Here is a 288,358-nt window from a genome sequence, read left to right as displayed (position 1 = left end):
AGCGAGATGGATGTGAGTGGTGGGGACCGCAGACATCATGTTTTTAAATTTATTTTTTTTGTGTTTTACTATATTAAAGCTTTGTTTTTTTTTTTTGTTAAAGTTAGAAATTAATTATATTTCATTGAAGTCAATTTTTACTAACATTAGGACGTTAGAAGGTAATCCAAATTCCAAATATTCCATCTTGTGCTCCCCTACTTATTACATAGGTACTAACCTAAACGTAAACATATTGCCGTGCCGAGTATACAAGTAGGTAGAAGTTTGGGATCATTAATATACATTAATAGCACAACTTTGGAATATTATCCAAATCAACATGTAAGACGCGCCCAAAGTTAATAATTTGTAAATAGTTTCTTATTAGTTTATGGCGGGTGCGTCATATTTTCATATTAAGAGGATACACCACGGCCGCGCCAAATCGACATTTCATACAAACGTAGTCCTCATTTTCCTCTCTGAATAATAACATTATTAAAAACATTTGACACAGTTTTTTGTATTCGTCAACTTACCATCGAAATTACCATCATTTTGATGTATAATTCAAGCGTCAGACAGATGAGTACAATTATCGATATAAAATCACCTCTTTAAACACGGCAACCACATAATAGTGACCGGAAAAAGATACGCAACCTAGATGATTTATTTTTTTTATTTTATTTTTTTATTTATTTATTTAAGAAACAAACAGTCTTTTATAGTTATATATAACACTGGAACTTTTCTTAAAACTAGACTTACAGTTTCCTTAATGAAAATATTTTAACATCATGCTTATTAAGTAGTTTCTACATAGTAAAACAGAGCTATTTGTGCGTGCAAAAACAAAACACAAAAAAAAAAAAAAAGAAAAAAATTATGAGAATAAAAATATAAGAGTATTATAACAACCTTATGGTATTGTTACTAATTGTTTACAAACTGAATTCTCAGGATTTGTTAACTATTAATAAAGAAATTATAAAAAGCAGTAACATCTAATACTGAGATTATTTCGTTATAGCGCCAATCTAAACATTTGGGTTATTAGTTATTACACTGCATAGATAGTGTTTTAAATCTATTAAGTTTCTCACAGAAAATATCAAGGCTCAGAAATTTTTCGTTGTACAACCTGCACGCCCTTCTAACAAAACTATTTTTTGCGTAAGCAGTCCGACTACGGGGGATGTAAAAGAGGGGTTTTTTCCTGCAAGCACGTTCACAACGTCGAGGGACTCTGAAGGAAAGTGAATGTAATAAAAACGGAGCATCTATAATATTATTAATAATTTTATAAAGGGTTAAGATATCGGTACGTTCTCGGCGATAACTAAGGGATGTTATATTATGTACTCTCATTGCGGTGGCGTAATCCGAGTATTTATTTCTAATTCTGTATTCTATTGTCTTAGCAAACTTTTTTTGAACTCTTTCTATCCTATCACTATGTATTTTATACAGTGGGCTCCACACAGCACTTGCAAATTCCAAACGACTACGAACATAACTGTTAAATAATACCTTATAAGTTAAAAGTTTCTTAAATGGTTTACCTACGCGTAGTATAAATCCTAACTTCTTAAATGCTTTACCTAACAAGTCATCAATGTGAGGTATAAAAGTGAGTTTAGAGTCCATTATGACACCGATTTATGTTGTACAAGTTGTATACTTTCCATTGAAACTTATTTCGATCGTCAGACAAATCGGTGAAATATGCCGGAAAAAATGTTTATTCAAACATTTATTAAAAATAGCCTTGACCATATTTCTTTAGGCAACCCTATTTATTTATGTCCTGGAACATATTTTCTTTCATATTTTCATAGTTTCAGCCGTCAGACAGATTGGTGAAGGTCGACCATATATGTGGGATCTTAGACCATAATTATATTAAGCCCCCTCCAGACTATGTGCGTGAATCGCGGCGCGACGTCGCGGAGCGAACATATCGCGAAGTTGACGTATGACTCCACACTCGCACACTTCACGGCGATTTCGCAGTTTGGTCACAGAATAATTAATTAGGGCGAGCGAAGCGAGCCCTATCACTATTCGACGAACTATGCATTCTTGTGGTACACTTTACGGAAAAACTACTGCACTGTTAGGTTTGAAATTTAACATAGTCATTTAAATTCATGTCTAGATGTGTTATCAAACATAAAAATATCATTTTATAAACATAAAAAATAAATAAAAGGGTCAATAATGTGTATTACTACTAACGCCATCTGTTGACCTAATGTTGGTTATTTATTTTCCTAACAGATGGCGTTAGTAGTAACAAGGTTAAAGGTTGTTCCGTTAAAAATGCGCTGGGTTTTTGGCTCAGTATAATTGGGTAATTGACTACTAGTCAAATGAGTTTCTTTTTTCGAACTGTCAAAACGATTTGCTACTAAGGAATTTACATGAAACACTAGCATGAGAGGTCACAATCAAATTACCTACTCTTTATAGTTTTATACGGGATTTAAAATAGAAATGTGACTAAAAATAACTGCTATCTACGTTTATTAATCTTCTGGTGCTTTATTTCATGCATGGTGTAAAATAATTTATTTTAAATACAGTCAAATACCCTATTAGTAATAATAATTAATTATGAGTGAATACGTGACTATTTTTAGGGTTCCGTACCTCAAAAGGAAAAAACGGAACCCTTATAGGATCACTCGTGCGTCTGTCTGTCTGTCTGTCCGTCTGTCACAGGCTATTTTCTCGGAAACTACTGGACCAATTAAGTTGAAATTTAGTACACATATGTAAATTAGTGACCTAAAGATGGACATGTTTTTATTATCATTTTAAAATACATAGGTTCGAAGTTATTTAAGAAAACAGCCAAAAAATGACCATTCACCCCCTTTTATCTCCGAAACTACTGGGTCTAAAATTTTGAAAAAAAATACACAAAATAGTTCTTTACCTATAGATGACAGGAAAACCTATTAGAAATGTGCAGTCAAGCGTGAGTCGGACTTATGTACGGAACCCTAGAAACGCGAGTCAGACTCGCACTTGGCCGGTTTTTTTTTATTAAATCTATAATCGTTTTTACTACTATGTCGGTTAAAATCACACGTGACTGCTTTCGATATTGCGGCAATAATGCACAATGCAGTTGGCAGTAATATCGCAGTCGGCAGCAGTATTGCAGCGTGATATTATTACTTCCTTACTGTTTCAAATGCCAAAATCGATTTCGCTGCCAGGGTTTTGACATTTGAGGCAATAATGTAGTCGGCAGTAATATTGCAGTCAGCAGCAGTACTGTAGCGCGCAAATGTCGAAATCGATATCGCTGCCAGGATTTTTGATATTTGCGGTAGTAATGCAGTCGGCAGTAATACTGCAGTTGGCAGCAGTATTGCAGGGCGATATTACTGTTTCAAATGCCAAAATCGATGTCGCTGACAGGGTTTTTGGCATTTGCGGTAGTAATGCAGTCGGCACACTCGGCAGTAGTATTGCAGCGCGCAAATGTCGAAATCGATATCACTGCCAGGAGTTTTTAATTAATATTATTTACATTTGCAATTTTGCAGTAATATAGTCGGCAGTAATATCGCAGTCGGCAGCAGTATTGCAGTGCGATATTACTGCCTTACTGTTTTAAATGTCAAAATGGATGTCGCTTTCCACTCTGGACGACCGGCTAAAGCAAGACAGAGGCAGAGGGCCCTTTTTATACATATCGGGTGGCAGAACTTCTCACTTCCCAGGAGCAGTGGGAATGTTTCTTCCCAACAGCTTTCCACAAACTGCCCTGCGTTGACTGATTGTACTGGTCTATCAGCAGGCGATGGGGTCGTCAGTGTCGTCACATCGCTACGCCCATATTCATGTCTACCCATCAAGAACCTATAGGTGCTCCGGACATTTGTAAGGCGTGCGCGGAGTTTAAGCCAACACGTGGGGCCCTTTTGACATTTTAATGAGATGTAGTACTCGTAGTAGTAGTAGTAAAACACTTTATTGTACAAAAAGAAACATAAAACATGAAAAAACACACAAAGTTTTATAGTACAAAGGCGAATGTATCTCTTTCAGGGATCTCTTCCAGTTAACCTTTGAGCAATTGAAGAGAAAGAGAGGAGAGAACGGTAGACATAAAATCTGTACTAAACGGCATTAAAATATGAGATATTTTGGGTACATCGAGATATAGATATGGTTCCCTTATAATAGATTACGTAATGTTAAATACTCATGTATTTATTGAAATGTAGGAAACAAGAATATATTTGTACGAGGAATTTAATGTAAGTAGGTACCTATTGATATAATATAATACAAACAGTCTGAAAATGATTCTTCTTCTCGTGTCGATGGTTTCGTATTTCATATTAAGCGGGACCAGAAGGTAGCGACGGACAGAAGCCCTTATATCACATCATATCCTTTTTAGAGTTCCGTACCTCAAAAGGAAAAAAACGGAACCCTTATAGGATCACTTTGTTGTCCGTCCGTCCGTCTGTCTACTAAGACCTTTTATCTCGGGAACGCGTGGATGTATCGAGTTGAAATTAAAGCATAAGGTCCTAAAAGCTGTGAAAAATTCAAACTTCTAAGTTATCGGAAAAAAATATACTTGTCCGGTTTTTTTAAGATGTATCTCTTATTAAACTACCTTAGTAATTATAACTATATAGGTAGAAAAACTCCGCGAGCCCTTATAAAGCTCTGCTTTTTGCTAGTAGTACTACCGTACAGAAAGGAAACTTCCTACAAAAACGAAGTTTGACAGCGGTTCAGGGTCGAATCATGCTGTCCCTTTCTAATAGATGGCACTATCCCTTTCGGCTATTTAGGGTTGTCAAAAATCAAGTGATTATCTTATCTGTGGTCGTGCACGCAAAAGGAAGTCAAGTGGTGCCAACCCTAATAATTGCTCGGAGCAATGCTGAGCCGAGCGGAGCCGAGTTTGACCGAAGTCATGAGTTTCGCACCCCTGGTTTGGTTTGCGGCAAGATGGCGGAAAAGCATCAGCTGATCGAGTTTAACTGTTAGTTATCTATGGCATCATACGTGATTTAGCTGTTTATCCATTTTGTTTTCTTGTGAAACCGTAAAATATAGCTGCTTCATATAATATAATCACAATATAATTAATATTTATCTTTCCACAGAAGAGCCAAAATAGTGTGTAATGTGGAGTCTTGCAAGTTCGCGCTTCGCGTCTCCTTTGACGCGGGCCGAAATACCGACAAAAAACGGAGAACAAGGCGCGAAGGCGTGAACAATCTGCGAAATCGACGCCACACTCGCGTTCGTGACTTCGCCCGCGAATTACGCGCTTAGTCTGGAAGGGGCTTTAGAAGAAATCTAAAAACATACGGGACAATTTGCGCCTAATCTGATTTGATTGTCAATTTAAGCAGGTGGTGTGGACGCAAATATGAAATTGAAGGACATTGACTCGGTCAAATTATGTCTTTCTCGCTTTCACTTACCTATAGCTGCGTCCTTAAGAGTCCGCAGCAGGCTCGGTTCTCAATACAAACGTAATTACGCTCTCATTTTAAAACGACTAACTAGATTGCTCTGAAAGTTTAAAGTTTGTAATTAAGTTTTTTTTTTTAATACAAGGCTTGTTTTTGCCCAATTTAGTTAATTTTATAAGCTTTTAATAGATATATAACTATTGTCATTGTATGTGCAAAGTTTCATTACAATCCAACACGTAGTTTTAAAATGAGAACGAAACTCTGTTTGTATGGGAAGGTGAAATTCGTCCGAGCTTACTGCGGACTCTTAACAGACGTACGGTGGAACACCTTCCACTCGATCGAACAGTAGGGCTACCGCCAATACCGAAAATCGTCAATTGCGGGCATTTTTCTCTGTCACTCTAATTACGCCTTCATTGGAGTAAAAGAGTAAGATCCCCGCAATTTGCGAATTTCGGTTTTCGCGGTAGCCCCTCAGGTCTCGGACCGGATCAAGATCGAGTTCCGGTACGCCCGTCTGTTACAAATTTTAAACTTTCGTGCTTACCAGGCCTTACAGATTTAAAAGAATGTAACATGGCAACACTGGCAAACAGCTTGTCTTTAAAAAAAATATAAATGAAAATAAAAATGTCGCTTGCAAGCGGTTCAACCATCTCTCGCTCTCGTTGTTGATCTCAAAATATAATTATGTTGTTTTTAGAAATTGCCTAAAATAGCTAACTAACGTAATGTTACCTGTGCGATAAGACTAAATTAAGTTTATTGTCATTTAGTGCCTTAATGTGTCGGTGCATTGAACATTAAAATAAACATATGAACCATTCAAGTGCTATTCATTTGTTTTCATTATGACGAAACGCCGAAGAATTCTTTATGCCGACAAAATTATACAAAATGTTGTTAACATATTCTGTTTGTTAATGTTTTTACAACTAAAAGGTAATATACAAATCAGACGTTAGTTTCATAAAGTATGATCGTGATAAACATACGTAAACAAAAATAACAATGTCGATAGTCAGTATTATCATGAACTGCCAAAATAAGCTCTTTATTATCGTGTCAAATGTGTTTCGCTTTCATTCATAAAATGAGAATAGTAGAACCAACATCAACCATGTTTATATTTTGTTGTATGCTAAGTTCTATCATTGTACTCTTCCAGGTTTTTATACAGTGGCGAGTAACCCAGTGCTCTTATATTCGACGGGAACAGATATCAGAGTAGCGAACATATCTAAACCCGGCAAAGTCAACACTATTATCAGGGGCTTAGTCCAGGGCTCCGCGGTTGACTTTTTGTATAAAAGAAACCTTATATGCTGGTCAGACCAAACTGATGAATTGATACAGTGTATGAATTACAATGGGACACATTCGGGTGAAAAGGTAATTATAACCTTAGTTTTAACAAGTCTTTGATTATGAATTGCTAAGGAATACATCCTCTCCTAAAGTGTGTATTACTCCTGTATTTTGCCATACCCTATAATAAATAAAATCCAAATGAAAGATATTTGCTGAAGAAGTTTAAAGTTTTGATGCAATCTGATCTATAAAAAAACATTTGGACAAATTTAAAGAAGTTAAAATTTTAGAGTTCATCCTAACAGCAATCATAATACACACAAGTTTGGGACACATTTTGCCAGGATATTTTATATATTTAATCAGAATTCATAGGAAAAGTTGGTCAAATCACATAAAATCGCCTAGCAGCCATAGTCGGTGAATTCACTCACTAGTCATTTTTTAATTAAAATTACACAAACAATATCACCTCAGTGAGCGCCACTTGCACCATTCCACTAACCTGGGGTAAACTGGTTAAACCTGGAGTTACCATGGTTACCAGTACAATTTGACACTGGGTTAACGGTTTAACCACTTAACCCCGGGTTAGTGGGATGGTGCAAGTGGCACTGAGAGAGTTCTTCAACATCACTTCAAATTTCGAATATCTAGAATGTAGGGTAACTTGTCTTAACTTCAGCCAACTTATATACCTACTAGCCAACTTCGCTCTTCTGGCAATATGTCTCTGTCCATCCCTCCTCACCGAACCGGGTTCATGTCGAATTCGTTCACTGTGCAGGTGGCGCGTCTTTGGAACGGACTTCCTTTCAACATAAAAAATGCGCCTAATAAGTTTGCTTTCAAAAAATCCGTATGTGCTTTCTTTGCTAGCAGAATGAAAAAATCTTAGTGTATTATATATTAGTTTCATAATATGTTTCGTCGTTATTTATATATATATATAGGTATATAGTATATATATGTACATATATATCATAGTATATTTGTATACGTAATTAATATGTTATTCGTAATTTATTGATTGTTTTTGCTGTTGTAATTGTAGCACCGCTCACAATCTCTCTGCTTAGCCTTAAGGTTGACTGGTAGAGAATGCCTTATGGCATTAAGTCCGCCTTTTGTACTATAAGGTTTTCTTTTGTGCAATAAAGATTAAATAAATAAAAAAAAAAAAAAAAAAAAAAAATAGCTTTAACACATTCAGTGCCGAAAACCCGACTATCGGGTATTTTATGATTTCGTTCCCAGGCCGGACGACCCGATAGTCGGGATCATGGTACTACTGCTTTATATGACGAAATTGTTGTGGCCTGGCGCGGATGTCTTGTTTGGCCGGGTGGCAATGAATGTGCTAATGATGAATGGAGTCCCAGTCAAAAAAGAGGTTGATTCTATGATTAGTTCTGCTAGTATTTACTGTTCAAATTCAGTTTCATAAACTATATTTTTTAAAGCAAACTTAAACTTACCTACATGTTTAACATGCCAACTCTATCAACATAAACATAAATTATACCGTTGCAGATGGGAATAGTCTCAGAAGGCCTCATCACACCCACTGGAATTGCTATAGACTGGTACACAGATAAAATTTATTGGACAGACGGAGACACAAACCGTTTAGAGGTGATAAGCATTGATCAGAAGTACAGGAAAGTTTTATTTTGGTCTGAAGTGGACCTGGCTAGAGCCATAGCTGTTGTTCCTAAGGAAGGGTTTGTATTTTTTTACTATATCAGTATTTTCCCTTTTGGCAAACTTAAGGATCTCAGCAGCTCCATCCTCCATCTTATCAAAGTAATGAAATTGAAATTACATATACAGTATGTAATAATATAAAAGTAACTAAAATGTGATTTTCCAACATAGATAGTAGAAAGAAACAGTAGGTACCTAAATTTTCCAGTGCCCTAAAACCAATACCACCCACCATTCAAAGTTATAGCTAGAAGTAAAATTTAGTTGTATTTTTAATGGGATTGAATTTCATTTCTTCAATAATTTCATGACAAAAGAAATGTTACTTTGTTTGAAATTCCATTGAAATACAGTGTACAACATTGTACTAATGTAGAGTCACCACACGGGATTGTTATGCCATTTAGGGTTCTAGCTAAATTGGAAATTCTATAGCGTAAGTGAACAACCACTTTAGCTAGGACCCTAAATGGCGCAACAATCGCGGAGCGTGGATGATGGTACGGGATGAATATAGACGCAAATTATAATTATATTATAAGGAAGCAAGAATATTCAAATAGCGATTTAATAATATTTTTCTTATTTTATCTTCAGGTTACTTTTTTGGACAGATTGGGGGGAAGTACCCAAAATTGAGAGAGCCGGCATGAATGGTGACCCAGCCACACGCAAAGTCATAGTCAAAGAAAATATTTTTTGGCCTAATGGCATTACCATAGATTATAACAATAATTTGATTTACTGGGTAGACGCAAAACTAATGTTTGTAGATGTAATGGACTTTAATGGGGAAAAGAGAAAGAGAATTATAAAAGGGGGACTCGAGTACCCTTATGCTTTGACGTTTTTTAATGACAAACTCTATTGGACAGACTGGAAAACATGGTAAGAAGTGAATTTGTAAATTATACACTAATTACATGACAAGAAATTTTACCAGGGCATCTCAATTTAATTCATATTCCAGTTTCCGCCTTTGCTTTTAAACCCCTGACTGAATTATATTAAGAGGAAAATTGAGGACCCCTAAAATGTTCCACCATACAAACATAGTACCCATTTTCCTTTCTGGATATTAACATCATATAATAATGGGTGAATATGTGTCGTGAATGTTTGAAATACTGTGAGATGACGGATGAATGATAGTATATTTATTATTATTGTTTACTGTATCGTTTGACATAAAATTGTATATACATTTTAAACCATTTGACTTTTTTTTTTAATTGTATTATTTGATTTATTTGCATGAGTAAATGTTAATTACTGTACTATCAATTTTTACTATTTGCCTGTTTAAATTTGCCAGCGCTTTGGTGCAAACTGTAATGCTGTGTAAATTGTATATAGTCATAAAATAAAATAATATATACATACGCGTAAATTCTTATATTTATTTTCAGGAAAATCTACACATGGGACATGTCCACAAATGGTCCCATGAAAGAACTGATCAAGTCGGAACCAGTGCCAGTAGATATCAGGGTGTACGACGGCAGTAGACAACTGCCGCCGCCAGAGGACCACCCGTGTAAAGTTAATAATGGCGGATGCTCACACTTGTGTCTCTTGGCTCCTACACCTCCTGGTAAGTTTCTTTATCCTCGTTGTGGTTTTGCGTTTGCTTAAGGGTTGATTTTCTAAAATTTACTTTATTATACATAATATTGAACAATTGGATGAGGTAATATCAAGTTCGGGCGTCTTCGTTATTTACGCTACTGTATGTGCAAGTTTTAAATTATATTAGGTATGGTATGGTTATACATATACAGCATCAGTGGACATTTCTTGCTTTAACTTGCACTTGTACGTTCCAGGCTATACCTGCTCCTGCCCAACGGGTGTGAAGCTCCGCGAAGGAAGCAACACCACCTGTTTCAGCTCTCCGCAAAGCTTACTCCTCGTGGCGCAGCGCTCCGCCATCTCCAAGATATCTCTAGACTCCCCTGACTTTACCCCTACCACGCTTCCCCTGAAAGACCTCAAGAGGGCCATGTCTATTGATTTTGATCCTAAAACTGAGTACATCTACTGGTCGGATAGCATGGTAAGTATTTATCCTATAAACCTTAAAGCTTGACTTGTAAGAAGTAAACAGTTTACAGAAAAGGAAACCTATTTACAGAAAAGAATACAATTTTAATTATTTAAAAAAAATACATGGAGTACAGAGTACGCAAGGTTATACCAATTTGATAATAATTATACATATCAAACGCCGTACTTACCGTATGAATAATTTGGATGTATCTATCTATGACGATCTAATTAAAGGATAAGTAACAGCTAATTATAAGTAAGGAAAACACTCCATTCGACAGTTGGAGTGTCACATAATTACACCTTTTATAATCGACAATCGTATTCATGTCGGTTCTGTTGTCGTTGTTTACATAGGTACATATTGTCTTCTCATGATGTACAATGCGTTTCTATACTACGATAAATTTTTCAACCATTTTCAAATTGCAGCTTTTAAGTTTTATGGCGCCACACACAGACGCACTTGGTAATTAAACCCTCGATACTCATATCGGTGTTAAAAAATGGTTGAGAAAGATAATAGGAATAGAGCTTATTTTCGATAAAATTCATCGTATTATACGTGGATACGGCTCCACCATAGCTGTCCAAACTAGTCGCATATATATTTTCTATACACATGAGTAGATTGAGTAGATACGGTCACTATAGTGATTTCATCAACTATTGTTTGTTAGCAGCGCTATTGTGTATACTATTGTGTTATACAGCGCGTATTATGGTTATAAATTGCGTGCTTGCAAATTCAAAGGATGTATGTTACTAATGGTTTTTAGGCCAAGACCATATCAAGGGCCCGTTTAGATGGCAGTGACCAGTCAGTGGTGATCCACAGCAACGGAGTGCCAGACAGCATTGCCATCGAGCCACTGGCACGGAACATTTACTGGACCGATCCCGTCACAGACACCATCAGTGTTGCCAGACTTGACGGAAGTGTGAGAAAGGTAACATCTTTGAATTGATTACATTCCGACCACGATAATTTTACTCTAGGCACTCTTAGTACCTAGTGACAATGTATGGCGGCGCCACATTAAAGCTGCTGGCGACTTATTGTGACCGGACTATAATGATTATTTTCTCCGTTTCGCCTGGCAGGTTATTATTTACGAGGACTTGTACGAGCCGCGAGCCATAGCGGTCCACCCGACGGCCGGATGGATGTTCTGGTCGGACTGGTACGAGAAGCGGCCCAAGATCGAGCGCGCGAGCCTCGATGGCAGCGGCCGCGTGCTGTTGGTGTCCGAGAAACTCATGTGGCCCAACGGAATCGCCTTGGATACCGTCAACAACAAGCTTTACTGGGGCGACGCGAGAACGCATAAGATTGAGGTAACAATCAAACTGAGGTAAATTAATCTGAGGTAGAAATACAAATAAAAAATAATACGGGTTCGTCCATTAATTACACCAAAATTTAGATTTTTGGACCCCCTCCCCCCTCGCCTCCCTTGTCACACTTTTTCATAGGAAAAAGATAATTATTGAATACGTACTGCCACACGTGAGAGGGTTTTCTACCAATCACTCGTCCTTATTACAAACCTATGATTCGTTTCACTTGTCCCATTGTCTTTATGTAATGAAATCTTGCAAGCCAAATTAGATTTACTTCTCATTATTCGTTTAAGTTTACTCACATACAGTAAGTTGGATGACAATGCAATATTATTGTATGATTTGATGCTGTAGAGCGGAGGTGGCAATAGGAACTGTTTAGGTTTGTTAGAATTGTCTCGATAAGGGCCAGTTGCATCAACCACATTTGACACACTGATCAACGTCAGCCGGCGCGCCCCGGCGTTTTACTATGAAACTTTCCATACATGAAATTTAGCGAACTCTTTAACGATACGAACAGTTTGGTGCAACCGACCCTAAGTTTGTAAGAAAGGGTGGTATTCAACCTATCCAATTTCTTTGACCGATGTGTATTGCGTCTCACATTTTGCTTTAACGAGAGAGTGAGACGCACTGACATTGGACAAAGAAATTGGACATGTGGAATACCACCCAAAGATAAAAAACCGGTCAAGTGCGAGTCGGACTCGCGTTGCAAGGGTTCCGTACATAAGTCCGACTCACGCTTGACTGCACATTTCTAATAGCTTTTCCTGTCATCTATAGGTAAAGTACTATTATGTGTATTTTTTTCAAAATTTTTGGCCTAGTAGTTTCAGAGATAAAGGGGGGGGGGGGGGGGATGGTCGGACAGACAGACAGACGCACGAGTGATCCTATAAAGGGTTCCGTTTTTTCCTTTTGAGGTACGGAACCCTAAAAAGTACAGTCGGCGATAAAATCTTGTATGTATTAAGAAAGGCCATTTTTGAGTAAATACTTATTTGCAGGTGTGTAACATGGACGGCACGAACAGAAACGAGTTGCATAACAGTGATATCCTGCACATATTCGGTCTGACTTTGCTCGACCAACACCTTTACTGGTCCGATATGCAGCGGCGGACTTTGGACAGGATCGATAAAGACACAGGTTAGTCAGTTAAAATGCTAGGACCGATGTAAACACACATAAGGTTTATCCTGGTACATTTAAATTTCTCCAACGAAGTCAATGCATCATATCGCAATAGATCATGATCGTTATAATTCTTTAACTAAAGAACCAACTTAAATTCAGTAACAGAAGTAGCTCAGCAGGCGAGGTGTTGAAAATTGTATCGGTACAATTTTATTCTTAAAAAAAAGAATTCACAAAAATCATTCTAAACCCAGCACGCTTAGGGCAACTTGCACCATCCCACTAAACCTGGAGTTACCATGGTTACCAGTACAATTTGACACTGGGTTAACGGTTTAACCGGTTAACCCCAGGTCAGTAGGATGGTGCAAGTGTCCCTTAATCTTCTGGCGCTGACCAGTTTCAAACCCAGTTTTGAGTAACTTATTGAATTGCATTTATGTTGTAAGGTCTAAAAAGGCAAGCGGTAGTGGACCAGATGGCGAACATGATGGGCGTGAAGGCGTTCCGGCTGGGCCCGGCGGCGCCGGCGGGGCACAGCGCGTGCGCGGCCGGGAACGGCGGCTGCAGCCACCTGTGCTTCGCGCGCCCCACGCCGCCGCCCGCGGGCTACGTGTGCCGCTGCCCACTCGGTAACCATACCACAGAATAAATAATAGTACTAGGTACAGAAGACTCACTCTCTAACAAAACGAGTCTGTTACGATCAAGACAGATATGGCCGCTAGGTGGCGACAGCGCCACGCGCGACTTATGGCTAGCCTCCAAAATTGGTGTGAAACGGATGTACTTTTAGCTACCTGCTGCAAAGGGACGAAATCGGGGAGTGAGCCACGCCTGACCATACGTCTTTGTCCGGCGCTTTCTGCGACCACACAAATTTCGCCTTCGCTTAATAGAAAGCTTGTTTACGGTGTCATTTTCAAGGCTCGGAACCGGTTTTTTTTTTTGAAATTCCAAAATAGCCCAATATTGTTATTTATTTTATGTTCTTTACGTGGGACTGAATCATGTATTTAGGTAACATCTTCGTATTATTAGATTGATTATTTCATTAAAAATGAAATAATAAACCAAAGAACGAAAAAGAACGTAATAATACCGGTATTTTTTGTATGAAGTATACCGATTCCGAGCCTTGGCAGGCCTATGGAACTCGCCGCGCGAGCTCGGATTAATACCTACGAATCCGCTCGCGTTCACGGTAGACAAGCAAGCCAGTTGGTTGCCACATAGTGTAGTAAATAAAGGTAGTGGACCCCGCAGTAATTCCTCAGCCAGAAAAAACTTACAGTATGATAAAGTATCAATAAATAAAAAGTATTGTGTAATTTTCCAAAGAATAATAATAATAGAATTAAAGTAAATACCTAAAGTCTTAAATCGTTAATATCTTTTTACGGAAAAATGCTCCGTTCAAACTTTCTTCACCAGACATATTCATGTAACGTATTGCAACAATATATGAAATATCAAAAAAATATCCCAGCAGAAATACCAGTATTAATAAAATAAATTTTTTTGGCGTGTCTTGGACCGGAAAAATGCTCAGTCTAATTTTTTCACTGGAATGCCATTTTATTGCCGTTTTATACTTACAAAATGAAAATCTAAAAATTTACCATTCTCAGTTTTTAATAGTTCTATAATACATACATTTCGATACGCATTTTTTTTTTTTTTTTTACCGACTGCGCCAAATTATATTCTAAGATCATATAAGAAGAAAAAAATGACAGAGCAATTTTCCGATGAAAATGAGCGTCAAAAAAAGGAAGTATCATAAAAAAATATTCTCATGTTTGACAAAACTTTTAGATTTTTTTCTAGTATCACATACTGATACAAATAACTTATTTTGTAAAATAGTTTTGGACTGAGGAATTACTCGGTTCAATATATAATCAGATTTGTGTTTTTACCCAACTTAGGAGTGTTTTTTTTTTGGATATTTATAATGTTAGTCTCGGCTCATACTATACAATAACCAAGCTAAATTTCATCGACTGAGAAATTAATGCATGGGTCTCCATACAACAACTTGCTTCATTTACTACACTAACACGCGCTAAAGGCGCGCATTTATGCGTTAGAGGGAGCAAATGATATTGCTATCTCATTCGACCGCATGGCTGCGTCCCTCGTTGGCGTTGGCGTTGGCCCAACGTGAAGAGGAGCCTTAACGTACGCACGCGCGCTCGATTATGCCTGTGAGATCATTCATACGAAGGAAATGTCATCGCAACGAAAAAAAAAATTACACATGCTTGTAGTGTTTATGGCTGCAAAAATACCAAATCAAATAATAAATTATCGTTGTTTGCTCTTCCGACAAATGAGGAAAAGTATGTAAACCTACCGTTATTTTTACTATAGTTAAAAGCTACGAAATTTCTTTAAAGATGTTATGTTTCTAATGACACATTTATAGTTATATACTTACCTATCTAAGTATGTATTTGAAACGAGAAGGTAGCTAACTTTTAAGTTCTTTTGGTACTGTCATGTTTATTTTAAGGAAAGTAGGTAAGTACCTACATAGGTACTTACTGCTATTTCAATGTAGGTATCTAACGGCAAATCATTCCACAGCCGAACAGCTCGTAATGTAATGTAGGTACTTATTTTTAAAACCATTTCTAAGCGTCGACAACCCTAGCGTTGTGCCGGTGCGCGCGGTGCGGGGAGCAGCGCGTCGAAGGTCATTCCATTGTATTATTACGTAGGTATCAAAACGGTAGGTATTTGCGTTTTCTTTGAGAGATAAGTATCTGTTCGTAAGAACTATTATATAATCTGTGGCCTTGGTCATTTCTAACACGATCATTTTAACGTACGAATACATTGGTGAAATAGCATACACACGCACATTGGCTCCAGCTCCACAGATTTCTATGTAAAGCAATACTAGAAGGCCGAAGTCGCGCGCGGTGCTTAGCGGTGCTCTGAAGTTGTATGCACAAATTACCATAATTCCGTATCACTGGAGACATGTTAGCACCTAAGTTCTCTTAATTGCTACGCCGTAAAGCTTCAAAAGTAACTCACCTTTATTTTCAGTGGTCACTATCTTATGATATAATCATTCTTGCAGGTTTAGAACTAAAAAGTGATAAGAAAACGTGCGCAGAGCCGGAAGCTTTCCTGATTTATAGTCGCAAAAACTTTATAGGACTCCTGAGCATTGAATATGACAACATCGACAACCATGCCATATTGCCTGTAAGGGATATGAAAGAAGTCAGGTTAGTACTATTTAGGGGTTGTGCACAAATCACGCGAGGTGTTTTCGGCTACTTTTTGACACAAACCCCCTTGGTGATATTTGGTGAGGTTTTTGGCTACCCCCCTTCCCCCACACAACATCACGTGTATTTTTTGAATTTTTTTCATTCGACCTAATTTTAAGATAAAAAGTATTGTATATAGAAAATCTTGTTTATTTTTCTATTTTCGTTAAATAGACTCGCTATTTTGAAGTGCAGAGTGAAGATTTATGTTTAACGAAACCGAGAAAAAGTATCTACTCATGTGGTAGGTTTTTTTTTCTTAGTTTCGTTCACTGTAAAAAAATACACATGAGGTTTCCTTATACACACTCCCCCCCCCCCCCCCCCCCCCCCCCTCCAACGTGATCTGTCGTGATTTTTTCGTGACCCCCCTCCCCCTATCGAACCTCGCGTGGTTTGTGCACAAGCCCTTATATATGTATTTAAATTTTAATATTATTTGTACATATTTAACCTTTTGAACGCCAAGAACACCTAAAGGTGTCGTTACTAGTCGTGCCCACCGCGCCAAGGACCAGTACGTCTACCATCAGTTTTTACATTGACATATACGCTCACGTCTACGTAATTTACTTTCTATGCATCTCGCTCGTACTCGCATATTAGTGCAAGCGAGATGTACAGAAAGTAAATTACGTAGACGTGAGCGTTATGTCAATGTCAAAACTGATGGTAGAGGCTCAGGTGATATGGCGGACGCTGTCAAAGTAACCTTCACACTTACGAGTAGGGCATTAGCTCGCTTCGGCGTTTGAGTGATGTTTGTGTTTATGACGTAAAGCGTTCAAAGGGTTAAGGTTGTCTCTCTCTATTTAATAAGTATTAAATTTATACGAATGCTGTTTAGAAAAGGAATTGTGACTCGCTACAATTAATAAATTTATTGTATTTTCAGTGCTTTGGCAGTTCATATTTCCGGCTCGAAGATCTATTGGTCGGACAGCAAAGCTAAAACCATCAACCGTTGCTCTATTAACGGCGCACACATGGAAAAGATTGTGGAATGGATGGGTTTGGTTGAAGGTATGATACTTTGGCATTTATTTGTATTACAAAGGGTCTCTATATTTCCCAAAAAGTTCCAAGTCATAATGTGTTGTTTGCCCGCATTTTCGTTAGTCATAATTTATTTGGTTCAGAAACGCGTCACTTTTCAGGATTGCCATAAATCAAACCTAACCTAACCAAACCTAACTATAGGATAATCTTTCGAAAATCCTGAAAAGTAAACGGTTTCAGTTTTATGACTAATAATATGACAATATGACAAACAATACATTATGACTTCAAACTTTATGGGAAACAAAGGGACCCCGTTTTACAAATCCTACACCCCTGAATGTTTCTCAGACTTTGGATCTGGTAAGAATATCCATGCGAAATAGACGGGAACTGCTCAAAATCTTGAATGTAAATTTGTCAAAACGCCAAAACGGCCAGAAGCACACGGTTACAGTTTAATATTAACCTTCCTGCATTGTTTTCGTTTTAGGTTTGACGATAGATTGGTCAGGACAGAACATCTACTGGACCGATAGCACCACACAACGCATCGAAGTGGCGCGTTTAGATGGCTCCAGCCGTCGGACGCTTATCTGGCAGGGTCTTAAAAAACCAAAGAGTATCACATTGGATCCTAAAAAAGGGTAAATATATGTTCCCGTTTTTTTTTTCTATACCTTAACCTAACCGACCAATCTTTATTGATATGTACCGTAAGCTGCAGAAAAAAACTAACCGCTCTGCATAGAAATTTGGTTTGCAGGAGGAGTCTACTGTCTCTGCAGCTAACTGTACTTAATCTTTTTATTACAGATACATGTACTGGTCCGAACTTGGATCAAAAACAATCAAGCGCGCTGCCATGGACGGATCGTCGGCCACCGTCCTCATCGACCAAGTGGGGAAAGTGCACGCTCTGGCCATAGACTACGACAAGCGCACTTTGTACTGGGCTGCCCTGGAACCCCCGACCATAGAGTACGCGTTTCTGAACGGAACCGGCCGGAGGGTCCTGGCTGACGACATAACTATGCCGTACGCGTTGACCCTGTTTGGTGATAGGGTGTTTTGGGGCGATTGGAACACAGGTTAGTTTGAAATTATTACAGAACAATTATCGGAACTTGTCAAATATAGCGAATGTGAAAAAGAAGATTGCATTCAAATACAGTAAGTACTATCGTAATATACATATATTCATTTAAATTTCATTGATTTACGATCGATATTGAAGTATATTACAGAGCAACCAACCACAGTGAACATACACTCAAAAGCAATTTCATTTGAAATGACATTGTGTATGAATATAATAATACCTTATACAAAATGCATGCGCTTTCATAATATGCCTGACCATGAAAATTGCATAAGTGATCTAACTTTACCACCTACTACGTTTTACAGTACAAATCTGCCCTCCTAAGCCGAATAGTGCTATCTCAAAAACAAATGTTTTTGAAAATAGAATTCACAGTAATAGAAACTAAAGTATAAGTTTTAGCAAGTATTTATAAATATTTCAATTAATTTTCTTTTGAGATAGCGCTCTATGGCTTAGCAAGGCAGTATTGCTGTCTCTTTCAGGAGTAATCCAAGCAGCCAAGAAAACCGACGGCTCAAACCGCAAATCCATCCACACGACCCCTCCCCTCGACTACATCTCGGACCTGACGGTGTACCACCGGCGGCCGCAGCCCGGCAACCAGTGTGGCGTCGACAACGGCGGCTGCTCCCATCTCTGTCTGCCGCTGCCGGCGGAAACGAGAGAGGACTATCGGTGCGCCTGCCCCACGCATTACAAGCTGAATAAAGATAATCAGACATGTTCGGGTAAGTTATGTAGCCTGTTATGCCAGAAGCTTTAGTTTTGTTTTGTAAATACAAATAAAATGCATTTGAATTTTAGAACCAGAAGAATTTCTGTTGTTCGCTCAAAAGAACGCGGTTGGGCGCATAATGATAGTGAACGGAGAATGTAACGACGCCTTCATCCCCGTGACTGGACTGAAGAATATCAAGGCTATCGAGTATGATCCTGACAACAAGTGAGTACGGCAAATGCATTGTTTTTGCACACACGTACGAGTATAACTATGTACAATCGCCCACACTGTTAACTGTACATCGGTGGACCCTATGCCTTTTGTAATAAGGTCCACCGATGTACAGTTAGGAGTGTTGCTGTTTGTACCAACAATAAATGTATTGTAAATCGAAACGGAATGCACAAGTAGGTAGTGCTCATTGTGATATCATATCACGTAATTAGGTATTGCAATCCGGTCCGGCGGATCCGGTAATCCAGCCGGATCCGGCACTTTTTAGGAGCTACCGGATCCGGTTGAAATCACCGGATCCGGGAAAATAAAAAAAAAGACCGCACGCAGCACCCACTGCGCGTTTTAGATGAGATAAAAGCGACGGATAGAAGAAAGAACTTAAACAGAATAAAGAACGAATGAAAAAATCCAAATTTAGTAAAATAAGAAGATATTTAATATGACGATGATTGAGAACAGAAGAGGATTTCCTCTTCTTTCATGTCGGTGGCACGAATCGGCACGATACGACGATTACTTAAATAATTAGAAGTAAAAATTAAAGGATGGAGATGCCATGGAAGGCATTTGTAACGACCAGATGGCCTAGTGAGTAGTGACCCTGCCTATGAAGCCGATGGTCCTGGGTTTGAATACCGGTAAGGGCATTTATTTGTGTGATGAACACAGATATTTGTTCCTGAGTTATGGGTGTTTTCTACGTATATAAGCATGTATTAATCAATATACTATACGTATATATATCGTCGCCTAGTAGTACTACCTAGAGCTAGCTAGTACCCATATTACAAGCTTTGCTTGGTTTGGGGCTACGAGTAGGTCGATCTGTATAAAATTGTCCCCAAATATTTATTCATGAAATATTTATTTATTTGTGATTTAGGCTATAAAACTATTTTCATGGATAAAAAATGAAGGCAAGATAATATTGGAGCGCATTTCATACAATTTTGGTTAAAAGTAAAATATCTTGTTACTAGAATGGATGTCAGCGTTACAAATAATTCCATCAAAGAACAGTTACGAAAACTCGTCCTATCAAGGAGTTCCATTTCCCATCCCATAATTATCCCATTAACAGGCTTTGGAATCTAATCAAATTTATATTTTTATTGTAAACGTATAAATTTGAGCAGAATGTGAATGATTAAATATAATAAAATAATAAATGACTCAGATTTCAAATTTTATTTTTAAATTGAGATTGACTATGTGACACTTTTTAATACTTAGTTTTATTTTATTGTTAAAAAGTTATTTCTTATTAACTTCAAATTATTGTTTTATGTATACATTTGTAAAAATACCCTTTGTTTCTCATATAACGCATAAAACTTGAAAAATATGTCATTTAATTAACTTTAATATCCTTATACCTAACCGGATCCGGTCCGGCCGGATCCGGCCGGATTTTGGCCTCAATCCGGTTTGCAATCCCTACACGTAATAGATTATCTAACTTTCATAGTAATAAATCGGTTTGATTTTTCATAAAGACTAGCTTTTTTTGCTGGTACTGTATATTGTGTGATAAGTGAAAATTGAGACTGAGGTTATACATACCTCTAGTCTCTAGTATGTCTAACTATAGTTCGTTCGCGTTAAGAAGGCAGTAAAAACATTATTGAATGTAAAGTAAATACTGTCTGTATTTACGTTCCCATAGTTGTCTTGACAACTATGGGAACGTAATATTTTCAGCCAGCATAGACTTGAAAGAGTATTTAAACTAACTTTTATTTCCTCTAAATTGTTAATGAAAAAGCCCAAGCTCATTGAGTAAATCCGAATAATCTTTATATGTGCAGTGGACCACCGGTCATACTGTTCAGGCGAGAATCTAAAAAGTCAGTTCACAGTCTCACACTTTCACAGAATGCTATATTGGATGGATGAAGACTCCCACTCGATCCGCCGCGTCCCAATGTCGTATTCCACTACCTCGGCCATCACGGACTCGACGACCGTCGTCAGCGATCTGTCGAGACCCTTCCACATGGTGCTCGACGTGCTGGGCAGGGCGCTGTACTGGACCTGCCTCGATACAGATTCCATAAACGCCACCTCCATAGAGAACAACTCTTCGGCTGGCGTCATACTGAAGGGGAAGAATATGATGCCGAGACATCTGGCGTTTCATCAGACAAAAAGGTATATGTGCGATCTCTTCTTCCTCAGCCCCCGAATCCACGATTTGAGCGAGAAGTGCAGCTATGGGGGGTATTCCACCTATACAATTTCTTTGTCCAATGTGTATTGCGTCTCACATTTTGATTTAATGAGAGAGTGAGACGGACTGACATTGGACAAAGAAATTGGACACCCTATAATGCAGCTAGCGATGTGTGGTGTCTAAGGGTGGTATACCATCTGTCCAACATTTGATCAAATTTGTATTTGCGTCTCACATTTTACTTAGAGAGTGAGACGCAAATCGCAATGCACATCTGATCAAATATTGGACAGGTGGAATAGTTACCACCCTAAAGCACTCTTCTGGTCGTGTTCTGGGCCACATACATTATGTCATCTAATTAAACGCACTAATCACTAATACTACAAGTTCAGAGCCATAGTGAACCGCACTGTTAATAAAACAAGGTTGACTTTTATGTAATTAGTGTTCCATATAAAACTTTGTTCACGGGACACACTTATGGGATCACTTCGGCCTTGCGAATTAGTTAAATGCGTTAGAGACCGTTCGACGTAGATACCTAAAATTTGGAACAGTTGTAGTAATTAGGACCACTAATATTGTAAATAAGTCAAAACCGCTTATTTTAGGGGGAAATTTGAAGGGTTGAGAGGGGTAAGCTGATTTTTTTTTTAATTAGTTAGTATTGTTTGTCGACAAGTGCTTGATTGTCACTTGATGAAGTGATGTAAGTTTTAAGCGGCAGTGTGCATAGACATACCGCTCAGGTCTCAAGGCATATAAACAATTACATTTACATACAGCGACAGAATTAGACTTACACATTACCTGTATATCAGAGCTCTAGGCCTGTATTATTCTAGTTCGTTGTTTACATGTAGCCCAACTGGAGACAAAATTAAATGAATAAGGGTGGTATTCCACCTGTCCAATTTCTTTGTCCAATGTGCATTGCTCACTCTCTCATTAATCAAAATGTGAAGCGCAAATACACATTGGACCAAGATATTGTACAGATGGAATATCATCCTATGTTATCGAATCACCAATGCGTCTACGTCACTTGCGCTGCGCAGCGGACACGAGCGAACTGTACTGACAGTGTATTTTGGTACCCAGGATTCTAATATGGAACGACCTGGGCCTGGGCGCCATAATGGTGGCGCGCGCGGACGGCACGGGCCGCGCGGAGCTGGCGCGCGCCGCCAACGCCACGGCGCTGGCCGTCGACCAGGCCGCCGCCGTCGTCTACTGGGCCGTCAACAAGCAGATCCACGCCGTGGACCTCGACTCCAACAACAAGTCAGCACATAGCTTATTGGTTACAATATTTGACGACCCGTCTGGCCTAGTGGGTAGTGACCCTGACTGTAAAGCAGACGGTCCTGATGGGTTCGAATCCCGGTAAGGGCATTTATTTGTGTGATGAACACAAGTATTTGTTCCTGAGTCATGGGTGTTTTCTATGTATTTACAGTACAAGCTTTGCTTAGTTTGGGGCTAGGTTGATCTGTGTGAGATGTCCCCATATATTTATTATTATATTATTAATATAACAGGCCGCATAGCCAACGTGCCAATCGTTGACGCTCCGTAACATATCGTAGTCATCTCTCTCTATCACTCTTCTACACTAGTGCGACAAGTATTTCCACACAGGCAAATATACACTTATACACACACCTTCCTTCTTATTATTCTTTTTCTTGTTATAGCTAACATTCTGTGAAATGTTCTACCACCTAATTAGTTTTAGTTTTAGTCTTTTACCAGGACTCACTGAAAATCAGCGTCACGTTGTGTGTCCTAGGATACACAACATAACAAGAAGCTGAGTGAGGACCTTTGGGTACAAATATTTATATTCTAAATGAATTTTAGATTTGTATTACTTTTTGTGCTAATAAACATTTCTTATTAAAACCAAAATATTATTTTGCTAATCCGCGAAAAGATAACGTGCTAGTCAATCAGTGCTAACCCGTTATACTTACTTGCGTATTTTTACATGCAATTAATATTCCCACCCTCCCACCGCAAAAATAAATACGCAAATAAATATAACAAACCACCACCAAAAGAATAAACCTCGACACGTGTTTCGCCTCTCTACGAGGCATCCTCAGGAGTTGTTGACGGTCTGACGCCCGGCAACGGAATGACCTGTCTAGAATGGTCGGCCATATTTATACCTTGACCACTCCCCCTACCGTGCAAGTGTGAGTGAGATGGAAAAATTAGTAATAACGGCGATGACGCAACATTCAATTGTTCGTTAAGAATCATGCCCCTATTGTTGTACCTAATTATTTCCAGTTGTTCCAGAACACCCAAACGCAATCCCTTTTCGCAAACATGTAAAATATCAAAAGAATGATTCTCAGATAAAGTGTGACCTGTATCTAATAAGTGCTTTGCAAAATTGGACTTCTCTGGATGGTTATGTCTATATGACGCAACATGCTCTTTATACCTAGTAGTGAAACTACGGCCCGTTTGCCCCACATACACTTTATTGCAATCGTCACAGGTAAGCTTATAAACTCCAGACTTTTTCCCATTCTCGATCTTATCTTTGCCATTGCAAAGCTTTGAGTGCAAAGTATTATTTGTCTTAAAGGCCACACGAATGTCGTTAGACTTCAAAATTTTGTAAATTGCATCAGACAACTTGCCAACATAAGTTATGCTCGCTTTATATTTTTTAATCGGTTCAGAGGATCGTGCCGCATACAACATAGTGTTGACCATACTATTCCGCTTTTTCCTGATGATACCATCCACAACAGACTTATCGTAACCATTCGAAACTGCTAAGTGATAAATATTATTTAATTCAATCTGATAGTGTTCATCAGAAAGAGGCACAGTCAACATTCTATGCACATAACAATGAAAAGCAGCCAACTTATGCTGCCACGGATGCGTGGAAGAAGCCGGGATAACTGTATCGGTATGTGTAGGCTTACGGTAAATTTTGAACTGATGCCTGTTGTTTACTTTAGTGATTGTTAAATCTAGAAAATTCAATGAGTTGTCTTGCTCTAGTTCCTTTTTAAACTTAATTTTTGGATGCTTACCATTAATTTCAGCAATAAATGCATCCAGCAGGCCCATACTACCCGTCCAACAAATAATCAAATCATCCACGTATCTAAAATAGTATAATATATTATTGTTGCCCACAATATGCTGGTTCTCAAAATGGTCCATAAAAATATCAGCCATTAAAGGACTTAGTGGTGAACCCATAGCCAAACCATCACTTTGCAAATAATACTGTCCCCCAAATCTGAAATAATTTTGTTTCATACAAATCGCTGTTAGATCTATCAATTCATCTACTTCCCCTGGATGTAAACGTTGCCTTTCAAAAAGACCCTTAATAATCTCCAAAGTCTCTCCATATGGCACATTTGTAAACAAACTGTCTACATCCAATGAAAGAAGAACAGCATTATCTGGTATGTTAATGTCCTGGATCTTTTCTATTAACTGCAAGCTATTTTTCAAGCAATATTTCGGCTGGAACTGGGACTTGTCTCTTATAATGGAATTCAACCTTTTTGCCAGATTATAAGTTGGCGCACCCAAATATGAGACCACTGGACGAACTGGAATATTATCCTTATGAATTTTGGGAAGTCCATAAAGAATAGGAGCTCGTGGATTCATAGGCACAACCATACTCTTCTGATGTTCGGTTTCAAAAACAAACGAAGAATTCTTAACTGCTTGTCTAAGATCTTTCTGGAACCCTGGAGTTGGGACATCACCACGGCCCCGCACTATTGGTGATGTAGATACAAAGACCATGGTGGCTAATGTTATCAAGAGTACTAGTCCAGCACAGAGTGCGTGTGTTGATTCTGATGTTTTGCTGCTAAGATCTATACAACAGAAAGTGCAAGACAGTGATTTGGTGGTTTCAAAGGCAGATAAAGGCAATTGCATTGTGATTATGGAGAAGGGACAGTATAATCAGAAAGTACTAGACCTTATTCAAGGTGACGGATTTTCGAGATTGCAAAGAGACCCAACTCCAGGGTTCCAGAAAGATCTTAGACAAGCAGTTAAGAATTCTTCGTTTGTTTTTGAAACCGAACATCAGAAGAGTATGGTTGTGCCTATGAATCCACGAGCTCCTATTCTTTATGGACTTCCCAAAATTCATAAGGATAATATTCCAGTTCGTCCAGTGGTCTCATATTTGGGTGCGCCAACTTATAATCTGGCAAAAAGGTTGAATTCCATTATAAGAGACAAGTCCCAGTTCCAGCCGAAATATTGCTTGAAAAATAGCTTGCAGTTAATAGAAAAGATCCAGGACATTAACATACCAGATAATGCTGTTCTTCTTTCATTGGATGTAGACAGTTTGTTTACAAATGTGCCATATGGAGAGACTTTGGAGATTATTAAGGGTCTTTTTGAAAGGCAACGTTTACATCCAGGGGAAGTAGATGAATTGATAGATCTAACAGCGATTTGTATGAAACAAAATTATTTCAGATTTGGGGGACAGTATTATTTGCAAAGTGATGGTTTGGCTATGGGTTCACCACTAAGTCCTTTAATGGCTGATATTTTTATGGACCATTTTGAGAACCAGCATATTGTGGGCAACAATAATATATTATACTATTTTAGATACGTGGATGATTTGATTATTTGTTGGACGGGTAGTATGGGCCTGCTGGATGCATTTATTGCTGAAATTAATGGTAAGCATCCAAAAATTAAGTTTAAAAACCGGCCAAGTGCGAGTCGGACTCGCGTTCCAAGGGTTCCGTATATTACACAATTTTTAACAATCAGTGCCGGATTAAGATATTTTGATGCCCTAAGCATTTCTAGGTGCCCCCTCTCCCTAGGGTCATCAAGATTACATTGATTTTTTGGTAAATTGAGAGAAGTTCATTGCCGCATTACAGCTGAGAATGGAAATCAGTCACATCATTTTATCACGAAAATTGACAGTGCCGCAGCAGTAATGTTGCAACAGAGTACCTAATGCTGTTGCAGTCGCCACCCGAATGTCACCTTTATCATAGCGTAGAAAGAAATAGAAACGCGAGCGAAGCGAGCGCGGAAATTTTTCGATATAAAAACGCAATATGATAGACAGTTGTACATTTTTACTTTTAGTATGGAAATCAGTCACATCATTTTATCACGGAAGTTGACAGTACTGCAGCAGTAACGTTGCAACAGAGTAATGTTGCTGCAGTCGCCACCCGAATGTCACCTTTATCATACCTTATAAAGTAATTGAAAACGCGAGCGAAGCGAGCGCGAAAATTTTTCGATATAAAAACGCAATTTTAGTTTTAGTCCCAACCAGGCGCGAATCCAGGATTTCATACAGAGAAGGGATGGGACAGTTTTCTATCAGCCTAGCTTCGCATAGGGCTCGATATTTAAGGGTCTCAGCGAGGTTGTTTTCATGCATAAAATATGCAAGAAAGCAGAGAGCTTGGAATTGAATTGGCGAAGTGTGAGAAAGGCAGTAGGCCTAGCTGCGAAAGAGGAAAGCTTGGATTTGGATCCACGCCCAAGTGTAATTAAGGCAGAAGATCAACTTTGCCGTAAGGCAGAAGGCCTCGCATAAGACCTAACGCCGAACCGCAAAAGAGTGGGTTGAAATCGAATCTATGCATGTAATCACGACTCTTCTACTGCTACCGATTGTTTCCCAAAGAATTACGCGCCATTATTTTTGCAAATTAGCTTTTGGACAGCTAAAAAAATCGTGTGGTAAAAACGATGTGTCTGTCCCTAATTTTAAAATTTGTTCACCTTTTTCAACCTGGCATTTTGGTGCCCTCCCTGAACGTGGTGCCGTAAGCACGTGCTTGTTTTGCTTATTGGTTACAAAGTCTTTATTAATTCAACCATTAAAGTCGACGAGTACAAAAAACTTTGAGCTAGCTCTCAATTTAACATATTTTTTTAAACATTATTTTTAATTTGACCTTACAATTACTCGTAAGTAGGTAAGACCGTTAAATGTAATTTATATTTATGATAAAACTATGCGTGTGTATGCGTTCACATATTTATACTTGGAACGTGTTAAGTGTCGTTATGTAAATTTTTAGTGTAAGTATAGTATAAGTCTGTTTAGTCCCGATCACACTGCTATCCTAAAACTATTGTCGTACATCCTAGTGGGAATTGTCTTAGGATGTAGGCTAGATCTAAATTTAGTAATTTTGCCTGTAAATATTAATGGCCTGTATCTGTTTTTTTCCCCAATAAAGAAAATAAAATAAAATAAATATTTAAAATGATTATCTTATCAGAAAATTATCACCAATTACTCTAAGAAAACTACTACTCTAAGTAATCCGGCACTGTTAACAATGTATTTTTTATGTGAAACGTGAGTGAAATCTCTTTAAAAAATCCGTAGGGGTCGGATCAAAAACTGTAATTAAGTCCGACTCACGCTTGACTGTACATTTCTAATAGGTTTTCCTGTCATCTATAGGTATAGACCTATTTTATGTATTTTTTTCAAAATTTTAGACCTAGTAGTTTCGGAGATAAGGGGGGGGGAATGGTCATTTTTTGCCTATTTTCTTGAATAACTTCTAAACTGTGTACTCGAAAATTATAAAAAAAATATATTTGAGATCCTTACAATAAGCTCTTTCATTTGATATGTAACATGATATAGTTTGAAAAATTATTTTTTTTAATTTTTTATTTACCCCCCAAAAGTGGCCCCCATGTTTAAAATTCATTTGTTTACGTTACATGTCCGTATTTGGGTCACAAACTTACATATGTGTACCAAATTTCAACTTGATTGGTCCAGTAGTTCCGGAGAAAATCGGCTGTGACAGACGGACAGACAGACAGACAGACAGACAGACAGACAGACAGACAGACAGACGCACGAGTGATCCTATAAGGGTTCCGTTTTTTCCTTTTGAGGTACGGAACCCTAAAAAGGAACTAGAGCAAGACAACTCATTGAATTTTCTAGATTTAACAATCACTAAAGTAAACAACAGGCATCAGTTCAAAATTTACCGTAAGCCTACACATACCGATACAGTTATCCCGGCTTCTTCCACGCATCCGTGGCAGCATAAGTTGGCTGCTTTTCATTGTTATGTGCATAGAATGTTGACTGTGCCTCTTTCTGATGAACACTATCAGATTGAAGTAAATAATATTTATCACTTAGCAGTTTCGAATGGTTACGATAAGTCTGTTGTGGATGGTATCATCAGGAAAAAGCGGAATAGTATGGTCAACACTATGTTGTATGCGGCACGATCCTCTGAACCGATTAAAAAATATAAAGCGAGCATAACTTATGTTGGCAAGTTGTCTGATGCAATTTACAAAATTTTGAAGTCTAACGACATTCGTGTGGCCTTTAAGACAAATAATACTTTGCACTCAAAGCTTTGCAATGGCAAAGATAAGATCGAGAATGGGAAAAAGTCTGGAGTTTATAAGCTTACCTGTGACGATTGCAATAAAGTGTATGTGGGGCAAACGGGCCGTAGTTTCACTACTAGGTATAAAGAGCATGTTGCGTCATATAGACATAACCATCCAGAGAAGTCCAATTTTGCAAAGCACTTATTAGATACAGGTCACACTTTATCTGAGAATCATTCTTTTGATATTTTACATGTTTGCGAAAAGGGATTGCGTTTGGGTGTTCTGGAACAACTGGAAATAATTAGGTACAACAATAGGGGCATGATTCTTAACGAACAATTGAATGTTGCGTCATCGCCGTTATTACGAATTTTTCCATCTCACTCACACTTGCACGGTAGGGGGAGTGGTCAAGGTATAAATATGGCCGACCATTCTAGACAGGTCATTCCGTTGCCGGGCGTCAGACCGTCAACAACTCCTGAGGATGCCTCGTAGAGAGGCGAAACACGTGTCGAGGTTTATTCTTTTGGTGGTGGTTTGTTATATTTATTTGCGTATTTATTTTTGCGGTGGGAGGGTGGGAATATTAATTGCATGTAAAAATACGCAAGTAAGTATAACGGGTTAGCACTGATTGACTAGCACGTTATCTTTTCGCGGATTAGCAAAATAATATTTTGGTTTTAATTAGTATGGATTTCCGCAAAGTAACGCCTGATTCTATTCAACATTTCTTATTCTTATCTATTAATAGGTTAATCGTTTGAAATGAATTTAAGTAGCTATATATAGTAGATTGTTAACCAAGGGTTGAAAGGCACCCATTTCTGTCGAGGTAGTTTGGCGCTCGAATGCAGTGAGAGCGCCAATAGTCCGAGACGGAAATGGTGCCTTTCACCCGAGTTAAACACTCTACTTTCATATCGAATGCGAGGAAACCAAACAAGACAAGGTAATTTCACAAAATCAGTAATTAAACTACCTAATAGACCTACGGCCATGATTTTTTTCCTTAGGACTTACTTGCAATCGGAGACTTTGCATGTGTGAAGATTAATAACTCCTAGCGAAAAACATATAGATTGCAATATTTACGAAAACACACATATTTTAACAAACTGGAGTAATTTTAAAATGATTTGTTCATTATAATATGAAAATCAGCGGGATTACCTCTTACTTTTTACTATTTCGTTCTAAAAGCCGTAACAGACTACCGGACCGCACCGCGACCTTGGTGCACCGCACCACGCAATAACAGAATAAAAGTATGTTAAAGTATTTAAATACTAAATAACAATTTAAAGAATAATATAAGCAATTTTTATCTTGTATTTTATTTTATTTTCATTAATATGGTGCTAAATAACTTTAAAAACCCATTTAATATCGTACAAACGTTGAACTGTGGCTGTATAAGATTCTGCCTTTGCTCATTTACGCAAGTGTAAGATTTAAAAAATATTTTTGGTGTATTCCTTTTGGTTCCTGCCTTATGAAATCGAGTAAATACAATTCAACGAAAGAAATCAAGAATAATTTTATTTGCACAATTTACTTACATCATTTTTTATAAAAAAAACAATGCGGGATTAGTAAAATTGAACAATGACCAATTGTTCCAGGCGAGGAAATATAGACACTATTTTTTCCATTTTGTTCTCACCCAGTTGTTCGTGGGACGGGGACGCAGAGGAGTACACCACTTTTCTGCACTAGAGCATAAACGTATCACTTTCTGCGCACGTGTTAGAACAACAACGACCCACTTTCAGAGCATGTGATATGAAAAATAAAATGACACCTGTAAAATCTCAAAAATACAATGAAAATGAATGATCCTTGTCGGCAGACGTATAATATGGCAAGGCGGGTGGGCGGGCTCGCTGTCCGTGTACGCGGGCGCGCTCTACCTGTCGGGCGGCGAGCGCGCGCTCATGCGCGTGCCGCTGCACCGCCGCGACCTGCCCGCCTCGCCCGTGCCGCACCTGTCGCGCCTGCCCTGCACGCTCGCTGTCACCAAGGTAGGTATTTAATATAGCAAGGCTGGGCGCGCCTTCGTCGACCAACTGATGACATACTACTTATAATCTTGCTCGCTATCGTTAAGTGATGGTCAGATTGTTTACATTTTTATTTCGTTTTTTTTTGCCATACCTTATACATAAGTATGGTTATAAGGTAATAAAAGATGTTTTATCCGTTAGCCGGCTCGCTCGCACCCGTGCTACGGCGGGCGCTCGTGCGGCGGCGCGGTGGGCGCGTGCGGCGCGGACGGGCGCTGCGGCTGCGGCCTCGCCTGCCGCGCCTGCGCGCCCGGACACTTCGCCTGCAGCGCCGAGCCCGACCCGCAGGCGCCCGTCTGCGTGCCCAACGAGTGGAGGTTACTATACATACTACTGAAATAACGTGCAATACAATCCGTCTACGCTTCGCCAGCTTCTATGACAAAGTTGATTATAGGACACTAGAGAAAACGGTCCGAAAGAGTGCATCGAATCAGATGGAGATACTGCTATTGACTTATTGCTTTTTGTAACTTTGGCATTAACAAGGAATTATTGATTTTAATAGAGAGACCTATTTTAATGCTCCTAATTTTTATAATAATCTAAAAATCAAATATGAATCTAATGGTGTAAATATTTTCAATAATTTTGAGAGGAATATGGAGACGCGGTCACGTACCGTCATCCACTTTCGTCGTTAAAATCTAGTATTGTTCGTGTAGATGTGACGGGCAGGCGGACTGCCCCGGCGGCCAGGACGAGGCGGGCTGCGGCTGCGCGGCGGGGCTGCGCTGCGCGGACGGCTCGTGCGCCGAGTCGCTCGGCGACTGCGCCACTGGCGCCTACTGCGCGCCGCCCGACCCGCCGCTGCCGGACGCCTTCAGGTACAGCTACTAGGGTGGCCAGTATAGTTCATGTAAATGTGACGGGCAGGCGGACTGCCCCGGCGGCTCGGACGAGGCGGGCTGCGGCTGCGCGGCGGGGCTGCGCTGCGCGGACGACTCGTGCGCCGAGTCGCTCGGCGACTGCGCCACTGGCGCCTACTGCGTGCCGCCCGACCCGCCGCTGCCGGACGCCTTCAGGTACAGCTACTAGGATGGCCAGTATAGTTCGTGTAAATGTGACGGGCAGGCGGACTGCCCCGGCGGCTCGGACGAGGCGGGCTGCGGCTGCGCGGCGGGGCTGCGCTGCGCGGACGACTCGTGCGCCGAGTCGCTCGGCGACTGCGCCACTGGAGCCTACTGCGCGCCGCCCGACCCGCCGCTGCCGGACGCCTTCAGGTACAGCTACTAGGGTGGCCAGTATAGTTCGTGTAAATGTGACGGGCAGGCGGGCTGCCCCGGCGGCTCGGACGAGGCGGGCTGCGGCTGCGCGGCGGGGCTGCGCTGCGCGGACGACTCGTGCGCCGAGTCGCTCGGCGACTGCGCCACTGGCGCCTACTGCGCGCCGCCCGACCCGCCGCTGCCGGACGCCTTCAGGTACAGCTACTAGGGTGGCCAGTATAGTTCGTGTAAATGTGACGGGCAGGCGGACTGCCCCCGCGGATCGGACGAGGCGGGCTGCGGCGGGGCTGCGCTGCGCGGACGGCTCGTGCGCCGAGTCGCTCGGCGACTGCGCCACCGGCGCCTACTGCGCGCCGCCCGACCCGCCGCTGCCGGACGCCTTCAGGAACGGCTACTAGGGTGGCCAGTATAATTCGTGTAGATGTGACGGGCAGGCGGACTGCCCCGGCGGATCGGACGAGGCAGGCTGTGGCTGCGCCATAATACAATAAAAAAATACACATTCCCTCTAAAATCAGTTCGCTCTTTGCGGCCGCGGCTAGCGATCGTGTCTACGCGCCGATTCATTTAACCGCGCACATTAACAATACGATACGATATTTGGTCGCGAGTGTAACTGTTATCTACTGAAAATAATAATCTTTTTACTATGAAGTGTAAGACTTGTAGCTTGTCAGTGACTGAAGGAGTGGAATGTGGTAACTGCCGCGGACAATTTCACTTTTCTTGCATAGGTGTGCTGGAAATAGGGATTGCAATCCGGTCCGGCGGATCCGGTAATCCGGCCGGATCCGGCACTTTTTAGGAGCTACCGGATCCGGTTAAAATCACCGGATCCGGACCGGATCCGGGAAATAAGAAAAAAAGACCGCACACAGCACCCACTGAGCGTTTTAGGTGAGATAAAGGCGACGGATGGAAGAAAGAAGTTAAACAGAATAAAGAATGAATGAAAAAGTCAAAATTTTGTAAAATAAGAAGATATTTAATATGACGATGATTGAGAACAGAGGAGGATTTCCTCTTCTTTCATGTTGGTGGCACAAATCGGCACGATACGACGATTACTTATATACGTAGACGTAAAAATTAAAGAATGGAGATGTTATGGAAGGCATTTGTAACGACCGGTCTGGCCTAGTGGGTAGTGACCATTCAGTGACACTGTCTATGAAGCCGATGGTCCTGGGTTTGAATCCCGGTAAGGTCATTTATTTGGGTGATGAACACAGATATTTGTTCCTGAGTCATGGGTGTTTTCAATGTAAATAAGCATGTATTTATCAATATACTATATGTATATATATCGTCGCCTAGTAGTACTACCTAGCTAGCTAGTACCCATAGTGCAAGCTTTGCTTGGTTTGGGGCTACGAGTAGGTCGATCTGTATAAGATTGTCCCCAAATATTTATTCATGAATTATTTACTTATTTGTGATTTAGACTATAAAACTATTTTCACGGAAAAAAATGAAAGCAAGATAATATTGGAGCGCATTTCATATACTTTTGGTTAAAAATAAATATCTTGATATTAGAATGGATATCAGCGTTACAAATAATTCCATCTAAGAACAGTTGCGAAAACTTGTCCTTTCAAGGAGTTCTCCAATTCCCATCCCATAATTATCCCATTAACAGGCTTTGGACTCTAATCAAATTTATAATTTTATTGTAAACGTAAATTTGAGCAGAAATTAATAAATGACTTAGATTTCAAGTTTTGGCGAAGACAATGTGACACTTTTTAATACTTACTTTTATTTTATTGTTAAAAAGTTTGTTCTTAGAGTCTGTGCGGAAAGAGAAGAGTCGTGGCAGAAACGGGAACTAACATTTTAAATTTTATATGGCAATCAAACCTTGTGACACCTGTCTTGTAAAAAGCAAACAAACTTCTGTCATTGTATATTTTTATTAATAAAAACCGCAAGTTTTATGTATAAAATATTTTCAAAACACGATGAAACCGTACATAACCACAAGGAAAATTATATTTAACATTGTTCGGTTTTATCAGCGGGAAGAAAACGGCTAAAAGCCGACTATCGACTTACAAAAAGTCGCGGGACGTGTTTCCGCTATTCACGGGTATTGATGTTGTATTTAATATTAAATAATTACCTATTTAATAAGCCCCCTAAGTAACTTGTCTCCGGTACATAATAGGTAAGTATATTCATTCAAAAAATATTAATTTTCATAAATATGCAGGTCATTCATGATCTTTAAAATAACTGACAAATAGGCTTGATACTTGCCATTTTATGCATATTTATATGTATTTTTTTCTTCTTCGATTACAAAGAATAAAACTTTTGCTAATAAAATATTTCTTTATTTGTAAGTTCGTTTACTAGGTTCTGAATAAAACTTTTTCTAATAAAATATTTCTTTATTTGTAAGTTTGTTTACTAGGTTCTGTTAGTTACGAAATTATATTTCATATTTAGCAGTGACTTTTCGGCGAAGTAAAATATCGTGAGATGAGAGAACCGGACATATCCCAATAAGGCCTACCTCGTATGCACTATTTTTATTCATATTCATATTTATTATTAATAATGTACACATACATTACAAGTCAAGTTTACAATGGGTGAAATATATCCCAGATAGTAAAATTCCAGTTCTATTGCCCAATTTCTACCCGATCTACCCGGTGTTGTATTAAAATAACTGTTGGACTGCACAGATTAGGCAGTACATCTTGTTTGGTACTAAAATTACAGTTGTATTGGGCAGATTCTTAACTAGTTTTAGCAGTTTTTGTCAATCGCACTGTCACTTTTTAGTATCTGAGACATAAAAACAAGAGTGTGTTTTAAAAAGAAAACTAGTGCCTGCGCTAAATCAGAGGATTGAGTTGACGAGCCTATACCACCACCAGGCTCCGTTTAGTAAGCCGTGGTAAAAAACCGGAACAAAAGGGATTCAAGTATCATGACCTTTAGTGTCGTACTATAATCACGTGACCAGTGTTGTCAGCATAGCAAAAACCATAAAATAGCACTGGCGCGCCCTCAAATCCCACGACTCTTCTCTTTCCGCACAGACTCTATTAACTTTAAATTGTTGTTTTATGAATACATTTTTTAAAATACCCTTTGTTTCTCATATAACGTATAAAACTTGAAAAATATGTCATTTAATTAACTTTAATATCCTTATACCTAACCGGATACGGTCCGACCGGATCCGGCCGGAATGTGGCCAAAATCCGGCCGGATCCGGCCGGATTGAAAATCAATCCGGTTTGCAATCCCTAGCTGGAAACCAGCTATCGCAAAATGAACACCGAAAGACGAGAAAAAGTACGGTGTAATAATTGCCGTACGAACTCGGATACCTCACAGGGATCATCTGCCGTGCTAGAAGAATTAAGAGCCTTTAGAGCAGAATTTAACTCCACAAATTCAAAAATTGAACATATTTCCACGACGGTCGATTCTCTTAAGGCAAAATGGAGCGAAATGGAGACTCGTTTCTCCGATTTGGAAGGTAGGACCGTTATTTTGGAGGACAAGGCAGCCGTCGTTTCAAAACTTCAATCTGAACTTGGAATCGGAAAACAAACCATACATAACCTCCAAAACGAATTGCGCGTCAGGGACCATCAAGCTCGAATGAATAATGTCGAAATATCGGGCATACCTTTTAATAAGAGCGAAAATCTCGTCATGATAATAGATTCAATATATATAAAAAGCTAGGTGGAGGTTCATAACATCGATTCCGTGCACAGAGTTCGCCGTTTTAATAACAACAACTCCACACGAAATATGTCTGTGTCTAATTCGGAGGGTATGGCGGCCGCCACGAGGAGCCAAGGAGCGAGCACGAAGGAGCCGCGCCCACCAGCGATCATAGTGAAGTTCACCAGGCGGCTGTGCAAAGATCAGCTGCTGGCAGCCGTGCGTGCGCGCCGCGGCCTCACCACCGCGGACATCGGCCTGGATGGACCGGCTTTCACCGTTTTCATCAGTGATCACCTTACCCCCGAAAATAAGTTGCTCTTAAAGCGCGCCAGACAAATGAAGGCAGAACTAAACTATACGTTCCTATGGACCCGCGATTGTAAGATCCTCATGCGCAAGAACGATACGTCCAAAATCATAGGGATAAATAATGAAGCGGATTTATCGAAATTGAAGTGACATGTTTTTTATTATCTGTGCGTTTATTACGACTCCTAAATTGCCTGTATTATTTTATATTTTCCCTAACGACTGCCCATATAAATAGCTTAACCTCTGTTTGTAAACAACTAGCCAATTTAATTGAAATGAAAACTTACAATAGCTACCTGCTTATAACCATAACTTGTCGGCGTGCATGCGCGTCTGAATGTTATCAATGCTATTTTGCTACCCGTGCATTATATGAAAACACTAGCTTATTGTGCATCACAAACATAATGCTTACGAATAAAGCCTGTTTATATTTGATTATTTCATTACTTCACTTTCCGATTAACCACAAATGCAACTATAACGCAACACTGCCTCAAAATATTAAACATATGCATGTGTTATTACAAATAAATACGTTTGTTATTGACAATGAATAGTAAGTGCTTTAAAGGCTATTATCAAAATGTCAGGGGTCTCCGAACGAAATCACATAATTTTCTCTCACAAGTGGCGCTTGCCGATTTCGATTTTATTTGCATAACAGAAAGTTGGTTAACCTCAAACTTTTACGACAGGGAATATTTTGATGACCGTTATATAGTATATAGGTGCACCCGGTTGGAGGAGGACAGCGGCGCTGCGCGCGGTGGGGGAGTCGCCGTAGCAGTGAGGCGCGAGCTAAGGCCGCTGCAGCGGGCATGGCCCTGCCCCTCCCCCGCGCACTCCGAGTGCCTCTGGATATCTTTACCCATTCACAATGATAATATCAATAACATGTACTCACAGCAAAAATACTTAAATATAGGATGCACGTATATCCCGCCCGGCACGAACCATAAAGACACTGTCGTCTCATTTTTTGATTTAACTTCTCAACTTATATACGATCACCCAAACGATTTATTTCTTATCACCGGGGATTTTAATATACCTCAGGCTGAATGGATGGAACTGAGCTCTTGCGAATTATCACTAAATCCTTCTAGTAATATTTTAGTAACGTCAATGTGTGACTTTATGTCGCTTAATAACTTGAATCAATTTAACAACATCGCTAACGTTAACAACCGCATTCTTGACTTAATATTTAGTAATACCTTTTGTAACGTTAGTAAATGTGATTTTCCGTTAATTTTAGAGGATGTACACCACAAAGCATTATATCTAAACTTAAAACTAAACTATACAGCCCCACTTAAATCTGCGCAGTCACTTGTTTATAAATTCCATATAGCTAATTTTGAAAATATTAATAGTGAAATATCAAATACAGATTGGGACCTATTTTTTGGAGGATTAAACGTCGAAGACTGTGTAAATAAATTTTATACCTTACTACATAACTTATTAGACAAATACGTGCCTCGTTTTCCTTCTAAAAATTCGAGCTCAGCTCCACTATGGCATAGCAGATCTTTGAAAAAAATCTTAAAGGAAAAAAGAAAGTATCATAAACTAAGGAAACGTTTTGGAAATCCATTAGATTATGAAACTTTTAAGAAATTAAGAAAAAGAGCTGAAATGATTGAGAAAGTCTGCTACAAGAATTACATAACGTTCTCCGAAGATCAAATTAGATTTCGCTCAAAGTATTTTTGGAAATTTATTAAGTCTACTACATCAAATAAAGGTATACCGCAAACAATGTATTGCAGTGGTGCCTCGGTCTCTGACGGTCCAAGCATTTGTAACATGTTTAATGATCATTTTCAATCAGTATTCGAAATCCCTAATATACCACCTTTGGACGTTGACTGCTTAGAACCTTCATTAAATCCAGTCTTTAACATTAGTTCTATTAATTTATCAAACGACTTAGTTTTAAAATATTTAAAATCAGTCGATGTAAACAAGGGAGCTGGACCCGATAAAATACACCCATTATTAATAAGGAAATGTGCTAATACATTAGTAGTTCCCCTTACAAGAATTTTCATGCAATCAATTAATGAGGGGTGCTTTCCACAAATATGGAAAAGGGCGTGGATTACACCTATCCCCAAAGGTAACATAAGTCAACATATAGAAAAATATAGACCTATTTCCAAATTGTGCCAGTTTGGCAAAATATTGGAAAAAATTGTTACTGACCAGCTCTCCCATGCCGTACGCCGTCATATCAACCCAGACCAGCACGGTTTCTATAAGGGTCGTAGCGTGGAAAGCAATCTCTTATCATTTACCGAGGTAATTCGTCATGTCATGGATAATAAATATCAAGTTGATGCTGTATATACAGACTTTGCAAAAGCATTCGATAAAATGTCTCATAATACGCTTTTGTTAAAAATATGGAACTTGGGTATACACGGTGATCTTTTTCGGTGGATTAAGTCTTACGTAGAAAATAGGACACAAGCTGTAGTATTAGGAGGCTTTACATCAGCGTTCAAACAAGCCACGTCAGGCGTCCCCCAGGGATCCCATCTGGGACCTCTGTTATTTGTATTATACATTAACGATATAACGGAGTGTTTATCTAACTCAAAAGCTCTTCTCTATGCCGATGACACCAAAATATTCCGAGTTATTAAGACCCCTGCCGACTGTTCTATGCTGCAAGAGGATTTACTCAGATTTGAGGATTACTGCGCTGGAAGTAGTTTGTTTTTAAATAATAGCAAATGCTCCGTTATCACATTTGCACGTAAAAAAAATCCTATATTATACAATTATAAATTATGTGGCAGTACTCTAACGCGTCAGAACAGTATACGTGTTTTGGGTGTATTAATTGACACTAAACTAACCTTCATTCCTCATATCGACAACATTTTAAATAAGGCTTATAAGCAATTAGGGTTTATTCTCCGTATTGCTAAACCTTTTCGTAGACCGTTAACCTACAAGATACTTTATAATAGCTTCGTCAGAAGCCGCCTGGAATTCGCTTCGGTTGTATAGAATCCCTACTATGACGTACATAAAAAGAGAATAGAAAGGGTACAAAAGATATTTATTAAAGCTCTTGAATTCCGAATAAGGGGTAACTATGAAAATTACGCCTCCTCAATCTCAAGACACAGGCTTCAACCTCTGTCATTAAGGCGCTCTTGTAATGATCTAGTATTTTTATTTAAAAATTAATAATCTTGTAGATGCTCCTGAACTTCTCCATAATATTGGTTTTCGAGTGCCTCGTAGAACAGAACGTGGTTGTCGGAGCAAAATGCTGTTCAGTGTTGGAATATGTCGAACTAAATACGCACAACAATCATACATTAAACGCGCATGCAGGTTGTATAATGAAAAGTGTATGAATGCGGATATATTTGGCAGTTCGTTAGGGTTATTTAAGAAGAATATTTATTCTTTATTAAATACCTTAGTGTGAAAGTTAGGTTAGGTTATTTATGTACATTATGTGTTCTTTGTTGTTTTTTACAGTTGTTTATAGTTGTTATACTTAGACAGTTGTTATACTTAGATAGCATTTCATAGTATTAAGTTTATTACAAAATATGTTTTACATATAGGGAACTATAGGTCTACACTATATGAAATTCTAGCTGTTAGCTTACTTACCTACATGTTTTATAAGACTGTTTGTTTCTAAATAAAAAAGATCGTGTCAGATATTTTTGCGGCCTTCGTTGTGTAACATATTATTGCAGGTGATTACCATCGAGCCGATCTCTGAAGATGGAGACCGAAGGTAGCCATAGGACCTTAGTGATAATGATAAAATAACGCAACCTCATCTTGTTTGGGTTTGTAGGAATTTTGTCGATGAGTATCAGTCGACCGCTCGTATCAAAAACCGGGCAAGTGCGAGTCGGACTCGCACACGAAGGGTTCCGTACCATTATCTATAAAAACGGTCACCCATCCAAGTACTGACCCCGCCCGACGTTGCTTAACTTCGGTCAAAAATCACGTTTGTTGTATGGGAGCCCCACTTAAATCTTTATTTTATTCTGTTTTTAGTATTTGTTGTTATAGCGGCAACAGAAATACATCATCTGTGAAAATTTCAGCTGTCCAGCTATCACAGATCACGAGATACAGCCTGGTGACAGACGGACGGTTCCCGTAATAGGGTTCCCGTTTTACCCTTTGGGTACGGAACCCTAAAAAAATTTGGCAAAAAAAGTCATACCATATGATAAGAAGTAATCGTCGATTGCAGATGCGACTCGCGGCTGTGCCTGGGCGCGCGCCTGCTGTGCGACGGGCGCGCGCACTGCGCGGACGGCGCCGACGAGGCGCCTGCGCACTGCGACCCCAGCCCACCGGTACCCCATCTCATACTACCTACTTATAATACGCATCTGTATCTTTAGGTATTTAAAAAAGAGTAAACAAAATCTACCCTCAAATGGCTTCTTAAGCCAGTTGAGGGTAGATGAAAACATTACATGATCAAATAATGTAGGTTAAAGTCAGGTCGTTCAGTGACAGCTCCAGGTGGTTTTGTATTTGGTTGGTTAATCAATAAATGTTATAACTACCCGAAAATGTGCAAATTATTTATTTACTTAAATAAAGTGCCTAAAGATATAGAGTTTAGTCACATTGTAGGAGTTGGTAGGAGTACACTCGCCATCGGATATATGAGATATATCGGAGCGGCCGAGGTGCTCATAAATATCTGAACACGCACTCTAGCGCCTTAAGAACGGAGGCGTGTTCAGATATTTGTGAGCGCCTTGGCCGCTCCGATTTATTTGATGGCGAGTGTACAACAAGAGCGAATCGGTAAACGAGTGTTGACAAGGCTTACCTGTGTATCGTTATAAAAGCGATTTATTTATCACGAAATAAGCTACATGCATGAATTAGTATTTTAAAATTTTTGTTCTATTAACACGAAAGTACTCCAAAAATGTGAACTCCGGATATTTTTTTAACATTATTGTAAAGATATTCGATTCTGTAATTGAAGCACAAACTTAAAATCGACGTTCACAAAACTGTTTCGCCTATAATTATTAGGCGTGATATTGTGTAAAAATTTAATATAAATTCGTGTTCCAACAGAATACATGAGAGAACAGAAGAAGTAAAATTAAAATAGCATAATTTCGTAAGGTGTATGAATAGGCATTTTGGCATAAGCTATTCGTCTCTCTCTCAAAAATATGAGTACATATATTCGGTTCGACAAATACTTATTTATTTTGTCATGTGATACATATATTGCAGCCGGGCGCGCGGTCGTCGAACGCGTTGTTGGTGTGCGGCGGCGTGGCGGGCGCGGCGGGCGGGCTGGCGGCGGCGTGGGCGGCGCTGCGGCGCTGGCGACGCCGCCGCGCACAGCCGCCGCCGCGCGTGCTCGTGCCGCTCAAGCACGCCGACGTGCGCGCCAGACCCATCGGAGCCAGCGCCACCATGTAAGTGTCTGGCCTGTCCTGTCAACTTGAACTTTGTTCGTTAATAGTTATTTACGATACAAGTGCGAAAAATAGGAAATTCACACGACCGAAGAGAGCGTTAAATCGATACTGGTTGCAATTACCTTTTCGCACATGTATTGTACAATGTTTTACAGTACACATGGCCCTTTAAATTTTCGACATAAGCACGTATCATGCTATTTATCGTACTAGAGCGGTAAAGTAGCACCATATGTACTGTAAACGTAATAAATATCGACAGCTCGTCGGACAGTCTCTGCCGCTACCCGCGGCCGACGGCCAACCCGCCGCCGTCGCCGGCCACGGCGTCGGGGCTGAGCGCGCCGACGCGGCGGCGGGCGTACCGCCACTACCGCGCCATGAACCGCCCGCCGCCGCCCACGCCCGCCTCCACCGACGCCGCCGAGTCCGAGCCCGAGCACCGCGCGCCGCCGCCCTCGCCCGACCCCACCCAGTACTGATCTCATCACGACACCTGCACCTGGCCGAGCGAGCGAGGCCCACTGATGCGAGCGAGCGAGGATCACCAGTTTAGAGCCCGTAGCGTGTTCGTCGAGCGACCCCCGTATTCGACTTAGCTAGCGACTCTGCTAAATTTTGTGTCCTTCTAGCGAAACACATACATATTTCAAAATTACAAAAACGAATGATTTAAAGTACATATTCCCCCAATGCGAATAAGGGGAAAATGTACCTACTTATAATTTTTTAACTTATAATTTTATCATTGTAAGATTTCCTGACGCGTTTTTTGTTTTTGTCATGCGTCCGCAACGTAGCATACGGCAAACCGCCGCTTCCGCTTCGCCGATCGCATCCGTAAAGCCGAACGGCCGCCAAGTTAGATATCGATAATTTTACCCCTACCTACTGAGAGCTCATATAAAAATTGGGCCGGAGAAAATAGTAAGGTAAGTAAGCTTTTACCTTAAAAAATTAAATTCAATGGTTGTATGTAATCGACTTGCAGACAGTCAAGAATATATTCTTACGAAACTAGCTCGTAAGCCATGGATTAGTAATTGAAATTGAAAGAAGTGTTTTTTTTTTTTTTTTTTTCCTTCATTTTTCATTTGTGCCAACTTGGTTTCTCCACCCGAAATTTTAAAAAATATCGTTCTTTTGTAAATATAATTTTACATATCATTAAAATAATAACATTGATAGCATGTGTTTAAACGTCAGCAAAGCTCCCAATATATCATGTTATGTCTATGTGCCAATACTAGATATTTTCATCGAAATAACGAGTGAAATTAACGCACACTCCTTGTAAAAAGTAGTATATTCACTAGTTATAGCATGTATAGGTAGTTTATAGGAAATTAAAATAAGAAAGGGATGGGGGAATATTTCGGGCTTTTGCTTTACAGCTCGAAATAAAATGTATAGTACTAATATTGTTTGGTTAGTACATATAATATTTCACTTGCAAAATAACGCTTTGCTAAATGTCGTCCAATATGTCCAATGGGGCTGTCACCACTGATCTCCCGATGCTTGTACTTGCCGGGCTAGCACAGGAGTGGCGCGATAGTATCTCGCCCGCGATATAGACTACCCGTTATACAGTTTTATCCGAATTTATACAGTTAAAAAAGGCGGGTAGTTTATCTCGCGAGCGAGATACTGTCGCGCCTTTCCTATGCTAAGTCTACAGAATAGCCGCCCGCATGGTAACCCCCATATGGCGTCACCCGCGTCACGAATAATAGATATGAAAAGCAAAATACAGCTCAAATAGTTCAATGCACCAAGTCGCTGGCCCAATATTACAGGGTTTTATGTTTCACTTTTATCTGATTTGAATATTGTCATTTAACTATCTTGAAAATGTAACATAGAACCCTGTAATATTGGGCCAGCGAAGTGTATACATGTAATTTGCATGGCATTAATTGCAAAAGATCCAGGCATACCTACTTACGGAAAACCTAACGGCTTGTATTTGTTACGTCGGCTTTGTCTAACTTATAAGTACGATATACTTTAATGGGAGTAATGTAAAATGGCGGTATATGCCCAAATATTCCCCGTTTACAAATATGGTGAACTTCTGTTTGGTGCTAATTCACTGTGTGTGCCTCAATAGTTTTATTTTAAGGCAACATTATTTCGCATTGTAAGATAAAAGATCAGATAAAATAAGACTAACAAATTAGAAATATGTGTACATATATACAATTTATATTGTAATATAAACAGCGATAATTGTAATAAGCAAGCATTACAAAATTATGATTTATGATTGTGCGATAAGGGCGATATAGACAACATTGTTAACAATCCGAGAATCAATAAGTAGTATCCAGACGGGACTGATCAAATCAGTCGATTTGATCAGAAATGAAATTGGCGTCATTCTCCAATTTTAGATTTATAGTGATATTAGAGCCCTCTAAATTGAAAAAATGCCCCAGAACGAAAATACTGGCCTCACAAATTAGTATTCTTGCGTCCGCACCTCATTTTATCGGTAATATCGGTCATTATCGGCGGTTGAACTCGGCGAGCCAAATTGGTATTTGCGTCCGCACCTCCTGATTCGACCGGGCAATTGAATCATATTGGCGAAAAATTGACTAACCTGGATGCGCCTATAGAAGCTTTCAAGGAGCGCAACTTCTGCAAGGCCCTCTTTAAACGCGCAATACATAACTGACTGATACGTGCGAGCAGCAAGTTTTAAGCCAAATAATTGTGAAATACGGTAAAAATTGTGTAATGGATCCGCCATTTTCTTCAATGATTGTATCGTAAAAGCAGACAGGTAGGTTTCACGTTAATCCATGATTATAATATAAATATAGTTAAAATATTTTTTTATGAAGAAACACCTCAAAATGAGGAATTATCTGATTCATACTGATGAATTGATGACAAAACATTTAAGGCCCGATTCACGTTTACTATATTTCGCCCTCGTGTGTTTACTACTTGTTTACCCTTCTGCATTGGTGCATGGTTCATTTATTTTTGTTTATTACATATAATTATAGAACTGAAGCTAAAAATAATATGTCGTCCTAATTGTAATAATACGCCTACTGAAAGCGACTGATAACTTTGAGATTTTAAATAAAACTTTTGTACCTGTTGTAAATGTATTTTTCTTCATTCCTTCTAAAAAGCGGTAGCCACCTAAACAAGAAATAAATAAAAAAACAGATTTTAAATTTAGAGGTCGAGTTTTTTTGTCACGGCCATTTTACTAGAAAATTATATAAAAATTTTACCTTCCAATAAAATTGTTATTATGTTTCCTTCTACGTCAGAGGTCTTCATTGAGAGAGTAACGCCTCCGGTGTCCGATAGATACCGCTAGCGTCTATGTAGTCGCTCCGCCCCACGCCGTGACGTAGTTCTGCTTCCCCTCCCTGCGAACCGTCGTTGCTCGCTTTCCGCGACTCGCCGCCATGACATTGTTGAGGAGAAGTACCGTCGGCATAAAAGTAGCCTAGTAGCCTGCCAGGAAGGCATTACTCAGACCTCTGACGTAGAAGGAAACATAATAACAATTTTATTGGAAGGTAAAATTTTTATATTATGTGTTCCGTATTCTACGTCAGAGGTCTTCATTGAGACCTGTTTATTATCTCCTGGTGGCGAGTCAGCGGGCGCGCAAGCGTTAGGGCTACACCTACTGTCATAGAATTCAGAGAAAGAATAAATATATACGCCTTATTGCAACCCATGAAATCACAGTGACTCGTTATAATGATACATTACAGGAAAATGAGAATTTAAATTGTAATCCCAGGTTCCAATCTGACGTTAAACTGGTTTGAGAGATTTCTCATTCGAAATCGCAGCCGATCCGCAGAATCTCGGCGATAGAATCGTCTAAAGAAAAAGTCATGTTTCCAATTAACTTAAGCTAATTGGATAGTTTTCCAGCCAATTTAGTGATTAAGTACATCGTGGATCGAAAGCAATCGTAGGCGAGGCCGGCTTGGATGAGACTGTGGCTGAAAGCGCAGTGTCCCCTAACATTTTGTGTAATTCTCACAAATTGACGTACCCAGACTACCTACTTACTGGGTCTATACTTTATTCCGGAGCTTCTAAGAGTCCAGTCGGTAAGACACGTTATCTGGTTTAGAGCCGAATTTCGGACACAAAATAATAGCGCGAAAGTTATTTATGCAATTGCCCGGGCTACAAAGTAGTAGAGTAAGGTCATTGACCCTGCGGCCTGATGCTAACAGTAAAAGTGCGGCAGCTCTTCTATATAGGTACGTTGTAGGGCTATTCAAGTTAGGGCAAATAATTTTTATTAGATTTCTCGCGTCCCAAGTTGGTGGTTTGGGAGGCGCTGGTCTCGCTATTAATAGCCTTGGAAGAAGGCATAGTGTCCGATAGGCTTATGAACAAGTGTCGTTCTGAAAGCTAACATGGAATAGAAATAGATGTCTGAGATAGCTCGTTACTTCACTGGATATTAGAGGTACCTGGCAATCAATTTTAATTTTGATGCACCATGAAGACCATTTCTACACTGTGGGCGTACAGGCGGCCTAGACAATGGGACGATCTAAGGAGTGCTCCCGGTACTGGTTTTCTATATAAACACAGTACCGGAACCGAGAATACCCGGTTCTCGCCATACAAACTCAGTACCGGGAGTATCCCCCGGACGATCACTTGAGTTTCTTTCTGTCTCTTTATCACTCTTCCATATTAGTGAGACACTGACAGTTGCGTCTCGTTTGCTACGTAGCGTTAGCCCTTGGCATGTTGCATGCATGCGCCAGTCACGCCAGTAGGTACATCAAGCGGACGTTACTCCTGATCCCGCCAGCCCGGTGTTGGATCTGACAGGAGCTACGCCTCGATTCTTAAGGTCGTTGACTCGTTAGGAAGGGCGGTCTGACGTTGTGTTCACTAGGACCGCCAGTAAATTGCAAGCTTACCACAGCTGCGTGAAGGCTCTCCAAATCACGCCGTCACAGTAAACAGACTAGGCTGGGAGGTGGAGACATCCATGCCAAGTCGTATCACCGGCAGCTGCCAAACGCGTCGCGGTAGCAGTTCAAAGAGTCTGTTAAGAAATACCGTGGCACAGTGCGAGGGCTCTCGAAAGCGGAGGCTGGCTAACAGGGCGCCTATCAGGCGAAGATAGTCTCGGCGGCTTCTGGGCGCAGCTGCCCCTCTGGCGCGCAGTGACTTCTTGATAAACCGTCGCCCTCGGGAGTTGTACCGACCTGGTAAGTAGCAAGAAACCAGCGCGACTTGTAGACGATCTGCTGGCATCAGCAGTTTTTGCGACAGCCGTAGTAACGGAAGGGATGTAGTGTCGCCGTCGTTTTATATATACTGTAGTGGTCCGGTTGTATGTTTGTAGTACACTACTGTCGTCAGCGCTGCAGATGCGGCCCGTTAACGATTACTCTCCACTGAAAGCCCTTACATATACTTCGTACATTGTCTACCATTATTGGAGATTGTAACGGACTGCAGGCATAAGATGAGGAGGGAAGTGGCACGAGGTTTTCGGCAGCTGTCAGAAGTGTTGCTGGGGACTGCGAAGGTGTCACCTTCCTCCATGAACTAAAGTTTGCGAATTTTAGACTATTAAGCAGGAGGCATTGAGTCTCATTTCTGCTAGAAACTCGGCAGCAAGGCAGGCCTGTATGTCACGAACAAGAAAACTTTCAATCGGGGTGCTGTGCGGCGTGTCCCACGTGATGTCTAGGAGCGTGATGGTCTAATTCGCTTTATCCGAAGAAACACCTATATTGAGCTAGTATAGGGGTATGGTACTGCATGCTTTTAAGGAAATCGAACTGATGAAATCAAGTCTGAAATCGATTTTGGCGCTTTGCGTAACAAAACTGTTTCGATAAAGTCGAAGACAGACAGATGCAAACTGCTGGAGTCCTCCTGGAAACTCAAGCTTGTTCAGGCGCAGCGGGTTTATTTGTCCCATTTTGTTTATTAGGGACTTGGCGAACGAGTTCGTCTTTGTAAGACGGAACTTAAGCTGGAGAGCGCGGGCAGCAGAGAGATAATTATGTGAGGACTGCAGACCTTTTCGATGCCTTCAACCTCGGTTGTGAGCGGTCGCACAGGATCGTGTCGCAAAGCTGCTCTCCGGTTGGATCGCTCGCTGGCCTAGAGACGTCGTAGGACCCCCGAAGCGGCACGGCTCCTCGTCGATCAGCACCTTTATGAAGCCCAGGGACGCGACGTATTTTCCTCTGGGTATCGACATATCTTACCGCTTTCAACTCCGGGCAGTCGAGTCACGCTAGGACGAGGCTCCTAACGACCTTGTCTGCCGTCGCCATCCTTAACCGAAACCAAGAGTTTAGCGGTCTGTTCGTGCTGTGGCACCATAACTATAGGCGCCTGCGTACCTCAATGGGACCATGTGGACAGGACAAAACTGATACCGTGGCGCCAGCGTCAGCTTGGTAGGCAGCATCGGCGACGGGTAAGTTCGCGGTGGTATTCTTGCGAACAGAACATGGGCTCCATTGCAAGGGACGACATCGTCGTAGTTGCAGCATCGGCGTGATTGTCGGCGCCATCATGGCAACCGCCGCCGCTCGGGAGGCGCCGGTGCGTAAGGTGAGAGGCGCCTCGTGGTGGCCGGCTCGAGAGGCGCCATTTCGTGAGACGAGAGGCGCCATCGTGGCGGCCGGCTCGGGAGGCACCGGTGCGCGAGGCGGACGGCGCTATCATGGCGGCCGCCACTGGCTCAGGAGACGCTGGTGCGTGAGGCGAGGACCCATCATGGCGGCCCGCTCGAGAGGCGCTGTCGCGTGAGGCGGGTGGCACCACCGTGGCGGCCGCCGCCGCCGGCTAGGGAGGCGCCGGTGCGTGAGGCGAGAGGCGCCATCGTGGCGGCCAGCTCGGGAAGCACCAGTGCGTGAGGCGGCCGCCGCCAGGCTCGGGAGGCGCTGTTGTGTGAGGCGAGAGGCGCCATAGTGGCGGCCAGCTCGAGAGGCGCCGGTGCGTTAGGCGGGCGGCTCCATCGTGGCGGGCGGCGCCAACGTGGTGGTCGTCACCGCCGGCTCGGGAGGCGCCGGTGCGTGAGGCGAGAGGCGCCATCGTAGCGGCCAGCTCGGGAGGCACCGGTACGTGAGGCGGCCGCCGCTAGGCTCAGGTGGCGCCATAGTAGCAGCTAGCTCGAAAGCCGTGAGGAGGGCGGCGCCATCGTGGCGACCGCCGCCGCCGGCTCGGGAGGCGCTGGTACGTGAGGCGAGAGGCGCCATCGTGGCGGCCAGCTCGGGAGGCGCCGGTGCACATGACGGACGTTACCTGCACGGGAGGCGCCGATGCGTGTGGCGGGCATCGCCATCGTAGCGTCCTCCGCTGGCTCGGGGGGGTTAAGTGTGCGCGTGGCGGCTGGCTCGTAGTTGTACGCATCATCACGGTGACACTGTTGCCCTCGGCGGCGTCATCGTAGTGGCCTCCACCGGCGCGTAGGTCACCAGCGACGCTATGACGGACGGCAACCGACGGGCGAACGGCACCGCCGCTGTACTGTAATGTTTCCACTGCTTCCACGTAACTTACCTTCCTTCCACTTCGAGCAGTCGGGACGCAGGAGCGGTCCGCCTTCACCTTTGCGCCAGGACGGGATCGAGAGGTGTAATCCACCCGCGCCGGACCGCAGCAACAGGAGCGGGCGTGTTCTCTCGGAGTCTCGGACTGGAAGCGCCCGCACCGCAACACCTCGGGCCCCGGCCCGCAGCGTCGCGGCGTCTCGGAGTCGACAGCAGAAGAAAGTCGGCGGCGCCGGCGCGGGGCGTGACATGGGCGGGGGGCGGCTTCTACAAAATAAGAAATAAACTTAAACCTAAATATAACTATAAACTACTATAATACACATTTCATACTTATTATCTAAAAAAAATATACACAAAAACCTTGAAAACTAATATATACAAAATAAATCTACGAACAAACAGAATTGACGACTGCGTTTGCTATAAGGTAAAACTAGATGCGAATACAAAGGACTACGTCACCCGGCTCGCGATAAGCGATGTGCACCGGCCAGCTAATGAGACACATACGCGTCCGAGACATTGCTACCACGGCTTTGACAGCGAGAGGTCAAATCGACTAAATTCAAAGATACAATTTTACAGTCATGATGTGACAAAATTTTAATATGGTGTAAAACTTATTCTAATATTAAATGTGTTAAGTTCCAGTATTTCCCCAAATAGGGTGAGTGTTTTGAATATTTTGTAGTTTTAAGAGAAAGGTAACTTTCATAGTAGTAAATTAAGGAATCATTTTCTTCTTGCCATCACATTTTCATTTAGTTCTTTCTGGGTACATTTGGCTATCACTATCTGCTTATTAACTGTAATTTTCCTATAAAAATAACGCTGGAAATAACAAGCTTCTCGAACCTTCTGGAAATATGAGTCTACCCACTTTATAAAAATCTTGTAGATTATAATCAAAGTTAGGCTTAAGTTAGGCTAGGGAGGGGGCTTCCCTGTCGCGTCGCTTCTGAACGCCAAATAAAACTAGAATATCATTAAACTGGCTCACCGGATGGTTCGAGACAATCCAAACCTCCTTATCAGTCCTATTGAAGCGCGGCACCCAACAGCAGCGCGCGAAGGCTGTCCGCCTCCGCGCCGCCCCGGGCGCCGTCCCCGCCGCCGCAGGCACGATGACCGCACGTTCCCTCTCCGAACGCGGAGCGACTTACGTTACCACTTGTTGATAAAAAACTACTGACGCACTTCCTACTTCGATCTCGAAAATGCGCGACCTGCCTGAGAACCGTGCCTGTCAAAGTAGGCAGTTACAATGCGCAACTAACAACACGAGGTACTCCCAGGCTTCTTAACGGTAACGATTTTAGCAGCATGGTGTGTAAAAGTTCATTTAGCCAGAAAAATAAAAATAAAAAGTGGGTAGAATCGAAAAACACTTTCGATCGCGAGATCGCCAAAAGACTAATAATAGCGATCTCTGCTATATCTTACTATTTAATGGAACAAGCTTTGGTTCGGAAATTTTAAAGCACCATGCTGCAAAAATGTACGCAAAAAAATTTGCGGACCATCGGACAAGACGGTCGATGAAACAATGTCATGGCGGCGAGTCGCGGAAAGCGAGCAACGACGGTTCGCAGGGAGGGGAAGCGGAACTACGTCACTACGTGGGGCGGAGCGACTACATAGACGCTAGCGGCATCTATCGGACACCGGAGGCGTTACTCTCTCAATGAAGACGTAGAATACGGAACACATAATAAGTATATGTGACGTTCCACGGGAAAAGGTACCTTATGAGGGTTTCTAGTTTCGGAGATATGAAATGTTTTGTAAAGAGGTGAAAAAATGCTCAATTTTTTTTTATTGTGTGATCTGAAACCTTAATGCGTAACGTTTGTTTACCTGTTTTTATTTTTGTTATAAGTTAGTTATAAGCCTAGTAATGTCGTCTCAGAGTTTAGTAGAAAAGGTACCTTATGGAAAAAAGATTGAAAAATCCCAAAAAAACTAGTCAATACGGGAAAAGAAGTTTGGTAGAGAACTGTATTAGCATTCTGCAAAACGAATTTGATAATTTCAGTTCTGGTTGGGGCGCCTCGCAAATATTATAACCGTACATAGAACGACATCACAAATCCAAGTAGACTGCTATTATACCAAAGTTACTCTCGTCAAGTCTTTCTTAACTAGAATAATCTTCATTTGGTTTGGTCGCATGCAGTAAATCAGCCATTGGTTTGCTGAAAAATGCCAATACCCGACGCATTACCTTATGGAATATCTGAGGTCATTGAACCTCAATGCCGCTTATCTTCAATAGCAACCGAAATATATTATTGATAAGAAATAGACGATTTATACCATCTTAACCCCAAAATATTATTAGTTTATCCTAACTGTTCCATCATCATCATACCTCATCATGTGACTTGACCACAAGGTACCTTTTCATTACATACAAATTATTGGTCTTTTTTAAGATTATTATGACGAAGAACTAATTAAATTTGGGGCAGTTTAATGTAAATTAATATTTTCTATTCATAAAAGATAAACTGTAATATGATTGATATTTTGTAGTGATGTATTATTCGATTTATTTCCATAAGGTACCTTTTCGTAAATGTATGGAGCAAATACTGTTATTGTTATGTAAGTTTAAAGTGGCATAAGGGGTTAAATATAGTATTTAGTTGGGGTTTTAGGATTTATTTCATTTGAATGACAGAATTTCTTTCATATGTGCTCAGAAAAATTGATTGTGTGTCACATTAAAAGTAAAAATATTCAATTTTGTGATTTTATATGAAAAAGTCAGAAAATACATTTTCACCTCTAAATCGGTATTGTTTTTTGCTTAAACTGTCTGTCAGTGTCGTTTTCTAATAGATAAAATTTAAATCTTGAGAGCTCATTGCAATCAATCGTGAAAATGAAATAAAACTTTATTTTCAAGAGATTGGTTAGTATACACATAAATCAGTCGATATCAAAAGTTTATATTTGCATTACAGAACAAGTCGCAATATTTTTTTAATCTCAGATATATAAGGTATTATTATTTGTAGTCAACTATGTAACTTACTTCAGGAACATAGTTTTTTAGGCGGCTAAACTTACAACTTCTCTATCGTAAAGTTGCTCATTTCACAACATTATTTTCAAAAAATCATATCTCTGTAACTGCGCAACCTAGAAGGTTGATCTTTTGTGTTATCGATAGCTTATTTATTGTAGATTACTGGGGTATGCATAACTCCATACCCGCCATAAGGTAGGTACCTTTGACCGTGGGACGTCACATATTTTAATAAAATTTGGAACATAATAATTTTTGAGGGCACTTCATACATGTACCTAACTAAAAAATATACATGGTACATTTAGAACTGAAAATCAACATGTGATAACGTTTGTAATAAAGTATTTAAATAAGTTAATACTTTTGAAAATGATCGCTTCGAAAGTACAAAAACATGGTGATATTCACGTGTCATACGAGTAAATAGGTAGGTACCTATAACTAATTAATTACTTAATTAATACATAAGTGTAGGACCCGCGCGAAATCGCCTTTTCATACAAACCTCCATTTCCTCTATTTTGTTCTCATTTTGACACAATTTGTTGTATATCAACCACAACTATGCCCCTACGTGACATTTTTCTAATTTTTAATTAAGTATTATAAGAGGTATTTAAATGTACGTAATGTTTTTTATTTTATTTTTACAATATCTAATCAAACAATCGAAAAAAGCCAAACGTAGGGACATACGCATAGCTATGGTTAATATACTTACATCAAATTATGTTTTTATTTTCCATAATGTCAATATCCAGAGAGGAAAATGACGACTACGTTTGTATGGAGAAGCGGCAGTCCCCTTTCCTCTTAATAATCAATAATGCAATTTGACAAATGTAAAACATATGTTTACTAATAAATGTAACATAAAACCTTTGACCTGACCAAACAAATGATCACAGTTAGCCCTAAAATCAGACATAATAAAGTTCAATGTGTACCTGTACCTATTATACATTTTTGGGACCACATGGCTTTAACTAATCATCTCATCAGTGGGCGGATCGATGATAAGATTTATGTATATTTCACATACGGGTAACGCCCCCTGCGAGAGAGCCACGATAGTCAGTCAAAGCTGTGCCCTAGAGCACTCAGGACATCATGTCAACTCTACTTATAAAATGTCTCTTCTTAACCGTCTGGTTTGTAAACCTCGACTGTGAAGTTTTTCAAGACCGACCCAAAATCAAGACTTCAGATGGCGATTTAATACTGCAACCGGCTTTCAACAAGAATATATATCTTCTTCCTAACGGCCCTATGTCAAAAGTGTTCATCGGCTCCACAGACCTGCTCGCCGTCAACCGAAGCAGCACCCCTGGCGCTGCCCTACCTTCCGGCCCTGCCTCAAATTACGATACTGGTAAATATCAATCGGATATACCTGACATGTTGCGCAGATTAGACAACCTAGAGAACCGTGAAATCATGTCGACAAATAATGCTCAGACGAACATGTCTACGATTTGGAGAAGAATGAATAGAATAACCTCGAGAATTTCACACCTCGAAGCCCAAATCAGCTCAATGACGAGAGACGCGTGCCAATCAAATCCATGTAAACACGGCGGTACCTGTTTAACATTAGTGGGTGGCTATCACTGCCTATGCCCATCTAATTGGGAAGGAACTGATTGCGATGTGGATGTGAACGAATGCCGTAACTTCGCCGGAACAGACTTGGGCTGCCAGAATGGCGCTTCGTGTATCAATAAACCTGGATCGTATGAATGCCAATGCAAGTTTGGATGGTTCGGCCTCCACTGTACAAGAAAACAGAAGGATTGTTCTGGCGGCAACTATGAGATATGCGGCCATGGAACGTGCGTGGAAGGAAAAACCGGTACTGGTATCACCTGTTTCTGTAATCAAGGATGGACGCAGAATGATACTGGCTCCGCATGTTTAATAGACATCAACGAGTGCGATTCCAGCCAAGGACCTCATTGCTCCGTGAGCCCAAGAGTCGACTGTATCAACACCCCCGGTTCCTTCAGATGCGGCCCGTGCCCTCCCGGCTACGAAGGTGATGGCTACATATGTTCCGACATTGACGAATGCATGACAATCCCAAACGGGGGTTGCAGCCCGTTAGTGACATGCCACAATACTATTGGCTCCCGTATATGCGGAAATTGTCCACCCGGTTATATCGGAGACGGATTAACCTGCAGCTGGAGAGGCACGTGTAGCGTCAATCGCGGCGGCTGTCACCCCTCAGCGCAGTGCATCGATAATCCTGGTTTCCTCGGCCAGACGAGTCCGTGCGTGTGCCCGGCCGGCATGGCAGGCGACGGCGTGGGACCTCACGGTTGCTACGTTTCTACTGGAGGAAATTCTACACAAGGCTGCGAAAGTAATCCGTGTGTTCACGGACGATGTCATGATCTACGCCAAGGTTACACTTGTATTTGTTTTGACGGGTACAGTGGCGCCCTATGCGACGCGCACGCCGACCGCTGTGCTAGTAACCCATGTTACAACGGAGGAGTCTGCAGACATGATTCCAGTTTGACGAGGGGCTTCAGATGCGAATGTCTGGCGCAATATACCGGTGAATTGTGCGACACTCGAGTTCAAAACTGCGGTGGCATATTGGATAACGAAGAAGGTAACCTTTACTATCCTTTACATAATACTACCTACACACATGACTCTAGATGTGCTTGGGTAATCCGTACGGTCCCTGAAAAAGTAATTAATGTTACCTTTAGTAAATTCAATTTAGAACCCAGTCCAGACTGCAATTATGATTTTTTGCAAATACACGACGGTCGCAGCTCCGCCAGTCAACTTATTGGTAGATTTTGCGGAAGTTCGTTGCCAAAAGGAGGTAACATAGTATCTAGTCACAATTATTTATACCTCTGGTTCCGATCTGATGGTTCAATTAATAAAGATGGGTTTGCTTTGCATTGGACTAGTTTACTCCCTGTTTGCGGTGGCGAGGTAGACGCATCTAAACAAGGACGTATCAGTTCTCCGGGTTCGCCCGGCAAGTATCCCCCCAATAGAGATTGTTACTGGCACTTGCAAACCAATCTTAATAAAAGAATACAGTTGCATTTTTATGAGCTAGACATAGAAGCACATTCTAATTGTAGCTTTGATCATATTACTATTTATGACGGAGAACACCTCAACGACCCGCTAATCGCTCAGTATTGCAATTCAACTCTTCCCGCGCCTGTCCAATCGGCTGGCTCAGATATCTTAATTCACTTCCATTCTGATGCGTACGGGGCTGGAAACGGTTTTCAAATTTCGTATGCTCCGACCGAGGGCATCCCGGGTTGTGGCGGCTTGTACACTACAGACAGAGGAGAAATCGTCTCTCCGTCTTTCAACGGTGCCTATTTACATAATTTACTATGCGACTACAAAATTCAAACAGCCCCGGAAACTAAAATCCGAATTACATTCGTGTCTTTTGCGTTAGAACGATCACTTCGTTGTAAGTATGACTATCTCAAAATTTATGATGGGCCTTCGCCCGACTCGAGATTGTATGGCAAATTCTGTGGCAATACGTATCCAAAAACCTCGTTCATATCTTCGTCTAATAGTGTCTTCATTAAATTTCAAACAGACTATAACATTGCCTCAGCGGGATTTAAAATAACGTATGAATCGATCTGCCAACATACAATAATCGGGGACAGCGGAGTCATTAAGTCTCCAGGCTACCCCAATAACTATCCGGCAAATCGAGTATGCGAGTATGTCATCCACACAGTTCCGGGTAAAGCGATTCAATTAACCTTTCAAGATTTTGATCTCGAGGACAACAGATATTATAACTGCCGCTACGACAACGTTGAAATCCATGACGGACCTGATGTAAACGCGACTTCGATAGGTAGATTCTGCGGAGGCTTAGAACACATCCCACCCACAAAAACATCTACTCATAATTTCATGTATATCAGGTTCAGTTCTGATATGAGCCTCTCTGGCACTGGATTCTACGCTAATTACACAACAATCGACACCAAATGTGGAGGTATTTACAGAGATAACACTGGACTCATCAATTATCCTAAGTCGATTAATGAGCAGTACGAAAATCGCCAAACCTGTACTTGGATGTTAATAGCTCCTGAAGGATATCTTGTAAAACTAACATGGAATAGATTTGACTTGGAAGACATGGATGACTGTGACAGTGATTATCTAGAAATCACTGAGATAAATGATAATAATGAAAATGATGTCCTGCAGAGGTACTGCGGCACCACTCTGCCGCCTGCCCTGACTTCTACTACAAACCGTTTGATGCTGAGGTTCCATTCAGATGCCAGTATACGGTCAACTGGCTTTTCTGTGCTATATTCCTTCGTAGACGCGAAACAAAATTGTGGTGGATATTATATCAAAACACATGGCTACATATATTCGCCTGGATGGCCTAACCAATATGAACGAAATCGTGATTGCACGTGGACAATCACAGTGCCTGTCGGCCAACAAATCATGCTAAATATATCTCAGTTCGATCTAGAACGACCGTTACGGGGATCTTGTGACAATGGTGACTTTCTAGAAATTACGAACGGTGGGTCAGCAAATTCGCCTCTAGCAGGAAAGTTCTGTGGTAACTTCCAAACCAAGATTATAAAATCTCTCAGTAACACAATTTCCCTTCATTTTCATTCTGACATTTACTTACAGGGCAGAGGATTCAAAATTGAGTGGGATGGTACCATAACAGGTTGTGGTGGCACGCTTACTAGCGCATCCGGATCTATATCTTCCCCGAACTATCCACAGACTTACAACGACAACGCAGAATGTTTCTATAAAGTTATTACTAGTTCTGGGTCACGTATTCAAATCTGGTTTACTGATCTAGATTTAGAACGGACGCGGAATTGCAGGGATGATTACATTGAAATATTTGACGGTCTTACGGAAAACGATCCCAGCTTAGGGAGATACTGTGAAATGTCATCTGCCGTGAATCACATTGTAACCACCTTAAATTACGCCTACATTAAATTTAGGTCAGATATATACATAGGTAGTAAAGGATTTTATCTAAATTACAATACTGTTTGTAACAACAATATAACTGGCAGCTACGGTATTTTGGAAAGTCCTGATTTCCCGGGCAAATATCAAGGTAGCTTGAATTGCCTTTGGACTATTACTGTTCCTAAAGGACATAAAATTAACGTCACTTTTACGCATTTTGATGTCTACAGATCATTCTATAGGAGGTATCCAGGTAGCATTACAGCGACAAGGGCGTTGTATTCGACTTGGTCTCCACACAGATTCATCCGCATAGATGACTGTATTGAAGATTACTTTCAAATGAGGCAATTGCCTGACAGTGACTTTTCTGAAAAACTTTGTGGAACCTCGATACCAACTGCATTCACTTCTAAGAGTAACGTTTTGCAAATTAAATTTGTAACGTCTGGTCTTGCGTCAGCCTCTGCCTTCCGGTTGGAGTGGGCGAGACATGGCTGCGGAGGAATTCTGTATAAATCATATGGATCGGTGTCATCGGATATAAATCCTATGTCCGATGAAGAAATGGAATGTGAATGGTTGTTACAAGCACCCCTGGGCAGAAGCATTTCCATCACATTTTTGAATATATATTTAACGGAAACCAACAATTGTACTGACGATGCCATTGAAATTTTTAGTGGATCAACTACAAGGTCCCCACTGATAACAAAGATTTGCCGTCGCCAGCCCTCTACGATCCAGTCAAACAGTAACACCATGCTAGTTCGATACGTAAAAAAATCGAACCTAAGGGGCGCTTACTTTAAGTCCCATTTCGAAGCTTATCGAACTGGATGTGGAGGCAGAATTGATTCACCGACGGGAATATTTAGCTCCAAAAATTACCCTCAAAATTATGATACTAACACAGACTGTACTTGGCAGATATCGGTCCCTAAATATCATCGAATTGAAATAAATTTTCAGGACATTGATTTATACTCGTCATCCGCGGATAATGACGACGATTGCCATGATTTTATAAAAATTTATGAAGATCTAGATGTGTTGAATAAAAATTATTCTATGTTAATATGCCCCAGGTCTACCATCTCTCAATATACATCAAACTCTAATAGAATAACTGTTCAGTTCGTGTCTGATACTTTCGGAACATCTAAAGGTTTCAAGGCCAACTTTTCTATGACTTGTGGAGCGCTTATCACTGCTCAGTCCGACGGTATTATAACTAGTGATAAATACCTAGACCACTTGAATCGAAGTTGTACATGGACTTTGGTAGCACCAAAGCCTGAGCAGAAAATTACGCTCACCATAACTCACATTGCAATTCCCAAAAATTACGACACCGTAAGTAATAGGAATTGCCCTTCATCCTACTTACGAATTCTGGAAGGTAATGATAAAAATGGACCAGTCATTGGTGAATATTGCGGGAACAAAGTCCCTCAAACAATAATAAGTCAAGGAAGCGCACTTACCGTGGAACTAGGTACATATACTAATAACATTACTGGTAGATTTTCTGCTCACTACACTACACTAAGCAATGCTTGTGGTGGATCCTACACTTCAGAACAGGGCACCATAGCTTCACCGAATTATCCTCTAGCATATCCCGGCAGTGCGGACTGTGAATGGATCTTGAGCACGTCACCGGGTAATAGAGTGTACGTTATGTTTGAAAAGTTCGATTTGGCAATATCCGAGGGTTGCAATGAAGACTATCTGGAATTACGAGAAGACAACGGTGCCGGTCGACTATTAGGAGTATATTGTGGCAACACTGTACCAATGAATACTACATCAGCCACCAAAATATATATGAAATTCCACAGTGACAACAAGAATGCTGGTAAAGGGTTTTTGATCCATTACGGTTTTCTGCATGGAAATGAAATCAATGGTTTAGAAAATGGTGAAATCTCATCTCCGCTGTACCCTGCATCATATGAAGGAAATGGTGAGTACACGTGGAGAATTTTTACGACAGACGCGTCAATATCTTTGATCGTGGACCGTCTAGAAATACATACATATGGAGCACGCTGCTCAAATTACTTAGCAATTTACGACGGGTATGACGATAGTGCTCCAGTTTTACAAGAACTTTGCGGAATACAGGACGGTTCCAAGGAATTCCGAACATCCAGAAATGTTGTATATATTAAACTCAAATTAGATAACTCAAACACTGAATCTTTATTCCACATCCGATGGGCCAAATCTGATAGCTCAAGTGAGATCAAAGAGGAAGCTGAAATCATCAATTGTGGTTCAAATTTAACTGAACTAATACAACCAGGGAAAACAGTTACCGTGACGTCTCCAGGATACCCAGAGCCATACGCTGAAGATTTAAACTGTGAGTGGATATACAAAGCTCCACGCGGCCATCACATAAATATAGAGTTTCTTGACTTTCAGCTTGAAGAAAGGCCAAATTGTTTTGCAGACTACGTTTCGGTATTGTCCTCAGACACTGGGATGCAATGGAAACCCATAACACAATTTATATGTACATTCGAAGCAGCCCAAAACATCAACGTTGATACTACTTTCATGAAGCTGATATTTAAGAGCGATGACTCGATGAGTGAAAAAGGTTTCCGAGCCCAAGTATCTTCAAAATGCGGCGGTCATATATCAGAGCCCTCGGGTGAAGTCGGTGTCACTTGGAAAGAATTATCACAAGGATATCAGTATGGGCCTAACATAAAATGCCAGTGGAGAATAAAAGTTCGCCCCGGTCGAGTAATAAAATTTAAGTTTGAGCAGTTTAATATTACAAATCGGGACAATGACTGCTATAAATACGTTACTGTTCGCAATGGTGATTCCGAGGAAGCCCCTCTTTTAGGAAGTGGTAAATATTGTGGGTACTCCCATGAAAAGCTTGAGGAAATTGAAACTTCAAGTAACGCTCTTTTTATAACATTCAATACCAACAGAAACCAGGGTCAAGTTCAAACTTTCCGGTTACACTATGAAGAGAAAAATATAGAATGCGGGGTTACTTCAAAATTAGACGCTGTACACCGCTGGGAGGTTTTCAGCACTCCCAACTATCCTTCTATTCCCATACCATATTCTGAGTGTGTTTGGGTTTTCAGTGGTCCTGTGGGAGAAATATTGAGAATAGATTTCTCCGATTTTGATTTAAAATACGACTCTGATTGCAAAAAAGAAGTCCTCGAGGTTAGAAATGGTATATCTAGTTTGGCCCCACTTATAGGCCGATACTGTTATGAAAAACCTGGATCTATCAAATCCATTAGCAATAGCTTATATATTAGATATGTGACTCAAAGTGATATGCCAAACCGTGGCCTGAAAGCTAACGTCTCCATCGATGTATGCGGTGGAACAATAATTGCTAATTCTGGAGAACTATCGTCACCCGGATATCCTCACGTAACGCCGCTAAAGGAGGGCACAGTATGTGAATGGCGTATAATAGGGTATCCTGGCCATGTTTTCCAACTGAAAGCACAAACTATGGACTTACCTGATTCCGAGGTTTCATGTGCGACCAAAGTCACAATTGCAGACGGTATTGAAGGCCAGTATGACACAAATATTAGGACATCGGACAACAATACAATTAAAACTTTCTGCAACGAGGACACAGAAGATCTGTATATCCCTATAGAAACATCTTCTAACGAGGTGATTATTAAATACTATGTTGGTAAAAGGTCTTTTTATCACACTTCTGATTCAAAAGGATTTCGGTTCACCTTCAATTCGTCAAGACCTATGTGTGGAGGTACCATTACAACACCAGAAGGCTATATAATGACTCCTGGATACCCTAGAAAAACAACAATGCACTACTGTTATTGGTTCATCACTGTGCCCGATACTTCCAGGCGAGTACGTTTAGAAATCGAGGATTATAACCTCGGTACAGATACATATCGTATAGGAATTTACAATGACAACCGTTTCCAAACTTTAATCCAAAGTATGTCAAACAAGGATTTGAATCCTGCGAAAGTATTTGAATCGTCTGGAAATAAACTAGCAATTTATGTGTGGATGTCCCCATTATCTTCGCAACATAATAGATTCAAAGCAAAGTTCAGCTCAAATGAACTGGCTTTATGTGGTGGTACCCTAACGGGCGACAGCGGCGGACTGTCTTCACCAGTTCTGGATAGATCTTACTCTTGCGAGTGGAGCTATCGTAGATATCCTATCATGAATCGAGGCGAAGGCAATGACAATGTTGATGTTAAATATAGTACAATTTTTATTAATGCTAAGGTCAACTCATCTACTGCTAGAACTCAATGCCGCTATAGTGACCCTAAACTAAGTATTAACGCTGTAATGACTGATAAAAGTATCACATTCACGAGAGAACTCTGCGGTAATAACGAATTGCAATATCGTATACCTTCAGAAGGCATGGACTTAAAGGCAACTCAAAATAAAGGAGCTTCCCTTTATTTTAATCTTCATTGGAAATTGCAGCCTTGTGGTGGAATAGTAACAGTGGGAGAAGAACCTGTTAACATTCTAAACGTGCCAAGTAATTATACCGATTCATTGGACTGTGCTTGGATTCTTAGAGTGCCTTCAGGAAACAGGATTAAAATCAAACTTGAAGGTTCATTTAAATTAAGTTGTTCTGATGAATTTATTCAGCTTAGTCAAGGGACAGAAGCTTATCAACCCATTATCGGAAATTACTGTAAAGACAAAATGCAAGCCACCGATTTGACTGTCTCGTTTAGCGAAATTTACGTTCAGTATCATTCTAATGCTAAAAACAAAACATTAATTAAAGTCATGGCAGAAATTATTAACCACCAATGTGGAGGCTATCTCACAAGGTTTGATAGAGTATTTACATCCCCCAATTATGGAAAGAATTACATTGAAAATCAAGAATGCGCATGGGAAATCGAAGCCGACGTAGGCAATAGAGTATCTTTGCAATTTGTAGATCGATTCGTTATAGAAGATACCCCGAATTGCACAAAAGATATGGTTATTATTTTTGATTGGGATGACGACATGTACACTGAAATGGCTCGCGTGTGTGGCCGCAATCTGCCACCCGTTTACAACTCTACGCAAAACAGGATGAAAGTAGTTTTACGGACGGACAGTGACATTAACTTAGACGGATTCCGTGCTCGCTGGAAACCAATCTGTGGAGGAAAATACAGAGCCCGAGAAAAAGTGCAAATATTGTATAGCCCTAGTTTTCCTAATGATTACTTGCCGGCATTGGATTGTCTCTATGAAATTTCAGCTTCGGGGCAGAAGATCGCATTAAAATTCCTAGAGTTTGAGCTTGAAGGGAACTATCCCGAATGTTCTTATGATAACGTTACTGTATCCTCATATAATATATATAATTATGATGATAATACATATTGCGGTACCGAGATACCAACACTAAATCGATACAAAGACAAGGTCTTTATTAGTTTTAAAACTGACAGATACATCCAAAGGAAAGGTTTTAAGTTATCTTATTCTTTTTATTCTTGTGGTGGCAGAGTAACTGCACCCACTATCATATCTTCGGGTGAGGGTGTAAACTATGACAGAGACATGAACTGTACCTGGTTTATTGAAGCTCCTTCTAACAAAATTGTCGTAGTCAAATTTGCCGCCATGAAAATTGAAGGTCGTTCATGTTCTTATGATTACGTAGAATTATTTGACGGACATTTAATCGATTATAACAAACGTATAGTTAAGACTTGCGGATTCCTGCAAAATGAAAACCCTGTTTTTAGAAGCATTGGGAACAAAATGCTATTACACTTTGTTACCGATGGGAGTGTCAACTACGAGGGATTCAAAGCTGGAATTTTCTTCAGCTATACTGAATCGGTTGGTTGTGGTGGATATGTTAACTTGACAGAAACTTTGTCTCAAACCATCACATCTCCACTAATGAATAGTAGTGTCTACGAAAGTTACCTAGATTGTCACTGGACTGTGCGAGCACCGGACGATCGAGTAATCAAAGCAGAATTCATCAGTTTTCATGTAGCACCTTGCCAGAATGTCAACCAAACAGCCTTGGGATACAGCAAATGCGATTGTGATTTTGTTGAAATTAGGGATGGGTTAAATCCAGACAGTTCCCAAATCGGTATTTATTGTGGTCATACAACACCATCTCAAGTTATTTCTTCCGGAAACCTAATGAGTATTAGGCTCTCAACGGACGGTGAAATTAACAGTTTAGGGTTCAAAGTTCGATTAACTGCAGTTCCTAATGTTTGCGGTGTATCCGCTTTTTCGGTGTCTACGCAAAAGTTGGTTATACGCTCTCCGGGATACCAAACAGGCTTCATTCGCCGAGGGTTGAATTGTGTTTATGAACTTATTCCGTCTGATAAGTATTATTACACTGCAATTCATATAAGGATTAATCAAGTAGACCTGCAACGTAGCGACAAAAACCAGTGTACAACAGATAAACTTACTATATCTGGCCGGAATATACCACGAAACCTAAGTCTTGGCTCAGATTACGTATACGAACACGGAGATAGAGAGTTCTTTGATACGCCTTACTACTTTGAGGAAGCATTAAGTTTACCAAAAGAACTACAACTATGCGGTATTCAAAGTTCTGGGGATTATTATTTATATGGCACTATAATTTTAAATCTGTATACATCTCCAGATTACGATTCCGAAGAACACAGAGGGTTTGAAATTGAAGTAACACATGTTGATTTTTGCGGTAGAAACTATACTGAACCACAAGGCCGCATAAGGGCACCACGACGAGATAGCGAAGAAACCGCAAAAGATTGTTACACGCTAATCACCGCTCCTGAGAATTACACTATATCTGTATATTTTATAACTGTTAATCCTGATTATTTTAACGAAGAAGTATATTTGGAAGTCTTCGATGGCGACAAGACGAATACGAAAAGTTTAGTCAGAGTTGCCGGGGAGTACGACTCGCAATTAGCAGTATTTTCAACTGGTAGGTACCTTCTCTTGCATAACCACCAGGAAGCAGGTGACCGGGTTGGCTTCGATTTAAACTATATTGTAACCGACAAAGGACAGGGTTGCGGCGGGAAAATGCAAAACGAGTACGGACAGGTGGCGAGTCCCCTGTATCCAAACACCTACCGTCAGAAGAACACCTGTGAGTGGGAACTGGAAACACTTGTCGGTACTAAACTGAAATTACATTTCTCGACATTCGACTTGGGTGTTGCGTGCAATGAAAACTACGTGAAACTGGTTAAACGGAATGGAGACACGATATCAACGTACTGCGACGAGATTCCGGCTGATTACACTAGCGATGACAACTACGTTAAAATTGTATTTGCAACGAACATGAACAACGGTGGCTCGGGCTGGATTGCCCACTTCATAGGTATTGTATAAATATGCACAGGCATGTAAACGAAGTAAAAGAACGGTTCTCTACAAGTCTACATGTACATAGAGTCATTGCGCTAGTTTTCGTCCGGCTCTAGTGTTCGTCTACTTGACGAAATTTGAATATAAACCTTATTCATTGCTGCACAAATTTGGACTTATTTGAAACCTTAATATCTAAACAATTTATATATCTACATAAAAAATATATTTCGCAAGTAGCAAATTAAAAATGAAATGTATTATTTGCTAATCCGTCAAGTGGACGGAAACTGACACTGGACGGTAAACTGACGCAATTACCCTATTTCACTTATAATAGGTAGGCAGATTTCAAGTACCTACAATAGGTACTTGAAGTTCTTTGACAGCATTTCACATTGCTAGCGATGTGAGCTCTATCTACGTAAAGATGCGATATGCAAACGAACCTTTTCTTCTGGTCAGACATGTCGCACTTCTCTTCTCAACGGATCCTCGTGAAACTTTCAAATTCAAAATTGCGGCCATAGAGGGTATAGCCAGGTAAGCATGATAAAACTGCCTTTAGAGAAATACATGGTTATTGGTCAAAAGCGCACGAGATGTAAATAACTTTGATCTCGTGTTGTACATACAACTTTTCACCTCAGAAGTGAGAACATATTAGATAACCCTAACCTGAAAAATGTGGGTAAATCCTTTTTCACCACTTATTCACTCGAGAGTGTTTTCTTAAGATATTCTAACAATTAAGTTTAAATACCGCAATCAAACACAAAAACAAAACTAAATAAATTCCAGTAAAATAATATGGAAATAACGAACATCAATGGACACTTCAATCAACCACTATTTTTTTGTAAAAAAAACTGCATGATACGGTCCGAATTGCGGATACTACTATTTGTCAACCATAGTAGAGATTGATAAAAGTAAAATTATTTATTTTGCGTGATTCATTATTTGAATTGTACAATAAAGATTGATAAAAGTAAAATTATTTATTTTGCGTGATTCATTATTTGAATTGTACAATAAAATACGTAATAGTTATTTGTACAACAAGAGATCAAAGTTTGATATTTCTTCGAGTGCTTATTTTGAGTCCCGTGCAAGCGAAAGATTCTATAATAATTTAGAATCTTGAGCGTAGGAAGGGAATCAAACGCGCACGAGATGTAAATAACTTTGATCTCGTGTTGTACATACTATTTTTCACCTCAAAAGTGAGAACATATTAGACAACCTGAACCTGAAAAACGTAGGTAAATCCTTCTTCATCACTTATTCACTCATGTTTTCTTAAGATATTCTAACAATTAAGTTTAAATACCGCACTCAAACACAAAAACTAAACGAAATAAATTTCAGTAAAATAATATGGAAATAACGAATATCAATGGACACTTAAATCGACATCTATTTTTGTAAAAAAACTTTGCAAGATACAGTCCGAATTGCGGATACTACTATTTGTCAACCATTGTAGAGATTGTTAAAAGTACTTAACATTATTTATTTTGCGTGATCTGTGCATTTTTTTGAGTTCAATAATTTAATTGAACAATAAAATACGTAAAGTGTTTATTATAAAGAAATATATAGATTTAAATTTTATTTTAATTAATTAATTATTAAGAATTCATACTCGTACATTATTTGGAACGATGCATTCTGACGTTTTTAGGGGGTCTATTATAAACCGGCAATAGACCGTTGAATGTCGTTTGAACTTTTTTTTGTCTCTTTCTTTTTGCTAACGACGTGAAAGAGACAAGTGAGATTAGAATCCAAGTATTTCGAACTTGTATTAGGCCACAGAAGAAATAATAGTACTACCGTACAGAAAGGACACTTCCTACAAACCCGAACTTTGACAGCGATTCAGGGTCGAATCATGCTATCCCTTTCTAATATATGGCACTACCCCTTTCGGCTATTTAGGGTTGTCAAAATTCAAGTGATTATCTTATCTGTGGTCGTGCACGCACAAGGAAGTCAAGTGGTGCCAACCCTAATAATTGCTCGGAGCAATGCTGAGCCGAGCGGAGCCGAGTTCGACCGAAGTCAGAAGTGTCTCCCCACTGATTAGGCCCCGCATATTGAAATGACATATGAATATGAAGGTCACTTGAATGTCATTTTGTCTCACTCAGTGAGCAAAATCGTATTTTGCTCACTGTTTTTAAGTAGCAAAGTATCCTTGCTCGAGCTGCTGAGGTGAAAAATATAGTGTTTTTTAGCAAATTTTTAAAGTTTATTTTCATTGATTAAGAATTCATACTCGTACGTGAGTTGTAACGATGTGTTCTGATGTTTTTCGGGGATCTATTATAAACCGGCAATACACCGTTGAATGTCGTTTAAACTTTTATTTGACTCTTTCTTTTTGCTAACTCAGCAAACTTAAGCCTTAACTTAACACGGTACTCGACTGAAAAGCTCTCCATTATATCACGATTGTATAAAATACTATTTAACCTCATTGCGTTGAAGCGATATCTGCGTTAAACTTTGCGAATCCTCATTGTCAAGGCCCCAGTACACAGTGGTCAAGGATGGTCCATGACAGGCCATTGCCATTATGTACAGGGGGCAATGGTATACAATGGCGGGCGACTGGCCATCAGTTGTCTATCGTGGTGCGCAATCGGGAAGTTGTCGGTTTTTTTGACACTTCATAGTCATAGTTTTTTTTTGCTATAATTATGGTATTCATGGTACATTGTAGATCTTCAAAGGAATCGTATGGGAATCGTGGCGTAGCGTGGCCTGTGGAGTTCACACAGTCGCCTATGGCAGTGGCTTGGTATGGCCCATCGTTAGCCACTGTGTACTGGCTGGGACCTTCAGGTTATGTAGGTAGGAGGTAAATCTGTAAGTAATCAAACCTATTTCTTTAATAAGTAAGACATACAAATTTGCCTATTTACAGTAATTTAATTTTCAAAATAAATTATTTTGTTTTACATGTAGGTAGTTTTTTTTTACTTCTAACCCAATAAATACTAAGATGGTCAAGCAAATCTTGTCAGTAGAAAAAGGCGCGATATTCAAATTTTCTATGAGACGATATCCCTTCGCGCCTACATTTTTCAAATTGCCGCCTTTTTCTACTGATAAGATCTGCTTGACCAACTATAGCTGCACCCAACAAACTTATGCCCAAAAGATGGCTTTGGGAGTCACCTTCAGAATTCAGAAAGAGTCTTTGCGGAAAGAGAAGTAGAATGTATCAAGCGATTTACATTCTCGCACGAGCCGCGAGCCGCGCCACGAGACGCGAGTGTAAGCGGTGGGCTCGTGGTTCGTCTCGTGGCTCGTAAGCTCGTCGAGCTAATATAATTTAAACACTAACGGCACGGCATAAGGTTTATAACCGAATGACAACCCGAACGCGAGTGTGGCGAGGCGAGCCACGAGACGCGCCGCGAGCCGAGCCGCGAGTCTAAGCCCCCATTCGCATGACAGCTTTTTCAACTCGCGTTAAAAAAGCGCTTGAATCTGTCCGCACTCTAAATTCGATTTAACGACCAAGGTTTAAAGTCGAAAATCCAACAACGCTTGTTAAAAAGCGCCACCGCTGTCGTGTGAATACATACATGGTTATCCATTTGTGTCATTCAAACGCTTTTTTAACGCGCGTTAAAAAAGCTGCCGTGCGAACGGGGCCTAAACCGGCTATCAGGGTTCCCTTTAAAGGCCGTAACCCACTATCGCACCGCACCAAGGTCATTGTGCGACGCACCGATAAGTAAGAGCGAGAAAGCGATATCTCTTTCTCGCTCTTACTTAAGTCCGCTCCACACTCGTGCGCGAATCGTGGCGCGAAGTCGATTAAGCCCCCCATTCACACTCCTACCGTGTAGGCCGCTTGTAGGACGGCTCGTAGTCCGCAACCCCCATACACAATCCTACCCAACGAGGCGGCCTACACGGTAGGAGTGTGAATGGGGGGCTTTACGCAGATCCGCGAATTTGACTCCACACTCGCGTTCGCGGCTTCGCGCCGCGATTCGTGCACGAGTGTGGAGCGGGCTTTACATTCCACGACCTATTTTCTTTCCGCACAGAGGGCCTACCGCTAAACATGTTCAACGTGTTGCCTCTCTGTCGCACTTTTAAATTCGTACGTAAGCGTGACACGCACTACGAGGACGAAGCTATACGTTGACACTTCTACAAAAGCCGTAACAGACTACCGCACCGCACCCCGACCTTGGTGCGCCGCACCCATAAGTGAGAGCGGTATTGTATTACGGCTTTAAGGCACAGTATGTATAATTATGTTAAGGCCATAACACACTATCGCACCCAAGAGCCCAACGTTTTCTGTTCTCTTTCACGGCGCAGCAACTAGTATCATTTCTCTCTCCTCGCTCTTTTAAAAATGCCGTTTGTCAAAAAAGGACAACCATACTGTTGACAAGATGGACTTCAAATCAAGTGTTGCCTTTTTTGATGCGCCCAGGCTGTGTATGTTGCGTAAAAGCGTATATGTGTGCTCTTTTAGGGATGTGAAAAGTCGATTTTAATCATGTTATATATCGATAAACGCTACACAGCGGAACGCAATAGCGATTAATTGAAGCTTCAATGTCTTCGTTAAACATAAACATAATTGAAATGCTAATGGATAATGAATATATTATAATATAATAAAATAATTCAATTATTGCGAAACACCTATTTTAGTAGGTATTGATGTATTTTAATTAAATATCTGAACTTTCCCTTGGTTCTCTGCTGGGGCGTGACTATAAAATTGTGATCTGATAACCACAATAAAGAATAAAAGCGTTTTGTTCATTTTAGGTATCGTTAAACCTTTGAAGTAAAATTAAAATTGCAAGAAATGTCGATAGTTTATCGATTTGACTTTATCGACATGGCTACAGCAAGGCGGGCCTCATTGTTAATCGTACACTAAACAAAAGTGGCAACAGTGACAGCTCGCTGAGGGGTGGATTTCAAAATCCTGCGAAAACTTATGGTTCGGTCTTTTAAAAAAAAACTAGTAGGTTGTGCGAGTTGCAACTTTTTTATATGTTTTTAAGAACTATTATCTTCATGTTCCTTCAATTACCATCTCCAATAACTTAATAGTTTTTTTTATATAAAATGTTTTATGTGTCTAAAATCATCACCGTCTACCGGAAAAATCTGAACCTTATTGTTTGCAGTGAAAATTCTAGCATACCTATCGTACGATTGCGATTTTTCTTTTACTTATATCTTTTCCATGTTGTTGTTTAACACATGGGAAAATATGCAATAATTCCTTCACCGAGAAAGTACATTTAAAAATATTTAAAATTTTGTCACGAATATTCGTCAACACCGTCATGGTAATGTCAATGTGAGCTTATCTCCGTGTATGAACAACGAAATACCGCTAAAGGTCCTTGCCCTATTTTTCACTTTAATATAGAATGCCAAAAATGATTTCACTATAAAGTCACATCATTGAATCGTGAGAAATATTACGAACAAATTTGTAAAACGTAGTTTGTCACAACAGAGCATCATCACCGTTATGCTTTGGTTTAAAAAAGTTACAAATGATATATTAGAAATAATTATTGAAATGAATGGCAAACTACATGAAGTTTATTGTGTAGCATAGACATTAACTACTATTATTCGTATTCTAGAAGTAAAAACAAGAAACTCTCAAATCGTCAACACCATACCCATCATCACCGGGAAAAAATGACGACCGGTGATGATTTCATGTGTATGGTGATGACGGTTCTCAGAAACTTTTCTAGTTATTTTGCTATAATTCATTATGAAATTAAGCTGTATGTTTGAAAAACGTTCTCTATGTCTTCTAACACTATATAATGTCTACCTTATAAATGTAGAATAAATGTAGAAGAAGATATGACTATTTTTTTCACACTAGAGGATGGTTAGTTTTAAATAACATTTTGACTGAAGTAGGCAAAATTTAGGTCACTTAGAACTTAGAACATACAAATGTTTATTTTTTATTATCTAATAATGTAAATCGTGCAACTTAGAGTCTGTAATTGCATGTTAGTCGTGTTAAAACAAAGTATTTAAACAAGCAACATACATTAAGTTTTAAGCGACCATAGGCTACGGTACTGGCTCACTATCATAATGGCCTTATGTTTTTGATAATGTTATATTAATTGATGTATATAATTACAGCAATTAATAATTATACCATTGGGTAGTCACCGGACCCAATACCTAACATTTTGTAACTTATGACATGCATTACAAGTAGGGGTCTTGCAACTTATAAAACACTGATTATATATTAATGTTTAGCTATTAAACAATATATATATGGATTTAAATCATTATAGCTATTTTTAAAGTTAATTTATTAAAGAACAAAAATACAAACTTATGCAATGAATCAAATTATCAAAAAAAAAGTAATATATCATAAAAATTAAGCTCACTGGTAAGCCAGCAATTTTATAATATGATATAAATACCAAGTTATGCAGTAGATAAAAGAAGATGCGGGTTTAAACTGATAATAAGAGTACAATATTGTTAATATGATTTAACATTGAAAAAACCCAAAAAAATTAATGAATACATAAATTGCCTATTTCGGAATATAAATTATTTAAAATTATACAATAAAAATACTTGTTATATATTTATTTATATGAATAAAATGTATTTTTTATAATTTTCTAAAAATAATTTATGTAGCTAGTCTTATGTTCAAAAACATGTTATTTGTAATGTTTATTAAAGTTCTAAAGCCTTACAATTAAAAAAAGTATTTGTTTTTTTAATACGTTTTTAATACATATATAAATTAGTTCCCAAATCGTCATTACCGTACATGCAGTGTCATTACCGTCTATAAAAGAGTCATTACCATACCATGATTGTCATCACCATCTGGCGTTTTTATTTTCCGAAAGCGATAACTTCAAATATAAGCCACAATTGATTGTATAAATACCATAAATATCCTCAATATACAGCCCCCTATTACTTTACCCAGCTAGAATCGTGTTAAATTAAACATTTAAAAAAAATATTTTTTTGTATGGTGAAATTTTTGGTGATGAAATCCACCCTGAGACGGGATCTCTATATATTAAATCTATGATCGCACCGCATCGCGACCTTGGTGCGTCGCACCCATAAGTGAGAGCGAGAAAGAGATATCTGTTTCTCGCTCTCACTTATGGGTGCGATAGTGTGTTACCACTTTTACTCTAGCGGAAGTGCGCCGCATCACATATACCTACTCCTCCCTCTGCCTCTGCCTCTTTCTGTGCGGAAAGAGAAGAGTCGTGGAATGATCCCGCTCCACACAGTGTGGAGCGGGCTTGTGGGGCCGAATAGGTAAATTTCACGACTCTTCTCTTTCCGAACAGACTATACTTTTTGATCGAACGGACCTCCGATCCTCCGATCATACCAAGATCGCGCTCCGGTACGACCGTCTATTACTTATACCGACTTGTCAAGTTGTCACTGTCAGAAGAAGTGTCAGTGCCAGTAACCGCAACCACAATTCGCAATATGCATGTTTCGCTTCGATAAGGAGTAAAATGTTTCAATATATCATTATTAAATTGAAACTCTAAACTTAAACCGTTCATTTCATTCGTTTTAAATTCATATGTTAGCTGACTGACTAAATAACCCAAACGTCAACATTCCTTACCTTACAATGGATATAGTATCGCTATTATGGCTTTTTATCTTATACGGTGTTTCAAGCGCTGCAACACTCTTAATTTTGGTAAGTACTGTTTTATTTTAAAAATTAATATATAAGGTATTTTTTTAACTGTGTCATTTTAAAACTTTAATTTTTGTGTGCCCAGCTGGCAAACTGTCACTATAATAAATAAGCAACCAACTGCTATCGTATACGTGTCCTTAAGGTCTAATCTTTATTCAAAGCTTGTTTACTTTTTTTAATAATTAAGGAATACACAATTAAACTAAAGTTCATATATGTTTACAGCTTTGTATTGGAATTGTTATTATGACAAAACCATATCCATTAGTTGAGGAATACCAAGAGGAGGAGAGTTACAAAGAACCACAGACCGGGAAGCGTCTTAAATTTCCAAGTATAAAAGACCCATACAGCGTGAATTTGAGTGTTGTGGTGCCAGCTTACAATGAAGAAGAGAGATGTACGAAAACCAGATTTTTAATTTACACATATATGTATAGTACATTGAAGTTTAAAACCCAACTTAACCTAACATTGTTTGCAACCTATCTGTTTTTGTAATAGAAAGCTCTAAAACCATTCACCACAATCAAAGGCTTTGGCTAATATTAGCAGGCTCACCTGTTAGGGCAGATTAACTTATGTTGCTCGGTATTGGTCTCATACAACTCATGCTAACATTGGCTAAAGTAATTATTTTTACAGTGCCACCTATGCTTGAGGAAGCACTGGAACATTTAGAAAATAGAGTAACGGATTATCCCAATTATAACTACGAGATTATAGTAGTCAGTGACGGCAGCAAAGACAAAACTGTTAAAGTGGCTGAGCGTTATGCAGCCAAGTATGGAAGTGAAAAGGTTAGGTGTCTGGAGCTAGTGAAGAATAGAGGCAAGGGTGGGGCTGTGCGGTTGGTAAGTACTGTTGGTATATAAAATACTTATTATAGCTATGACAAAAACAATGTAAGTCACCATTTTATGTGTTCCTCATATTCAAAATGCAATATTAAGCTTTTTGTCTGCAATTTTCTGGACTGATCCATCTATAGTTCGTTTTTAGGGTTCCATACCCAAAGGGTAAAACGGGACCCTATTACTAAGACTCCGCTGTCCGTCCGTCCGTCTGTCCGTCTGTCACCAGGCTGTATCTCATGAACCGTGATAGCTAGACAGTTGAAATTTTCACAGATGATGTATTTCTGTTGCCGCTATAACAACAAATACTAAAAAGTACAGAACCCTCGGTGGGCGAGTCCGACTTGCACTTGTCTGGTTTTTTTTTTACCATTAGAAAAAAGGTAAACAATCTTGACATGTCTTTTATTAAAAAATAAGTCATGGCAAATATGTAACAGTTATGATATGAATCATATACGATTATTTTACATTCTTTTGCTTTCATAACTTTCATAAGGAATAGTTAATGATTTTTAAAAGGCGCTTTTCAATTAAAAGTCACGTCAAGATCGCGTAGTCTTTTTCTAATGGTAAAAAAACGAACTATAATCCTTATTAAGGCAAAACCGATTTAGGAAACACATGCATCACGTAAAAACATGTATTCTATTTAATGAGAGACTTTCAGCCCAGATATAGTTGGTTACAGGAGATAAATTTATTTTAGGGAATACAACGCGCTAGAGGTGCCACAATACTCTTTGCTGATGCAGATGGTGCTACAAAGTTTGAAGACTTAACTAAGTTAGAACTTGCTTTGAATCAACATGTGAAAGCTGATGTGAACACTCAGCCAGAACTGGTCAGCAACTGCCTCGCCATCGTCATTGGATCAAGGGCGCATTTAGAAAAAGAGTCTCTGGCAACAAGAAGTATTTTCAGGTATGACTGAGTATAATTAGAGGGGGATTGAAAATAGCTTGGAGTCTGGATGGTTTGTTTTTGCTCGACTTGGTGGGGGCACTGCCATGCACCCAAATTTCCGTATGTAGTTTTAGATTTACCCTTACAGTAATTGTACCCCATTTGGATTAAATACCGTCAACACAATACATACATAATATAGCCCGACAAGAAATTGTAGAAATTAAAACGTGGCAATATTGTAGGGTTGTCCCGTTTTCTTAACTTAGATTGATTTGAAAGGGACAACACTGCTAGTGTTGCCACTTTTTAATTTCTACAATTTCTTGTTGGACTGTATGTGTACCTGTCAATTACCAACCTTTGTTTTCAGGAATATCCTAATGTTCGGCTTCCACTTCCTGGTGTGGCTGTTCACGGTGCGGGGCATCCGCGACACGCAGTGCGGCTTCAAGCTGTTCACGCGGCGGACGGCCGCCGTCGCCTTCAGCAGTCTGCACGTCAACAGATGGTCAGTCACTTAATATTATAAAGTACTGTAAGCGCCCCAACTAACTTAAGTTAGAGCACTTACTGTAGTCCCAGTACCTACATGGCCATACTAGCTATAGAAAAGCGGATACTTATGTTAGGGCAAGAACTGAGGGCCTACCGCGAACCACGTGCGACGTGTTGCCTCCTTGTCACACATACGTACGAATTTACAAGTGCGAAAGAGAGGCAAGACTTCGAACGTGGTTCGCGGTAGGCACTCTGTACCTGTCATAGAGAAACCAACCATAATGGACTTACTGAGATGGTAATATTATTTATGGGATCGACATCCGGTTATTTAATCAATGCGTAGTTCCATTTTTAGTTTGTTAATTTTTGATTAGTTAGCATCTTTATTATTTATGATAATTTATCTGTTTTCCTAGCATGTTAGTGAATTGGTCTGACATTGTAAAGCCCGCTCCATACTCCTGCGCGAATGAGTGTGGAGCGGGCTTATGCTTGCATTGGGTTTAATAAATACAATAAAAATTTCAAAAAACACTCCATTACTACGTTACTTTTCGAAAACAAAAGGGGGCGTCCATTAATTGCGTAAGGGGTGCTTGAGGATTTTTTTTATTTTTACACAAATTTTTGCCCGAAACAATAAATTGCTTGGATTTACCAACCGCCTATTTCCCCACGCACCATTAATGACAATTTACGTGACATAATTGGTGGTCTTTTTTTAAGGGCATTTGACGTCGAGCTACTTTACATAGCACAAAAACTGAACATTCCCATATTCGAGATCCCTGTCAGATGGACCGAGATCGAGGGCTCCAAGGTGACTCCGATCGTCTCCTGGGTCCAGATGGGCTGTGACCTGGGCCTAATCTGGCTCAAGTACCAACTGGGCGCCTGGAAGATCAAAACTGAAAAAAACGAATAATTCCTTATTAATCATAGTGTTACTTAATATTAATAGGTAAGCGCAAAATATTTTAATATTGAGCAAATATATTTATTTACGTATTTTTTTGGTTTTATTTTTTTTCAGTCGACAAGGATAAGGTCTGTCTGTCCGTTCGCAGGTTTTTGGTGGGACTGGAATGTATTTTTTATAACCTCATGGTGTGGGGTGTTGTTTGATAAGCCTTTCAGAAATACTTTGGATGTCAAATTCCATTTTTGGTGCATTAACCCTTTTCCAAGTTGTACCAATGTAGAATGTTATCCCAACATATCCTAATATTTTCCAAAAAGTTACGTTTTCAACTTTTGATTTGAAGACAAGTCACATTTCCCGAAAGACCAATCTAATTTGAACTTTAAATCGGATTGCCATAAGGTTGAAATTAAATTGACACGTATGTGGTCGATAAATCGTACTACGCCGGAAAAGGGTTAATCAGCTGGAATCGACGCGCACCTTATGTAGATACTTGCCAAAGGAATTTGGATCTTCTGTATAGTAGTTACGTTCTAACTATAACGTTATGAGAAGAAGTAGACATCATTCGTTCTCGAGTTCTATCTAGGCTATCAACAAAACCCTGCACTGAGCACACATGCCCTTTATTTATATTAATTATACTTTATACCCACCCCAATCAGTACCTATGTCCTAATAGACCGGGAGATAGTGACACATTTTACTGGGTCATTTGTACCAGTATGGCGGTTCGTCAGGGGTACGTAAAGAACGAAATAAAAATGATGGTCATAGCGCTGGTACCGGCGGCCCAATCGCGTGGGCGTTAGTCGAACGTGTCGGATAAAATACGAGTGTCGAACGATTTGTTCCACAAAAATCCTCGTATTATTCGATAGTCCATAAAAAAGAAGTAGACGGTAGCGTAATGCCATACTTCTCCGGTGTGACTTACAGCCCGCCATACTGAGGCGAACACATTAATAAAAAAAAAACAATTCAATCATTTGTGCCAAGCTAATTTTTGCACAGGTGATCATCGTCGAGCAGCCATTCATGGACATCACCATGCCATACTTTTAGGATGGTTCCAAATGGCCGCCATACCGCCGCAAAGGAGTTAATTTTTTTTTATTGCTAAACGATTTGTACCATCTTGTAATTTTTTTTCAAGACTCTGTGTGATCATAAATGGAAATCTCATAATGCCATACCTGTAGGAGGTGGCAAATTTGTACAATTTTTTTTTTTTTCTAGTATGGTGCCCCTTTTTCCCCCTATTAGAAGTATGGCAAATATAATAATGGTCACATTGCATCATATAATTTCCAAAAATCCAAATGCCATACTGGTACAAATCGTCAAAAAATTGTTTTTTGTTTTAAGTCTTGGCTTAAGTCTCACAGTCGTCCGCCCCGTAGTTATAATCTGAAATATATTTTTTTAGGTACAATTGTATCCAAACAAACAGAATATGATGATGCCATGCTGTAAAAAATTATTTTACGTATACATAGTCGTATTTTTGAAACGTGTCGATTAAATAAGTTTTTCAAGTATGGCAGCCTTCGAGCAACACCGGCTTCCGACACATCGGAAGGGAGGGGCCCAAGCGATATCTCACCGTACAAATATTTCTGCCATTTTTCGCGGGGGGAAAGGTGCACACAGTCGCACTTCTCACACACTTACATACAAAATCCAATCTGTAATGACGACACAAATACATAGAAAATGACACACGTCAAAGACAAATCTTGCAAACCTCGATCTCTTTTTGTGTACGGACGAGTGACAAGTGTCACAACACGCACACTAACACATTTTCGTTGAAGTATGTTATTGTATTCTGAGATGTGAGAAGTCGGATTTGTCGCTCGACCGATCCGCAATTTGTACTGAGCGAGCAAAATCGATAAATCCAACAATTACATGAGACTAAAATATAATAATTGTGTTTGAATGTAATTAAACGTATGATATGTAAAAAAAAATATTACATGTGAAATGTAACACTTTCTTTTTGTAAATTTGATGTCCCCGACCTCTTTTTATAACAAAAAACCGAGCAAACAGGCATTTTTGTGCAGCAGTGTTCACGCGCGCGTCTGGACTCGGTCTAGTGAAAAATCCAAGTGCAACTAGTTTTATTACCCGCGCTAGATTAGATTGACGCGCTAATCTTGTACCTCGGCAGAGGGGAAATAGTGCGAATGCCGTCTCCCTTCCGTGTTGCTCGAAGATGGCAGCACTTTATCCCCCTACTATAAGTATGGCAATTATAATAACGGTCACATTTTATCAAATACTTTCCAAAAATTTAAATGCAATACTGGTACAAATCGTTTAACAAAAAAAAAATTAACTCCCTTGCGGCGGTATGGCGGCCATTTGGAACCGTCCGAAGAGTATGGCATGGTGATGTCCATGAATGGCTGCTCGACGATGATCACCTGTGCAAAAATTAGCTTGGCACAAATGGTTGAATTGTTTTTTTTTTATTAATGTGTTCGCCTCAGTATGGCGGGCTGTAAGTCACACCGGAGAAGTATGGCATTACGCTACCGCCTACTTCTTTTTTATGGACTATCGGAAAATACGAGGATTTTTGTGGAACAAATCGTTCGACACTCGTATTTTATCCGACACGTTCGACTAACGCCCACGCGATTGGGCCGCCGGTACCAGCGCTATGACCATCATTTTTCTTTCCTTCATTACATGCTTAGACCCCTGACGAACCGCCATACTGGTACAAATGACCCAGTAAAATGTGTCACTATCTCCCGGTCTATAAGGATTTTAAAAAATGCATAAGCGTCAAGGATCCGTTATAGTAGAAGAGCCGGCCGCAAAATTTCTAACCGACTTGATACCACGATGAAATGCACAATGGTTTCCCAGAAAAGTTATGCTAAGTCCGAATTCGATAGTCTGCCACGGCGGAACTTGCCGAAAGTACGAAAAAGAAGGCCACTTCCGGTGCGAAAAAAGGGGCTGATTTAACCCATCTGATACCGAGATAGTAGTTATGGCAGCAGTTAGAAATTTACATGTAGACACAGAAAAGCGAAGTCTGCCACTATTTTTTTTGCCGGAAGTGCTTGGCAGACGCTCTCAAAGGTGACCATCGGGACCCCTAAATTAACCCATCTGATACCACCATGAAACCAATGCCAGTCGGTAGGTATGAACTCTCATGTCAGGAATATATAAGTCTGCCAAGGCTTTTCCTGCCGAAACACCATGGCAGACGAGATTATGTAAGCAAGGTCGCCATCGGTTACCCTACACTAACCCATCTGATACCACCATGAAACCAATTCCATTCGGTAGGTATGAACCCCCATTTTAGGAATATATAAGTCTGCCAAGGTTTTTCCTGCCGAAACACCTTGGCAGACGAGATTATAAGCAAGATGACCATCGGTTACCGTACACTAACCCATCTGATACCGCCATGAAACCAATTCCAGTCGGTAGGTATGAACCCTCATTTCATGAATATATAAGTCTGCCAAGGCCTTTCCTGCCGAAACTCCTTGACAGACGAGATTATGTAAGCAACATCCGCATCCGTGGGACCGGTATACGTGATTACTGTAGGCTTATTTATTACTTTATGCTTTTACATATTTGTATATTATTATGTTATTAATGAAATATATTTATAATTTATTAAACCTATACCTAATACATTGGGAATTCATTACCTGCTTACGGCAGTAGTAGGGAGTAGTGGGTGAGTTCTGGCTCACTTAGCCAGGCCAACAGTCCCTCCCCCTTTTTTTCCCTTGTTGAGGCCCTGCAACCTTACCTTGAACCCAACCTAATGTCATTGTAGCTCGAATCTAACCTAATCTATTTTTATTGCTTTTAGAAAATATTCTAATAACAATTATCTACTTTTGCAAAGTTAAATGTTGAATTCTTTATTTCGCAAAATAGAATTTTAATGTGACTATATGTATGTGCAATCTACTTAGAAACTGGGTTTAGAAATATAAAAACACACATTTTATATAGGATAATAAGTTTATTCAAGTAATATTCTGAACATATGAGATATAGTAACATCATTACTTATTCTGTGTACAGTGGAGAAAACATGCAAGTTGACATTTTTCGTTTTAAAATAAAGATAAACTAAACAGTATTTGCCACAAACCGATGTTAAAAAACTTTGCAGTTGTTGGTTGGCATAATACCATCTCTTACAATTTCTCTTCATTAACATTTTATGATACCTTCCTGTTTTTATTTACTTAATTTAATTTTTTACTTTTTATGTGATCGGTACATCATTTATTTTAGATTTTGGGCTAATATTAGTTTGTTAACCGACTTCCAAATCTCAAAGAAGGAGGTTATCAATTCGGTTGTATGTTTTTTTTATTTTTTATTTTTTTTTTGTTTGTTACTCTATATCTCCGTCATTCCTGGACCGATTTTGATAATTAGTTTTTTGATTGTATGTATATGCATACAGATTGGTTCCGTTTTTGTCAAAACCCAGTTCTAATGATGGGATCCATGAGGAATCGAGGGAACTCCTCAAATTTTAAACGCATACATATAGTGATTTTTGGGTTTTTATCATCAAATTAAGCATACACATTCAAAAAAGTGACATTTGATGAAGTGCAACTGCTGATGATGATCAGAACGGAACTCTTCAACGACGCATAGTTCACGTTTGGCGATTTGTCGTCTTCGTTATGTTTGTTAAGCAAGTCAAGTTTTTAAGCAACATTTTTGTCAAGCTCGAGTTCTGATGATGGGATCCATGAGGAATCGAGGGAACTCCTCAAATCTTAAAGGCATGCGTATAGACATTTTTGTATTTTCATCAGAAAATCAAGGATTTTCATTAAAAACTGGCGCATTTGATGAAGTGGAACTGCTGATGATGACCAGAACAGAACTCTTCAACCACGCATAGTTCACGTTTGGCGATTTTTCCTCTTCGTTATGTTTGTTAAGCAAGTCAAGTTTTAAAGCCACATTTTTGTCAAGCTCGAGTTCTAATGATGGGATCCATAAGGAATCGAGTGAACTCCTCAAATATTAAAGGCATAAGTATAGATTTTTTTTGTATTTTCATCATAAAATCAAGCATTTACATTAAAAACTGTCGCATTTGATGAAGTGGAACTGCTGATGATGACCAGAACAAAACTCTTCAACGACGCATAGTACACGTTTGGTGATTTCTAATTTCGATTTTGACATGGACTGCAACCCGGACTCGGACCCAGAACCGGACTCATACCCGGATCCGGTTCGGACCCGGACTCGGACCCGGACTTGGAATCGAACTCGGACCCGGACTCGGACTCGGACACGGACTAGGACCCGGACTCGGACTCGGACCCGGACTCGGAACCGGACTCGGAACCGGACTCGGACTCGGACCCGGACACGGACTCGGACACGGATTCGGACCCGGACTCGGACCCGGACTCGGACCCGGACCTTGACCCGGAAAACCACTATAATATATATTATATTATAATTATTATTATTACACGTAAATTTGTTCACGAAGAAACCGTGTACCGACTCTTCATGCCATTATATTATTAATTTGCTGTTATTCTCTACAAATCGACACTAAAAGTATCAAAATATCAAAATATGGAGTTCCGTTTGAGAAAGAAGCAAAACAATTTTGTCTTTGACAGTAATTGAATTATTGTGTGATTTTGAAAGCTAGACAATTCAAGATTTATATTTTTACTCACAAAGACAACACAGAAATTCAATCTCAAATGTAAACCTTCGAACAATTTCCATACATTGACGACATCACTCAAAATTCTTCTTCAAGTCAGATGCCCGCTGGGGCTGCACCGGAGCACACGTATAATTCTTCAAATAAAAATGACAGCTTGATTTGACATTAAATCATATACGCACACGAGAAAGTATACCAGTAGATAAATTGTATTTCAAAAAATAGGGTACATAAATATCAGCTCGCGTCTCTTTTAAATTTGATTTGCTGTTATTTACGGGTCATAATGGTTGAAAACCTCAGTAAACTATCTTAAAACAATACGATTACAGTCGAATTTAAGTATTATGTTCCTTCAAATCAAAACTCGCTTAAAATGAAAAAAGTTTAAAGACTCATCCTTTACTGATTGGGATTAATTTTCATTTTGCGTCATTTTAAAAACGTATTTGACTTCTGTACGTCAATTAATTTTGATGACAATTGTAATCTTGTAATATATTATAGAACTTTTATCTTAAAATATTGCCTATTAACAGGAAGCGTTATGTAATTCGTATAAGTAATACCTGAAAGTCTTGTACCTAGATCTGTAATACCATGGATTGCGACGAATAAATGATTATGATTATGCCGTTCGTTCCGTCTATATGTATAATGCGTGTACGTGCTGTTCTCTGAAAATCTTCAAGAAAAAATAACGGCTAGACCAGCACGAAGTACTAGCGAGTTTTTGCGGCTTTGGAGACCGAGATAAAGCTTACAGGCCAATACCGCTGTGGCCTGGTTATTGTTATGTATACCTATGTATCGAATGTTTTTAAAAAAATTTACTATAAAAAGCAATGTTTTATTTCGATTAGGTCTACATTTTGTGCATATTGTATATCTGAAGTATTTTCGTACTAAACTTGAAACTTTCGTTGAAACTAAATAAAATAATTATTCCTAATATACAGTCACCTGCAATTTATGTTACACAACACACAACGAAGGCCGCAAAAATATCTGACACGATCTTATTTGTAGAACCATAAGAGCATGTCATATATTTTTGCGGCCTTCGAAGAGTAGGTACCGGTCATTATCACCAACTTTGCCCGCATTTAAAAAAAAACACGAATTTCTCAAAAAAAAAACAAATCGTAATTACTTTTTTTGCTCAGCACGTCCATTGTGATCAAACGCATCAGTTTATTTGAAGAAAAAATATTTTTATCGTGTTTTTACCCATTTTTTTGCGTTTTAGAGGGTGGGCAAAGATATCCGGAGTTTTCGCCAACATTGCCCACGTCAATTTGGTATTCAAATACAGCTCGTATGATGATGATGTCTAAGGATCACTGGTTTTGGGCAATCCTACCATTCCCTGTTAATAACTTAGCGATAAGTGTAAAAACTTTTAAATAAATTTGCTGGGCAATGTTGCCTACCCGTTTTTGCTCATTTCCATATAAGGCTCGCCTAAGCATTTTACAAAGGCTAGGGTTGTCACTTTTGAGAAAATCTGTTACAATAGTTTAATGGCCAAAAATATGATTTTTGCTGTGTTTTTCATTAGTTAACGGGATAAAACATCTAAGTAAAGGATAATAAGACAAATTAAATACAGTATATATTTATAAACTTACTTTAGTGTACAAACATAACCTTATTTTACATGCGAAGTTGGGTAAATTAGATGAAAGTGACAACCCTAATCCGTTTTTGGTGGTGGGCAATGTTGGTATGGATGCCAAATCACCGGATTACTTTGCCCACCGCTAAAACTCGCTAAAAATTACAAATTAAAGATATCTTATTGATACTGTTTTAACACCCCCTGGCACTGATTAAAATAACCGACTTGGTTTCACATTACATCTCAAAACTTTTTGAAGTGAAAATTTCTTTAGCGGCGTGTAATAGTGCCCTTGCGGCCTATTTGCTGAATAAATGTTGAAGTTTGAAGTTTGCATGCCAAGTTTCGTGCTTTCTGCCGGATGGGACAGGATTTAGGATGGGTCAGACCAGGACCGCATTTTTGCAGGTTCATCTTTTATTAGCCAGACTGTACCTCCATACTAAATCGAGCTAAGGAGTCGCACTATAAAGAAATATTGAACATTTTCTTTCAAGTTGATATACAGGGTGTCCATGCATTAGGGTATTTATATTCAATATTCAATAATTTATTCATAAAATCAATACAATTTTACACGTCAATGGTATTTAGAACCAGTATACAAAGTATCATAACAAATTACGATTTTTTTACTTTGGAGCAACCTGTATGTGTTAGTAGCTCCTGAGGTAATAAATAGTATGACTAGATTTTGCCCTGTGCGCGGGGCCCGAGGGCCCCGCGGTCTTCTTGTAGTTTGTTGTTGGTGCTGTTGTTTTTGTTGTAGTAGTAGTAGTAGTAGTTTGTTTTCCAAAGGGAAAAAGAAATAAAGTTGTACTTTTGCTAGGACGAAAAGATCCGCGTGAAAGCACTACATTCCCGCAGCTCGGCCTGGCCTCGCGTGCTTGGGAACTCGTAAGGGACGCTCCGGGCCTTCGGCCCTACGCGGAGCTCGGCCTTCGTCCTTCGCTGGGTTTCGAAGCTCAGCGTCGGGCCTTCGGCCCGCCGCTTCGCTTATTAAAACAGTTGGGAGGGTTGGTTTTGCTTCGGGGCTTAAGCGGGAAGTTGGAGCTTAAACACGACCCAATAGGAAAAGTGTCTTAGACAAGCGAAACGGCGGGCCGAAGGCCGAAGGCCGTAGGCCAACTTCCCCCTCTCGTGTGACGCTTCGGGCCTTTGGCCCTACGCGGAGCTCGGCCTTCGGCCTTCGCGAGCCTCGACGCTTCGCCGTCGGGCCTTCGGCCCGCCGGCTTCGCTTATCAAGACAGTTGACATTGTAGAACGCTTGGGGGAACTGCATTCACGCAGCTCGGCCTTCGGCCTCGCGTTTTGGGAGTCGGGGTGGAGGCTCCGGGCCTTCGGCCCTCCGCCGGGGTCGGCCTTCGGCCTCCCGGCCTGAAGCTTGCCCTTCGGGCTCGCTTAACACACTTTTTGTATAGGATTTTGCTTTGTTCGTCATTCCCGCAGCTCGGCCTTCGGCCTCGCCCAAAATTACTGGGGGTGGGGCACGCTTGGATATTCGGGGTGAAGCTCCGGGCCTGACAGCCCTACACGGGGTCGGCCTTCGGCCTCCCGGCCTGAAGCTCGCCCTTCGGGCTCGCTTAACCTACTTGGAAATTTGAATTTTGCCCTTGTCGCCCGCCATTTTGGATTTTTCCAAAAATTTTTTTTACATGGTAATGCTGGGTCCCCTAGCTCGCCGCATGCCAAATCTCAGCGCACTCGGACCAACTTGAAAAATTAAAAAAAAAAGTCGGCCTTTTTGAATTTTTTTAAATGCAGTTTGCTTTGTTTCGGGGCCCTCTATGACATTTGGTCGAGCACCCCCCACCTACCTCGCACCGTTTAAAAGTTGCCATACAAAATTAAAATGACCATTATTTCCGCCATCTTGGATTTTTTCCAAAAAATTTTTTTTTTCATAGGAATCTAGAGGCTTCTATCTCTCGCCATGCCAAATCTCAGCGCGCTCGGACCAACTTGAAAAAATAAAATAAAAAAAGTCGGCCCGTTTGAAAATTTTTAAATGCAGTTTATTTTGTTTCGGGGCCCTCTATGACATTTGGTCGAGCACCCCCCACCTATCTCGCACCGTTTAAAAGTTGCCATTCAAAATAAAAGGGGCCATTTTTTCCGCCATCTTGGATTTTTTCGAAATTTTTTTTTTCCATACGAATCTAGAGGACCCCGAGATTCCGTGACCAAAATTTCAGCGCGCTAGGACAAACTTGAAAAAATAAAAAAAAAAAGTCAGCCATTTTGAAAAAAAATGGCGGCGTCAAAAACTGCCAGGGTCCTCTATGACATTTGGTCGAGCACCCCCCACCTACCTCCCACCGTTTGGCCGGGCCGTCGAACATTTTTCTGACCGGAAGCGGTAGGCCAAAAGTCGGAATTTTCTGAAGTCACGAGACCGCCCTCTATACGACCGTACCAAAGTCTAACACCCCACGAACCTCCTTCTGGGAGAACAATCATGTCAATTAATCAGTCGTGTTGCAGCTTTAAATAAGATTAATTATTAATTATTAAATTATTACATTAAATTAAATTAATTAAAACTTTCTTCGACCGTTTTGATTATCTTTTTTATTTATGACATTAATAAGATTCTGACTTTTGACAAATGTCATCATTGCCGCACATTTTCAAACAAATTGTCAAAAGCACTGCCAATGATTAATACAGTATGTTTCTTTTTGTTGTCGATTATTGGAATTAACTTTTGTTTGATAATTTAATGTTTTATCTTTTGTTCTAATTAAAAAGAAATTACCGTTAGAGCATTTCTGAGAAGTAACCCTATGTGGGATTTCAGGGTTTGTCCAATGGCTAAGGTCACCCTGTATTTAAAAACGTAAACGTTAAAGTTTTTGGGATATATGTATGTTTGAGAAATATCTGTTTTTTCCGATATAATAAAGTTTTTTTTAAATAATACGATGATTGTGGCAAACAGGAATACGGCCCGCCCGATGGTAAGTGGTAATCGTAGCCCATGGATGCCTGTGACGTCAGCGATAGTGATTTTACAATTCGTCGCACCTGTCACCGATGTGAAATTGGGGCCTGGCCTCTATTTCACTACGGTGGCAGGTGCGACACTTGTCGACATCACAGTTGGTACTGACGTTACAGGCCTCCATAGGCTACGGTAACCGCTTACCATCAGACGGGCGGTGTGCTTGTTTGCCACCAACATGTTAATAAAATAAAAACTCCATTATATCGCCAAATACTAAGTACTTATTTTGCGAAGCTAATGACAATTGTCACAAGAAACACGACAATTGTCGGTAATTCTTGACAGCAAATGAGTTCTGTGTAACACTATATGAGTAAAATGAATATAGGCGTGGAATCGAATGTATTTGCAGCCAACAAAATGCCAATGTTTGTTCAGCTACCTGTTCACCTGTTTAAATTGCTTATTATCAATTTAGATCCGGATTTTAAACCTGGCTGACATCGGATAGCCATTTATATTGATGTCAATGGTGTTGGTGAATATTTTAATTCATTCGGGCGAAAACCGGAAGGTTGGTTGGGTATCATAAAATGTTCATGGAGAGAAATTGTAAAGGCCCCAGTACACAATGGGCCATTGCCGGCCACTCCAAGGGACGCAGCCATGCGGTAAAATGAGATAGCAATATCATTTGCTCCCTCTAACGCATAAATGCGTCCCTTGGAATGGCCGGCGATGGCCCATTGTGTACTGGGGCCTTAAGATATGGTATTGTAATCAACAACTGCAAAGTTTTTTTTACATCGGTTTGTGGCAAATACTGTTTAGTTTATCTTTATTTTAAAACGAAAAATGTCAACTTGCATGTTTTCTCCACTGTACACAGAATAAGTAATGATGTTACTATATCTCATATGTTCAGAATATTACTTGAATAAACTTATTATCCTATATAAAATGTGTGTTTTTATATTTCTAAACCCAGTTTCTAAGTAGATTGCACATACATTATACTCACATTAAAATTCCATTTTGCGAAATAAAGAATTCAACATTTAACTTTGCAAAAGTAGATAATTGTTATTAGAATATTTTCTAAAAGCAATAAAAATAGATTAGGTTAGATTCGAGCTACAATGACATTAGGTTGGGTTCAAGGTAAGGTTGCAGGGCCTCAACAAGGGAAAAAAAGGGGGAGGGACTGTTGGCCTGGCTAAGTGAGCCAGAACTCACCCACTACTCCCTACTACTGCCGTAAGCAGGTAATGAATTCCCAATGTATTAGGTATAGGTTTAATAAATTATAAATATATTTCATTAATAACATAATAATATACAAATATGTAAAAGCATAAAGTAATAAATAAGCCTACAGTAATCACGTATACCGGTCCCACGGATGCGGATGTTGCTTACATAATCTCGTCTGTCAAGGAGTTTCGGCAGGAAAGGCCTTGGCAGACTTATATATTCATGAAATGAGGGTTCATACCTACCGACTGGAATTGGTTTCATGGCGGTATCAGATGGGTTAGTGTACGGTAACCGATGGTCATCTTGCTTATAATCTCGTCTGCCAAGGTGTTTCGGCAGGAAAAACCTTGGCAGACTTATATATTCCTAAAATGGGGGTTCATACCTACCGAATGGAATTGGTTTCATGGTGGTATCAGATGGGTTAGTGTAGGGTAACCGATGGCGACCTTGCTTACATAATCTCGTCTGCCATGGTGTTTCGGCAGGAAAAGCCTTGGCAGACTTATATATTCCTGACATGAGAGTTCATACCTACCGACTGGCATTGGTTTCATGGTGGTATCAGATGGGTTAATTTAGGGGTCCCGATGGTCACCTTTGAGAGCGTCTGCCAAGCACTTCCGGCAAAAAAAATAGTGGCAGACTTCGCTTTTCTGTGTCTACATGTAAATTTCTAACTGCTGCCATAACTACTATCTCGGTATCAGATGGGTTAAATCAGCCCCTTTTTTCGCACCGGAAGTGGCCTTCTTTTTCGTACTTTCGGCAAGTTCCGCCGTGGCAGACTATCGAATTCGGACTTAGCATAACTTTTCTGGGAAACCATTGTGCATTTCATCGTGGTATCAAGTCGGTTAGAAATTTTGCGGCCGGCTCTTCTACCATTAAAAGTATTTCCCCCAAATCACAAGTGGGGCAATATTAGGTTATTTTTGTAAGTTGTATGTTTTGAACAAGTTACCGTATTAAACGATTGAATTGAATTTAAAAAAACCGGGCAAGTGCGAGTCGGACTCGCGCACGAAGGGTTCCGTACCATAATAAAAAAAAAACAGTCACCCATTCAAGTACTGACCACGCCCGACGTTGCTTAACTTTGGTCAAAAATCACGTTTGTTGTATGGGAGCCCCATTTAAATCTTTATTTTATTCTGTTTTTAGTATTTGTTGTTATAGCGGCAACAGAAATACATCATCTGTGAAAATTTCAACTGTCTAGCTATCACGGTTCGTGAGATACAGCCTGGTGACAGACAGACGGACGGACGGACAGCGAAGTCTTGGTAATAGGGTCCCGTTTTACCTTTTGGGTACGGAACCCTAAAAATAAAACAAATACTTGAAGAAGTTCACGTTTAATTGGAAAAGGTATCAAGGGCAGCTTAAAGAATCTTACATAAATCTATAGTCTGAAACATTCAGTTTACACAACCACATCACCAGTGGGCTATGTAATATCTACACTCAGCGTCAAAAAAATCGCACATCATAACTTTTTTTTTCAAGCCGTTTTAAACCTTATATTATATAAGGCAAGATAAGACTATGGGACCTTATTTGAAAGGTTATGAAACCCTCTATTGTAAAATTGACGATCTACCCCATAAAAAAAGATTTTTTTTTGAAAAAGGAATCAACGTGTATTCAGGTTAAAATGACAAAAAATAAAAAACACTACAAAATCAACAAATACAGAAAAAATAAACTTAAAACTAAACTTAAAACCTAGTGCTACCTCCTCTTGCCCTCCGAGTAGCTTTCATGCGATCAGTCATGACTGTCATGAGTGCCACGATGCGTTTTTGAGGAAAGTTGTTCCACTCCTCAATAATGGCGTCTTGAAGCTTGTGGAGAGTGACAGAAGCAGGATCATGCGACCGCACCCGCCGTTTTAGCTGCTCCCAGAGATGTTCGATTGGGTTCAGGTCAGGGCTCCTTGCTAGCCACTCCATTACGGTGATCCCAACCTACCCAACGCAGGTAGTCTCGCACAATCAACGCAGTGTGGCAGCGGGCGTTGTTATGCATAAACTGGAAGTTGGGTCCAACAAAACCAGCATATGGGACCACATGCTCCTCCAAGATCTCCGTTATGTAACGACGAGCAGTCAGGGATCCCTGGCTGTGACCACATTCAGTGCGGGAAATGCACACGAGATCAGTTTTCCCGTCGGTCGAAATGCCGTCCCAGAACATGCGAGATCCGCGCCCTTAGCAGACGGTCTCTTCGGTGCAGGCTTGCATGAATTGCTTTCCCTGCGTCCTATACACCCTCCTGCACCTGTTGTTGGTGCAAAGGCACACCCTCGTCTCGTCGGAAAAGAGGACATTCCTCTATTGTTCAAACGTCCAATCTTCGTGCAGTCTGGAAAATTGCCTCCAGGCTATTCGATGCTCTGGCTTTAATTGGGGGCCTGTAGCAGCCCTACGGGGCAACATCCTCTTCTCTTCCAGCCTTCTTCCGATCGTAGAGATGCTTACTGCTGTTATTCGAGCTGCTTGAAGCTGATGTTGCAGCTTAACAGCGTCGGAGAAACGGTTCTGCAAAGAGTTCGATACAATGTACCGGTTGTCTCTAGCGGAAAAACAGCGTTATCTTCCAGATCCAGACTTCCTGATGTAATCACCAGTCCCCTGAAACCGCTGCGAGACTCGACGCACTCGGAAACCGCTTATGTTAAATCTTTCAGCATCTTGATACTGCCATAGTCCTGTTTGCAGCAGTGCCACCTCTTGAGCTGCTTCTTCTGGCCTGGTATCCATGTCCAAGGGATTTTTCCTGCTGTAACTGTTCATTAGTGACCTCAGTGACCTCTGGAGAGCGAATAACCCATAACTAACCTTTACCCCCCATTTTATACCCGTCCATGTTTGCACAAGAAGGGATCCATTAAAATCGGATATCGGCCCTTTTTTAAACAATCCGCCGATGTTTGGCGATAGTTGGTTTTACGGAAAATGACGATGCATCTTTTTAAAGTTCATTAATTGCGCTTTCAAATGATACCAATATTGACAGGGTACGATGTATAAGATAAGAGCTATATTTGCTTGAAACAAATTTTTGATGAGGTGCGATTTTTTTGACGCCGAGTGTATAATAGGTAGTTATTTTATTTGTGATACAAGTTTAGTGTAATAATAGGCTAGTTTTCAAATGTCTCTCATCTACTGAAACATGATTTTTTCCATTGAAAACTAGCCTATTTCAAACTAGTGGTGTGGTGGGAATTGCTTGTCCGCGCGTATGTCACACAACGTATTAGGTACAATGCATCATTCGAGGAAAAAAAATGTAAAAACATCAGTAAGTATACAATTCAAAAAATATAGCATATTTCCCAGTAACCATGAGCGTTACCTCTCTACATGGCGTCACATTAATTACCAATTTATTGGTAGACTTCTAGATCCATACGTTATCTATATTAAACCAAAAAAGTTTTTCGTCTGAGCTATCCATGAAACAAGATATAATTTTGTACCGTAGTAAAGGTAAATTTTTGAAAAGTAATAAATGCCTTGCTATAGTTATAAATTTAAAGTAAAAATGGTCTAAAATCTAGGTAAACGTTAAGGTTCGATGTCCAACTCGATGGACTATTAACCCATTCAGGGCCAGCGACTCAGCGTATGGGTCATGCTCAAACAGTTCCGCAGGGCCAGTGACTCACATGTGAGTCCTGAATAAATTCTGATTTAAACTTAAACGAAACGTAATTTGGTGTAATAACGTAAGTATCATATAAGCTAACAACCATTTCTATAAGGCATATTAGGATAAAAAATTATAAACACGTTTTTTTTTAATGAAAACAGGGTCTCGAATATTCAAGTTTGATTTACTATCAGTGCAATATACTAAATATACTGAAATTCTAGATACATAATGCGATGCAAGCAAACAGAAAGATCTATATAATAATTATAATTCACGCAAATAAACGATATCTTATCTTATCTTAAGCTAAGTTGGCAGCGATTTAGATAGCACAGGCTGAGTACCTAAGTGTAATTTAAATGTCAAACTTATATGAAATTATGACGTTTAACTTAACACTTGCACAGGCTCGGCTATAAAAATTGCTGGTCAGACATTAAAAGCTTGTAGAAAGTAAAAATATTCACTCCTACAAACTGCAATAATTAGTTTCTTTTTTGATAGGCACAGAAAATCGGTGGTTAGTAAAAATGTTGCATAATGCTGTCCAACTGGCCGGCTTCATAAGCGGCGATTTATTTACCGTTCGCGCCAGGCTCGAGACCCATAAGCTGAGTCATACGTTTTAACTAAAAACGGTTTGTATGGTGGCCTGGCGTATTGTGTACGCTCGGCGGTTCGTGGCCATGAATGGGTTAAGCTCCAACCAAAGTCAAATTCTTATTGTCTTTTAAAATAAAGTGGTATTGGTCACTAGCGTACGTAGGTACTAATATTTACACAACAGAACATCTGCCCCACCTTGCGAAACAGCCGTATTTAAGAGCCATTTTGAACCTCATTCAATTGTACTTATACTTTTTGTTTGTATTCATGATGAGCGAAGCTTCCCGTCGGCGTCTTTAGGTACGCCTTAGGCTGCTGGAGCATCCCGAGGTTGATAGAATTACATTTGTGCATTTTGCTTAGTTGCTATGAGTCACGAATGACTCGCTTATCTACAGATGCGCAACGTGCGACAGTATTCCAGAGGCTTGATAGCATTTATTATCACTCAAATAAAGACAGTAGATGTCATTTTGTTGAATATGTTTTTTATTATTCTTATTAGCAATAGATCTTCAACGTTTCAGATCGATTTAATCGAAAGATAATTTTAATGTCTAACGTAATTAAGTTTTTAAATGAAAAATCTACAAATATATTTTTAGAACAATAACATGGCGTATTAATTGAGAAATTTTATAATATTCAGAGTATAAACTTGTATTATAGTCACGACATTAGATGACATAGGTACGTAAACTACAAACTATAAATATATACCTATGTACAAAATTTCCTCGATATAGAGATTCTAAAAATGTGACTTAGCCATTCCGGGAAATCGTAACTTGGCCGTGCACTACCGTGCACATAATAAGCTCGTAGATTGAGCAACATACAAAAATGCTTCTCTACACAAAAATTTGGCAAAGTGAGCAGAGACAGAAACAACACTTATACAATACACATATACAATTTGGAATAAACATTTAAAATATTTAAATATGTATATAATCTACTCTAAGAGAGGCAAAAGATAATATTTAAAAAACCATAAATGCAGCGGTTTTCGTGTATATAGGTAGGTAGATATCACAAAGGTTTACAGGTATGTTACCTACATAAAATACTTACTACATGTAGTATATGTCTCGCTCAAACTTTTTATAGGTAAGTAGGTATTCATAGGTTCTTTACTAAGTAGGTATGTTTGATAAAATTTTGTAAATAAGCTACCTACCTAAAAATAAAGTATAAATAAAGACTGGTATCTGCATATATGTAGTACGTTCTTTAATGTAGATAATGTGTCTTAGCGAGTGATTTTAGTGAGCGCTTGTATATACAATGACATGATTAGGTATGCAACTTTGTGTAAAGATTACCAAGTCTAAATTATGAATTTGTCCCAGATACCAGTTATTTTAGCTACAATATATAGAAATGTACGACTCTAGTATTTTAAGGTAATAAAATGGTTGATATTTTGCAGGTACAAATGTCGGGGTGTTCCCAAATCTTGGAGGCGCGACATTGAAACCCCGGAGTTTACGGCCAGCACTGGACGGAAAAAAGTCCACGGTTAGAGTACACAACACATAACACACCAACAAACATCTACCTACAACATACATGCAGTCACGGTTATAATATAAACAGGTTAAACTATAAATATTTACTCGTTAATTGACACCTGGCGGCGTAGCACGGTCGCGTTTTTGTCGCTTGTCACCATGCCACGATGTAAGTGCGAAAGAGACGCGCATAGTGATAGTCGATAAAAATGGAACCGTGCTGCACCTGCTGTACAGATAATGTCAAAAACAATATAGAAGAATAAACAGAATTCATGTTTCATCCCATTTAATGGACTGGAAATATCAATCGTTTCAGCGTGGAGCATTTGACTCTTATAATACATAGAACAACACTCAGCACGAAAAAAGCGGCTTCAATACAGCCTTCGTATCTACTTGATCATTGTTACGAGTCATATTATCGGTGAATTTTGTTAGATTCTGTGCGTCTGTGATATTTTAAGTCAATGTCTAACAGGGAAAAATTGGAAATAGCTCAGTGAACTATTTGATATCGTGAGGCAACATCTTCAACAAAAAGGACCTAAATTATTATAACTTACGTTATTAACGATATATGAAACATGTCCAATAACATTTATAATAACAAGTATATTCGTTTAGCAATAGTTTTTTTTTGTAAAATAAATAGGTAAGTATACCTAAAAATTATAGTACATAGTACTTATAAAATGTGAATGTTTAACATGGTAATTTTTGTGTAGGTAAGTATTATAATAAAATCACATTAATACTTAAAATACTGTGAAAACAAAGCAAGCTCTTTTCTCAACATAAAACCTAATGCAGCGGTTCATTTTCCCTCGCTGAACTAACTTTACAAGTAATAAATGAAATCGTACTTTGCATGCCGATCATTATAACAGAAATGTATGTATATAAATAGAAACATACATAACAAATACGGTCACCTGCTATAATACTACACAACACAACGAAGGCCGAAAAAATATTTGACACGCTCTTATTGCTCTACAAATAAGATTGTGTCAGATATTTTCGCGATCTTCGTTGTTGTATTGCAGAACTTATATCTAGCAAATAACATTTTATAATTGTGTTATACCTACATATTAATGAATAAGTATTACAAAAAGTTATGTTATTTGCTTGCTTAGCAAACTGTCTTTAACATAAACCTAGACGGTGGTAAAAGCATCTCCATGTTTATACCTTTAGGCCGAATACCATCTTCAAGAACTGTTCGTAGTGGATTGTGATCACGCCATCTTGGTCAGTGTCAAATTGACGAAATGCCGAAGTCAACGTCTGGAAATGTCAATTTGAAATATCAAAAAAAAATCACATGCAAAAACACTTGGAAAAAGTTGAGCTACAAAAATAATTTTAATTATTTTAAAATTGCATCTAAACTTGGAATTATTTAATCGAATAAAATATTTTCTATTTGATAGATCCATAGACCTATTTAAAATTCTAACTAAATGCAGCAAAGAAAGTTTCTACACAAACAAATGAAATAAATAGGCTTAAAAACAATATAGTCATCAATTCACTATTACACAAAATACATATATGGAGGTCAAGGAATTTGATTTCTGTGTCCTGCCTGTGATGTGAAAACATCGTGAAGAAACCGGACTAATCCCAATGAGGCCTAATTTCCCCTTAAGATGATCTAGTGTCTGTGCCAGTTCTTGGGATTAGATTGCCGAGCGGACCACAGGCACTCTTAGTAAATCCTGGCAAAAATGCCCCAACAATGTTAAGACTTGCTTTGTGGGTCAGTCAGTACCTATGTTATAGAATGGTAATGGTACTTACATATAAAGTGACACAACATTGGATGAAATCATCAAACAAAATTGTGCCTCGTCCAAATCTATCAAATTTTTGGACCATAATGCCCACAACTTCATCAGATAGCCGGTACCCAAATGCTGTGAGAGCATTCTTCAGTTCTTGCCTGTCTATATTTCCAGAGTTATCTCTATCAAATGAGCGAAAGCAATTTTGCCAATCTGTGACATATTTCCATAGGGCGCCAAAGTCTTCAAATGATATGACACCTCTATTCTGTTTGTCAAACATACCTGGAAATATTTTTTGCATAATGCTTTAATAATTCACCAAGATAGCTTGAGGAGGAGAAATTGATAACACTCTTTTGATGGATATTTTCCATCGAAATTGTGAAATAGGCTATTCTGAGATGAATTGAGTCATAAAACAATAAAATGCATAATTTATAACTTTCATTCATGAAACTATTTTAAATCATAAAAGTGATGTTTAATGTTACAAGACACAAGACTTATGTTGAAAGGCTCCATCTTCCATTGACACTATAAGGGCACTGGCCACACCAAATTAAAGATAGTAAATATAAAGTAAAAAAAAAATGTATTGCCCAAAAAGAACCCAGTAAAAGTATACAGCAGTTGTTTCTAAGAGTTGGTGCATAACTAGATTGACAATGGAGATTCCAAGAGTCCCCACACTAGGCTAGCCCTGTATCGCAGGAGACCAGATGTACACTTAAATGCAGGCCAACGAGAAAATAAAAAATATTTTTATAGTTAAACATAAAGAAAAGATTCAGGTCATGCAATTTTCAGCATTAAAACTATCTATCTATCATAATAATATCATGCTTTGCTAGGACTTGTTATGTGAATTATGCATGGTACAACCTACCTAATAATATATTTTTTGAAACTTACCAATCATAAGTCTTACTGTTTCTGGGTTGAATGGGTTCCAAGTGCCATTTGACAAAGCCTGTTGCAGCTCATCGGCTGATATATGCCCGCTGCGGTCTTTGTCCACTCTGTTTACAAAAATTAAACATTTGTAAGCAGAAATTTCCATGATGACAAATCACAAGCAAGTTTTTAAAGATAAATAGAAAATTATAGCAATTACTAACATTTTCCATCATTACAAATATTTATAACACTAACATTTTACTATTTTTCTACAGGAACAATAGTTTTTATTCTTACCTTCTAAAGATATCCCAAAGGAACTCCCGGCTAGGCATTGGTGATTGGAATGACCTGAAATTGAAGGCAATTTATAAAAGAACTTTTTAAACAGATATCATATCTAAAAGAAAAAGTGAAAAATGTCTTACATGTCTAAAGTCCCCAGGGTTGATTTTATCAAACCACTCTATTTTTATCAATACTAAACATTATATTAAAATATTTTGGTGGACAACTGGGAATAAAAATTCTCACTAGTATTTTTTTGTACTTGTATTTGTTTATATCACATGCAATATACTTCGCATTTGAACTTTTGAACCAAAGTGGGTTGGTGGTAACTACTGGAAATTTTGTTTTCTCAGTTGTTACCACTGGTAACAACTTCGTGATAACTAGTGGGAATAACCCATGTGGATCTAATGACCCTTATCTGTGAGTTTCTTTTGCTCTCATAACAACAATTATCATAAATTTGGGGCTTGACAGATTAAACAGATACAACTAAGTATAGTCGTATCATCGAGAGCGTGGAATTGCATATGTAGTAGTATTGTTTGTTTACAGGCATTCTATATTTGAATTTTCTATTTTCTTGTACTATCAGCATACAACCACTACAAATGCAATTCCATCTTCTCGATAATTCAACTATACTAATGTTTTGCCATTGTCGGTGTAACAAAAACGATTGTTTCTTATTGTATAAAGGTATAAAGGAACCCTCCAGTTTGCGTGAATCACCGGTTTATTTTAATTTCATTTAATGATGAAAGCTCTTGAAATAGAGGGAAAATCCAAGATGTAAATGAGACATGTCCAATACTTTAATGTCTTATACTTACATTTTACGAAGTTGCGATATTTAACAAAACCCTACAAGCCAAAAAGCGATTTGATCTACACGTTTGAAAATTTACAATACACTATAAACAGTGCTATGATAATCTTGAAATCAGTTTTTGCAAAGTAGGTGAGGTGAGTAGGACACTGTCAACAAGATCAAGAATGTCAAGAAATCAAGATGACGTTCGATGACGTTTATGGCGTATCCAGATTAGTCAATTTTTCGCCAATCTGATTAAATTGCCCGATCGAATCAGGACGTGCGGACGCAACCGCCGAGAATGACCGATATTACCGATAACATGAGGTGCGGACGCAAGAATACCAATTTGTGATGCCAGTATTTTCGTTCTGTGGCATTTCAATTTAGAGGGCTCTAATATCACCAAATCTAATAGCCGGTTTAGACTCTCGGCTCGCGGCTCGCCTCGAGTGGCCTTGAGCGCATGAGCCCGTCAAGCTAATGATTACACTCTCGCCCCGTGGCTCGGCTCGAGGCTCGTCTCATGGCTCGTAAGCTCGTCGAGCTAATATATTTTAAACACTAACGGCACGGCATAAGGTTTATAATCGAATGACAAGTCGAACGCGAGTGTGAACGCAAGCGCGCGTCCCGCGCGAGCCCCTTTGACTCGTGCCCAAAAAACCGCTCCTCCACGCGAGCCAAGCGAGCGCGAGCCGAGCCGCGATACGAGTCACGAGCCTACCGTTCACACTCGCGTCTCGTGGCGCGGCTCGCGGCTCGTCTCGTGGCTCGCGCGAGAGTCTAAACCGACTATAATGAAAGTGATTACTGAAAAAAAATGATATTTTGGTGTCTTTTGACAATGGCAGCACTTTCTAGTAATGTTGCCATTCTGCAGAATTTGTCTGTGAACGGAGTTCCGCTTCCTCTGCGTTTTGTTTTTCACTTCAATTCCACGAATGAATTCCGCAAAAATAGTTTTTATTAATTACCTACTCACTATATAGCATATTTTTATTATCATAGGTTAATTATTCGTATCTATTTAGACATATTTGTATGAAAATGTATTAAAAGCGATAAGTTTTTCGTCTTAGAAATGTTTTGTAAGTTTTGTTTCACAGTGCTATGGCTGTTACGATGATTTGGTTATGCGTATGTAGCTTGCTTCGATATTAAAATGGCGGATGTCTCAAGTAATGACCGCAAAATAAAGCTTACTAAAAACGGAAAAGTTGTAAAACGACGATCTCGGAACCCAGAAGGTAAGTACAAAGATAACACATTCAGTAAATGTACTATCTTATTAAGTGTATCGAGATTCACTTAAATATTACTTTCTTTGATTTTTCCTTCGCGAAATGGTCCAATTTTGCCTCTTAATACTTTCTTGACACGTAAGACCAAGACTTAGAATAGTTACTCGTAAAGTTTTTGTATCTAATGTTTGAGATATATCGATGAATCATTATTTTTCATTGTGTAACTGATCTGGATAACGTGAACAAAAGAATTACAAAAGACGCCAGCCATGTACAACTATGCCACGAGATATACATTATATATTGTATATTTGTTTATGAATCCGGTTCGCTTCTTTATTGAAACTTGCTATCTCTATACCGCTTGATTTCAATGCAATATTTCGATTTCAGAATGGCACAAACAAAAACAAAAACGTCTCCGTATAGCGGGGCTCGAGTACATAAATGCAAATGGCAAGATAGTTCCTCCAAAGCAGCCTGGCCCCGACTGCAATTGCCGCCGTAAATGTTTCCAGAAAGTGCCTGAAGACATCAGATTGAGAACATTCCACGGTTTTTATTCCATGAAAACACATGACGAGCAAAATGCTTACTTGTTCGGTCTCATGCGGCAAGTGGATGTTAAGCGCAAGAGAGTCAAGGCTAGCAGCAGGCGTACTTGCACATTCGAATATTTTATTCGTGTCAAGGGACGCGAGACCCAGGTCTGCCAGACGGCTTTTAAAAACATTCACGCCATTACCGAGCGTAAAGTTCGGGTATTGTGCAAGAAAATGGATGATGGAGTTATGTTTCCCAGTGATAACCGTGGAAAAAACAGCCATCGTCGCTCTGGAGAAGTACGGCTTCCAAATACAGTGATTGAGCAAATTAAAAATCACATTTACTCCATTGTTCACACTCACCGTCTCAAGGACTTCATAAGGCTGGATAAAATAGCTGGTTTGGAGATTAATATCTCCAAGATGTGGAAAGATTACATTAAGACATATGATCCAGAAAACATAACAGCTACTATGCCCAAGTCTAAAAGAGGTTCTGAAATTGCTTTGCCAAGTGAAATGCCCCCACAACCTCCACAGCCACCTGTCACTCAAGAACCATTTGCCCCACTTACATATCCAGGCAGTGGCCATCTTGTCAACTTGGCAGAAAACTACTTCCAGAACCAGTATCAGTCGGCAGCACTGGCCTCTACTGGCACTCAAACAAACTTCTATCAGACTCAAAATGGAGCTCAGAGCATGGGCATTCTACTTCACTCCTCTGCTGCAGCACGCCCAGCCCCACCAACAACTGCTTATATTGTTCTGCAAACAAAACCAGAACCATCATCATCTCAAAATCCAGCTATTGCTTACAATCAAAATCCAGGTCAAGAGCGGGAGGAACCAGCAAAAGAGAAGAAAGTGAAGAAAGAGAGAAGGAGAGGTCCTCTGGTCAAGCAGTGGAGATACACTAATATCTTCCACTATGAGATTAATGGAGCAGCTCTTGCAGCAATTAAAACAAGACTGGGCATGTACTATGCTGAGAGTGATGCTGCAAGGAAAAAGGCCAAACAGGGCCGTCCCGGAGAAGGTCCGTCTACTGCCCAGACACCTGTTGAACAAATACGACCAACTCACACTGTTACTATTTACACCTAAAGTTTATGGCTGGGTTTACTGCTGTGCGAGACAACTTGGACATGTTTAAAGCAGGAATAACAACACACAAAAATTAAAAGGGATCTATGATAAACATGTCATGTTGTCGCTTCTGTTAGAGTAACCAGGATTAGCCTGATATAATTATGAATAGTAATAACTTGAAGTTGTTGTAACTATCTATGAATATTTGCATAATGGTTTGCCTTAAACATATAGAATTCCTACAAGGCAAATAGTAAGTTTAAGTTGATTTATTCTTAGTTACCAACCACTTGTCAACAGTAAACTGCTGCTTATTGGCTTGTTTACTGAATGGTATGTGTAGTAACTACTGAGAAAATCCTATAAGTTTGTGTTAAATTGCAGCTAACAGATATTTGCTTGTAAGCTTTTTTATTACTAGACACCTGTGTTATTAAACCAGGAACCTAATTCTCTGTGTTTTTTAGATTTATACATAGATTGAGGTGCAATTTTGTATTTCATAAAATCATGGTATATCTTAACAACACCTGGAGTTGGGTCCCAGGAATTTACTAATTCATCATTATACTGCCTTAGACTAAGTATCGAACTACATTAATATAGGAAATAATCTCAACACTATTATTAATCATGTGCATCTGTGCAACTTATCTTATGCAATTAAATATATGATATTATTTATAAACTGTTTCTTTTATTTCTTTCCTATTTATTAGAACGTGGAGCAAAGCAGCAGCGGTGGGCTAATCTACAAATTACATCACAGGAACATAGTGTGACGTCACATATTTGGTAAGTAATTTTATTTTTATCGGAAACAGCATTTAGAAACTTTAAGTAGGTATTTATTAAAACATATTTTTGATAAAACAATCAAAACATTAAGTGTAAAAGTCGAATGAATAAACATGATTAGTCATGATGAATTAATTATTTAGCGCATATACAAATTCATTCGCTTTCAAGATTATTTATTACGTGAGACGAGACGACGCACGTTTTATTTTTTCTTACAAGAAAGTGAGTTGTAGGTATGGAATAGTACATTGTGCAACATGGGGCGTAAGTTGAATATTGCAAACGAGAGTAAGTTAAATCGCGACGGCTTGCCGGAGCGATTTATAGACTCGAGTTTGCAATATTATTACGCCCCGAGTTACACGCAATGTTTTTCATCACACTTGCGATACAAAAATTAAGTATAAAGACAAAAAGCTGTTAATTATGGCACTCGAAACTTCATAACTCCCTAGGGAGAACGCTTTTTCTATAACTCCCGCTAAACCTGCGTGCAATTCCACATTTACTGAGCGAGTGTGATGAAAATAATTTTTTTTTGCTACGGGCATAGTCTAATAAAACATGGTCTTCTCTTCCCAGAGTGACACAAGCCTACGTCACAATAACATTGCCACTTTATTATAGCGCTATCGCATATTATCATATAGCGCTGTCGCATGATGACGTAGGCACAGAATAAATAATAGTACTAGGTACAGAAGACTCACTCTCTAACAAAACGCGTCTGTTACGATCAGCACAGATATGGCCGCTAGGTGGCGACAGCGCCACGCGCGGCTTATGGCAAACCCAAAAATTGGGGCCGAACGGATGTACTTTTAGCTACCTGTAGCAAAGCGACGAAATCGCGGAGTGAGCCACGCCTGACGTAGGCTTGTGTCAGTCACGTGACCACGAAGAGACGGGAAGAGAGTACCAGGCGGAGTATATTATTATACCATGGCTACGGGCAGGCGTGGCTCACTCCGCGATTTCATCACTTTGCTACAGGTAGCTAAAAGTACTTAATCCGTTCCACACCAATTTTGGTGGCTAGCCATAAGCCGCGCGTGGCGCTGTCGCGACCTAGCGGCCATATCTGTCCTGATCGTAACAGACGCGTTTTGTTAAAGAGTGAGTACTATTATTTATTCTGTGCTACGGGCCACCGTTTAAGAGTTATTTAATATGAAAAACTTTAAAAAGGGACCTTTAAACCCCCTCTACCCGTTAGCCCCACCCTCCGGTACTTTTAGCATGTTTAATACAGTGGCGGATTTGTCCTATTTAAGGCCCAGTAAGTAGACCCGGGCCTAGGGCGGCAAATTGTGACAAAAAATGTCGCTGATTATTATTACAAGAAATAGCCTAAAATGTAGTCAATATGATGGGTGCTGCGAAAGGGACGGCTATAGGGCCCAGGCCCCAGGGCCTAGGGTGGAAAAGACTGCAAATCCGCCAATTGAATGTTAATACACCATTCTCTACTACAACTGTGCCTAAATACGCTTATACACGAATAATTTCCCCCGATTGGCAATTGTTGGTTTTCGTTTGGTGTACTAATGGGACCACTAAATATTTGGACGTGAATAATAAAATAAACAAATGGATTTTAAATGGAATTTTATTGTATACTTAAATTACGCAGACAAGACGCAAACGCCTCCGACGTCCTTGATCTTCTTCTCTGCCGTTTTCGAGAAGAACTTCGCCTTCACGATCACGGGCTGTTTGGGGAGCTTGCCTTTGCCGAGCAGCTTGGAGTAACCCTGTGACAAAAATATGAATACGTCAGTTACGTCACTGAATAAGACTGTATACTTAGGGGTCATCCATTAATTACATCACACGTTTGGGTCCTAGAAAATGTGTTATGTAGTGACAGGGGGGAGGGGAAGTCACAAACTTTGTGGCGTCACTTTGACTTATTTAATTCGCTGTACAGTTAAATAACAAATTTTTGGAACGATAATAATTTTTATTTGTTTAATTTGCTTTCGTAATCAGACTTGGGTTATAAAATTGCTAATATTTCTATTTTCAAAAATATTTTGATAAAATATTAATAATAGGTACAACCTACTACCTAGTTAATTGCCTTGAGAAGTACTTGTGTTTACACACTCGTCCTACACGTCGGCTGGATGTAAATGCGACATTAGATCCGACGATCACACATAATTTGTAAGAGGTATTTTACTGAGGAATATGCTCTGTATGGATACAATACCTAGAAATATTCTTAATGTAGTCTAAGCTAACTGCACGGACTTGAACAGTACAAATTGTCAGGTACTGTTATTATAAATGTCATTAATTCATAGAAATTTTACATAAATTATGTCATGGCCACACTTTGTCATTGAAATTGCCATGACTATAGTCTGTATCTTTAGGTATTTAAATAAAAGTAAACAAAATCTACCCTCAAATGGCTCATTAAGCCAGTTGAGGGTAGATGAAAACATTACATGATCAAATAATGTAGGTTAAAGTCTGCGATCATATATAACCATGGATACCGCCTTTAGGAACATTACCGTTCAAATTCTCGGGCCAAATTAGCATACACAATTACGCCTACATTCAAATAAGACGACGCGTTTACAGAGCCTGTAATCAAAGCTGGTAAACGAAATAATAGTCATCTTTATTACACTAATGGTACATAGCTAAGTGTAGAGGAAATGCATATAATGTCAATAACTACCAATCAGCGACATTAATCCGCTAATAACCTTCTTGCTGTACGTACTGGCCGCTGAGAGTTCGCGGTTCATATTTGATTAGAATATGACTTGGACAGGGACAGGTTTATGCCATACATTGAAGAACCAGTCAAATAATTCACGTATAATAATTTAATGCAGATTAAAAGATAACTAGTTAAAATGTTGTTATGAAATGACAGACTAACTCAACATAAGTAAATATATCATTGTTGTATAAATGTATTCCGCTATAATAAGTATTTTGTATATTTTATTATCAATCTGTATGGCAGTGCGAATTCACGTTCAGGTATAGTCTGTACGTTTTTCTAAGATCAAGTACGCCATAGTAAATGTATGGCGAAATTGATCTTAGAAATCGGACTGGCTATACAGTCTGCAAAATTTACACGGGTACAGTCGCCATCAGATATATCGGAGCGGCCAAGGTGCTCACAAATATCGGAACACGCCTCTATTGTCAGGGCGTTAGAGCGCGTGTTCAGATATTTTGAACACCTTGGCCGCTCCGATATATCTGATGGCGACTGTACCCGAATCGGGTCAAAAATATTTGAATAGGCGGAGTCACAATAAATCCCCACTTTCAGTTCCAATGGAAATATTTTATATGTATATAGCCGGTAAAGCAAGTTTGTCAGTAGAAAAAGGTGCAAAATTAAAATTTTGTTTGGGACCACACCCGTTCGCGCGCTTACATTTTCTAAATTTGCCGCTCTTTTCTACTGACGGAAATGGCTTAAGAGAGAACCTACATATACTCGTAGTCTGTTCGAGGTACGGAAAGCGGTGAAAAATATAGATAATACTCCTAAAAATACGTGTGATACCTCATTAGATTCGTAATGATGTCTAGAAAAATGTATTCGAAGCGTGTATTAATTAGCACACAAAAAATTACAAAAGTTATTAACAAAAAAAGGGAGAAAAAAGTAGATTTGTCTTATTTCCCAAATATCTCAAAAAGTATTAATATTTAAGAAACCAAAATTAATAATATAAAAGAGGAGGATATTTCCAATCAAACATTCCATACTTGCAGAACTGTATCTCCATTACTTATACTTTTTTTTCAACGCTGAACACAGCCCTCCGCGCCTCATTTTCGGGAAACGAGCGCGGCGTGAAAAAGTGATTACGTAACATTAAATATAATTTTAAAGGTATTAAATATTCATTGAAAAATTTTAAAAAAAATAGGGTGTATTTAAAATATGTCAACAAATGTAATACTTGTGGAAATTTATCTTAAAGTTATTTTTTCAAAAAGTTAGGCAATTGTTAATAAACAAAATTTTCTCGAAATTCCTTCTTCATTGAAAACGAATAAAAAATGTATAAATAAGTATTGTAAAATTTTGTCGCTTTCTAGAGCCCTTCTCATATACATGCTTAATCACGTTATAAAAGTTCTGAAAAAATTAATAGTTTGGTAAAAATATTATTTTATATTTTACAATTTTACCTTGATTTTTCGATCTACGTCAATTTTCTATGTTATTCTAAAACTTATTTTAAGCAAACTATTAACTTTATTAAAACTTTTATTACGTGATCTTATTAAGCATGTATATGAGAAGGGCTCTAGAAAGCGACAAAATTTTACAATACTTATTTATACATTTTTTTTTTCGTTTTCAATGAAGAAGGAATTTCGAGAAAATTTTGTTCATTAATAATTGCCTAACTTGTTGAAAAAATAAATTTAAGATAAATTTCCACAAGTATTACATTTGTTGACACGCGCGTTTCAACAAATGTAATACTTGTTTACGCGCGTTTCCCGAAAATGAGGCGCGGAGGGCTGTGTTCAGCGTTGAAAAAAAAGTATAAGTAATGGAGATACAGTTCTGCAAGTATGGAATGTTTGATTGGAAATATCCTCCTCTTTTATAATATTAATTTTGGTTTCTTAAATACTAGCAAAAAGCAGAGCTTTGTAAGGGCTCGCGGAGTTTTTCTACCTAAACGTACCGGACCGCGACTTTGATCCAGTCCGAGGCTTGTTCCATGTTCGATCGAGTGGCTACGAAATAAATCCGTTAAGAGCGCTATTACATTTCGGCGTTGAGCGAGTTTAGGTATTTTACGCGCTGCGGCAGGCCGTGCGAGCTCAGTATGCCGATCCCTTCTACCACACTCGCACTACAATGATGGATTAAACATTCTTGATCCTTCGCGAAGCATATTGAAATCAACCATAACAACACTAACTGTACTTAACTTTTAAAGTTCTAAAACTGTTATTTGGTAAGTACGAAAATACTAAATGCAGTGCAAATGTACATAGGGGCTGTTCATAAATTACGTCATCTATTTTTGACGATTTTTGACCCCCCCCCCCTCAAATCATCCAAAAATCAAGCTTCGGATGAATCTGTTTCCTCCTACGTCATGTTACCATCATCCGAAGTCCAGACCCCCCCCCCCCCCCCCCCGACTCCTCCCATTTGAAACGACGTAATTTATGAATAGCCCCATACTCGTACTTATGAAGGTATATTACTCGAAAGAAATTATAGGTACCTACTCGCTTATTTACATGTTTCGTCATTGCATTTGGTACCTATAGATTGTAAAGTTTGTATCAACGAGGGTTTAAAAACGAACTGGTACTGAGGATCTGATGATGATTAAGGTGGTCACGGATACCAATCAACCATGTAGTAACATGATTAGGCTCGTTTGATTCGTCTCAACAAGATCTTTGACACTGAAGATACACAGGGTCTGATGATGGAGCTGGAAGGTGGCCACGGGTACCAGTCTATCATGTAACTAAACAACTTCGTGTTTGGGCTTGTTTGATTCGTCTCAACAAGATCTTTGACACAAGACAGTACTCAGGGTCTGATGATGGAGCTGGAAGGTACCATTACCAATCAACCATGCAACTAAACCACATCGTGTTTAGGATCGTTTGATTCGTCTCAACAAGATCTTTGACACTAGGTGATACTCAGAGTCTGATGATGGAGCTGGAAGGTGGTCACCGGTACCAATCAACCATGCAACTAAACCACTTCGTGTTTAGGCTCGTTTTATTCGTTTCAACAAGATCTTTGACACAAGATAGTACTCAGGGTCTGATGTTGGAGCCGGAAGGTGGTCACCGGTACCAATCAACCATGCAACTAAACCACTTCGTGTTTAGGCACGTTTTATTCATCTCAACAAGATCTTTGACACAAGGTAGTACTCAGGGTCTGATGATGGAGCGCGAAGGTGGCGACGGGTACCTGTCTATCAGCTCCATCATCAGACCCTGAGTAGTATCTTGTGTCAAACATCTTATTGCGACGAATCAAACGAGCCCAAACACGAAGTGGTTCAGTTACATGGTAGACTGGTACCCGTGGCCACAGTCCAGCTCCATCATCAGACCCTGAGTACTAACTTGTGTCAAAGATCTTGTTGCGACGAATCGAACGAAGCCAAACACGAAGTGGTGTAGTTGCATGGTTGATTGGTACCGGTGACCACCTTCCGGATCCATCATCATACCCTCAGTACTACCTTGTGTCAAAGATCTTGTTGCGACAAATCAAACGAGCCCAAACACGAAGTGGTTCAGTTACATGGTAGACTGGTACCCGTGGCCACAGTCCAGCTCCATCATCAGACCCTGAGTACTAACTTGTGTCAAAGATCTTGTTGCGACGAATCGAACGAAGCCAAACACGAAGTGGTTTAGTTGCATGGTTGATTGGTACCGGTCACCACCTTCCGGATCCATCATCAGACCCTCAGTACTACCTTGTGTCAAAGATCTTGTTGCGACAAATCAAACGAGCCCAAACACGAAGTGGTTCAGTTACATGGTAGACTGGTACCCGTGGCCACCTTCCAGCTCCATCATCAGATCCTGAGTACTATCTTGTGTCCAAGGTCTTGTTGAGACGAATCAAACGAGCCTAAACACGAAGTGCTTTAGTTGCATGGTTGATTGGTACCGGTGACCACCTTCCGGCTCCAACATCAGACCCTGAGTACTATCTTGTGTCAAAGATCTTATAGAAACGAATAAAACGAGCCTAAACACGAAGTGGTTTAGTGGCATGGTTGATTGGTACCGGTGACCACCTGCCGGCTCCATCATCAGACCCTGAGTACTATCTTGTGTCAAAGATCTTGTTGCGACAAATCAAACGAGCCCAAACACGAAGTGGTTCAGTTACATGGTAGACTGGTACCCGTGGCCACCTTCCAGCTCCATCATCAGATCCTGAGTACTATCTTGTGTCCAAGGTCTTGTTGAGACGAATCAAACGAGCCTAAACACGAAGTGGTTTAGTTGCATGGTTGATTGGTACCGGTGACCACCTTCCGGCTCCAACATCAGACCCTGAGTACTATCTTGTGTCAAAGATCTTATAGAAACGAATAAAACGAGCCTAAACACGAAGTGGTTTAGTGGCATGGTTGATTGGTACCGGTGACCACCTGCCGGCTCCATCATCAGACCCTGAGTACTATCTTGTGTCAAAGATCTTGTTGAGACGAATCAAACGAGCCTAAACACGAAGTGGTTTAGTTGCATGGTTGATTGGTACCGGTGACCACCTTCCGGCTCCATCATCAGACCCTGAGTATTATCTTGTGCCAAAGATCTTGTTGAGACGAATCAAACGAGCCCAAACACGAAGTGGTTTAGTTGCATGGTTGATTGGTACCGGTGACCACCTTCCGGCTCCATCATCAGACCCTGAGTACTATCTTAAGTCAAAGATCCTGTTGAGACGAATAAAACGAGCCTAAACACGAAGTGGTTTAGTTGCATTGTTGATTGGTACTGGTGACCACCTTCCGGCTCCATCATCAGACCCTGAGTACTATCTTAAGTCAAAGATCTTGTTGAGCCGAATCAAACGAGCCCAGACACGAAGTGGTTTAGTTGCATGGTTGATTGGTACCGGTGACCACCTTCCGGCTCCATCATCAGACCCTGAGTACTATCTTCTGTCAAAGATCTTGTTGAGATGAATAAAACGAGCCTAAACACGAAGTGGTTTAGTTGCATGGTTGATTGGTACCGGTGACCACCTTCCGGCTCCATCATCAGACCCTGAGTACTATCTTGAGTCAAATAAATACATATAGAATGTCAGGTCGTTTCAAATATTTTTAATCCTGTCCGGTAGTTTATTAAACTGTACCATTATAAATTATAATACTATAAAAACAGTGCTAGGATCAAAGTCTCTCGTTGCGGTTTACACGCACACAGTATAGCGTTTTACACGGCGCCCGCCGCACACAATGATAAAAAACCTCGTCGTCGCCGTTGAAAATGTGCGGAGCCGACCGACACACGTCCTGCCTCTACAAGCTCTGCCGCGGCACTGAGCTGGCGCAGCGCGCGTCATCGGTAATATAGAGTAGTTTTCAAAAAATTCCCAAAAAATTATAGTAGAATTTTATAAACACTAATGTATACCAACAGTATAAGCAAACGTTGCAGATTGCTTGAGTATGAAAATGACTTCGATATTAAGTAGATTTTCGTAGGAATTGACACTTGTTTCGGAGAGAAAATCGAGTTCGTTTTACTTTGATTTTCTCTTTCTCAAAGGTATGTAGGAAAAATATAGTTTGATATGCCTAAAGTACAGGGTATTAGTAATACAAAATAGCCAGGTTTAGCAGAGTAAAATTCTCAACATTTCCAAATAAGAGCTCGCCATTCAGTGCTTCACGGGGTTTTTCGGAAACGACCATCAGAAAAAAAATCATTACTAATTTAATAAGTCCTTTTTCTAATATTTACAACGATATTTATAAAGATAAGAAGACGCTTTTACTGGAACAAGTACTCATTGTTTCTAATAATGAGCGCAAAGTCCTGAATTTCGTCGACTAGTATCATCAATTTTGCATTATTTCGACTTTTCTTGTAAGAGCGCTCTTAAGGACGCAGCTATAAGTGAGAGCAAGAAAGAAATATATTGTCCGGTACGCCTGTCTGTTACAGCTTTTACTTTGTCCATTAAAAACGTGTCCAGACGACAAAATCAAATTGATATCATCCACACGAATAGGTGGTCAAGCAAATCTTGTCAGTAGAAAAAGGCACGAAATTCAAATTTTCTATGAGACGATATCCCTTCGCGCCTACATTTTTTCAAATTTGCCGCCTTTTTCTACTGACAAGATCTGCTTGACCAACTTTAATATACAATTTCATAAGCGCTTATTACATCCTACACGGTCGCCCAGTAGTTTTTGTAAGGAAGCCAACTGGCTTTCCTACATAATGGGTCAGCAATGTTTATTTATGCGTCCATACCACACAATTGAGCGTAAAACTATCCCGTCTGGACACCTACTGGCGGTAATCATGCTGCTCTGCACATAAACTTACGTATAATTTGCTCTCTTAAGTGCTCATCAAGACGAGTGAGATGACCAAAATAGCGTATGCATATGTTGCAACAAACCTGAGTTCCACTAAATACTGCCAGGGTTCAGCTACAGCTCTATCTTGGGTATCTCCCAAGTGCTCAAAAAAACGAGTCGGATGTCCAAAATAGCGTGTGTCTATGTTGCACCAAACTCGAGCTCCACTAGATACTGCCAGGGTTCACCATCAGCTCTATCTTGGGTACTAATACTCTCCTAAGTGCTCATCAAGACGAGTGAGATGACCAAAACATCGTGTGCCTATATTTGCAACAAACCATATTTCCACTAAATACTGCCAGGGTTCCGCTACAGCCCTATCTTGGGTATCTCCCAAGTGCTAAAAAAACGAGTCGGATGACCAAAACAGCGTTTGTCTATGTTGCACCAAACCTGAGTTCCAATAGGTAGTGTCAGGGTTCAGCATCAGCTCTTTCTTGGGTACTGCTCTCCCAAGTGCTCATCAAGACGTGTGAAATTACTAAAACAGCGTGTGCCTATGTTGCACCAAACCTGAGTTCCACTAGGTACAGCCAGGGTTCAGCATCAGCTCTTTCTTGGGTACTGCTCTCCCAAGTGCTCATCAAGACGTGTGAAATTACTAAAACAGCGTGTGCCTATGTTGCACCAAACCTGAGTTCCACTAGGTACAGCCAGGGTTCAGCATCAGCTCTATCTTGGGTACTGCTCTCCCAAGTGCTCACCAAGACGTGTCAAATTACTAAAACAGCGTGTGCCTATGTTGCACCAAACCTGAGTTCCGCTAGGTACAGCCAGGGTTCAGCATCAGCTCTATCTTGGGTACTGCTCTCTCAAGTGCTCATCAAGACGTGTCAAATTACTAAAACAGCGTGTGCCTACGTTGTATACAACCCGAGCTCCACTAGGTACTGCCACGGTTCAGCATCAGCTATCTTGGGTACTGCTCTACCAAGTGATCATCATGACGAGTCGGATGTCCAACCCAACGTGTGTCTATGTTGCACCAAACCTGAGTTCCGCTAGGTACAACCAGGGTTCAGCATCAGCTCTATCTTGGGTACTGCTCTCCCAAGTGCTCATCAAGACGTGTCGAATTACTAAAACAGCGCGTGCCTATGTTGCACCAAACTTGAGTTCCACTGGGTACTGCCAGGGTTCAGCATCAGCTCTATCTTGGGTACTGCTCTCCCAAGTGCTCATCAAGACGTGTCGAATTACTAAACCAGTGTGTGCCTATGTTGCACCAAACTTGAGTTCCACTGGGTACTACCAGGGTTCTGGGTCATTTTGTTGAACTGCACGCCGACGTTGCAATTGGCGTGCAGTCGGCGTGCAGTTTCCATACAAGTTGCAGTCGGATTGTAGTCCGTCTGTATCAGCACTAATAAAGGGGCCCACTGATTAACAGTCCGCCGGACGGTATCGGCCTGTCAGTTGTTCGGAACTCTCAAAAAAATTGTTGTAACTGACAGGCCGATACCGTCCGGCGGACTGTTAACTAGTGGGCCCCTTAAGTCACTGAAGTTTGTATTACCTAATATGCTTATCTTTATTTATAATTGTGGCAGTTCCAAGGAATAGTAACACTAAAACCGTTCCATGCTTCACAGAACGGAACATACGAGTAAATTGACCTCCGCAGTGAATATACAGCAACATTGAACGTTTCAGTATTCATAGAAACTTAATTGCTAAATTGGGAACCAATCGTGCGAAGCGCGATGGGTCAAAATCCAAAATTTCAACCCACTTTTGTATTCATAATTTTTCTAACAGATGGCGCTAGTAGTAATACAAAGTGTTATTCCTTTATTTTATTTTTTTATGTTTATAAAATTATATTTTTATGTTTGATAACACATCTAGACATGAATTTAAATTTCTATGTTAAATTTCAAACTTAACATTGCGATAGTTTTTCCGTAAAGTGTACCACAAGAATGCATAGTTTGTCGAATAGTGATAGGGCTCGCTTCGCTCGCCCTAATTAATACTTTTTGAGATATTTGGGAAATAAGAAATCTACTTTTTTCTCCCTTTTTTTGTTAATAACTTTTGTAATTTTTTGGGTGCTAATACACGCTTCGAATTAGTTCGAATACATTTTTCTAGACATCATTACGAATCTAATGAGGTATCACACGTATTTTTAGGAGTATTATCTATATTCTTCACCGTTTTCCGTACCTCGAACAGACTAATATATGTGACGGTAGAGGGTGGATTCGAATGATCAACATTTTCAGATAATGTGTGTATTTGTTAAATTAATTCAGTGGAAGTGTATCTACATATAGGAGACCGGGTATGATTATCTAACGAGTTATATCTCATGAATAGAACATATTCTAGATATCTTTCCAGGCATCCACTTAATTCCATGTCTCTCTAATTGGACAGCTTTTTTCCATAGTTCTCTGCGAATAACATCTTGTGGGAATCTGAATGGAAAGTAATGTAAAATGATAATATCAAATTTGATTATTAATTTAGAATAATTAGGTAGTTCTTTTTACAGCTCCATCTCATGAAATAAAAAAGGAAAATACAAATCTGTAAGAAAGAATTCATTACTACATTTATAATTATATAGAAAATATCTAAACCAAGCACAAGTTAATAAAATAGTCTATTTCATTTGGCATAACACCATCCCTATTATCCTCGCAATTTAAAAAGTCGTATGTTGTTATGAAAGTCGTATGCAGTTGTTACGTTTTAGCTTAGCATGGTATTGAAAACAAATCGTCATGTTTATTTCAAATTTTACTGAAATTATCTGTTTACTACAAGTGAAAAGTGATTCCACTATCCTTGGTATGAACTAAAATAACTTCTGCACCACTTCACGACACATGAAGACATTTTTAATTACAAAAAAAACGTTGTTTTTATAAATCAATTTAGTCATCCGTCACTGACTGTCATCTCGGACGAACTGAAGTTGCGAATCGAATAGTTTGTAAGCACTGCCTACAATCGAATAGTTTACGTTGGGTCATAACTGAGCGGACAGAATACTTCCATGTATATCAGTTCGCTGGTTAAAGTAAGGTCGTTCAGTGACAGATCTAGGCACTTTTGTATTTGGCTGGTTAACCGATAAATGTTATAACTACCCGAATTGTTTGTTTACTTTTATTTAAATACCTAAAGATATAGAGTATAAGCTAAGTTTTTTTTAGCTTAGCTTAGCAGAGCTTAAAGGTCTGGCCAAACAGCCGGCGCGGTCGCGCGGCGCGACCGCAGCACATGCTAACAGGTTACCGACGTCAAACAGACTGCGTCCCGCCGGTATCACGCCCCGCTTCTGTCGCGCCCCGCGCCGCGCGGCCCCTTGCGTCCACGCGGCGCGTGCGCAGCGCTGCGCCGCGCGGACGCGGCGGCCCGCCGCGTCGCGCATGGTCACATCAGTCGGATCGGACGTTAGGCAGCGAGCGGTGCGCCGCGTTCGCGCGCGCTATGAGGGCGTATTGAGAGCGTGAGGCCGCCGCGATCCGCGCGCGCCCTGTTTGAACAGGCATCGCGTCGCCATCACGCGGCGCGGACGCGGCGCTGCGTCGCGCCGGCTGTTTGGCCAGGCCTTTAGTCCAATTCTAGTTATGTACTTACAGCCTTAACTATGTTGATGACGGGCACCTTGCCGTCAGTGGCATTGGCGTACTTGAGACGCGACTGCTCTGACACCAGGGTCCACAGCTTGTCCAAGTTAAGGACGGGGCAGAAGATCTTGTTCCGTCTAAGATGGTAGTTCCTCATGCCCAACTGGAAATGATCATAAGTTTAGTTAGTATTACTGTACATAATGTACTCTTACTCTTACTCTTCCGTCCCGCAAACAGCAAATAAAATAAAATTACATTACATACGACTACAATGTCTAATTATTTGTTTTGATTGAGTAAGCTATGTATGTAGTAAAATAGTGGGCAATAAATTTGTATTTATAAAATAACCAAGTCAAGAATACCAAGATACGAGAAAAAGAAACAAATTCAAACTGTATATAGATCTGCTTTCCTATAAAACTTTAGTAATTCATTTAAAATTGTCCCACTTTCATAACTAAACATGAAATTAATGCAATTATTTGGTTTACACATAAATTTAGCTTCACTCAAAATATATCTGATAAAAATTTACATGACACAGGTGTATAATGTACTTAAGGGCTCTATCACACTGGCGATTTTAACCCTTTTCCAGGCATAGTGCACCTAACGACCACATACGCGCCAATAGAATTTCAACCTTAGGAGTCCTATCAATGTAAGGTTTATATTCGATTGGACTTTCGGGAAAAGTGACTTGTCATTAAATTAATCATCAAAGCTGCCTTATTTTTAATATATTTGCATTTTTTGGGAAAACCTTGTAGTTTGGTGTGGTCTAGAAAAGGGTTAAAGTTAAAGCCAGGCGAGCGCGCAGCGAGTTCGCTGCAAGCGCGCAACGATTTCGCTCGCAAATAGGCATGTGAAACGCTTTAGTCTCTGATCAAAATTTGAACTGGCCAAAGAAATCATCTATGATAAAATGCAACCACACACAGTTTGGGCTCATTAGAAATGTCTTGGAGTGAGTTGATAGATGTACAAAAAAGACTAATAATAAAATAACAACCCTTAAAAAGTAAAAAATAGTTATCTTATATCAGTTATTAGAAACCAAAGAAGCAAATATTTATCAACAGCTAAATTAAATAATATTCAACAAGCAGACTCCAAACATAATGTTTTCTGATAAAACTTCACAATAAATTCTGTAATCAATATAATATTACATTATTTGTTTTTCTCCATTGCAAAGTATATGATTTTTGTTGAGATTTATAGTTGTGACGGGGCACCGCTACGTTCAGAATGGATATTTAAAGTTTATGACTTTGTGATTATTGCTGCAGCAAAGAAAATATTATTATTGTTTTTAATTAGTAAGGGTTGTCTAAAAGAATGCAGTTAAATTATCTTATTTATAAGAGACCAGCTTATAAAATTTAGTTAGTAAACAATGTTGATTCTCATGAGAAATATTGTGCATCTATAGCTTTAATAACAAATTGGTTGATAGACTTAAACCAAGATAACTCTGCAACGATTTGGACAACAAAGACTGTGCCAGTGTTATTTATCAGTCATAATTTCATAGAAGTTTGAGATATAAAATAATGAATTGATAGCACCAAGTCTATCAAAATCGCTGCAGACTTATCTTGGTCTAACTCTATTAGAAATTATTTACCTTGCCGAAGTATCCAGGGTGGTACTTGTCCATGTTGATTCTGTGGTGGTGCTCACCACCGGCATTACCGCGACCTCCAGGGTGCTTGCGGTGTTTGCCTAGAATGTGGAAAGGTTAACGTATCATTAAAGAATACTAGTTGGGGTACCAGAAACCAGCAAAAAAGCGGTATTTTGAGGTTATCTTACACAAACACCTTTACAGAAAAAGAGTAATGTGTAATAAGTTCTACTTGTTCTAAATGAGAAGAAATACTCACCAATACGACCATGGCCATGGCTCACGTGTCCTCTCAACTTCCTAGTCTTCTTTTTGGAGGTGGCCTGCAGAATAAATCGTAGGTTATGATAAACTTCACTATAGAAACAAAATAATCATTACAGCACCACAATATCTATTTTTTACACGATATGCACCATAAAAATAAAATACTCTTAACACGATTTCATTGATAAAATTGGATAAAACATTGGGAAATAAACACCAACCATATTTTCGTCTTCAACGTCAAATTCACAAAAGAAAAAGAATGGATGATATTTCGATTTGACATAAGTCAAATTGTGGAGTTGCCAGGAACAAAAATATATATTAGAATAGCGACTTAAGCCCCCCATTCACACTCCTAAAATGCAGTCTGGCACGAAGGACTGCAGAGCAAAGAATATAATACTCACTGCAGAGGGCCTACCGCGAACCACGTTCGCCGTGTTGGCTCTCTGTTGCACTTGTAAATTCGTACGTAAGTGTAACAGGGAGGCAACACGTTGAACGTGGTTCGCGGTAGGCCCTCAGAGTAGGATATAGCCAAAGAGTAGTATAATATATATATGGATATAGCTCACACACCTCCTACTTTGCAGTTCGTCTTGCAGGACTGCGGAGCAAGATATAGCTCACACACGGTACTGCTTTGCCGTCCATCATCAGTACTGCATCGTTTCTCACTAGTGTCGGTCTACCTAATCTTGGAAATGTTACGTGCAATGAAAAAAAAAAGAAATTTGCTCTTCTGCGATGTATTTTCTTGTTATTGGATAAAAATAAAAAAGAGTGGGAAAAGAAACTGCAAAAAATTCGCCAGTGAGCATCATATTTCTTAAGTATTGTTAATAATTGTTGCAATGCCTATTCCTCCATTGTTTGTTGGAGTGATTGGATGATTTTTGGTCCCACAAACAGCGATTTTCTTTATAAATTCCAAAAAAATTGCGCGCACTGTTGTCATACGTCAAACACGGCAGTCCGCTGCGCAGGACGTCAACCCACAAACAATCCTGCGCGGCGGACTGCAGCGGTGGGCGGGGCTTGCAGGATTTGTAGGACCCAAGAGGCATCCTACTTGGGTGTTGTAGGACGGCACGTAGTCTGCGACCCCATACACAATCCTACATAATGAGGCGGACGACGAGGCGGACTACAATTTAGGAGTGTGAATGGGGGTTTTAGCGACATTGAATATACAGCTGGTCAAGCAGAGCTTGTCAGTAGAATAAGGCGGCAAATTTGAAAAATGTAGGCGCGAAGGGATATCATCCCATAGAAAATTTGAATTTCGCGCCATTTTTTACTGACAAGATCTGCTTGACCAGCTATATATTTCCTCTCTCTTCTACACTTTAGCGAATAAAAGAAGATAAGCCTCTTCCACACTCGTGCGCGAATCGTGGCGCGAAGCCGCGAACGCGAGTGTTAAGTCGATTTTCGCAGACAGCGAAATCGACTCCACACTCGCATTCGCGGCTTCGCCCGCGATTCACGTGCATAGTCTGGAGGGGGTTATATACGGCCCCGTTGCCCGTTTAGAGCCACCCACTAGCGTCGTATGAACGCAAACATTATTTTTGTATTATTTGTTTATGCAATGGATGAAACTGACACAAATTAATATTTCTTATTTATCCCGCCATTTAAATTAATAATATGTGAACTCTAGTAACTTTAATATTCTTTTGTTATGGTAATAGCCTATTAGAACAAAATTATCAAAAATCTTATGAAGCTATGCCTTAATAAGACACAAAAACATGTAATGTACATTTTGAGTATTTTGACACGATTAAATGCGATGTCAGCATTTTTTTTTACTTTAATTATTTTTTGAGTCATTTTGAATAGTATGGCATAGTATCCGATTGCAATGGACGTAATTGACACAAACTATATTTTCACATTAAAAAAACTATCCTAAATGCGATACAGTTACATGTTTTCTCTAGAATATTCTTTTCTTCAAAATAATTCAAAATAAAAATAATTACCACAAATTGTTAAATTACTTAAAAAGCAAATAATATCTGTGACACAAAACAAAATGTAAGATTAACATCTTAAAACACTATTCGTAAGCGAAAAAATATTTGACTTTAATATTACTTTAAGTTAGGGCTCAAAATATAGCCAGCGCTACAGGACTAATGACGAAACTAGGGATCGGATTGATCTAATAGGCCCTCTGGACTGGCCAAAGGATACAATACAATAGCCTAGCACACTACCGTTAACCCTACGTCAACCGCGCCAAGGTCATGGTGCGTATGGTAGTGTGTTCGTTCGGTTCGTTCGGCTTTAATGTTACCAACTCAAAATAAGATTGACTTCTATCTGAGTCTTTGCTCTTTGCAGCTGGTAACTCGATTCAGTACGTTTCCAGAAAATGGCTCGGGTTGTGTGTCGAAGTGAAGTCTGACACGTATTTTCCTAAAATTCGTAGATGATTTGATAAAAACTTATTATGATTTTGTTTTAGTTGTGTTATTGTGTATCATATTAACAAACCACCAAAAATGGAGTTCCGCGAGACTTTGCTAGCTGCTCAAAGAAATCAACAACAAAAGTCATCTGTGAGTTCATTTCTCAGTTTCGTGAATACAATACATATTGCTGCGCCCTGTTTAAATAAATGTTATAATCATTTTTTTGTTGCTGCGCTGTGTTATTGAATACTATTTATTAATTGAAAATGGCTTATCATAAGCATTTTTACTTTTCGTGTTGTTAATTACCACCGTTGACAGATAAATATAAGTTCAAGTACTTTGTTTTTAGCGCAACACATACTACAGAGCTGGATTCGATCCGCCAAAGAAAGAACAACGGCAAAAGGACAAGTTGTCGGAGAATATATTAAAGTTTTTAGCTAAGAAAGATGAAGAAGAAAGACAGAAACAACTGGAAGCTCAGAAGAAGAAGGATGATCTGCTTGCTATGCGTGACCCCAAGGCCTTGCGGAAGATTCAAAAGACTCTGAAGACTATCAAGTCTGCTAACAAGTCTGTGATAGAGGATGCAGTGGACCACGACAACACAGCTGTCACCAGGGCGGGTCCAGATCAGCCGGACCAGGATGACTATGGATATGAATCTCAGGAGGCAGCTGCTTTCTATGGAAAATTGATGCAGAAATATAGCAAGATACCTGATGAACCCAAATTTCCTACGGGCAGTAAGTTGAATTTTATGTCATAATCATACCCTAGGGATTTTGGTGTGCTAATGATTTAAAAAAGTGACAAGTGTTTGTGAGGGAAAAATACTTTATGTTGCCATAGACAGTGTCTTACTAGCCTTATAAAATAAAACAAACAAATTATAATTAACATAAGGCAACAACATTATATGAAGATGAATTTCAAGAAAATGACTATTCACATATCTGATGATGAAGTTGATCCTGATTAACAATACAAAAATGCTCCAAATCAGCTCTTTTATAGTAGAGTACTTCCTGTTTTTCATGTTTGTTTCTGTTCTTTTGCAAATAGTTGTAATTAGGAATTAGCTGAATATGGACTTTGCTATGCAGTTCAGATCTTGCTGAAACGAATATTCAGCCAAAGTACTTGGTTCACCTGTTTAAATTCTAATAAATCATTCAATAATGCTATAATTATCTTCATAAGCTGATAGATATAAACCGGTTCCTAGGCAATTCCCTTTTAATAAACAGGGTATGAGATTTGCGAACAAAGATTCAATACTCGCCAAATGATCAAAACATCCTATGGAACACATGTGTTTTAATGTCGATTGGAAAATTATCTTTTCTTACTTTTAATATATTCCAAAGATGTTTTATGATAAGAAAGATTATTATCTATTTTAATTCACATATTATCTTCTTTCAGAGAAGAGTGTAAAGACAGATTTGAAAGGCACCATGGAACGAGTGAAAAATGCCCTGGCACATGAAGATGACCCTGTCCCACACAAGAGAAGGCGAAGGACAGAAAATGGTGGCGGTGTGTATTATCACTTTACTTAGAACTTTCGGCTCTGAGACTTGTACATTCAGCAGCAGAAGTTGCTAAGCAGGCCAGGTGTCCAAAATGATCTTGACGCAACTTTATTGTTAAGAGAATAAGAACGTGTCAAGGTAATTTTGAACACCTCTCCCGCTTAGCAACTTCTGCTGCTGACTGTACTTTTCTAAGTTTGACGTTATTAATGGGATTGAAGTAAATTTTACTTCTAAGGCCAAAGTACCGAGACATGTTGAGAAATCATCAGTAACAACCCTACTACCCCATATTAATTAATAACCTGACATGAAATGAAATTATTAAACTGCGTCTTTCTGAGGCATTAAGTATGTGGTTTGGGATTCATCAAATACGCACGTGAATCATATTGATACGCACAGTGAAAAACCAATTCCATTTCAAAAGTTCATGTTTTTTACTAAGAAATGGAATACCAATGCCAAATAAACTAATTTTGTTTTAATCTTGAATTCTCTTTTATTTGTATTATAGCCATGCTATGGCACATGTTTTTCATTTTTCAGAAAGAGAATCAAGTCCTCCTCAAAAGTATGAGCCAGAGAAACGAAAAGGTGAGAAACCCGAGAAGCCAAAGTTCCGCAAGCCAGCGCCGCCGCCCATGGACTTTAACCAGCTGCTGAAGCTGGCCGAGGAGAAAAAGAGCGCCCCGGTCGAAGTGCCCAGGTATTAGAAAAAGTATCTGGTCACAGGCACAGACTACATGCTGTTAAGGTGGATAGGCTCTTTAAAAAAACAAAAATATATTTATATATTTGTATACCTACACTACAATACTTTGTTCTCGACTTTTAGTCGACGGTGTACGCGAACTCAGTAGGTTTTGAGTCCGTATTCCGAAACGTGTCGGTTATCACTGGTGCAGTTTATTGATGCGGCGAAGGTGCGATAAAGACCGGTTCTCCTAGGATAGCGGTGCCGTCATATAGCGGCCGTCTCCATACCTATCCAACTATCTTCTCGTCATATCTAACTGGTCGTCTATCCTAGGAAAACCGACTTAAGTGCCTATAAACTAACGGACAGCCATATAGGTTTATTCTACAACTTTTTAATTTTAAGATATCATCTCTAAAATAAATTACAGCACTTAACTCCATACACATCTAGCGTGTTTTACGGCTCAGATTCATTGATCGATAGGCCCCGCACGGTGCGTGAAGCTCGGTTTTCCTAGGATAGCGGTGCCGTCATATAGCGGCCGTCTCCTTACAAAATAATACGGCTAAAATAGATGTCGTAGTATTTTGTATGGAGACGGCCGCTATATGACGGCACCGCTATCCTAGGAAACCAAGAGCATAAGGAGATCTCCATAACGCACGCCTGCGGGGAGTCACAACACGCTCTGTATCAACCAATGAAACTGAGCCTTCTTAAGGGTATATCGCTGAGAATGTGTTATTGAAGGCTGACATGTTTGGCAGGCCGGTGTCCGCCAAGCCGGAGTCGGAGCCGGAGCGGTTGATGACCAAGAAGCAGCGGCGCGAGTACGAGGAGGAGCTGGCGCGCCGCCAGCGCCGCCAGGAGAGAATCGACGCCGAGAAGAACGGTCGGAAACGTGAGTGTGCCTTTATCGTCGCCAAACATTATCGTCAAAAGGAATGGGATATTTAAACGGTTGGAGTACCTATAGCCTCGTATGTTCCCTTGTACAAATACAAATAAATCGAATTTTGATTTTTTATATTTTCTTAAAGAGTTCCATTCTTATTTCCAGCTCAAAGAGAAGAAAGAGACAGGCCTGCTGACAAAGAAAAGAAACCAGAGAAACCTAGTGGATTTGGGAGAATTCCTAAAATCGGCGAGAAAACGTCTTCCAACCAGTCTTCCAATTCTGGCTCCAACTCTCACAAACATGACAGCACTAAAACATATGAGCGAAGCAAAGACAAACCATCCAGTGACCGGGACAGAGCCGACAAGTTGCAGAGAGAGAAAGAGAGGGCGAGGCAAGACAGGGACAAGGCGGACAGAGAAAGGGAGCGACTAGACAGGGACAAGGCGGACAGAGAAAAGGAGCGACTAGACAGGGAAAGACTGGATAAATTGAAGGCGGAACGAGAAAGGATAGACAGAGAAATGGAAAGATTAAATAGAGATAGAGACAGATTAGAAAAAACAAAGATGAAATTAGAATCTAGTAAATCTTACGACAAACCTAGCAAAGACGTAGACAGAAGCAAATTAAGTTCCAAAGACCAATCCTCACGACAGGAAGTCAAAAAGAGTATAGATTTAAAAAGCCAGAACACATACAGGATAGATAAAAATTCGAACGATAAGAAATTTACAATACCTAACAAAAACGGCGAGAGCAAGTACACGAACGGCCACAGTTCGCAGAGCAAACTGCCACAGAAAAGCAAAGAGGACGCCAGAATGAGCGACAGAGACAGAGCTATAGCCAAGCAAAGGGCCTCACAGGAGAACGGCAAGCGTCCACCGGAGAGCAAGCCGCCTCGGAGGCCGGAGGAGAGAGGCAAGGCGCCGGCCGCGCCCGGCAAGCCCACCATCTCCAACTCGTTCGACTTCGACAAGCACGTCAGCTCTCTCGCCAAGGACAAGCTCGCCAAGCGGCCCGACGCGAGGAGGAAGATGGAAGATCCGAGGAAGAAACAGAAGCGTGAGTGTAACCTAAACAGGAAATGGAATGTTAGCTATCAAATTTACCTCGCTTGCAAAATTACACAGTCATATCCTCCTTAGGATGGTATTCCATCTGTCCAATATCTTGGTCCAATGTGTATTTGCGTCTCACATTTTGCTTAATGAGAGAGTGAGACGCAATTCACGCAATGCACATTGGACAAAGAAATTGGACAGGTGGAATACCTCAATGTAATTTTCTCAAAAATGGACGGCAAAGTCGACTTTGCCGTTTAAAAAATAGGTTGCGAAGCGCGTAGTTTATGGTCAGTCAAAAATTAAAAAGTTAAAAACATTGCAGTCTCGATTTTGGGACTGCAATGTTGCATACAAATTCCATTATTTGTCGAGTTCCAAACTTTTTAAAAGTTGAAATGGCCATATCAAATGAAGGCACAGGCCCATTAAACAGCCAAACAGATGATTAGTACCGCGACTATTTAGCTGTCTCAAATAGGTTGGCGTATTTTCGGCAGAAAAATACACTTCTTTTTTTATTAAAAAATAAATGGGCGGCAAAGCTAATTTTTTCAATTGTTTATACTTTTTTCTGTGAAAATATATACGTAAGAAAGTTGCTTTTGTAAAATATTTCTATGATATTTATATTTCTTGCACCATTTTTGAGAAAAGCACTATATATGACTCGGCTGGAAGGCTACTTGCTGGCTTCGGATTCAATTAAACGGACTCCCAAGGTCGTCCGTTTAAAACGAATCCTCAGCCTGCAAGTAGCTACTTCCGAGCCTCGACAATAATGTACTATTAACGTCTCCTAAGTCCCACGCGAATCAAGTTTCAATTCTAAATTCAAAACCTCGAAGTCGTGTTTTGGCTGGCAAATTTAAACCCTTGGGACTCCAGGGGTTAAACCATTGGATTGGAACTGAGTTGCAATTCTTTTGTTTCGTTCGCTATCAAACGTAAATAATTCAGCCATATTTCTTACACTATTGCAGCGGTCGGCAACCGGCGGCCCGCGGGCCGCGTGCGGCCCGCGAACCTCTCACTTGCGGCCCGCGAGCTTCCCTGGCTATTTTGTTTGTATGTAATATTGACAAACGACAATGTCTGATAAAGTCATAAATATTAACTAAGTGCGGCCCGCGTCAACTTCGTTAACTACTATGTGGCCCTTGGCTGCTAAAAGGTTGCCGACCGCTGCACTATTGCTTTCATATTTAACTGCCAATTTTTCTTGTGTTATAATTGTGGGCTTTAGGGCGATACAAACTCATCCCAGCCACCAATTCACACTCGAGTGGGATTATTTTTGGTTTTCGGGACGTATTTGATGTAAATTTGCCTTAACACTGTAGGCGTGATACTCGGAATAAGTTACTTTTGCATTTTTAATATTAATATTAATTGTATACCACAAGGTCCAATTTCTTTGTCCAATGTGCATTGCGTGTCGCTCTCTCACTAAGCAAAATGTGAGACGCAAATACACATTGGACCAGGATATTCTAAGGCGGAAACCCGAAGGATTTTAACTATATTTTGAGGCCGAAAGACACTCAATATTAAGGTGTATTGGGATTATTCCCTATACCGCATAAGTCCAATTTTCGGAGAATTTTACACAGATAAATTCCTCCGGCGCTCACTGTAGAAGTATGAAAATGAAAAAAAAAAAACAAAAAATATTTATTAAGCAAAAAGTTATTACAATCAAGAAGTTGATAAACATTGGTAACCGCACTAGGCACGCCTGTATTGCGGCGACCAATAACATATTATGTTATAACTAATGTTTCAGCCGGTTGATAGATTTAATCGGTTGATTTTGTCTACAACTAAGTACTTATATGATTGTAATAAAAGAAGAGTGTTCGATGTTTGCGTTGTTGTGCAGGGCGCGCCATCGACTCTGAGTCGGAGTACGACTCGGAGATGGACGACTTCATCGACGACGGCGATGAGAACATGGACTACTCCACCCACATCAAGGAGATCTTCGGTTACGACAAGTCCAAGTTAGTTGTTCTTACACTTGTTTACATTGGATGCGAATCTGCACGAGGTTCCAGTGTGCGAGGGGTCATCGCTCTACACGTCCATTGCGCTGTCTCGCTCACATACCGGAGCGGCGTGCAAAACCGCATCAGTGTTATAACCGGAAAATACTATATGGAAATTCTAAAACTTATATGTAAAATCCATCAAAGATGCCGATTCGAAAATCGTCTATATGCCTCTCAGTCGAACGAACGATATGGTTCTGGAAATAACCCTGAGAATCTTTCTCCCTCACAGTCCTTAACCCTTTGAACGCCACGCCTATCGTGTGCGGCGCGTCATCGTGAACCTTGCCGGAATGCACGAAGGTTGATATTAGGCTGTAGCCGCGCGCGTCAGATGACATCTTTGTCGGTCAAAGGGTTAATATTTACGCATAGGTTACCAAATTTATTTACTGCGTTTTTAACCTTTTGAACGCCAAACGGCGCATCCATTTGCCGTGCCACTGACGCGACGGGGGTAAAATTTAGTTTTGTAAATAAATAATGCCAACCTAAAAGTGGGGTGTTTTTCAGTAGATTTTCATCAAAACACGATCGGCGTCAAATGCCGTCTTTGGCGTCGTTGTCACGATTTTGCGTTGTCGTCAATTGCCGTCTGTGGTGTTCAAAAGGTTAAAATGTATGTACATATTGTAAATTTGACTGGTGTGTAGGTATCGGGACATGGACGATGACGACGACCCGACGATGGAGTCCAGCTTCGCGCGCCAGCAGCGCGAGGAGTACATCAGCAAGAAGATCGGTGAGTCCGCACACTCCCCTCCCTAGGCACAAAATGACTAATAGTACTATAGTACAGAGGACACTTCCTACAAAACCGAAGTTTGACAGCGATTTAGGGTCGAATCATGATATCCCTTTCTAACTTATGGCACTATCCCTTTCGACTATTTGTCAAAATTCAAGTCATTATCTTACCTGTGGTCGTGCACGCAAAGGGACGTCAAGTTGTGTCAACCCTAATAATTGCTCGGAGCAATGCTGAGCCGAACGGAGCCGAGTTTGAACGAAGTCAGGAGTGTCTCCCCACTGCCCGAGGCTTGCTCGTCGGCCAGCGGGATGTTCGGAACGGAACCACGCGTCATATCGTCGGCTAAAGTCGCAAACATCCTATCCCCACCAAAGGAGTTAAGAGTCTTGCAAATGAAAGTTGCAAATCCAAATGTTCTTGAAATGGAGTTACGAGGTTTGCGATTTTTGCCGACGATATGGATCTGTACTTAGCCTCCATCAAAACACGAACGAAACCTACTAAACGAACCATATACAGGGCCAGGGCCACGTTAGCAATTTTTCGGCACAACAGAGTACAATGGAGCGCTAAGTTGGAATGAGAACGTATTGCAGCGTATATCAACGTTTCGTTCCGTGCGCTTTTTAATCGATTACAATATTTTGGATAATACCTTATAAACATGTTATTTTAGAAATCAAGGGGTTATTTAAAGGCTGACCAGGAATATATGATCACGCGCCATGTTGCGGAATTTCACTGGAACAAATTTTTTCATACTATACTGAACTGTCACCCTATAGATGAGAATAACAGCGCCCTCTTGACAATGATCATATATATTACTGGTCAGGCTTTAGAATATAATTTGCAAATAAACATATTTTGATTCTAAAATTACTAACAAAAAACATTGTTACCTGCTTGTAGGTGTTGAAACGAAACGTATTAACCACGTCCAAGTTGTAGCCGTGGCTTGGGGGGCGTGACCAACGATAGTTCGAAGTTAGGGTCCCTCAGACCACTCGCTGTTACCATTCTGTCTCACCTATAATTATAGTAGCACTATCGTGTTATCTCACATTTTACCGTTGACAATGTATCTTTTTGCAGGTATCATGGAGGACCTCGAGGACATGCGCATGGAGGCCATGGAGAAGAAGAAGGGGTCGAAGAAGAAACGCCGCATCAGCGACGACTGACCGCGCGACCCACACGCCACACCCGCCCCACTTTCTGAGACCTCCTGATCTAATCATACAGAAATAGTACTAGATACAAAATTCTCTCTGTCCAATTTTACCGATGTCTGATAGCGGAAGATCAGGAATCTTGATGTCCCTGTCTATCGTGTGACTGTTTCTTGGTAGAGGGTGCCTTAGTAACTGCAAAGAGAATTTAGACTACGGTCACGTTTTCTCATTTGTAGTCTGACTCTTTCGCACTCATGGGATGTTCATATATCAGATGGCTTCCCTTTCGCACACTTCAGCTGTCTTGACACGTAAGCAAAAATGACAGGTCTGTGGAAAAAAATAAGGATGGAAGGAGGCTTCGGGCGGGGTAGGCATATGATAGAACATAATAAGTAACAAAACTTCCGTGAGACACGGACATATTAAATATATTAAAACGGCTATTATTTATTAATATATATATGTGAATGAACCGTTTAAATATATTTAATATACTTACTAATAAATATTTTCACAATTTATCCTTTTGTAAAGCCTGACAACAGTTTATTTAACCCTGAGATAGTGTCGCTGCAAACAGCTTACGTATGGCAATAATGTGCGTACGTCATGTATAGTCGGGGTAGTGGACATTGGCTTCATGTTGATACTCGTATAATGTCAGAAACATTGCTTACAGAGAATTCGGTTCTTTCAATTTACCTATTCGTCAAAATCTGATTCTAAATATTCAATATTAATATATTCTTCGTTTTCTGACTCTGACGAAGTCTGATTTTCATCAGATGTTGTGTCGCTTTCAGGACCACCAACCTCGATTATAAAACGTTCAGTCTCCAATTCGATTATAGGATTCTTATCGTCGATCTACATAAACCTTAAATGAAATATTAAAGTTTAAACCAAACAACTAACCAGTTCAATAAAACCGCACTATAAAATGTCAATACCGGTCATGTCAACAACCAACTTCAAAACATTGTTTATTGGAATCATTGATATAGAATAAGAACTGGATACCCAATCAGCCGCAAAAAATGGCCCCGCAAAAGTAACGTTAAAACAGATCACGCGTTACTTTTTCGTTTAGTCTTGTATAGACCAAGGCCTATTGACTTCCTTGGAATGACGTGACCCTTCATAATTGTACATGTGTGCTCCGTTCCTAGAGCAAGATTGCCAGTAATTACCATAAAAATATTTTACTACAGCAACATTGCTAGAACTGGCTTTGTCTATACGATTTCTATGAACAAATTCAATTAATTTTATCAAATATATTTTGATTTATATTTTATGAAGTAGTCAAAGTCATATGTAAACTATTAATATTTTTTTGATATATGTAAATTATTATCTATTTCAGTTTGTCTTTGTCTATGTTCATAAAATCTATGAAGGGTAGACGTGCCTCTACCCTCCTTGATAAAATTAAAAAAAAATCTTTGTCAATAGGCCTCTTTGATAGGCCTTGATTTGGGTCTGGCCGGTAAGAACATAGGTCATGACAAAAGTCTGTAATGTCAATGCTGTCAGTAAAGTCATTTAACGCAAAAATAATTATCAGTTTTCATATAAAAGATTTATTCACTTGAAATATATTTATTTACCTATTAATTTTAAAAATAAAAGCTATTCATATGTACGAGCAAGTCGAGCAACATATCTAAATGCGTCTTAGCACAGACTTAGTTAAATTTAAACCGTTGTAGTAAACCAGAAACAGCAATCATTTCAAGGTAAGAAATATATTAATCTTTAAATAAAAATGAGCGTACTAATTGCCAAATTCAAATATAATAATTTAATCTTTCTATCCCCGTAAGTCCCGCGGACGCTATATCGCGTCCGAAATTATAATCAAAATTCATCATAGATGTAAAACCTCACATTGTTTAAGCTGGTAAATTTAGACCCGTAGCAATAGGCCTGATTACAAATTTTGAAAACCCTTTTAATATCGTCGGTACACTTGTATTAGTTCCGAAAAACACTATATTTCAGTTATACTCATAAGATTTAACATAGATAATTGCGTTTTATTATAGCTAGTTTAAACTTCGCGCGAAAACGCCTCGCATGCCATTTGTGACGTCATCATTTAGTTGGTGGTAGGGTGGTAGATATTGTTTACATACTTACAGTTACGAATTTCCCTTGAATCCGAATGATATTGTTAATTCAGCACCATATATTACGATTAGGGATGATAAATACATTACAAAAATTTATCACAATAACTCATTTTACACAAAAACTCTCACACGATTGCAGTTTAAGATGAATTATTTAGATACATGTAAATTTTGAGTGAAAATCACCGAACGCCGCTTTTACTTTTTAATTTTTCATTTTTTCTAGTTACGACAGCCAACATGGCAATGATAGTTCCATTCAGCCAAATAATTAAAACAGTTTGTTGTTGAAATATCGTATTATTTAGCATTTTATTTAAATAATAACAAATAGATATCTACTTTATATCGTGTAATAATATTTTTTGGACGTAATAAATGTTTAGTGGCGAAATAACATTTTTTTTTGCACCTTTCGAACTCTTTGGTGCCCACGTATAGATTTCGGTCAATGAGGTAGTCTATGTTGCTCTAAGAAATATGTTATGGATTGATGACGTCACTATTTGGAACGTTTCTGATTGGCGTTTCAGTAAAAATGGCCGATTGGAGAATTTTGCACTTTTATTTTATTGAATATATTAATAATCCTTCAGTTTATACTGAGATTGGGCCATTTTTTAGAATCATATTAACATATATGTTTCGTTGAAACCATTATTTCCATGATTCTTTGTTACTTGCAACAGGCCTATTGGCGACGTTAGTAATTAGGAAATAGGAAGTTAGATTATATTGTTTAATTTGTGACTGTTTTGTTTTAGAGAGTGAATCAGCAGATGACTTGAGCGTGAGATAATAATATAATCCTGGGCCGTCATATGATTTCTTGGAAAAAGCTCAAAGGGCACGTATCTGCCGCATATACAGACTAGTATCCCGGTGACCAAGAACGCTGCGCGGAGCTGTGAAGCAGAAAATGTCCGATAACCGGATAGATGTAATTTAACAACTTGTAACCATTTGCCATATCAATGTATGTATTCATATGTATTGCTCCTAACATATGTACAGTAATCTTAATAGGAATGAAAATATTTATATCTTAATAATACGTAACTTTTTTGTTACCTTTTATATTTGACGAATTTCTAAATATAGTACCTAATCAAATCATTATCTTTTAACGTATTTTTTTATTTATTTATGATATGCTAATTCAAGAGCCCATCAACGTGCACACTAGCGCCACTGCTAAATAATCGTGATTATTTAAATTTAATTGTATTGTGTATTGTGTATTTAAGGTACTTAAATACACAATACAGTCCGTAGCGGGCCCCTTTTTTAAATATCTGTCATTAAATTTAAATAATCACGATTATTTAGCAGTGGCGCTAGTATGCTCGTTGATGGGCTCTTAAAAACCTGTCCCCAACAAAAAAGAAAAAAATACAAAAAGAAATTCCCTCTCCGGGATTCGAACCCAGGACCATTAGCTTCCTAAACTGGTTACTGCCAATACCCGCTAGGCTAAACGGGTTGTCAATTCTAATTACAGTGGTATCCTACCAGAGCGCTAGTAGTATAAACGAACTTTTGAAAGGGACATTTTTTTGTATGGAGTTATCGTTCTTCTCCTAGTGAGTATTATATTCTTTGGTATAGACCGCTCAAATGTGAAGTTGTCAACAATGTAAAATGGTCGTCAAAATATGCAAAAATAACAATGATAAAATAAGGAAAAAGCTTGGAATGTATTTCTTTCGGTTAGTTCTTTGGATAGCATTACATAATTTATGTAATCTGGTGGTAATTTCATGGTTTTGTATAAATTATTTTGTTAGTACCAAAGAAGGGATGTGAAGGAACAAAAATCTAATGAGTAGATGTGAGGTCAATACTTTTTTTATTTTTATATGGAATTCGTAAGATATAATATTATGTTTAAATTCAAGATTTCCAAGAAAACCTATGCGACGTGCTGAGTGTACTGCTATTATAGCAAGAGATAGGGGTGATGCAGTTTTAAACAAGGCAAAACGGCACTTGTGTGTTCGGCGCATTTCCCTGTTTCCGACATATACACGACCAATAAGGGCTTACATCGACTAACTGTAAATGTTAAACCTGTCTGAACACAGTGACAACCACAGGAATTTCTTGATAAAGACCATAACCAATCAGTACCAGTAGCGACCTGAATATTCCCGTGCACTATATTGCAAAGAACGAAAGTGCGAAGATTATGTAGATCTAAAATACACAGTTATTTAATAAGTTGAATTTATTTCAAGGAAAATAGTATTTAAAGACGTACCTATATATACTTACTTATTAAAAATAAATTTGTTTTATGTAACTTAAACGGGTTGTTACCATGAATTAATTTTATTTGAACTCCCGATCAAATTAAATTGATTCATTTATTACTTTGGTTTTTCTGTACAGTAATACCTATTAACCCCTGGAGCGCCCCAGTATGGAACTCCTATACTAGTTACCAGCACACGTGTCTGTTTAGGGCGCTCCACGGGTTAAAATGTACCAAAGTGACTCCATTCGTTCATTATTCTCATTTGACGTTGTTTGACGTAAATACAAAGGTGAAGTTACGTTTAGTGCCATCGGACTTAAAGTTTTAACAGTGTTGGTACTAATGTTTACAAATTTGACACTTAATGCTTACGACAGTAAGTTCTTTTCCGTACAAAACATTTATCTTGACTCAAAATTTACGTAAGCAAATTTCAATCAATCATCAATGCAAATTTGCCGCTACTGTCATTCTGACCCACATTTTGTTGACGTTTTTGTTCCGCTCTGTGTGTCTATTTCTAATATTAAGTCAGTGATTGGAATGCTATGTAATCCTTCGTCTTTTTTAAGCTGTAAGTATTTGATTGCATTCACTACAATTTTTTCGCATCTTTGGTAAATTTTTTTGGCATTTTTGTAATAAAACCGTTTATATTTGAATATATTCGTAGATATTTTCCGTTTGTTTACATCGGTGACATTCGATGACATCCAACGTTCGTTGTCAAAGAGTACTTGTTGCCAGTAAAAGAAATTAGTACCATTGAAAATCCGCAAAATGGCGAGGGTCAAATAAACTGTTGTCAGGCTTTAATACCATAGTAAATATAATTATGATTGTTTTTATTACCTATAATCACAATGAGTTGCGGACAATTTTTTTGTGCCTGTAATCCTGTATGATACGAGTGTGCATAATATAAGTTTAAAATATTAATTATTAGATTAAGTTAGTACATTTTGTACAATATTATGTCGAATAAATTAAATCATTGGTTATAACTTATAGTTCACTTACGTTTTTGTTGTTTAGTTGTTGTATTAGAATTGAAACAAGCTGACGTCCGTGTGATTTATGTTACGCACCGTATGTGAAATATATGCCAAAATATAATCAACAAAAAATTAACGCTACTTCACAGGTATGAATAAATTTGCACTAGAAGCCGGGCTCGCACATGATTGGCCCGTCAGTATCTCGCGGCGAGATAGACTACGCGTCCCTCTTTTGTTAACATAGTGAGAAAAAGACGGGTAGTCTATCTCGCCGCGAGATACTGTTGCGCTAATCATGTGCTAGGCCTGCAGTTCGGGTAACGTTTAGAAATAAACCTGTTTGTTTTTGTTTTTTCTTTTCTTCGTAGTTGCAAGAGCTTGGTTGCTATGTTATTATTGATTTCTATTGTAATGGGACCGTCGTACTTTACTAAGATCTCACATCCACAACACCACAACAGTTCTTTACTTCCCAAATGTATGTTTATTAAGTCTTACTGTTGTTTAATTAAGTGTAGTAAATTGTAAAACTTGTACAGTTGTATAGCTTCATGACAAGAGAGAAAAATTAAAAAAATATATTATTAAATTTCTATATATTCAGCAAGTTAACTAAAGTGTTTCAGTTTTCACCTTTTCCTACAGCGTAGGTATTTATTTTATATTTTAAATTATAATAAGAATAATCATAATAATACAAATTACAACTTACACTTACAAATAAAAATTAAAACTATAAATTTAAAAAAACAATCTGCTCCCTGCTGTTCCCGGTGCAAAGGTGCCCATGATGCTCGCAGCATTTCCACGCTGGATCACCACGGACACGGACAGCCTTATTATATTATTGGAATCAGAGAAAGAGATATCTGTTTCTCGCTCTCACTTATGGGTGCGACGCACCAACCGCACTCGGAGTAATTAACAATGGAGCCGCCATTAACAGGCGTTCCCCTCTGTCGAAAATAGGCGGCCAATGGTCAACCACGTGTCAACCATATGTATGGACTGACGTTTATCTGACATGACGTACCTATACATTTGATGTGCCCCTCCCCCGCAAAAAACGGCAGACTACTTTGTACCGAAAATTTTAGACATAGCGTCTCCGTTGGTTATATCCTCTAAGCAACCGCACCAACGTCGCAGTGCGGTGCGATAGTGTGTTATGGCTTTAAGGTCACTGTCGTGTACGCCCGTCTGACAGCTTACTACTGTTTGCACTATAGAGTTGTCTTGACGAAAAAAAAAATATATAGAGTTGCAGGGATGCCAACTTAGTGGTTTTATCACTAAATTTAGGGGGAAATAAACCAGCTACGGTTTTTTTAGAGTAGAAAAAGGCGGCATATTTGAAAAATGTAGGCGCGAAGGGATATCGTCTCATAGAAAATTTGAATTTTGCGCCTTCTCTACTGACAAGATTTGCTTGATCATCTATAACGTTCATATGTATGTATGATCACAAAAATGTCGAACCGGTTGAAAATCATAATAATGTACAAAATTCTGGAAAATGTATAAATAAAGAATTAATTAAACTTAGTGGGTTTTCCAAAATAATAGTACAGTTTTAGGGGTTTTTAAGTTGAGCTCTAGGGGTAAAAAAAAATTGGAGTTGGTAACCCTGTAGAGTTGTCACTTGTCAAGTTGTCAGTTTGCTGATGTTGAATACGGTGTCAACTGTGCACTCGATTCAGCTATTTATTTTCTCTAATAATTGTATTCGTGATTTTCTAAATAAAAGTATAGTTAATTTTTGTAAAAATTAGACGACATATTTTTCATAAAGTTTTAAGTGCTTGCAATAGCATTTTTAAGGTAGTATAATAAAGACCTTGAATTCGGAATTATAATTTTGTTACAAGATTGAAATTGTTTTTGTGAGTAAAAAAATCTTTATTAGATGATCAAACCGTAACTTCGTCGTAGATAAGTAGTAAAGGGACATCCCTTAGCCATCTCTAGTAGTTATTTATAATGGTGCTATAATGCTATAAAAGTCATTTGTTTTCACAGTCGACATTCATAGTAGCGTGGTCTCTCAGTAACCAAATGTGCTTTCCATGTTAAAGATATAAGATATTTACCATATCTTGGAAGTTTCCTGGTGACCATTTCCAGATGTCATTGGAAATCTAATCCCCCCTCTGGGTTTGGGGAGGGGTGGATGTAAAATAGTAGGATTACACATTTACCATTTTGTTACTCATTGATTTAGGGCACCTACTAGGGCTTGGTATCATTTTCGTGTAGACAGGATACAAAGATATCATTTTGTATGTGAAATTGTTGAGATTTTATACAGAAAAAAAATAGAAACATTCTAAATATGAAATCTCAAATTCCAAATTATTTATTTGTTAAACATAGGTAGGTACAACCAGTGGCGTAGCTAGGGGGGGGCGGCGGGGGCGGCCCGCCCCGGGTGTCGCCCATTTGGGGGGTGACACCCGACCGTGAAAATCAGTAGTGCCATCTATAAAAAATCGTAAAACTGTGGCAGATTGCACAACCGCCATTAAGGAAATAATATACAACATGCCCGCATGAGGAACCCGAGAGATTTTAACAGAATATTCCTGATCATATTTAAAGACTAAAATGTCCTATAAACTGTTTTGGAATTCGCCTAGCTTCATAGTCCAGTACCACCAGCATAGCAATGTACAAATTGCAGAACATTCCCAAAAAGCGGAAACGTTCTCGAGATTGTTCTCAGAACATTCCTGCAACATGGAAATTATTGTTCCGCCATCTTGGATTTTTTCAAAAAAAAATTTTTGTCATAGGAATCTAGAGGCCTCTATCTCCCGCCATGCCAAACCTCAGCGCGCTCGGACCAACTTGAAAAAATAAAAAAAAGTCGGCCATTTTTTAATGCAGGTTGTTTTGTCTCGGGGCCCTCTATGACATTTGGTCGAGCACCTCCCACCTATCACGCACCGATTAAAAGTTGCCATACAAAATAAAAGTGGCCAGTTTTCCCGCAATTGTAGCATTTTTCCAAAAAAAAATTTTTCATGGGTATTTAGAGGACTCCGAGATTCCGTGACCAAAATTTCAGCGCGCTAGGACAAACTTGAAAAAATTAAAAAAAAAGTCGGCCATATTGAAAAAACCATGGCGGCGTCAAAAACTGCCAGGGTCCCTCTATGACATTTGGTCGAGCACCCCCCACCTAGGTCTGACCGTTTGGCCGGGCCGTCATACATTTTTCTGACCGGAAGCGGTAGACCAAAAGTCGGAATTTTCTGGGGGTAAGGATACTACACCTAAACTATTGTGAATATTCATGGTATAAACTACGATAAATAAATAAATTCTCGTTCTCGAGAACATTCTCAAAAGTTACCGAAAAATTCTCATGTGGAAAGTTTCGCAACTTTGGAAAGTTTTTTTTTTAATTACATATGTGATTATTTCTGTAATTGACAAAAAAAAGTTAAAATTATTTTTGGGTGACAGTTTTACAAATTATAGCATTTACATTTTATGTACAAAAAAATCGAAAAACGAGAATATATCATGTGGAAAGTTTCGCAACTTTGGAAAGTTTTTTTTTTAATTATGTGATTATTTCTGTAATTGACAAAAAAAAGTTAAAATTATTTTTGGGTGACAGTTTTACAAATTTACATACATTTACATTTTATGTACAAAAAATCGAAAAACAATTTTATTTTGGCGAAATTGACGTAAATTCTTTTAGTATATTTTCCTTATTTTGGCCTCAGAAATGCATGGTTAAAATCTCTCGGGGTTCCTGGTATGTAACAATAATATGTTGGCGCCTCGTAGGTTTTTTTATTCAGAAAGGTTTTTTTTTATTATGTGATTATTTCTGTAATTGAGCAGCTATGTCACTGTTTCTAATTGGGTGACTCTGGACTATTTGAAATTCATAGTGAAATGGGATTTTACAGAATCTCTTTCAAATCGCGCACTTGGCAAAAAAAGTTTTTTTTTTTAACGTAAATTATTTGTATATCTTTCACGGGACAATGATGACTCGGACCTTTGGGAGGCATGCGCGGAGCCCAAGCCAACATGTAGATGCCCTTATGACACTTATGAAATGTGGGTTACACCGAGCGGATGCTGTCCTTGCCCGTGTCATAGAAGGCGCGCAGAGGCAACACCCGCCAGGGTGTGGACTATTGAGAGTTCATGGAATCTAAAATGAAAGCGATGGAGTAAATTGTGAGCTATGGAATATTAAACGTAATTTTATAATTGTAAAATATTAAACATATTTTACAATTTTGATTGAATTTTGGGGTGACACCCACAATTTCCGCCCCGGGTGCCACCCATGCTAGCTACGCCACTGGGTACAACAGTAGGTCTTAAAAATAACATCAAAATAACAACTTTTTGGATCCTAATTTAACAAAACACTTAACAGGGTTTAGTAAGACATCACAAACATAATATTATGTTCTTAGTTTTAGTTTTAGATAAAACTTTGTATAACATATGCTAGTTTTTAGATCTATAGTCATGACCCACTCATTCAACCACAGACAAATTTCATATAACTAAATACAGAACAGACAAGTATAATTATCATAATTCAGCCCAATTTAAGTAATGATTGTTAATTAAAGCTTTAGCATGAATCTAGGTCTGAATAATATTACTAAGTGAGAGACCTGTATAAATAGGCATAATGTTGAAAATTTTTCCTCTAAGGGTTGAAATGAACTTGAAACTTTGTATAAAAACATTTTTTTTTGAGTGAGGGATTGGAAGAAACTTCATAGAAACAATGGCTTTCTAGACTGTCAGAGAAATTACTGTTGTCAAATGATTAACCAAACTGCTATTTTTTGTGGCAATGTAGAATTACAACAACCAAACCAACATAAAAATCCTGCAAACAAAGTTTCGGGCAACATCTAGTTATAATGAAAAATAAATTGAAAATGGAAAGTAGAAATTATATTACATTTTAATTACCTACTTTAATTTACCATTAAGTACTTTAATTTACCATTAAGTACTTTAATTTATAAATAACATTAACAGTATTTTTTTTGTTACAGTTTACAAACATGAAACTACTGGATATAGTTGACATCCCAGAGTTGACACGGTCAAATGTGCATATTGGCAACAAACCCCTGCTGATTGATAAGATCAACAAACTTATCAGTGGTGGGCACAGGAAGCTGCAGATTGTGACAGACTTTGACCACACTCTCACCCGCCACAAAATGGATGATGGGACAGTTGTGCTTACCAGCTTTGGTAAATTTTCTAAATATATATAACAATAATAACAAATCCGAATTACACCTTGTTTCGTGCCTGCAATATGGCCACTTGGGCACCAAAATTTTTAAAGGAAAAAAAAATAAATAAATAAAAAAAAAATTTACAAGTTTACTCCGATTTATTATTATTTGTATGTCTATCCCATCACGGAACAATGGTGTTCCGGACCTTTGGAAGGCGTGCGCGGAGCCGAAGCCAACACGTAGAGGCCCTTTTGACACTTTAATGAAATGTAAGGGGTACACCGAGCGAAGGCTGCCCTTGCCCGTGTCATGGGATGCACGCAGAGGCAGCACCCACCAGGGTGTAAGGACTATTGAGAGTTGATGGAATCTAAAATGAACTAGGTTATTGGGTGAAAGCGATGGACTAAGAACTGAGCTATTATGGTATTATTATTTATTTATAGTCACACATGTACGTACCATGATTTATTGGTATTGGTATTACCTACCGGAGATAATTGTACGCCAACACTGAGGGCCTACCGCGAACATCTAAAATCGAAATATCGTTATCTGCCTCTATCGCTCGAATACACAATAACGACAGAGGGGCAGATAACGAGAATTTCGATGTTCATGGTTGGCTGGTGTAGATTATGAACATAATTCCAGGTATGTTTCGGGAATGCCCGTCCATTCCACAACACTATAAGGATGAATATACACGGCTGTCGGGCATTTATAAACCTATCGAAGCCGATCCCCACATGAACGTAGAAGAAAAGATTAAGCATATGATTGATTGGTACCATGCGGCTCATGACATACTCAAGTAAGTTGTTGAGTAAGGTGTCGAGTCACATAGTAGATACAAAAAAAAATGTTCTTCCTGTGACGCCAGTAACCCTTTATTCTTAAATACAGAACTCAAAAAGAAGTTCTGTATTTAAATAACCAAGTGTAATATGTACCTACGTATAGATCAAAAAGTGTTGTGAATATAACCGCTGTTTTCAAACGGCTTTCTGTCTCTCTGACCATAGGCGATAAGAAAGTAGCGAGGGGTGAGAATATTCTTTGCGGGCGATGAACATTGTTTCGTGACACATATATACCTTCAAACTTACGGTTCTTGCGCCTTGCGCCAGAAAATAGGTGATCGACAGTCGATCACCTTAATCACTGAGGCCAGAAAATAGGTGATAGACCAGACCAGACCGAACTATTAGTGGAAGCGCCCCTTTTCACTTACCTACTATGGCAGTTCGCGATTTATACGAGAAGTCATTGTACCTACATATATCTCTCGCATCCCTGTTTCAGAGGAGTCAAGTTGCCGCGGAACGAGCTAGTCGAGAGCGGGATGAAAATGAGAGATTGCTTCAGGTTGGTTATTTTATTTTTAATATATAATTTAGGAATCATAATATTCAATCATTTTGAGATGCCCACTTGTTTATATCAGATTATCAGATAAATTATTATAATATAAATTATAGAACTTGTTAGGTAATTAATGATAATCCGACTGACTTAAGAAGGTAACTGATTGCTAATAATATGTATGGAAACGGTTGCTTCTTAAATTGGTCGAGTAGATTTTACAACGCGGACTGGAGGCCCCGGCGCCCCGCCGCCCGCCTGCCGGGGCCCGGCCGGCCCGCCAGCGGCAGGGTCGTGGGGCGGCAGGCAGTATGACAGATTTTAGACCTTTACTAACTGTTTTAACAATTAAAATTTGATTAATATGAAAAACATCGTATGAAATAAATTGTGCCGCCATAGTACCATTGTGGTCGGGCGGGGGCAGGAACCTTAGCCCGACCACAACATGATGATAACGATAAAAAAAAATGATAAATGCACAAATTCATTACTTTTTAGGTGCTATTTAGTAGGTAGTAGGTACCAGAAATCCCATGAATTTGTTCCGTATAGTTTTCAAGTGGGACTTAATAATAGCACTTAAAGCTAAAAATTATGGATTTACGCAATCATTATTATCATGTCGTGGTCGAGTTAGGATCCATGATACAATAATTGGTACAAAAGTGCTTGCGCAAGAGTAGTGTACCTTGGCGTCTCACCTTGAGGGCATTATTCAGACACTCTTTAGACATTGCCACGTTTCTCTACTTTCTCTTTACATTACTTACAATGACCATGATAATATTTTATTAATCATAAGTGTGCTAACTCGCGCTACGAATACTAAAGTCATAAAGTGATGTTTATGTATTATGAAAGTTTATTGAAAATACTCTATTACTTTAAAGAGGTTCGATGTATTGCCCCTCATTTTGTCCGTTTTGTCATTAATAGTGACTGTACCTATTTTAAAAAATTATTGGCGCTCGCTCTGGGCTTTAAAGTTTTGCCGCCATTGCCCCCAAAATTGAGGGTCCCGCCGAGGGTTCTTGCAGCCCGCTGCCCCGGGCTCTAGCCCATTTAGGCTATAGCGTAACCCCTACGGTAATGGACAATAGTACATTATTGTCGAGGCTCGGAAGTAGCTACTTGCAGGCTGAGGATTCGTTTTAAACGGACGACCTTGGGAGTCCGTTTAATTGAATCCGAAGCCAGCAAGTAGCCTTCCAGCCGAGTCATATATAGTGCTTTTCTCAAAAATGGTGCAAGAAATATAAATATCATAGAAATATTTTACAAAAGCAACTTTCTTACGTATATATTTTCACAGAAAAAAGTAGAAACAATTGAAAAAATTAGCTTTGTCGCCTTTTTATTTTTTTAATAAAAAAATAGAAGTGTACTTTTCTGCCGAAAATACGCCAACCTATTTGAGACAGCTAAATAGTCGCGGTACTAATCATCTGTTTGGCTGTTTAATGGGCCTGTGCCTTCATTTGATATGGCCATTTCAACTTTTAAAAAGTTTGGAACTCGACAAATAATGGAATTTGTATGCAACATTGCAGTCCCAAAATCGAGACTGCAATGTTTTTAACTTTTTAATTTTTGACTGACCATAAACTACGCGCTTCGCAACCTATTTTTTAAACGGCAAAGTCGACTTTGCCGTCCATTTTTGAGAAAAATATATTAAGCATCTGAAGCTGCAATGGGGCTATTCATAAATTACGTCATTTCAAATTAGGGGGGGGGGGGGGTCTGGACATCGGATGATGGTAACATGACGTAGGAGGAAACGGGGTCATTCGAAGCATGATTTTTGGATGATTTTAGGGGGGGGAGGTCAAAAATCGATGACGTAATTTATGGACAGCCCCAATGTATATTTGGGGCATTATCTATGAAAAGGCACCTTATTGTCGATGGCGGTTACGCCGCACAGCGTCGCGCGGCATTGTATTTATATGGGAGCATCGTTAATAATGGCGTAAGCGCCATCGACAATAAGGCCCCTTTTCATAGATAACGTCACATTTGATTGGCTTTCAGGCTAGGAGTACAGAAGATGATGGCGTGGAGCTCGGAGCGCGCGGTGCCGGTACTGGTGTTCTCGGCCGGGCTCGGCGAGAGCGTCGTGGCCGCGCTGCGGGCCTCGCAGCTGCTGCTGCCCAACGTCAAGGTATGCTGCGACACCTTGATACTATGACCGGGTCGGTTGCAACGTTTTCTAAATTTTGTTGTATGGGAAGTTTCATAGTTTCCTGCCGAGTGACGTTAGGTGTTATCATAGAGAAATATAGTAAGAATAGAGTTCTCACTCCATACATCAGTTTTGGTACCAAAAAGACTATTATTTTCGTAGTCGACATCTAGCATCGAGTAGCGGAATTATCAGTACAGCTTCTTGATACTAGATGTCTCGTAAGTGGCGACTCACTAAAATTGTATTGTACAACAATTTAAAACTACTAATATTCATGGTATAATAATATACTCCGCCTGGTACTCTATTCCGAGATTCGCGTATGACCTAACTGACACGGGCCTACGTCATCATGCTGTTTACAGGTTCTCAAACTTTAAAATGTGGGAGAATTTTAACCAACGGTGAAAATTATTTTAACGGCATTAAATTTAAGTTATTCATGTAGAAACATAGTAAAATAAAACAAATCTAAGGTATTAAATTAAACTGTATTTATCTATACAAGACAAACGTTTGAAAAACTAATTCACAGTTACACATTAATTACCAAGCTTACTTAAGTTTGGAAAACACTGCGACTGCTGACACTGAGCGAGAAGGAAATAACAATTAACACGCGTTCGACAAGGATGACGGTCAGGGCATGAAGTTATCTAGATCCGAATTGTCAAATGTGACAGCGCTATCCTGTGTTGCCAGTAATGTAAACAGAATTACCCGAACGTCTGAAATTTCTTTCGTGAATCGGAAGATATTGCTAACGAATAATTAAAAATGACGTGTTATTGTAAAATTTAAGATAAAATACATATAAATGAAAATTATAAAATTATAAAGAAATATTTTAACTTATTAACCATAGGTATAATGTACCCATGTAACATGTTATGTTGAAATAAAGTGGCAATGTTATTGTGACGTAGGCCCGTGTCACTCTGGGAATAGAAGACCATGTTTTATTAGACCATGCTAATATTAAAACAGAAGGAGTTGAAAATAGAGTTCCGGTTAATCCGGTTATAATATTAGCTGAAAATTGTTTAGCATTAGACTTTTCAGTCGGTGCAACATCTTTTGTCGAGTAGCAGTACTGATAATTCCACTACTCGATGCTAGATGTCGACTATGAAAATAATAGTCTTTTTGGTACCAAAACTGATGTATGGAGTGAGCACTCTATGTATTTTTTTCTCTGTGGTGTTATTGAGTACTTTAATCTGTTGTCTATTTACGGTCTTAGGCATCCTCTACTATAGCATTTGGTACCAAATAACACATCTCTTTTTCGCAGGTGGTGTCAAATTTCCTCGCGACAGACGAGAACGACGCCATAATCGGCATAAAGGGTGAAGTTATTCACACGTACAACAAGAACGAGACAGCGATCAAGGGCACCGAGTACTACGACCTGGTGAAAGACAGAGACAACGTCATCCTGATGGGGGACAACATCGGCGACGCCGGCATGGCGGAAGGCATGGACCACTGCGACACAGTCATCAAGGTGAGTTCATCATCATGCCCACCCAGGATTGCGGGTTGGTCAAAGAGAGACAGATAACGTTATAATTAGGGATGCAACATCGGCGACGCGACGCCAACATGGCGTGGGGCATGGAATACTACCTAAAACGCGTATTATAATTTCGACACTATTTCCTTGACGATGAAGTTCAAATCATTGTGACGGGCGAGAGTTCATAATCTCTTTTAAAATAAGATAATATGCATATGACCTATCATCTCTCAAGATAGCGTTGTCTTTGTGGCGACAACGGTTCTCATAGTAATATTAATCCAGGGTTATTTCGCTTCTAATGTTTTTTATTTAATTTTTTGTGGTACCATCAACCCAAGACGATATCAAATTAATCTATGATATTTTGATTAATTGGTTTAAACATTTTTCTAAATGGGTAGTATGTTAAGTCATTACACGTAACAACAATCATTTCATCGCAAAAATAAATGTTGTATAATGTATAGAATAAGATGCACACATTTGGGTTGTAGTTATCAATGTAATATAGAAATATATTATTAAAATACTGTACTTAATACAAATTTAGTATATCTTGTTTTATTCGTTTTGCGATGAAATGTCCGAGCAAACATTCATATATTGTGACTTGTGACTTTCAAGTCCAATCACGAACATTACTCTCAACTCGCCTAAAAGCCTATCGAAATAACTTGAATACTGAAATTTCAGGTAGGCTTCCTCGGCCACGGCGCCGACAACCTGCCCAACTACCTCAAACACTTCGACATCGTGCTCGTCGACGAGCACTCCGTCGATCTAGTCAACGCCATTTTGAAACACGTGCTGTGATTATGTTCATTTGTCGGGGGACTAGGGAATGTACGGGTGTTGTGCATAATTATTTTCCATCGTATTTTCACTGAAACGTGTCTTGCTATTTCAGTCAGTGTCGGTACATAAAGTACTGAAGTTCATTGATATAGCATGACAAATACGAACGATTCCGAGGAAATACATTGATAAACAATTACTACATCTGTAATGTAACGCTGGATTCTTATTAACAAAGTTTTCGATTAAGGCAGCAAGTTTTGTTTAAAGAAGCCACATATATGCTTTCGCTAGTCGAAATAGATTATTGTTATATATTTTTGTCCATGAGTTTTTTGGGGTTAGTCCCGTGTGTTCTCTATTTGTTATATTGACATTAATTACCATTGTATTATAATTATTATTTAGAACAAACGGGATTAATATTTGTTTTGTTTTTGTTAAAAATATGTAAGATATATTTTATTATCAATTGTTTGTGTACAAATGTTGTTCCTCATTATATTAGAAACATTTCGTGTTTATATTTAATATTTCTCCATTGTGATTAGATGTGCAGTAGCGTCATGTATCTAGAACTATACACATATATTGAGATGCATAATAGGACATTACGATACTAGTGCGAATAGGAAAAAAAAAAACATAGCCACAAACGAATACTGAACCTCCTCCTTCTATGAAATTGAAGTCGGTTAAAAATAGGAAAATAGCAACGAGTGGCGATATATTAAAACACAACCGAAGGGAGTGTTTTAAATTGACACGAGTTGCGAATTACCTATTCGCACATGTATAGTAAGTACAACGTTTTACAGTACAAATGGCCTTTTAAATTTTCGACATAGTATCGTAATGTACTAATTATCGCACTGGTGTAGTCCATATGTACTGTTAACGGTTGCTGCACAAAAAATAAAGTCGCTATTTGTGAGACTGCGATAACCGAATCGAAATACTTCACACAGCGTGAGTTTTGTGTGTGTTATGTTATAATATTGTACAACATGCCCCGGAGGAACCGGGATGATTTTAACAACGTATTCCTGATTATATTTGGAGACTAAAATGTCGCACAAAGTTTTCTGTTCTAGGCCTACTTTCAGAGGTCGATAACATTTTTTGATCATGATCATTGCAAAACGCTTGTAGTGTGTCACTATGTTGACTAGTTTAGTTTGTTTATCGTTATTGACATCAAAGTGACAAGGAAAAATTGGTCCTTACAATAAAAAATCTTTACGAGTTCATTTTAAGTGATAGTTTTAACAATCAATTATTTTGGTCTCGTGAAAGCGTGGTTAAAATCCTCCGGGTTCCAGGCACACCGGGTTTCTTACCCACAGGGTGAGGTAACAATGGAACCTTGGCTCAAATTGCGAGTATAAAGTGTATAGAAAGTAGTAGCGAAACAGTAAAAAGCCCGCATCTTTACTCTGCTGGCTTTATTTATGTATAGAGAGTAAAAGCTCAGACATACGGGGCGATAAATTAAGTTACATTGTCAACTAATGAGGTACAAACAGCATTACTTCTACCTGTACATCGGTGAACCTTATTGCAAAAGGCTTAAGGTCCACCGATGTACAGTTAACAGTGGGCGATGGTACAGCCAGTTCAACCGATCGATCTAATACCTACCGCAATGTAACGAAATTCGCTTATGAGTTCTCGCACCATCTAAATGAGCTTTTAAGCGGTGGTATTTCCGATACGTGGTATAACCATCTCACACAGAAAAACCAAAGGAGGAGAAGGCGCGCGCGTCTCCTCTGTTCTCAAATATATGAAGGATATTGGGCGTAAATTTTGACTGACATTTACCTGCCAAAACCGTCCCCAATAATATAGTTTTGGGTCTGTGTCGACTGTCAGTGAAAATAATATAGTCTTTCACCAAACACTCTTGGACACAGGAAGGAAAAATCTTTGTATCACTGACTCTTCTGATCAAACCTCTTTTGTAAAAAGAAATCTAGTATCACTGACTCTTCTGATCAAACCTCTTTTGTAAAAAAAAATCTAGTGTAAGTTTTTGAAAAATGTACAAACTAAATTTTTTGTATGAATTTATGCATAAAAGACGCCTCTAAGACAAAAAAGTTTAGGTAGGTACCTATACTATTGCCTGATAGTATGTCCTCGAGCAAATACAGTAGAATACAATTAACAGTTTTGTTATTAGCCAATAGTCGCACATGTAGGTTGAATTATATGCAATTTACCAAATTGTATAGATAGTAAAAAAATCTCGAGATTATAGAGATAATCTGAAATGACTAATAAAACAACTGATATATTAAATAATTTGTTATTTTTATTTAATAAAACAACACATCAATATGTATTTCCAAGTCATCGTGGCTTGCGCCAGCACGCGTGGCGCCCCCTAGTTTAATTTAGAACGATATCACAAAAAACATAAATGCATTTGAAATACAATACAATAAACTAGTCAAGGAAAAAATTTACTTAGGTCAAATTAAACTCTTAAGCTATGTCAGAAAAACAGTGCCATGACATAATGCATTTGTATTTATTTGAGAAAACCATCTTTATACTACATAGGTACCTACTCTTGACTGTATAGTCTGTAAATATAAACATAATATCCAAAGATAAGCTTGATAATTCTCCAATTAAAATTAATAGAATAATGCTTGGTAATACTATATTTCGTTGATAATGGACTAGCTAGTAATTAATAAATTAAAGTAAAATTAAATATTTTTGTCTTGCTTTTTTCACGTGCTCATAACTATAGTTAAGAGAAATGGAAGTGTGTCTATGCTCTTGCTTGCACGTTTCATTTTGAAATAAAATATTATTATTCCTGTAGGTACAGTATGAGAACACAAGTAACCTGAATGTATCAGACAATGTTTATAATTTTTGCCATCATTTTGTAATTATCAGATCCGAAGCAGGCTAAACGCACATGTTAATGCAATAATATGACGTTATTATTTTTTCTAATCGTTTATCTAGTAAACTCATATTTTGTATTAACAGACAACGCGTTATCTCAAAGCTGCATCCTATTTATACTCTTATTACAAACAATCTCATTCCGATCCATATGGCAAGAAAGTCAAAAGTATATGAGAAATTTCGCATCTCACAAAATGACTGGAAAATACATGATTTATTTCTAATACCTATTAGTAATTTAACTGAACAAATTAAAAGCTCTAGATAAACAACAGTCTTAGTACATACAAGTTATTTACACAAAGTTTTTTTTTATATAAAAATATCCTACTGTACATAATATAACAATAACTATTAATGTAGAAATATAAATTGTCTCTATGTACACAACTAGAAACAGTATTAAAAATAGTCAAATCTTGTAGGAATCATTATGTTTAGAATACGCATAATGGAGCGGTCGAGAAATACGAGCTCGGAACAAAGGCGGGGCAAGACGCGGTACCGATTGGAATGTTATAATACGTCCCCTGGATACATCCAGAGTGTATTTCCCGCCACATCAGGTTCGGTGGACAGATGGCAGCACCATCCAGTTGCAGACGCGCTGCGTGGCGCTAGAAACGTTCTACCTGAACATATCCCCCACGCGAGGCGTGCGTAACTGTTGCGTAACTTAGGGTGGTATTCCACCTGTCTAATTTCTTTTCACATCACCTATTCGGAAAAGGGCTTTCTCTTCCCCGCTAGGAGGGATCAAAGTGGCACTTTTCCTCCCTGCTAAGGGGGATCAACGTGGCACTTTTCTGTTCTAGGACACTGTTTTTGTCATTTTTTGCATTCTTTTTTTAGCTTGAAATATATTTTGAAACATAATAACTGTGTCAACACTAAGATTTTTTTTATTTTCCTCATAGTTGATGTGAAAAGCAGTATGTGTCACACGGTATCAAAATTATTTCGTCTTGGGCGTTAACACTTGAATCCCTCATTACGCTCAGGATTGTACTTTAGAAACCCTCACTACGTTCGGGATTCTATTGTAGAATCCATCGCTTCATTCAGGATCCAATGTACGCCCTTGACGGAAATATATCATTTTGATCCCTTGTAACACAAACTACTAATGTCCAATGTGTATTTTGTCACATTGTGCTTAATGAGAGAGTGAGACGCAATCACATTGGACCAAGATATTGGACAGATGGAATACCACCCTTAGTGATTTAGAAAATATAACCTTACACTGCCCATTTAAAGTTGTATTTTGCTTGTGAACAATCGTGGCGGTGATTTCCACGTTCGGCTACACGCAAACTTAAAACTTTAACATTTTTATGATTAGGGCGCATAATGACCCAGTTGCAAAATGACTCCCTATCCCTTTTGCTAAACATCCCATCCATAACGTTTAAAGGAATGTTTTGCGAAAATCGAGACATTTTTGAATAGGACTAAAAGCGATATGGATTTACAATTCGGGCATATAGCGCATGAGACTTAATATCGCAAAGGAATATTTTACTACTTCTACTGATATATATACTTCTAGGCAAAGTTTTCAACTGCGAAGTTTTCCACATGTGTCAAAAACAACATTCTTTAATATAGAAGAGATAATTGAGTTTCAAAAAAAATCGAGACTTAATTAATTCTTGTGAAAATTTCTGAGAACTTTTACAACTATATTGAAAAAAAAAATCATAACAGTAACTACCGACCAGTAGATTAACTGGGAACATAGAGGTATCATTAGACAATTTTTTTTTACCTATGAACTAATCTGGCTAGTTAAAAATTTACCCTATTAACAGGCTGGTAGATCCCATATAATGGGGGAATATTTCCTTTGTCTAATGTTATCCCTCCTGTCCCCAGTTATCCCACTGGACGGTATACGCCCTAACCATTCAAATTGCCTTAACAATCACTAAGCCTAACGATTCGGCGCACTTTAAGTGAAGTTCATAAGACCCAATAAGGGGACAGTCTGGGGCAAGGCAGCGTCTCCGCTAGAAATCGTCAGGAAGCCAACAATCTCACACTACGCTACGGAACATGGCCGCAGTCGCAATAAATATCTAACTATGAACACAAAATATAGCCACGGGTAACTTTCGCGAGCGGTTTAGCCTCTGAGGTTTAATATTAAATGTTGTCTTGTCATTAAAAGATTATATGAAAAACTGTTTATAATAGCATGTATAACTATGCTATTTAATAAGATCTGCGAAAATTGCCCGTCGATATGCTAACGCATCACTCACACACCGATCACCTACGTATCTCTCTCATGTCAAGTTACGGCGGACATAGCTACTTACCTACGAGTAAATACTTGGTCAAGCGTATGCAAAATTGCACATTAAAACTACCTACTAATAAATACGAGAATTTCTCAAATTATTATAAAAGTGGACAAGATAAGAGTCGTATGAAACTAAAGGATCTTTAATGCTTCTAGAATAATTATATAACGAAGTTAAGAAAATATTAAGAATTATAGGTACCTACCAACTGGTTCTAAAAACTTCATTTTAAGAATAAATGATAAGTACATTTTCAGGATAAAAGTGGCCGAAAACATGCGGCGGCAGTAGGAAATTTAGTAAGAGAGATCCCTTCATGTGAATGGCCTGGCCTGTTAGATCCCACGAAAGTGCCTAGTGCCGTCACGCTCAACATACTTAAATACGAATAAATTTAAAAATAAACAAAATTAACATAGTATTTTCATTGACGCTTTGGAATTTTGAACAAAGAAAATTCAACCTTAAATCATATTTATTATCGGTTTTTGATTTATATTGCAATGTAGCTTTTCTTATTTGGCGGGATTTAAAAGGGTAAAAAATAACTTTGGCCTGTCTTATGACGTGACTTGTCAAACCATATTTTCATCCTTAACATTGGGGAACTCATAGTGATTGTTTTGTCTGTATTATTCGATTAGTTGGGACTTACGGCTTGATTCTAATTTCAATAAACGTCAAAAATTTGATCTCGATACGTTTCTTCGAACAAAAACGTCACTTTTGACACGGACAGATCCGATCCATATCATATCGAGAGACGTTTATTAAAATTAGAATCAGACCGATAGTGGGATTGAAATGTAAGCAAGATTTGATATTGATACCTAAGTAGTACTTACGTAGGTACATATCCCATTTATAAGTTACTTAAACTTGACCTCACCAAATGTTAATATTTTTCCCTTTTTTGTTGTGGGACGTACCACATTACAATCTATTAATTGTACATATATACACACAATGAAAAAGTTAATATATAGGGAAGCCAACTTCGGTAACTCATAGTTGGTTTAAAAGTAGAAATGGTACCGGTTGTGCCTTTCACTTTAAAAATAAGAGGGAAATTGCTTTTGACGTTTTTGATATGAAGGTTCGATTTGAGTGATGCTTGATGCTTAACTAATGATTATTTTACCTCATTTCCTCGCATGTTTAGAGAAAAGCACTATATATGCCTCGGCAGGAATTGCAATTCGACCGATAAAATCGAACTCATCTACAAATTGCCGTTTCCCGGCATCAGCAATAATGTACTAATATCGGCGCGAAGTATAATTACCTACATGTTTAACTTCTTGATTTAAGGGTGGTATTCCACCTATCCAATTTCTTTTTCCAATGTGTATTGCGTCTCACATTTTGCTTTCATGAGAGAGTGAGACACACTGACATTGGACAAAGAAATTGGACAAGTGGAATACCACCCTAAGCCACTAGATGGGGACCCAATAGCGACAGTAGCCCAATAGTGATAGCGTGAACTGTACTATAGGTGGCGGCGCCTGCTTATCACTACACCGTATAAAACAAAGTCCTCCGCCGCGACTGTCTGTTTGTGTGTTTGTTTGTATGTTCGCGATAAACTCAAAAACTACTGAACGGATTTTCATGCAGTTTTCACCTATCAATAGAGTGATTCTTGAGGAAGGCTTAGGTCTATAATTTGTTAACCCGTGCGAAGCCGGGGCGGGTCGCTAGTAATTTATAATTACAATCGCGGTCACGAGGTGGTCGACCTTCCAACGGACACGGTCCCTTTCGTACATTCGCAATAGAAACAAATGAGTCTCAAAACAAAACCTACTTTTTGGCTACTACCGCTACTGACGCTAATGAGACATAAGTACATCAGCGTTATACATTACGTAAGAAACAAGTCCACATAGTTAAGTGTGGCTACAGTAGGTCTACTGCCAACGTCGAGAGAGATTCACTATGTCAGCTACAAAATACCCTCCAAAGACCCCCGAAGGTCCGACTAGCCGCTTCGACGGGTCCGCTCAGACATCCCAATAACTATGAAGACTCAAAGCTATGAAAATTGGTCAGTTTGACTATTGTCACAATTATTTCAGTTCACGTTTATTATTACCTAGAGCGTATAGAGAACTTAAAGTATGGTAGAAGTATCAAAACTGTTTGGAATTGTGACGCTCGCTTAGCACGCCTTATGTTCGACATACGGTACACTGACGGCTCACAACTTTGGGCAGTATAACCCGATTTAATAAAGTGATAATTGTTGACATAAATCGCAGTTATGTTAAGACTTAGACGCGGCATAATATTCACATAAAAAGTATGTGTAAGTATTATGCCACTCGACTTTTTGTAGTATATGACACGGTGTAGCATGAATCATTTGTTATAATGTGACACATTGGTCCCGACATCATACGAAAGCACTATATTAGTCTATAAAATCGAACACGCTGACCCAACTAGGCATCTTATTATACAAAACGTTTCATCGACTGCACTTATTTCGTATGCAAGGTTCAAAACTTACAAAGCTTATTTCCAGAACACTTACTATAGTTCATTTTTTTTAGCATTAGAAATAAGGTAAACAATCTTGATGTGTCTTTTAATTCAAAAACACATTTTAAAATAAGTTACGGCAAATATGTAACAATTATGAATCTAATACGATCATTGATATTCTTCTGCTTTCATAAGTAATAGTTATTGATTTTTAAAAAGCGTTTTTCAATTAAAAGACATGTCAAGATCGCTTACCTTCTTTCAAGTTCTTTCTAATGCTAAAAAAAACGAACTATACAATTAGGTATTCCTATTTATCGGGAATAGATCTAATTATACTCTGTATCTTTAGGCATTTAAATAAAAGTAAACAAAATCTAACCTCAAATGGCTCCTAAAGCCAGTTGGGGGTAGATGAAAACATTACATGATCAAATAATGTAGGTTAAAGTCAGATCGTTCAGTCACTGATCCAGGCGGTTTTATATTTGGTTGGTTACCCAATAAATGTTATAACTACCCGAAAATGTACAAATTGTTTGTTTACTTTTATTTAAATACCTAAAGATACAGACTATAGGATTCCGATTATTATTTTATTACCTCAAAACGAATTCCAAATGTGGTTCATTCAGTTTAGTATACAAGAAAGGAGATTCTGTTTCTCGAAGGTAATGAGCAAGAGCGTCAGTCAGAGGATGCAACGTTTCTTTAGCCGTGCCGTTTGGGCGCGGACGATCTACATCTACTTAAACGTTAAGACAGATCACAGCCTAGGTTCGGAGGTGGCGCGCGCGGTCACGTGATGGCCGCCACGTCCGCGGCGGTCTTCTGCAGACCCTCCTCGTCCGTCGACCTGCGGGGAACAATGTACAAGCTATACAACAACAATAAATAAGTTTTTGGCAAAAATTTCATTTTTGGTACAAGCTTTTATCGCTGACTGTACTTTTCTTACGACAGACAACTAATACTCATCGAGACAATTCTAAAAACCCCTAACACAATTAGGTTGCGTTGTTTCATCACAGAGTTCCTATGGCCACCTCCTGTCTCCATTATCAGATCAGTTCGACAGTACCATATTATTGTTTTAATTTTATTAATATTATAGGACATTCTTACACAGATTGACTAAGTCCCACAGTAAGCCCAAGGAGGCTTGTGTTATGGGTACTCAGACAACGATATATATAATATATAAATACTTAAATATGTACATAGAAAACACCCATGACTCGGGAACAAATATCTGTGCTCATCATACAAATAAATGCCCTTACCGGGATTCGAACCCGGGACTATCGGCTTCATAGGCAGGGTCACTACCCACTACCCAGACCAGTCGTCAAATTGTCATCAGATTGTATTGTCATCAGAACTACATACAGCTGCCAATTTTCATGACGCTGCGATCATTGGAAGATTGTTAAATTAATTACCTTAGATTCCATTACATAGTTACATACAGGTCGAGTTCCTATGGCCACCTCCTGTCTCCATCATCAGATCAGTTCGACAGTACCATATTATTGAATTGTCATCAGAACTACATACAGCTGCCAATTTTCATGACGCTACGATCCTTGGAAGATGGTTAAATTAGTTACCTACCTTAGATTCCATTACATAGTTAGTTTAGTTACAAACAGGTCGACCTAATAAAAGCTTGTTAAAAAGAGCGCTGGTGGCCTAGCGGTAAGAGCGTGCTACTTTAAATCCGAAGGTCGCGGGTTCAAACCCCGGCTCATACAAATGAGTTTTTCGAAACTTTGTACGAAATATCATTTGATATTGACTACTCGTTTTTCGGTGATGGAAAACATCATGAGAAAACCGGACTAATCCCGATAAGGCCTAGTTTACCCTCTGGGTTGGAAGGTCAAATGGCAGTCGCTTTCGTAAAAACTTAGTGCCAATTCTTGGGATTAGGTAGTTGTCAAGCGGACCCCAGGCTCTCATGAGCCGTGAAGAAAATGCTGGGATAACGCGAGAAAGAAGCATGCCAGCCGCTCCGATGCCCACGAGGTCTCACCGTATGGTTACGGATCGCACGTTCGTGACCGAGACGTACATAAGTATTGTGCACGTTCGTGACCGAGACGTACCTAAATAAGTGTTGTTTTTGATGCCTCGTCGATGGCGAGGTACCGTACTATGCGGTCGGGACATGCCATGTCGTTCCAGGTAATGTTTCTCCTCCCCCCAATAGTTCACTAGTTGGGTGTGTTGTTAGGCTAGGTTCACACGGCAACGTCCTGCACGTTTTTTCACGTATTCGATTTTAAACGTACAACGAGTCGGATGTTCACACGGTAGATTTTCATTCGTTTAAAATCCGTTTTCACGCCGAATAGCGACAGTTTTCACGCAGTTGTCGCAGTGGGCAGAAATCTGAGATGGATCCACGCTTCATCGTACTTTTATTTTGGTATCGATGGCGATAACGCTTTCGCCGCCGACAAAATAGAAGGTTTTGGGTACATCCTATATATAAAAAATCAGTACATTCGTCTATTGAAAGTTTTGTTCCACTAAATTAATTAATACTTCGTTATGTATAGAAGAATCGTCAACAATTTTGAAATAACCACGAAATTACAAACAAAATACCTGCGATCCCTCCAAAAAACGCTCGAGTACTATAGACGCTTGTTCGATAATAAAACGCGTATAATCGTGCCGTGTGAATCAAACAGAACTATATAATACGTTAAAGTTCATTCGATTTGCTTGACAAGTCCGGTGAGTATCCGTTTAAACGTATAAACAATGTACGTTTTTTTGCAGTACAAACGCCGTGTGAATGGTTCTATGCCCAAAGTACGTGCCACTATTTATCCGAGACGTATACTGCAAAAAAACGTGCAGGACAATGCCGTGTGAATGAAGCCTTACCTGTAGACGTGCGCCTCGGCGCTCGCGGTGTCGCAGTGGTAGTGCGCGGCGTAGGGCAGCCGCGCGCGGCCGCGGCGGCGCGCCAGCACCGCGCGCCCCAGCACGTTGGGCCGCCACGAGTTGCGCACCGCGTGGTACGCCATTCTGCACATACGACAACAGCTCGCCCGTTTATTTCACCAACTTGACAACGATTACTTTTTCTAAGGTTATAGTTGAGAGATGCATGTTCCTATCTCTCTCGCACGCGTATAATTATATAATCCGCTCGCAGTGTCATACCACCGCATCGTGGGCGGGACAGCAATATAATTACTCGCGAGCGATAGAGATAGGAACAGGCGGCTCACAACGCAATTTAAAAATATTAGAAAAAAAAACATAGGTATGGGGGATGATTCGTCGATAGAGGGTCGGTCAACTATTTCTTGTTGTTATTCTGTCCCACCAGCCAAGGGATAATATTAGCAAAGTTTGTTAGAAAAACTGTTATCCCATCAAAAGCATAAATGTGAAATGTTAAGTCCAATATTATTAAGAATATGCGTCGTTATTAGAGACGGGTCGCGGGTATTTTGCACGCACAAATAGCTCTGTTTTACTATGTAGAAACTACTTAATAAGCATGATGTTAAAATATTTTCATTAAGGAAACTGTAAGTCTAGTTTTAAGAAAAGTTCCAGTGTTATATATAACTATAAAAGACTGTTTGTTTCTTAAATAAATAAATAAATAAAAAATTTACCCAATTTGCCCACCCAGGTAAATACCCGGTAAATACCCATCTACCCGGTATTTACCCGTATCTACCCAAATGGACGGGTAGATTAATTTCTTGTTGCACATGTCGATTTGTGTTAAAGTGGAGATATAAACCGAGTTAATGGCTGTAATTATTGTGTGTCATTTAAAATAAAATGGTTTAGTTGCAGTTGCAGTTGTAATAAGGAATTTTTAGTACAATTTTGATAAATATTAAAAAAAGGCCGTCATAAGAGTATTTTTTTTAAACTTGAGTAAATTATCGTACTTTATTCGTTGATAATACACATTCCAACTTCGGTCAGCGGAGGGTGTGGTTGGGGGGAGAGGGGCAAAAGTGAACTTTTTCAAATTTCTTGGAATCTGTCATTAATATCGAAAAGTGTTGTAAAGTAGACATAATTTTCTACATAAAAGGTTACATACATTTTTGTCCTAAAACTAACTGTGTTTGACTTATAAGCTTCACAAGTTGGGATACTGCACAATTTTTTTTTAATTATCATTTATAAGTATTCTTTATTTTCATCTTTCTAATGTATATTAAAATCATTTTAAAACATTTCCGGAAGCCAGGGAATGATTTTACAAGATTTTCATAATGGACTGATATGTTAAAATCGAACTTCACCTCATAGCAACCTTTTCGTAATTAGTTTAAAATTAACATACATTTTATGTAACATTATAAAAAAATACTTAAATTAATCTTATTTATACTCACATACCATTAAACACATCAAATTTAGAAGAAAAATGAAAATATCCGCGTATTTACCAGCGGGTAGGTAAATATCGGGTATTTACCGGGTAAATACCCGCTCTCGGGTATTTACCGGGTAAATACCCGCTCTCGGGTATTTACCCGGGTAGTTACCCATCTCTAGTCGTTATTGACTTCACCAATAAAAGAATTGAATTCTATACGGGTGCAAGTTCTAGTTCGCTTGGGATGTAATTAAAGTTCAGTATTTGACTTGGTTAGGCGTATACCTATTTGATTGGAGCCCGGAAATCAAATAGGCAACTCAATGAGTTGTTTGTCAATAAAATGAAAAAAATGCCTGATTGATATAGTGAAGACGAGTTTTATGGAAACAATTTTTATTTATTCTATGTAGTTATTTTTTAAATCAATTTGTTACTGTCGATATTTATCCTCCTGCCGCCCAAAGACCTATTAAAAGGTCTCCGACTGAGTAGTGGTTCCGGCCCAAGCATAATTACACTTTTAACTTATACGCGCCCAATGACCTTTTAAAAGGTCTACAACTTTAACCTGTCGTAAAAAATAAAATTTACCGCGTATTTAAATCAGATCAGTTTTGAAAGAATACGTCATATTTGACGTTGTCAATAGATGTCAATCTGTGTAAAATAATCTGTCAGTTTTGAAGTAATATCCAAAACAATGTCAAGGGGTCGAGGACGTGGTAATTTAATCGATGATTTCTTGGCTATCTCGGCAGATGCCTTGTGTATTTTTGTTGTAAATGATGTCTAATATGTTCGTCTTTGTTTTACCACATTTATTTTTTACTTTTAATCAATATTCATGTAAATACAACAATTAACATTTGGAAGACCTATAGGAAGGCATGTGGGTCGTAATATATTTAAGGTTTTTTATAGGTCTACGGGCTTTAACTGCTATATTGGGTTGTTTTGCATTGGATATGCTGTTCGTTTAATAATTAAAAATATTTAAAAATTCATTAATTAAAATAAGATGGTAGTAATTACTAGCTATAGGATTTTAATAGGTCTGCGGGCGGTTACCCTATTTTTATAAGAAAAATCGATATGCTCGAGTTTAGTGCCTATTAGTTAGGTCATTTTCCCAGTTTATTAGTTTCCCATTGCTTGTGTAGAATTGAATATTCACTGTATGTTTTATAATCCAATAGTCAAAGTAAGATAATATGCTGCTTGTGGCTAATATTATTGTTAGCATGTGGCAAAGGTAGGAAATTTTTTTTTCGAAATAATATTTTACATGAAATGCGTTATTTAATTCTGATATATTTAAAATATGTTACAGAAGCGGGGTAAATCAACGTCATGGTACATTAATTATTTTAATAAATTCAGAAATACACAATCTAAGAAAAACCACATTGTTGAGGCAGCGGCCCAGAGTCCTATAAAAAAGACATCGAATTTCGGTGTTTCTTTGGTTTCTTAACCTTCTACTGATACCCCTTATGATGCTAAAAAAATCTCACACCCATAATACAATGCTATGACAATGTAATCATATGTCGAAGTCTTGGGCCGGAACCTTGTGAACCTAAAAAAAGGCCTCTGGGCTTGTATCCGGGTGGATTACATCACCAAAAATTTCACCATACAAAAAAATATATTTTTTAAATGTTTAATTTAACACGATTCTAGCTGGGTAAAGTAATAGGGGGCTGTATATTGAGGATATTTATGGTATTTATACAATCATTTGTGGCTTATATTTGAAGTTATCGCTTTCGGAAAATAAAAACGCAAGATGGTGATGACAATCATGGTATGGTAATGACTCTTTTATAGACGGTAATGACACTGCATGTACGGTAATGACGATTTGGGAACTAATTTATATATGTATTAAAAACGTATTAAAAAACAAAAACTGTTTTTAATTGTAAGGCTTTAGAACTTTAATAAACATTACAAATAACATGTTTTTGAACATAAGACTAGCTACATAAACTATTTTTAGAAAATTATAAAAAATACATTTTATTCATATAAATAAATATATAACAAGTATTTTTATTGTATAATTTTAAATAATTTATATTATAGGCAATTTATGTATTCATTTCTTTTTTTGGGTTTTTTTAATGTTAAATCATATTAACAATATTGTACTCTTATTATCAGTTTAAACCCGCATCTTCTTTTATCTACTGCATAACTTGGTATTTATATCATATTATAAAATTGCTGGCTTACCAGTGAGCTTAATTTTTATGATATATTACTTTTTTTTGATAATTTGATTCATTGCATAAGTTTGTATTTTTGTTGTTTTATAAATTAACTTTAAAAATAGCTATAATGATTTAAATCCATATATATATTGTTTAATAGCTAAACATTAATATATAATCAGTGTTTTATAAGTTGCAAGACCCCTACTTGTAATGCATGTCATAAGTTACAAAATGTTAGGTATTGGGTCCGGTGACTACCCAATGGTATAATTATTAATTGCTGTAATTATATACATCAATTAATATAATATTATCAAAAAACATAAGGCCATTACGATAGTGAGCCAGTACCGTAGCCTATGGTCGCTTAAAACTTAATATATGTTGCTTGTTTAAATACTTTGTTTTAACACGACTAACATGCAATTACAGACTCTAAGTTGCACGATTTACATTATTAGATAATAAAAAATAAACATTTGTATGTTCTAAGTTCTAAGTGACCTAAATTATGCCTACTTCAGTCAAAATGTTATTTAAAACTAACCATCCTCTAGTGTGAAAGAAATAGTCATATCTTCTTCTACATTTATAAGGTAGACATTATATAGTGTTAGAAGACATAGAGAACGTTTTTCAAACATACAGCTTAATTTCATAATGAATTATAGCAAAATAACTAGAAAAGTTTCTGAGAACCGTCATCACCATACACATGAAATCATCACCGGTCGTAATTTTTTCCCGGTGATGATGGGTATGGTGTTGACGATTTGAGAGTTTCTTGTTTTTATTTCTAGAATACGAATAATAATAGTTAATGTCTATGCTACACAATAAACTTCATGTAGTTTGCCATTCATTTCAATAATTATTTCTAATATATCATTTGTAACTTTTTTAAACCAAAGCATAACGGTGATGATGATCTGTTGTGACAAACTACGTTTTACAAATTTGTTCGTAATATTTCTCACGATTCAGTGATGTGACTTTATAGTGAAATCATTTTTGGCATTCTATATTAAAGTGAAAAATAGGGCAAGGACCTTTAGCGGTATTTCGTTGTTCATACACGGAGATAAGCTCACATTGACATTACCATGACGGTGTTGACGAATATTCGTGACAAAATTTTAAATATTTTTAAATGTATACTTTCTCGGTGAAGGAATTATTGCATATTTTTTCATGTGTTAAACAACAACATGGAAAAGATATAAATAATCGCAATCGTACGATAGGTATGCTATAATTTTCACTGCAAACAATAAGGTTCAGATTTTTCCGGTAGACGGTGATGATTTTAGACACATAAAACATTTTATATAAAAAAAAACTATTGAGTTATTGGAGATGGTAATTGAAGGAACATGAAGATAATAGTTCTTAAAAACATATAAAAAAGTTGCAACTCGCACAACCTACTAGTTTTTTTTATAAAGACCGAACCATAAGTTTTCGCAGGATTTTGAAATCCACCCATCCCATCTTTGACGAAAAATTCTGGGCGGCAGGAGGTTATTAATGTTATTTCCTTTAATAAATTGCGGTGTGTGTTTAGGTTTAATTAGTTTTAGGTGTATTTTTCTTAGTTAGTAATTTTGTATGTTTTTGACATGTACAGTCACCTGCAATAATATGTTACTCTTCGAACGCCGCAAAAATATGTGACACGTTCTTATGGCTCTACAAATAAGATCGTGTCAGATATTTTTGCGGCCTTCATTGTGTAACATATTATTGCAGGTGACTGTACATGTATAAACATATCGTATTAAACGAATAGAATAGAATGTGAGTACTGACCTCGGCGCGAGCGAAGCGACGGTGGCCACGACCACCACCAGCCAGTAGACTGGGTCGGCGATGGCGTGGTGGATGACGTGGTAGGCCATGGGCATCCCCAGGATGGTGAAGGGGATGGAGTGGTAGATCAGCGTGCCCACGAAGAACGCGCCCAGCGAGCCCAGCAGCGCGATCGCGTGGATCACAGTCTATCGTACACAAATATACACATTTATAGACCGCGGGCCAGGAGTATATATCGTCTGTCATCGCCTCCCGATTGATATTGTGTCAGATGATAGTTTATAGTTCGTTTTTTTTAGCATTAGAAATAAGGTAAACAATCTTGATGTGTCTTTTAATTGAAAAGCACATTTTAAAAATAAGTTACGGCAAATATGTAACAATTACGAATCCAATACGATCATTTATATTCTTCTGCTTTCATAAGTAATAGTTATTGATTTTTAAAAAGCATTTTGCAATTAAAAGACATGTCAAGATCGTTACCTTCTTTCAAGTTCTTTCTAATGCTAAAAAACGAACTATAGATGCTATTTTGATTATTTTTTTTTACGTGTTTCGGTGGCTGCCTTTCCTCAACCCACCAACGGAGCGGCAGCTGACGTACACGAGGGTTCATCATACATAGCCGTTAACCACTATACGAGTTTACGCCCGGGAGGCGATTGGTCATGGAAATCTGTTCCTGGCTCGCGGTCTATTAACAAATCTAATATTCGTAAAATTACAACTAAATAATGGCTAAAATGCATATTGAGCATTTTCAAGGGGAGTCATGCACCCATTGACTCGCACGGACGCTATATCGCGTCGAAAATGACAATTCAATTTTAGATTTAAAACCTCAAGGTCGTATAATGGCTGCCAAATTAGTTTAGACCAACGGGACCCAACGGGTTGAAAAGCTGACTGAAATTTTGTGAAGTACTTTTAATTACAGGTTGCTTAGATGAACCTTAATGCTCATTTATTTTGAAAACTGATAACTGAAAATTAATCGCCTCATTTAAGAGTCCACAGCAAGCTTGGTTCTCCATACAAACGTAGTTACGTTCTCATTTTAAAACGACTAGCTATATGCTCTGAAACTGTGTACTTACCATAGGATTCAAGTACCTATGTCTATGCCTGTAATTAGTTTATGTAGATATTGTAGCCTTAGATACCATAGTTAAAAAATACAGCGAATTTAAGTTTTTCATACAAATATTGATATTTTTTAAAGCTGGAGCTATATAAACTAATTACAGGCATATATTATATGTATATCTCATGTCATTGTATGTGAAAAGTTGCATTACAATCCAATACGTAGTTTTAAAATGAGGACGAAAGTCCGTGTGTATGAGAAGGTGAAATTCGGCCGAGCTTGGTGCGGACTATTAAGATGAGAATTTGAATTTCCTATTTCGTAGCTTAACCATGCTAAAGAATTGTTCGCGTTCATTATAATTCAGCTGTCTCCACGTAAAACTTGCATTTCTTTAACCATGTTTTAAAAGCCTTTAACTTGTGGACAAAAACCGTAGTCACGTGGGGTAGATGTATAATCATAGGTTACCGCTAGAAAGTTATGTGCTTAATTAAAACTATAGGCTTGGTGTCGGCCACAAATGACACATAGTGAAAGTTGAACCACACAAAAACTGTGCACATACGTGGTGACCGTCTCCAGTTTCAGAAATTTGGTTAATTAAACTTATTAAATATGCTCAATTCAAGATTACTTAGTAAACAACGTGAAAGTATTCCAAAACCTTAAGAGCCGAACTAGGACCTCAAAACAAAAACGGCCGTTTTAACTTTGGGCGCATAGATTGACGAATCCAGCAACATAAAAACTAGTTTGATGTATTCAAAAGGTACTTAAATACACAATGCAGTACGTAGCGGCCCCCTTTTTTAAATACCTGTCGTTAAATTTAAATAATCACGATTAATTAGCAGTGGCGCTAGTGTGCAGTGCACGTTGATGGGCTCTTAAAAAATCCAAAATTCTGACACTAGAACGGTAGCTGTCGGACAACACATCTTAATAAACACATCAAGTCCACACTCTGTTACCCACTTACAAGTTTACGGTAAAAAAGCTGCATGTAAATATGTGTTAATTAAGTCAACGCCGAGTAACATTCAACAATGTGTATGAATAACATCTAACAAAAATTGCACAGCACCAGCACCTTGTCTTCAAACGGGCCTTAAACATGTAGATAATTTATTTCTTTGTTATTATTTTATAATTGAGTGACAAACGTAATGCCAAATGATGCAAAAAAATATGTAGTATTTTTTTAATGATACCGTCAAACCTTTCCCACTTTGTACTTTCAGGTGGTCTAGCATAAGTTGCGTTCTCGCGCGCGAGTCCATACTTGAAGTCGCGCTTGATGTATAGAGTCGCGCGCGAGAACGCAACTCATCCTAGACCATCAGATGTGCTAGTGGCGGTCAACTGTCCAGCATGTTCCGCCGAGACCGATCGTGAATTCAAAGATTAAATTATTGTTAACATTTTAGCCGAATCTTTCACGTGCGAAATCCCCAAAGTACCGTTAAACGCGGACTCACCCAGCTCCTAGTCTCGATGGCGACGTACGCCAGCATGATGACCAGACAGCCGGTCATGTTGCAGATGCCGAAGGCCCACAGGTCCACGGTGGAGTCCCAGTAGGCGCCGACGGCGGCGAAGAAGATGACGACGCTGATGTAGAGCGACTCGGCCAGCACCAGCCAGTAGGAGTGCGCCTGGTAGGCCAGCCCGCGCCGCGCCGCGCTGTACAGCCCGGGCCGCTCCGACAGCAGCGCGGCCGGCGCCACGCGGTCGTACGCACCTACGTACCGTCAATACTCTTATCAATGTACGCTATTTAAATATTTAAAAATATTATTCTAGGTCAATCTTACACAAACCGACCGAGTTTTTCGTAATAGTTATTAAATGATTTAACCTCTTACTTCCTGTCATAAAAATATTTGTTATTGAATTTTAATATCTATCAATAGAGTTGAATATTATAACAGCCATACATGGCTTCATATAGGGTTAAAAGGAAATTATTCGTTGTGAATGATCGTGAACGTTTACAAAAAACAAATTATTTGGCGTTTGTTAAAAACGAACGGGCAAGTGTGCACTTGTACTTGTTATAAACTAGCGCTTGGGAACCTTCCTTGCTATAACATAAGAGAAGTCTAAACACACAGACCAGAGGCCTGAAGATCAAACCCCAGATGATTGATGAAATCAAAGAGAAGATATATTAAAAAAAAAACTCTTCTTCAGTGAGGGAATTATCTACTAAGAAGTACTTAAACACCATAGAGTATAAATAAAGACAATACAACATGTGTGAGTTGGAACTGACCGATGACGAGCGGCGGGAAGGCGGTGAACACGAGGTTGTAGGTCATCATGTGTAGCTGGTCCATCATCACCGCCGACGAGAACCCGCAGTACAGCTGGTACCAGAACACGAGGAACACGAACGTCTGGAACACAACGAAGCTACATTATATGTAAACCATTCCATGATCTCAAACTTAGATCATTGACTGTCGCGGGGAGTGTACGGCCAAACCCGATAAGTTGAGCAAGTTTTAAATTAGAAGTCCCGTGAAGTTTTTGTTTCAATTAATAATTTGGTTTTAATTTAACTTATCTGGGGGCACGGCAGTGCCCCCGCCAAGTCGAGCGCGAAGCAAACACTGCCGTACCATCCTTTACTGGAACCATTTCGCCGCATTTTCAGGCCCCTATTTGAGAACCTCTGGATAAGACCAGAACGCAGAAATTTTGGTCATCCAGTAAGCTATAATCACATACTTAAAATCCAAAATTTCAAGTCTGTAGGTCATTTAGTTCCGAAGTTAAGCGAAAGCAAAGTTTCGCATTTATGACACTCACTCACTCACTCATGATCATCAGAATAGAACTAGTACTTCCCATAAACTCAGAGAGCTGAAATTTGGTACAGAGTTAGGATTTAATGGCCACACTAAGGGAAAACCTAAAAATATTGCAATATCAGTCACGTTTTAAAGATCTAAGAACTGCATAAGTAAGTTTGTAATCCCATATAAATATATGATATTACAAAGTTACTGTTGCAGTTCCTACAAATAGTAGGTAAAGTAAAGGTACACTACGATGAACGATGTGAGTATGAATGAAGATATGTTTAGTTATGATATGTGTATACATAGTATAGGTGTGAGTACCCGAAAAGAAGGACTGCCTACAAAAAGAGATGAGATCCCATCAAAAACATTACATGTAAAAAGGTACAAGTCTCGCAACGCTTTTACTACAAAAAAGTTTTGAGATGTAATGTGAAACCAAGTCGGTTATTTTAATCAGTGCTAGGGGGTGTTAAAACCGTATCAATAAGATATCTTTAATTTGTAATACATATAATGACTTGGCAATCCCACATAATGCTTTACTCGTACCGTACTCGTAAATATGTGTAATGCTCAAACTGCAATTAGCGCTAGCGTTATGTTCAATTAGAATTATTTTTAATAGGTGACGATGATACTTTTGTCATTATGCAGCCGTGCGATGGCCAAGTCATTACACGTATTACAAATTAAAGATATCTTATTGATACGGTTTTAACACCCCTTGGCACTGATTAAAATAACCGACTTGGATTCACATTACATCTCAAAACTCTTTTGTAGTAAAAGCGTTGCGAGGCTTGCACCTTTTTACATGTAATGTTTTTGATGGGATTGAGTTTTACCTTTTACAATTCAATTAGATGGTCGGTTACATTATCGACCACCTAAGAGCTAATTGCCACATAGGTCTGCTATTTATCATAGGACGAGATTAATTTAAGAGTACCGTTCCACTTAGGTTTTAAAACTAATACTACTCTTTGGTATTAAACTAAGAAGAGTTCGAATAAAATACAATAGTACATTATTGTCGAGGCTCGGAAGTAGCTACTTGCAGGCTGAGGATTCGTTTTAAACGGACGACCTTGGGAGTCCGTTTAATTGAATCCGAAGCCAGCAAGTAGCCTTCCAGCCGAGTCATATATAGTGCTTTTCTCAAAAATGGTGCAAGAAATATAAATATCATAGAAATATTTTACAAAAGCAACTTTCTTACGTATATATTTTCACAGAAAAAAGTAGAAACAATTGAAAAAATTAGCTTTGCCGCCTTTTTATTTTTTAATAAAAAAATAGAAGTGTATTTTTCTGCCGAAAATCCGCCAACCTATTTGAGACAGCTAAATAGTCGCGGTACTAATCATCTGTTTGGCTGTTTAATGGGCCTGTGCCTTCATTTGCTATGGCCATTTCAACTTTTTAAAAGTTTGGAACTCGACAAATAATGGAATTTGTATGCAACATTGCAGTCCCAAAATCGAGACTGCAATGTTTTTACCTTTTTAATTTTTGACTGACCATAAACTACGCGCTTCGCAACCTATTTTTTAAACGGCAAAGTCGACTTTGCCGTCCATTTTTGAGAAAAAGTTATTTATGAGATGTTCGATGACTCACAGCGTTCTTGAGGAAGAAGTAGAGTATCATCCTGGCGAGGCGGTCGTAGCACCAGTGGCCGTGCACCAGCAGCAGCCGCTCGACGAACTTGAACCGCGACAGCGCAAAGTCGGACGCCATCACTGCTTGCCTGCCCTCTTGCCCGGACAGCCCTGGGTACGAAATAGGGGTGTTAGTTGTATTGCAAGTGCGAAAAATAGGTAAAAATCGTTTAAAAACACACACAATATGCTAAAAATTCTTTCTTTAGGCGCACTTGTAATATGTATAATGAATCGCTTAATATAGACATTATTGTTCATAGTTTGTCCGTTTTCAAGAACAAAGTTCGGCATATTTTGATTGCTGGTAATTGAAAATTGTTTCTAGTAATATTTTGCATTGTTTTCTTACTTTATTTGCATGTAGTATTCACAACTATACCTTCGGGTAATTTATAATTAAGTAACCTACTTTTCATTGTAATAGTTAACTTAGTAACATGAAACTTTAGGCCTATTTTTAGTCATTTTTGTAAGACTTATTTGTAAAAGGCTGTTTGTTTTCTATATAAATAAAAAAATAAAAAAAGCTTTAAACATACCAACACCGACGTCCGCGGTCTGTATCATGGATACATCGTTGGCTCCATCCCCGATCGCGAGCGTCGTCACTCCCAGCTCCTCCTTCACCGCCTGCGAAGTAATAGCAGATTGCTACACCGCAGAGATAAAGGAATACTAAAACATATACGTTTATAGTACATTATTGTCGAGGCTCGGAAGTAGCTACTTGTAGGCTGAGGATTCGTTTTAAACGGACGACCTTGGGAGTCCGTTTAATTGAATCGGAAGCCAGCAAGTAGCCTTCCAGCCGAGTTATATATAGTGCTTTTCTGAAAAATGGTGCAAGAAATATAAATATAATAGGAATATTTTACAGAAGCAACGTTCTTACGTACATATGTATTTGCACAGAAAAAAGTAGAAACAATTGTAAAAGTTTGCTTTGCCGCCTTTTGAATACATCAAAGTAGTTTTTATGTTGCTGGATTCGTCAGTCTATGCGTCCAAAGTTAAAACGGCCGTTTTTGTTTTGAGTTCCTAGATCGACGAATCCAGCAGCATAAAAACTAGTTTGATGTATTCAAAAGGTACTTAAATACACAATACAGTACGTAGCGGCCCCCTTTTTTTAAATACCTGTCGTTAAATTTAAATAATCACGGTTAATTTGCAGTGTCGCTAGTGTGCACGTTGATGGGCTCTTAATCGTCAAGTTCAAATATTTCACATTTAATTTATCATAAAATGTAAAGCGTCATCACCCGCGATGGATATACGTCGGCCACCAGCAGGACGGTACCTTCACGATGTACGCCTTCTGCAGCGGCGTGGCGCGGCAGCACAGCACGGCGGAGCAGCGGCGCGCGAGCGTGAGGAACGGCGCCACCAGCCCCGAGCGCCGGTCCAGGATGTACGTCAGCGTAGCCCGGCCACCTGCAGGACGGTACCTTCACGATGTACGCCTTCTGCAGCGGCGTGGCGCGGCAGCACAGCACGGCGGAGCAGCGGCGCGCGAGCGTGAGGAACGGCGCCACCAGCCCCGAGCGCCGGTCCAGGATGTACGTCAGCGTAGCCCGGCCACCTGCAGGACGGTACCTTCACGATGTACGCCTTCTGCAGCGGCGTGGCGCGGCAGCACAGCACGGCGGAGCAGCAGCGCGCGAGCGTGAGGAACGGCGCCACCAGCCCCGAGCGCCGGTCCAGGATGTACGTCAGCGTAGCCCGGCCACCTGCAGGACGGTACCTTCACGATGTACGCCTTCTGCAGCGGCGTGGCGCGGCAGCACAGCACGGCGGAGCAGCGGCGCGCGAGCGTGAGGAACGGCGCCACCAGCCCCGAGCGCCGGTCCAGGATGTACGTCAGCGTAGCCCGGCCACCTGCAGGACGGTACCTTCACGATGTACGCCTTCTGCAGCGGCGTGGCGCGGCAGCACAGCACGGCGGAGCAGCGGCGCGCGAGCGTGAGGAACGGCGCCACCAGCCCCGAGCGCCGGTCCAGGATGTACGTCAGCGTAGCCCGGCCACCTGCAGGACGTACGCCTTCTGCAGCGGCGTGGCGCGGCAGCACAGCACGGCGGAGCAGCGGCGCGCGAGCGTGAGGAACGGCGCCACCAGCCCCGAGCGCCGGTCCAGGATGTACGTCAGCGTAGCCCGGCCACCTGCAGGAAGGTACCTTCACGATGTACGCCTTCTGCAGCGGCGTGGCGCGGCAGCACAGCACGGCGGAGCAGCGGCGCGCGAGCGTGAGGAACGGCGCCACCAGCCCCGAGCGCCGGTCCAGGATGTACGTCAGCGTAGCCCGGCCACCTGCAGGAAGGTACCTTCACGATGTACGCCTTCTGCAGCGGCGTGGCGCGGCAGCACAGCACGGCGGAGCAGCGGCGCGCGAGCGTGAGGAACGGCGCCACCAGCCCCGAGCGCCGGTCCAGGATGTACGTCAGAGTGCGCCCGTCCACCACCAGCGCGCGCCCGCCCGGCCCCAGTGGGGCGCTTAAGTACGCCTTGATCGTAGACTCTGCTTGGTCCTGTCAAACAAAGAACATCATTCGAATCAACATCGATCGATGGGGGCGAGCCGGCCACCTCAGCGACAGCAACTATCACCATTCGAGCCGAGATTTAACGCCTTAAGGCGGCGGTCGACAACCTGCGGCCCGCGGGCCGCATGCGGCTCGTGAAACTGTCACTTGCGGCCTGCGAGCCTCTCTGGCTATGTAATATTGAGAAACGACAATGTCTGATAAAGTCATAAATATTAACAAAGTGCGGCCCGCGTCAACTTACTCATCGTTAACTACGCTACTAAAACTATGCAAAAAAAGGTTGCCGACCGCTGCCTTAAGGCATTCTCTACCACTCAACCATAGCGCAAAACATAAATACTGATTAGGCTTCAAGTTCCCTTATCGTCTTGTCGCGTCTACCTACCCCTAGTCACTCCCCGTCCCCTACCGACTGCGCCACTTAACACAACATAAATTTTAAAGATAAGTCCTTATGTCTTGCGATTTACTGAATACAGTCTACGAGACGTAACATCATGAAAAAAAAACAAGGTGATGATTTTTACTTGGAACATCCATTTATAAACACAACGCCGCACCGAGACTATGCTGTTCCCGTTTAATGGCCGTTACGTATGTTACTGATCGGCACCCACGTAAAGTCCGCACGAAGCGAGGGACATCCTCATATTTCAAAACTTTCCAACTAACCATATCTCTCGAGTAGTACCGTCTTCACCATATGCCCGTGCCCAGGGCCCCCATCCTCAGGGGGCCCCGAAGGACAGACAGAGTATATTTGATTACCCATAATAAATAGAAGATCATAGGTGAAAAGAGTTAGTTTAATTCGCTTTCTTTACTTTCCAAAAGGGCCCCAAATTCTTATGAGCTCAAGGGCGCCAGCATAGTTTAAGACGGCCCTGCTCTCAACATACAGGGTCCGAGTACCAGATGTTGATGGCCGTCTCTGGTTTACGCAGGCTGAGGAGCACACACATTGCGAGTTGAGCACACACATTGCCGGAAGTTTTCCTATGACCTGTTATATTAGCTGACCTTGTCTCTCGACATAAGATGGAGCAGCCTGTCTCTCTGTGAGAACAGCGCCGCCGAGTAGGCAATGTTGATGGCGGTCTCAGGCTTGTCCCCCGTCAGCACCCACACGATGATCCCGGCGTCCAACAAGGCCCGCACGGTGCGGGGCACATCTTCCTGGAGACGGTCTTCGACGCCCGTGGCTCCGATCAGCGTTAAAGCGCTTTCGAGGCGAGCGAGCGATTCGCGAATGCGCTTCTCGCGACCTGACAACGAGTGGAAATCTCAATATATAAAACTTGTCTGTTATGTTTTGTAGTAGGCTCGGAAATATGAAACATAATATTTTTCAATTTGTTGTTGAGCATGTTTTGTATTTCAATTCCTATAAGAGTACAATGGGGTTTCTACATGGACCAACTGGAAGAAGCGAAGGCTAAATAATGTATTATCCTAAAATTCTAATAGACCGATTAAAATTTCGAAGGTTTTTTTACTTTTTTTAAAACTTTCATTGGAAAAACGTTACAAGACAAACGTACCCTCTCCCATCTCGGAGGCGCGCTGGTGCGAGGCGAGCCACTCCTCCCACTGCGCGGAGTTCATGACGCGCTTGGCCATCACCAGCGTGCGCAGCCCCGCGCGCGAGTACTCGGTGAGCAGCGCGCGCGTGCGCTCCAGCGCGGCCGCCTCCGCCGAGCCCGCCCGCGCCGGCGTCAGCGCGCTCAGCACCGTGCTGTCCGCGCCCTTCACGTACAACACCACCTGTACACATTGGGTACATTTCCTTTGTATACTCACACTTTAACATAAAATTAGGCGATTGATTATAATAGGAGAAACCACATTTTAGTGTCAGAAATAGCTCGACATGCGCAAGAAGTGTCTGTAGAAAAACAAACCTTTTAGTTATTAATTTTGAGCCTTTTCTTGAAAGTCAAGATTTGCAACAAACTTTCTTATATAATATATACAGTGGAACCTGGATAATTGCAATCTCAAGGGACCGGCCATTTTTTGTCAATTAACCAGGTTTTCCATTTAAGCAGGTCGTGTCAATTAACGAGGTTCAAAAAATCGTTGTGTCAATTATAGAGGTTTTCATTAATAGAGGTTGCGTTTTGACAAATTTATTTTATGGAGGTGCAAATAACCATTAAAAGTAGATTTACACGCTTAAATTCTGGGTTTCTGGTCTATATATTGCTTCTGTCTATACTTGTACTTTTACACTACATTCATTACCACTTTATTTTCTTATTAATCATTTGGGTTTAAAAATTCCCTTGAATTGTAGAAGAAAGTTTAATTAGAATGTAAAAAGCATACTTTGTTTTTGATTAAATCAAAACTATTTCACCTACTACAGGCTGTGATAGATACCCAATAAATAAATTGAATTCTGGATGAAGATATAAATAAAATGATCATTGCTATTAAAATATTGTTTCTGCTGCATACAACTACATTATTTCAATTACAGATTTAATAAGTAAGACTCGTTTCAATAATAGAGGTAAAAAGAAAAGCAAACATAACGGATTTTTTTAGCACAGTGTCAATTATAGAGGTCTTAGTTGCGATGTGGTCAATTATAGAGGCAAAATTACGAAAAGCACTAAATTTCTAAATGGCAATTATAGAGGTTCCAAACTTTCAATTATAGAGGCCTTTTGGTCTCAAGGGACCGGGGCCGGACTTTTGGTTGCAATTATTGAGGTTTTCCATTTATCCAGGTGCCAATTAACCAGGTTTCACTGTAGTATACCATTTACGTCGGACATGCAGTAGGTATACGAGTTCGCTTCATCAAAATTTTAAGTTGAAACCCTCAAGTCTCTCTCAAATTTGAGGAGTATTACGCCCGGTGTCGGTACTGCCCACTCACCTGCCCCTGCGGGTCGCGCAGCGCCACGCTCATGCACTTGCGCGCGGCGTCGAACTGCTGCACGCGCAGCACGCGCAGGCGCGCCAGCTCGCCGCGCACGCCGACCTCCACCTCGTTGGGCGCGCGCGAGCGCAGTTCGTACCCGTAGGCCAGCGCCGCCTCCGCCAGCGCCAGCTCGTCGGGACTCTCCGCCTCGAAACGCACCGTCTTACACAAGAAACGTGAACAGTACAATTTATTTCCTCGGTTCATGCTGCTGCAACTCTTCAGGGCAAGTTATTAATATAAACTCTCCGAAATGTAGAAAATTAGCTGTGATGTCTGAGTAGATCGAATAACTTACGCTTCATCTATAGCAGTGACCCAGATGACATATTGATTGAATAATCACAAAAATTCCTAAAACTGTTTCAGTTTTTCAGTTGTAATAAGAATGAACTATATTAAATTTTAATAAGAATAAATTAATACTTTATAGGGGAAAAACTTAACACACCTAGCAACTACCAGGAAAAAAAATATATATTTTTTTGTGTTGGTACTTGGGTTGCCAACCGTACTATATAATATATATTGTACTATATTTCGGCCTTGCGTACTATATATTTTTAGGAAACAATATAGTACGCAAAAATACTATATTTCGATGGGTCCTTACGCTGTGCTTTTTTTTTTCATAAATATGAAATAACAATAACTCTCACAATCTCGTGACTCGTGACGTGAAGTTTCATAAGTTTGTAACTTTGCATCGACGAAATGAATTGAAATATTATTCCAAACTACTTAAGAAATGGATGACCAAAATGATAATCTGATAATGATAAAAGTAATAAGGATTATAATAGGAACAATGGGTCGGCCTAAAGCAAAGGGGGTGCAAAAAAAGACAAGAAAAGTTTTTTTTGACTAAAAGTGCAAAATATATAGGAATCGTAGAAAATTTTCAATCAAAACGCTAAAATAAGCATGTTTTGTAGGAAAAACTTTTGTCTAAAATCGAAAATAGCCAAGATCAAGATTTTTCCCAACTTTCGGGTCAAGATATTTGACCAGAAAGTTGGGAAAAATCTAGGACTTGGAAAATTTCGATGGATGATGTGTCATTACAACACCTATTTTTTTTTATGTGTTATCGATCGTAGAGAATACGCTAAAATAAGCATGTTTTCTCTTGACTCGAAAGTTGGGATATTGACCTGAAAGTTACTGTGTAATCACGTTTTTTGGGTTGTTGAAAAAAAAAATACCTCAAAGACTAAGGCGGGGAGCAAAGCTTCGACCTACCCTACCCATATCCAAGTCGGCTCTGCCCAGGAAGGTCTTGCTCGCTCGCTGCCACTGGCTTCAAATATTAAAATATAAAGTTCAACAACTCGGCCATTTTTGACTTTAGAGAAAAGTTTTTCCTACAAAACAATGACAAAACTTGCTTATTTTAGGGTATTCTCTAGAACAGGGGTCTCCAAACCCCGGCCCGCAACGCGTTCTAATCCGGCCCGCCGACACCCAAAGCGAGTGCCCACTGTCCTCCCGCGGGAGCCAGGCTCCAGGGGTTCAGCATTCATTGAGTGTGGAACTGTCCCTAACAGCAGCAACCAGACACCCTCCCCCGGCGCAAAAACCGACGGTGGCTTGCGCGAAAGTGTTTGGAGACCCCTGCTCTAGAATAACACAATAAAAAATAGGTGTTATGATGACACAACATCCATCGTAATTTTTAATGTCCTAGATTTTTCTCAACTTCCGGGTTAAATATTTCGGCCATTTTTGATTTTAGAGAAAAGTTTTTAAGTAAAAGATGCTTATTTTAACGTATTCTCTACGATAACATCATGAAAAATAGGTGTCATAATAACATCACTCTAATGAGTGCTGCAACTTCTTTGCTTTAGTCCAACCCATGATTTTACACACGCCTACTGACACACGCGAGATTGGGCATATTACTTTTCATTCATTTTTGTATTAATTATTGTATTTTTAACCATCTCCTTAACTGTACTATATTTTCTTTCAGTGTACTATATATTTTATATGTAATTTTGCAAAATACTATATTTCACTCCTAAAAAGTTGGCAACCCTAGACTTGGTACCGACAGTTGAATGAAAATAAACATTTTGAAAGGTTCTAATGTATTTATTTATCATTAATTATATCAGCTAACGCGGCATTCAGAATTATCTGAACCGGCGTTAAGAGAACGCGTAAATTTTTCGAGTGACTACCGGTCGGTCCTACGTTACTAAACAATGCCGTGGTTGACCCGCGAGCGTTGTAATCTGATCCCTATTCAAGAGATATTTAATGTTAACGTTAAAATAACTAGTAATCATTGTTACTCCATTCTAGCGCATAACAAAAATTTAACACAACACAAAAAGCTTGAAGATTAGTGAACCTGTTGGTCGGCACTAGTGCTGGGCTCGCTGGCGCTGTCCTCGCCGCGCACGAAGGGCAGGCGCGCCAGCTTGAAGCGCAGCGGTGACGTTGTGGACGGTGGCGGCGACGGCGTGGTAGACCGCGACTCTGTCAACCGCGCGTACCTGTAGCAAATTCGTGCAAATTGTCAAATACCTTAAATAATTTCAATTATACATCTCAAAAAAAGGGACCTAAATAATTGTTGACAATACAAAACATACCTAAGATACGACGCCGAGCAATGTACTTAAACACCGTCGAAATGAAGGTCCCCTTTCATAAATAACTGCACATCTGTATGTGCACAACAAAATATATACGGGGCCTGATTAAATAATAAAGCATATAATTATATGTATTTCGTTTCGGCTCCTGTTGTGCTCTTATAGCTAAGGACATGGCAGTCATGGGCCCATTTTATGTTTCTAATATAGATATTTAAAAAAAATTTTGGCTACAAAATAAAACATAAGCACCATTTATTTAACTACAAAACACATTGTTTGACCCACGAAATAAAGTAAACCAAGTGGAAACTTGAAAAGCTTTAAGTTCTGTATAAATAATTAATGTGAATTCGCAAACATGATGCCCACTAAAACGACTTAGATCAAAGTGGTTTGTTTTCTATAAAGTGTTGTAGTTATCATAGTTATGTATATCATTCAAGAAATACCTGTGCGAGCACGTTACAATAAGCGAAGCATAGAGTTGTGAATCATCATCATAGGCCTTTCAGACTATACAAACAGTGTCAGGCAGGGCGACAACGTTTTTCATGGCTGTATAAGCCAATACGGGAGCAGCAACCACGACCGCAAAATAGGCAGGTGAAGTGTGTACGTGGCGAACAGATGTCGGGCTGATGACGCTTGGCTCGCTTACTTGCGAGTGTCTTAAACCAAGCGTCATCGTGGATTTTGCGACCGTCGAACACCAGTTTGCGCCACTTAACTCTGTCCTCGGCAAGCTCCTCCCATTTATGAACCGGGATGTTGAAGGAGTGCATGTCTCGCATGGCGCAGTCCTTATGCCGTAGCATCGGCCGACCGACACTTCTTTTGGCGTCAGCTATGGCGCCAAGCAAAACACGCCGCGGCAAACGAGAAGGTTGCATTCGATGCACATGCCCCAGCCAGCGTAAGCGTCTCTGCTTTAGCAGCGCAAAGAGGCTGGGCAGCTGAGCAATCTCAAGGACCCTATCCTTCCAAGATATGCCCAATATGTTCCGGATGCAGCGCATGTGGAAAGCGTTGAGACGACGTTCGTGTTTGGCATACGATGTCCAGGTCTCAGCCCCGTACAAGAGTATGCTCAGCATGCACGTTTTATAGACAACCATCTTGGTTTTCCTGGTTAGATGTTTATTTTGCCATACTCTTGCACTCAACTTCCTAAACATCGTTGCGGCTTTTCCGATTCGAACGTCGATTTCTGCATCCGGTGAGAGATTGCTAGTCACAGTCGACCCGAGATAACAAAACTTGTCGACTGACTCCAGCGGTGCGCCATCCAACAGGATTGTCGGTATTTCCGCACACCCTTGAGCCAGTAAAACAGTTTTCCGGGGATTGATAGTCATAGAGAACAGAGTACAGGCACGAGAAAACATGTCCATAATAGTTTGAAGCTCAAACTGCGATGTCGCGATGAAGGCTGCGTCATCAGCAAAGAGCAAGCTATCAACGAATAAATCGTCTCGTTTTCGCTTAGATTTGAGAAGGGAAACGTTGTAAAGTTTTCCATCAGCCCTCGCAGATGGATACCCTGTTGGTCGTCACCGAAAGCAGTTTTCAGCAGTAACGAAAAGAAGATACCAAACAGGGTAGGCGCCAGTACGCAGCCTTGCCAAACTCCTCTACGCATAAAGAACGGGTCAGACACGGTACCGTCAAACACTAAAGCTCCTTGCATACCCTCATGAAAGGACTTCACAAAACTCAAAAGAGTTTTCGTGGGCATCCTATATGTTCCAGTACGGAATAAAGCCCTTCTCGGCTAACTGTGTCCAAGGCCTTATTCAGGTCAACGAATGCGACCACCAGAGGTGTTTTCTGCTCTCTACACTTTTCTTGGATTTGCCGAAGTGTAAAGATCATGTCCGTTGTGGAACGCTGGACACGGAATCCACACTGACTTTCGTGATATACGCGATTGGCAAGTTGTTGTAGTCTTGATAGTACTACCCTACCGAATAACTTGCCTACAATACTAAGGAGGGAAATGCCCCGGTAATTGTTGCAATCACCGCGGTCTCCCTTCCCCTTGTACAACGTGACGATGTTAGCATCGCGCATATCCTGTGGGAATTTTCCTTCCTCTCAGCATTTCCACAACAGACTATGCAGAATTGGACCTATACACTCGAGCTTTATGATGTCAGCTTGAGTGCCATCACTGCCTGGACTCTTTCCGCGTTTCAGCTGCTTTACAGCCCTATGAAATTCCTCTATAGAGGGTGGTGCATCTAGTTCGAACCCAAATGTTAGTTTTGGCGTGTGTACTCAGGCCTCTGAGTCAATAGCAATCGGATTCGAATAGAGTTCGGTGTAGTGTTCCACCCATCGTCCGAGTTGACGGCAGCTATCGGTTATGACAGTACCATCCACTTCTTTAAGAGGGGCTGTCTTCTTAGGCACAGGACCTAGAACCTGCTTGATACTCGAGTAAACACCGCTGAAGTTACCGGCGTCGACGCACTTTTGGATATTCGTGCACACATTCGTCCAGTACACATTCGCGAAGTGTCGTGCATGGCAGTGCAATGTCGACTTGGCGTTCTTTAGGTTTTCCCGTGTTTCCGGTATGGGCTTCATGCGGTGTTTCAGTGCAGCTTCACGCTTGGAGTCAAGAAGAGGTTTTAAATGCTCTTGAGTTTTCAGCGAACCAATCCTGGGTCTTAGTTTCCTGGTAACCGAAAACTGAGCAGGCAGTGTCTGTCAGCATCGTTCTGACGCTCCTCCACATGTCGTCTAGTTGTACAAGTACATTATCACTCCAGGTTGATTGCGCGCTTCTTACCAACTCCCCAAATTCACTGACCATCTCGTCATTCCTGGTATTCAGAATATTTACTTTCTTTTTACCAGGAGGTCTGGACGAATGGATTTTCGTCTGAGTGAAGGCAACGCGCGCTACCACTAAGGAGTGATCGGTGTCACATTCTGCACTGTGAAAGGTTCTGGTGTGGAGTGTTTCGCGTAGGTCTTTCTTTCTGGAGAGGATCACATCCAGCTGATGCCAATGACCCGAGCGAGGGTGTTTCCATGAAACCTTGCGAGATAATTTGCCCTTAAAATATGTATTGGTAGGTTTCTAGAACAAAACTCTAGCAGACGCTGGCCATTTTCGTTTTGTTTGCCGATACCATGTTCACCAATACAGTTCAGCCACGCATCACTGTCTTGACCGATTCTGGCATTAAAATCGCCTAGTATATATAGGCGATCGGAGGATTTTACACCGCGCACTGTTTCATGGAGCTGATCGTAAAATTGGTCCTTGGCCTCGTCCGTATCAACGGACGAGGCCAAGGACCAATTTTACGATCCAACACTACCATCAGGTAGTGTTGGAGCGTACGCGGAGATGACTTTAATGTAGCCGCTGGTTGTGTTAACTCGCAACACCATTATGCGCTCGGAGACGCCACGAGCCTTTTCGATTGCTTTAAGCAAATCGTTACGAACGGCGAAGCCAACACCGTGCTCACGAACAGCATTAGCCCCCTTACCTCTCCAGAAGAACGTGTATTGCGCCTCGCGCAGTGAGCCTTCATCAGGTAGCCTGGTTTCTTGTAGGGCTACTATTGCTATGTTAGTGGATAGGGCAAATATACTTCCAGTTACCGACGTACTCCGCCAGTACGAAAAAGTCAGCGAGTTTGTGTATCTTGGGTCGTTAATAACCTGCGACGGTGGCAGCACTGACGAAATACGCCGTAGAGCTGGTATGGCTAAGAGTGCTATGGCTAACCTTGACAAGATCTGGAGGAACAGAGGTATTCGACGTACGACTAAGGTGCGATTGGTTCGAGCTCTTGTCTTCTCGATATTTATGTACGGTGCCGAAACTTGGAGCCTGAAAAGCTGTGATGTGGCTAAGATTGACGCTTTTGAAATGTGGTGTTGGCGAAGACTGCTGCGTATACCTTGGACAGCTAGAAGAACTAACATCTCTATTTTGGAAGAACTCAGTATTACCACACGGCTCTCCGAAACATGCCATGAACGAACCCTTAGATTTTTCGGACACATTATGAGATCATCAATGCATGATATGGAGAAGTGTATCATCTTGGGGCGAATGAATGGTAAACGCGCTCGGGGTGGGGCTCGTAAGAGATGGTCTGACGCCATGAAGAAGGCGAGTGGCGGCAGCCTGCACCGTGCAGTTCACTTGGCTTATGACCGCAATCAGTGGGGACATGTTGCATGTGGTCGCGATCCTCAGCATTGAGGGAACGAGGAAGAAGAAGATTGCTATGTTAAGCCTATCTAATTCCATGCTGATTACAGCCGTCTTACGCAGGTCGCATGCGTTGCTGTTACTTGAGCCTCCCACGGTGTCCGTGAGGCCTGTCCTCATAGTACGGACATTCCATGTCGCAATGCGCATGGATAAGCGGGTTGTATTATTTCTTTTTGACTGTTCTGCAGGTGAAGTACGTTACGACGCCGATCGTCTAGTTGAAGGCTAGTGCTCCCTACACCCAAAAGGAGCAAACCGGCACCGAGGCGGATCAGTACCTAACTGACCGGGGGCTGCCCGGCTTAAGCGGGCGGTAACTGATCAATACGATGGACCCTCCCACTGTCAGGAGACACCCCTGGCGTCCTAACTTACGCCTATCTGTTTGGACTTATTACTGGTCACTGCCACTCCCCGTGTTGTTTTCCACGCGGCAAACCATCGTGGGTGAAGTTTCCTCTCCACAGACACTGCATCGCCTGGGACACAAACAAAGAGACACAGGGTTGCCCAAGACCTGTGGCTCTCTCTCGACCTCACCGACTAGATCCGCGGGAAAGACAAGTCAATACGCGCGGAGTCGGGTTGGCTGCAGGTGCATAACAGCTGGCACCGAGCCGGGTTTGTTTCAAGTTTTCCTTCTCTGTTGCTATCTCTTCCGTTAAACAGCAGGAGGACCACGTGCAGGCGAGATAAGCTGGGACACAAAGATGTTATTCGTGCCCCTCCCCAGAGTTGTGAATATCTAGACGAAAAATTACTATGTAGTGAGTAGTGACACTTCTTTTAAAAACATAGTACCTAGTGATACCTAGTGATAGTCCTCTCTCGGCAGTCGGGTAAGGCAAAGACGTAGGTAGGTACAAATGGTATTACTTAAGTGTGAAAAAAAAACTTAAAGCTGTGGATTGGTTGTTGATTTCCAGAAAGTCTGTACAAACTTTACAGACTTTCTGGAAATCAACAACCGTATTGATAGTGCTCTACGATTGTCGAAAACGTCGACACCGGGGTGCGTAGCCAACATGCCAATCGTTTACGCTCCGTAACGAACGAAACGCAACTGTCACTGTCGCATGAATATGGAAGAGTGATAGAGAAGCGTTTCGCTATCCTAGCGCAAGCGATTGTTACCTTGGCCAAAATGCACGATATAGCCATTAATTTTCCTGGTTTGATCATGTAGTAAAAGTGCTCAATAGGTATGACCTATATAAATATTCACCTCGTAAAATATGGCTAAGGGTTGAAAAACACAAGAGAAAACATGATAACTTGTTTTCTCTTCGAGGTGCCCTCAGGAGATATTGGGAATGAGGCCCAACGTCTACCTAGGACATATTCTTAATAACTTTCCTCGTAGAGTAGCAAAACACGTTACGTGTCGATGTTTTTCTTATTAGTCGTTGAACGTTACCTAATTTCATTTTGCGTGCAGAACTGCAGAACAATAATAATTGAATGCAATAATAAGCCAGCGAGAAATACTTACTTATGGCCCTCAATGGCCTTAATTGTACCAATAATACGTTCTTTAGCGAAATAGTGCAGTAATATTTTATCATGATTAGTCTACATTGCAATTTGCCTTTATGAACAATTTAGATCGGACTGAGAATTAAAAAAAACAAAGCATTTTGGTGATGTAAATTATAGTGTTTTCATTTTTATAAAGGGCCAGCTTACCTGGCCCTGAGCATGGCCACCCAGCGGGGCAATGTTGCCAGCTTTTTGGACACCTTGCGCCCTCGCTGCGATCTATGACAAGCATTTAACAGTTTAATAGTTATATTCATTATGTTAGTGCCCAAGTGCATAGGTGCAATATTAATTTTATATGGATTGATGTATAATCTCTGTTTAAAGTACTTACCTAAGGATTCTTAGCTTGAATTTTGGACCTACCTATCTAGTACAAAGCATGATACATGGTACCTATGCATGTAAATAGCTCTTATACGTACAAATAATAGAACAAAAACTATAAACAAGTCCTGTTTCCATTTATTGGTGTAAATATATGGAAGATTTTTTAAATTATTTTGCAAGCACACGCAGTGCAAATGTTATTTTAAAGTTTTAAACGTCAAACTTCTATGATATTATGACGTAAGTTTAAATAACACTTACACTGCGTGTGCTATTAAAACGTTGCAGATTTATCTTAGTTTAACTCTATTTATTTAGTAAGTCAACATTGTTTTTTTTTTTAGGGAATTGGATTATTTTATGAGTTGTTCACGAAATACTTACAATTACTTGACTGGTTATATCAGAACGCTAGTGTTCTTATAACCGTATATATAGGGAATATATTACTGTGTTTTTTGTAAGATAAACAAAAATGTATTCCACGAATAGGAAAGGTAACGGTTACTTTTCTTACGCAGCCCATGGCTTGCGTGCTCCAATCTGAATTTCAATTCTGAATTCATTCACGCGAGCCGCATCCACATCGTAATCTACTAGCGCTCCATTTCTTGTTCACACTCGCAACATATGTACAGCCGGTGATCTTGAGGATCCGATCAGGGCTATAACCGCGAAAATCGAAGATCGCAAATTGCGGGCATATTTCTCTGTCACTCTAATTACGCCTTCATTGGAGTAAACATGGAGTAAAAGAGAAAGGTCCCCTCTATTTGCGAATGTCGGTTTTCGCGGTAGCCCCCCCGACTAGTAAAGAATGTAAACTAGAGCTAGGAAACCGTTGAATTTTTGGAACGTTAGCAATTTAATTAAAAATGGGCGGAAAACCGGCCAAGAGTCGCGCACGAAGAGTTCCGTACCATTACGCAAAAACGGCAATAAAATCACGTTTGTTGTATTGGAGCCCCACTTAATATTCAGAATCAGAATCAGAATCAGAATTGTTTATTGCACTCATATTAGTATACAGCAGTGGCGGAGCGTCCATAGAGCTCGATTCCCATCGGCTTGTCTGAAATTCAGGCTCTTGGGCTATTTTCTTTAAACATATGAAGAAAAGGAAGGGCAACTCAGCTACGGCTTGCCTACGAATAATCTAGATGCGCCGCCACTGGTATACAGTTCTTAAAAACTACTAGTACAGTTCCACATGAACCCTGTAAGGGTATAGCAATATACTTAACACTAACTTATGAGATAACATGCATCATAGGCTTAAGCCAATTCCTAAGGGCTAATGTATGATTTACAATGGTCTCTCTTGTAACCTTTTTTCCAAACTTATCTCTTCTCTGTGCCGGTTATTCATCCATATTTTCGTTAAAAAAATCATTTAAAGTTTAGTACGCTTTTTTTACTAGGTAAGTTTTAATGCATTTTTAAAGTTACTATAATTATTTATTTCTTTGATTTCGTTTGGGATTTTATTATATATTTTTATGGCCATGCCAAAAGGGCCTTTATGGATCATCTGTAAAGTAGAGTTTTGTGTGGCTAGTCTAGTCTTTGGTCGTAGGTGGGCCGCTCGCGAGTATTGAGGAAAGAGGTTTCCATTATTCTTTACGAATAGACACACTCCAATATGTACATGGAGATTAAGGTCAGGATTCTTAACTTTATGAAGTGAGGTTTGCAGCTTTCCAGTTGATGAATATTTACAAGGATCCTAACACAGTGTTTTTGTAATAAGAAAAGATTGTTCACGCTTGGACTATTTCCCCACAGTATGATTCCATATTGTAACCAAGAGTGAGCATAGGCGTAGTATGCATTGGTGGCTATTTTTATGTCAGTACATTTTTAGGTGATTTATATATTTATTTTATTGTTTTTAGTATTTGTTGTTATAGCGGCAACAGAAATACATCACCTGTGAAAATTTCAACTGTCTAGCTATCACGGTTCATGAAATACAGCCTGGTGACAGACAGACGAACAGAGGAGTCTTAGTAATAGGGTCCCGTTTTTACCCTTCGGTTACGGAACCCTAAAAACTATGAAAACTATGCGCGTTACATACTGCTCATCAGGGATGTTGCGGATGCAGATTTTTTGGCATCCGCGGATGCGGATGCGGATGTCAAGATTTGGTACTTAAAAAACGTCAAATATCACATTTTTAGTAATTTTTATTAAAAAAACGAAACGTTTAGGATTTGTGCAAGAATATAGGTGCGTTTGGTTTAATAAACAGTAACTTGGTCGACTTTTCGGGATTAGACGATTTCGTTATACAGGGTGTTTGGTCCATCGTTTGCCAAATTAAAACGGCGGATAAGTGGGGTAGTTTGCTATCTAATCACGCCCTTTAAAAAAAATTTGGGCCCACGAGAATTTTTTTTTGCCTTTTTTGTTTTTTTTTTTTAATCTTAAACTTAAATTAAAAAAAAGTAAGTGGTGGAGAGATGCAACGTTTATTGCGTCGTGATGTCTATTGGATAGGATCCTAGGAATAACATGGCAAGACAGGGTGACAAACGAAAGGGTTCTAGAAATTGCACAGCTGCCTAGCTTAACAGCGTTTCTCAAGCAGAGACGTTTGCGTTGGCTAGGGCATGTGCACAGGATGGAACCCTCTCGACTACCTCGTCGTGTTCTTCTTGGTGCGGTTGCGAATGCAAAACGTAACGTTGGGAGGCCATTGCTTCGCTTTAAAGATTGCGCAAAGAGGGACTTGATTGCCTTCCATATCGACCACCGAGACTGGGAGAGGCTCGCAGAGCAGCGGACGGAATGGCGCAAACGTGTTGTGGAGGGTCGCAAGTTTTGTGATGAGACCTGGTTCGCCACACTCGCTGACAAGAGACAAAGACGACGACAAGGTGTCTCAGTACCGGTTTCCGCAAACTTCTCTTGTCAGACCTGTGGTAGACCATGTCGGTCTCGCATCGGTCTATTCAGCCACCAAAAACGGTGTTTCTCCGGTGTTACACCATAAATCGTCTGCTATAGACGAAAAGGCCTATGATGATGATGTCTAACGTTGAACGGCTTTATTAAAGTCAAAATTACTGACATTAAACCTGTAGTTTTTTTTATTAACCCTCAAATGTTTTACAACATGTAAAAATGTACACCAAGGTCAACTTTGAATTTCAATTAAACAAAAAACAAAACGAGACCACGTTCTTAGAATTACTTTACAAAATTCTGTGTTCTGTCCTCTTTCTAATGATGTACAATAATCCCAAAAAACCTTTCAAAAACTTCATTTTTTGCAACGGACGCAACAGGAAACCGACATGCAGATTTAATTATTAACAAGCAGAAACGTCTGTGAAAGTGTGAACGATGCTATTCCTCGTTCCTCGCGTTATCCCGGCATTTTTGCCACGACTCATGGGAGCCTGGGGTCCGCTTGACAACTAATCCTAAGAATTGACGTAGGCACTACTTTTTACGAAAGCGACTGCCATCTGACCTTCCAACCCAGAGGGGAAACTAGGCCTTATTGGGATTAGTCTGGTGTCCTCACGATGTTTTCCTTCACCGAAAAGCAACTGGTAAATATTAAATGATATTTCGTACGTAAGTTCCGAAAAATTCATTGGTACGAGCCGGGGTTTGAACCCGCGACCTCCGGATTGAAAGTCGCACGCTCTTACCGCTAGGCCACCAGCGCTTATTGCAAGCTGCGAACGATGCTATTAAGCTTAGAATAAAATTAAAAGTGGAATAATTAATGTCTTGGGTGAGACGGATCGATACTCCAGAGGCCGTGAGTGTCAGAGCCATCTGGGCGACCAAGACCTCATCCATAGCCAGCCAATCTTTCCACCATAACACCGACAAGCAGGTTAAGAAAAAAAAATTCTTAAAATTTCCAACTTTTCCATTTAATTAACATTTTCTCATTACAGATCTTGCTCAAATTGACCTTCGTTGCGAATGCATGCGTAGCATCTGTTTCTTATCTCTACTGTAGTCGTTCGCAATCGAATTTCTCTTTTGATAACGACGAATGCCGCCAATATCCGTTGGGACAAATCTTCTTGCGATTCTACCTCCGTTGTGTCAACGAGTTCCTTTGCCCCCGTCCCCAGATGTAAAAGTCCAACGGAGTTAGGTCAGGGGAGCGTAGAGGCCATGGAAAAGAGCCGCCTCTGCCAATCCACGAATTTGGGAAAGCGTTGTCTAGGTGCTCCCTGACTGTTATCGTCTAGTGCAGTGTTTTTCATACTTTTTCTTGACGCGACCCCCTTAGTACGATCAAATTTTTTGGCTTATGTATTGTTTTAAGGCTGGCAAAGGCTCCCACAGTTTGAAAAACACTGGTCTAATGCGCTTGTTCAACCGTCTTGTTGAAAGATGATACGCCTATCCTCATTGAAATGTGGCACATCAGCTAGTGACCCAGGTAGATCATTTTGTAAAAATTTAAAATACCTTGTACTGGAATGTAGTGAAGTGCATATTTTTACAACACTGCGCACTGGACGATCAGGGAGCACCTAGACAACGCTTTCCCAAATTCGTCGATTGCCAGAGGCGGCCCTTTTGCATGGCCTCCACGCTTCCTTAACTTAACTCCGTTGGACTTTTACATCTGGGGACGGGGGCAAAGGAACGGAGGTAGAATCGCGAGAAGATTTGTCCCAGCGGATAATTGGCGGCATTCGTCGTTATCAAAAGAGAAATTCGATTGCGAACGACTACAGTAGAGATAAGAAACAGATGCTACGCATGCATTCGCAACGAAGGTCGTTAATTTGAGCGAAATCTGTAATGAGAAAATGTTAATTAAATGAAAAAGTTGGAAATTTAAAGAATTTTTTTTAACCTACTTGTCGGCGTTATGGTGGAAAGATTGGCTGGCTATGGATGAGGTCTTGGCACAGATGGCTCTGCCACTCACGCCGAGTGAGGCCGTGAGTTCAAGTCTCACCCAAGACATTAATTATTCCACTTTTAATTTTATTCTAAGCTTAATAGCATCGTTCGCAGACGTTTCTGCTTGTTAATAATTAAATCTGCATGTCGGTTTCCTGTTGCGTCCGTTACAAAAAATCAGGAAAAAACGATTTTTTTGGGATTATTGTACGTCATTAGAAAGAGGACAGAACACAGAATTTTGTAAAGTAATTTCAAGAACGTGGTCTCGTTTTGTTTTTTTTTTAATTGAAAATCAAAGTTGACCTTGGTGTAAATTTTTACGTTGTAAAACATTTGAGGGTTAATAAAAAAAAAATTACAGGTTAAATGTCAGTTATTTTGACTTTGATGAAGCCGTTCAACGTTAGACATTACGACGCAATAAACGTTGCATCTCTCCACCACTTACTTTTTTTTTTTTTAATTTAAGTTTAAACGAGTCGGCCCTGAAAATTTTTCAAATAAAACAAAAAAGGCAAAAAAAAAAATCTCGTGGGCCCAAAAATCTTTTAAAGGGCGTGATTAGATAGCAAACTACCCCACTTATCCGCCGTTTTAATTTGGCAAACGATGGACCAAACACCCTGTATATAATGACGAAATTACCTAGCCTTACGCCGCCGCTAAGACGTTCCTGTTACCGACTTGGTCGACATCCGCATCCGCATGAGCTCCGCATGGATATTATGCGGATGCGGATGCAGATGCGGATGTTGAAAATAATGCGGATGTTCCGCGGATGCGAGTATTTGCAACATGCCTGCTGCTCATCAGACGTGCGTAACATAATATGGATTTACGAGTAAGTCGATGTGGTTCGCCGGTTTTCGTTGTATTCTCCGGTAAACTCTTTACAGAGCAATCATGGAGGAGGTTACGTATTAGATTTATTTAGCTATTCGTTTTACAGTTCATTTCTACTGCGAACTTTATGGAAATAATATTTTGAGCCCTTCGACTCAAAATATTATTTCCATTCCAAACAATCACGGACTTCTTTAGAGTGCGAAAAAGCGTTAGTCTGTGTACATGTTAAACTAATGTGCAGCATTCTTTAGGATTGTGCAACTAGACTCTAACAACTAGAATTGAGCGAGTGCCCACACATTCTGCATTTTATTATAAGTTAAGCTAGCCGTGTTGACGCGAGTCACTAGGTTTATGGGGGCACTGTCTTATCAGTGGACCGGCTGGTGCAATGGAGTTTGCGGGTTCCCGGTCGCCGGGACTAAAGACGCTCGCGTGTAAAGGTGGGTTCCCACGGCCCGTGTTATTACAGGCCAGGCCGGATCGCGCCACGCCTGTGGATGCCTGTGCGGTTGATTACGTCTCGCGCCGAGCCATTCCAACGGTGCGAGTCGGCCTGTACCCGCCCGTCGTTACCGCTAGTCCAACATGTGTGCGTGTACTGTACGCGCACGCGCTGTCCCAGGTGTAATGAACCGACGCAGACGCGCCCCTACAGGCCGCGACAGGCAACGCCGCGCCGCGCCGCGCCTTTGAAGTTACCGACTTCCGACGGATCGAACGGATGACGACAGGAGGTCTCCTGCCTCCTGCTGTGGTCACAGGCCTTGTCGGATGCGACCGTTCCCACGATCTGTCGGCCTGTAAAGGCGCGGTCAGATCTGTGAAACAACGGGCCGTGGGAACCAGGCTTAAGGCGTTCATGTGCGGCTACGACACCATCACCGTGTCGCTCACCGTCAGGACCTGCATCAACTCACTTGTCGGTGGAGCGAGCGGTGCCGTTGGAGCGCGCGGGCTCCAGGTCGCCGGGGCTGGAGCCGCTCATGTGCATGGCGTCCACGTGCGGCTGCGATACCACCACCGTGTTGCACACCGCCAGGATCAGCATGAACTCGCGTACCTAAACAAAACACAAAGTTCACTGGCAAGTCTCTTCATAGGTCGAATCAGCTCATACCATTCCTATTTACTCAGGTAGGTATAGTTTGGCAAAAGTCGTTTGTCAGTGGAGTTTAAACAAAGAGAATCATACCGTCTTTTTGTAGTTTTTTAATCCACTGTTACTAAAAAAACTTGTTTGCTAGACCGAAGCTTATTTTCAACATTGTTTACGTGAGTTTAAACCGTAAAATTAGTGTGTAATGAATTGTACCTTTTGGGTGTGTTCATTTCCATTGTTGTCAAGCAAATGTTGCAGCATCCTGGAATTGGGCGAGATGTGGGTGACGGGGGTGACGATGGGCGGCAGGTCGAGCGACGGCTCCGCCGGCGGCCCCGGCGGGTGGTCGTAGTCCACTCCCGCCACCGCACACCGCCGAAACAACATCTTATTCTCGGTTAGCGTACCCGTCTTGTCACTGAAGAGATAGTTGATTTGCCCTAATTCTTCAGTGATGTTTAACGCTCTACACTGTACACGAGTATTCGTCATCGGATCGTACATTTCAACGTCCTGGTGTATGTGGTAAACTTGCAACAGCTTCGTCATCTCTATCGTCACGTATAGCGACACCGGTATCATAACTTGTAAGACAATAATGTACGTCCAAAATATTATCAGTCCTTCGTAGGCGGGGGAGTTTGTGGTAATTATGAAATAAGGAAAGTTAGGAAGGCTGTAATATTTGTCGAGAAAAATCTTGCAGCCGACGGCGCCTGTACAGCAAAGGAATAGTAGGACCAAGATGCACCAGATAACGTCGGTGTTCATTTTCTTTTCAAGCTTGGAGCACTTGTAGCGGGGGCCGCCGTTGTTGAGCATGGCCTTGGTCTCGTGGCCGGCGTACACGACGATGCCCTCCACGAAGTCGGTGTTCTTGAGCGTGCACTCACGGAGCAGCAGGTGGTCGGAGTTGAGCTGCACGCGCTCCTTGTTCGGGTGCGAGATGGTACCCGTGAATCGGTTGATCTTGGTTGACGGCCGTTCCACTTCCACTGTGCTTTTGAACTTCGATGGACGAAAAGTTAAATGCTGAAAGTAAAAAAAATATATATCATAATGTATATTGTCACGTAAATATTCCTAGCCCGGCTGTGGGCTTTCCCTGAGGAAACTCACGGACAATTAAAGTTACTAAATTAAATAAAAACTAAATCTTACCAAAAGCTCAAGCAGGTGCTAAACCTATTTCCATCAACTATTCAGGGCAATAAAGGACATGAATGAAAGTTAGTTTTTGTGACACATCATTTATTACTAATTCGAACACGGGCAGTTACTCTACATGTAAATCATTAAGCTAGCATAAGCACCTTATTTTAATAATGTCAGACGACAGAGCTGGGTCGTGCCAGAAATGGTTCTAAAATGATTTACAAGCAGACCTATCTAAATTTGTTAGTCCCTAAATTATCATTTGCCATCACATATGATTCTACTAAATTCTTTAACTTTAAATTTGGAAATGCTTCTAGGACGGAAGGAAAGCGTACACCAACCTCACAACAATGTTCCACCAGTTCAAGCCCGACGTGTGATCCTCCGCTGTGCCGGAGCCGATTTGCTGCAGCGGGAATCCGACCCGACACCGCCGAGCAACACCAAAGGACCAAGGTCTCAGCTTGAAGGTGACGCCACCTCCATCCAGCAGAAGAGCGAAATTCTTATGGCGAACTGCTCACCAGACACAGTTGAAGTTTTAGGAATATGGACAGACTTCCATACTCTGATATGCGAAACGATTTCACATACGTAGTAACATAAAAACGAAAAACCCCAGTCAGCTGAAAGAAACAATTCAAGATTAATAACTAGAAGCATGTGCTCTGCTAACCTAAGAGACATTATATGATCTAAGTTTCTCACCAGCTGGAAATTCCTAGAGTGGACTCATCTCGCAGCTCTGATACTCCCTCCCACCAACATTGTTTTACCAGCAGACTGGAAACAAAGCGAAATGGTCAAACAAAGATTCAACAAGGAGTTGCACCTGAGGACATCTATATATTATCATATTCTACTTACTGTTTGTGGCAAAATAACAACAGCATGAGCTCCCTAGCTCATGGATGCAGCGGCTACTGCATAACCAAGCCTCTGATCGATGCTAACAGAGCATGATGTACTTCGCTTCACTGTTCTATGTATAAAAGATGCCCATCCAGGGCGAAAACCAGCCAGGAAATGATCTCAAACCATTCTGTCCCTGGGATGACACAATCAAAATAACAGTAACTAATGAACTTCATGGAATAATTTTATATGCAAGTATAACCCAAAGAAATAAATCATATTCAATTATTTGAATATATTTCAACCTATTTTGTATTTATAAATTAAGTTTTTGATTTAAATATTTATTAATATTATTCCATAAATTTAGGATTTAATTTGAAGTAGCAACACCATCAACTTCAATTTGTTTCCTATTGGCTGAATGCCCGTCATGTATATTGTTGCTACATCAAAGACTTCCTTGCCATAGAACAAAACTACACTATATTCGAGACAATCCTAAAAACGTTAAACTGAACTAACCATACAAAGTGCCGTGTCACAATACCCCTCTCCCCGCTGTTGCGTTTTACCAAGGGTAAAACGCTCGCTGTCCTCAGTGACTATCTAAATCTAAATCATGTGTCACAAGAAACGAAAAAAAAAACAAACAGAACAACCTCAACCATACTTAGTATGGGAGAACCCAAACAAAACCACCACCGAAGTGATTGCCGCAGGATCGAGATTGCTATCCAACAGAAAAGCCAAAGTAAACCACACAACTCCACATACCAAAACCAATAAACCAATAAATTTTGAATTTTCTATCTCGAACCCACACAACCTAAATACAAAAAAAATGTGGTATCCGCCAGCCGGAAAAATCCACACCGCAATATCCAACTAACCAGTTAACCATCCCTTGGTTCTACCAGCACAACTTTATCCAGTTGCGCTGGCAAAACCAAACCAACTGCCAGGACCGATGTTCAGCATACTCAAAATATTTCTCCGCTAGACCGGGCAAAATTAAAATCAAACAATTCCTACTACTAAGTTTACTAATATAAACTAGAGTAGCTAAATAACGAAATTTGCATTCCAAACTAAATTCAAAGTATCCAAAATTACTAACCGCTAGTTAGCTAAATTATAATTATGTGTTATGTGCCTGAGAACGTGTGCTGAGAGAAAAAATAAACGGACTACATAACCAAACCGAAAAACAACGTCCGCGGTATGCAGTGCGCGCCCTGCGATACCTCACAAAATAAAGCCTCTCCTTCTCACACCAAAAAAAACAACGCCAATCCACACATGCACGGAATCCGCCACGTATTGGCTAAAACCATCAGCACCATAACACCCAAATTTCTGCGTGACCTCGCACGACAGCAAAAAAATAATCCCACATTAAAGACAACGCTCTTGACGTTAATTGAGCTATGGTTGCGCCGCTCCATACATTCATCCCTTTCAGTTCGTAGCATCCTTCCACGTTCATACTGTGTGGTGAAACAGTTATACCTGTTCGCCACGTCTCTGACAATTGGTGATTAAATATGACTTTGCAATATTTAACACTGTTGCTAAACTACAACCATAAAAACCTGTGTGAGCTCTATTGTTCAGTCAACGGTGGCGGCGCGGCGAGCAGTACCCTGTACGCGGGCCGCACGTCCACCGTTCACCCTGTTCAGTCAACGATGGTGGCGCGGCGAGCAGTACCCTGTACGCGAGCCGCACGTCCACCGTTCACCAAACCAGAAGCTGCTACCTTCCCTTTCAGGTCTTTAATGTGCCATGATCCTATACTATGACCATCTTCAGTTTCTAACTCGTAGACTAAAGGCGACAACACTGCCTTTACTCTACACTTAACATATTTCGGGGCGAGTTTCGCCATCCTGAAATTTTGTGCGTCACTCTGCACATAATTACGTTTCCATACTAAATCGCCTACTGCAAATTGTTCTGGACGTCTTCTCAAATTATAATTCCTAGCATTTGTTTCGTGTGCTCTCAATAAACGTAACCTAACCTGATGAAAAATATCCTTTAAAATCCCGAAATTACCCGCATATTCCTCCCTAGGTACACCCGGCTCGTAATCCCTATCTGTGTCCTTATAAAACGACCCATTTATAACTGGCTCTCTAGCATGAACTAAAAAGAAAGGAGACTCATTTGTGGTTTCATTCACTGCACTGTTTATTGCAAACTGAATTTGGTGCAATTTTTCGTCCCAAGTCCTATGGTTCTCCTTTACGTACGAAGCTACAGCTGTCATGACCGTTTTATTGTATCGCTCAACCAGGTTTACCTGTGGAGTATATCGAGGTCCGTAAAAAACTTTAGGTACGTTATAACGCTTCATCAACTGTCTAAATTCCGATCCCGTAAACTGAACTCCGTTATCAGTAATTACGGTTTCAGGTACACCGTGCTTCAAAATGACATGGTGCTCAAAAGTCTTCGCCACCAACGCGCTGGTTGCGCGGCGAAGCGGAAAAAGAAGCGTATACTTTGAAAAGCAACACGTAACCACAAACAAAAACGTAAATCCTGCACGAGAGCGCGGAAGGGGACCTACCAAATCAATACTTAACGCTAACATCGGTCGATCACATACTTTTGGCTGTCCCATTAGACCTGGAGTCGCTTTCTGTGAATGCTTATAGGCTGCACAGGTATCGCAAGCCTTCACGAAATCGACAACGTCCTTATACATCCCTGGCCAATAGTATGTCAACGACAACCGCCTATGAGTTTTAAATACTCCAAAATGTGCCGCGGTTGGTTCGCAATGATTCGCGTGTAAAACAGCGTTCCTATCACCCTTGCGCACTACCTCTTTCCAGTCAAACTCTCGCAAAAGATTATACTTGTTTTTACTCAACCGGTACAATTTCCCTCCCCTAATACTATAGTTTGGGAAATTGGCCGGCAAAGTTTCACAACCTTTAAACGTCCTGTCATACCATTCGTCAGTCACGTCGTTAGGATTCACTTGGTCCACGGCGTCAACCTTCATGAGCCTGGACAGCGCATCAGGTACGACATTGTCGGAGCCCTTCCTGTGCTCAATATCAAAATCAAATTGAGACAGTCTGCAACCCCAACGTGCCAACCTGCCCGATGGATTTTCCAGGTTCATGAACCACTTTAGTGACGCGTGATCCGTAATCACCTTAAACCGACGCGAGCCTAAATATGCTTGGAACTTCTCAACCGAAAACAAAACCGCAAGAGCCTCTCTTTCCGTCGCGCTGTAATTCCGTTCACACTTGTTCAGAGAACGACTAACGTACGCAATAGGATGCTCCTGGCCATCAATAGTCTGTGAGAGCATGCCACCTACGCCATATGAAGATGCATCAGCGTGTACCGAGAAAACTTTGCTAAAGTCTGGAACCGCCAGAATCGGAGCTGTCACTAATGCATTCTTCAAGGTGTTGAAAGCGTTATCGGCCTCAACAGACCATTGAAAAGCCGGGGCGTTCTTCCCCTTTGAAGTTAATTTATTTAAAGGCGCTGCTATACTTGCGAAGTTCCTTATAAACCGACGGTGCCAAGAGCACATGCCCAAAAACGTCTTTACTTCACGAGAAGTCGTGGGTATGGGAAAGTTCAAAACGGCTGAAACCTTCTCTGGGTCAGTTCTTAAACCTAATTCATCAACGACATGACCCAAGTACTTAATGGACTGTCTAAAGAACTTTGACTTGCCGAAATTTATCGTTAAATTAGCCATTTTCAACTTTTCCAACACACGGTTCAAAAGAAGCAGATGTGTCTGAAAATCTGACGAACATATGACAATATCGTCCACGTAACAGAACACCATACCATTCTCTATGTCACTGGTTATGTTGTGGTCAATGAGTTTATCCATGAGCCGTTGTTGTCGCGCACTCGCGCCACACAACCCAAAAGGCATGACTTTAAATTTAAATAACCCACGACCAGGGACACAGAAACTAGTTTTCTCCTGCGAACTTTCATTTAGCGGTATTTGCCAAAACGACGAGCTCAAATCAATGGTCGACAGGTATCGTGCTTCCTTTAAGCTATCTAAAATTTGCGGAATGTATGGCATGGAATACGAGTCGCCCTTTGATACTGCATTTAGTTTCCTACAGTCTAAGCAAAACCGCCAGTCCCCATTTGGCTTCTTCACTAAAAGTGCCGGGTTGTTCCAGGGACTTTCGCACGGAGTAACAACATCTAACTTCAACATCCGGTCTAATTCGGAACTTAAAGCTGCACGCTTCTCAGGAGAGAGCGGATACTGTCGCGTTCTAATAGGCTGGGCATCGCCAGTGTCAATTACGTGTTCGACTAACGACGTCCTACCTAATCCTTTTTCCTCGAACGAGATATCCTTGAACTTCCCTACCACTGAGTCGGCTAGTTCTTGTTGTGCTGAAGTTAAATTGTCGTATGCCTGAATGGTATTCACCGGATTTACTGAAATACTGGACAAACTTAAATAATTGTTTGGTCTTTCTATGTAGTCGATGCTGTCAAATAATTCTGGCGCTAAACCTCCATCCAGCAGAAGAGCGAAATTCTTATGGCGAACTGCTCACCAGACACAGTTGAAGTTTTAGGAATATGGACAGACTTCCATACTCTGATATGCGAAACGATTTCACATACGTAGTAACATAAAAACGAAAAACCCCAGTCAGCTGAAAGAAACAATTCAAGATTAATAACTAGAAGCATGTGCTCTGCTAACCTAAGAGACATTATATGATCTAAGTTTCTCACCAGCTGGAAATTCCTAGAGTGGACTCATCTCGCAGCTCTGATACTCCCTCCCACCAACATTGTTTTACCAGCAGACTGGAAACAAAGCGAAATGGTCAAACAAAGATTCAACAAGGAGTTGCACCTGAGGACATCTATATATTATCATATTCTACTTACTGTTTGTGGCAAAATAACAACAGCATGAGCTCCCTAGCTCATGGATGCAGCGGCTACTGCATAACCAAGCCTCTGATCGATGCTAACAGAGCATGATGTACTTCGCTTCACTGTTCTATGTATAAAAGATGCCCATCCAGGGCGAAAACCAGCCAGGAAATGATCTCAAACCATTCTGTCCCTGGGATGACACAATCAAAATAACAGTAACTAATGAACTTCATGGAATAATTTTATATGCAAGTATAACCCAAAGAAATAAATCATATTCAATTATTTGAATATATTTCAACCTATTTTGTATTTATAAATTAAGTTTTTGATTTAAATATTTATTAATATTATTCCATAAATTTAGGATTTAATTTGAAGTAGCAACACCATCAACTTCAATTTGTTTCCTATTGGCTGAATGCCCGTCATGTATATTGTTGCTACATCAAAGACTTCCTTGCCATAGAACAAAACTACACTATATTCGAGACAATCCTAAAAACGTTAAACTGAACTAACCATACAAAGTGCCGTGTCACAATATTACGCTAAACAATAATACCTAATTAATTTCTCAAACATTCGTTTTTCATATCTTTTATTTTTTGGTTAGAGACGTGATGACCTGATGACTGATAACCATTAAGTACACTTATATTTCATAACCTATAGGCACTATGCAAAATTAGTTTGTAACAAAGAGTAGGCCGCGCTATACCTTATTTACCATTATTTTTTGACAGTGAAAGTTATTTAATAATGTCTGAGGCTTTCATAGATTGATCTATCCGTAGTATGCGGAACTTAAATAGATATTCGGTTTTGCGAACGCATATACCTATAGGTAATAGTCTAACGTTGGTAAATTGGACGTGTTATACAACTCACAATGAAATATCTTGGGACAAACAGTTAAGTAGGCATCATTCGTAGTGCGTCGTGCATGACATCTGTCGTTAATCTCGTTTTAATTGCTTAGAACTTTAATAGTTCGTAATTCACGTTGATGCAACCCGCTGGCGGCGATCATTTCCGAGTTTGGCTTTGTGTCGCTAATATCGGAGAAAGTGTTCCCACGCTACGTCTTTTAGAACTCTACAGACAAAATGTAATGCCATCCACGTTAATGCTATCTTTACTAGCTTTTTATTTTGAACAGGAGTCAGTTAAAATTGAGAAAAACCGCAATTATCACGTAATGAAAGCGACATTAATGTCAGCATACAATGAGGTTAAATGTGGAAGCCCGGTGAGCTGGAACGGCGACACCGTTTGGCAGGTAACAAGTATCCGCTATAGGCACGGACCGAGTGGAGGAAATGATTAATGATCAAAGTAATCACGCCTCGGATTTTATGGGACATTATATATGCATGAAAAGCGCGTTCGGCCTTGACCTTATGTCGCTAGATGACGAAATTTGTCGTCTCTTTTTTGTAATTAAAGTTCCGAATAGTATTTAGGTCAAACAGGGATCTTGAACGACCCGCCATCTAAAATCATGGGCTTGTGAAGATTAAGTTGGCTCAAGGATATTTCCGTCGGAAACCGTCATTGAGCCGACGTGTAATTTAACCAATATGTAGGTAGGTACAGTCGCGATCAGATATAGCGGATCGGCCGAGGTGCTCAAAATATCTGAACACACTAACGCCTTGACAATAGAGGCGTGTTCAGATATTTGTGTGCACCTTGGCCGTACCGATATATCTGATGGCGACTGTACCTTTTAGTTTAAGTTCTACCCAAAAGCATAACAATGAGTATTTTATAAGGATACCTACAGTAGAACAGTGTCGCAAGTGGGAAAGACTACCTCTAGTAGACGCCGCTAGGCAGTCTTTGCACAATCGACAACCCTTCAGCTAAGGCTGTTCAATTTGCGCTCAATATCCACCTTACTTGAAGGCTTGTAGCTATCAAGGTTTTCATATAGGTACTTACTCATGTTTTGATACGACTATTGACTTTTATGATGATTAGCACCCGTTTGATCTCAATTGATTTATTTTGTCGGTTAAGTCGACAATCGACACCTGTCAGCGGGTAATTCTGAGCGAGAGACGACAAGCGTATTTATTTTAACATCAGCGATAGCGTACCAATCCGCATTTTACTACTGGAACTTAAAACAATCTCTGATGTATCGATGAAGTTAACAATAGTGTACTGTTGATAGAAAAACAAACTCTGGCCCTAATTCTTAATTTGGTTTTCATATTAACATTCACGTTTTGGATAAAATTCACCTTTGCTGCTATGCGAGATTGTTCATCATCTTCTTAAGAGCTTCGGTGGAGTAATCGCCACTCATTTCTTTCTTGTGCCATTCTTTTAATTTCCTCATAGGACGCATTTTTTTTATTGAGACATTGTTACCATTTCTAAAAAACCGGGCGGCAGCATCCTCTGCTTGAGGTTGGTCTCGCCGTCGAGGTTGCAGGTGTCGAGGTAGCAGATCCCCAGAGGGTTGGAGGTGTGGAGGAGCACCATGTCCGCGGGCACCGCTTCGTTGTTGGACAAGTGCACCAGGTCGCCCACGCGCACGTCGCGCCATTTCACTCGCACGTATCGGTCCACGTTCCTGCGCAAATAAGACAGACACGTTGTTTAGTTCAGCTCACTTTGAAATGTAAATACATTATAGATATCATAATAAATGAAGATTATGCTTACATACTAGACAAGATCATTATTATTACGGTACGATAATAATTTAGCATTTTTTAATATCTGATTTATATTACAATTAGAGAGGAAATAATGGTGGTTAATGTTGGATTTAAAAATAAGGTAATCGAGTATTATTTCCTTAAACTGAAATAAACAGATTAAAGTATTTTCTGACAATAATTTAATTTGTTCTAATACTTCTAATAGTATTATTTCCTTATTAAATAGTTAATTGAGTTCAGAATGTTCATAGAAACGACATAGACGAGTCGACACTGTGCTGCTATGCGGAAAACTTGTAAAATCTTTGTCAATCACAAAATGGGGACCCGGGTTGTACCTACAATATTATATTTATTATTATTAGTCTATACATTTGATTGGTGAAGACTGAGAGTTCCGAGGATAGGTATTACGTTATAGCGCTATGAATGCACTACCTACGAAAGTCAGACCCCATATGGAGTACTGCTGTCACCTTTGGGCAGGAGCACCTGGATGCCAGCTTGGACCCTTCGACTCAGTCCAAAGGCGCGCTGTACGAATCGTCGACGATCCCAAACTCACAAGCGGTATTGAACCTTTAAGTCTAAGGAGAGATTTTGCCTCCTTGTGTGTGTTCTACCGCTTGTACAATGGGCTGTGCTCTGAGGAACTATTTGACATGATGCCAACGGCCGCTTTCTATCACCGCACCGCTCGCCGTCGGCAGGGTGTTCATCCTCACACCCTAGAACCTAAATGGTCGCGTACTGTGCGATTTAAGAGGAACTTATTCCTCCCGCGGACGCTCCGGCTGTGGAATGAGCTCCCTTCCGAGGTTTTCCCGAGGTTCTTCAAAAAAGGAGTGTACAGGTTTTTAAAAGGTCGGCAACGCGCATGTAACACCTCTGGAGTTGCAGGCGTCCATAGGCTACGGTGACTGCTTACCATCAGGCGGGCCGTATGCTTGTTTGCCACCGATGTGGTATAAAAAAAAAGATAGAATTTAGTGTTAACGTGTCATAACAGTGCTATTATACATATTATTGCATTAGTCATAGTTATCTACAATCAGCCATGAATATTGCAATGTTGTAATAATAGTTTTTCTCAAGGGACATGCCCATAATAGTGATCGTGACTAGAAATATATTAATCGTACATATTGACAACTTGGGGTTATTAATGATGTACATATGTTGAATATTAGAATAGAATAGAATAGAATAGAATTGATTTGATTTATTGATTATTAATAAAATGATTTTGTATATCATATAAGTCAAGATCGCGTTTTATAAAAAAAATATAATCCGTAATCGCTGTTTGTCTGAGAGAAAATGTTATTTTCATGAAAATGAAGTTGACATTAAAACCATTTTTTAACGCCCGTTATATTAATGTATTAGTTAAGTCACGCTATGCATTAATAGCTATGTTTATTATATTTACATTATATTTTTTTACAGCATATATGGTACTACTTTACCGCACTACTGCGATAATTGGCACATTTATACGTGACTAGGTATGTATGTCGAAAATTTCTCTTTCTCTTGGAATACTAACCCTAATATTCTGTTCGAATAAGGGGCTATTCATAAATTACGTCATTTCAAATTAGGGGGCGGGGGTTTGGACATCGGATGATGGTAGCATGACGTAGGAGGAAACAGGGTCACATGAAGCATGATTTTTGGATGATTTTAGGGGGGGGGGGGGGTCAAAAATCGTCAAAAATAGATGACGTAATTTATGGACAGCCCCTAAGAGTCCTTTTTCGGAATTATCCGCCACTTTTTTAGTGTCGTTCCTTTAGCAGTTACAGTTGCATAAGATATTTTGCTACTAATTAGGATAGGAAGAAAATAGAAGAGACAAGCGACCCGCCCCGGCTTCGCACGGGTTAACAAATTATACACCTAATAAACCTTCCTCAAGAATCACCCTATTGATAGGTGAAAACCGCATGAAAATCCGTTCAGCAGTTTTTGAGTTTATCGCGAACATACAAACAAACACACAAACAGACAGACACGGCGGGGGACTTTGTTTTATAAGGTGTAGTGATGGTTGCACTTACTGTCATCTTTACTCATCATCATCAAACGTCGTAAATCGCTTAGCTGTAGCTCACATCGTAGTATCCTATTCAATGAGCTTGTGGTCGAAAGTAGATCACATATAAATTTTTTTTGTCCACTTTTTTTTTCAATAATATTTGGTTTCGATCTTACTTCGGATCCTCTACTATTATTTAAGTACTTGATCAATTTACTATTTTTTTTATTGTTTTGTTTCCGCTGCCCAAAGGTTGTCTGGAAGAGATCGCTCTTTAGCGATAATACCGCCTGTTAGATATAGACAGACCTTTATTTGCATACTAGGTATTCCTTAGGTGTCATCTACTATGTCATGCGTCACTCTCGCAGTTACATACTTGTTAGAAAGTGTGTTTTTTTATTTCGCCCAATTTTTACATACAAAACGTAAATATTGTTCACACTCGACGTACATATTTCATAGTCAAATTTAGCTAACTGTAGTAAAGTGTTGCAACACATCTGTTATCGTATTACAACACAACATAGGTATGTATGTGTTCGGAGTGGCATATCGGGTTTATTTGCTAGTATCACTGTACTGTAGCTACAAATAATAGTAGTGCAAATGATAGTATATGGTCCTCTTAATATCTGTTGTAACACTCGTAACTCTACAATTAAACACATAGTTTAATCTTTAACATTCTTGTACATTCAATTTATGCCGCTTAACTTCAAACTCGGGTAAATCCATTCGACCCTCTCAGCAAATATCTAATACCCTATTACCTTTTCTCGCATAATCGGACAGATGGATTTACCCGAGATTGAAGTTAAGCGACTCATTTCGTCCCCCTGAAAGTAAAATACATATTTATCAAAACATGAGGCTTATTCTAATTGTCATACTCGGTAATCATTCATCAACCAGAAATGTTACTGTTGACAGCTGACAAATTATCAATTCATTCAAATTCAAATAGTCGAGGGTGGAAGCACTAAACGACGGCGTTGCATGAACAAAAGATTTCTTTTGGCAGGATTGGACCTTAGGACCCAAGGATGGATTTAAGAAGTGGAGCCACCGAGATTTTTGATGTACATTTTTAGGGGGGGGCTCTCAACTTTATCTTGATATCTATATCATTTTAGTTACTAGGCCAAGTTTGGTATCGTTTTTGTATAAATCGGGGATGCCAAATTCATTTATGATATCATTCCGGCACCATTCCGAAGTAAAAACACATAAAATATGAAAAAAATACATTTTTTTTTATTCCTCTTCACGCTCAAACTGCTGAACCAATTTAGTTGAAATTTGGTATAGAGATGGTTTGAGCCCCAGGGAAGAACATAGGATACTTTTAATCTCAAAAATAATCCCTAAAGGGTGTAAAAAGGGAGGTGGAAATTTGTATGGGGATTCAATAACCGCTGAACCGATTTAGATAAAATTCCGTATAGAGATAGTTTAAGTCTCGGGGAAGAACATAGGATAGTTTTTATTCCAAAAATAATCCCTTAAAAATGAAAGCTAAGGTGTAGGATTGTATGGAAAATCAATAAACGCTGAACCGATTTGGATGAAATCTATGTCCTACATCTTTGATTTAGTCGAAAATGATACTAAACTTGACTTAGAACCGAAACTTAAAGAATTATAACCTCAGACGTCGCAGACGCTTAAAAACCCCCCCGCCCCCCACCTGCATCAAAAATCTGGGTGGCTCCACTTCTTAAATCCATCCTTGGGTCCTAAGGACCAATCCTGCCAAAGGAAATATCTTGTTCATGCAACGCCGTGGTTGACCTTTTTATGCTCTGAGCACCATCAACGAAAAGCCCTCATTAGTTTTGTTGGACGAAGGCTAACAAAACATGCTCGTCATTAGGTAACTTGAATAAGTTCGATACATTTGGGCCATCCAATCCAATGATCAAGGCACCTTGTCTTTGAGGGTCAAGGACCCATGTTATATTTTCATAAATATTCAGTTGGTTGTTTACATTTTATCCACGAATCGTATGAGCCCCTAGTGCACGTACGTACCTATTTATTTCTTTACCTTGTACAGTAATTCTTTGTCAAAGCTCTTGAAGCAGCAATCGATTATATTGGGTTGTATGTATTATATTAGGGCCCGCGTTAACGTCTCGGTTTTCGTTCCACAGTAAACAAACGGCTCGACAAAGCAACAGGTGACGCAACGAGCCATTAAGATCGACCGACTTTGAGCCTTCTATTAGAGAAGGATTCCGCACATCTACAAGAAATGCTAAAGCTAGGCTAAAACTAGGAAACTTCCAGCTCTATACCCCAACTATACTCTATATCTTTAGGTATTTAAATAAATGTAATCAAACATCTTGTAAATTTTCGGGTAGTTATAACATTTATTGGTTAACCAACCAAATACAAAACCGCCTGGTTAATTCTGTCACTGAACGATCTGACTATAACCTACATTATTTGGTCGTGTAATTTTTTCATCTACCCTCAACTGGCTTAAGGAGCCATTTGAGGGTAGATTTTGTTTACTTTTATTTAAATACTTAAAGATACAGGCCCTTATTCATAAACGCTCTACAAACCTCAATTAGCTAATAATCGTTGTCCTTATCTGTCATTTTGATTTATGTATTTGTAAGAAAATGATAAAATATAATTTAACTAAATCAGGCCCGTAAAGTTTTATGAATAAGGGGGACAGACTATAGTTGCGTCGTGTTATTTCCGAGGGGATTTCCAGATAGATGTTTTCTTTTAAGTGCTCTACGGTAGGTTTTCATAATCAGGCGGGCAGGGGTTAATTCGTTCATTGAAACGATATAGGTATATTTAGGTTTGCTTGAAGTTCAAGAGTTCACTGGGCTAATTCAAAATGAGTCATTATAGTATCAATGAGTTATTAGTATCGTGATATGAACCTTCCTTCTTCCTCGCGTTATCCCGGCATTTTGCCACGGCTCATGGGAGCCTGGGGTCCGCTTAACAACTAATCCCAAGAATTGACGAAGGCACTAGTTTTTACGAAAGCGACTGCCATCTGACCTTTCAACCCAGAGGGGAAACTAAGCCTTATTGGGATTAGTCCGGTTTCCTCACGATGTTTTCCTTCACCGAAAAGCAACTGGTAAATATCAATGATATTTCGTACATAAGTTCCGAAAAACTCATTGGTACGAGCCGGGGTTTGAACCCGCGACCTCCGGATTGTAAGTCGCACGCTCTTACCGCTAGGCCACCAGCGCTTCTATCGTGATATGAACCTATTGGCAATAAAATAGTTATCTTCAGAAAAAAAATCTTTTAACTTTTTGACATTTTCTCTGAATACATTATCTACTTGTCAATAAAATATATCTATTCTATACAAATTCTAAGACGATTTGAGTAATGATTACTCAATCTTACATTTATTTGCGTGGCTCTAAGGCTCTATGTATCTATGTCTTCTTTATGAGACTTTACATAGATGATACGCTTAAATTTAACTGCTGTCAATGATTACTTAAACTTACAGTTTAATTTTTCTAATCCTGGAAATAAAAGGTACGCAGGCTGATTGATAAGGACATTGCCCTCCTCTGCGTTCCGCAGTCGGGTAAAAATACTAAAAATGTTTTTGCGTGCTCTACAAACAGCATTAAAAAGTCAAAGCATGAAAATTAATGTCATACTAGTATTTAAATGCCATAAATATTTAATTATAAGTCAACATATTTTTTTTGTTTTATTAACATAGAAACACAACACAGAAAACGTCACGTATGAGAACTGTACTCGTCATAACAAAGCGTAATCTAAAGAGAACGAGCCACAACGCAAGTAAAGAATGGCCACACAACGGTGGGAACAACATTGACCCAGTCCGGCGGTCAAAACAAAACGACTCTTAAGCAGTAACAGCAATGAGTCCTTAAGCCTTTCTCTCTTGGTCAGCGGTGGTAAGGTCCGCGATAACTGCGTCGCGGAACCTTAATAAACAACGTCGCAGACAATGGGCCGCGATCGCGACCCGTTCAGTACAACGAAAGTGATTTGAGAGCTGATAACCCACTCTTTGCTGTTTGCGTACCGGCTTTCTAACGTTTTCCTTCAATTCATATCTCGCTGTGACGTCAGAGCTTTTAGTCACGGCTCTGTATCCTTTGTTGTGGCACTTGTGACATACAGTGAAAAAGGGAATGTCTACAGTTGGAGCCCGTAGGCATGGGAACAACAGACAATGGGCCGAGTAAGTCAGCGCAGCGAAAGTGATTTGAGAGTTGAATACTTACGCGTCATTCGGGCATTTACTACGAGTAGGTACAGTACTCATAGCATGCCATAAAAAGTATGCTACAATTTTACAATAAACAACAAACAAATACCTATATTTGTATAAAGCGTGGTCATTCTGGTCATAAGGAAGAAGTTAAATAGCTATTTTCAATAAACTCCTATTCGTCGCGCAGACGGGTAAATACATACTCATACAGTTAGGTACTTTTGTAATTAATTTAAGGGAGTAACATTCAGATGCGGTTAGACTTTCATCAATTTGTAGGTAAGAATATTACCAAGTATAAGAAATAAACTGTTATAAGGACCATCCTTCGACGCGAGCGGTATACTCGTAGACTTAGGTACCTACGTGACAATATACTTTTGTGACTGTTCTAAGAGTGTCACCTAAGACCAGAGTCAGACAAGGTACCTTGGTCATATCCAGATCATTGTCGGGGTTCCCCTGAGAGTCTAGTTGCCGAGTTCTAATTTGCAGTTGGCAGTGGAAAGCAGGATGAATAAATTTAGCGTTAAATTAACGAATCGAGCGGCGGAACTTTAGATTTCGCAGTTCGCGCGTTTGCTTGGAGGTTTGCTGATACGGTTGCATATTAAGGCTTGGGTCAATTTGTATGTAAATTTCAATTCAAAATGGCCCTTTTTCAATGATCTTTAGTGTACTAGATATATACAGTTAACCAGCAGTATCATAATATAGTAAGCTAATTGTTTTAACCGTCGAGACGTTCAGTTTTGGACACCTGATTTATTAACCCTAGAAACTGTAAAAAGTCACGTTTTTTTAATGTGACCAATTAAATGGGCAATGTATTGCGCTCACCAGAACATTTACTAAATCAATTAACCACTAAGTACGGTTTGTTGTACATAAATAAATGTGCTGGTGATTATATTTACACGTCAGTCATTAGTGTCATTACACCGTGCACCGGTGACCGAGGCGAGGCATATGAAGAAATATTGGAAAGCGTGCCAAGAGTGGACGTGACCAATGAATGAGTAAAGAGACAAAACCTAAACTCCTCGTGGCAAATCTGAGCTGACGCAATGTACTGCAATTGTCCACTGTGATCTGCTACGTAGTGTTGTTGAGACAGTTTAATAGAGAATATTAAATTTTCACATACACGTGAGCGTTGTCAGTAGTATTTAACAGAGCTGTTTCCTTATATGTACTCCAAAGAGTAAAGTAAGTATTGATGTACTCCTTCCTTACTCACGGCACTGCCTGAGAGTGATAATATATTTGCGGCAGGGATAGGGAGGCTGATATCTGAGTGGAAGGGAGTGCTTGAAAGGATGCAAGAAAGATATTCGTAGATGTAAGTTAGTTTTAAATTAGTAAATAAGTAGTTTTAAGTTATGAACTTATGTAACGCTTTGGCGCAAGCTGTAATGTTATACATAACTTGATTCAACAAATAAATGTATTTAGACATAAAAATCATATTCCGTAATATTTTTGCTCGGCTAGAGTTTGTAGAAAACAAGGTTAACGTCAGCAGACTCCCAGGAAAGCCCCGCCGGCGCCAATGTCCCAGTAATTCTATCAAGTCACCCATCGAACGGAAATTGCCTTAATTTTTAGGAGCTGTAGAAATAGGGCATGCAGGTTCTTGAACCCGATGTCTGACGTACTAACTTCTATATATAGTATATGCAAGTATGGAATAAAGGTACAGAGTTGACCCCCCTGCAAACGCTACTATTCCATTTTCTTAGCAAAGATATTATGATAATTACTACATCGTATAAAACAAAGTCCTCCGCCGCGTGTGTTTGTGTGTTTCTTTGTATGTTCGAGATAAACTCAAAAACTACTCAACGGATTTTCATGCGGTTTTCACCTATCAATAGAGTGATTCTTGAGGAAGGTTTAGGTCTAAAAATTTGTTAACCCGTGCGACGCCGGGGCGGGTCGCTAGTTTATTATAAGTAGCTCGCCTCATCACTCTCCACATACATTATTATCAGATCAGAAACCTTTTTTTTTTTGACGGAGTGGGAATGCATTTACGCACGGTGTGTGGCACTCGCCGCTACTTATCCCTCTCTTGGTGAGAATTGGCCCTTCTAATTACCAAAAATCTAAACTTTATTTTAAAGGTAATGTTCTTGAAAACGCAATCAGCCAAGTCAACGACGAAATCGTTAAAGTAACTTGTTAGCTCGGCTTGGTAAACACCATCGAGCCTATCTTAATCAGCTTGTTACATCACCACCATAAATACGTCCGTAAAACCTTACGTAGGTATCCGGCATTTTAAGGACTACAATGAAGTCAGCATTACTAAAACTTTGTTTTGAAACATGACTATAGGTACTTCTAACGTAGTGTTATTTATTCCAATTTAATTTAAGTTTTACGAGTTGTCACTCTAAGAACCAATAGGTGTAATTATTTAGTCAGTATTGTCTCTGTGATTGATGAATTCGATGATGCAAGCTGGTCATCAAACATTCGAGTAAACCGGAGGGTCGCGGGGGGAGGGACGTGAGTCACGGCCCGAACTAACCACTTGTGGAAAAGCACTAAAGGGGATTTACTCGCCTATGAAGGAAAAATTTCGCACTGTCATTTTGGCAATGGACTAACATAAAATTTACTGATCCTGATAATCGGTTACTAACTATATTATGAATTTATAACATTGAGTCACGTGAAGTCTATTGGCAATATAACCACTTATTTGCAACGCTACCAATTGAGCTTATTACAATCTGATGATGTTGATACAAATAGAGGTATGTACCTACCGTTCGAAGGAGCGGCGCACGCGGCCGGCACGGCGAACTAATTATATATATATTTCTCTTTTACTTTTTATAATATTTAAACACAAATCTATTTTTTTTTTATTTCAAGATTTGAGCTTGTCCATTTACAATAAAAAAACAACGGGTTGCACTCAGGGAGTGCCGGCAGAAGTGAAAACTCAATGACTAGTGCAAAATGCACTATGTATAATTGAGGTTAACGCCAGCTAGCGTTATTTCGTCGCATTACTTGAACTTGAAACCCCTAAGCACATCACTGTTAGTACTCATATTAATACCAGTTAGAGCGAAACTCACTAGATGGCATTTAAATCAATAAAGAAAAACTCAATGACATTACATGTAACAGGTCCGTCTTACGGTCACGTGATCGTCTTACGGTGACGTAATCTCACGCGAGTTTAACATTTTTTCCCCACCTCAAAAAGTGCACAGCGTCGCTAAAGAAGTTTTCACTTCAATAAGTGTAAGGTCAGGTGAAGTAAGAGAAACACTGGGGCTTGCCCAAGAAACAATTGTAGGGATTCCTTGGAGACGGACCACGCAAAGTTTTCATGCCAAGTAAGTAGTATTTAGTTTAGGTACGCGAAGTATGGAGCTTATAGGGATATGTATGCATTCTAACCGCGGATATTAATCCCGATATGCCCATGCACATGCCCAGAACAAATTTTCGATTTACTCCTAAGGTTGCAGGCTCTCGGAGAGTAGAAGACATTTTTAATTAGTCGAAATGAAAACAACTCACCGGTGTAACTAAAACAAAAAACATTTATGTAAGTACCTGATATGATTTATTGATCTGGGCAACGTGACCGGTGAATAAAAGATCTACCATGTGTTTGGTCGTAAATACGATACAATAACGTAACTATAGTGTTTTGCGTAAACAAACAAAGAGCGCGATTGAATGGGCGTATTCTGGTGCGTCTGACATCCGTACAAGTATTGCTATCTGGCGCTTCACTTTCTCCGGTCCGGTATGTAGGTGAGTCGAAGCTAAATCTGTGGAAGTGTACCTATGTCATCGTTACGTGGCGGATCTCGCGGACTTGCAGGCAATGTGAAGGTCGGGACATTCACTGGCCTCACTGCTCGACCCGTTGACAATGCGACCATGCAGGTACTCATTAATGTGATTTATCACGTGTGATGGCAAATACGGCAAATACTGCTAAGTGCTAAATAAGCTGCTACTGACTGCCGGATATTCGTTCCAACGGTTTATTGAGACGGTCTTTCCAATGAAAATAGTACCGTGTGAGGGCATTTTAATTTTAACTTGTAGTACTTTTATTTAGGCCATATTAGCTGGGGCTGGGGGAGGCCTATGTCCAGCAGTGGACGTCTTTCGGCTGATATGATGACTTTTATTTATTCTGTGGTTGTATTTAAGTCACGTCTCAATGTCGCTTTCCTGGCAAAATGTATGGGGTTTGACATAGATCGTCAGTTTTGTGACGAATGCTAACCACCCGTTAATGGTACACAGTTAAGTGAAAACACCTGTGTCTACTATTTCCTTGAATGGTAAGTATCATTGCCAAGAAAGAATTGTGTTGTAATCCTTGCTACTGCTAGCAATAATAGTGCTTATAAATAGTAAGGCCATTAAGCGTATAATTAAATACTTTTATGGCTTTCATCATCGTCGGTCAAATCTAACAAACCATTGATATTCGTTTTCTCTATCCGTCATTATATTTTATATTCCTGTTTGTTAGAAAAAGACAAAATTTAACAAAGGTTTATAAGAGGCTTATTAGGCTTATAAGGGGTCATCCATTAATTACGTCACACGAATTTCTAGGTTTTTTGACCCCTCCCCCCCCCTTGTCACATTTGGTCACATTTGGCAAACCCCTCCCCCTTAGTGTGACGTCACATTTTTTCTACGAAATCGCCAAATCGAATTAAGTAAGTACCTAAGTATTATTAATATTTTATCAAAATATTTTTGACGATATAAATATTAGTAATTTTATAACCCAAAACTGCTTAGGAAAGAAAATTAAAAGAATAAAAACGATTATCGTTTTAAAAACTTGTTATTTAAATGTACAGCGAATAAAATAATAAAAAAAAAAATTTCGGTTACTGATGAAGTTAAAGTGACGTCACAAAGTTTGTGTCTCCCCCCTCCCCCATGTCACAATATGTCACATTTTCTTGACCCCCTCCCTCCCCCTAAACGTGTGACGTAATTAATGGATGACCCCTAAGAGGATTCAAAGTTTTATGAATAAGGGGGTTAATGTTTTATACGGAAGAAATTATTCTGTAATAATGCATGTACGTTTTAGATCGCAAAGCATGCACTTCGTGCTCTGCTCTAGGAAAGCTGCTTGCATAGATCGGTGTTATTTATATCTGTGGGTTAATGGGAGATTTATCATTTATAGTACACCAATAAGCCGGAACGGAATCAGACTTGAGCGTGCCGCCCCGCGGCAGAGTCTGTTCACCGATTAAAATAACACTGATCCTAATTAATTTTATCAACTGCAACATAATTTCCAAATAAGAAACTTAGTGGGCACGAATTACGACACTGTTCAGATTGGAGCACTAATGTAAAATTAAGTAAAATGCCTTAAATAATGGACTAGGGCATAAAATGAAGATACAGCTGTAGAAAACGACAAAAAATTAAAACGACTTTATGCAGTTAAACTGCAAGTTTTTCCTAATCTGACCGCAAAAACGTGGCCGGCTGTGGCCGGTCGATCGAACCGAGCCGGCTTATAAATAATTCCTGAATTGTTGACAAGTTATCGTGGTGTTTTTCAAGCGATGACATTGTTCGAGTTATACAAATATAGGAACATTATACCGCTTTCTATACGTACACATCGGGTGCCTCTTGGTGCGTTTGTTGCAAACTATTTTTTGTTTAGATTTCGGTCACAATACTCGTAGTACCTAATTATTAACAAAACAAGCTATAATAATAAAAGCATGCAGGGAAACAAACAGAATACATCAAAATCAGATTTGAGCGTGGGTGGTGCATCATCCAACATGACGTCCTTCCGCCTACGACGCGTTGCTTAGTCTTTTCGGAGGACCATTTATATTGACAATTATAGATGAAAAAAGATCACCCATACGATAATAGCACAAATAAAGGAGTTAGATTATGCTCTCATATAGACTAAGGTCACTAAGGTATTAAATATAAGCACAAAGCAAGGACGACATCGACATCGGATGAATAATGGATTTATCGACGAGAGAGGTTTTGATCACTTATATATGCAGTTAATTATTTAATTTAGTTTAATATTACTACTACATGAAAATACTTGGACATAATATATTATTTAGGGAAAAGGATCCATTCCATCCCACACCAATCTCAGTGAATATTTCTTTTAACTTTCTGTCAAAATCATATCATTCATTTCAATGCCAAATTTTAAAGGAAGGAAGGAAAAGTCCATTTACAACCATAACTACACCAGTGATAATAAAACATTTAATAAAACGATTAAATTCAATAATCCACAGCGAACAATGGAGCAGTCCATCGGCCGTCGCCGATAGTGATTTAACGACAATTTAACGACTTGCGTTAATTTACGAACCCTGTAATTACAGTTAGTTTTTCGTTTACAAATTACTTCAAATTAGACCATACGAGTGAAAAAACTAAACTGAAATATATGTAGGTCATACTGAAAGTTCCTGAAGCGCTGGTGGCCTAGCGGTAAGAGCGTGCGACTTTCCATCCGGAGGTCGCGGGTTCAAACCCCGGCTCGATGAGTTTTTCGGAACTGTACGAATTATCATTTGATATTTACCAGTTGCTTTTCGATGAAGAAAAACATCGTGAGGAAACCGGACTAATCCCAATAAGACCTAGTTTCCCCTCTGGGTTGGAAGGTCAGTTGGCAGTCTCTTTCGTAAAAACTAGCGCCTAGTCAATTCTTGGGATTAGTGGTCAAGTGGACCGGACCTCATGAGCCATGGCAAAATGCCGTGAGGATAACGTGAGGAAGAAGAGATACTGAAAGTTCCTGAATTCTCAAAAAGTGTAATATTTAGATATGCTACTTTTTGGAACGAAGATCGGACGGTTGGCGGAATAAAGTGTAAGATTGTGACGTTACAGTACTATACCATACTTACTATTCGGAAATATCTATGTAATGAGACTAATGAGAATGAAAATGAGGATGAGGATGACGGACACGGGCAGAAGCACGAAGAACATAACATAACAATGAGCATGAACACGTCACCAGCCTTTATTAATTTCGTTCCAACCGAGTGTTCCACGACACTCACCATTTTTATTTTATTATATTAGGTAATTTTTTATATTTTATATTTCACGACTTGCGTGTGTTGTGTATACGCCTTTATTTTTGTTTTTGTCGGTGTTTGTCCACAGAGTAATGAAAATCAATATTGTTTTTAAGTAAGTGGCAGTTCAAAACAGTGTTCTATTAAATCACAGTAGTAAACAATATTGCCATTAGCCCTGTTTGATTAGACGAGTGCTTTATCACGGTATAGTAAAGAGGGTAAATATAGATTACCTACAATAACAATTTGCGCAAACGAAGGGTATTCTACGTACGAGTATATTGGATATTAGTAATGTAATAGGTAACCATACAACAGTAAGTGCATATTACTCAGTATAATTATACAGTCATTAGTTTTCATAATAAACAATCGTAATCATCAACATCTCCGTCCCGTACTATTGCTAACCTGTCATTCCATGAATGAAATGAAATGGTTCGTACCTCTTTCTCACACACGTCACGTTAGCACAGCACAGTATTACGGAGCATATTATTCGCAGTGACGATCAGCCGTGAGATTCAGAGAGAACAGTACAGCTGCCATAGTACATTGTAGGAGAGGACGGAAAACCGCTAAAAGATGGACGAGTGAGTTTGAGGGCCGACACGTTAGTGGATAATACGAGTCCGTCTTCAGCGTTTCCGGCCGATGCATTACATAGTGCTTTTCACGACTACTGCGAGGAAATAAGAAAACATTTGAATAACTATAAGTACTAGCCCGCGATTTCTCTGGTAGCAAATTACTAGCCACTGCATGTGCTGTCTCTTGAATTTCGGTAGGCGTCAGCGTAAGAATATCATTTTCTTCACTAGAAGAACTCATTTTTATAGCGAGCGTAGATACGTGTTTCTTGTATTTTTTAGTCAAACACAATTTACACTATCCAATTCAGTAAGTACATTATATTATTATGCCATGAGTAAGTATTATCAGATCCCGCCTTTTTTACTTTTTTTATCACTTTTAAGAGGCGTTTTTCTGTTATTCGCTTCAACCCGACTCTAAACTTAGAAGCGTTTTTGCTAAAAAAAACACAAACCGCTACAAAAGTAAAAACCGCCTTAAGCGTGAACTGAATGGATAATTGTTAAAAAATATGAACTGAATGGTTGTGACATTTCTTTTTTTTAAAACAAGAATTTGGTCCTATAAATAACCTAATTTTATTTTTGAAGGAAAAAGTTGCGCCAAAAAATACCTTTTATTGATTTTTATGTTTTAAATGATACTCATTGCTGTAGCAAACCATCACCAATGACAGATGATGATAACTATGAAACATTGTAGTAGTGATGGTTCAGGTGCTACAGCTATTGCCTACTTTCCAGCTTGGTTTTAGACCATCTATTGCCACATTTCCGAACAGTGGCGTGAAAAGTTTATTGCACTCTTATCGGCGGCATGCGGATGTGGAAAACCCGAACAAACAATCCGCCACTTGGTGCTAGAATGCCCCAACACCAAATTCGGTGGCAACATTGAAGATCTCAAGACCTTGACTGGGAAAGCCGAGCCGTGGATTATTACAAGCTTTTATTTAGTTTCACCTGACCGTTGTCTGTGTGTAATCAAATCTTGCACGTTAAATTTGATCCACTTCCCGGTTTCCGATTGAGCTGAAATTTTGCATACATATGTAAGTCGGGTGACAATGCAATATTATGATGTCATCGAGCTGATCTGATGATGGAAACCGGAGGTGGCCATAGGAACTCTGTGATGAAACAACGCAACCTAATTGTGTTAGGGGTTTTTAGAATTGTCTCGATGAGTATTAGTTGTCTATCGGAAGTACAGTCAGCGATAAAAGCTTGTACCAAAAATGAATTTTTTGGCAATAACTTATTTTAAGAATTCTAGTTTTAAATTTTAATTTTACATATACTGCAGTGACATGTAAAGTATACCATACTATAAATAAAATAAGTATTACGGACTGAGACCTCTCTAGCATTCGCAGTACTTTTTGCAGCAAGGCTGATGAAATTATATGCATAAACCTTATTTTCTTCTCTTGCTATTATTTTATTTTATTCAGGTGAAGATATGTATGTATATGGTGGTTGATAACTTCACTCATTTCACATTCACACATCACATGTCTGGTTCACTCATGTATAGGTATGGTTTGTCATTTCATATCTAATGAATAGTAGATGGTTAATTGAATCGGTTATATCGCCGATTTTTAACGGTATGTTCTAATGATTAGGTTAAATGCTAATTTGATACAATCAAGTGAAATGGTTTAACTTTCCAGTGCTCTACACCACTCTACTCAAGTACACCAGAGTTTAACCTAATCATAAAGGAAAGCAAGAAATAGTATCTACGCTCAATCGCAGTTGCTAGTATCAACCATGGTATAATAATATACTCCGCCAGGGCTCGGAAACCGTTCTCACTTGTCAAACCGGTTTCGTTCATTCGCCCGGGAACGAAAAGGATTTCGTTTCCGTTTGCGGTTACCGGTTAAAGAACTGTTCTTTTGAGATAACGGTTTATGCCATATACGTTCTCATTTCGTTCTCGAAAAACGAAATTAACCGGTTAAATTGAAAATACCGAAGCGAGATAGAATGAGTAAGTATTGCTATCTCTTTTACGTGTGACAACGAGTTTAACCGAGAGTCTCCGAAAGCCAAGAGTAACCGGTATTATATCGTTCCCTGCGAACCATAAAGTTCCGTTCCCTCTTCTTACCGGTTAGGAGAGAGAGCGTAATTTGTTAGTTCGCGTTCCATCAATTAACCGGTTTTTTAATGAACGAAATAATATAACGCTTTTGGAACGATATTAACAGGTATTTCAATACCGGTTCCCAGCCCTGTACTCCGCCTGTACTCTCTTCCGACCACGTGACTGACACACGCCTACGTCATCATGCGACAGCGCTATATAAGGGGCTACCCCACGCCAATAACCTTCGATCTGAATCCCTTAGTTTTCTAATGTTTTTTGTAGCTTATTATATTAACGGCAACGGCTTTAAGCAATATATTAGGTCATTACCTATGAAATTGGCGTTTTGTACGGAGAATTTCAACGAAACACGAATTTCCATACAATTAATTTTGCGGATATTTTTTTGATGGCTAATTCAAACCAAACAAAATTTTTCCAGTAATTTTTGACACCTTTAAGGTATGTTTTCAATATCTCCATTTCTTGAAAATTGGTACCATTAGAAAAATATAAGTAATTTTAATACTCGAACCGACAGCACATGAAAAGACCTATTTTCAAGGCTTAATTCTGAACACTTAACAATAAAAAATAACAATTAATTGTATGTAAAATCGTTGTTTATTGAGTGCACTGTAGTTTTATTGTAATTGTGTATGTACTTTTGTAAAAAAAAAAAAAACTAGGATCAGACTTATATCTATGAACAAAAACGCCAATTTCATAGGTAAGGACCTAATAGTATCCCATATTTACTTCAAAGTTCATTGTCTCGAGATATTTGGCATCATAGTTGAACAATTTTAGGCTAAAAAACTGGTTTTCTGGCCATAACTATTGTGTTATTTAGTTTAAAATTAAAACCCTGGACACGTTTTTCGAGACGTCAAAGACGAACCCAGATATGTATATTTTGTACATGTAAGATCCTTCACTGCAAACTAGATACGAAAAAAGTGTTTTTTTAGACAATGTTTAAAAAATTCATAAAAAAATAAGTATTCATTTCTTTCAAAATCTGGTGGTTAAAACCAGAGATAATAGACTGAAAAACCGATAACCGTTTGTCTTATAATTCTATCTGTAGTGCAATAAAAGGAGATAAGATTCAAAACTTGTCAAAAATCGATGAAAACCTCGGGTAGCCCCTAATAGCGCTATAGTGGCAATGTTATTGTGACGTAGGCTTGTGTCACTCTGGGAAAAGAAGACCATGTTTTATTAGACTATGGTATCAACTAATTACCATGATCCGTAAAGTGCATACCCGTATTTAACCTAAGGCTACCCTCTTTTATAAGCGACGCGAGCTTTTTCGGCAGCTGTTTTGTATGACTCATTAGTTACCATATCAAACTGTGCAGACATATTCAAACGACCAAAGTCGCTCGTAGTATTTGATGCAAACGCAGAGTCCCGTTAGTATGGCTTTCTTTTCTCTCGCGCGTGCGCGGCAGGAGAAATTAGCTTTGCGTGCGCTTGCAGAATGAATCGTATTCGTATACTCAGATCATACAAGTATGGCTACCACCAGTTTGACACTGACATATACGCTAGGGTGTGCGTAACTTACTTTCTATGCATCTCGCTCGTACTCGCATATTAGTTCGAGGTAGATGTTTAGAAAGTAAGTTACGCAGATGCAAATTGTACAAAAAAGCTAAGTGGTGGGTGCATGGCCCTCAGATAAACCTTAAACAGGTTATAGTGATTTTGCCGATTTCATAAGTTTAAGTTCTATTTAAACTATATGTTTGAACTTGAAGCCGCGGGACACGCGCAAATGTCGGGCACTTCCGGAACGAGCGGAACCGTTTCCGGTGACCAGATCAAGGTTGTGACGTCGATTCTTATTGCGATCTTGCGACTTGCGAATTGTTAAGAATGAATTGACGATTAAATGTGATCAGTTTGAACGCTGATGCTGGCCTACCTACACATAACAGCGGCTTCCAAATGGATATCGTAAGTTCAGATCAAACTTCGAACCCCAGCTCGCACGAATGTAACAATTTTCAAAAGTAAAGTTTAGTCACTTAAGATCTACCTCATCACTCATTGCATTTTAATAGAGATGATATCTAGGTAGGTAACGAGTAAAAAAAATAAACGACCGTAGACTACCGAGTCCTAGAATTTCACTTCAAATTAACAATACGTCAAGGTTTGTAGGTTAGCGATCTTGACATTTTAACTTGGTGAGTCACTGATATTGAATGTATAGTAAGGACGCTCCCGACCGATAAGCAAAGATAGTTAACGGTGTCATCGAATAGCGCCACGACCTCATTATCTGACGGATTTCGCATGAATTACCGTATTCACCAAAGGGCTCTTGCGTATCACTCGGCGGGCACTACTTTACGTTACGTTTAAGTGGATTACGTTGCGTAATTGAAATTGATACCAATATTAACCCTATGAACGCCACGCCTATCGTGTGTGTTGCCATAAGGAAGAATGAAATGTCCTGATAAAAATCCTGACATCACCCTAAAAATCCTGACATCACCCTAAAAATCCTGACATTTCTTATAACAGAGATTTGGCGTAGCTTGAACGACGCCCCGGCGGCGCGCTGCACTCTGCGGTGTACTGTATCGTGGATCTGTATCAGATAAACAGTTTTTTTATGAGGTCATTCCTAAAAATCCTGACACTTGCCAAGTCCGGCCGCAATCCGGACAAAGGGTCAAAAATCCTGACATGCCCGAACAAATCCTGACGTATGGCAACCCTATCGTGTGCGGCGCGTCATCGTGAATCTTGTTGGAATGCACGAATGTTGATATAGAGCTGTAACCGTGTGCGTCAGTTGACGTCTTTCGCGGGCAAAGGGTTAATCAGGTAAGTAGTGCAATTACGCTAAGAGTTAGTTTTGAGACTTCCGTCCGATTTGAGAAAGATATGTGAGTTTCTTAAAGCACAGCACTGCAGTCCAAGCGGAACGGAACCCTAAAAATTTACACACTCTTGATGACTGTATGTACTGTACAAATCTTAAATTTTTGTCATTCCTTATAACCACTATTAGGCTTTTAACATAAGAGCGCCGCGACAGTATCTCGCGCGCAAGATAGGCTACTCGTCCTATTGTAACTGTATTAATTAGAAAGGGACGGATAGACTATCGCGCGCGAGACACTGACGCGGCACTCTCCTGCTAAGCTACCCAGTAACCTTTAGAATTTAAGATCAGTCTTAATTTACTATGATAGGTGTATTTTATCAGCAGGAAGTGAGAGGAGCTTGTCGAGCGATATCGTATGGCCTCGAGAAGACAACGCGCCTCAAGCAAAAAGCGACCTGCCCAGCGAGACTCATTGTGTCAGCTAAGCCTAGACGCCGGACGCGGCGCGGCCTTCGTGTGCCTCGGGGATTTCAACTAGTTCTCGCTGCAAGACCTTACAGGCTCAAAGGTCGGATCGGTTTGTATCATTAAACTTAAAGGTCTGATATACATTATAACTATTAAAGTAGTACAACGGTTAAATAAAATAACATGTATGTATATAGTGAAAATAACATGAATGCTTGTATTATGGGTACTAGATAACAAATACATAATAATGTAGATACATACGTGTACAGTGTACACAACACATATAATTTTAGAAACCGGCATTCAAACTTAGGAGCTTCAGCTCGCAACTTAGCAGGGTGGATACGGACTATGATAGATATACCTAATGACTTGGCGGGTAAATCTATTACAGCAATCCCTATACTAATATTATAAATGCGAAAGTAACTCGCTGCATGTATGTCTGTATGTTAGCCCTTCACGCTTAAACCGTTGTATGATTTAGATGAACTTTAGTCTGCAGATAATTTGAGGCCCGGGAAAGGAGGTAGGATAGTTTTATCAATCATCATCATCATCCAAGTCGTGGGCAGAAGCTAAGTAGATTACATTTAGGTATTCAGTGCCGCATTAGACTTATTAATAAAAAGCTGTTATCTGCATAATTGGTCACAAATGGAACATGAAATGGCTGTGTCCCTGCGGCGTTTGGATTTCAAAGTGTACCTAGAATTATACGAGTTCGCGTGAATTGTTTGTGGCGAAGCACAAAGCTACATTATGTTGTGACTTGTGGTGCTACGCCAAAATAACGAAAAAGTACTCGTATGTCACAAAAACATTCGTATTGATGAGTTTATCTGGCTCTCATGATGATGACAGTTAATTTAATATAATTTATCCGTACCATGAGTCACTGACAGTGTCAACAATGACATACACGCTAACGTCTACGTAATTTACTTTCTATGCATCTCGCTCGCACTAATATGCCAGTACGAGCGAGATGCATAGAAAAGAAGTTACGTTCAAGCTAGCGTTTGTCAGTGCCAACTGGTGGTAGCTGAACTACTTACAGTTGGATGCATAACAGAGCCGATACGAGTACTTATTCAATAGGTAGTTGCACATTAAATAAACCGGTGACGTTTCCCTCTGCTTAAGGCAAAATGCTGTTGTTTATATCAAACTATATACATATTTACAAAACACTGATTTAAACTTTCACGATTTTTAAACATTATTAGAGATTTACCACCGACATTTCGAGGACGGCGTTGTCCCCGTGGTCTCGGTGAAGACTGGCTAAAGTTGACATCAACATCTTCTAGCCGCGCCAGTTGAAGATGTTGATGTCAACTTTAGCCAGTCTTCTCCGAGACCACGGGGACAACGCCGTCTTCGAAACATCGGAGGTAAATCTTGAAACTTAAATACGCGATTAAGACCCGTTGTGCAATTTAATAATACATATTTACAGTTATTGGGTTTCAATAAAATCACCTGTACATTAGATGCCCAAAGTAGGCCCCTCATTGATCGCTTGTGCAATCAAATACACATCGCGATAAGTAAATAGTTACCTGAAACAGAATTTAATGTCTCCGACGACGAGTGCCGCATGTCAAATGAGTACCTAAATGACATCGAACGGAGGATCGTGAGCGTCCACACAAGTTTATAGCATAAACGTGTCCATGGGTGATGGCTGCACTTTATGATTGCTCAAACACATTCACCGCCAAGAACACGTGTTCATTTTGTACTGGAAACGGGGCGCCCGGCACCGAAAGTGTTAAGTATTTATATGCCTACTCATCATCCCGTCCTAGCCGGTTTCGGCCTCGGCGACTGGGTATTCACTATGCTCACACTAATTAATGCTGTAGGTATATTGATACCAAAGCTGAATACACAGCTTGCTATCGGCTTCTTCGATCCAAAATGATGCTTTCCAAGAGAAATCGCAATAAAATAGACACCTTTAGGAGTGACTATTTTATTACTACTATTTAAAAAGTTCCCTTGATGATTACTCCGAGTTTCCATTTGGATTGTTAATGAAATTCTAAAACGACAGTTTTTAGGGTCCCGTACCTCAAAAGGAAAAAACGGAACCCTTATAGGATTGTTAGAAATGTGCAGTCAAGCGTGAGTCGGACTTAATTACTTAGTTTTTGATCCGACCTCTACGGGTTTTTTAAAGATATTTCATTCACGTTTTCCACATAAAAAATACATTGTTAAAAATTGAGTAATGTACGGAACCCTTGGAACGCGAATCCAACTCGCACTTGACCGGTTTTTAATATTTGTAGTGCCTACTGTTTTAAGAAGCCGGTTATTTAAATTTCAGCATTCTCATTTTGGTTGAAGGGCTTTTACTTGTTTGCTACAAATAGTGCAATAAGTTGATTTGAGGTAGCTGGGTTCAAAATCATAATACGTCTTTATGGGATTGTTGCTCCCGCTGTCATTGGTTGTTTGTGTGTCATAACTGTCATAAGCCGGGTCTCCTTCGGTCCTGAATCGCCCGCATTGGAGTGGCGCCAGCAGTTTATCTATTCGGGTCACGTAATGCATTTCAGGTTTACTATTCTGAACTAAACGCCAAATATTCAAGGTTGGATGACATCGCACTTGTTTCATTTTTACTACGCATTTTACCATTGAACGTGGAATTGGATAATTCAAATGCGTAAAAATGGGTGTCAACGAATGTCAACTACGGACAGTAGTCAACATAGTTTTAGTGGTTGTAAATGAAGTCCACTTCGAACCTCAAAACGGAACCCTTATACGATCACTCGTGCGTCTGTCTGTCTGACCATCCCCCCCCCCCCCCCCTTTATCTCCGAAACTACTGGGTCTAAAATTAAAAAAAAAATACACAAAATAGTTCTTTACCTATAGATGACAGGAAAACCTATTAGAAATGTACAGTCAAGCGTGAGTCGGACTTAATTACTTAGTTTTTGATCCGACTCCTACGGGATTTTTAAAGACATTTCATTCACGTTCCACATAAAAAAATACATTGTTAAAAATTGGGTAGGTAATGTACGGAACCCTTGGAACGCGAGTCCGACCCGGCAAACGTTGACACACGACCCGAAGGCTTCCATAGCAAATTACTCGGGTAAAACACTGTATCTTCTAAATCTACCGAGGCTTTTGATACGTGCGTCTCTGACTAAATTGCTATAAGTACTGTCACAGTTTTCAGAAAAAAACAGTAAACTTGGCCTACTTACTTATTAAGATACCTACTTGGTTATGAATATACGGCACCACGGCGTCCACGGCCCAAAGGTTTGTGTTGATAGTCGTGGAAAATTTCATTTCATAATGTTATGATGACGGTATGAGTGCGGTCCACGTTTTACATTAAAAATACAGTAAACACTCGTTTAGTTAGGTGCTGATAGTATGTATATTCTTCAATCCTAATATCATTCCGAAGATTTTGTATTGTATACAAAGTTACAAATTTAGGTAAAAAATTTAAAAAGGAAGAATCTGTTTTCTTCTATCTTTCTGTCTTAACACAGTATATTTATCTACCTTGCTGCCAGTCGCTTTATTGACGCCATCTTCTCCTATATATCACTTTACTACAATATCTTATATATTATTAGGCTCCGTCGCCAGGTCAACTGAGTTGTTAACCCGAATATGCGAGGTGCAATTGATTGTGTTCATTACATCTACACGTCATAGTTTCATTCAAGATCACGGCTTTTGGTTATGAGATCCCAACCCCATCAAAAAAGTAACACTTATAAAGTGCAAGTCTCGCAGCTCAAAACGTTGTGAATCATGCCTATTGCTACCTATCTATAGCTGTCAATTTCACTCTAAGTATATTCCACCTCGCGATGGCGTTGCGGAGTGATGGTATTCGGCAGTTGTCGTAGCACACACCGACTGCATCGATACATCGATTGGCATTGACCGTGCACTGACTTGCTGTAAATTGTACGGTGAGGCCTTGATTTCCAGCAATTTATAATGTACCTGTTTACCGGCCGTTATAGTGTTCGCAGTTAATGAGATGGGACCACGGGACTTGACAGAGACTAACGGCTGATTGTAAGCATAAGACGCTAAAAACGAGATTAGATAGATGGATAAATATTAATAAACTGTAAAAATTCCCTATTTGCAACTCCACTAGTGTATACCTACTTTTCTTGTATAGTCTTTTTTTGTTTGGTCGAGTTGCAAATAGTGGATACTGAACTATTTAACTACAATAATATGCGAATTTTAATTCAACTATCTTGGCAACGTATAATGTTAAAAAAACAAGTTAGATCAATATTCTGGGCTTATGTGTTATTTTATTACATATGAATCGTTGTTAAGATTATTTAGACAAACAAAATAAAATGTTTATAATGTTTCAACTGTAACTATGATTAAATTAAAATATATTTTAATGTTTTCCTGTTCACACGCATTAACATCCCTGCTGACGCGTTCAGGCCTTACTAAACTAAACCAAAAGCTATATAAACAGCGACTTCACTGTAAGTATACAAAATGGGCCGTTTAATCAAAAATAAATACGTTGTGAAATCATTCACCATACAAATTATGTTGTTACGTGGAGAGCTATTCATCAAACAATTCTATTCTAAATACGAGTATGTTCGTTGAAAGAAAAACCGCATCAATGTTTGTACTCAACATGAGCTGTCTTATTTTTTTGCACTCACTCGTAATAGTGGCACTACATACACCGCAAGCGCTAAATTCGGGAAAATGACGTACTTGTATTGGAATTGAATTGCAGTTATATTGATTGTTCGTTTCTAAATACGGCCAGAGTTCTCGGAACGGGTGTTTCGATCCACCACGAGTGCCGTCACTGCCGTCAGACGAGGAGAAACACACAAAGACACTATAGTTGGTTTTTTAGCATTAGAAAAAGACTACGCAATCTTGACGTGTCTTTTAATTGAAAAACGCTTTTTAAAACTCGGTAACTATTACTTATGAAAGCAAAAGAATGTAAATAATCGTATATGATTCATAATTGTTACATATTTGCCGTCACTTATTTTTCAAGAGTTTTTTTCTATAAAAAGACACATCAAGATTGTTTACCTTTTTTCTAATGCTAAAAAAACGAACTATGTAACTATAAGTCGCTACACTCGCTACCAAAGCGTTTACTACAAATGAGCCCAATAGACGCTGCTAATGAGTGTTGACAACTTCCTAGACTTCCTAGAGTCTGTTGCGATGTTTTGTCTTCTATCTCCACTATTTAACGTATCGAGATGTCAATTAACTTAAGGTATGTCGGAAAAAGGTTTTTCCGACTGTCTGTTGCCCGTCAGTAGCTGGCCAGTTCCAATCTATTTTGCGAATTAATTAATGCGACCGCAACGTCTCTATTTCTGATATACACAGAGGGCCTACCGCGAACCACGTTCGACGTGTTGTATCTCTGTCGCACTTGTAAATTCGTACGTAAGTGCGCCAGGGAGGCAACACGTCGAACGTGGTTCGCGGTAGGCCCTCTGCAGGTCGAATTAATAAAGAAAGGAGTTCGCTCCGCAACGCGACCTTGCCGAACGCTGATTTCATGAAGTGGCGCCGTTTACACTGGATTCTAAATACATTATGTAGTAATTGACAGAGTAATACTGAATGGCGGAGTCGAATGGTCGACTGTACATGAAGTATAACATGCTACAATAAGTGTTGGACAAAGTAAAACACTACAAAGAACTATTCATGGATTGGAGCAATTTGACATTTGTAATAAATGACTAATTAGTAATAATGTGACAATTGTGAGATTATTTTCAATTTAAAATGGTTTTAAATATCGTGTACAACAGCGTTATTGAATTTTATAAACTTGTAGAGTGATAATGATGATTGGAGAAACTTTTTAATTTTTTACTACACTTTATTTGATGGTTTATGTTATGAGCCAGTTTTATCGTCAGTTTAAATTAAACTATTAAAGGTGTGCATTAGGTAATTGAAAGTATGTATAGGTGCCTTGTCTCATGCTGATTGAGAGTATAAACTCTGTCTAATATTTACGTGGTTAGCAGTGTTTCTTGATTTTATAACAACAAGGTTCGCTAGCTATTTCTAAAATATATATTTTTATTTAGGTCAATTACATACATAGGATAAACATTAATTTCACTTAAGAACTAAGAAATAAACTATCAGTAAACTCTAAAACTATAAATTACAACTAAACCTAAACTAACCTATAAAAACTAATCAAATAACCCACCCCGCATCGCCCCCCGCGCAAAGGTGCTCATCACACTAGCTATTTTGAGTTTCTACGACTATAACCGGTGTGTTACTCGGGCACGCGACAGCTATTTCTGGTGAGTGTTGTGCGCGTTCGATCCAGCGCGAAGTGGACCACGCTCCAGTTACGTCAACGTCGCCGTAAAGTTACGGATGCAGATATTTCATGCTCTCGGTTACACCTATATTGGCATCCATCTCGCGTCTAATGTTTATGTCTGGGAAACGAGATTCAAACTTGCAAACATCATTTTAGACGTAATAGTACCTATGTACTACGCCATACATTTTTACGCAAGAAACAAATGAATACTATTTCCTATGGCCAGTACTGTAAAATACATGCAATAGATGAGGTATCTAATCTAATATAATTCCATTAAATGAGCAATTCTTGTTTATTTATTTATATAAGTATATATTTCGGGGATCTCGGAAACGGCTCTAACGATTTTAATGGTTGAAAAATCGATCTAGCTAGGTCTTATCTCTGGAAAACGCGCATTTTTGAGTTTTTATATGTTTTCCGAGCAAAGCTCGGTCTCCCAGATATTATTTTTTAAGTATTTGTCTTGTCAGTCAATCGAACTGTCATTTTAGTATCTGGGAATATATCCCATTTAAAAAAATAAAAACAAAGCCCTATCTATTTTTCTTAACGTTAACGAGACGTCATTATAAATACGTTATTGTTTACCGATTCGCTCGTTAACATAAGTATCTTACATACATATGTATTAATAATTTAATATACACATGTATTTGTTGCGCGACTCCGACACATAATAAGTGTTTAACAAACTCAAACGTAGATAAGCCTTTTTCGAGTAGCTGGACCATAATATGTGGCTACCGTGGAAATATTAAGAGAATGCGAAGTGATTAGCAGAAGGCAGCGAGTAGCTAACAATTAGCGCTTTAAGTCAGCTTCAATTAACAATATATACATAGTTTACATATGAATGACGCGGCATTACTCCATATAAGGAAATGGCAGCTCTTCTCTAACAAACCTGTTTGTGTTCTGGCCGAATATTTGCAAGGTGTAGTTCTTATTTGCTTGATAGTTCGTTAATGATACAAGGACTTTATGGCGGCATTGTACATTAAAACTAGCACTATCATCTTAGCAGTATGTATCGGTAGCATCTCTATATGTTCATCATATCCGCGGACGACTAGTAGAACACTTTTATTATCCGCAGATATACCAAAATATATCTTGATAACTTGACGATTGCTAGGAACATTGTCGTCGACGCATTTATGGATTATATTTTTCACATCACCTATTCGAAAAAGGGCTTTCTCTTCCCCGCTAGGAGGGATCAAAATGGCACTTTTCTTCCCTGCAAGGAGGGATCAAATTAAGTTGTACTTTTCTGTTCTAGGACACGATTTTTCCTTTCTTGCATACTTTTTTTTTTGGTCATATAATACATATTTTGGAACATAACAATTTCCTCATAGTTGATGTGAACAGCAGTATGTGTCACACGGTATCAAAATTATTTCGTCTTGGGTGTTAACACTTGAATCCCTCACTACGCTCGGGATTCTACTTTAGAATCCATCGCTTCATTCAGGATTCAATGTACGCTCTTGACGGAAATATATCATTTTGATCCCTTGTAACACAAACTACTATTGTTTATTAAAAGGCTGATTTTCTGTGATTGCTATTTTGCATTTACGTAGTCTGCGGTAGTCTGTAAAAAGTTAATTACCTAATGCTAGAATACCACACATGAGGGGTTGAAATATTAATGTTAATTGGACAAAATGGACCAATACCAGTTTTATTGTTAAATAAAACTTGTGCTGAAATTTCAGTAAAACTATTCTAAGAAAACAAATGTATAGCTTAAATCAAAAAGGATGAATTGACGACCAAAAATACCTAAAATAGTTGAGCAACTTGAATGAGTATGACTCATTACATAAAGAAGGATATTTTCCTCAAATGCCTATCAATAAGTTATAAATTCGCCGAATCCATATCGGGCAAAATTACACCATACAGCACAACATTTAAAACTAAGGAAATTAATATGAAGAAAAAATAAATAAATAAATAAATATATTTGAGATTCTCATATGAAGAATAATAAAATTAATAAAATAATGTCAAACCAAACGGCTAGCCAATTTAGCCATGTACCTATTTTAGTAGTACAGTAAGCTAAATGAAAAGACACTTGTTTAGTTGAGACATAAATAAATTGAGTATTCATTACACATTTACACACATGCAAATATGAATACAACATTTTTACTAGTTTCAAATTAAGTTTTTTTTTGCGTAATATGGCCAATTTCATTAAGACCACGGGGTTACCACGAATCCAAAGTCAGAAAATGTCCCTGTTACTCGAATATTGTATACTTTTGAATATTGTATAGAAATGGTATACTTTTCTTTTACCTATCTATATAGTACGATAGATAGGAAAGTCAGCAGGGCTGCAAAACAAGGTCAACAGACGATGAAACGACGCCGATTTTACATTGTTTGTCCTGCTGAAGAGTTTCCGAGAAAAGTGACGTTGGTGAACAAATATTTTCTAAATGCCAATGTCCTTCGAATGGTTTGCCGCAGAAGGTCGTTCAGCCAAGGCCAATGTGAAACATGCAATTAGAAGTTTCATTAGTAGGGCTTCGGGCAAACACCAATCACATGCCGTCAACACTCTCTTGTATATTCTGCGAGTCACTTAGCTTTTATTCAAAAATCGATTCGGGACTGTGGTGAGAATGTGTTGATTGGAAATACAGATAGCTGGATGACTTTCGTATGTCTAAAATTTACAATGCGGGATATGCGGGTCTTTTCAATGCCAGGCCCTCGGGTCCGACTCAATCTTCCTATATAGTGAAACGCAGGACGGTAACGGTATTCTTAGGAAATTCATTATTTATCAGTGATTTTTATTTTTCCGTTCCGTCAGCTAAAAATAGAAAACGCCTGTAGAAGAAAAAGCGATACGTGGCTTTCCATCAGAGAAGGGTCCTTATGCTTCATGTCTGCTATCTCTATATTCGCCGAACCCGGACAAAGACTTTAAAAACCCGGACATTTGGCGTAAATCGTATTTTTTCCCGGTTTTCCCGGACGTGTTATGTTATATACGGTTTTTACCTACTTTGTACACAATAATTAATTAAATTCAATAAGGTATTTCCTCCCATAAAAAGTGTCCGGATATTCCCCTTAAACTTTTGGAAAACCCCCCGGACGGCCTCCAAACAAGGACAAATCCGGGGAAACCCGGATGGATGGCAGCCCTACAATCCCTACATGTGCAATAAGGACTTTTTTATCATAGTTGTTGAAATTTCAGATTAAAAGGACATTATTGCACTTGAAGCATAAGGACCTTTCCGTGATGGAAAGCCACATAATTGTCCATGGGTTCCGTAAGTAATCGATTACTTTTTGACAAGCGAGTAGTTTTTAATAGTGAACACAAACCCTCTATTGGCTATTGGCTTTTAACAGAAACTACTAATTATGTCAGGATCGTAGCAAGTGGAAATCCGTATTAGTCTCTGCCTACCCCTCCGGGAAATAAGCGTGATTATATGTATGTATGTACTAATCCGTATTAATATTTTTAATGAACAAAGACATGATACTATCGGCAGAGAAAGACGAGTCGCTCTAAGACATTTTTTCGGAGCTTCGAAAGCCAAAAAGCAGTCAGTGGAACTTCCACAGAAAATTATGCCATATCACAGACTAGAATGTACGTATGAATGATAAGATGTTAGCTAGTACTATCTGGCATTTAGCTTTGTGCTGTGCAGCATATGACATTTTCAGGTCAAGTTGCTGTCAAACACCAGTTCCACTATAGGTATTTAGATTGTTGATTTCAGTAATTTGTTGTCATTTATATTTTTACATCCAACTTATTGAAGGTAATTCGTTTTTCCTTTATGTGAAATTCATAACCATGAATCAATGCTCATTAACCATTGTTTTTTGAATATTTATTTTTTTGTAGTTATGCCTGATCTGATCTGAAGAGAGAGAAAAAAGAGCGTTAAACAAAGGAAGTTTTCGATTCTTAACCATAATTCTTAACTAGTTTAAGATTATATTGAGCAAAAACTGGAGAATAAGTTTGCACAAGTGTCAGCAAGGCTGACGCACTGCGCTAGTCGTGGAGCACCTACGTACGCTACAACACTATTTTTGTGGTGATTTGAATATTACAAGTCCATATGATTTGAACAGTAATTTTGGCTTGAAGCCTACTGAGACGCATATTCCGGAATATAAAGTCACATGGGTCAATTGTAAAAAAAATCTTAGAATAGTTGGATCGCAGTATCATGGCTCCTCTACACGATGGGCCAGCGCCGGCCACTCCAAGGGACGCATTTATGCGTTAGAGCAGCGGTCGGCAACCTTTTAGCAGCCAAGGGCCACATAGTAGTTAACGAAGTTGATGCGGGCCGCACTTTGGTAATATTTGTGACTTTATCAGACATTGTCGTTTGTCAATGTTACATACAAAATAGCCAGGGAGGCTCGCGGGCCGCAAGCGAGAGGTTCGCGGGCCGAATGCGGCCCGCGGGCCGCCTGTTGCCGACCGCTGCGTTAGAGGGAGCAAGTGATATTGCTATCTCATTCTACCGCATGGCTGCGTCCCTTGGAGTGGCCGGCGCTGGCCCATCGTGTAGAGGAGTCATCAGACACTCGTCACATCACAATCACATCACACACAAGCACATCGCTTTTCCGCAATAAACACATAGATCGCGTAATAAATTGGGCAATCGTCTGTCTTTTTAGTGCTGTGATATAAAAACAGCGTGAATACTGATTTCGCACAAATATCCTTCAACCGTAGTTAAGACATTTATGTTAAATGTGTATAAAGAAGCAAAAAGACCATTTTTGTAAAGAAAGTAAAGGCATAGCCGCTTTCTCTCGACTTCATTGCGAATTTAGATTAGTGATTTAAAATCGTGTAGGTTGAATGAAATGACATGACTATGACTCGGATTAATAAAATGCGACTTGCACTTCTTGGCCAAGTTTTATCGGCTAGCCTTGGTTGTGTAGGTGCATGAACAAAGCTTATATGGAAACTAGTTGGACATCGGGATCTTTAACTATAGCTAAGGTCTTCGTTTTTAACTACTTTTTTGTTTTGTTATTGATATGTACAATCAATGCATAGTTCGCCTTCAAAATTCCTCGTCTAATTTCGACATGTATACGAAAAAAAAAACAATTAATATCTATTTTCGATTCATCAATAAATATCTACCTACTTGAAACAAGCCTACGCACGCAGACGCAGTAATATGTTTTTAAGATTTTCATTGGGAAATCTGAATGCTCTCTTCAATGTAACTGATGGCCACGATAAAATGTTGTAAGCGAAGCGAATGTTGGAGGAAGGTTTTTTTTAAACCAGTTTTAAAAATATGTTTCCATCTGCTCCATACATTGAATTCTAAAATAGTAAAGCGAAATGGGCTCTTTCGTATATAACCACATTTTGGCTTGTCACTACACGGGCTATAAAAAAAAGGAATCGGTAAATGTGATTAATACCTCCGAGAAGTTGAGCATTAGGGCGCGTTAAGTAAGTAAATAAAACTCGTGCCAACTACTCGCCTAGTTGATACAATAGTTGCGGACAGGTGACCATATACTCGTAATAGAGTCTGTGCGGAAAGAGAAGAGTCGTTTAATTTATGGGCCCAATACATTCCACGACTCTTCTTTTACCGAACAGACTCTAAAGGGGCCCACTGATTAACAGTCCGCCGGACGGTATCGGCCTGTCAGTTGTTCGGAACTGTCAAAATTTTGTTCTAACTGACAGGCCGATACCGTCCGGCGGACTGTTAATCAGTGGGCCCCTTAAGAGTTGTTATTAAAAATCTATGACACTGACGAGTTCAAACAAGCTCTCGTATAAACATAATCCCTCTAATCCCCAGGCTTCAGTTCATCACATAATTGTCTCATTGTATCCGTTCCACTTTTAATTGCGATGATTAAAGCAACCGTTTAATTAACAGTTGAATATAACGCGATAACGACGCGATGCGTAATAAACTGAAAGTTAATTGACAATTATAGGAATAGTTTCAATGATTGATCAAGCAAAGAAAAAAATAAGTAATTTTATTAACAGGTAAGTTTTTACAATTATTAGCTTCAAAAGTGCTTAAGGAACTTTACTTTTATTACTTCCTCAATCGTCAATATAATATGAACTTAGGAATGAGATGAGGTGAGATTGAGGAGTGAGGTGTTAAATAAAATGCAACATACCTAAATATTCGAATTTCAATGTCATCTTGGACTAGTTTCTAATGACAACGGTCAGGACGAAACATTTAGCACAGTGATGCACCTATACTCTGTATCTTTAGGTATTTAAAAAGAGTAAACAAAATCTACCCTCAAATGGCTTCATAAGCCAGTTGAGGGTAGATGAAAACATTACATGATCAAATAATGTAGGTTAAAGTCAGTTCGTTCAGTAACAGATCCAGGTGGTTATGTATTTGGTTGGTTAATCAAAAAATGTTATAACTACCCGAATATCGTATCATAATAAAACTATTAGTCCGGTGGCCGGCTGCATGAAACAAACCTCATCAAAAAATAGAATATACCTACCCTGTAGAGGTACCTGACATTTAGTAGCTTCCAACGCACTTGGTCGGCCTAGGCTTAACCTGGCAGATTTTGTACAAATGGCAAAAACGTTGGACAAAAATTCATCAAAAAAAACCTCATCGAAAAATAGAATGAAACTTGTATGGTAGGATACCTGACCTTGAGGACAGTAAAAAAAAATTGGTCGGCCTCACCTTAGCCTGGCAGTTTTTGCAGTCCGACCAGATTTATTGGGTCACGTGAGAGCTACAATTTACCTCATCGAAAAATAGAATGAAACAAACGGATTATAATAGCTAAAATAAGCCTGTTGACATATGTCTTGGTCGGCCTCACCTTAACCTGGCAGTTTTTGCAGTCCGACCAAATTTATAAAAAAATCATCAAAAATTTTTTATCGAAAAATCGTATGAAACTGGTATGGTACGATGGCTGCCTTTGAGGACAGTAAAAAAAAAGTGGTCGGCCAAATCCTGTGTTGGCAGGTTCCTGTGTCCGACCAATTTTGTGGTACCACGTGAGAGCTACAATTTTACCTCATCGAAAAATAGAATGAAACAAACGGATTATAATAGCTAAAATAAGCCTGTTGACGTATGTCTTGGTCGGCCTCACCTTAACCTGGCAGTTTTTGCAGTCCGACCAAATTTATAAAAAAAACATCAAAAAAATTTTATCGAAAAATCGTATGAAACTTGTATGGAACGATGGCTGCCTTTGAGGACAGTAAAAAAAAAGTGGTTGGCCAAATCCTGTGTTGGCAGGTTCCTGTGTCCGACCAATTTTGTGGTACCACGTGAGAGCTACAATTTACCTCATCGAAAAATAGAATGAAACAAACGGATTATAATAGCTAAAATAAGCCTGTTGACGTATGTCTTGGTCGGCCTCACCTTAACCTGGCAGTTTTTGCAGTCCGACCAAATTTATAAAAAAATCATCAAAAAATTTTTATCGAAAAATCGTATGAAACTGGTATGGTACGATGGCTGCCTTTGAGGACAGTAAAAAAAAAGTGGTCGGCCAAATCCTGTGTTGGCAGGTTCCTGTGTCCGGCCAATTTTGTGGTACCACGTGAGAGCTACAATTTTACCTCATCGAAAAATAGAATGAAACAAACGGATTATAATAGCTAAAATAAGCCTGTTGACGTATGTCTTGGTCGGCCTCACCTTAACCTGGCAGTTTTTGCAGTCCGACCAAATTTATAAAAAAAACATCAAAAATTTTTTATCGAAAAATCGTATGAAACTTGTATGGTACGATAGCTGCCTTTGAGGACAGCAAAAAAAAGTGGTTGGCCAAATCCTGTGTTGGCAGGTTCCTGTGTCCGACCAATTTTGTGGTACCACGTGAGAGCTACAATTTACCTCATCGAAAAATAGAATGAAACAAACGGATTATAATAGCTAAAATAAGCCTGTTGACGTATGTCTTGGTCGGCCCCACCTTAACCTGGCAGTTTTTGCAGTCCGACCAAATTTATAAAAAAATCATCAAAAATTTTTTATACAAAAATCGTATGAAACTTGTATAGTACGATAGCTGCCTTTGAGGACAGTAAAAAAAAAGTGGTCGGCCAAATCCTGTGTTGGCAGGTTCCTGTGTCCGTCCAATTTTGTGGTACCACGTACCACGTGAGAGCTACAATTTACCTCATCGAAAAATAGAATGTAACAAACGGATTATAATACCTAAAATAAACCTGTTGACGTATGGCTTGGTCGGCCTCACCGTAGCCTGGCAGTTTTTGCAGTCCGACCAAATTTGTGGTACCACGTGACAGCTACAATTTACCTCATCGAAAATAGGATGAAAAAAAAACGGATTATAATAGCTAAAATAAACCTGTTGACGTATGGCTTGTTACGGACGGCTTTCATAAATTCAATGTGGCAGTGTGCGGCAGAATCCACTTGCATCAAATTTGATACAACACATTGTGGCTGGACATTAAGAGATGAAATGTATAAGATCAAATGGTTTGAAGGACACATAACGCCTTTGCGAGTCGAAGAAATAACAATAGATAAGTCGGAGTCTGGGGAAAGTTCGTCAGACTTCGACTCCGAAGATGATTATGATTAACAGTAATTATTAACAATAAAAGGGTTATTCCCACTAGTTACCACCAAGTTCTTATCAGTGGTAACTACTGGGAATTATTTTCCCACCTTTTACCAGTGGTAACTACTGGGAAAAAAAATTCCTAGTAGTTACCACCAACTCGGTTTGGTGGTACCTACTGGGAATTTTTATTCCCAGTAGTTACCACTGGTAAAAGGTGGGAATTTCTTTTCTACAAACCGAGCTTTGAAGGAGAAATGCTACAGTTGATGGAAAAAAGGCTGATTTGATGCAAAGATAATCACTTAATATATGTGAGGTTATCTTGTGTATTTTACCGTTTATTAAAATTTTGGAAGGCTCACGTGCAGTTTTTCCTTTTATATTACAAGTGTTCGATTGAAAACTAAGCTTTGGTGTATACCTGGATCACCTGCATGTACAAGAAGGCGTTTCATATACGCCCGCCCATCAGATAGGTACACAAAGTCATGATGCGTATGGAATACAACATGTGTGGCCAAGCCATTATGCCCTAAATTATGTACTACTTCGTTAAAACTTAGCTTACCTGTGTATTTACTCTTTCCAAAATATTTATCTTCCTTAAAATGCAGCCTACACAAACGGTCTTTGTCATTTGCCTTAGTTTTTGGTACTCAAAGCTTTTTCTCACCGATTTATGCATATTGGGTCCTTGGGAAAAAAGGGAGATCCTATAGGTATATTTCCACAATTTGTCGCACACTATTGCAGTATTGTGGAGAAAAAAAAACATACAACCGAATTGATAACCTCCTCCTTTGGGATTTGGAAGTCGGTTAAAAAAGGAGAATGTTTACAATTTATTGGAAACAATGTATGTGATTTGACAGTGACAGCAACTCCACTATGGAGGCGCCACCTGGCGTGATAAAATGTCAGTTATGCCTCCTCATTCTATCTGTAGTGGAAAAGTAGGATATACGATTCAAAACTTATCAAAAATCGATGAAAACCTTTTTATTTTTGACATCTGTGAGACATCATCTCAACGTAAGTGTTACTCTGAAACCACGTCAGTAGTTAGAAAACGTTATTTAGATATTAGATAGATTTATGAATAAAATTTGAACTGAATGTTTTCTTTTTTTTTTAAAGTCCTCTAAGACCTCCATGGACTCATTTACTTATGACGTTTCTCAGTTAGCATTATAAAGTTAAGTTCAAGCTGCGAAGAAACCATATTTTCAATATAGAAATTATTATTCTTTATAAATGTGGTCGGACTGCAAAAACTGCCTGGCTAAGGTGAGGCCGACCAAGTAGTGATTGCAATCCGGATTATTCGAAGTTCAAAAATCCGGATTTCGGAGCGTTTGAAAATCCGTTTTAAAATTCGGATTTTGAGAAGAAAAAACCGGTTTTTCGGATTTTTTCCCACCAGTACTAATTTGCTCAAAATTAATGCTAATGCGAAATAAAAAGTGGTGCACATGAAGCGGTAACGCGGGAGAGCTATTGCCAGCCGGGCATTGCGCGTCGCGCACTCGCTCGCACCTGTATGCTTGCCCCGCGTCCGCTTTTTTTATTGGCGTAGCAGCTCAAGTAACAAAATTTGGTACTATAAAAGTCCTGAGAACGTTCTGGAGCGTGCTAATTAGTGTTCATGATTAGCACTATAATGGTGTTGTCTTCTTCTTTGTCGTCACACTCTTGTCAGAGTGGTCGTGGTCGTCATGTCAGGGCCGGTGGCAAGCTTCACAATCCGTCGCCATTCCTCCCGTACTGTAGCCCTTCTTGTACATTCATGGCGTGGTTCATTGAAAATGGTGTTGTAAACGTTTACAAAACCCCAGATAGGCCCTAGTTTTATCACTGATTTATTTCTTAAACATTACATAAAGGCTCTCACGGTGATAAATCAGCTCTATGGTTGAAATGTAAAAGTGACGAGAAACGCTCTTTAGTACTAAAATAGTGCTGTCTGCAACGTTTATGTCGCAATTTGGAATTATAAAAGTAACCAATGAAACATGTTTATAGTGCTATTTTGCACCGTAAACGATTCCAGTGATCTTTTTTATCATACTTGCGTCGTGGGTGCCTAAAATATTAAATAAGTTCATTCGCCATTGTTTCTTAAAGTGACATTTGTATTTAGGTAATAAAAAGGATGTACTAAAAAGCATTTGTGGACCGTTACTATGCGAAAATAATTGTATCGATAGTATCATTATGCTGATTTCAAATTTGACAATGCGCTCTCATAATTTTCATTTAGCAACGTACCAGGTAACTTTTATGGTACTATATAGCACTATAGAAAAACTTTCATGACTTTTAGAGAACTCTTCTAGCCTTATAGCGATGTTAAGAGAGCTTTTAAAAAGCTAAAACGTTACGTAATGGTCGTGCAATGTCCTTTTATAGTGCAGATTGATCCTCTAATGGTGTTTACGATACTGCTACAATACTAGTACTATAAAAGTTACTTTGACGCATTATTAGTGCAAAATAGGTACATAAAAGCATCCGTAAAGTCGTCTATAGTATTAAATAGTACCATAATCGCTTTTTGCATGTCTATTACAGTGCAGCACTTTAAAGATTCTTTTGTATGATCCTATAAGCGTTCTAAGAGCTAAATTATAGTACTTAAAAGGTCTTTAATCTTATAGAAACAAAACGCTTTGTTAAAAACCTTTATAGTACAAGCAGTCACAATGGTTACCATTATAGGCCTACTATATCACTGTTTGGTGATAAAATGCCTTAGTTATAGAACCTTTTGTTACTTGGGAGTGTACGTATGTATTTTGTTTTTATTGTTTTTTAAAGATTTTGTTATTGGCGTAGCAGTGTACGCATTCTGTTTTTTTATTTTTAATAAAAACAACTTAATTTGATTGTTTGTTTCACTTTGCCTTTATGCCACATATTCCTTTCTTAAAATCCGGATTGAATCCGAACTTCGGATTTCGGTCAAACCAAAATCCGTAAATCCGGATTTGAAAAATGTTCACGGATTTGCAATCGCTACGACCAAGACATACGTCAACAGGCTTATTTTAGCTATTATAATCCGTTTGTTTCATTCTATTTTTCGATGAGGTAAAATTGTAGCTCTCACGTGGTACCACAAAATTGGTCGGACACAGGAACCTGCCAACACAGGATTTGGCCAACCACTTTTTTTTTACTGTCCTCAAAGGCAGCTATCGTACCATACAAGTTTCATACGATTTTTCGATAAAAATTTTTTGATGTTTTTTTTATAAATTTGGTCGGACTGCAAAAACTGCCAGGTTAAGGTGAGGCCGACCAAGACATACGTCAAGAGGCTTATTTTAGCTATTATAATCCGTTTGTTTCATTCTATTTTTCGATGAGGTAAAATTGTAGCTCTCACGTGGTACCACAAAATTGGTCGGACACAGGAACCTGCCAACACAGGATTTGGCCGACCACTTTTTTTTTACTGTCCTCAAAGGCAGCCATCGTACCATACCAGTTTCATACGATTTTTCGATAAAAAATTTTTGATGATTTTTTTATAAATTTGGTCGGACTGCAAAAACTGCCAGGTTAAGGTGAGGCCGACCAAGACATACGTCAACAGGCTTATTTTAGCTATTATAATCCGTTTGTTTCATTCTATTTTTCGATGAGGTAAATTGTAGCTCTCACGTGACCCAATAAATCTGGTCGGACTGCAAAAACTGCCAGGCTAAGGTGAGGCCGACCACTTTTTTTTTACTGTCCTCAAGGTCAGGTATACTACCATACAAGTTTCATTCTATTTTTCGATGAGGTTTTTTTTGATGAATTTTTGTCCAACGTTTTTGCCATTTGTACAAAATCTGCCAGGTTAAGCCTAGGCCGACCAAGTGCGTTGGAAGCTACTAAATGTCAGGTACCTCTACAGGGTAGGTATATTCTATTTTTTGATGAGGTTTGTTTCATGCAGCCGGCCACCGGACTATATAACAAAACTTAAAATAGCCACGGTAAGTTTATTTGATTATGAAGAGATGTAACCAGTAGAGAGCACGGAATTTCGCCAAAGGCTGCTCACGCGACTCGCCATTTGAGAGGTGGGCTCCATTTTTACGTAAATACTATGAATAAAGTCATAAAATTATCATGCATTTATGCAACACATAATAATATTATATTAAAAACGGTTACGAAATACTATAACTTATATAACGATAAGCATATTAGTTCCTCGCCAAAGAGCCGTGTTTGATCGCGGCGATAAGAGAGATATATAATCCAAGTTTCTATATAGTCTAGAAACTCATTACGTGTTATGTCATTAGCACGCATTCTGGTTTTGACGGCGGAGTTAACTACGGTTAATAATTAAGTTATTAACAAAGCATACAATATTCAAAAACAGAATGGCATTCACACTACCTTTTGCCATAACGTTCTATTGTAAGTTTTGTAACGTTATACAATATAGGACAAGTAGTTTATTGTACTCGTATATTAACGTTTGGGCAAACGTAGCGCTGACTTAGAATAATAAAACCTTAGAGAGTCCCGGCAATCGTAGGGTAAATATTCTGTGATAGTGTTCAATTATTCATATATTGCAGTATCATTTTTCACTGGATTATATACCTATTCAGTTTTGTTTCGACAATCCGTCCCGAGAATCCCAAGAAGTACCTATATATATCGGGTGGAACAGAACGAAGGACTTTTACGCAAACTGGGAATTGTTAAGGCTACGTACTTTATTTTTCACTTTTAATCACGTTAATATTTCGAACCGTTTTTGAGATACAGTTTGTTAAACATTAGTGCGAAAATCTGTATGTTTCAACCCTAGCAAGTAGATCCTATTGAATGACATGACATATGTCAATTTAAAATGTAAATAACTTTATAGGGTTGTCACTGATGTAAAAATATTTCATTTTAATGATTTTGTTTTACTATTAAATCCAGCTTTACGATTATAATAACTCAATTGTAGATCACTTAGATAACCCTATCCTTTCAGCTCAGTCTCTCGAAATGTTCCATCCTGTATAGGTACACATATAATATGTTATACAAGTAGTGGTCCAACCAGTCTGAACAATTAAGCTCATAAAGATTGTTCAAAAACTAGTAGGTAATAAAGTTGCATTTTATCCACAAGAGTGGCAAAGTAATTTCATGCAATTTTGTTTCCTTATGGTGGCTGATAAAATTGACTTGTAAGTAGTTGATGATTTTGAATGATAAATATTTAATAACGTTAATTTGGATTTGATTTGGTTTGATTTTATACACCGTGTTTTTATTGAATTCCGTTTCTTGTATAGTTAGTATTAATAAAAACATGATGGTATGTATATAAGTAGTTAGTATTTGTCACGCGTTGGTGTGGTGAAAAATGTTGTATTTCACTCGGTGGCAAACCTCGCAACACTCAAGATTCACATTCTGACAGACTCCAATCAAAGCAGTACTAAACGTCTGTCACGACCTCGGAGTAATTAACAATGGAGCCGCCATTAACGGGCGTAAACGGGCGCCCTCTGTCGAAAATAGGCGGCCAATGGTCAACCACATGTCAACCATATGTATGGACTGACGTTTATTTGACATGACGTACCTATACATTTGATGTGCCCCTCCCCCGCAAAAAACGGCAGACTATTTTGTACCGAAAATTTTAGACATGTCGTCTCCGTTGGTTATATCCTCTAAGGTCACGACAGCTCACGTCTCACGTGCATAAACAAATAAATAGAAGCCTAGCCGGTACTACTCACAAAATTAATGCTGTGAGAACCCGAAATAAGACAGACGTAGACGTTCGTTTGGGGCTGTCCATAAATTACGTCATCGATTTTTGTCGATTTTTGACCCCCCCCCCCCTAAAATCATCCAAAAATCATGCTTCGAATGACCCCGTTTCCTCCTACATCATGCTACCGTCATCCGATGTCCAGACCCCCCCCCCCTAATTTGAAATGACGTAATTTATGAATAGCCCCTTTCTCCATTGATTACGAGTAGGTAACTGCTTTAGGTAGCAATAAATTATATAAGAGGCGTTCATTAAAAAACCGGGCAAGTGCGAGTCGGACTCGCACACGAAGGATTCCGTACCATTATCTATAAAAACGGTCACCCATCCAAGTACTGACCCCGCCCGACGTTGCTTAACTTCGGACAAAAATCACGTTTGTTGTATGGGGGCCCCACTCAAATCTTTATTTTATTCTGTTTTTAGTATTTGTTGTTATAGCGGCAACAGAAATACATCATCTGTGAAAATTTCAGCTGTATAGCTATCACAGATCACGAGATACAGCCTGGTGACAGACGGACGGACGGACGGACGGACGGACGGACGGACAGCGAAATTAGGAATGAATAACCTTTAACTATAAGGAAATATCGTTCAACAATAAGCTATAAAATTCAGTTATATTTCGGTTTCTCAATAGGCGTGATGTTACGATCTTGATAAATCCTTACTTATTGTCACGTACTTGTTAATACGAGTGTTAGATGTTTGCTCAGTATTAACGAATTGAAGAGAAACATAACAGAGTGCACATACAGCAGGCACAAAATTAAACCAACGCGGGCGGCACTCCCCGGATCACACATAATCAGCCTTAAGCAGAGTGACAACCACATTAAATGTTTAATTCCCATTGTCGTGTCAGTCCCTAACCCAGGACCTTGACCGGGGGTTGACCCACTTCAGGGTTGCTGCACCCATCGCTTACAGACCATCCGTAAGCTTTCCAGTATAACTCTGGTCTGTATATATCCGCAAATATTACTGGTTTAGAGGTCAAGTAATAATGATCAGCAGTGTTCTGTGAACAGATATACTACCATCATTCAATATTCATGGCCCCGCAATCACTGATCGTTGTAATGGGTTTCGTTACACATTGCATTAGATATCCGTTCAATAGGCACAGACAAAGAGATTTGTTTTTACTTATGACGGATGTTTAGATCATGGGCTCTAATAGGCATATTATTAACACCATACATATCGCCATTTCGCCAAACCTACTGTTTTCTCATCTTCTTCCTCGCGTTTGTCCCGGCTTTTTCGCCAAGGCTCATGGGAGCCTGGGGTCCCTTTGCAACTAATCCCAAGATTTGGCGTAGGCGCTAGTTTTTACGAATGCGACTGATATCTCAGCTTCCAACCCGGAGGGAGAACTAGATCTATTGGAATTAGTCCGGTTTCCTCGCGATGTTTTCCTTCACCGAAAAGCGACTGGTAAATATCAAATAATAATATCGTACATAAGTTCCGAAAAACTCATTGGTACGAGCCGGGGTTCGGGGTTCTTATACCAGCGTTTCTATAACTATACCTACCGAGAGTACCGAGCCTACTATTATGTTTAGAGATTTAGGTTTGAAATGAAAATTATTTTATGAAAAGAAACTTCTAACTTATTTGTTTAGTATTGATGAATATTGTCAACTTGTTAGATACTTAAACACTGGCAACTTTTATGGTAATGCAAAAACGAGTCGTGCCATGCAATGCCAATAGATTAAGTGAAGCGCGGTTTCTAGCAATTAAGTATTACACACCTACTTGTAATAGGTACCTAAGATATGATCGACACTAATGAAACTGCCTCTATATCTACACGACAACCTTAGTTTATTCACTTTGTCTATTCCACGAGCCGGCAAGCCGCGGTCCGCGAGCCGCATGCGGCTCTTTCGGGATACGGTTGCAGCTCTTCTAGTTTCCTAAAAAATATCATTTATGCAGTCAGATGATTACTGACGTATGCTAGGGCTGGCTCTTTACATATATTTTGGTAGCTATACGTAGGTATATTAAAGAAGTGAATGCTGATTGACAACCCATGACCCGAACTTTACTAACAGCCTCGACCGCCGAAAGCAGTGGTTCAGCCACATGTGAGGAATTCTTCATGTCTATCGATCGCTTACCACCTGCATCTTTTCAAATATTACTCAGGACACAACTTTCCATGTAATGTTTCACTGGATTTCAGTGTTTCAGGGTCAGAATATATTACAGGCATCGTGATAGCTGGTCCGAGGCGTCTACCGCGGTAGACGAGCCGAGTTAGCTAGAATACAGCGCAATATTCAGGCTGACCCTTACTTTATTGTGAAGTTCCGTCAAAAAGTTAACCCCATTAAAAAAAAGGTTTTTTTGACAACCGTTTATTTAGAGTTTTTTTAGTAGCAGAAAAGAAATCAATAATGCTTTTAGAACCAACTGTATGTAAATATGTGAAAAAAATTAACAACATTAAAATAAAAATGTTTTATCGGAAATAGTAGACATATACCTATATGATTAAGGGGATCAAGATATGCTTAACGAGGACAGCCGCCAGAACAGAACCTTGAAACTTGACACTGACATTTGGGAGCTGCCTTGATTTTGTAACATGTACATAAACAGGTATACCTCTATAGATACATTATAAGCCGGCACGTAGGTACCTACGCACGCTAACGCGATTAGGGATTCCCACGTGGCTTACAAGGGGCTGAAAGGTTGGAGCAAACAACATAAGAAATTCAACGATACTCTCAGCAGCATGCCGGCGAATCACATGATAAATTCATAATTCATGGAGTATTGTTTATGACTTTACGGGGCGTGCTACTGGCGGGGATGGCGTGTACCAGAAGCCACTCCGAGGAAATTGCCTTCGTGTCGAACTGACTGCGTCATCAGGGCTCTTCTAATAGCAAACGTTAGTACGAGCGAAGCCTTGTGCAAAGCAAATCTGCATTGCCTATGCAAAAATTATTACCGCATTGTGATTGCTATGTGCTAGCTAGTTGTTAGGACACTGCTATTATAGGCATTTGGCGCAGGCAAAAACTAATAAAATTTATGTATTTATGTTGCAGGTTGAAAAATTATTACTACTTACAGCACAACTTGCCAAAGTAGAATTTTACTGTAAATGTGGAAACTACCTACCTACAATAGCGATCAATTTAAGAAATCGCACAGCATAAAACAGCTGTTCTCAATCACATTTTTTTTTAAGTTTGTTTGTAGGGTTTCGTACCTCAAAAGGAAAAAACGGAACCCTTACCTATAGGATCACTTTGTTATCCGTCCGTCTGTCTGCCAAGACCCTTTATCTCGGTAATGCATGGAGTCGTATCGATTTGAAATTTAAACCATATTTAAATTTAAGTAATAAATTGTAATCAACGCCATGCCACAAATTGCACGTAAACAACGCGTAAGTATAATGGCTCCTCTACACAATGGGCCAGCGCCGGCCACTCCAAGGGACGCATTTATGCGTTAGAGGGAGCAATTGATATTGCTATCTCATTCTACCACATGGCTGCGTCCCTTGGAGTGGCCGGCGTTGGCCCATCGTGTAGAGGAGCCATTACATATCAGATGGTGGCGTGTGGGGCACGAAAAGTACTGACTTTATATCAAGTCAATGGCGGCGAAAAGATTAAAGTAGCTGCTGAGAATGCTGAATCTTGGAGTCACATCACAGTCAAATTATCTAATACTTTTAAACGAGCAATTCTTGTTTATTTATATATATGTATATATATATATTTCAGGGATCTCGGAAATGGCTCTATTTCGATGAAATTTGCTATATAGGGGTTTTCGGGGGCGATAAATCGATCTAGCTAGGTCTTATCTCTGGGAAAACGCGCATTTTTGAGATTTTATGTTTTCCGAGCAAAGCTCGTTATCCCAGATACCTATTTGCTGTGCCTATTTGTGACTAATCTGGTGGGCCTATTAGGTAGTAGTTTACATTCTGCCACTAATTCTTAGTTAGCAATCTTGATCTAAATTTTGGTAGGTAGTGTGACAAAAAAGATAATTAGGTACTGGTCATTTTTAATTTAATATTAATATTAAGTACAGTATAAATGAAATGTATTGCCTTGCATGTTTCATTAAGAATGATGTCATTACAGGTACTGAAGTACCTACCTACAAAATGGTGTAGGTGTGAATTTACTTGTTTACAGTAATAAGGTTCACTGTCCTAGAGAATACTTAAGCAAGATTTGATCAAGTGTGTATTAAGACATGTAAGTGGGCAAACATTATGTCAGTCTTGTCATATTGAAGGAGTCATCCATAAATTACATCACGTGAATTTCATGATTTGAGCCCTCCCCCCTTGTCACACCTGGTCACATTTGGCAACCCCCCTCCCCCTTGGTGTGACGTCACATATTTGGCAATATAGTTTTCAACGAAATCAGCAGCTCGAATGAAGTGCCTGTTATTTTAATAAAAAGATCTTTAATAACAGCAATATTAGAAACTTTATGACCCGAAACCGATTAGGAATTTAAATTCTACGAATAGAAACAATTTATCATTGCAAGAACTAGTTATTTATCTGTAGGTACAGCAAATACAAAAAATAATAACAATTTTCGGTTATAGCTGAAGTTAAAGTGACGTCACAAAGTTTGTGACTCCCCCTTACCCTTGTCACAACATGTCACATTTTCTTGATTCCTCCCTCCCCCTCAATGTGTGACGTAATGAATGGATGACCCTCATGAAACTCAGAATAAAGTGTTTCAATTGGGTAATATACATAAGTATAATATAAGTGATATATAATATATGGAAGATATATGATGCTAAGTTTAAGGACCTACTGCTCTATGGGAATGTTCCCCTAGGATTCCTAGGAGTAGCATTGTTTGGATGATTCTAGAGTACATAGTTGCATTTTACATAGTTAGTGGTCAACTAGTCATACTACCTACAGTTTAGTACCTGTTGCTTTGATAATGCCCAATAAAATACAATCAACCCTAACTACTCGTAATATAATCACAAAAGAAATTTAATAGTTTTAGTTATGAACTAATTGTTAGTTTGTCCAGCCAAAGTATGATAACATTGAGAGTTAATTACAATAATTACTATTGGTAGTAAGCATTTAACTTGTTTGTTTTATTAACAAGGAAAGAGTAGAACCATTATCAATCTATTCTATCTAATTGACTTGTTCAAATATAATATATATGTACATAGAATTAGACTAAGATAACTCTGCACCGATTTTTATAGCATAGACTGTGAAAGTGTTATTTTGAACATCAAACTACTATGAAATTATGACATTCAAAATAACACTTACACAGTGTGCTATCAAAATCGCTGCAGTTTTCTAGGTCTAACTCTATATGCTTAAACACCAATAGAAGCCAAAGAGAACCTATTTCATGAGACTTAAGTTCATACCTATTTCTCAAGAGAGTATTATTAGTATATTTGTAAATTAAAATATTTTCATTAACAAAATATTGATTTTTTGTAAAAAAAAATATCACTACACCTTATAAAACAAAGTCCCCCACTGCAGCTATCTGTCTGTATGTTCACGATAAACTCAAACACTACTAAATGCATGAAAATGCAGTTTTCACCTATCAATAGAGTGATTTTTGTGTAGCCCGTGTGAAGCCGGAGTGGGTTGTGTTGTGTGGGTTGCATTAGTTAGTTATGATAAATAACTAATGCAACTTATTTCAAAAATAAGAAACAAGAAAAAAACCACAGGTAACTCTCATTTGTTCTGTGTAACACTGCCATAAATCCAGGAATTCCCAGATATGTACCTGTTGGAATTTCATCAGTTTTTTAATCCTAAAAGAGGACATTTGCATTGGGGCAATCAATAACACAATTATTATTTTTTTACATTATTTTCTATCCTATACACTGTATTCTCAGTTAATATAGTTAGTCCAGTAGGGTAGAACAAATGGGAATCACCCCTCCACAATAAAAAAGAACATTTTCAAATATACTCACACTTTATAAACTCTGCAGTATGAATTGTTGATTCTTTTATCAGAGAGGTGTCTCCGTCGATCTTCAAATAAGTCCTTGATGGCAGTCACGGTTAGCACAAACACAACAGGGCACATGGCAATCTCCTTGCCAAAAGCATTCAGGGCTGGCACCCAGTTCAACAACACTATGAATATAAAGTACACATTGGCAACTCTATGAAACTGTTCAAACAAATTTTTAGGAAGGAATGACAACAGAGTGTATTTAGTAGTCCTGATTTTGTTGTTGCAGCGCTGGCCATTTGGGTGCTCTTTTGGGGGGGTTTTTTCAGGCACAAGGTGGTTGGGAACGACTGCGATGTGACGCGCGTCGACCTGAGGAGCCTGCCGGCGCATCAGCCAGAACAATGTGCGGCGCCACGGGCTCACCACCGACGTACGGCGCAGGGTGTAGATGGAGTCGGAGCGCGAGGCCTGCCGCGAGTGCGCGCGCACGGAGCCAGTGCGTGGCGCCGCTGGCGCATCCGCGCGGTGCCCAGGCGGCAGGATAAAGTCTGTGCGCGACCCAGTGCGACTGTGGCCCTGCGCACCCGATCCAGCACGGCCGTCGCCGATTTGGCCTTGCGAGAAGGCGCGCTGGTGGCCACGCAGGGCCGATTTGAGCGGCCGCGGCGCTGGTGCGCCCGCCAGCATCGGCGTTCCTCCATGGCTGATGGACCTCGAATGCCCTTTCGCCTTTGGGAATAGGTACGTTTGCTCCGGCGCTCCAGGCAGGCTCGGACCGCTCGATGGAGTCTCTCCGCTTCCTTCTGTTGACATTTTTATTCATTTGAAATGGGGTCGGTGTTATCTTTCTGCTCATTAAAATCCACTATTCAGGGCGCTTCACCGGCCGTTCCGGCACTCTCGATAAGATTGGGCCCAAACAACTGCAGGTATCGAAACATATGGTTTGATTGAAGTCATCTGTTTACAATTTCACACATTGCTCTAGTTTTCATTCGAAGGAACCTAACAAACACAGAACACTACAACCGAATTTAAAAGTGAGATTTATTCATTCTCAATCGTACACAACGTTTGTTTGAATATGAAATCACACAATAATAACCGCCACGGTGCAACAATATGAAACGGAACTCGAAAACTAGCAAAACTTGAATCAGCCGTCTGACTGACAGCCAAGCAACTGACGACAACGACGTCAACGACAACCAGCGAGCGGGTATGCGGCTGCGCGCAGATGACAGAAGCTAGTGTAGAGACAATATCGATAGATTCGATACTTACATTTACAATTTAGAATAAAATTTTATGTATTAGGTTTCTGAAATTTTCAATTTTTTTTATTTAACACATTCACTGCCTGTCAACATTTTCGTAGCGCTACGATTCCGGCGTTTTGTAGAGGAAAGCGACTACAAACAAAAAACCCGCCGAGCGAATTCCCGGCACTCAAATGTTTTAAACGGAAACATTTTTTTTTAATACCTATTCAACTGGGAATTATAGTTGGTCAAGTAGATCTTGTCAGTAGAAAAAGACGGCAAATCTGAAAAATGTAGGCGCGAAGGGATATCGTCTCATAGAAAATTTGAATTTCGCGCCTTTTTCTACTGACAAGATTTGCTTGACCATCTATATATGTGGCTTAGTGTTGGTATGAAGAGGATGTATATGCAATCGACACTGGCTTGACACGTTTAATTTGAATATAGAAGCTCAAGTTTGAATGATATTTAAATCAAACTTGAGGATGTCAAAATGACACTACTTCCACCAGCCGTCATAACAAGTCGTATATCTAATGTTATAAATTAAATAATAAATATGTATTAACAAACTAAAAGTGCCTTCAAGTATTTTAATAAACCTCCAAAGACCTCCTGTAACGTTTTACGGGTTATGGAGCCCTACATATAAAGTAAACGTTAGTGATTTTAGTGTTTTCAGGAAGACGATTCAGCTTTCGTACAAAAATATTTCAGAAGATAAGCCTAGCAACGGAGTTGTTTACAAAATAAGGCTAGCAACCAGATTGACGTTTCAGTTGAAGGAAACCGTACGTTACGTAATTTTAAAACATGGACAACATGGACAGCTTAAATAAATTGAAATCAAACTCACAATATTCTTCATGGCGAAAACTCGCAAAATTATTTCTGGATGCCAAAGGAGTTGGAGAAGACAGTGAAGATAAAGGTAAAGCCGCAAAGCCAAATATTTTATTTTAAAATCAATTGATGAGAATGTCTTACATTACGTTATTAATTGCTCAACTACAAAGGATATTTTTGATAAGTTAGATGTTGTCTCTAATTACAAAGTGGAAAAAGACAGCCACCTTAAGGTAATTGAATTCTATAACTATAAATTCAGCGGAGATATACTTCAGGATATAAGCAAACTTCAAAATATGTATTTTGAACTACAGTCTACCACAAATAAAATAAATGATGACATGCTTATACAAAAGATTTTAACAATTTTACCAGCCAATCTAAATTACTTTAGAACGGTATGGGAGGTAACTCCAAAATCTGACCAAACCATACACACTCTCATTGAACGTGTTCAAAAAGAACTTAAACTATTTGAAAATAGTGCTTCAGAAATACTCCCACAAATAGAAGAAGCCATGAAAAGTAATGAAAAGAAGTGCTTCAGCTGTAACCAACCAGGTCATATTGCGAGATTCTGCTTTAATAAAAAGTGCACCATTTGTAATAAAAGTGGACACACTTCCAGTGAATATTTTTCTACGAAAATATGTAGGAAATGTAATAGGAAGGGACACATTGAAAGATTTTGTCGCACTTTCAGCCTGGTGAGTGAACAAATAAAACACACAACTAGTACTAAAGCTATAATTGATTCAGGTGCTTCTTCCCATATGTTTTACAATAATAATATTATAAATTTCACAGAAAATATAAATGTAGATATAAGATGTGCCAATGCAGAGAACCACGTCGCTCAAGCTATAGGTACAGTTAACACAAATGGCTTTGAACTGGAAGATGTACTATATGTTCCTGCAATTTCTAGAAACCTGATATCTGTAAGTTCAATCACTGATCACGGTGCATCTGTACTCTTCGCTGGAAATAAGGTATCTGTAAAGAAACATAATAATATTTTTCTTACTGGTTATAAAACTAGAAACGGTCTCTATGAAACAGAATTTTCTGCTAATATCGTTCGTGAGGTATTGTTCTCCGAGAATGTCGATATATGGCATCGCCGGCTCGGTTACGTATCGGATGTGCCGCGTCTAGCTAAATTGGTAAACGGTATTAAAATTGGGGGAGGGGCAAATCAAGAACATTTTTGCGAAATATGTGTCAAAGCGAAAATGACTAGAAAACCTTTAAAAAACAATAGAATTAAAGCTAAATTCCCTTTGGAATTTTTTCATACGGATGTTTGCGGTCCAATAAAAACTCCCACTTGGGATAACAAAAAATATTTTATTACTTTCCTAGATTACTTTACATATTTTTGTGTCGTTTATTTAATTACTTTTAAAAGTGAAGCCTTTGACAAAATAAAACAGTTTGTGACTTTAGCGGAAAATCATTTCAATATAAAAGTGAGAAAAAATAGATGCGATAATGGACGCGAATACTCGAACAATAATCTAATGTGTTGGTGCAACTCTAAAGGTATAATTCTAATTCTAACAATACCCTATACGCCGCAACTGAATGGAAAAGCGGAGATACTGAATAGAATCCTGTTAGAAAGAACTAGAGCATTGATATTCGATGGCCGTGTTCCAAACTACCTATGGGGCGAAGCACTTATAACTGTCAGCTTCCTAATAAATAGAAGCCCCACCGAAGGTAAAGACAAAACTCCAGCTGAGATGTGGTTTGGCGTCAAACCAAACGTATCGCATATAAGAAGATTTGGTTCAACAGCCTGTTATAAAATAAACTCTGGTGTACGAAAGTTAGACGTTAGATGTAATAAAGGAATTCTGATTGGCTATATCAGAAATGGTTACAAAATATGGGTGGATGAAACGAAAACAATTGTAAGAGCCAGGGATATAAGAATTAATGAAGACGAGCAAGGTATATATCTAAATGAAGAAAATGATGAAAGCATTAGAGATCTTTGGAAGATAGTTGAAGATAATCAAGAGACGGTTAGGAAAAGCACAACACAAAATAAAGAAGTTAATAGGCAGGAAGAAAATCAAGGTGGTAGAGTCATCAATAATGAAGGTCGAGAAGATGAAATGTTAAGAAAAAGAATGAGAAGTAGAAATATGGAGAGTGTTCGAGAAGGCGATAATCATTTGAGAAGATTGAGTAGTGAAACAAATGAAGGTGGAACAAATGAAGGTGAAACAAATGAAGGTGGAACAAAGGAAGGCGGAACAAATGAATGTGAAACAAATGAATTCGAAACAAATAACAATGAAACAAATGAAGTTGAAAGAAATGAAAGTGAACCAAGCCAAGAAGAAAGTAATGAAGAATACTATGATGGGAATGAAGAACCTGTTGATACTGAACTAGTTGAAAGTAATCATAATCGAAATAATGATAGTAATAATAATGAAAATAGAAGAGTTCAACCTGCCAGAGAACGTCGACTACCCGATATATATAAAGATTATTTAATAGATTATGATACTGAAGCATCGATGTTGACCTACGAGGAGGCAATAGAATCAAAAGAAAAGGACAAATGGAAACAAGCTATAGAAGTAGAAATTAAATCACTTGAAGAAAATAAGACGTGGTCATTTGTGGATGAACCAGAAGCAAAAGGAAGGAAATTAGTTACTAGCAAGTGGATTTCTACTGTCAAGTCTGATGGTAGGTATAAAGCCAGACTAGTTGCAAGGGGCTTTCAACAAAAGTACAAAATAGATTATGATGAGACATATAGTCCGGTAGTCAATACTACTTCTTTAAGAATACTATTATCAATAGCGGCAGCGAAAGGTCTAAACATGAAGCAGTTTGATGTGAAAACGGCCTTTTTACTTGGAGACTTGAAGGAATCTATATACATGAAGGTATCTAAAGGCTACAATGACAAAGAAGGCAAAGTGTGACGTTCCACGAGAAAAGGTACCTTATGAGGGTTTCTAGTTTCGGAGATATGAAATGTTTTGTAAAGAGGTGAAAAAATGCTCAATTTTTTTTTATTGTGTGATCTGAAACGTTAATGCGTAACGTTTGTTTACCTGTTTTTATTTTTGTTATAAGTTAGTTATAAGCCTAGTAATGTCGTCTCAGAGTTTAGTAGAAAAGGTACCTTATGGAAAAAAGATTGAAAATTCCCAAAAAAACTAGTCAATACGGGAAAAGAAGTTCGGTAGAGAACTGTATTAGCATTCTGCAAAACGAATTTGATAATTTCAGTTCTGGTTGGGGCGCCTCGCAAATATTATAACCGTACATAGACCGACATCACAAATCCAAGTAGACTGCTATTATACCAAAGTTACTCTCGTCAAGTCTTTCTTAACTAGAATAATCTTCATTTGGTTTGGTCGCATGCAGTAAATCAGCCATTGGTTTGCTGAAAAATGCCAATACCCGACGCATTACCTTATGGAATATCTAAGGTCATTGAACCTCAATGCCGCTTATCTTCAATAGCAACCGAAATATATTATTGATAAGAAATAGACGATTTATACCATCTTAACCCCAAAATATTATTAGTTTATCCTAACTGTTCCATCATCATCATGCCTCATCATGTAACTTGACCACAAGGTACCTTTTCATTACATACAAATTATTGGTCTTTTTTAAGATTATTATGACGAAGAACTAATTAAATTTGGGGCAGTTTAATGTAAATTAATATTTTATATTCATACAAGATAATCTGTAATATGATTGATATTTTGTAGTGATGTATTATTAGATTTATTTCCATAAGGTACCTTTTCGTAAATGTATGGAGCAAATACTGTTATTGTTATGTAAGTTTAAAGTGGCATAAGGGGTTAAATATAGTATTTAGTTGGGGTTTTAGGATTTATTTCATTTGAATGACAGAATTTCTTTCATATGTGCTCAGAAAAATTGATTGTGTGTCACATTAAAAGTAAAAATATTCAATTTTGTGATTTTATATGAAAAAGTCAGAAAATACATTTTCACCTCTAAATCGGTATTGTGTTTTGCTTAAACTGTCTGTCAGTGTCGTTTTCTAATAGATAAAATTTAAATCTTGAGAGCTCATTGCAATCAATCGTAAAAATTAAATAAAACTTTATTTTCAAGAGATTGGTTAGTATACACATAAATCAGTCGATATCAAAAGTTTCTATTTGCATTACAGAACCAGTCGCAATATTTTTTTAATCTCAGATATATAAGGTATTATTATTTGTAGTCAACTATGTAACTTACTTCAGGAACATAGTTTTTTAGGCGGCTAAACTTAAAACTTCTCTATCGTAAAGTTGCTCATTTCACAACATTATTTTCAAAAAAATCATATCTCTGTAACTACGCAACCTAGAAGGTTGATCTTTTGTGTTATCGATAGCTTATTTATTGTAGATTACTGGGGTATGCATAACTCCATACCCGCCATAAGGTACCTTTGACCGTGGGACGTCACAAGTATGCAAACTAAACAAGAGCTATGGCTTAAAACAAGCTCCACTAATGTGGAATATCAAGTTTACAGAGTTCTTAACAAAGATGGGGTTTAAGCAAATGAAACTTGATCAATGCATCTTTGTCATGGAAGGTGAAAGGAAAATTATCCTTGCAGTATATGTCGATGACGGATTAGTACTCGGAGAAAGAGAAGAAGATCTATTGCATATAATAGATACAATTCAAAAATCCTTCGAACTAAGAATTTTAGATGAAGTAACGAATTATATTGGTTTGGATATAAAGCAAGATAAAAAAAGGATTAATTTTTTTCAGAAAACATATAGTCAGAAAATCATTAAAAAATTCAATCTTGAAAATGCAAAAGAGTGTAGATGCCCAACGATTATGATAGAAGAACATCCATCCGTTAAAGTTGATACAAAGTCTCATGGGCTTTACCGCGAGATGATAGGGTCATTGTTATACCTCTCGAATAAAACGCGACCAGACATTCGTTTTCAAGTAGGTTATTGTTCGAGGCATCAAAATTCTCCAAATTTAAATGATTTGAACAATGCTAAAACAATTTTGCGATTCCTTAAAGGTTAAGCAGAAAAAGGGATTCACTTTAGTGAAGATGATAAAGTTCTCAAAGGTTATTGTGATTCGGATTTTGCGGGAGATCCAGACACTAGACGCAGCACTTCTGGTTTTGTGATTTGGCTGAATGGTGGACCAGTGGCATGGAGCTCAAGAAAACAATCAGTAGTCGCATTAAGTAGTACAGAAGCAGAATTTATAGCAGCAGCAGAATGTTGTAAGGAACTACTGTTCGTAAGGGATCTGATCTGTGAGATAACTAAAGAAAAACTTGAAGTTGAGATGAGAGTCGATAATCAATCTGCGATTTGGCTTATGAAGAAAGGAATCATGGGAAAAAGAAGCAAACATATGGACGTAAAATACTATTATCTAAAGGAAAAAATCGACGAGAATCAGAGGGGCTACCGCCAAAACCGAAATTCGTCAATTGCGGGGATCTTACTCTTTTACTCCAATGAAGGCGTAATTAGAGTGACAGAGAAAAATGCCCGCAATTGACGATTTTCGGTATTGGCGGTAGCCCTACAGATTACAGTAAAATACTGTCAAACTGGATCACAGCTGGCTGATATACTAACGAAAAGTTTACCAGCTGTAAAATTTGAAAAAATGTCAACGAAGATTAGTGTTTTAATGATAATGTGAGCTATTGAGTGTAGACAATGTAGTATAAGTGCGGGCTAAAGTGAACGTTAATAATTATTTCGAATAAATGTCGGGGTTTTTCTTTTATAGTATATCGTAGTATGTAAGTTTTTTATAGGGTGTGTAAACTTTTATATTATAATACAGAAATATGTACTTATTGAAAGAAAACTCGAGGATCAAGGATTCTAGAAACAAAGTGTATTCAAAATTGAAGGGGTGCTTAATAATGATTCATTTAAGGGGGTGTAAGTGTAGTAAATGTAACTGAATCATTATTTAACCTCATCCATCACCAGTAAAGAAGAAGAGTTACATTCACTTTAATAGGTACATTTCACATGGTTTCTGAAAAATATCCTTGAGGTTTTGTTTCTAAGTCTGTATTTTAATATTTTATAATTTATATTAGAATTGTTATTGTAGATTATTAGTGATGTTGAAAAGTTGAGTCGGTGAATAAAGGTTTTATTATATATATGATTAGTGTTGAAGCATCGAGTGGAAGGATAGAGCTCTTATTATATATATATGATTAGTGTTGAAGAGTCGAGTGGAAGAATAGAGCTTTTATTATAGGTATATGATTAATGTTGATGAGACGAGTGGGAAAATAAAACGTTTATTATAGATGATTAGTGGTGACGTATCGAGTGGAGGAATAATAGATTACTTATCTTGTTGAATGGGAATTTACTTTATTTTATTTGTTGAATGAAGATTAAATGTATGTAATATGAGGGAAATATACAGGATGTGTTATGTTTTTTCTGGTTTTTGTATTTGAAATTATTTGTTGGAATATTGTTTTGACTAAAGAATAGTGCTGTAAATTAATGCTTCAAGCAGAGTCGATTGAGGGGGTGTGTTGGTATGAAGAGGATGTATATGCAATCGACACTGGCTTGACACGTTTAATTTGAATATAGAAGCTCAAGTTTGAATGATGTTTAAAACAAACTTGAGAATATCAAAATGACACTACTTCCACCAGCCGTCATAACAAGTCCTGTATCTAATGTTGTAAATTAAATAATAAATATGTATTAACAAACTAAAAGTGCCTTCAAGTATTTCTAATAAACCTCCAAAGACCTCCTGTAACGTTTTACACTTAGATATGAGTGTATAAAAAAATTCATGGGTCTTTCTTAAGTTCTGGTTTCCTCGGAAAGCAGTATCGTCAAGCGGACGCAAAAAGACGGCCGTCTTTACGGTGACGACATGTAGAAAGTTCCACAGCGTCATAACACACCGTCAGCCACCAAGGTCAAACGAAACGTATCCAGGAGAGAAAATGGACAACCTTGATTTAGCTTTAATAATTTACTTGAAGGATGAACTGTCATCAGAAGAAAAAATAATCGTAGTGCGGAAGATCATTTATCTCGCGGTACAAAAGGTGCATTTAAGATTTTAGTAAATATTACTTCAGCGCTATCAAATAAAACGTTCACGAAACTATCGACACCATAATTGCAAATGGCGGCACCACTTATTGACGTTACGGTGTCAGTCACCGCCCTCTAGGAAACCACGCCATTTGGTTTACATAGACAACGTTCTAGTGACGTCTATCACCGCTGTATTACGGCCGCTATATGACGGCACCGCTTTCCTAGGAAACGAGAACTTTAGTACCAACTAAACCTTCAACTCACTACTCGCTACTATGCCGTCAGCTTGGCTTGATGCTTTTTGTAATTCAGGGATAGGATAGGAGGCCTGTAATTAGTCCAAATTACTCCAAATCCACCACATATCTTTTTTTATTTATTTTATTTAAGCATTACTGTTACCTTATGTAGGTAAAGTAAACTTAATAAATATTGCCAAAGAACAATAAATGAAGTTAGACCACGATAAGTCTGCAGCGATTTTGATAGCCTTGATATCTATTAGCCAATACAGTAAACGATTCTCCAAACTATACATTTACAATCGGAATTGTAAATGTATAGTTTGGCTGACGAGTAAGATAAAGTTAGATTAAGATAACTCTGCTACGATTTTGACAGCACAGACTGTGCAGTAAGTTATTTGTGTTGCTTTCCTCGAAAAAGTGTGCAACAACACAAATAAGGATAAAACAACATTATCAAATTTAAATCATTTGCAAACTCCCTCGTTCTCCGCATTCGCAAATGAATACCTGTGGCCTATTTTATAAAGCTACAAGTTACAATTTACAAGCGGAAGTCTCGTTCTAACACATAGGGTTAGAAAGAGACTTCCGCTTGTAAATTGTAACTTGTAGCTTTATAAAATAGGCCACTGATAGCCGAATGACTAGATTTACATTTTTGTGTTTGCACGAAACTTCATACATATGTCTGTACTGTCTGTAGCTCGAATAAGAAAATTACAAGCTCAATAATCTTAATTTATTTATTTATTTAAAATTTTAAGTCAGGCAACAAGGCCCATATTACAAATACCTTACAGACTAACATACATATATTTTATAAACTTAAAAACTAAACACTATTTATGCGACAAAACGGCGTGGCTCCGTTGAATCGGCTGTTCTTGTGTCGGATTCGGCAGTTTGCCCCGGAACCTCCGAAACACGACACCTTTCGGCCAGAAGTCGGCGCACTCGATGGTCTCCTGCAGCGGTCGCGGCACGCGCACCACAAAAGAGTTGAAGTGCACGTAGTGGCGCGATCGAAGCTGGAACACCCTCAGCGAGTAACCGGTCTTCTGGTGTACGTACTCCACCACTTCAGCAGCCGTGGCGGTGTAATGCAGGCACGACACATATAGCGCCTTACTCGGTGTAGCAACCCGCAAGCCAGAGTTAGCCGGTTCGGCGGTACCACACTGAGTCTTACGAGGCGCCGTGCGCGCCTTCTTCTTTCTTGATACCAGTGTGAAATCCTCCTCATCCACATCGGCAACAGGGAGCTTCTCCTTGGGAGCCGCTCGCTCTTCAGTACCCTTTACGGGTACATTAACCCGATTAATGAATATCTCATAAAACTGCACATACAAAACCACTGAGGTCTCAAAATGTACATAGTACTTACATACAAAAAGTAGGTTCCATTGTAAGGAAAAGAAAATGTATGCTTGTAATTAGCAAGAGTTTGAAAAAGTCATATTATAAAGTTTTTAGAATGTAGAAACTCAATATTTGAATTATGTCCCACATAATTATAATTTATCGATAAATTAATCATAATACGGTGCTTCACTATTACTACAATGTGTCAAACTTCAATGCTACCAAACTACCAACTTTAAATTATATGTCTTTTTTTAACAATTATGGCCTGGATGCGAGTCCTACCATGAGTTGTTTTTCATTTTCATTAAGTAACAGACATCAATCACAAATTAATTCTAGCATCCACAAAATAAAACGCTTTTTACAGTGCAGCTCGCTCATACTTATTATATTAGATAATATTATAAGTAATTCGTATTCAACATTTTATAAACCATAAATAAATCTTTGTTTAATATTGTTGCCGCGTATGTTTTTCTCTGCGCAAGTTGGAGTTGTTTGGTTGGCATCTGTCGCGTCGACGTCATCGCTGGCGGACATTTTTGTTCCGACATTTTGACATTTATCGCCTCCCGGCCAGAGCTTTTATATTGGAGGAATTTTGCCTATCTGCAATTCATCATGGATGAAGAATACGACGCAATTGTACTCGGCACTGGTTTGAAGGAATGCATTCTAAGTGGGATGCTTTCCGTGTCCGGCAAGAAGGTATTGCACATTGATCGAAACAAGTACTATGGAGGTGAATCCGCGTCAATTACCCCGTTAGAGGAATTGTTCTCAAAGTTCAACGCACCGGCACCGGATGAAACCTACGGTCGAGGTCGTGATTGGAATGTGGACTTGATTCCTAAGTTCTTGATGGCCAACGGGCTGCTAGTCAAGCTGCTCATTCACACGGGCGTCACCCGCTACTTGGAGTTCAAGTCAGTGGAAGGAAGCTACGTGTACAAAGGTGGTAAGATCTCCAAAGTACCCGTGGATCAAAAAGAGGCGCTCGCCTCTGACCTAATGGGTATGTTTGAGAAACGTCGTTTCCGCAACTTCCTCATTTATGTCCAAGACTTCCAGGAGGAAGACGCCAAGACGTGGAAAGACTTCGACCCCAGCCAGGCTAACATGCAGTCTCTGTATGAAAAGTTCGGCCTCGACAGAAACACCCAGGACTTTACTGGTCACGCCCTGGCCCTGTTCTTGGATGATGATTACCTCCAGCGGCCGGCCATAGAGACAATACGCCGCATCAAGCTATACTCGGATTCCCTTGCTCGGTATGGCAAGTCTCCCTACTTGTACCCCATGTATGGCCTTGGTGAGCTCCCCCAAGGCTTTGCCCGTCTTTCAGCCATTTATGGAGGCACATACATGTTAGACAAACCTATTGATGAGATTGTACTTGGAGAAGGTGGAAAAGTGGTAGGTGTCCGGTCTGGAAATGAGATCGCTAAGTGCAAGCAGGTGTATTGTGACCCCAGTTATGTTCTTGATAGAGTCCGCAAGAAGGCTCAGGTGATCCGTTGCATCTGCCTGTTAGATCACCCTATTGCTAATACCAAGGATGCTTTGTCCACCCAGATTATTATCCCTCAGAAGCAAGTGGGTAGGAATTCTGACATCTACGTGTCCCTGGTGTCTTACACCCACCAGGTGGCAGCCAAGGGGTGGTTTATTGCGATGGTGTCTACAACTGTTGAAACTAATGATCCCGAGTCTGAAATCAAGCCTGGTTTGGACCTTCTTGGAGCCATCAGACAGAAGTTTGTGTCTGTTTCCGACTATTATGAGCCTACAGATGATGGTAGTCAGAGCCAAATTTTTATATCAGAGTCTTATGATGCTACATCCCACTTTGATTCTACCTGTGTAGATGTGCTCAAAATTTACAAGCGCGGTACAGGGGAAGACTTTGATTTCTCTAAGGTGAAGGTAGAGCTTGGCGAGGAGGATCAGTGAGGGGATAGGTTGTATTATGTACATTTACACTGCTTGTTAACTATCGTATTTGTTTATGAACTGCTCTGGCAGCAATGTAATGTTCATTAGGGTGTTTTGGGTAAAGATTTATAAAGAGCTTTGATGTATTTGCAGTAGAAGTATATGTGCAATTCCCATTAAGTGGTCAGCATCTTCATTATTTTATTTACCAAAAATTTTTTCAAAAATATAAGATTGTTATACAAAGCATTTTATTCAGTTTTAAGATTGCTTTTATTATTAATTTAAGAATAAAAATGTGAGTGATCTGCACAAGTGAAGTGATAGGATTATCTCTAAAGCCGTGTTTTTCAAACTGGGTCGCGACCCCCTGGGGGGTCGAAGCCTGTGCCAGCCTTAAAAAAATACATAAGCGAAAGATTTTGTTCATACTAAGGGGGTCGTGTCATGAAAAAGTTTGAAAAACACTGCTCCAAAGGAATGCATTCCATTGTGGTACATTAATTTGATCCTGTAACCATATCATATTGTAATGTCAAAATTATGAATGCTCATTATACCTATATATGTCCTGTGTAAGATCATGAATAAAGTTTCATTATATAAGGCATTTTGTTTTATTATTTCAATAATAGCATTTACAAGTAATAAATATCACAAAATATTTCACCTATTCAGGTACACGAAAATTAAGAGCAGAAGTAGTCAAGTCGCGTGTATATTTGAGGCAGTACACATTGTCATTTCTACAACCAATGAAAACATAATCCCCATAAACTGCAGGTGATGAAAAGACTTCGCCAGGTAGCATGTAATCTGTCTCCATGCTCCCATTACGAGAGTCTATGACGCAAATCCTCCCATTACTGGAAACGGCAACTATGTGGTCCCCAATACCACAGGGAGTGGAGTACACTTGGGAATTCATCTGCGCCTTCCAATGCAAGCTCGGCTGGAAGTTCTTTATGTTGATGCTGTAGACATTTTCGTCGTGGCATCCGAACACGATCTGCCATTTCAAGTGCTCTGTTTCTTTTATATAAAGTGACGAGAAAATATTTCCTTTTGCGCCTTGATATTTCCATATCTGCAAGAACAAGTTTTTCTGTTTTATGATTACGAAAACTAGGTACTTATGTAATACCTGTGAACGATAGTCTATCTAGGCAGTCAGCAACAGAAGTTGTTAAGCAGGCGAGGTGTATTGAACTAAACAATTGTTTGTGTGTGCATGAGCAAGTCAACTTGAACACCTTACCTGCTTAGTTTTGCTGCTGACAGTGCTGACTGGATATTAAAAATACAGCGAAAATAGACTACAATAGTTATTTGTATTACAAGGGGGCAGGGGGTTAAAGCTCTTGTTAAAAGGTATACCTCTATCTATTCCATCTTCCACCTTACGTATTGTATTACATTGCCCAATTCGCCCACCTCAGCGAAACTAACTTTCCTCGGATCACTATCGCATTGTCGAGCTGAGCTCGTGGACCGAGCCAGCCATAATATTCTACAGACATTGCAACAAATTGCTTGCGATTTTAGTTAATTTCTGGCATAAGTAGGAGCTACGAATTCAATTGATCGATCAAAATGCCGCGTTGTAACGCAAATCGCATGCGATTATCGGTGACGTTAGGAGAGGCCATCACATTCTCACCTTGATCCCCTTTTCCACCGTGCGGCAGTGTATCTCGCCGCCCACCTCCGCGAACACCACGTACTTGTCCCCGTCGTACAGCGCCGGGCTCGCGAACACGGGACTTCCCAGCGAACCGCGCCACACCACGGCGTTCGTATCTGTGTGAACGCATGCGCAGACCCCAGATAGCGTACCCACGAGAACGAACTGGTTCTTAGCGAGCACCAAGTCCGCCGATATCCCCGCCTCGGTTATTATGGTGATGGTCTGTTTGATGCTACCCGTCTGTAATTCAACGAGATGGCAAAATTTTAGTATGCCTACAGTCGTTGTGTGTTATCACACCTGCTAGAGCGCTAATAACATAACTAGGTACCTACTACAGCCTACTACAGTCGTCATGGCTTAATAATGTAAAGTCTTTAAAACTACCTACAATGAAATAGTCGGTTTTAACTCCACAACTGCTTAACCGCAAATATTTGTTGTCTCCCTTTGTGTGACACAATGTGTTTGGTACATATCGCCTGACAGATGATAGGTAAGTATATATTCCTTACTTATACGATTATGTACTCTTCTAGGCACAACATAAGGTTCACTTTATTATTGTAACATTTGTAACAATCGAGTAACCTACTCATAATCATACGATTATTTTTATCATTACTATGTGCAAGTTTTGTACGATAAATGCGAATCGCAATTTTTTTGACGGTGGACGATGTTATTAAAATTGTATTATCTGAAATAGATACATAGAATTCTCTTTATTGGCACACCTCAGTAAAAGATACAGCTCAAAGAAAACAATTGATTAAGGATAGAGGCAAAATTAGCACCAGTGTAAGTCAAATGTGAACTTTGTGACATTGTACCTAAGCTTCCTATTTTGCTGCACCCTTTCCAGGGTCCATGTTACCTAAGGAATACCTAGTATGCAAATAAAGGTCTGTCTATCTCTAACAGGCGGTATTATCGCTAAAGAGCGATCTCTTCCAGACAACCTTTGGGCAGCGGAAACAAAACAATAAAAAAATAGTAAAGTAATCAAGTAATTAAATAATAGTAGAGGATCCGAAGTAAGATCGAAACCAAATATTATTGAAAAAAAAAGTGGACAAAAAAAAATTATATGTGATCTACTTTCGACCACAAGCTCATTGAATAGGATACTACGATGTGAGCTACAGCTAAGCGATTTACGACGTTTGATGATGATGGGATACCCTTTATCATACTGAGTCCTTAAAACCCTTAGATCATTATAGGAAGCCACCTTGATTTTTGGTACGGTGGGGATGAAAGGCCAAGGGTGATTTGTCCCATACAATGATAAATTTATGAAAGCACCTGTTTAGTAGGTTTCTGCATTTTAGAGTTGGGCTTGGTTCCCCTTCCTAAATCAATCTGTGAGTCAAAAGGAGCAACTCTCCAAAAGGAAATTCCATCGTCATCATTTGCCACATAATTAATTAAGTGTACACCACGGCCACGGACTATAAAATATCGTCATATGAATTTAAAAAAGTATAACGCCTAATGTTTACATCGTAGCAAATTCAACCCACCGTGACATTAATGCATCGTATGTTTCCATCGTAGGCAGCGACGTATACGAATCCATTACAGGCCACAGCTTTACTTTTGATCATAGATGCGAGGTTGATCCTCCACATTTCCTTGCATTCCTCGAGGGTGAAGCATACCAGCGTGCCGTCGTAGGCGCCGAGGACGCCCAGCGGCGGCATGGGCTCCTGGTGGTAGCACAAAACGGAGGCTTCAACACGCGAATTTATTTGTATCTGCCCTTGTAGTATGCCCGTCACAGAGTCAGCTACTATGATTTTGCCGGAGTGGCTGCCGACTGCTACGAACATTTGGCTGGAAAAGACAAGAGAGATTAGTGGTTTGACCAAGAAACTTATGTAACGAACATTACATAGTAACTAGTAACGTGTATAATACAAACAGCAACACCCTTAACTGACCACATCGGTGGACCTTATGCCTTTTATAATAAGGTTTACGAACAGTCAGTTAACATCGCTCGATGGTATGTTACTACCACCTATTGGAGGAGATATCTTGTACTAATTACGGGTAAAACATTTGTTGTATCTAGACTTGGTTTGTGTAGGTACTATAGCCACTATGGTACTAGTTACAACAAAATTTAGTTATACAATATTAATACGAATAATGGCGGTTAAAAGCTTAACAATTGTAAATACCAGCCCATAACCATGCATAACAAAAATTATAGTATGTTAAGTATGTATATAATAACCTTTATATATAAATTAATTAACGCACTCTAGCCTTAAAAGTGTATCTCATGTAAGTGATTTTTTTAAATTCTTAATGAGATAATAAATGTCTTAAACCATAAATATGTATTTTAACATCTTACTGTCCAGTCAGAAACAAAGACGGCGTTGCATCGACACACTTGCCGGTGTCGTGGGTCCACAGCACAATGAAGTCATCCACCTGTGAGCGGCACACACGAGCGCTTTTGGAGGTCTCGGTCTGCGGTCTAGGTCGTTTGACTTTTCTACTAGAAACCTTTTTATTTATTTTAAATTCGTTGTTACACAATTCCAATATCTCATCGATTGATTTATTATGTGATAGCAAAAGCGGCAGAATGAATTTACTTAGCTTTGGATAACTTAAAGACATTCTATTACACATTGAGACTGCAAGAAACGACGTTCCACCTATTGAAAAGAAATCTTTGTTTTTAATAGAATCATAACTAAAGTTCTTGCTAAATGTTCCATTCAGTTCCGTCAAGAATATAGATTTTACTCCAGGTAATAATTCTGATGAGAGTGATGAGTTTTCATACATTCTGGAGAGGATTAATTTTGAAACTTTTCCGTGTGGGTTAATGGGAAGGTTGTCTACGCGTACGATTTTGTCTGGCCAATGCTTGTCGTCCAGTTTGCATTTAAGGAAGTCAGAGAGCTCCCGACTATTAAATGTCTCTGAGGAGAAGTAAACTACTACCAGCATAGGTTTGGGAAGCCATAGGCAGGAGCACGTCTTAACTCGTGGACACAACATGATGGTGGATTCAATTAATTGTAAATTTACTTTGTTGCCAAATCTCTTTATGACGTCATCTTTTCGGCCTCTGTAGTACATGGTGCCATGCTTTACTTCTGCTAAATCACCTGTGTCAATTTTTAAGGGATTTTCTCTTTTATATTTATTTAATATAACGCACCGTCTTGTATTACTCACTGTAAATTAAAAAAAAATAGATTAGTTCCCTGTATACAAATTTCAAATATGTATGCAGGGGTTCCTAGCTAATTCTGACTGTACAAAAGGTAGTAAGATCGTAAATGTTTTGGAATATTAATTTAAATACAATGGCTGGCTTCAACATATGTTGTAAATATACTTATGATTTGACGTAAGGATAAAAATAAGAGATATAAAGAAAAAATATAGGTCATAGCAAAAAAAAAGTCCCAATGACACTATCCAACAAACAAGTATTCCTATAATTAATTTATTTCAACATAAATAATAAACATTATAATCTCTGGACTATTCAGATCAGAGTAAATCGACTCTAAGATATATCAGTAGGCTATTGAGTGAAACAAATGTATCAAATACACTATTGGATGAAAAACCAAACAATACCTAGTTTTATTTCTGACAGATGGTGACACACTCTCTACAAACAGGCCCCCACAATAAGCAATATTTAACTCTAAGATAGCTCAAGGGCAGCATCAGTCTAACTAGAGAGCTGGGAGTAGAGGTGGCACTGGACTTTAAATATAGCTTGCTATTAGTAATAATATCTGGGAGACCGAGCTTTGCTCGGATAACATGTAAAAACTCAAAAATGTGCGTTTTCCCAGAGATAAGACTTAGCTAGATCGATTAACGATCGACGGAGCATACATGGTCGCGATCCTCAGCAATGAGGGACCGAGGAAGAAGAAGAAGAAGAAGATTTATCACCCCCGAAAACCCTCATATAGCAAATAAACAAGAATTTATCGTTTAAAGGTATTACATAGATTAGTTATTATTATTATTACTCACCTAGTATAACTTCACCAACTCTGTTGGCCCTTTCAATGGGCTCAACTATAATTTGTGTCTCTGACAGACAATTACCAAGTGGAACCTCCCTATCAGTCCGGACTTTCTCAAGGTCTAATTCTGCTACACTAGCCCAGCAGGACATTTCAGTTACTCCATACAGGGTGAATATTCTAGTCTTATTGTTCTTGTCTTTAAGTTCCTTCAACCTTTTGATTCCATTCAGTGGTTCTCCCCCTAAAGCTAGTATTTTAAGTGTTGAATTTGCACTCAAAATTTTGTTTTTGATATCAGCATTGGAGTATTGAAAGAATTTAGAAGGTGTGGTTTGCCAGACAGTTATAGAGTTTTCCTTGTTTGGAGGGAATATAACATCTGATTTTTCTGGTGCAATGAGAAGTGAAGCACCATTCACGCAAGCTAGGAGTATCTCAATCATGGAAGGGTCAAAGGTGAGTGGTGTGGAGAAGTAAATGATGTCATCTTCGGTTATGTTAAACATTCTGGTGAGGTCATCGACATTAGGCTGTATGCTCTGAACTGGGACTTGTATGTGCTTGGGTCGTCCAGTGCTACCAGAAGTCTGTGCAATAAAGGAATGTTCTGCCACAAAGGAATTGCTTTGTGAACTATGCTCTTGGTTAAATAAATCCACAACCATGTCAAACACCTCAATAGTCTTATCTGGCTTTTTGCCAAATAGCTCTGACGTTGAGCCTGTTTCTGCATCATTGATGATGATAAAAATTGTGATTTTGACATTTTGAATTACACTATCAATATCCTGCTTAGGATCAAGAAACATAAATGTTGTACAGCATTTGTGGGCTCTAAAACAAACAATTATTAATATAAAATACATACCATAGTAAATAGATGCTTACATTGAAATCTATTGTAAAATCAAATTATCTAAAGCTAAGCAGATTAGTAATTTAAGTAATTTTATACTATATTGAAAGGATAATTCTAAAATACTCTTATAGTATTTCAAGCACTGCCCAGTCTGACCACTGCAGTAAAGGCACTACTGTTTGAATAAATTAAAATCTGTCTAAAATATAAACAAAAACTTGATCAGTTAAATTATATAAATTATAAAACATATGTAAACACGAAAATAGATCTCAATGTGGCCAGTAAACTCATCATAGGGCTTTAGGCACAGAATGGACGACTATAGTTGAAAGTGTTGAAACAGATTTTCTGGAAATACCTATTTAATAAATAATCACTAAAAAAAACAGTACTCTGACATAGCTTTCCAGGTAAGACTATGGTTTATTACCAGTGATCGTTAATTTTCCAGCAATTTTGGTGCAGCATTGTTGGTTAAAAGCATCTGTATGCCCTACTCTAGGTGGAATAGATAATTAGGGTTAATAACAGTAATATTAACCTTAACCAATACTCTCCCTAGAAAAAAATCCTTTATTTTTACTATGTGCTGCACCAAAATTGCTGGAAAATTAACGATCACTGTTTATTACTTACGCGGCTACAACGCATGGGATTAGAATGTTCCTCTTCGATATAAGGCCGATTACCCCTCTCTTGTTTTGAAATTGTTGAATATTCTGGGAAATACATTCGCACACGCCGTACAGCTCTGAGTACGAGTATTTCTTGTACACGCCCTCCTTGTACAGAGTCACGGCAACCCTGGATGGAGTCTTGGCACAAGTTCGTACAAAAACATCGTAATATCCGCGCTTATGTTTCATTTGTTTACTTATACGATACGACTAGTTTACCCTAAGTCTGAGCGCACAAAGTAATTTATTCGGAGTAGTACATTATCTAAGCATGAGATAAATGTATACATCTTTCATCTTCCATAATAATAAAAAGGTGCTATTTTTGTTTAGAAAGCGCGGAGAAGAAAACAGTAAACCAGATTTAATTTTGTAGCTGTCTGCTGTCAGTGTCAGTACTCTCTGGTACTGTCACTACTGTCAGTGTCATTTGTGTTTTTTTTTTTTATCCTGGCATAAGGCTCTACCATGGAGTTATAAGAAGGAGTGAACTGTCACTTTTTTTGTCATACTAAATTGAACCTTATCACAGAGCCAGAAAGACGTTCGTACCAGTACAGAGAAAACGGTCCACTTGAGATAGCCAAGGTGGGCCGCGGTGTCTCACTCGCACATGTTGCCAATGTTAAAAATATACCATTGTGGTAGTATTTATATCAATATACTACTGAAATTAAATACCTTCTTATAATATTCAGAGTACGGTTCTGATATCTTTTAAGAAATTTGTAAATAATTATGATGTCAATATTATTAACTGATTTAACCAAGCACGTGCACAACAATAAAAAACACTAATTTTGATATGGTAGACATCGTAGTAGTAACTTTGAATATTAATTGGTATCCCTAACCTGATGACATATTTTCAAAACACGTGAATCATGGACCTATATAATAGGGACAAGACATATTGTTCTATACGTACAATTGCTTATAGAAATAGCACCCATTTTGACGGCACACACATAAATATATATCTGTCTCGTTTTTACTCAGCACTGTAACCCCTAGCAAAAAAAGATGACAGTATTTCAGTACGTACATAAAGTGTTCCATGAAAATACGTAAATACCTAATGCGGCCGAAAATCCGCCATGTTTAGTTCCCCAAATGTCATTGTCTGTCAGTTCAGCCGGTACTTGTCCTGTCAAAAAGTCGTGGTGAAAATTAAAATTATTAATTATCTTTCAATATTTTGCTTGTGATTGAAAATAATTGAAGCCAAATGTGAATAATTACGTTGCGAATATGCCAGTGTGTAGTGTATTAGGGTGCGGCATAAGAAAACCACCAAATCAGCCATCTTTAACCTTACACAGGTACGCTATCATTTACATGAAAAATATTGGTTATTGTTAATGTTCCTGGGAAATGTAAGGATGTTTCACATTATAAATAGCAAGGTTCTTCTGTGCAGTTATAGATCATGAAGTGATTGGATTTATTTAACTATATTTTTACGTTTAAATAATGTAAACATTTCAGCTAGGGTTGTACTTTATTTATCGACTTTGATATCGATATATTATGATTGCCTATTTATATTTTCTTATTTTATCATGCTACCCCGCTTCAAACCAACTAAATTATCTTAATTTAATAATTAAATCATTTTTTATAGGTTACCAAGAAATGAACATAAAAAGAAAGAGTGCCTGGAGATGGAGATCCTGACCGACTCTCGGGAGCACTAGGGTAACTCGGGGCCGTGGGGTCGTTACTCCACAAGCTGCCCTGCGGGCTTTTTTTATATCATTATTATATTTTTTTTATATAATTCGACATTAAGAGACCATATGGTCTCAATTACAACTATATGTAAGTATATACTTACATATAGTTGTAATTTATAAAATGGTTAATGTATTGTTATTATTTTTGCTTGTATGTAAATTCAATGTTGACGTATAAAAATGCCCTTGTGGCCTATTTGCTGAATAAATGTTGAAGAAGTTGAAGAGCGGAAGTCATTCCTTATTTTTGTAATAAAAAAAATGTTCTGAAGGTGTTTTGTTTTTTTTCACCCGTCGCTTAATACGCTTGAATGTTGTATCGCTCTCACTTATAGATACGGCGCACCAAGGTCGAGGTGCAGTGCGGTAGTGTGTTACAGACTTTAGGGTTAGCAACACAACAAAATTGATTGTAATGGAGAGGTAAAGTCCAAGAAAAACACGTACACTTATTCTGACATCCAAAACAGATGGCGCTGTACTGCGCCATGTGTTTTGCGGTCACTAAGTTGTCAAACGTCAACGTTTGAAAATCAGAGTTACCGCAAAAATCGCAATATGTATTGAGTAGTACAGCATCATCTCGTTTACCTGTCAAATTTGAAGCACGAAATTGTCCTAGACTCCACACATCTTACTCAATCAAAGTATCTTTTCACATAACAATATGCTAATAAGGAATTTTTATTTATTTACTTACTTCCTATTAAAACATAAACTCCACAAATAAAACATACTTAGTATTTTAAATAAAATGAGCCGAGAACGTTAAAAAGTTATCGATGTATCGATAAAACCTAGTAACAGTAAAAATCTTCTGGGCAGCACTAAAACCGCCATGTTTAGTTCCAAGATGACGTCACAGTGGCACGCATTATTCGTTGACGTTTCACTTCCATAGGTTTCATATTTCAGTGACGTGAATGCAAAATTTCTTAAAAATGGTGAAGAAATGTTGCGTTAAAGGTTGTGGGAGTGAAATAATTTCTAATTGTGTACTATCGTTTCACAAGGAAGCCACAATTATTACATTTTACGATAAAAATACAAGTTAGACATTGTCAAACTCATTAGGGTGACCATGATGTCGGCACGATGAGAACCAGTTTTACCACTTCCTTTATGGTTTTACACAATTCTTATTACGTACTTAAACGTAAGTTTTTATAAATAGGTATGTATTTATTTCGGCATGTTTAAATTGGTGAAATGAGAGCCAATACAGAATAAATAATTGCAAAAATTTAAATCCAAAGTCCTTAAACATTACAGACACATTTATAAATTTATAATAATAAAAAACCCATTGATAATAAAAGAAAAATAAAAGTTTATCGTAATTTACTGACTTTTGGGACGATACCAGAGAAGCGAAAACCGAAATTCGCAAATTGCGGGGATCTTTCTCTTTTACTCCAATGAAGGCGTAATTAGAGTGACAGAGAAAAATGCCCGCAATTTGTGAATTTCGGTTTTCGCAGTAGCCTCTCAGAGCGGCTACCGCGAAAACCGTAATTCGCAAATTGCGGGGTTCTTTCTCTTTTACTCCAATGAAGGCGTAATTAGAGTGACAGAGAAAAATGCCCGCAAATTGCGAACTTCGGTTTTCGCGGTAACCGCTCAGAAACGTTACTGGGAATTTAGCCCTCATACGCACGAGCGCTTTTTCAACTCGCGTTAAATAAGCGGTTGAATCCGTCCACACGCTAAATTCGATTTAACGACCAACGCTTAAAGTCGAAAATAAAAAAAACAAGGCTTGATAAAAAGCGCCACCACCACAAATACACATGTTTCCATTTGTTTCATTCAAACGCTTTTTAACGCGCGTTGAAAAAGCGCTCGTGCGTATGAGGGCTTACCCTCTTTGGAAAATTTACTGGGAACGGCACATCGCTAGTTTCTTTACATTTCACGACTCTTCTCTTTTCGCACAGATGGCCTACCACCGTGAACACCGAAGTTCGCAAATTACGGGCATCTTTCTCTTTTACTCCTATAAAGGAGTAATTACAGTGACAGAGAAAGATGCTCGCAATTTGCGAACTTCGGTGTTTATGGTTTTCGGTATCGCCGAAATAATTTTTAGCTTGTAAGATTTTTACTAGCCAAAAATTGTTGACAAATATTTCGTTGTTGTATCACCAATTATCTATGATTTAAAAAAAAAGCTAAAAGTCAGTTGTCAATTTATGTCATTCATTCAAATTGTTTTCGGTTTATAATGGGTTTATTTTAAATAATATTAATAATAGACAAATTTTACCTAAAAATAAAATTTATATTAAGTTACTGACCTTGTTCCAAGCCTTCAAATAGAGATGGCGACATTCGTTTCATACTGGCAACACCACAGTTCCGATGACGTCAGGCGCAATACCGGCTTTTATAACGGGTTTTTTCCATGCTTTTTCGAATCCAGCTGGCAGGCTGCGCTCCAATGCTCAGGTCATTTGTACCGACGTTGATACAAAATGCTAAGATAAATTGATTGCCTGAATTCAAGTAACTTAAAGATTCTAAGACCTTATTAAATTAAACATGAGTTTACCATCAACTTGACATGTATACTTTTATCTTAAAGAACTCATTTCTGCTTCGCTTATATTATTGGGAGAGAGGTCAGTTATTCTGTGGATAATGTGGTTCATACCTTATTATAGTGATGAGTATGGAGTATTTCTCCCCGTTCATGAGCTCCAAGCGTAGCTGCCAGCTCTATCAGTTCATATGCCACCACCTGTGTAGAAAATAGATTTATGACCATGGGTCACTAAATTATCCCTAGCCTGTTTCATATTATAACACATATATAATATCTCAAGGCAAATGTAGAACATTGTAACATGTAGGTATATGTAGGGATAGATAGCCAGAAATTCATATTCATAGTAAGATACCACATTGTCCCGCAGGACTCAAATATACATATATATAGGTATGCAAGTCTGCAAAAGATAGCCACAATTCTCTATGTCTCAGAAGGTCTCATAAGTTAAACCTTTGCACCAGATAAGGGGTGCTGTGACCTGGTCGCAACCAGTCACATCTATATACGGATCTGGTGGCACACAGTTCTATCTGTATTCGCAAACCTAGCCGCGCTAGCCGCTACCAGTCGGATCCACAGCCCTAAGGTATATATATGCATCCCAGTCGCAACCAGATACATCTATATCGATCCCTTGGCACACTTAAGGAGTGTTCGCATGCCTAGCCGCGCTAGTCGCTAACCATTCAGATCCACAACGTATATGTATCCTGGCCTCAACCAGATACATCTATATATTGGCATTAGTTGGGGGTGTACTTGTCCCTCGTGACGGGATAGTGGTGCTTAGTCGCAACTAAGCACCCCAAGCCTATTGGTAAACTTTTAGACCATTCTCTATATAAGGCAAGGCACAAGCCGGCAGACGCATCTCCGACCTGTCCTGAACATATGCAAGTACACCCTTTGCCAGTAACACAGCTATATAAATAAATATATGAAAATATGTGCATGGGACTAACCAGTCCTCTTTTAAATACATATACTTAGCTTTGAAAGACGATGGTCTCGCTGTACGAAGCTGGCGTCCAGCACACGTACCACTTTATACAAACCACTTTATATTAAGGACTTTTATTTAATGAATCAATCATAAGTTTACAAACTAACTCGCAACTTTCATACGAGCGAAAAAAGGAAGTGTGGTTTTCTTACCATAGACAATATAGAAGCTGTTGCCAGGTGTAATATATAATACATCGCGGAAGTCCGCGACACACCAACCGAGGCGAGCTATTGCGACGTAGTAAGTGTCGACATTAAATGGCGAGTCCATTCCTGAATTCTCTTCATTGCCTGGATCGCCGCCGTCCTTTTTTGCCTTTCATTATTCTCGTTAACAAGATCATCTGCCGTTCGTAATATACGCATCGCGGAAGTCCGCGACACACCCGCCGAGGCGAGCTATTGCATTGCGAAGCCTCAAGTTAGGGTAGTCATTAAGTCTTAACTCCATATCTAATTTTGCTGTATCTACATTTTCATTAGTAACATCAGTGTTCTCCTTTGTCCTATTTATGCTATGTGCCGTGTCCCTGTCCATGTTATCAGTCTTATCCATATTCCCATTCGTTTAAATATTGGAATAGTCTTCCCTTTGTATCACTGGTAAGTCGGAATCTTCATCAACTTCCATTCTCTCACTCAGTTGAGTTTGGTTCAAATTCGACTTCAGATCGGTGACCTAAAGGGTACTATAGTGCAATATAGATCTTGTAAATATACTGTCATCAACACATGGTTCATCGCGAGATCTGACTCTTGGTAGTTTAGTTGAATGTTTGTAACGTTTCCTTAGACTTCCACGAGTACTGATCCATGAATATGTCTCTGTATTCCTTCATGATAGTCTCACCTCGTCTCATCCTTCTATGAGCTGTTGTTTAGTTGCAGTGGCTGTAACTGGTGCCTTACTCACTGACATCTGGAGTTCGAGACATCTTCCTGGTGTTAAGAAAATGGCTGGTTGCAATACATGTTCCAAACCAGTACTCACATAAGTCAAATCAAGGGTCTTGTGTTCACGACACTTTCCACTTTTCTTTGATGATGGTCAGTAAATTGGTTATTGTCAAGCAGACGTTTCTGTAAAGTTCGTTTTAGACAGTGTTTGACACTACTGGTACTAAACTATGTTCAGGATGTGAGGTACTCCCTCATGGTAGTTGTTTTCATATGCTTTCTTTGTGGTACATACTTGTGGTAAAGTCACAATCCTTTGGCAAAAGAATCGGATGTTTCGCGTCATATGATAAATCAGAGTGCGTCAAACGACCGCTACATCTAAGGATTCTGTAGACATCTTTGAATAATCCTAGATAGCGAGTAAGATGTGTCTCCTTACCGTCGACTTCATCCAGGTAAACTGTCTCTATGTACTTCTTATTTTTTGTACTTCTGAGCTTATTCTGTTATCCTCACTTGCCTGTGTTTCTGAACAGACTTGTCCGGTTTCCGTCTGATACTTTGACTCTTGCTCAAGTTAATATTCTTTTTAAGCTGATTTTTTCCGTCCGAGTTCAATCCAACTTTCTGTATGATGATGTTCGACAGACCCTCCCCCACTCGAAGAGTAACATCTCTTGCGGGTCGGCATGGCCAGTTGTGAGAAACTCCTGTCAGAAATTCTTGGCCGCTGAGGCATTGTTGAAAATCTTCTGTTGAATTAGTCTGCCTACATCAGCTGAGTTGTATTCAGACGGGACATATCTTACAGTCAATTTCTTATTTTTCTTGATTCTTTCTATATCTTTCTTGAAATAAATGGCGGTAGCAGCTTTTTGGATTGATACCAATCTATTACTATCTGACTATCTGTCCATAGTACTTGTTGTGTTATGTTCACCTGGAGATGTTTCATTACATACTGGATTAGTCTGTTACCTATTAAAACTCCTAGTAGTTCCAATTTAGGAATCTTCAGATTATCTTGATCTTTTATGGGTATTAATCTTGACTTGCCAATAACGAAGTTCACCTTGTCTTCTTGAAGTAAGTACTCTACGGCTGCATACGCTGACAGACGAATCTGTGAAACCGTGAAGTTGGCCGTCTTGGCTATTCGCCATGTTCTTAGGTAGGCATATGCGATGAACTTGCTTAATGTTTTCTAGGATAACTTTCCATCGGCTGCCATTTTCTCAGATGAAGTAACAATTTAGCTGGTAATGTTATTGGTGCAGCAAAAACCACATGGTTCGTATATGGCAGCTATGGTCTTCAGAAACCCTCTTTGTGTAAGCATTAGCGTTTTTTATCTTTAGGCAAATCGTATCCTTTTGTAAGTCCCATTTTAAATCAAGAGTTTTACAGTTTTATCTGTTATGTATCTGCATAAGTTCTTTAGAGTTAGAACTCCATTCTCTTAGGTTCATGGATATTTGTTGGAATATCATTTTACTGTCTCTATACAGACTCATCGCTTCTTCGATGCTGTTTGTTCCTGTCAAGACATTATCCACATAGATGTCGCTGGCTAGACTCTTTAAACGTCCATCATTGGTTCTAGATAAGTGATGTTTGATGGTAGCATTCAACAAAAATGGACTGGATATTATGCCAAAGGGTACACGTGTGAATCTGTAATGTACAAGATTCTCCTTTACAGCTGGTTTAGACACATCCTTCAACCACAGGAATCTTGTGACGTCTCTGTCTTTGTTGTGTAAGCCTATCTGTAGAAAAGCCTTTTCTACATCAGCCGTTATTCCAATTTTGTGACATCTAAACTTTATTAACAAGCCTGTTAGATCTTCCAACATCATTGGGCCGCAGTACATACATTCGTTAAGGCTTTTACTGTCCTTTGTCTTTGCTGACGCATCATAGACAATTCTAAGCCTTTTCCCGGGCGCCGACACTCCATGATGGCTTAGGTAATGTATGGGATGATCTGTAGTCCCTTCGTCTTCGATAATTTCTATAATACCTGTTTTAAACTGTTCTTGTAAGGTCTGATCGTAGATCCGCAAGGTCTCTGTATCTATTCGTTTGAGTAGACTGACGAGTCGGCCATGTGCAAGTCCTATGTTCGACTGTAGATCTGGGGGGTATTCATTCCAAGGCCAGCTGACAAAGTATCTGTTATCCTTGAATATCGTATTCTCATTGAAGTGCTTGATTGCTTCCTCATCTCGGTTGACCTTCGGAGAATCTGTAATGCCAATTGACTCTAATTCCCACAAAGATTTGACATTTCCTGTATCTAAGGGTGGATCAGGTTCATTAAGTCTATTTTCCCACGATGCTTGATAATAGGTGAGGACGGAGAGATCATCATTCCTGTCATGGTAGCTATCTGGTTTTGATTTGTGTCCTCTCCTAGGGACTGTAAGACTCTTAGATGTCTCTCGAGTTCATCTAATGTCTTTCTGCAATCTTCTGGCTTCGTGGCCTTCTTAATCTTATATAAGGAAGAATAGTGAGCGTCAACAATCTGCACTCTGTTGCCGTATCTCTCTCTCAGAGTATCTATGGCAATCTTATAATTGTCATTCGTGGTCTCTAAACCATCGATTATGGTTTTGGCTTCATCCTTTAATGATGCTTTAAGGTAGAGTAGCTTATCAATGTCTCGTATATTCCTTTGATCAATGTTGGAACTAAATTGGTCCCAGAATTGAGTCCATTCTAGAACGTCACCATGAAAAGATATTAAATCCAACTCTGGTAACTTGCTCCTATTTTTTGTAGGATCAGATTTGACTTGTCTTGTATCCTTATCGGCTTGAATTCTTGTATTAAGTTCAGCTAAAACTTCTTCACCCTCTAGCTGTATGGCAGTTAAATTTGAAATCTCATTGGCGTTAGGATCCTTAGACAGGTTGAAGTACTGATAGAGATCACTTTGAAATCTTCCCAGTAAAGATTGTAGTTTGGATGCGATGATAGCAGCTTGCTCTAACTCATCCTTTCCCCATGGACGACACGCACATAGCTCTGATGCTTTTACTTGATGCTCTTTGATACTTGTGGCAAATGTGGACAGGCGATTCAGCAGGATAGCTTCCATAGTGTTCTCACTCTCACTCTGGAAATGTATTTTTAAACAAGTTATCACAACAGAACTCAATAATGTTGTCAAGTACTTTATACAATTTTCATATTTCCACCGAGTGTGAATTACTGGACCAACAGGAACGTCATCATATGACAGATAATATGTATATGCATGTAGTTGTTATATGAACATTATTCAAAATGAATTCAACTTTCTAATAAGTACAACATGACTAACATGATGATGATGATGAACATAGCATCATGTGTATTACTAAATTCTCAAATTACTCATGGAATACACCAAAATCATTTATTATTAGTTTCATATACACCACACACTATGGCATTATTCAAGTATACAACTTGTTCTCATCATATGAACTAAGTGTAGTTCTCACTTACAGTACATGCCTGTACATGTATAGGTATCTGTACATACATACTAACATTCAGTATTTACTTTACCAAATTTGCAATTTATCTAACATATTCCATATGTTTAAAACACAAACTTCATATCACCAAATATTTATCATAATAATATGTAATTATTATTTGAATACCACTCTATTATTTCATCATCACTGTAGAACAATATTTAGTACTTATTGTCATATGTGTTGCGAGCGCCATCTATTTCTTAGAGATGTAAACACTGTATAAGGTTAATTTTTGAGTAAATTATTTAACTCTTGAAGAATGCAATTTGACAGTAATAATACACAATATTATGAGGCTGTATACCAAGTTAACATTATATTAATCGTGTTTACGTACCTTGTGACTTTGGTCTAAGAATGTTTATCCTCCTCCTCTTGTAGAGAAGTAGCTTGGCGTAGAGACGCCTTGTTTTCACGCTCGACTCGAAATTAGTCAGTTCGTACGCTGACTACGCTGTATTTCTCGAAATTCCTATTTCATAACAATACATTAGTTAGGTTTCGTACTCAAGTGCAACAAACAATTATTCTGAGTATATATAGCCTCTGACCCAACGATATAAGTACCTAATTCCTCTCAAGTATACGAATTAGTGCTTACGCATTTTTTAAATAGTAATAATAGTAACATGTCAAGTCGCATAGAAATAAGTCATATTTTCTTAGTAAGATCATTTAAATATCTAATTATTACGTAAATTATCACTGTATTTATGATCCCGTGGGTAAGCCCTCACGTCTTTATTTATTTATTTATTTACGCGTCGTAATGGCGTAATTTCTTGTAACGAAGTAATTGCGTGACGATTTCTTTGTTATAATAGTGCATTCGCTCACAATCACACAGGATACCTAATAATCTTTGTACAGGGTTTGTTTAATTTACATAAAACGAAATTATATAGATCGATAATTAAAATCGATGATTCAAAGTGGATCCTATACCGCATAGGTTTTTACTTGTCACGTTCTCGATTAATCCACTACCTCAAAATTTCACACAATCACAATGTACTCACCTTTGTTATTTTCACTTTTATTAACAAAACACTGCACAACAAACAAAACACTCAACTGAATAAACGTTCCTCAGTTCTCGCACTTGTCCCGCCATCTTGTGAAAATGAACGAACTACGGAAATCATAGAGGTACAATAACATAGAGAAGACACGGGGAAGTGGCCAAATGACCGAATTACGTAGATTGTTTTTGGTATATTGTCAGGAATGTTAAACGTGTTTTTAATATTGTCGCATTGCGTATGTTTTGTACCTCACGGAGGCGCGCGCACACCACTTCTATAGGATGCTACTTCTATGACGGAAATACGCTGGCGCCAAGCTCGCGCCACACATATGAAAAAATGGCGCGAGAAATTGAATCATCAAGTCGTATTTAATTTTTAGTCATAAAATTCGTAAAAAATGGTACTTCAGATTAATATTTTGAATCATAAATTCGTAATTTATTTATTACATAATATTCAAAGTCGTGATATCGTAAATATGACTTTCGCGAAATCATTCGGTATAATTTTCAAACGCAATATTCATCCTGTAAAGTTCAAAATCGTTTAGCAATATACAAACATCTAAATGTACGATATGTCAATTATAGGTGGCAGCGGCAGCACTGTATGAACAACACTATCCACAGGGTGACCTTTGACCTCTTAAGAATTTGTATTTTATTATTACAAATACTACAATTAATCATGATTATTCATGCAGTATTTTAGATAATGCACACTTGAACATGTCTTAGTATGTTTTGATCAGTTTATTTTACCATTTCTTTGTATATTTAAGTACAGATTTGGTAAATGATTTATAAGATAATTTCATGAATTTATGTGGGTTTAAATCAAATCCAAGACACTCTTCCACCAATTTTTGTACCGACGTTGATACAAAATGCTAAGATAAATTGATTGCCTGAATTCAAGTAACTTAAAGATTCTAAGACCTTATTAAATTAAACATGAGTTTACCATCAACTTGACATGTATACTTTTATCTTAAAGAACTCATTTCTGCTTCGCTTATATTATTGGGAGAGAGGTCAGTTATTCTGTGGATAATGTGGTTCATACCTTATTATAGTGATGAGTATGGAGTATTTCTCCCCGTTCATGAGCTCCAAGCGTAGCTGCCAGCTCTATCAGTTCATATGCCACCACCTGTGTAGAAAATAGATTTATGACCATGGGTCACTAAATTATCCCTAGCCTGTTTCATATTATAACACATATATAATATCTCAAGGCAAATGTAGAACATTGTAACATGTAGGTATATGTAGGGATAGATAGCCAGAAATTCATATTCATAGTAAGATACCACATTGTCCCGCAGGACTCAAATATACATATATATAGGTATGCAAGTCTGCAAAAGATAGCCACAATTCTCTATGTCTCAGAAGGTCTCATAAGTTAAACCTTTGCACCAGATAAGGGGTGCTGTGACCTGGTCGCAACCAGTCACATCTATATACGGATCTGGTGGCACACAGTTCTATCTGTATTCGCAAACCTAGCCGCGCTAGCCGCTACCAGTCGGATCCACAGCCCTAAGGTATATATATGCATCCCAGTCGCAACCAGATACATCTATATCGATCCCTTGGCACACTTAAGGAGTGTTCGCATGCCTAGCCGCGCTAGTCGCTAACCATTCAGATCCACAACGTATATGTATCCTGGCCTCAACCAGATACATCTATATATTGGCATTAGTTGGGGGTGTACTTGTCCCTCGTGACGGGATAGTGGTGCTTAGTCGCAACTAAGCACCCCAAGCCTATTGGTAAACTTTTAGACCATTCTCTATATAAGGCAAGGCACAAGCCGGCAGACGCATCTCCGACCTGTCCTGAACATATGCAAGTACACCCTTTGCCAGTAACACAGCTATATAAATAAATATATGAAAATATGTGCATGGGACTAACCAGTCCTCTTTTAAATACATATACTTAGCTTTGAAAGACGATGGTCTCGCTGTACGAAGCTGGCGTCCAGCACACAGTGTTCGATTTCCCTCAAAAAATTTCCCTATGCTGTTAATTGCATAAATCAATCAAGGAATGCATTTGAAATGCAAGACTAGAACACCCAGAAGTCTATTTCAAATACTTTTTTTAATAAAAAATAAATTATATTTCATGACCTTGACATCGAAAAACTACTAAATAAATTCTACAAAAGTATCTGATGAAGAAGTCGCTTTTTAATCAATGTAGTTCGATAAAGAAGCCTTTGGCGCATATTTTCTGTTTCTTAGTTTTGGTATTTACCCTCTGGTTACCGAGTTATTCATATAAATAGAGATTTTTTATTTCATTTTTTTCTCCTAAATAACTCAAAAGTGCGACTTGTGACTAGCACTGACAGATTGCTCTTAACTAGGTCAACCACTGGTAAAAAAATCACGTTCCACTATCGCGGCGTTTGGGAGTTATCGAATTTAAAAATACAGTGTTAGGGTTGACCCTCAACTTGACCTTTAATTTTTAGTCAGTATTAATTCAAAATTTTCCTCTATTACAAAACTGTATATTGTTTAGACATACTCCAGGTACATAAATAAAAATACAGGAACACTGGATTGACGGGGGCAAAAGTGCACCAGTGCTAGTGATTAATTAAAAATCGACTAATCGTAAAATAGTTATTTGTACAACAAGAGATCAAAGTTTGATATTTCTTCGAGTGCTTATTTTGAGTCCCATGCAAGCGAAAGATTCTATAATAGATTCACGAGCGTAGCGAGTGAATCTAATTTAGAATCTTGAGCGTAGTAAGGGATTCAAAAGCGCACGAGATGTAAATAACTTTGATCTCGTGTAGTACACAAAATTTTTCACCCTAAGCAGTGAGAACATACCTAGAGGGACAGAGATAATAGAACCCAAGTATATCGAACTTGTATTAGACCCCGCATGTTGAAATGACATTTGACTATAAAGGTCACTTGAATGTCATTTTGTCTCACTCAGTGAGCAAAATCGCATTTTGCTCACTAAGTGAAACACGCTCAGTGAGCAAAATGCGATTTTGCTCACTGAGTGAGACAAAATGACTCAGTGAGCAAAATCGCATTTTGCTCACTGTTTTTAAGAAGCAAAGTACCCTTGTTCGAGCTGCTGAGGTGAAAAACAATTTTATCCATCATTATCAAAATGGCTAAGTTTGAATACATTTAATTGTGTGCAAACCTCTTTCATTTATACTTATCACAAGTATAAACAACCGATATCTGACATTGACGGTGTCGAGTCACTTGTGATAGGGAACACCATTGCCGGAAAATGAACAGGAGAAACACTATGATAGATCTCTTTCACCGTGCACTAGAATCATCAGATCCGTTCGTGTCTATGGCACACTACAGACAACGCCAAAAATCGTCCAGTAGGATTAGTCTACCAGAAGCAGTTCGTGAACTTCTGAAGCCGATTCATGAGGAAAACTTACAAGAGGCTGAAGTGGATGATGAAGATCTAGCTAATGATGGATCTTCGTTAATAGACGGTGATGAAAATCCATCCCATGTTGACGACTGCACGCTAGTTCTCGAAAATGAAAATGATTTGTATGAGCCACAAAATACATAAAATCTGAGACCAACTTGCGAAAAGAAACTATAACTTGACTTCTGAATTTCTTTCTTTCTTTTCTGAATTTAATGACTTTATTGTTTAACAAAGTGCACTGCACTTAAAAGTTTCTGCGTGGCCCAATGGTTGACTGGTAGAGAATGCCTTTTGGCAAGTCTGCCATTTGTAATTTCTTGTATTGTGCAATAAAGGTTAAATAAATAAATATAAATAAAGTTTCTTATGTTGTTCCTTAATTTAATTTAATCAGATTTTTTAATTACTCCGACCTTTCATATTTGTTTGACCTTTAAGTAACAACCCTAAAAAGTATAATTTGACCTTTATACGTAACTCCCAAACGCCGCGATAGTGGAACGTGATTTTTTTACCAGTGGTAGACCTAGTTAAGAGCCATCTTTCAGTGCTAGTTACAAGTCGCACTTTTGAGTTTTTCAGGAGAAAAAAAATGAAATAAAAAATCTGTATTTATATGAATAACTCGGTAAGCAGAGGGTAAATTCCAAAACTAAGAACTAGAAAATATGCGCCAAAGGCTTCTTTATCAAACTACATTGATTAAAAAGCGACTTCTTCATCAGATACTTTTGTAGAATTTATTTAGTAATTTTTCGATGTCAAGGTCATGAAATATAATTTATTTTTTATAAAAAAAAGTATTTGAAATAGACTTCTGGGTGTTCTAGTCTTGCATTTCAAATGCATTCCTTGATTGATTTATGCAATTAACAGCATAGGGAAATTTTTTGAGGGAAATCGAACACTGTGCAGCACACGTACCACTTTATACAAACCACTTTATATTAAGGACTTTTATTTAATGAATCAATCATAAGTTTACAAACTAACTCGCAACTTTCATACGAGCGAAAAAAGGAAGTGTGGTTTTCTTACCATAGACAATATAGAAGCTGTTGCCAGGTGTAATATATAATACATCGCGGAAGTCCGCGACATCATTGGACTCTCAATTTGATTATCTTGACCTACCGTCCAATAGTATGACGGTGGACGGTAGGTAGCCACTGTAGATAGACAGGTGGCAAAATAGCCACTGTGGGTAGACAGGTGGCGAAATTTTGTTATGTAAACAAACACAGTATTCAGAGTTGCTGAAGGTACTTGTTTTGTTTACAGAGGTAGCAGGTATTTCATTGACATAGCTGAAAAGACAAGCTTAAAACTAAACCCTAATGCTGAAATAAAAACTTTAATAAATAATACTTACTCTTGCTGAAATATAAGTAGGTATTATAATTATGATAAAATGCGTATGTGAATGAAATTATTCGTGTAGAGAAAATAAAATCTAAAATTTTACAAAATGCCAGCAGGCAGCAATGAAATCAGGCTTGGAACAAGGTAAGTAACTTAATATAAATTTTATTTTTAGGTAAAATTTGTCTATTAAGTTGACTGTACCTTGTTCCAAGCCTTCAAATTGAGAAGTGTTTGTTATCGACTGCTGGATGAGAAAGGATTGTTAATATTAAAAAGATCGCCAATGTGAATAAAAGACTAGATAGATTTATAAGAAAACCTGTATTGCATTACTATAAAAATCAACTAACACCTGATTGGTATGACCTTATATTAATTAATATTGATTAGAATACGTGTATTATATCGTATCAAAACATCTATCTAAAGGATTAGAATGTGAATTAAGAGTACTAACTGTTTTTCTATAAAACTTATGAAATGTAGTCGCACTTTGCCAATTGCCTCTTTCTAAGATATCATTAATATTATGATTATCAAGCCAGCCCGACGAAGCAACTGCGGAACGGACACTGCCCGCACTACTGTTTATATTAGCGTCTTTGAGGACTGCCTTTACCCATCCACCAATGATGGTTCGTGAAGCTGGCTTTACAGGACCACATATAGAAATAAATAGGTTATTTATATTCCCTCTTCGGTTCTGAGACAAGGAAATTAATAATTTTATCCAATAAACGGGATCTATATTTTTATTGTAATCACACGTTAACAATTTCCAACCAGATTGCCTGCGCGATGAACTGTCCGTCTTGGAACCGAATTCGGGCCAAAATATAATACAGTCAGAATCAATCTTACAACTGGAATCATTTATACTCAATAACGTCAGGTCGTGTACGCGTCGCCCTGAACAAAGCAATAACAAAATCGCACATCTCTTAGACACCTCAAATAAACTGGTTTGTACAGGTTCGTTATTCTCCAAATAAGTACACAATTCTCTCACATCCCATATACTCTCCTTACGAGACATTGGTCTACTCAAAGCTATAGCTCTCAAAGCCTGGCGAACAACTATATGCGAGCTCAGCGGTGGGCCTGAACGTACGGGACAAAAAGTTGAGACAACAGATTTGTGTAGGCAAATTGTACTATGCGATAACTTTTCTATTAAGTGTAAGTCTGTAAGAAATCTGGCCAAATCTTGCGGTTCTGGATTGTCTCTGGCGACATTATGGGCAGTACACCATCTGCACCACCTTAGCCACGCTGGCTTATAAGAAGCTAACGAGGATTTTCGCCAACCGCTTGCAAGTAAATCCTTTTGCTTATCGTTCCAAGTACCTAGCAATGCGGCCCACCCTGTATCAGCCAGACTTCTAAAGCTATCCGCTTGACATCGATTGGAGGTCTCAGAGTCTGCGTGTCTACTAACCGGTTCTCCAGGTCCCGAATTTCTATTGGAGGGGCCAGGGATCGGCTCTTCAGGTCGCTGCGCCAAAACACCTTCTCCCAATTCGGCACGATCAATAGGTACATACCCTCTGCGTCGTTCAGGTGACAGAGAACTCTCGGGATTAGACACGGGGGAGGAAATATCCACGCCAGTTGATACTCCCATCTCCGACTGAACGCATCGACGAAGGACGCATCCGGATCCGTCTGGTCTAGAGTCGCATATGCCGGCACCACATGGGCTCTTCTCGACGCGAAAAGGTCTATTTGCGGTGTACCCCAAACCTTGAATATCTGGTGCGTCGCTGGCGACAGCAGGTGCCACTCCGACTGACCGCGAAACCTTGAGAGTCTGTCTGCTTCCGTGTTGTATCTGCCGGGAATGAACTGGATTGTCATGTGAACGTGATAGCGGTCCAGCGCATCCAGTACCCGATAAGTCATCTCCATCATCTGCTGTGACCTCGTACCGCCTTCGTTGCGCAGATATGACACAACCGTTCGATTGTCCGACATAATCATTAGAGACGATTGCGTCAGTGAGTGGCTCTGTGATGTTATTACCTTCTGTACTGCCATCATCTCTAGGAGATTTGAATGTTGACGAGCCTCCCACTGCGACCATTGGCCAGCTAACTGCTTGTTGTTGAGCAGAGCGCCCCAGCCCTGGCCTGAAGCGTCCGTAGTCAAAAAGAACTGGGGCGCTGGAGGGTGAAGAGGAGATGTGGCAGTTACGTTGTTGATCCACCAATCCAGCTCGCTGTATAGGGTTACTGGAAGCTTTACCTTCGTTCTTGGGGACATGTGCAGCAGCTGGTTGCAAAACGTCATCAACAGCCTGCTGTTGAGTCGACCCCTCGGAACAACGAAGCTGGCGAAGTTCACTAGACCCAGCAAAGATTGGACCTGTTTTAATGAAGCGCACCTGTGATTTACCATCTGTCGGCACTTTTGCACAACATTTTGAATCTTTGCTTCTGGGAGTGACTTCAAGTTGCTCCAAGGGTCCCACCGAATACCGAGGAACTCCATGGACTTCTGGGGCATTAAGACGGACTTTCCGTAATTTATAGTCCAGCCTAGACCCTCGAGAATCTGTAGGGTGAGTCTTACTTGATTCTGAAGCAATGATCGGCTCTGGCATGCAAGAAGAAAGTCGTCCAAATATACGATGACCCTGATACCGCGAGATCTCAGCACTTCCGCAATCCAGTTGGTGACTAGAGCAAATGTCCTCGGAGATGATGCGAGACCGAACGGCAAGGAGGTCACCTGCCAAAGCCTGTGCTGAAACATTACCCTCAGGAATCTCCGGTGTGAGGCCTTGACTGGAATATGAAAGTATGCGTTGTGGAGATCGAGCTTTACGAGCCAATCTCGTGGTTGAAGAAAATCTGGGACCTTGTACATATTGATGAGGTGAAATTTGGCCACATATATGTACTGGTTTAGCTGTCTTAGGTTGAAGACTGGGCGTACGCTCCCCCCTTTCTTTGGAACCAGAAACATGTTCGATACAAAACTTGGGGTCAACGAAGCCGGCTCTAGCACACCCTGTTCTATCATGCCTTTCATTTGAACGATCATTTCCGGACTTTCCTTCGTGAATAATTTTGATGAAAGTCGGGAGGGGTGAACTAGAGGCGGTTTTTTGACAAAGGGTATCCGGTACCCAGACAGAATTTTGACTATGTAGTCTGGAGCCCCCATGGCTTTCCATTGGTTTACATAAAGCTCCAGTTGACCCGCTTGGAAGTTGAGATAGTCAGTCGTAGCGCCTGCGAGATCGCTTACCTTGCCTGTTCCTGTAATATTTGTCGCTTCGTTGATTGGATCGAAATGGCCCAGCCTTTCGCTTTCTGTCCTGAGGAGCCTGAGCGGGAGCAGCAGAGGGCCCAGGATACACGCGGAAACCAGAATAGTCCGCAGCCTTCTTGCTCTGCTCCGGCTGTGAGACTCCTTGCGCAGGAGCTCGTTTGCTAGCAACTCCTTGCGCAGGAGTGCGTGGACAGAAAAATACCTTGTCAATTCCGCCATTCTTCGCTATACAGTCAGAAAACCGCTTGTCATCGAAGAGGTGCTCCTGTGTTGGAGGGATCTTTCGAAGAGATTCCTTCATGTAGCGGTCCTTGACGAAGTGCAGTACTCCATCTCTCCGTTGCTGGATAATGTCTGCGCGACGGCCACAGACCATCTGCAAGAGGTCCAAGTGAATGCGAGAATAGTCACCCTCCGAGAACACCTCGTTGATTTTGTCTGCTACCGCCTCCACCGTGCAATCACCCTGCGAACTTATCCAAGCCACGAAGGTCTCAAAGCCAGCTTTCAATTTCTCATTTTGTATGATGAGAGCATGAGACACCGCAGCTAGAGTCTTTTCCGTAACGGCGAGGGCACGGTTACGATCAAAAGACTTTATCATGTCATTGCTCTCCAAGTCAGTAAAGCCAGGCGATGACACGTACGTATTCTGAGCATCTATGTACCGTACCTGCGACCAGTCGTTTGAATTGAAATGCTGCAACTTGTCCAAAATATCAGCATGCTCCTTCGAGGTTATCGCGCCCGCTGACTTGAGGGTAGTCTCAAGTTTGAAACTAATATCCTTTGCAGGCCCCGGGACAGGCACCGGAGGAGCCTCTGGAGTCTCCAGATCTTCAGGCGAGACAATTGATAGCACGTCCGAATCACTGGAGTATTCCCGCGGGCGAGTAGAGAAATTGTCACGTAAAGACCTTACCTCGTGGGCCAATTTGGACACTACATCCTCTAACCTGGTCATCCGCTCATGCTCAGTTAAAGCCGTTGCACCCGGATCATGTTGAACATTATTTGAACTCTCCATAATGGAACTGAAATTATTTAGAAAATTACTTCGAAAATTTTCTAAACTTATAGGTGTTTCCTCTGCCAGAAACAAATCGCCAATGACCTGAGCATTGGCGCGCAGCCTGCCAGCTGGATTCGAAAAAGCATGGAAAAAACCCGTTATAAAAGCCGGTATTGCGCCTGACGTCATCGGAACTGTGGTGTTGCCAGTATGAAACGAATGTCGCCATCTCTATTTGAAGGCTTGGAACAAGGTACAGTCAACTTAATGTCTATACTGAGTGAGGTTCGCAAACTATTATTTAAGCTCGTAAATAATTACGACAATGTGCGAAGTCGACGTGTAGCGTTGTATAACGAAAAACTGCAATGTTTACAACTCCTAAACAAATGTAAACAAATTCGGAGGTTGGTGCTCTATAAATATTTTGATACTTAGCATTTAGCATATTTGGCATAGTACTTATGTATTTTTTTGGTGATGGATTAATATTACGGTATTATCGAGCTAGGTCTTATTTATACTACATTTCATTTTTCGCCTTGCAACAATGGTATATGGTGAGAAAGTGTTAACATATGTGTTTATTGTAGGGCTCGCGGTCGTGTCCGGGTTTCGTGTACACGTGTTCGGTACCCGTTTCCGAACTACACGTACACGGTTTTCTGACCCGTTCTACACGTGTAGTCGTGCACACGTGTAATTAAGATCCGTGTATCCGGGTACCCGTGTACCCGTGTACACGGTGAAACGGACCTTGAATACACGCGGGCCTAACCCGTCCTTGGCGTGTAGCGGAGATTGTAGTAATGTATATATGGATGTTCAATGTGATTGATATGTGTTGTACCAATTTAATTTATTTTTCACCTCAGCAGCTCGAACAAGGGTACTTTGCTAACAGTGAGCAAAATGCGATTTTGTTAAAGGAAAATATATATTCCGTTCGTGGTAGTTTCAGTCAGAGATGGGCAAAATTCATTTGAATGACGAATTACGAATGAGAATTACCAAATCATTCGCGAATGACGAATAATTTTTTCGAATGATCATTCGTGTTCAATTCATTCGCGAATAATTTATTCGGCGAATAAAATAGCCAACGAATAAATTATTCGCGAATAATTTATTCGCGAATATTAATCTCACCATAATTATTTAGATTAAAAATGATTCGAATAATGCCCAACTCTGGTTTCAGTAAGCATAACTATCTACTTTTGTATTAAATAATCATTTAGGTTTATATAACACTTTAAACTCTCGCGTTTTGTACACATAATTACACAAACGGGTCTACCGCGATATAATTTCATTGTTTTTACCTTTAATTCCGACGTTTCAGCTGAGTTGCACCAGCTGTGGTCACGGAAAGACTGACGTCCCAACAAATGGTAACATGGTGGTGGTGGTATTTAGGTTTACTTTAATTATCAAAAAACTACATCAATGAAGAAACTGAAATACCAACAATGAAGTCAACGGTTACTGAGATATTGTTAATTTTAATCTTATGATTATTGAAACAAATTGTACTTACCTACCTATTATTGACATTACAAATCAATCCAGTAAAACTGCAAAGTAGGTAATCGAATCTTCCTAACCTTCCACATATTCAATCGTATGTCTTCATAGCACGAATCTCCGCTACACGAGAGTGAAGGGTCGAACCGGCGGGTAAATAAGATCCGTTATTTCGTGTATCCGTGTACCCGTGTACACGGGTACCCGTGTAAACGTTTCCGAATCCGGGCGGGTTCGTGTAGTTCGGGTTCTTAAGCCCGGCGGGCTTAAGAACACGGGTACCCGTGTCAGCGTGTAACACGTGTATCGGGAGCTCTAGTTTATTGTTGACTGTACTTTTCATAGTGGTAGAAATTATGTGTGTGTGTGTGTGTTATGTGTGTGTTTGAGTGCACGTCAACGTATATTTAACTTATACGTGTGCACAGAAAATCAAAAATGTTTTCTAGTATCAAAACTATAATTCCTACTACACAAAGTGTGACCAGCCCAAGATTTTTTGAATTTCCCGCCAAACATTTGTGTAATATTTCAGTAGCCAGACTCTATGTGACAACACACCAAAAAATGGATTTAGACCAAGTCTGCAGCGCTCGATAAAAAGTAGTTTTTAAAAATCAGTATGTGACAACACCACAGAAAATGGATTAAGAGCATTAAAAGTCTTGATACTTGTGAAATTTCTACCATATTAACCGTCTATAACTAAAAAAAAAATGTAAGCTATCCATTATCCATACTTCCATACTATCCATACTAATATTATAAAGGCGAAAGTGTGTCTGTCTGTCTGTCTGTCTCATCTGCCTGTTACCTCTTCACGCTTAAGCCGCTGAACCGATTTAGTTAAAATTTGGTATAGAGATAGTGTGTCCCGGGGAAGAACATAGGATAGTTTTTATGTCAGAAATCATCCCTGAAGAGAGTGCAAAGGGGGGTGGAAATGAAAGAGTTAATGAATTGCCTAATAATTGAAGTAAGCAATGCGCGAATCATATGATTGCTATTAGCATTATCCAGGCGCTATACCTACTTTAGCTGATGTTACTAATTTCACGCAGACGAAGTCGCGCGCAAAAGCTAGTATATATCCATACTAATATTATAAATGCGAAAGTGTGTCTGTCTGTCTGTCTGTTACCTCTTCACGCTTAAGCCGCTGAACTGATTTAGTTGATATTTGGTGTAAATATAGTTTGAGTCCCAGAGAAGGACATAGGATAGTTTTTATGTCAGAAATCAGCCCTGAAGAGAGTGCAAAAGGGGGTGGAATTGAAAGAGTGAATGATTGCTATTAACATTATCCAGGCGCTGTACCTAGTTTAGCTGCTGTCACTAATGCCACGCAGACGAAATCGCGGGCAAAAGCTAGTCCATACTTATTAATATTAAAAATTAATATTATAAAGGCGAATGTGTGTCTGTCTGTCTGTCTGTTACCTCTTCACGCTTAAGCCGCTGAACCGATTTAGTTGAAATTTGGTATAGAGATAGTTTGAGTCCCGGGGAAGAACATAGAATAGTTTTTATGTCGGGAATCATCCCTAAAGAGAGTGAAAAGGGGGATGGAATTGAGAGAGTTAGTGAGTTGCCTGATAATTGATGTAAGCGATTAAACTTATGTTCAAATTGAATGATTGCTATTACACTTTATTCAGGCGCTATACTTACACTAGCTGCTGTTACTGATTCCACGCAGACGAAGTCGCGGGCAAAAGCTAGTAATATTATAAATGCGAAAGTGTGTCTGTCTGTTACCTCTTTACGCTTAAACCGCTGAACTGATTTAGTTCAAATTTGGCATAGAGATATTTTGAGTCACGGGGAAGGACATAGGATAGTTTTTATGTCCGGAATCATCCCTAAAGAGAGTGAAAAGGGGGGAGTGGAATTGAGAGAGTTAATGAATTGCCTGATCATTGATTGAAACTTATGCTCAAATGATTGCTTTACACTTTATTCAGGCGCTATGCTTACACTAGCTGCTGTTACTGATTCCACGCAGACGAAATCGCGGGCGAAAGCTAATGGTTAAATAAATTTAATTCCAACAATAACTGTCACTATTAATATGTATACTAGGGTGGGTCGAAAATAATGTATTATTTTTCAAATCTTTTTTAAATAGTAATATTATGTTGTCTGGAGTCCAAACGAATATTTTGTTGTATAGAATAGGTAAATTAAGTCATATCTTTAACCCGCGCATGTGGTTTAAAATTTTGGAATGTTCATAGAAAACATTTTTTATAACTTGCACTAAATTTTATGAAACATTCATATATTAATGTAGAATAATCTACTTATTCCTAAGAAAGAAATAACACATGGAGTATAATAGTTAGTTGAAAAAAAAATACAATTAGGTATTATAATTAACCTATTATAGTACCACTATAGAGTTATAATAAACAAAAATATCAATAAATAACAGCGATCTTTATTAGATTCTTATTACCGGTAAGATTATGTATATTAATTTTGGTTGCAAATAAGTAATATTATGTTCATAGGTTTAGGCTGGTGATGTCTATCGACTCTATCGTCACTATTTGTATGAATGATATCAAACTTACCCAACAATGCGCGCAACCTACACTTAAAATAAAGTACCTACTTACTGATATTTGACACATTTCTAAATGAACATTTTAGACAACATAATATGACTATTACCAGACATAGATGTTTTTGTGGCAAAAACGAGTGTTTGAGAAAATGAAACATCGATATATCTGTTATCGATAAGTCATAGGTAGATTAATATTTAAAATATGTAACTTCTACTTGCTGTAGGTAAGTTCCCGAGAAATTTAAATAATGCAAATCAATTACGAAGCGGTACATAATTTCTTTATTATATACGTATACTTAGTACTTAGTAAAATTAAATCGGAAACTGTAGTATACAGTGCCAAAAGGATAGAAAACTACCAATATATCAAAAGAGAACAAGATATGGAACCTGTTATGTATTTCGCGGTAGCTATCATCATGTAACATCGATAACAGACATGTCGATATTTTATTTTGTCAATCACTTTATTTTGTTACGAAAACTTTTATGTCTGACTATTACAAAGGGAATTGATAAAAAAAAGATATTTCGACCCACCCTAATGTATACATATACTAATGTTGTTATATAATATTGGGAGAATGTGACATTTGGCTTCATCAAAATTATTTAGCTTTTGTAACATTCGCAACGCAACGACCTCTAGTGTTAGTTAAATAGGTACAGAGAGCCGACCGCGAACACCGAAGTTCGCAAATTGCGGGCATCTTTCTCTATTAAGTTTATAGAGAAATTGCCCGCAATTTGCGAAGTTCGGTTTTCGGAATAACTAAATAAACCATTAAAACAATAAACATATGTAGGTACTTACTTTAAAAATAAATTTAAGCTCTAACTAGTAGGTACCCATGTATCCATTCCGTATATAAGCAGGCATGGAGGTCGTGGGTTCGAGCTCAAAACCCGGCTCGTACCAATGAGTTTCTCGAAATGTTAGAGGAAGTTCATAACATAAAGGTAAGTATGCCTCTACCTATTAGGTGTGTTCAATTTGCTGTGAAACATTACTCTTGCAATATTATCAGTGGCGTAGCGTGAACTTATCTAGCCGTGGGCGAAGTCGCATCTGCGAGGCCCTTTTCTTTCACTGACCCGAAGGAGCCTCGCGCGAGGCCCCCTTTTTTAACATCACATATGAGAAAAACATGTTCGTGTCCGTGTCCGTGTTAATGTTCATGTTCATGGAACACTCGGTTGGAACGAAGTTAAGAAAGGGTCGCGTGACGGGTTTTCGTGACGGAAAAATCTTACACTTTCGCCTAGCCCCCATCCGCCAAGTCCGTAAGGACCGAAAAGGAACATCGTTAAAAAAAATAACCACCTCCCATACTGGCCATTGAAATGCTATATTTTTTATATTATGTTAGGTTTTAGCAAGTTAGTAGGTACCGTAAAATAGTGCTACTTTGCTCCAATATTTGCAAAATTTAAGGAAATTTTAAATATTTTTAAACTATTCATCATGATATATTGTTTTATTTATCTGAAGCAATGAATAAGGAGCAAACGATACCCATTGTTTGGGGTAGTTTTGCTTCTACCCAACTGCTACCTATATTTTACTTCGGGGCGCAACGGGTAACGTTGCGCCTTTGTGCTAGAAATTAATAGGCCCAGCCCAAAAAGATTTTATGACTAACGTAGCAGTTAAAAATATACATAGGTACAATTTCGTTTATCTGAGTATACAGGGTACCCCAAAACCTACGCCAAGACTTAAAGGGCTTATTTATAGAAGAGCTGACGGGCTACAAGATTAAGCAAATTTACTCTTAATGAAATTTTTTTTTTAGATATCGGCACTTTTATATACCTACCTTTTATAACCAGGATTCTTATAAAAGTGCCGATATCTCAAATAAAAAACTGAAAGAAATAAAAGCTTGTCCCAACCAAAAACTTATTTTTCAATATGAGTAAGTACTTAATATACAATAAGTACTTATTATAAGATTAAAGTATAGTCCAGAAGTGTCCAGACCTGGTAAACAGAACCGACTTTTAATATTTTGTTAGGCATGTTTTTTTATGATTTAGGAGGCAAACTAGCAGACGAATCGCCTGATGGTAAGCGATTACTTGATATGATAAGGATGCGGCTATATTTACGGTGGAATGCCTTCATACCTACAATACAGGGTGGCCAAAAAATAAATGCATTCCCGTTGCCAGGGAGGTTTTGGCATTATACTGACCAACTTTTACTATGGGACCAACCCCGAAATCGCGAAAAAAAATTGGACCAGGCAAATGTATGAAACAGTTAAATTTATTTTTCGTATAGGATAATCGCAAAACCTCCCTGGCAACGGGAATGCACTTATTTTTGGCCACCCTGTTTGGCAGTTATCGAACAGACAAACATGCTACCGACTGCGCCGAGGTGTGGGTTCGGTTTCTTCCTCAACCCGAGGACTTGATTTCAAAATATAAAGAAACTTTTTACCTAGGTACAAACCAAATTTCACCAAAATCAATTCAGTAATTTAGCCGTAAAAGGGACTCCAAAATAGACAGAGTTACTTTTACGATTAAATATAATACTAGTATAGGTGCATTGTGGTAGTATAGGTGTTTAGTTTAGACTTAAAGCTGACTATTATTGGCCGTTATTTAATGGAGGTAACTTAGTATCTTAGTAACCACCTCGGAGGTAATTCCTTTCAAACAAAAAATAATTATTTAAATCGGACCTCAGGTCTCAGAATAATTGGTGAACAAACATTTATTATTACTAAATAGTAGTCCGAACTGAGAACTCGCGGTTCACTAAAAACTATTGCTATACAATAGTAGTGTAAATTCATAGACATCCATTTCATTTTCGACACGATTGAATAAAAAATGTGAAAATTCAAGATTGCTGATTGCTGTTTTCTCGCGTACGCACCACAATTGACCAGACAACAGTCCACCTACCCTACCAATGTATCTACACTATGGCCACTCATACTTTCTTGCAAAGTAGTTGACCAGAATAGCAAGACCCCTCACAAAAAGCTTTTGGACCTTCTAGGCTCTTCTAGCTCCACAACCCCGTGATCGAGCCTTGCTCATAATTTAATGACTAAAATATAATGCCCTCAACTACACGTTTACCCAATTTCATTTAAATTAGAACAGATTTACTTAAGTTATTGTCCATCAAACTATTCTCTGATAGTTGAGCTTAAAAACATCGAAATGCCGGAACGTGCCCCTAGCCAGCCGAATGTTTCAAGTCGAATGTAAGATAACTTCGCTTCGCTCCGCTCTCCGTTTCTCCATTTAGGATTTCACGGGCCTATTGATAGGCTTGCGTGGAGAGGAGATATAGATCCAACACGTAGAGGCCATTTGGTGAGCTTTTATGTCATGTAGAACTACTATTTTGGTTTCGCACCGACTTTATACGCATTAGTTGGTCAGGATTTTCTTCGAGTCCTTCTTGGGCAACAATTGCTGTCACTAAATCTATCCGCCACCCCACCGCTGACCCGATCCCTCAACCCCACAACCCCTGATCACTGAATCCCTCGACCCTGAACTCGTGATTCCTCAACCGCCAACGCCCGATCCCTCCACCCCAGACTCCTATCTCCTAAACTCCGAAGAACCATTTTGATAGCACAGACTGTGCAAGTGTTATTTTAAACGTCAAACTTCTATGAAATTATGATGTTTAAAATAACAGTTGCACAGTCTGTGCAGTTGTTGCAGAGTTAGCTTGGTCTGACTCTATCGTATTCGTGG

The 288,358-nt window shown here is 39.2% G+C and overlaps 11 protein-coding genes and 1 long non-coding RNA gene across 15 annotated transcripts; 7 read left to right on the top strand and 5 right to left on the bottom strand.

Moving 5' to 3' along the window:
* The first annotated feature begins 6,077 nt into the window (after positions 1–6,077).
* Positions 6,078–42,205, top strand: LOC134789371 (low-density lipoprotein receptor-related protein 6). The gene is made up of 24 exons (XM_063760001.1): positions 6,078–6,392; positions 6,619–6,842; positions 8,295–8,485; positions 9,066–9,356; positions 9,878–10,062; positions 10,295–10,524; positions 11,297–11,467; positions 11,622–11,855; positions 12,875–13,016; positions 13,454–13,636; positions 16,099–16,249; positions 17,190–17,317; positions 17,787–17,940; positions 18,110–18,384; positions 18,884–19,129; positions 19,206–19,344; positions 21,235–21,510; positions 22,637–22,819; positions 30,777–30,948; positions 31,132–31,307; positions 31,656–31,817; positions 40,480–40,585; positions 41,496–41,683; positions 41,949–42,205. Exons 1-24 carry the CDS (start codon positions 6,302–6,304, stop codon positions 42,166–42,168), a joined length of 4,518 nt encoding a protein of 1,505 aa, XP_063616071.1. The 5' UTR covers positions 6,078–6,301; the 3' UTR covers positions 42,169–42,205.
* An 11,159-nt stretch (positions 42,206–53,364) lies between these two features.
* On the top strand, positions 53,365–64,639 carry LOC134806668 (cubilin-like). The gene has a single exon (XM_063779996.1). It carries the CDS (start codon positions 53,372–53,374, stop codon positions 64,637–64,639), a length of 11,268 nt encoding a protein of 3,755 aa, XP_063636066.1. The 5' UTR covers positions 53,365–53,371.
* Positions 64,640–72,123: 7,484 nt separating this feature from the next.
* Positions 72,124–75,647, top strand: LOC134806535 (dolichyl-phosphate beta-glucosyltransferase). Its single transcript, XM_063779835.1, has 6 exons — positions 72,124–72,368; positions 72,597–72,771; positions 73,017–73,225; positions 73,938–74,152; positions 74,508–74,645; positions 75,365–75,647. Exons 1-6 carry the CDS (start codon positions 72,297–72,299, stop codon positions 75,561–75,563), a joined length of 1,008 nt encoding a protein of 335 aa, XP_063635905.1. The 5' UTR covers positions 72,124–72,296; the 3' UTR covers positions 75,564–75,647.
* A 15,825-nt stretch (positions 75,648–91,472) lies between these two features.
* LOC134806534 (programmed cell death protein 6) lies at positions 91,473–96,857 on the bottom strand. Of its 2 annotated transcripts, XM_063779833.1 has the most exons (6): positions 96,709–96,857; positions 95,882–95,935; positions 95,600–95,706; positions 94,701–94,969; positions 94,089–94,184; positions 91,473–92,877 (listed from the first exon to the last, which is right to left on the bottom strand). In XM_063779833.1, coding segments are annotated over exons 1-6 (540 nt in total). In that variant the 5' UTR covers positions 96,711–96,857; the 3' UTR covers positions 91,473–92,865. The 2 variants fall into 2 exon arrangements, with proteins under 2 accessions (XP_063635903.1, XP_063635904.1); XM_063779834.1 differs by lacking the exon at positions 91,473–92,877 and having other exon boundaries at positions 94,048–94,184.
* An 867-nt stretch (positions 96,858–97,724) lies between these two features.
* LOC134806533 (uncharacterized) lies at positions 97,725–100,261 on the top strand. 2 transcript variants are annotated; one of them, XM_063779830.1, is made up of 2 exons: positions 97,725–97,939; positions 98,330–100,261. In XM_063779830.1, exons 1-2 carry the CDS (start codon positions 97,855–97,857, stop codon positions 99,586–99,588), a joined length of 1,344 nt encoding a protein of 447 aa, XP_063635900.1. In that variant the 5' UTR covers positions 97,725–97,854; the 3' UTR covers positions 99,589–100,261. The 2 variants fall into 2 exon arrangements, with proteins under 2 accessions (XP_063635900.1, XP_063635902.1); XM_063779832.1 differs by having other exon boundaries at positions 97,937–98,071.
* Positions 100,262–101,965: 1,704 nt separating this feature from the next.
* On the bottom strand, positions 101,966–115,288 carry LOC134806898 (large ribosomal subunit protein uL15). The gene is made up of 5 exons (XM_063780321.1): positions 115,199–115,288; positions 114,970–115,033; positions 114,711–114,808; positions 113,085–113,237; positions 101,966–102,128 (listed from the first exon to the last, which is right to left on the bottom strand). The coding sequence occupies exons 1-5, from the start codon at positions 115,199–115,201 to the stop codon at positions 102,000–102,002; spliced, it is 447 nt and encodes a 148-aa protein (XP_063636391.1). The 5' UTR covers positions 115,202–115,288; the 3' UTR covers positions 101,966–101,999.
* Positions 115,289–117,337: 2,049 nt separating this feature from the next.
* LOC134806803 (protein SPT2 homolog) lies at positions 117,338–125,932 on the top strand. The gene is made up of 9 exons (XM_063780182.1): positions 117,338–117,553; positions 117,759–118,155; positions 118,838–118,951; positions 119,497–119,656; positions 120,418–120,551; positions 120,711–121,616; positions 123,498–123,618; positions 124,320–124,408; positions 125,513–125,932. The coding sequence occupies exons 1-9, from the start codon at positions 117,497–117,499 to the stop codon at positions 125,599–125,601; spliced, it is 2,067 nt and encodes a 688-aa protein (XP_063636252.1). The 5' UTR covers positions 117,338–117,496; the 3' UTR covers positions 125,602–125,932.
* A 6,715-nt stretch (positions 125,933–132,647) lies between these two features.
* Positions 132,648–142,286, top strand: LOC134806873 (7-methylguanosine phosphate-specific 5'-nucleotidase). 2 transcript variants are annotated; one of them, XM_063780288.1, is made up of 7 exons: positions 132,648–132,806; positions 136,034–136,238; positions 136,883–137,042; positions 137,534–137,596; positions 139,631–139,760; positions 141,079–141,291; positions 142,000–142,286. In XM_063780288.1, the coding sequence occupies exons 2-7, from the start codon at positions 136,043–136,045 to the stop codon at positions 142,117–142,119; spliced, it is 882 nt and encodes a 293-aa protein (XP_063636358.1). In that variant the 5' UTR covers positions 132,648–132,806; positions 136,034–136,042; the 3' UTR covers positions 142,120–142,286. The 2 variants fall into 2 exon arrangements, with proteins under 2 accessions (XP_063636358.1, XP_063636357.1); XM_063780287.1 differs by having other exon boundaries at positions 132,648–132,868.
* On the bottom strand, positions 142,020–148,664 carry LOC134789396 (uncharacterized). The gene is made up of 3 exons (XR_010144042.1): positions 144,105–148,664; positions 142,305–144,057; positions 142,020–142,140 (listed from the first exon to the last, which is right to left on the bottom strand). It is a non-coding gene; the product is annotated as an uncharacterized LOC134789396 (long non-coding RNA).
* Positions 148,665–150,132: 1,468 nt separating this feature from the next.
* Positions 150,133–241,836, bottom strand: LOC134789373 (phospholipid-transporting ATPase VD). Its single transcript, XM_063760004.1, has 16 exons — positions 240,652–241,836; positions 194,146–194,350; positions 185,053–185,871; positions 184,658–184,800; positions 171,637–171,781; positions 169,233–169,439; positions 167,887–168,109; positions 167,366–167,610; positions 166,124–166,327; positions 164,341–164,431; positions 163,758–163,909; positions 161,603–161,726; positions 160,806–161,068; positions 158,232–158,419; positions 152,730–152,873; positions 150,133–150,687 (listed from the first exon to the last, which is right to left on the bottom strand). Exons 1-16 carry the CDS (start codon positions 241,449–241,451, stop codon positions 150,630–150,632), a joined length of 4,011 nt encoding a protein of 1,336 aa, XP_063616074.1. The 5' UTR covers positions 241,452–241,836; the 3' UTR covers positions 150,133–150,629.
* Positions 241,837–251,960: 10,124 nt separating this feature from the next.
* On the top strand, positions 251,961–254,022 carry LOC134806532 (rab GDP dissociation inhibitor alpha). Its single transcript, XM_063779829.1, has one exon. The coding sequence runs from the start codon at positions 252,099–252,101 to the stop codon at positions 253,428–253,430; it is 1,332 nt and encodes a 443-aa protein (XP_063635899.1). The 5' UTR covers positions 251,961–252,098; the 3' UTR covers positions 253,431–254,022.
* LOC134806531 (beta-alanine-activating enzyme) lies at positions 253,597–261,015 on the bottom strand. Its single transcript, XM_063779828.1, has 6 exons — positions 260,623–261,015; positions 259,129–259,958; positions 257,468–258,305; positions 256,626–256,938; positions 255,073–255,339; positions 253,597–254,499 (listed from the first exon to the last, which is right to left on the bottom strand). The coding sequence occupies exons 1-6, from the start codon at positions 260,850–260,852 to the stop codon at positions 254,083–254,085; spliced, it is 2,895 nt and encodes a 964-aa protein (XP_063635898.1). The 5' UTR covers positions 260,853–261,015; the 3' UTR covers positions 253,597–254,082.
* Between the last annotated feature and the right edge of the window lie 27,343 nt (positions 261,016–288,358).

Source organism: Cydia splendana, chromosome 3, assembly GCF_910591565.1.
Source record: "Cydia splendana chromosome 3, ilCydSple1.2, whole genome shotgun sequence".
NCBI lineage: Eukaryota > Metazoa > Arthropoda > Insecta > Lepidoptera > Tortricidae > Cydia > Cydia splendana.
The sequence above is the reverse complement of the archived record's forward strand: the minus strand, read 5'-3'. Positions and strand labels throughout refer to the sequence as shown.

Excerpts from the sequence above, each read along its gene's own strand:
- LOC134789371 (XM_063760001.1), top strand. The coding sequence starts at position 6,302 with ATGACGAAACGCCGAAGAATTCTTTATGCCGACAAAATTATACAAAAT. Across the intron at positions 13,637-16,098 it reads CGTGTGCCGCTGCCCACTCG|GTTTAGAACTAAAAAGTGAT; the intron begins GTAACCATACCA and ends TCATTCTTGCAG. Across the intron at positions 40,586-41,495 it reads ACTGCGACCCCAGCCCACCG|CCGGGCGCGCGGTCGTCGAA; the intron begins GTACCCCATCTC and ends CATATATTGCAG.
- LOC134806668 (XM_063779996.1), top strand. The coding sequence starts at position 53,372 with ATGTCAACTCTACTTATAAAATGTCTCTTCTTAACCGTCTGGTTTGTA.
- LOC134806535 (XM_063779835.1), top strand. The coding sequence starts at position 72,297 with ATGGATATAGTATCGCTATTATGGCTTTTTATCTTATACGGTGTTTCA. Across the intron at positions 72,772-73,016 it reads TTACAATGAAGAAGAGAGAT|TGCCACCTATGCTTGAGGAA; the intron begins GTACGAAAACCA and ends TTATTTTTACAG. Across the intron at positions 74,646-75,364 it reads AGTCTGCACGTCAACAGATG|GGCATTTGACGTCGAGCTAC; the intron begins GTCAGTCACTTA and ends TCTTTTTTTAAG.
- LOC134806534 (XM_063779833.1), bottom strand. Across the intron at positions 95,707-95,881 it reads CTTTGGGATATCTTTAGAAG|AGTGGACAAAGACCGCAGCG; the intron begins GTAAGAATAAAA and ends TTTTGTAAACAG. Across the intron at positions 94,970-95,599 it reads AACAGTAAGACTTATGATTG|GTATGTTTGACAAACAGAAT; the intron begins GTAAGTTTCAAA and ends AAATATTTCCAG.
- LOC134806533 (XM_063779830.1), top strand. The coding sequence starts at position 97,855 with ATGGCGGATGTCTCAAGTAATGACCGCAAAATAAAGCTTACTAAAAAC. Across the intron at positions 97,940-98,329 it reads ACGATCTCGGAACCCAGAAG|AATGGCACAAACAAAAACAA; the intron begins GTAAGTACAAAG and ends TTTCGATTTCAG.
- LOC134806898 (XM_063780321.1), bottom strand. Across the intron at positions 113,238-114,710 it reads ACCCTGGATACTTCGGCAAG|TTGGGCATGAGGAACTACCA; the intron begins GTAAATAATTTC and ends GATCATTTCCAG. Across the intron at positions 102,129-113,084 it reads TCATCAACATAGTTAAGGCT|GGTTACTCCAAGCTGCTCGG; the intron begins GTAAGTACATAA and ends TTTTTGTCACAG.
- LOC134806803 (XM_063780182.1), top strand. The coding sequence starts at position 117,497 with ATGGAGTTCCGCGAGACTTTGCTAGCTGCTCAAAGAAATCAACAACAA. Across the intron at positions 118,156-118,837 it reads ACCCAAATTTCCTACGGGCA|AGAAGAGTGTAAAGACAGAT; the intron begins GTAAGTTGAATT and ends ATCTTCTTTCAG. Across the intron at positions 119,657-120,417 it reads GCCCCGGTCGAAGTGCCCAG|GCCGGTGTCCGCCAAGCCGG; the intron begins GTATTAGAAAAA and ends CATGTTTGGCAG.
- LOC134806873 (XM_063780288.1), top strand. The coding sequence starts at position 136,043 with ATGAAACTACTGGATATAGTTGACATCCCAGAGTTGACACGGTCAAAT. Across the intron at positions 137,043-137,533 it reads GCGGCTCATGACATACTCAA|AGGAGTCAAGTTGCCGCGGA; the intron begins GTAAGTTGTTGA and ends TCCCTGTTTCAG. Across the intron at positions 141,292-141,999 it reads ACTGCGACACAGTCATCAAG|GTAGGCTTCCTCGGCCACGG; the intron begins GTGAGTTCATCA and ends CTGAAATTTCAG.
- LOC134789373 (XM_063760004.1), bottom strand. The coding sequence starts at position 241,451 with ATGTCAACAGAAGGAAGCGGAGAGACTCCATCGAGCGGTCCGAGCCTG. Across the intron at positions 168,110-169,232 it reads TGCGCGACCCGCAGGGGCAG|GTGGTGTTGTACGTGAAGGG; the intron begins GTGAGTGGGCAG and ends CAATGTGTACAG. Across the intron at positions 150,688-152,729 it reads GCCGAGGCGCACGTCTACAG|GTCGACGGACGAGGAGGGTC; the intron begins GTAAGGCTTCAT and ends TGTTCCCCGCAG.
- LOC134806532 (XM_063779829.1), top strand. The coding sequence starts at position 252,099 with ATGGATGAAGAATACGACGCAATTGTACTCGGCACTGGTTTGAAGGAA.
- LOC134806531 (XM_063779828.1), bottom strand. The coding sequence starts at position 260,852 with ATGAAACATAAGCGCGGATATTACGATGTTTTTGTACGAACTTGTGCC. Across the intron at positions 259,959-260,622 it reads ATCCCATGCGTTGTAGCCGC|AGCCCACAAATGCTGTACAA; the intron begins GTAAGTAATAAA and ends TGTTTGTTTTAG. Across the intron at positions 256,939-257,467 it reads TCTTTGTTTCTGACTGGACA|CCAAATGTTCGTAGCAGTCG; the intron begins GTAAGATGTTAA and ends TGTCTTTTCCAG.